This window comes from Coloeus monedula (genome assembly GCF_965178545.1).
Source record: "Coloeus monedula genome assembly, chromosome: W".
Taxonomy (NCBI): domain Eukaryota; kingdom Metazoa; phylum Chordata; class Aves; order Passeriformes; family Corvidae; genus Coloeus; species Coloeus monedula.
The window spans coordinates 31240807-31529164 of record NC_138821.1 but is presented as its reverse complement, the minus strand read 5'-3'; the positions used below and the strand labels follow the sequence as shown (position 1 = coordinate 31529164).

The window sequence follows — 288358 nt, the reverse complement described above, 5'->3', positions numbered from 1 at the left end:
GGGCAGGGCAGCCACAGCTCGGCCTCCAGCAGGGCAGGGAAAGCGGCTTTTGGGGTCCCGGCGTTGTTTCCAGCAGGAAGAGAAGAACGGCCAAAAAGAAAGAAGCAGCAGCTCCTTTCTCTGCAGTTTCTCTCTCCAGACGCTCAGAGCGAACTGACCCCACACCCAGGTGTAGACAAAAGGAGTAGCCAGGCCCGCCCCACTCCCTTTTTTGTCTTTCTTAAGTACAGCTATTTGTCCCCTAGCAACATGCATATGGGAGAAAATTCCTTTAACAGAAAAAAAACTAAGACTAAACTAAAACCCCAACACATTGTTAAGACAGTGTGTAATGGAGAATTGCAATCCGTACACCCAGTCCATAATAGTTACCTTGCCAGCTGACGCACCGGTAGAGCTGATGCTAGATAGAATGAGCCGAGTGCCAGTAGGGCCACAGGCAATGTTAGTGGAAGCTGTTAAAGAGATAGGGAAAGATCTTGTGCACGCCCAGACTCAAGCCTTTGCAGCCCTTGCCCCCTTGAAAGGGGCAGAAGCACCAAGAGATGGGTACTATAATAAGTCTAATGAAGTCAAGTGCTACCGATGCGGCCACAAAGGACACGTGAAACGGCAGTGTCAGGTCCAACGAGTATGGTGCCGTAACTGCAGTCTCAGTACCCACTCCACGGAAGCCTGCCGGAGGAGGCCGGGAAACGGGAGACTGAGCGCGAAGGGTCGTGGCGCGCTGACACCAACAGTGGCCCCAGCAGTAGCAATGCCAGTCTCTGCAGCTCCCTGCAATCTGCCGACTGCCTTTGGCCAGCAACCCGAGGAAGCCTCGGCTTGGACCTGGCAACAGCAATAGATGTGACTCTGATCGACGGCAGGCCCCAGAGGATTCCAACTGGCATTAAAGGGCCCCTGATTATCAATGGACAGTGCCATGGAGCTTTGCTGTTAGGCCGCTCTTCTAGTAGCCTGAGAGGACTTTTTATATTGCCCGGCCTAATTGATAAGGACTATGATGGAGAAATTTGCATTATGGCTCAAACTCATTTTCCACCTGTGCACATCCCAGCACATAGCAAAATCGCTCAATTAATCCCTCTGCCTCACCTGACTGCAGCTATAGCCGAGGGAACGTCGGAGCGGGGAACGTGAAATTTTGGTTCAACTGGGAGTCTCGCTCACCCTCCCACTAGCTCAGCGGCCAGTTGCTACTGCAGTGTTCACTCGTGGCAGTGATTCTATAACATTGTCTGCGCTTTTGGACTCTGGAGCAGACCTGACAATTGTAGCCAATTCATGCTGGCCTCAGCATTGGCCCCTTCAACAAGCAGCAGGGGGGGTCGAAGGTGTCAGAGGCACTGCCTTAGTACAACGCAGCCGAGATCGAATTCAGATTATACTAGATGGACGCACTGCATCTGTTGTAGTCACAGTGATGCTTCTGCCGGAGAAAGTTAAGGCTTTAATAGGGAGAGACGTGCTCAACCAGCTGGGTTTTGTGCTAACCACTGACATGCCTTTTCGGTAGCGGCCGCTGCACTGACTTTCCCGATAGCCTTGCACTGGATTACAAATGCCTCAGTGTGGATCGAGCAGTGGCCGCTCAAAAAGGAAAGTCTGCAGCAAGCTCATGCACTAGTGCATGAACAGTTAAGGACATTTGCGACCATCTACGAGTCCAGGGAATACACCCATCTTTGTAATCAAGAAGAAATCTGGGAAATACCGGCTGTTGCATGATTTGCATGCTATTAAAGCTCAGATGCAAGCTATGGGGACCCTGCAACCTGGTCTTCCCAATCCTGCAGTTGTACTTGAGCACTGGCATTTACTAATAGTGGACTTAAAGGACTGTTTCTTTACTATACCGTTGCATCCTGATGATATGCATCGTTTTGCTTTTACTCTCCCTGCCATAAACAGGGCAGGGCCTGCTTCTCGATATGAGTGGACAGTACTTCCACAGGGGATGAAGAACAGTCCTACCTTGTGCCAGATGTATGTTGATGCTGCACTGAAACCGGTTCAAGTGCAGTGGCCGAAAGCCATCATTTATCATTATATGGACGATATACTGATCGCTCAGCCAGACACAATCACCCCCCAGCAAGAGCTCCTGCTCACCAATCAGTTGAACCGGTATGGTTTGATTGTTGCACCTGAAAAGGTTCAATGTACACCTGTTTGGAAGTACCTGGGGTGGAATATCACTGAGGCACAAATCAGGCCACAGAAGGTGACAATTCAAACCAATCTCAAAACCCTGAAAGATGCACAAAAACTCTTGGGTGACCTACAGTGGCTGCAGCCAGTCGTTGGCATCAGTAATGAGGATCTAGAGGTGCTACGGCCCTTGCTGAAAGGGACCGATCCCTCCTCGCCTGTTCAGCCCACACCAGAGCAGGTGGATACTATCCAGCATATCAGTACTGTTATTGCAGACAGAGCAGTTGATCGAATGGACGCTGATATTCCAGTAGACTTTACTGTCCTCCACGGAGAGAGTCAACTTATTGGTGCACTGACTCAGTGCAAAAAGAAAAAGGGGGAGCAAGTTAAGGTACTAGAATGGATGTTTACAAGCCTACAGCCTAAAACAACATTGCAACAGAAAATCGATAATGTGGCAGAATTGATACAGAAAGGCCGCACCCATATAATACAAGTCACTGGGCAAGAGCCAGGAAGGATCTACTTGCCAATGAAAAGAACTGAGCTGAAGTGGTATCTACAATATTCTCAAGCCTTGCAAATTAGCTTGCTAAGCAATGCCCAGCAAATTGAGGTACAACCACTCAAGGCCCCAGTACTGAAATGGATGACACAGCATACATGGATTCAGATTCCCAAAAGGAGCAAACAACCACTACAAGAAGCAGTAACAGTGTTCACCGACGCTGGAAAGAAGTCCCAACGAGCAGCTGCGACGTGGCAGGTTCAAGGACAATGGTGTCATCAGATACTAGAGGCTGAACCTGGAGACTCTTTGCAGACCCTTGAACTAGTTGCAGTGGTCTGGGCCTTTAAGCGATGGTTGTCTGTTAAGCTCAATGTAGTAACAGACTCATTATATGTTGCTGGCATCGTGGAACGGATAGAGGATGCTAGGATCAAAGACATAAACAACAGACGACTGTTTAAACTGCTGCGCCAGCTCCAAGCAGCCAGTGGTCAGAGATCGTGTGCCTATGCTATAATACATGTCAGGAGTCATCAATGGACAGAGGGCCTGGGCGAAGGCAATGCCTATGCAGATCAGTTAGTCTCTGTGACAGTGCCATTGAATGAATTTGCAAAGGCACGGGAAGCCCATAACACATTCCATCAGAATGCAAGAGGTCTTCATAGACAATTTGACATCACCATGGAAGAAGCCAAAGGAATAGTACGGGCATGTCTTACATGCAGTCATCATGGCCCGGGTCTCTGTGTCGGGGTTAATCCCCGAGGCTTAGGCCCGAATGAACTATGGCAAATGGATGTGACCCATGTTCCTGAGTTTGGCAGACTGAAATATGTGCATGTCACCATAGACACTTGCAGCAAATTTATATGGGCATCAGCGCAGACAGGTGAAAAGGCCCTTCATGTAATACGACACCTGACCAGCTGTTTCGCCGTGATGGGTGTACCAGAGCAGATCAAGACAGACAACGGTCCTGCCTACATTAGCGAGCGGCTGCCAAAGTTTTGCCAGCAGTGGAGTGTGCGGCACGTCACTGGAATCCCTCATGTACCCACAGGGCAAGCTATTGTAGAGCGTGCTAATCAGACGCTGAAGTTATATTTAGCCAAGTTAAAGGACATTTCAGATGTGCAGGAAAAATTAACAAAAGCCTTGTATGTATTAAATTACTTGTGTTTGTTTGGGGATAGTGACGCTGCATCTGCCTATCTTCACAGTGGTATTGTAGAAGCAAAAAGGAAAGCAACGAAGCCTTTTTATGTGATGTATAGGCACCCAGCTACAGGGATCTGGCAAGGGCCCGCTGAGGTTCAATATTCAGGTAGGGGTTACATGTGTGTGCTTACCCCAGCAGGACCTCTGTGGGTACCCAGCCGCTGGACTCGTGCTGCGACAGAGCCTGCAGTGAACAGCGCTGACCCTGGATCCAGAAGCGCATCCACGTGAGGTGTCGCAGCGGGGATTACTGCAACAAGTATATTTCAAACCAGGAGTCCCATGGAAACGAAGTATATATGGACAGATTCGTGGTAGATGTTTCAGAGATGTTTATTTCTCCAGCCGCATGGCCGGGGCTCAGCTCAGGAACTCCGCAGTCACGGGACCCGAGGGCCCTTGGCGTTATCAGGGAACCCAAACCAACCAATGGGGAATGAAGCTGAGCAGGGGCAGGGAAACCCCGTGTCTCCCCCCCAGGGCCCCTCTCCCAGGGCTCCATGGCAGGGGGAAGGGACCCCAACATCTCACCCGTTTTATTTTAATAAAAGGAGAATGAAAACAACTGGATAAACATAACAAGAACAGTTTCAAGACAAAACAAGCCACCCTCCTGAGTTTTTAAATGTCCAAACAGATTCTGTGGAACATCTTAGGGCTGACACAAGGGAGACAGAACTCTCTGGGCATGTTTTGTGGGGAAACTGAGGCAGGAGAGGGTTTAATTTCTTCCCTCCTTCTTTTCATCCCCCCCTCGGCATCGGAGAGGAGTTGTAGGGAAATGGAATTGTATAGGGAAGCCATGGGGTGAAAAACGGATTAGGAATAAACTGGGGGTAGGGTAAACTTAGGAAGGGGTTCATATTGGGTATAGGGTAAAAGGGGAAAGTAGGCTGTGAGTAGGGAAATTGCTGGGATGGATATTGTTTATAATTTTGTGCATAACAGCTGCCTTTGACTGGAATACCCCCAGGCCCAGTAACATTTGCTGCTTGTAAACCCTTCTTTCCTTGCACTATATCAAACTGTACAACTTCCCCATTTCCTACACTTTGCAGGTAATTTTTAGGGTTATTCCTTTTAATGGCAGTTCTATGGATGAACAGATCTTCCCCTGTATCATCTCGTGTTATAAATCCATAGTTGTTTTTTATATTGTACCATTTCACAGTTCCTGTGATTTTTGTTGCTATAACTTCTCCTATCACGTGCTTACGTGTTTGTCGTGGGTGCCGGTCCCACGTGGCCTCCGCCTCGCCGACTCTGACGTCTTGGCCGGGCCCCCGCGTTGCGGCTGCTCCGCGCTCTCCAAGGGGCACTGCTCTGCTGCGTGTCTGGGCTCTGCGTGGCCCCGCGTTGCCATCGCCGCTGGCTCCGTGCCCTGTGAGTGGTTCTGCTCCGCCAACTCCAAGCTGCTTTGAGTGCGGCCCCGTTTCGGCTCGGCGCTGCGCTGCGCGGCTTCTCGTGTCGCTGTGGAAACCTCCGCTTCTCGCTCTAAAGCGCTCTCTGAGCCGTGTGCTCAGAGCGGCCTGCCACGCCGATGCCCGGTTCCTGTCTGCTCGTGGCCCACGGCACCCGCGACGCCTGCGGCATCGCTCCTTCACTCGCGGTCGCGTGGCCGGGGACCCCGAGACAGGGATGGGGTCCGCGATAAGGCGTGCGCTCCCGAGGGGGCCTGGCGCATCCAGCGCAGGCACCTCCGCCAGCGTGTGCCACAGGGATGGCGGCTGCTCGGCCTCGGCCGCGGGACTGTGGCCATCCTTTGCTTTAATAGGACCATATAAATGCTCTTGAATAGCTCCACTGACTACCATGGATCCACGCAAGGGTTCAATCACTAATACATGTTCTGTTTGATCTTTCATCTCCCACAAGATCTCGTCCCAAAAACACCCCTGACAAGATCCAGGAGGTTCAATATCAAAAAGTAACTCTCGAGAAATATAGGAGAAATTTTTGAAAAGCCAGTTAAAAAAAAGTTCTAGATCTCCCGGTTCCATTACTTTTTTGTTTTGTTGTTCAAGGATTCCTTTAACTTCTAGGTACATTTCTTTCTGTGGCTAAGAGAGCCCCATTTCCCACGATTCTTCCATAGTCCAGAGAGAATATCCAAACCAAGATGAGAAGAGAGAGGTCTAGAGTGGTTATTTTACTCACGAATTTTTGTCAGGGATCGGTATCTTGCTCGCATTCCTCCACCAGTTTGTCGCAGCGGGGATTACTGCAACAAGCATATTTCAAACCAGGAGTCCCATGGAAACGAAGTATATATGGACAGATTCGTGGTAGATGTTTCAGAGATGTTTATTTCTCCAGCCGCATGGCCGGGGCTCAGCTCAGGAACCCTCAGTCACGGGACCCGAGGGCCCTTGGCGTTATCAGGGAACCCAAACCAACCAATGGGGAATGAAGCTGAGCAGAGGCAGGGAAACCCCGTGTCTCCCCCCCAGGGCCCCTCTCCCAGGGCTCCATGGCAGGGGGAAGGGACCCCAACAGTGAGGAGGAAAGACTGCAAACCTGACTTGGAATAAGGGCTCACCTTATGTCAAGAGACTGTTTTAACTGTGGTTTTGTGAACTGTAGAGCTTGGGTTAAAATACTTTGTGATGGTTGTAATAAGAGAATTTGGGTATAACACCAAACACAGAAGTAAAGTGAAAAATTGTTTTTTAACTGTCTTGAAACAAGAGCATTAGCAGGCATTTTCAATCAGCTGTCTGCCCATTTAGATCAAGTGAAAGCAGTTAATTTAGTTAGCATTTATGTTTTTACCCGGTACTTTAGCAGCCAGGGCTTATGCTATTTTACATAAACTTGCTTGCTGGGAGAGGGATAAGTTTAACATAACTTTGCAAATGCTTAATGAGTTAAGTGTGTATGTTATGAGTGTTAGACATGTAATATTACAAGATTAAGCAGCCATTGATTTTCTACTATTAGCTCACAGCCAGAGCTGTGAAAAGTTCTAAGGTATGTGCTGTATGAATCTTTCTAACCACTCTGTCCTAATTTACAAGCAGATAAGTGAGTTACATCAATTAACTACACAATTACAGAAAAAAGAAGATGGTCTCAGCTTAGAGGGATGGTTAAAGTTATTTTTAAAATCATGGCTAGTTTTATGTGTGTAGCATTTGATTACTGTAGGACTAGTAATATTATTAATAATAGTGTGTTCACCTTGCCTTCCAATGCTTGCAAAAGATAATATACAAAGTCACTACATCTGTGACCCATCAAGTATTGCTTGTACAAAAAGAAAACAGGGGAATTTGTTGGGATTTGGTTAGAGGATCAGGGACAGGGATCATTGATAGAATTATGGGATCAATAAAAGAACTATACAAGCAATAGGCCTGCAAGCAAAAGGCCTGTGTGTGAGAAAACTCTCCATGAGAAAATCCCGGTGTGAAAAAAACAGGGCTGGGAACAAAGAGGGAGTTTTGAAGATTTACAGCTGTGTAAATAAGACCCGGAGAAGGGGAGGTGAACTCTGAATTCTTTTAATCATAACATAACTGTAGAAGCTTGCCAATGTAAGTCCAATTAGGTAGAAGCAGAAATTTGCTTTGATAAGTTTTAAGCCACTTAAGAGTTAACAAGCTGGTATACTATATAAGTGCCTTTGGATTGCTAATAAATGGAGCTTGCTCTTATCAACCACATTGGTTTTGGACTGCAATTTCTCCCCCCGCCAGAGCCACTGGGCCTTTTTTTTCAATTCCAACACAGGTGTACCTTGAAGCCACTGTGGCTGTGGATACTGTGGCTGGTGGTAAGGAGTTTTTTATTTTAACTATTTTTGGTAATAGTTTTGGCACTCCAGATGGGACCCTACTCCTGATATTCAACGAATCCGAGGGATCTCAGGACCTCCAGCTGGCACCGAGGGATTCTCTGGAAGAACCTTCGATCCCGGGACCAAAGGGAATCAGAGCAAGACCCCTGGTAAGATAAAGGCATTCTTTACTTTAAAGGTGGTAACCTGACCGTAAGACACAGAGAAAGCTTTGCATAGTTGGGTTTAAAGGTACCTAAGTTAGGAACAGGAAAAGGTTAGAGTCCCTTCTAGGAGCTCCTAAACAGTAATTGGTTGTTGGGGTTTTAGTTCAGTTTTAGTTTTTTTCCTGTTAAAGGAATTTTCTCCCATAGGCATGTTGCTAGGGGACAAATAGCTGTACTTAAGAAAGACAAAAAAGGGGGTGGGGCGGGCCTGGCTACTCCTTTTGTCTACACCTGGGTGTGGGGTCAGTTCGCTCTGAGTGTTCGGAGAGAGGAGCTGCAGAGAAAGGAGCTGCTGCTTCTTTCTTTCGGCCGTTCTTCTCTTCCTGCTGGAAACAATGCCGGGACCCCAAAAACCGCTTTCCCTGCCCTGCCCCACTGCTGCTTCGAGTTTTCGCTACGCTGTAGCCCTGCTCGCCCTGCCTGCCTGGGCCTCCGTGGGGTTCTCCCATCTGGATACATCTCGTCTGCCACCCGGGATTTGTGCTCGTCCCTGCCACTCCAGCCTGCCGTTCTAGCCTGTCGCTCTAGCCTGCCGCTCCAGCCTGCCGTTCCAGCCTGCTGTTCCTGAGAGTCCGGGATCGAAGCCCAGGGGTTTGTGAAGCCTTTGTTCCATCCCTTCCCGGGATCCCAGGGCACGGGTGCCGCGTGCTTCCCGAGCTCGCTCCGGAGCGCCCCCTGCAGCCGCGGGGGAACCATCGCACCTGCCCTGCTCACCGGGAGCCGCCAGCGCCCCTGCCGGCTGCGAGCGGAACTGCACCCGAGGGGAAATAGCCTGACAGCCGAGAAGGTTGGGACTGGGTTTGTGTGTGCTGTTACTGCCATAGTTGTTGTTGTTTGATTTGACTGGTTATATACATATACATATACATATATATATATATATATATATATAGTAAAGAACTGTTATTCCTATTTCCCACATCTTTGCCTAAAGGCCCTTGATTTCAAAATATAATAACTTGGAGGGAAAAGGGGTTATATCTGCCACTTCAAAGGGGCTTCTGCCTTCCTTAGCAGACACCTGTCTTTCAAAACCGAGACATTGGTTATAATGGGTAACAAAACATTGAAAGAGGTATTGGACTTGTTACTTCTGCGATGTATCTTGAAACACTGGCAACAAATTGGGGGTGATCCTCTTACGTGGGAAAAACTTGTAAAACATTGTAATCAGTGGTGGCCACTTCACGCATTGAAAGATCAAGAAAAATGTCCTAGGGACGGAGCTTTACAGTATAATACCATATTGCAATTCATGTTGTTTTGTAGAAGGAAGAATGTGGGATGAAGTTCCTTATGTCGACTTGTTTTTCACCTTAAGAAATCATCCAGAATGGCAAAAGGAATGCAGGAGGACCCCTCAAGATCCAATAATTTTAGCACTTGAAAAGGAAAGGAAAGGCAAAGGGTTGAAGAGATGTTGTTCTGCATGCAGCATAGGACAGAGCTGCCTAAAGTGCGGGAGAGGGGACGAGGAAGATTTAGAAGTGATGGTTACTCCTCGGCAAAGAATGGGGGGGGAATGATGAATCACCAGGAAATGTGTCAAGACCTATGAGTAGGTCATGGGAAAGTGGACTGGAATAGAGACAATATTTTGGAGGATCAGAGAATTTCAGTCTGATTGTGGGATGCACTAGAAGGTAGCAAGGAGATGTTGGGGGAGATGCCAGGGAAGTTCTTATGGCTCTCATCTGACAGACAGTCAGGAATCATGGTCCAGTAACAGTAAAAAGTCCATTTTCAGTAGTGCATTTAATGTCATGGAAGCAGGCAGCAAGAGTTTATAGGGAAGACCTGGATAGAGTTGCTAAAGTATTTGAAACCATAATTAGGACTCAGGACCCTGACTGGAATGATATACAAGTCATGTTAGATATGTTGTTGGATAATACAGAGAAGATAGTGTTGAGCACGGCCAGAAAGCAGGTGAAGGGGGCACATACTAATGGAGACTTAGAAGGAACTGTAGATCAGAATTTTCCTTCAACAGATCCAAGGTGGAACCCCAATTTACCTGGGACCCAAGTTTGTTTAACAAGGTATCAGAGATGGGTATTATTTGGTGTAAAGCATGCTATACTGAAAGCCATGAACTGGTCAAAACTGTATGAGGTAAAGCAGGACGATACTGAATCCCCCACGACCTTCATGGAATCATAAAAATGACTGCCAGAATATATACTAATCTGGATCTTGAGAAACCAGAGGAAGCAGTACAGTTAGCAACTTTATAGGGCAGTCAGCCCTGGATATTAGAAGGAAACTCCAGAAATTAGAAGGAGCAGAGTCACGTGACTTAGGAAAGTTGTTATAAGATGCTTGGAAAGCATATCGCAACAGAGATAATGAAAAAGAAATGTGACAGTTTAAAAGCAAAAATAAGAGACACGAGAACCTACTTGGGACTCTAGAGGGAGCTAAGGGACCGGCTAAAAGGGTAGGGGGAAGAGGGGTCAGAGAGGAACAGGGGGAAGGGAAGGCAGGGGGTTCCCACCGTTTCCCTGACAACGATTAGGAGAAGATCAGTGTGCGCTTTGTAAGAAAAAGAAAAGGGGCATTGGAAGCGAGAATGCCTGTAGGGTGGGAAACTAGACCCATCCTTACAGGCTATTACATTAGAAAGTGAAGATTCACAGAATCACAGAATAAGCTGAGTTGGAAGGGACCCACAAGGAAGATCGAGTCCAACTCTTAGCCCTGCATAGCACCATCCCCAAGTCACACCATGTGCCCAAGAGTATTTTCCAAACGCTTCTTGAACTTAGGCAGGCTTGGTGCTGTGACCATTCCCTGGGCAGCCTGTTCCAGTGCCCAACCACCCTCTGGATGAAGAACCTTTTCCTAATATCCAACCTAAACCTCCCCTGACACAGCTTCAGGCCATTCCCTTGGGTCTTGTCACTGGTCACCACAGAGAAGAGATCAGTGTCTGCCCCTCCTCTTCCCCTCACAAGGAAGTTGTAGACTGCAATGAGGTCTCTCCTCAGTCTCCTCTTCTCCAGGCTGAACAGACCAAGTGACCTCAGCCACGCTTCATACAGCTTCCCCTAAAGGCCCTTCACCATCTTTGTTGCCCTCCTTTGGATGCTCTCAAAGAGTTTAATGTCTTTCTTATATTGTGGTGCCCAAAACTGCACACAATATTCAAGGTGAGGCTGCTCCAGCAGAGTAGAGAGGGACAATCACCTCCCTTGACCAGCTGAAGGTGCTTTGCCTGATGCACTTTAACCACTACCCTACCACTGTGAACTTGCTTAGTATCTGTTGCTGCCTGTTCCGAGCTTACCTTCCCCCTCCCCAAGACAAGCCAGGACTTGCCTCTGCCATGTGCTCCTGAACTCCTTTGTTCCAAGCGCAGGCAAAACCAAATGTAACTCAAACTCTTTAGCAGTGTCTGATTGGCCAGTCACCCCGGGTCCACCCCCAGTCCTCCCCTTTCCCCTTCTCTGAATAAAAGAAGGGCCCAAGAGAGGGCCCACCCTCTTTGGCTTGCGTTCCTTCTGTGAACATCTTGTCTCTGTCTCTATTTGAAAGCTTCTAATTGCAGGAATTGGTAACCAAAAGCTATATTTCTCCCTCTTTGCTTTTACTGGTGGTATCAGTTTTGCAGCTACTATTTGCCGCTTTTAGAGCTACTGAAATGCTAGATTGTCCGTGCTACCTCTCTAGGCTGCCCAAGGCTTTCTAAGGCATTGAACTACGATCCTAGCTGGTAAAAAGCTGTGAGCATTTTCCACAAGTATCCCTTCCAGTCCTGTGTCCAGGTCATTAATGAAGATGTTAAAGATTACAGGGCCAAGGATGGAGCCCTGTGGAACCCCACTAGTGACAGGTCACCAGTCTGATGTCACACCATTCACTAGAACCCTTTGCGCTCAACCCATGAGCCAGTTGCTCACCCATCACATGGCGTGTTTATCTAGCTGAATGCTGGACATTTTGTCCAGAAGGATCCTGGGAGACACAGTATCAAAAGCTTTACTGAAATCCGAAAAGATTACATCAACTGGCTTCCCTTGATCAACTAGGTGGGTTACCTTGTCATAAAAGGAAATCAGGTTTGATAAGGAGGACCTCCCCCTCATGAAACCATGCTGGCTGTGACCGATGACTGCATTGTCTTTCAGGAGTTTTTCAATACCTCCCAGAAAAAATCTTCTCCATAACTTTACCAGGCACTGAAGTGAGACTGACAGGCCTGTAGAAGAGACCACCTGGTGGAACAGGTAAACAGGGAAATTCACCTAGACATTATTGGCAGGTGGATTTCTCTGAATTACCTAGTAAAAACAGGTATAGGTATCTTTTGGTATTGGTAGATACATTTTCTGGCTGGCCAATAAAGCCAGGTAAGTGGTAAAAATTATGCTTAAAGAAATCATACCCAGATTTGGGTGGCCACTTGGGATGTCTTCAGATAGAGGCCCACATTTTATAGCAGATGTGGTACAACAGCTGAACAAGACCTTAGGTATAAAATGGAACTTAGCGACCACAGTCGAGTGGGAAAGTGGAAAGGATGAAACAGACTTTAAACTGACATATTAGTGAAATGTGCCAAGAAACCTCTTTAAAATGGTCACAGGCCCTTCCTCTGGCTCTTTTGCAAGTCAGAACTCAGCCAGGGTCAAAAACTAAAGTGAGCCCCTATGAATTGCTGTATGGACAGCCATATCAAACACCATCAATTCCAGAAGAAATACATTTAAAGAGAGAAACAGATTTAAATCTATACTTGATTTCTTTAGGAAAAACCCTTGCTGGACTCAATTGGTTTGTAACTCTATTGGGACCAGTTGCTTTGGATGCACTTGTTCATCCGTACCAGCCTGGGGATTTTGTATATGTAAAGATCTGTGTATTGGGTTTGCATGGTGTTGGGGTTTTAGTTTAGTCTTAGTTTTTTTCCTGTTAAAGGAATTTTTTTCCCATATGCATGTTGCTAGGGGACAAATGGCTGTACTTAAGAAAGACAAAAGAGGGGGGTGGGGCGGGCCTGGCTACTCCTTTGTTTTCACCTGGGTGTGGGGTCAGTTCGCTCTCAGCGTTCGGAGAGAGAAGCTGCAGAGAAAGGAGCTGCTGTTTCTTCTTCGGCCGTTTTTTTTTCTTTTCTGCTGGAAACAACGCCGGGATCCCAAAGCTGCTTTTCCCTGCCCCGCTGCTGTTTCGAGCTTTCGCTACGCTGTAGCCGTGCTTGCCTTGCCTGCCCGACCTCCGGGAGGGGTTCCCCGTTTGGGTACATATCTGTCCTCTGGGATCTGTGCTCGTCCCTGCCGCTCCAGCCTGCCGTTCCAGCCTGCTGTTCCCGAGAGTCCGGCCGGACACCGAAGCCAGCCGTGTGGGGTTTGTGAAGTCTTTGTTCCATCCTTCCCCGGGACCCCAGGGCACCAGTGCCACGTGCTCCCCGAGCTCGCTCCGGAGCGCCCCCTGCAGCCGCGGGGAAACCATCACACCTGCCCTGCTCACCGGGAGCCACCAGCGATCCCTGCCGGCTGCGAGCGGAACTGCACCCGAGGGGAAAGGGCCTGGCAGCCGAGAAGGCTGGGACTGGGTTTGTATTTGCTGTTACTGCCATAGTTGTTGTTGTTTTGTTGGACTGGTTATATATATATATATATATATATATATATATATATATAGTAAAGAACTGTTATTCCTATTTCCCACATCTTTGCCTAAAGGCCCTTGATTTCAAAATTATAATAACTCGGAGGAAAAGGGGTTATATCTGCCACTTCAAGGGAGGCTTCTGCCTTCCTTAGCAGACACCTGTCTTTCAAAACCAAGACACATGGCCAGGTTTTGGTAGCGGAGGGGCTACAGGGGTGGCTTCTGTAAGAAGCTGCTAAAAGCTTCCTCTGTGTCCAGCAGAGCCAATGTCAGCCAGCTCCAAGACAGATGTGCCACTGGTCAAGGCTGGGCCAATCAGAAGTGGTGGTGATGCCTCTGTGATTACGTATTTAAGAAGAAAAAAAAAGTTATTGCACAGTTGTAATTGCAGCCAGAGAAGAGAGAAGGAAGTCTCCCACAGCATACTCCTGGAAAAGCTGGCAGCCCATGGCTTGGACAGGAGCACTTTTCACTGGGTCAGGAACTGGCTGGATGGTCGGGCCCAGAGAGTGATAGTGAATGGTGCTTCATCCAGCTGGCAGCCAGTCACCAGTGGTGTCCCTCAGGGATCTGTACTGGGACCAGTTTTGTTCAATATTTTTATTGATGACATGGATGAGGGTATTGAGTCTACTATTAGTAAATTTGCAGATGACACTAGGCTGGGAGCTTGTGTCCATCTATTGGAAGGAAGGAGAGCTCTGCAGAGAGACTTGGATTGGTTGGATGGATGGGCAGAGTCCAACAGGATGAAGTTTAATAAGTCTAAGTGCTGAGTTCTGCATTTTGGCCACAAAAATCCCCTACAACGTTACAAACTGGGGACAGTGTGGCTGGACAGTGTCCAGGTGGAAAGGGACCTGGGGGTGCTGGTCAACAGCTGACTGAATATGAGCCAGCAGTGTGCCTTGATGGCCAAGAAGGCCAACGGCATCCTGGCCTGCATTAGGAACTCTGTGGCCAGAAAGAACAGGGAGGTCATTCTTCCCCTGTACTCGGCACTGGTGAGGGCACATCTTGAGTACTGTGTCCAGTTCTGGGCCCCTCAGTTTAGGAAGGACATTGAGATGATTGAGTGTGTCCAGAGGAGAGCAACAAGGTTGGTGAGGGGCTTGGAACACAAGCCCTATGAGGAACGATTGAGGGATCTAGGGTTGTTTAGTCTGGAGAAAAGGACACCTAGAGGTGACCTTATCACTCTCTACAACTTCCTGAAAGGAGGTTGTAGACAGGTGGGGGTTGGTCTCTTTTTCCACCAGGCAGCAACTGACAGAACAGGAGGACACTGTCTCAAGCTGCGTCAAGGAAGGTATAGATTGGATATTAGGAAAAAGTTTTTCATGGAAAGAATAATAAAGTACTGGAATGGTCTGCCCAGGGAGGTGGTAGAATCACCATCTCTGGATGTGTTTAAAAAAAGACTGGACATGGCACTTGGTGCCATAGTCTAGTTGAGGTGTTAGGGCATGGGTTGGACTCGATGATCTTGGAGGTCTCTTCCAACCTCATTATTCTGTGATTCTGTGAAGAATATGTGACAGGAACAACTCTGCAGATATCAGTCAGTGGAGAAGGAGGGGCAGAAGGTGCTCCAGGCACCAGAGCCAAGATTCCCCTGTAGCTTGTGGTGAAGACCATGGTGAAACAGCTGTGTCCCTGCAGCCCATGGAGGTCCACTGGGATGCAGAGATCCACCTGCAGCCCATGGAGGAGCCCCACACCAGAGCAGGTGGATGTCTGAGAGGAGGCTGTGAACCCATGGGAAACCTGTCCTGGAGCAGACTCCTGGCAGGGACCTGTGGAGAGAGGAGTCCAAGCTGGAGCAGATTTCCTGGTAGGATTTGCAGCCCTGTGGGGGACCCATGCTGGAGAAGGCTGTTCTTAAAGGACTGCGCTTCATAGAGGAGTGACCATGTTGCAGTGGTTTGTGGAGAACTATCTCCCATGGGAGGGATACCATGCTGGAGCAGGGGTAGGACTCCTCTCCCTGAGCAGTGTCAGAAACAACCTGTGATGAACTGACCCCCATTTTGTGGCACTGTCTTATTTTCCTTCTGATGATCCTGCTCTGATTTTGTTAGTAATCAGTTCAATATCTCTGATTCGAGTCTCTTTTGCCTTTGACAGTATTTGGAGTGTGATCTCTCTCTGTCCTTATCTAAACTTTTAAACTGTTATATTTTCTTTTCCCTGTCCAGCTGCAGAGAGGAGTGATAGTGTAGCAGGGCATCTAATCCCCCACAAGAGCTTATCTGTTGTTTTTTTAACTAGTCAGACAACTCAAACAGGACAATCTGTCTTGTAGTGAGTTATTTTGGTGCCATGGGGTTAACAGTGGTCTGGCATCTGGAAGATAAGCTGGATTTCTGACTGACAGACACCTCACTTTACAAACTATACAAAAAACTTTCACAAAGCAGAAATCTTCTATACATTTCCATGGAAACTTGTGGGGTTTCTCCCATGAGTAGGGGTGCCTGCTTCACGGTTAGTCCCCCAGAGATTAAGTGAAAAGAATGTGTACATTTTCGTCATTTTGGTAGTAAAGTTACATTTGACTCCTAATCAATACTATTTCTTTTGCTAGCTTTAATACAGGTACCTTGATATCGTACACAGTTTTATGTTATGCTGTACTCTACTGGTAGTTCTTTTTAGTTTTAGACTGTGTAGTAATGATGCCTTTTCCTGGTCTTAAAATCAAGAGTCATACACGGTTAGAAGGGGAAAAGGGATTTTACCATGGTATTTATTTTAAGGATCCTTAGGTGCACACGTCCAGGTCATATGCATCGAGATGCACCCCGCCGAATATGCCCCTCCCCCAAAAGATTGGGTATAACATTATAGGTCTTACTAATTAGCATATCTATCAAAGATTCCCCAATGAGACGCTCAAGTGAGCTCCCCTCCCCAAGGAGCCTTCCCCTGGATGGTTCTATCTTAGTTTACAGAATGTGTTCTGCAGAGGACCTTGGGGTCTGGGGCACACTGATCCCTAGCTATGAAGCTTCTAAAATGTTTAGTCTCTTAGCTTGACAAACAAGTCCAAGAACATAGGCAAAAAGCACTAGGAATACAGAAGTTGTAAAAAGGTATAACAGGGGTATAAAAGAAAAGGCAAAAATCTTCATGGCATCATTTCCCCCCTTTTAGAGACTAATAAAACTCTACCTTGTCTAGTCTCTACTCTACTCTATTCTTTACCCGCAGAACCGGTTTACACAACCGGCTGCTCCACAGGCAATTACACAGATAATAACTACAATTACAGCTATGATGAATATTTCTTTTACCCAGGCCCAGTTTGGTAACCATGAGGTGAGGGTATCAAAAATATGACCAAATTTTAAGGTGTTATTTCTAGAAGCTACGTCATGTAGAATTTGAGTTCTTTTCCAAATTTAATCTAAATCTTTCTTAATTCTTCTATTAAAATGCCAATCAATGGCCAGTGACCCTTCCCATCTAGGGGTGGTAACTGAGTACAGATCCAGCAATCTCTCTTATTAAGAATTTTGGACACATTTTGGACCACAGTCTTATGCAAATCATGGGGTGAACCCTGAACCATGGTTACCAGTTGGGCAAACAGCAAACATGTAAAAAACAGTTTAAATGCATCTTTCTGATTTGTATCAGTCTCTGTCTTCTTGGTGATTTTGGGAGCAGAAGCTTTCTTCACCCTGGAGTAGTGAATCCACGGTCCTTTGCCAGCAACCTTGACCCCAGTAAAAGTGGTCAGCAAAACTTGGAATGGTCCCTTCCACTTGGCTTGCAAGGGGTCGCTGTCCCAGCACTTGATGTAGACCCAGTCTCCAGGCTGGAATGGGTGAGCAGCTGTGTCCAATCCTATTGGTTTGGAGAACGCGACGAATCTCTGGAGCTTCTGCAAAGTGGAACTCAGAGCCATTAAATACTTTTGTAAATCATTTTTACCTCTCATATGAATTTTCCCTGGGATATGTGGAACCTGGTATGTCCTGCCATATAATATTTCATAGGGACTGATGTTGTCCCTTCGCCTTGGCTGTATGCGGACTCTCAGCAAGGCTATAGGCAGGGCTTGAACCCATGTCATGGATGTCTTTTGATAAATCTTGCAAATCTGGGTTTTGAGGGTCCCATTCATGCGTTCAACTTTGCCACTTTCCTGGGGCCTGTATGGTGTGTGCAGGTCCCAGGTAAGTCCCAAAATCCTGCTAACTTCCCCAACCACCGTTGCAACAAAATGTGGTCCCCTATCTGATGACATTCCCAAAGGAACCCCCAAATCTTGGTATTATATGATTGAGCAAAGCTTTCACTACTTCTTTTGCTGTGTTGGTGCAACAGGGGAAAGCCTCAGGCCATCCACTGAAGGTGTCAGCCAGTACCAGTATATACCTGCATCCCTCTTTGCGTGGCATCTCAGCAAAATCTATTTGCCAATAATCTCGGGAGACCTTCTGTCTTTGTCACTCTTAGCACAACTCTCTTGCTTGTGTCGGGGTTGTTTTTACAGCAGGTTTCACACTTGCTTGTTACGGATTGTACAATATCAGTCATCCCTCTCCCTATCACTACTTTCCTTAAATGTTTTAAAAGATTTTCTGTTTCCCAGTGGGTACTTTCATGCTTTCGTTGGGCTATTTCCCGAAGGATCAGGGGTGGAACTACGACTTGTCCTACCGGAGTAACAGCCCAACCACCTTCTTTGATTTCAGCCTTAAGGAACTTAATTAATTTGTGATCCCTCTGATCGTATTTTGGGGTAAATGATGAAAAATCTATCTCTTTCTATGGTACCACTGCAAAAATGCCTTTTTCTGCAATCCCCCTTGCTGTTTCATCAGCAAAACGATTTCCAGTTCGGGGGCTGTTTTCCCGTTTTGATGACCCTTGCAATGCATGATAGCCACTTCCGTAGGCTTCCAAATGCTCTGTAAAAGTGCAAGAATTTGTTTAGCATGCTTAACCTCATTACCTTGAGCAGTCAGCAGGCCACGTTCCTTCCAAATAGCTCCGTGGGCATGAACAACACTGAAGGCATATTTGGAATCAGTCCATATGTTCACCTTCTTCTCCTCACTCAGTTCTAGAGCTCTCGTTAGTGCAATGAGTTCAGCTTTCTGTGATGATACATCTGGAGGCAAGGCTTTTGCCTCAGTGATTTTATCTGAGGTGGTTACAGCGTAACCCGTCATCCTCCTACCGTTTCTCATGAAGCTGCTCCCATCAGTGTACAATTCCCAGTCTGGATCCTTCAAAGGAACATCTTTCAGGTCTGGTCTGCTGGAATAAGTTTCCTCTACTGTCTGCAAACAATCATGCTCAGGCACACTGTCAAGTAATGTGGATGATAAAAACATCGCAGGGTTTACCACAGAAGTTGTCTTTAGAGTAACATCATCTTATTCTAACAACACAGATTGGTATTTGAGCATCCTGCTAGGGGAGAGCCAGTGTCCCCCCTTTTGGTCCAGCACATTTATCACTGCATGGGGTACATACACGACAATGTCCTGCCCAAGGGTGAATTTACGGGCCTCCTGTATCAGAAGGACTGTTGCTGCCACAGCTTTCAAGCATCCTGGCCAACCTTGGGCTACATTATCTAGTTGTTTTGAAAAATAGGCCACAGCTCTTCGCTGGTCTCCAAGGTGCTGTGCCAGTACCCCCAGAGCAACATTCAGTCGCTCATGTGTAAAGAGTTCAAAAGGTTTAGTCAAATCTGGCAGCCCCAGAGCTGGGGCTGACATCAGGGAATGTTTCAGCTGTTTAAATGCAGCCCTGGCATTCTCTGTCCACATAATTGTCCCCTTTTCAGCTGCTTTAAGGACCTCAAATAAAGGTCTCACCAGTATACCGTAGTTTGATATCCATAGGTGACACCAACCTACCATTCCCAGGAAGGCCTGCATCTCCCTTACGGTATGGGGCTCTGGAAGTCGACAGATGGCTTCCTTCCGCTCTCTGCTGAGTTGTCAATGTCCACGGAAAATTTCCAGGCCCAGGTATACTACTGTTTCCCTGGCAACCTGTGCCTTCTCTTTCGAGACCTGATACCCACTTTGGCTTAAAAGGTTCAACAGACTTACAGTGAGCTTTATGCAGTCATCTCTCATCTTGGCCGCTATCAAGATGTCATCAACATACTGGAGAACCGCTCTTCCTGGTTCTTGTTTCCTCCAGTCCTCAAGCTCCTTTGCCAGCTGGTTTCCGAATATGGTCAGGCTGTTTTTGAATCCTTGTGGTAAAACTGTCCAGGTGAGCTGGGTCTTTCTCCCTGTTTCAGGATTCTCCCACTCAAAAGCAAAGAGTTCTTGGCTATTCTTATGCACAGGAATGCAGAAAAAGGCATCCTTGAGATCTAAAACAGTGAACCACCCTAATTCATTTGTTAATGTTGTCAAAAGTGTGTAAGGATTCGCTACCACTGGGTGTATGTCCTCTGTTATCTTGTTGATTTCCCTCAAATCCTGTACCAACCTGTAGCTTCTACCATCAGCTTTCTTTACTGGCAAGATTGGTGTGTTGTACCTGGATTCACATTCCACTAACAACCCAAATTTGAGAAACTTTTCAATCACAGGTACTAATCCCTTGCGAGCTTCTAATTTCAGAGGATATTGTCTTTGCCTTACTGGTGTAGCCCCTGCTTTGAGTGTGATACTCACAGGTTCAGCTTTTTTGGATCTCCCAGGAGAATCATTGGCTCACACTATTTGAATGACAGCGTCTTCAACTTCTTTGGGAATTTTTCCATGGCATTCCTGTACAAGTATAGCAGCTGCTTTGATAATTTTAGATTCTGGGATTATAACTTTCACTCCCCCTTCCTTTGAAAACTTAATTTCTGCTTCCAATTTTTCCAATAAATCTCTGCCTAACAATGGCATTGGGGAATTTGGAATATATACAGGAACTGGTGAGTGACCCAGTGTTTTCCCAATTTAAATTTTAAAGGCTGGAGAAAAGGCCTTGTTTCACTTACCCCTGTAGTTCCGATCACATCCACAGTGTCTTGATTCAGTTTACCTTTTAAAGTATTTAACACAGAATATGTTATTAACTCAACAACCACCCATTTCTGGTATCGCTTCAGCTTTTCCATTTGTTCTGGGACACTGGGATCCTAGCCAGGATTTGCTAGGGGATAGATGTCATTAACTGACCCTTGGAGACTCCCAGTTGCAATCTGAGTTTCTATAGCAGATATAGCAGCCTTGTTGACCATTTCTCTCTCAATTTTATCCAATAATTCATCTAGCATAACATTTAGATCACCCCAATCTGGGTTTTGGGATTTTATGGCCATTTCTACACACATAGCTACTCTCTCTGGGTTGTCCCTGTACTTCCCAATTGAGTTTTTCCACTGCTGTAACTCCCCAAGGGAAAATGGTATTTTTATATAAATGGCTCCTTGATTTCCCACAGCCTGTCTCAGAGGTGCTTCTAATGCAAGTTCTTCCTCCCCCCCTTTATCTGTTTTGGACCTTGTGTGTTTAGTGACGGGACTGACTGCTTTCATAGCTTCTCGGGCTATCCTGCCCCTTCTTCTATCACCCTCCCTGTGAGAACCATCTGTATCGGAATCATCCCATTTGCTTTTAATTTAAATTGCTTCATTGGTTTTAAAGATTGTTCCAGCTGAATGTTGATCAGGAACTGTCCCACTTTTTGCGGCAGTGGAGGGGTAGGGAGACAGGGGCTGCAAGCAGCTTCTCCCGTCCCTAGCTCTGCAAGAGCCGCCTGGGTCAGGGCCATCCCATCTGCCCTCAGCTTTAACATTGGCCACGTCGCAGGGTGGGGAGACCGAGCGGCTCCTCCTGTCTCTGGCTCAGAAACCAGCGGTTCTCCGTACTGGGGAATGCCGCCGCAATTGCCTGTGTCCATTTCTGCCTTCACTTCCTGTGCTGCTTTGGCCAAATTTAGAAATATATCCTCTGAGAGAAGGCAGGTCACCACCACCCCTCCCCCACCAGGTTTGGGGAAAATAAGTTTTCCTCAAAGGAAAGTGAAAGAAATAAAAACTATTTATTTAACAAACACACGGGAAAAGGAAAATAATGCAAAATAATAAAATCTCTCGCTGTGGAGAAAAAACCTGGGAAAGTGTTAGAGTCCTCCCTTTGGTCTCCTCGGAGCTGGGGCTTGGCCCAGGGCCAGGCCCTCTGTGCTCAGTGGAAAGTTCTCCTGATGTGTTCTGATAGCGAAGCAGTCCAGTGGAAAAGGGAGAAAATCTGAAATTCCAGGGAAGGGGAAAAAAAAATTCAACTCTCAGTCTCTCTCCGGAGAAAAAGAAGCTGAACCACTGGCCAAAAACTGACCTGGGAGCAGCAAGCTGAGTGCCTCCTCCCTCCCCTGCCACGGCTGGAAAAAAAAAGTGTCTATCTCTGTGTGACCTTGAACAAGCTGCAAACTGCTCTGAAAAAGTTTTGCTCAGTTTTTCCTTCCCTGTCTCAGGCTCAGTTTAGAGGCATAGAAAGGTACAAGAATTAATTTCTGGGCATAGGGCAGCGATATGGGATACACATCATAAAGTCACCCCAAGACAGGAATTACTGTTGTAACTGCAGTGAAGGGGCAAGGTGTGGATTTTGTGTAAATCGTCCACTTTCATTCTGTGTTGTGATAATGGTGTTTTGATTTTTGTGGGGGGAATTTTTGTCCTGCTTTTTTTGGTTGGTTTTGTTGATTTGAGTGTAGGTTGTGTAATGAATGTGGTAATTCTTAAATATGTGATCCACAGAGGCAAGGGGTGGAAGCATCAGCGCTGTCTCTCTAACATTCTTCCCCCTTCAAGGGGCTAGGAGTGGGCAAGATCCTGGGAGGGGACACACCTAACCCAGCTGACCCAAATTAACCAAAGGGATATTCCATACCATATGACATCAGCTCAGCTATAAAAGCTAAAGGAAGGAGGAGGAACATGGGGCATTCGTTATTTATAATATTTGCCTTCCAGAGTGTCCCGGTTTGAGACAAATTTGGAGGAATGTCCAAAATGAATGTCCTCTGATAGAAGGCAGGTTACAGCCATCCCTCCCCCACCAGGTTCGGAAAAAAAAAATTCCTCAGAGGAAAGTGAAAGGAAAAAACCTATTTATTTAACAGACACAATGCACAATTGTAAAGGAATAATGCTAGATAATAAAACCTCTCGATGTGGAGAGAACATGGTAAATTCTCAGAGTCCTTTATTTGAGTGTGGTGTCTCTCTCCTCTTCGGAGCTGGGTCGGCCTGGGCCCCCTCCAGGCCGAGGGATAAGGTCTCCTGGTGTGTTCTGGTATTGTTGAACAGTCCAGAAGAGAAGAAGAAACTGAAGTCCCAGGAAAACAAAGGAGTTTAACTCTCCTGAGAAAAAGAGCCAAGAGCCAGGAAAAACAGGAAGGTGCTTGCCTCAGCTCTGCAGCAGCAGCAGCAGCAACAGCAGCAATCTCTGTGTCCTTGGAGCACAAACTGCTTTGAAAAGTTCGTCTGGCTTTTTTCCTTTCTCTTGCACCCAGTTTTAAAGACACAGAAAGGCACAGGAATCATGTCTGGGCATAGAGCGGTGATAGGGGATACACATCATAAAGTCACCCCAAGACACAGAGCAACCACTCTGCGTGCTGAAGCCCTGCTTCCTGGGAAGTGTCTGAACATCACTTGCTGATGGGAGGTAGAGAATAAACTTGTTTTTCTCTTTGCTTATGCATGCACAAACTTTTGCTTTTCCTTTAGTAAACTGCCTTATCTCAAGTTGTTTTCCATCTGTTGGGGTTTTAGTTTAGTCTTAGGGTTTTTTTTTCTGTTAAAGGAATTTTCTCCCATATGCATGTTGCTAGGGGACAAATAGCTGTACTTAAGAAAGACAAAAAGGGAGTGGGGCGGGCCTGGCTACTTTTTTGTCTACACCTGGGTGTGGGGGCAGTTCGCTCTGAGCGTCCGGAGAGAGAAACTGCAGAGAAAGGAGCTGCTGCTTCTTTCTTTTTGGCCGTTCTTCTCTTCCTGCTGGAAACAACGCCGGGACCCCAAAAGCCGCTTTCCCTGCCCTGCTGGAGGCCGAGCTGTGGCTGCTCTGACCCACTGCTGCTGCTTCGAGTTTTCGCTACGCTGTAGCCCTGCTCGCCCTGCCTGCCTGGGCATCCGTGGGGTTCTCCCATCTGGATACATCTCGCCTGCCACCCGGGATTTGCGTTCGTCCCTGCCGCTCTAGCCTGCCGCTTTAGCCTGCTGCTCCCGCCTGCCGTTTCCAGCCTGCCGTTCCCGAGAGTCCGGGATCGGCTGCCCAGGGGTTTGTGAAGCCTTTGTTCCTCCCCTTCCCGGGATTCCAGGGCACGGGTGTCGCGTGCTCCCCGAGCTCGCTCCGGAGCGCCCCCTGCAGCCGCGGGGGAACCATCGCACCTGCCCTGCTCACCGGGAGCCGCCAGCGCCCCTGCCGGCTGCGAGCGGAACTGCACCCGAGGGGAAATAGCCTGACAGCCGAGAAGGTTGGGACTGGGTTTGTGTGTGCTGTTACTGCCATAGTTGTTGTTGTTTGATTTGACTGGTTATATACATATACATATATATATATATATAGTAAAGAACTGTTATTCCTATTTCCCACATCTTTGCCTAAAGGCCCTTGATTTCAAAATATAATAACTTGGAGGGAAAAAGGGTTATATCTGCCACTTCAAGGGGGGCTTCTGCCTTCCTTAGCAGACACCTGTCTTTCAAAACCGAGACAGATCTTGGCGCCCAACGTGGGGCGTGAGGGCATTAAGAGAGAGAGGTGAAAAAAAAAGGAATAACAGTTCTTGGATAACTTTATTTTGTGTGCCAGATATAGGAACCTTGTTAGGCTGCACTATGTGGTCTAGTTTACCCTGGTTCGGGTGGCATGTGGCCGTAGCTATATTCTTCCCCTTTGCAGCTCCTTACTTGAATATGGGTCCTCTGACTAAGGCTACCATTGCTGTTATCCAGCTTGCGTTATGGGTCGAGAAGGTGAGGAATTCATGGGTTTTTAGCTTCCTCCGGAATGTGGGCACATGGATAAACGGCTATCACACACTGAGCACATGTTTTTGGGGTTATGTTAACAATGGTACCTTCTGTGAGGAAATGACACCAGGGGAAGTTTTCCCCCAACCCCTCAACCAGTTCTTCGGGCCCACCCCATCAATTTTCGAAGGGTTTAAATTCCCTCTGAATATTAACCATCTGCTGCTGATAGGCCTACTCTATTTAGCACTCAAGGATAAGTTGAGATTGGCTTGGATATCTACCCGGACACCAGCCCCAGAGACTAGAGATCCTGCCCCAGAACCTGACATGGCCCCAGAGAGTAGAGTTCCTACCCCAGAGCCTGATCCTGCCCCAGAACCTGACATGGCCCCAGACACAAGAGATCCTACCCCAGAGCCCTATCCTGCCCCAGAACCTGGCACGGCCCCAGACACTAGAGATCCTACCCCAGAGACTGACGCAGCCCCAGACACTAGAGACCCCGCCCCACAGACTGATACCGCCCAACAGTCCACCTCAGAAATGGACTACCCAAACTGGGTGGGGGTACTGGCAAAAGGGATGCAAGAGATGTGCCAAGAGATGGGTCAGGTGCGCCAGGGGATATGCCAGGAGATGGGCCAGGTGCGACAGGAGATGTGCCAGGAGATGGGCCAGGTGCGCAAGGAGATGTGCCAGGAGATGGGCCAGGTGCGCCAGGAGATATGCCAATTGCTAAGGGAATACACCTCCTCAGCTAGTGAAAAACCCTCTCCCTGCCCCAAAGAGGGTGAGTCCGATGGTGCAGCAGTAGAACCCACGGATGTTACAACCGTCCAGGCTTCAGCTGAACCACAAGGACAACCACAGCCAGCAGCAGTCGCCCCTGTGCAAAGGAGGAAGTGTAAGACCAAATCAGTACGACCAGTTAATGATGATGGGCAACCAGGGCCCTCACAACCAGCAGGAGAGCCAGAGCCAGAAATCATCACTGAGTCCCTGTCGTACGACAGTCTCCGCACTATGCGAAACGACATTGCGCGAAGGGGGCGTGAGCCTTATACCACCTGGCTGCTTCGGGTTTGGGACCTTATGGGCACAAGTGTGCAACTGGATAGTGGTGAGGCAAGGTATCTGGGATCATTGACCCAGGACCCAGGTGTGGACCAGGTATTTGTGAGGGAGCCAGGGCCCCTTTCCCTCTGGGAGCGGCTCTTAATGAGTGTGAGAGAAAGGTTCATTCACAAAGAAAGAATGCAGGAGTATCATCATAGAATGCAGTGGAAGACACTCGAGCAAGGGTTCCAACAGCTAAGAGAGGTGGCAATATTAGAGGTACTCTTTGGGAGGGATGGACAGCATGATAATGACCCCGATAAGGTCAGGTGCACAGGACAGACGATGTGGAACCTGGCAAGGCTAGGGCCATCGCAATACACCACCTTCATTGCAACGATTGATGCTGACAATACCCGAGAAACCGTGGGCTCTGTTGCCAGCAAGCTCAGGCATTATGACAGCATGATCAATGGCCCGCTGAAAGCTCATGTCTCTGCTGTGGTCCAGGACCTCAAAGAGGAGATGAAGGAGATGAGGAAGGAAATGAGGGAGGAGATGAGGGAGGAGATGAGGGAGGAGATGAGGAGGGTCAGTGTGGCACCAGTGTGAGTCACAGGCCCCCAAGTCAGAGCCCGTCGTCCCCCTGCTAGAGAGAGAGGGTACACCCCACGAGCTGAGCTGTGGTTTTTCCTGTGTGAGCATGGGGAAGACATGAGGAGGTGGGATGGGAAACCCACCTCTGTCCTGGCAGCGCGGGTGGGTGAACTCAAGGAGGGAGGCACTAACCGAGGGGGTTCCGCTAAGGTGAAGGTAGCCTCAGCCTCCCGTGATTGAGCTGCCAGGTATTACAGAAGGGAGGATGATATGTCGGATCCCCTTGAAGGGACCTCGAGCATGTACACCCAGGGAAAGAATGATAACCAGGGCTAGAGGGGCCCTGCCTCTAGCCAGGAAGAGGCACGGGAGAACCGAGTTTTCTGGACGGTGTGGATCCGATGGCCTGGCACATCAGAGCCACAAAAATATGATGCATTGGTTGATACTGGGGCACAGTGTACTTTAATGCCATCGGGACATGTGGGGGCAGAACCTGTATCCATCGCTGGGGTGACCGGGGGATCACAGCAGTTGACCCTTTTGGAAGCTGAGGTGAGCCTGACTGGGAAGGAGTGGCAAAAGCATCCGATTGTGACCGGCCCAGAGGCCCCGTGTATTCTGGGCATAGACTTCCTCCGGAATGGCTATTACAAAGACCCAAAAGGACTCAGGTGGGCATTTGGTATTGCTGCTGTGGAGGCAGAGGGCATTAGGCAATTGAACACCCTGTCTGGGCTATCAGAGAATCCTTCTGCAGTTGGGCTCCTGAAAGTGGAAGAGCAACGAGTGCCAATTGCCACCTCAACAGTGCACCGCCGGCAGTATCGGACAAATCGAGATGCTGTGATCCTCATCCACAAGATGATCCGCGAGCTGGAGAGCCAAGGGGTGGTCAGCAAGACCCACTCACCCTTCAACAGCCCCATCTGGCCTGTGCGCAAGTCTGATGGGGAATGGAGACTGACTGTGGACTATCGTGCCCTGAATGAAGTGACTCCACCGCTGAGCGCTGCCGTGCCGGACATGTTGGAGCTCCAGTACGAGCTGGAGTCCAAAGCAGCAAAGTGGTACGCCACTATTGACATTGCCAATGCATTCTTCTCTATTCCTCTGGCAGCAGAGTGCAGGCCTCAGTTTGCCTTCACATGGAGGGGCGTGCAGTACACCTGGAACCGACTGCCCCAGGGGTGGAAGTACAGTCCCACCATCTGTCATGGACTGATCCAGACTGCACTAGAAAAGGGTGAGGCTCCAGAACATCTGCAGTACATTGATGACATCATTGTGTGGGGGAACACCGCGACCGAAGTGTTTGAGAAAGGAGAGAGAATAATTCAAATTCTCCTGCAAGCTGGTTTTGCCATCAAGAAGAGCAAGGTCAAGGGACCTGCCCGAGAGATCCAGTTCCTGGGAGTAAAGTGGCAAGATGGACGGCGTCAGATTCCCACTGAGGTCTTCAATAAGATCACAGCAATGTCTCCACCGACCAACAAGAAGGAAACACAAGCTTTCCTAGGCGCTATAGGTTTCTGGAGGATGCACATTCCCGAGTACAGCCAGATCGTGAGCCCTCTCTACCTGGTCACCTGCAAGAAGAACGATTTCCACTGGGGCCCTGAACAGCAGCAAGCCTTCGCCCAGATCAAGCAGGAAATTGCTCACGCCATAGCCCTTGGCCCAGTCAGGACAGGACCAGAGGTGAAGAACGTGCTCTACTCTGCAGCCGGGAACAATGGTCTGTCCTGGAGCCTCTGGCAGAAGGTGCCTGGTGAGACTCGGGGCCGACCACTGGGATTCTGGAGCCGAAGCTACAGAGGGTCTGAAGCCAACTACACTCCCACAGAGAAGGAAATCCTGGCAGCTTATGAAGGAGTCCAGGCTGCCTCAGAAGTAATTGGCACAGAGGCACAACTCCTCCTGGCACCCCGACTACCGGTGCTGGGGTGGATGTTCAAAGGAAAGGTTCCCTCCACGCATCACGCCACCGACGCTACTTGGAGCAAATGGATTGCCCTCATCACGCAGCGCGCCCGAATTGGAAACCCAAGTCGCCCTGGGATCTTGGAAATAATTACGAACTGGCCGGAAGGTGAGACTTTTGGGTTATCTTCTGAAGAAGAAGAGGAGCAGGTGACACGTGCCGAAGAAGCCCCACCATATAACGAGCTACCAGAGAGTGAAAGACAATACGCCCTCTTCACTGATGGTTCCTGCCGAATTGTAGGTGCTAGCCGGAAATGGAAAGCCGCTGTATGGAGCCCCACACGACAAGTTGCACAGGCTACTGAAGGAGAAGGTGGATCGAGCCAATTTGCTGAGCTCAAAGCTGTCCAATTAGCTCTGGACATAGCTGAAAGAGAGAAGTGGCCAAAGCTCTACCTCTACACTGATTCATGGATGGTAGCCAATGCTCTGTGGGGTTGGCTGGAAAGGTCGAAGAAGGCAAACTGGCAGCGCAGAGGAAAACCAATCTGGGCTGCTGAAGAGTGGAAAGACATTGCCACTCAGGTAGAGAAGCTATCCGTGAAGGTCCGTCATGTAGATGCTCACATTCCCAAGAGCCGGGCTAATGAAGAACATCGTAACAACAAACAGGTAGATCAGGCTGCGAAAATAGAGGTGTCCCAGAGAGACTTAGATTGGCAACATAAAGGAGAACTGTTCCTAGCTCAATGGGCCCATGATGCCTCAGGTCATCAGGGCAGAGATGCCACCTATAAGTGGGCACGAGACCGAGGGGTGGATCTAACCATGGACAGTATCTCCCAGGTTATCCATGATTGTGAGACATGCGCTGCGATCAAGCAGGCCAAGCGGGTGAAGCCTCTGTGGTACGGTGGGCGATGGTCCAAATACAAGTATGGGGAGGCCTGGCAGATTGATTACATCACACTGCCTCAAACCCGCCAAGGCAAGCGCTATGTGCTCACAATGGTAGAAGCCACCACTGGATGGCTGGAGACCTACCCTGTGCCTCACGCTACTGCCCGGAACACCATCCTGGGCCTGGAAAAGCAAGTCCTTTGGAGGCATGGCACCCCTGAGAGAATCGAGTCTGACAATGGGACTCATTTCAAGAACAGCCTTATAAACACCTGGGCTAGAGAACATGGCATAGAGTGGGTGTACCACATCCCTTACCATGCACCAGCAGCTGGGAAGGTTGAGCGGTGTAATGGATTGCTTGAAACCACCTTGAAGGCACTGGGTGGGGGGACTTTAAAAAACTGGGAGATGCATTTAGCAAGAGCCACCTGGTTAGTTAACACCCGAGGCTCCACCAGCCGAGCAGGCCCTGCCCAATCCGAACCCCTACAAACAACAGACGGAGATAAGGTTCCAGTGGTGCACATGAGAGGTATGCTTGGAAAAACTGTTTGGGTAAAGTCTGCCTTGAGCAAAGACAAACCCATCCGTGGGATCGTTTTTGCTCAGGGACCAGGTTGCACCTGGTGGGTGATGCAAAAGGATGGAGAGACCCGATGCTTACCTCAAGGGGACCTTGTTTTAGGGTGAACTACCCATGGCTCTGTACTTGTATCACTATCAGCATGTATATTTGTATATAATTTGGGTAATGCATAGATTTATATGGTTAAGAAAAAAAGTTAAGTTTCATGTAACATGTTAGTATGGGAAAAAATTTGGGGTGGATAATGTTGGGGTTTTAGTTTAGTCTTAGGGGTTTCTTTTCTGTTAAAGGAATTTTCTCCCATATGCATGTTGCTAGGGGACAAATAGCTGTACTTAAGAAAGACAAAAAGGGAGTGGGGCGGGCCTGGCTACTTTTTTGTCTACACCTGGGTGTGGGGGCAGTTCGCTCTGAGCGTCCGGAGAGAGAAACTGCAGAGAAAGGAGCTGCTGCTTCTTTCTTTTTGGCCGTTCTTCTCTTCCTGCTGGAAACAACGCCGGGACCCCAAAAGCCGCTTTCCCTGCCCTGCTGGAGGCCGAGCTGTGGCTGCTCTGACCCACTGCTGCTGCTTCGAGTTTTCGCTACGCTGTAGCCCTGCTCGCCCTGCCTGCCTGGGCATCCGTGGGGTTCTCCCATCTGGATACATCTCGCCTGCCACCCGGGATTTGCGTTCGTCCCTGCCGCTCTAGCCTGCCGCTTTAGCCTGCTGCTCCCGCCTGCCGTTTCCAGCCTGCCGTTCCCGAGAGTCCGGGATCGGCTGCCCAGGGGTTTGTGAAGCCTTTGTTCCTCCCCTTCCCGGGATTCCAGGGCACGGGTGTCGCGTGCTCCCCGAGCTCGCTCCGGAGCGCCCCCTGCAGCCGCGGGGGAACCATCGCACCTGCCCTGCTCACCGGGAGCCGCCAGCGCCCCTGCCGGCTGCGAGCGGAACTGCACCCGAGGGGAAATAGCCTGACAGCCGAGAAGGTTGGGACTGGGTTTGTGTGTGCTGTTACTGCCATAGTTGTTGTTGTTTGATTTGACTGGTTATATACATATACATATATATATATATATATATAGTAAAGAACTGTTATTCCTATTTCCCACATCTTTGCCTAAAGGCCCTTGATTTCAAAATATAATAACTTGGAGGGAAAAAGGGTTATATCTGCCACTTCAAGGGGGGCTTCTGCCTTCCTTAGCAGACACCTGTCTTTCAAAACCGAGACACCATCTTATTTTCTCTCCCCTATCCATCTAGGGAATGGTAGAGTGGCTTGGTGGGCACCTGGTGTCCAGCCAAGGTCAACCCATCACAACTTCAACTCTGAACCATTGAAGGAAAAGTGGAAAGGACCTTTCCATGTCCTCCTGGTAACTTACACCACGTTCAAGGTAGAGGGAATCGAACCCTGGGTTCATCACATGTGGGTAAAGCCAGTAACCACATATTGTGAGCCTACAGATGTGGGGTATGCCCAGCCCCTGCCCTGGACGGAGGCCTGCTGATAAGGAGATTGCATAACCTCCCAGCAGAATCCCCTTGGAAAAGGCAGCACTTTTCGGTTGGGGTGAGAGAAAACAAGGACCATGATCCTCTGGAAGACCCTATGTAGATTCCTTGTAACTCGTTGGCTTCTACCCTCTCACACCCACCCTTGTATCCCTATAAAATCTATCCTTCTGTGGATGCTAGGAAGGTCTGGCAGAGGAATTTTCCTGTGAAACTTTTCTTTCTCATGAGAGGGCAGTTAGAGAAATCCAGCTTCTCACAGCTTCTCACAGCTTTTCTGAAGGCTTTCGTTCTCATGTGAACTGGATGGACAACAGTTGGAGAGAATGTAAACCATTTTTACACCTGCAGGTTTTTATGAGAACTGTGAAAATTATTTTCCTTCTTTACGAATAATATTTGGAAATGGGTGTCTTACTGCTCAACCTATCACCTTGAGAGGTGATGGGTCAATAGGTCAATCATGTAATTTCTCTTTTGCGAACCATGCTATAAAAGGTATGGGTGATTAAACGAGGCTGCTTCGGCCATACGCGTCTGACCTGGACTTATGTCATGTTTTTTGCCGTCTCTCTGGGGATAACAGCGACAACCTTTGTTACAGGGGGGATACTGCAACACGTGTATCAATCAACGAGGCCCGTGGAAAAGAAATATATATAGACCGATTCTTGATAGATGTTTCAGAGAGATCTTTATTTTCCCAGCCGCATGGCTGAGGATCTCCCCAGGAACTGCTCCAATCACGGGACCTGAGGGTTCTTGCCCGCGCAGGGGAACACAAACCAACCAATGGGGAACGAGGCTGACCAGGGGCTAGGGAAACCCCGTGTCTCCCCCCCAGGGCCCCTCTCCCAGGGCCACATGGCAGGGAGGGAGACCCCAACAACCCTTCTCCCCTGTGGATACAAAAATGCTGTTAGCAAGGAATTTTCCTGCTTCTTCTAAAGCATGGGATACTTTTCTCTCTCACAGAAGATATTTGCAGTTTATGGACCGTGAACACCTGCGACCTTGTAAAAGTTTTGTTTATAGTACAGTAGAAAAATATTTTGACAATGGATGTTTTAGGATTTTAGCCAATCACCCCCAAGGGGTGGCTGGTCCTTTGTCCAATTAGACTATGAAGAAAAAAGTCTATAAAAGAGTTTGGAAAATAATTAAATAAATCAATCCTGCTGCACAATTCCTGCCTGCTGGATCTTCTCTCCTCGTCCTTACAGCTGCGGGACACGGTAATATTTTACGGCATTAATATTTGGTGTCGCCAACGTGATCTGCACGCTGTGACGTGTCCTGCTGCTGCAAGCCAAGCTGAATTTCTCTAGAGGTACGCTGTTCCCCTTTCCCCCCCGGGACCGGGAGGTCTGACGGGACTGAGAAAATGGCGAACAGCGGCTCACAAACCAAGGCTGTGGTAATGGTCTGGAAAGGTGTCTTCAGTATAATGCACACCTCCATTCCTGAGAAATCACTTCGGGAATTATTAGATTGGGCTGCTTTGCAAGGAATTCCCATGGACAGAGACACTGCCCTGGACTTTAGGCAATGGCAGGAGCTCGGCTGTGCTGTACGGCACGAGCTGCCATCTGGGGACCCAGCAGCATTAGAATTATTCCGAACTTGGCGTTCATTATTTATTCTGCTGACAGACCTTGACTGTGGCAGCAGAGCTGGCTCGCCTATTTTGGTGATGAGTGACGGAGGAATGTCCGAAGGGGATCCCGCTGACTGGGCTTCAGGGGCGTGTGGTGCTGGATCCGAAAACCCCCCCCCCCGGCTTCACAGGCAGAGCCTGCACCGGCTCACCCTGCACAGTCACAGGACTCCGCGGCCCCCAGGGACCCCGCGCTGGTAGAGGCTGGGGTGTTGGGGCAGCAGGAGGATGCACAGCCTGCCTTGCCGCTCGGCTCGGCGGCAGCCACGGCTTATCCAGGGCCCTGAATTAGCGGTTTAGCCAGTTGGACCCCCATGGCAGCTCCTAGCCCCTCTGCGCATGCGTCAGCTGCACCAGGAACCCCCGGATCTACCTTCTTGGCCGGCGTAGCCCTAGGCGTGACTGCACCGAGACTGCCTGGCTGTGGTCCATTGCCCTCCATGGCGCTGGGACTGTTCTGCGCAGTCACAGAACCGAGCCGTCGACCTATTAATACGTCATTTGCCTTTGTTGACGGAACTGCCGAATGTCTCACGGCAGTTATCGGTACTGCCACACATATCACAGCAGCTATTGGAACCGCTGAATATATCACGGCAGTTGTCGGAACTGCTCAGCTTGCAAAAGCAGCTACTGCAGATGCCAGAGGCACCCCACCGTGCAGGGTGTGCCAGGCCCGCGCCACCCGCACCGCTCGCGGGAGACGTGGCTCTGAACCAGGAAGTGGCACGGCTGGTGCTGAATCCAGAAGTAGCGCTGCCACGGAAAAACCCAGAAGTGGCGGCGTTGGCCGCGGTGTCAGCGACCGGCGCAGCGCCGGCGCTCCAGCTGCCTGCAGAACTTAGACCAGTGACAGAAGCAGCGGACGCGGCGGCCATGCCCCGGCCGGCGGCGGCGCCGGGCGCAGCCACAGCACAAGAACCAGCAGCGGCGCCGGGAGCTGGCGCAGTGCAAGAGACAAGTACAGCGTTGGGCGCGGCCGCAGAGCAGGGACCAGTGACGGCGCCAGGCGCCGGCGCGGTGCAAGAGACGAGCGGAGCGCTGGGCGTGGCAGCAGCCCCGGAGATGGCTGCAGCAGCTCCAGCACCAGTTCGGTCGGAACCGGCCGAGATGGCATCCCGTAAAGAGGCTGCTGTTCAAACTGCAAGGCAGCCAACTGTAGTCTGTGGTGTCTGTTCTGCCTCTGGTCAATCTGCCCCTCTCCCTCCACCCCTGTTCGCTCCCAGCGCCTCAGAGTTGCCTTTGCCTGATGATTCCTTGTCGGGAAGTGAGGCAGATGAGGTTTTGGCCTCGGGGCGTAAAGCTGCCGTAGCAGCTGCTGCAGATGCCAGAGGCACCCCGCCACGCAGGGTGTGCCGGGCCCGTGCTGCCCACGCCACCAGCGAGAGACACGGCGCCGAACCCGGAAGTGTCGCAGCGAACGGCTCCAAACGCAGAACCCACGACGGCCGCCACGGCCGCTGTGTCAGCGACCGGCACAGCGCCGGCGCTCCAGCCACCAGCAGAGCCGAGACCAGCGACAGAAGCAGCGGACGCGCCGACCATGCCCTGGCCGGCGGCGGCGCAGAGCGCAGCCATGGCGCAGGAGACAGACACAGTTCCGGAAGCGACCGCAGCGCCAGGGGCCAGTGGTGGCACCGAACGCTGCCGTGGAACAAGAGATGGCAGCGACTCTGCATGCGGCTGCAGCCCCGGAGACGGCAGCAGCAGCTCCAGTACCAGATTGGTCAAAACTGGCCGAGACTGCATCTCAAAAAGAGGCTGCAGTTCAAACAACAGCACAGCCGACTGCAACCTCTGCTGTCAGTTTCTCTTCTGGTCAGCTCGTTCCTCCCCACCCACCTCTGTTCGTTCACGGCACCTCAGATTTGCCTTTACTCGATGACTCATTGTCGGGCAGTGAGGCAGAGGAGGCTTTGGCTACAGGGCGTAAAGCTGCCATAGCTGGGCGGCAAAAGAAAAGGCTGCTCCGGTCTCACCCTTGGACCTTTCAGGACTGCACAGTGACAGTGCGTCCAACCCACTACAATCATTTCTTGGAGTCAGTTAAGATGCGGGCTTTGGAGAAGGGAGATTGAAAATTATTGGAAACACTTGGGATGCCAAACAGATTTGAGGATTCTGGGAGTAATCGGGAAGCTGTTACACTGCATCCTGAGGCTGTGCCAGTAGTTCAGGATGGTAGTGACTCCCCAAAAGGGGAGATCCAAGCTTTCCCAGTGTATAAGGCTCTCCCAAATTCAGGCCAGCATGATAAGCATGAAGTAATTGCTTGGAAGGTTGGACAGGATCTGCAATCCAAGGTGGCACAACATGGGCTCGGTTCTGCTGAGGTTATGCAAATAATAAGGGTGATAAATACAGATTTGCTTTCTCCATTTGATATCAGACACCTGGGTCCAATCCTATTTCAACCTGTACAATTTGGAGTTTTTGAGAAAACCTGGAGAAAGCTGGCCTACAAGGCTGCATTAGGGAATATACAGCTCCCTGCTGCCGATCCTAGACGGGCAGTGGGAACAGATGCTCTTATGGGGACTGGTCCCTTCTCTGATCCCAGCCTACGGGGTACTTTTTCCTCTAGAATCCTGCAGCAAGCTCAGCAGGTTGGCATGGCTGCCCTGTTGAAAACCACAGAGTTGTCTGCTCCTAGAAAGCGATATACTGAAATAGTTCAAGGGAAATCAGAGTCATTCCTCTCTTTCATAGAGAAAGTCGCTGCTTCTGTCGAGAAGCAGGTTGAGGATGACGGGTTAAGGCACTTGTTAAGACATAGTGAGAGATAATGCAAACGAGGAGTGCAGCAAAATCATGGATGCCTTACCAGGGGATCCTGAGGTAACAGACATGGTCGAGGTCTGCGCTAAGGTGGGATCTGGGAACCAGAAAAGGTCTGCTTTGGCTGCGTTCCTGCAGCCTGTTCACGCATCTTCTGTTTGTGAACCAAAGAAACCCAAACGTGCGAGAAAACATAAACGGCCTAAGCCGAGCCAAAAAGGGAACACACTGATCCCCCAGTGCAAGAGGTGTGGCAGACCAGGGCATTGCTTGCACTATTGTAGATCTCAGACTCATGCCAATGGTCGGCCAGTGTCGGGAAACTTCCGTCAGGGTGCAAGGAGGGGGAATTGCTCTCCAATGCAGTCGCTCCCCCAGAGAGTGGCACAGGTACAGGCACAGGCCTACTCAGCCACCCTAGAGACGGCACTCAGGGTTTTGACATCCACACCACAGCTGCAGTCGTCTTAGACTCTGGCGGTATTTATAAGGTTCCCTGGGATGCATATGGACCCTTAGCCCAGGGATCCAGTGCGATGCTGGTGGGAAAACCTGATGTTGCCCATCAAGGAATCTTAGTGCACTCAGGAGTTATTGATGCTGACTATAAAGGTCAGATTTGCGCTATGGTCTCCACGCAAAAACCCCCTGTAACTATTCCTGAAAAGACCTGCCTTGCTAAATTAGTGCCTTTTAAGTCTTGTGTCCCCAGGATAGAGCAACAAACTCAGGAAGATAACGGCAGTGGATCTACGGTACTTCCGCAGGCCTTCTGGACTGCAGACATCTCTGACCAAAGGCCACAGATGACATGTACCCTGATCCTGCCGAATGCCCATCCACCCCGGACTCAGCTTCGAGGTTTGATTGATACGGGTGCTGATGTAACTATCATCTCCTTCTCTGCATGGCCTCCCTCATGGCCTTTAGCCCCTGTGGGATCGGCCATCGTAGGAGTAGGAGGAACCACACAGAGCTATTTAAGCGAACGGCCTGTGATGGTGAGGGACCCAGAGGGATGCACAGCTACGATTAGGCCTTATGTTGCTACCACTTCCCTTAACCTTTGGGGACGGGACGTGTTGGCAGCTTGAGGCGTACGGTTTGGGACAAATTTTTAGCAGGGGTCACTGTGTGTAAGGGCGCACAGCATCCTACACTGCCTTTGCGGTGGCTGACTAACACACCAATCTTTGAGCCGCAGTGGCCCCTACCAAAAGAGAAGTTAGACGCCCTTCATCAGCTGGTTCCGGAACAGTTACAACAGGGGCACCTTGAACCTTCTACTAGCCCCTGGAACATTCCTGTTTTCGTAATTAAGAAGAAATCAGGGAAATGGAGATTATTGCAGGATCTCCAGAAAGTTAATGCAGTAATGGAAGGTATGAGGGCATTGCAGCTTGGCATGCCCTCCCCCACCATGATTCCTACGGAGTGGGATATTCTGATCATTGATTTGAAGGATTGCTTTTTCACAATTCCTTTGCATCCTGATGGCAAACCGAAGTTTGCCTTTACTGTGCCTGCCATTAACAGTGCTGAACCTGCTAAGAGATACCAATGGAAGGTCCTCCCTCAAGGGATGAGGAACAGCCCAATTATCTGTCAGTGGTATGTCGCCCAAGCTTTATCCGAAGTTCGCAAGCAGTTTCCTGATGCACGCTGCTACCACTACATGGATGATATCCTGGTGGCAGCATCCACCCAGGAGAGGTGCTGAGAATACAGCTTCAGCTGCTTGCTGCTCTGCATGCCTATGGATTAGAGGTAGCTCCGGAGAAAGTTCAACAGCATCCTCCTTGGAAATATTTAGGAGTGAAAATTTTGGACCAAACTATCCAACGCCAAGAGGTGTGATTCCCAGATTCGATTAAAACCTTGAATGATGCTCAGAAGCTGTTGGGTGTCGTCAATTGGTTACAACCTTATCTAGGTCTAACCCCAAAGCAACTTTCCCCTCTTTTTAATACATTAAAAGGGGATCCTGATCTGAATGCACCTCGGGAGTTGACTCCGGAAGCGCGACAAGCGCTGCAGGAGGTCCAACGGGCTGTTTCCGCTCGTCAGGTTTATTGAGGGGATCCCTCCATTGCTATCACTGTTTTCATTACTATTCCAGACCTCCATCCTACAAGTATCATTGGCCAGTGGAATGCACAATGGCCTGATCCTTTGCATATCCTAGAATGGGTCTTTTTGCCTCATCAGCCGAAAAGGACCGCAACCACGGTGTTTGAATTGGTCGCTTCTCTGATAATCAAATGCCGTCAACGGTGTTTGCAACTGATGGCTGCAGATCCTGCAGTAATTGTCATTCCGATCTCAAAGGAATACTTTGAGTGAAGCCTTATCCATAGTGCTCCTTTGCAAAGTGCACTGCAAAACTTTTCAGGGCAGATCACTTACCATCTGCCCAGCCATAAATTACTGCAGTTGGCAAAATCGACCGTACTTTCCTTGCGGCCAAGAAATAGTCGAGTGCTGGTGCAAGGACCCACTGTCTTTACGGATGGTTCTGGGAAAACAGGGAAAGCCATTGTTACCTGGAAGGAGGGATCTGAATGGCAGGTTATTGGGGATTTAGTTCTCCTCCTGTTTTTTTTTCTTTTTCTCTTAAAGGAATTTTCCCCATACATGTTGCCAGGGGGACTAGTTGCTGGGTGCTTAAGGAAAACACAGGACTTGGCCACAGAGGGAGGGGTGCATCTCTTTCACCTAGGTATGTGGGCAGTCAGTTCCCGGTGTTTGGACAGAGAGAGAGGCTGCTTCTTCAGCTGCTTTCGTCCTACCAGAGAAGCTCCGGGATCCCAAGTCCGCCTTTCCCTGCCCCGCTGGGAGCCAGGCTGTGGCCACCCTGCCCCCACTGTTGCTTCGAGCCTTTGCTACTCTGCAGCCCCGCCACACCCTGCCTGCTGAGACCTCCGGAAGGTTCCCACCACAGCTCCTGAGTTTGGATACATCTCGTCTGCCACCCGGGATTTGTGTTCGTCCCTGCTGTTCCAGCCTGCTGTTCCAGCCTGCTGTTACTGAGAGTCCGGCCAGACACCGGGATCGGCTGCCCAGGGATTTGTGAAGCTTTTGTTCCATCCCTCCCTGGGATCCCAGGCCACCAGTGCCACGTGCTCCCTGAACTCGCTCCGGTGCGCCCCCTGCAGCCTCGGGGGAACTATCGCACTTGCCCTGCTCACCGGGAGTCACCAGTGCCCCTGCCAGCTGTGACCGGAACTGCACCCAAGGGGAAAGGGCCTGACAGCCGAGAAGGCTGGCACTGGGTTTGTGATTGTTTGCTGTTACTGCCATAGTTATTGTTGTTTGTTTGACTTGTTATACACATATAGATATATAATAATAAACTGTTATTCCTATTTCCCATATCTTTGCCTGAAAGCCCCCTTGATTTCAAAATTATAATAACTCGGAGGGGAGGGGGGTCGCATCTGCCATTCCAAGGGAGGCTCCTGCCTTCCTTAGCAGACACCATTCTTTCAAACCAAGACAAAGGTGCTGAAGGAACACGAGTCAGGCTCTGCTCAGTTAGTTGAATTAAGGGCTGTTACCATGGCTTTTCAATGATTCTCACAGGAACCTTTGAATTTGGTTACTGACTCTGCTTATGTAGCAGATATAACCCAACGCTTAGATTGCTCATTTCTGAAGGAGGTGAACAATGCGGCTCTGTTTTCACTGTTGCAAATCTTGTGGTCTGCAATTCAGGCTTGAGTGCATCCGTATTATATCCTGCACATTCGAAGCCACACCAATTTACCAGGGTTTCTAACAGAAGGCAATGCCAGGGCTGACATGCTGGCCAACCCTGCGTGGGTAGGGCCTCAGCCTGACAAAATTGCACAAGCCAAGGCATCGCACGGTTTCTTCCATCAAAGTGCACATACCCTGCAGAAGCAGTTTCATTTAACGCCAACTGAAGCGTGCGACATTGTCAGCGCTTGTGCTGACTGTCACGGACTCGCTGCGCCTTTGCCAGCGGGGGTAAACCCCAGAGGGCTAAAAGCCTTGCAGATTTGGCAAACGGATGTAACTCACATCCCTGAATTTGGTTGGCTTAAATATGTGCACGTCTATTGACACTTTCTCCTCAGCTATGTGGGCTACTGCTCACACTGGAGAGAAGGGCCGTGATGTCATTGCCCATTGGAAATTGGCTTTCTCAGTCCTGGGCGTGCCAGCTTCTGTGAAAACCGATAATGGTCCTGCCTACGCCTCGGAGAAGACGCAGCAGTTCTTGCACCTATGGGGTGTAGACCATGCCTTTGGTATCCCACATTCTCCTACTGGCCAAGCCATTGTCAAACATGTTCATGGTACTTTGAAGCGTGTTTTGGAAAAACAAAAAGGGGGAATGCATGGAGAAACCCCACAGAGCCGACTAGCAAAAGCTTTGTATACAATTAATCACCTTACAGCACCACAAAATTCAAATAATCCTGTTATTCTGAAGCATTTTCTCTCATTGCAGTCTTCAGGCGAGACACAACTGCCCTGGGCAAAAGTCTGGGCACGGAATTTACTTACTAACCAGTGGGAAAGCCCACATGAGCTTATCGTTTGGGGTCGTGGGTATGCTTGCGTTTCCACAGATACTGGGCTACGGTGGCTACCTTCAAAATGCGTTCGCCCTGACCTACGGCACCAGAGGCTGAACAGGCAACCTCCAAATGATGATCAGAACGCCAACCATATAAATGAAGACCCGAATGTAGATCATCAGCCTAATGACTCTTCTGATGATGACCAGGATGTCAACCATGAGGCGGATGGTCCTTCCACAAGCAGAGACTGAACTTTAAATTTCTTGTTATGGAGTCAGATAGTAAAGCCTTAAGGACATATTTAGAATAAATAACTGATGTAAATTTCTATTTAGGATTAATAGTAGAGTTGTTATCTTATAAAACAAAAAGGGGGAATTGTGGATACAAAAATGCTGCTAGCAAGGAATTTTCCGGCTTCTTCTAAACTGTGGGATAATTTTCTCTCTCATGAAGAGATTAGCAGAAGTTCTGTAAACCATGAACACCTGCGAACTTGTAGAATTTTGTTTATAGTAAAGTAGGAAAATATTTTTACAATGGATGTTTTAGGATTTTAGCCAATCACCCCAACTGGTGGCTTATCCTTTGTCCAATTAGACTATGAAGAAAAAAGTCTATAAAAGAGTTTGTAAAATAATTAAATAAATCAATCTTGCAGCACAATTCCTGCCTGTTGGATTTCTCTCCTCCTCCCTATGGCTGAGGCTTGCAGTAATAGAAGGACTCTGAAATTTTCCCAGGTTTCTCTCCACAGCGAGAGGTTTTATTATTTAACATTATTATCCTTTTGACCTGAACGTGTGCACCTAAGGGTCCTTAAAATAAATACCAAGGTAAAATCCCTTTTCCCCTTCTAACCATGTATGACTCTTGATTTTAAGACCAGGAAAAGGCATCAACACTTTTATAAGTTTGGTTCATTTGCATATCAGGGTTAATTCTCCAATTAAAACTTCAGTTAATGATGTAAGTTCCCCAAGCTCATCCCCCAGTGATGACCATGATCTGTGTTGGTTTACACATTTTGGGCCTAGGACAGTCTGAGTGTCCTTGGAGAGCAGGCCTGGAGAGGCTTTGTTATGTCCACCTAGCATGAGAGAGCAGAAATTAACAGGCTACAAGAAACTTCAGAGTTACACACTAGGCAGTACAGGATTTGAAAAATATGAAAATTAAAACCGAAGGCATCATTCAGGAGACTTATTCAGAGAGTTCCTTGGGGAGCAGACTTTAAAAACAAAGGAATCCAGGAAGGGTGGGCCTGCTTCAAAACAGAGATCTTGAGGCGACAGGAACAGACTGTCCCTGTGTGCCGAAAGATGAGTCAAAGACGCAAATGTCCAGCCTGGATGGGCAAGGAGCTTTTGAAGGAACTAAGGAATAAAAAGAGGATGCATCATCTTTGGAAGGAGGGTCAAGTATCTCAGAAAATATTAAAGGGGGATGTTTGGGCATGTAGAAAAAAATTAGAGAGGCCAAAGCTCAGTTAGAACTTAATTTGGCAACTTTTGTGAAGGATAATAAAAAACGTTTTTACGAATATATTAATGGCAAAAGGAGGGGTAAGAACAACCTCGGTTCTCGACCAGATACGGGAGGGAATTTAATGATCGCAGATGGGGAGAAGGCAGAAGTGGTTAACGCCTTCTTTGCCTCAGTCTTTAGTGGGAAGACAGATTGTCCTCAGGACAACTGTCCTCCTGGGCTGGTAGATGGTGTCAGGGAGCAGGATGGTCCCCTGTTATCCAGGAGGAGGCAGTCAGAGAACTGCTGAACCGCTTGGATGTTTATAAATCTATGGGACCGGATGGGATCCATCCCAGGGTGATGAGGGAGCTGGCAGATGAGCTTGTGAAACCGCTCTCCATAGTTTACCAACAGTCCTGGCTCACTGCTGAGGTTCCAGCTGACTGGAAGCTGGCCAATGTGACACCCATTCACAAGAAGGGTAGGAAGAAGGATCCTGGAAATTATACGCCAGTCCGTCTGTCCTCAGTACCTGGTAAGGTAATGGAACAGTCTATACTGAGTGCCATCACACAGCACCTACAAGATGGCCGAGGGATAAGACCCAGCCAGAGTGGGTTTAGGAGGGGCAGGTCCTGCCTGACCAACCTGATCTCCTTTTATGACCAGGTGACCCGCCTGGTGGATGCAGGAAGGGCTGTGGACGTTATCTACCTGGACTTCAGCAAGGCCTTTGACACTGTCTCCCACAGCACACTCCTGGAAAAGCTGGCAGCCCACAGCTTGGACAGGAGCACTCTTTCCTGGGTTAAGACCTGGCTGGATGGCCGGGCCCAGAGAGTTGTGGTGAACAGTGCTGCATCCATTTGGCGGCCAGTCACTACTAGTGTCCCTCAGGGATGTGTGCTGGGGCCAGTTTTGTTTAATATTTTTATTGATGACATGGATGAGGGTATTGAGTCTACTATTAGTAAATTTGCAGATGACACTAAGCTGGGAGTGTGTGTCGATCTGTTGGAAGGTAGGAGGGCTCTGCAAAGAGACCTGGAACGGTTGGATAGATGGGCAGAGTCCAATAAGATGAAGTTCAACAAGTCTAAGTGCAGAGTCCTGCATTTTGGCCGCAATAACCCCCTGCAACACTATAGGATGGAGACAGTGTGGCTGGACAGTGGCCAGGCAGAAAGGGACCTGGGGGACTGATGGACAGCCGACTGAACATGAGCCAGCAGTATGTCCTGGTGGCCAAGAAGGCCAACGGCATCCTGACCTGTATCAGGAATAGTGTGACCATCAGGACCAGGGAAGTAATTTTTCCCCGTACTTGGCAATGGTGAGGCCGCACCTCAAGTACTGTGTCCAGTTCAAGAAGGACGTTGAGACACTTGAACGTGTGCAAAGGAGGACAACAAGGCTGGTGAAGGGCTTGGAACACAAGCCCTATGAGGAACGACTGAGGGAGCTGGTGTGGAAGGTATCTTTTCAGCTTTTTACTGGCTAGGCTAGTGGTTTAATGCCTTAGAAAGCTTCGAGTAGCCAAGAGAGGTAGCATGGGTGATCTAGCACTTTAGTAGCTCTAAAATCGGTACCTGTATCAGCTGCAAAGCAAATACCATCAGCAGAAGCAAAGAGGGAGAAATATAGCTCTCTGCTAGCTCAATTTCCCGCAGTTAGAAGCTTTCAAATGAAACAGACAACAAGAGATGTTCACAGGAAGGTAGCTGAGCCAAGAGAGGGCGGGACCTCCCTCAATCGTCTCTTTTATTTGGAGAAGGGGGAAGGGGAGGACTGGGGCCGGACCTGGGGTGACCAGCCAATCAGACACTGCTAAAGAGTTTGAGTTACATTTGGTTTTGCCCAGGCTTAGAACAAAGGAGCTCAGAGCACATGGCACAAGTTTAGGAAGTTTATGGTAAACAATGCTTTGCTGAGTCTGAGGCCAGGTGAGTTGAGTTTAGTGGTCCCTGATTGTTGTAGCAGCATTTGTTTGAGGGTTTGATGGGCAAGTTCAACAATGCCTTGTCCAGTTGGGGAGTGAGGAATACCTGTAACATGTCGAAATCCCCACTGCTGACCAAAGTTTTTAAACTCCTGAGAGGTGTAGGCAGGTCCATTGTTGGGGTCTCCTCCCCCTGCCATGTAGCCCTGGGAGAGGGGTCCTGAGGGGAGGCACGGGGTTTCCCTAGCCCCTGGTCAGCCTCGTTCCCCATTGGTTGGTTTGTGTTTCCCTGGGTGGGCAAGGACCCTGGGGTCTGATGACTGTAACAGTTCCTCGGCAGATCCCGGCCATGCGGCTGGAGAAATAAACATCTCTGAAACATCTACCAAGAATCTGTCCATATATATTTCCTTTCCACGGGACTCCTGGTTTGGTGCATTGTGTTACAGAATCCCCGCTGTAACAGTCCATTATCAGTTTTTATCTCTTCAGGTATACTGAGCACAGCAAAAGCTTGGACAGGATGTTTTTCAACGTCCTTAGCTTTTTCACCTGCATGTGCAGAGGCATACATAGCACCAGAGAAGGTATCAATAGAAACATGAACGTATTTTAATCTCCCAAATTCAGGGAAATGTGTGACGTCCATCTGCCACACTTCACCGCTATTAATGCCTCTGGGATTGACCCCCATGCCCAGTGATGGAAGCTGTAGCTTCTGGCAGTTGGGACATGTTTCCACTATTGCTTTTGCCTGCGTCCGGGACAGATGGAACATGCGGATAAGAGCGGGAATATTTTGATGGTACATGGCATGGCTCAATTTTGCTTGTTCAAAAACTTGGGGGAGCTTTGGTAAGTCAGCTGATAAAACTATGTCTGCTGGCATAGCCAGACCATCAGCTCTACGATTACCTTCCGCAATAAATCCTGGCAGGTTTGTATGTGACTTCACATGCATGACAAAATAGGGATGCTCTCTGTGGGAAACCAGATAAATTAGCTTTGAGAGCAAATCATAATTTTTTTTGTTTGAGATTTCTTTTAGGAGAGCATGCTCAGCTCTAACAGTTACTCCAGCTACATATGCTGAGTCTGTGACCAAATTAAAGAGTTCTTTGAACCTCTCAAATGCTCTAACGATAGCTGCTAGTTCAGCTACTTGTGGTGATCCCTGGATTACCTTGATGTCAGATTCCCACTTTTGCGTCTTTGGATTTTTCCATGTGACCACGGACTTTTTATTTTTTCCTGAAGAATCGGTGTCATAGGTTAGCAAGCATAGTCCCGGAAGGGACGTCCTTGCTAAGGGGTGCTTACAGTTTCCTCTGGGAACTGATAGAACCTATCAGCTGGCCAGTTTGAATATGGACAATTCTCTAAGCCACTTAAAGTTGTGAACACCTCTGTGATCCACATTTAAGAATAGGCAAACTCCCCCTCCAAGCTCTCTCTCCTTTCCGGCGCTGGCACAGGTGGCTGCGGGCCCCGTGTGGGGGCCAGCGGGCCCGGCCAGGCCCTGCTTGGGCCAGGCCGGGCCGGGCCACGGCCATCCTGGAGCCATGGACCTGTTCCAGCCATGGAACCCCCCCCACTGCCTTGCCATGGGCAGCCGGAGCGGCTCGGCTCTCCCCCCTCTCCACTGCGATAAGAAAAATTCAACATTCCAGCTGCAAAGCTGCAAGGCCGAGGTGAGATTAACCCTTTTAGTGCTGTGAAGAGCTGAAAACCTGAGGGAAGAGAGAGAGGAGATGCTTAAAGCTGAAATTCTGTTGTGAAGCTATGATATATCAGAGTATCCTGTTGTAATTTCATGAAGATATGGGGGGTGGAGTGTTCAACTCGTAAGCAAAAGCACCTGCGCCGAGATAGGCAGATGCTGACGCAGCTGTAATTTCATGAGAAGTTTGGACAGGGAGAGATGGACCAGATGAGGACTTTTGCTCTAAACGGGAAAGGAGAAAACCTCAGTCCCTAGAGATGAACCAGATGAGGACTTTTGCTCCAAACGGGAAAGGAGAAAACCTCAGTACCTAGAGATGCTTCCAGAGATAGTCTTAACGATGAAGATGATGAGGACCCTTTGCTCCCAGGGAAGGAGAAGGGCCTCTGTTTTTGTTTCTGAACAGCTCAACCTTAAAATTGTACCCCAAGAAACTTCAAGAGTGGACCCTCAAAAGCAGTTGCGGGAAAAGCTGCAAGTCGGGGGAAAGGACTCACACGCAGGCAGAGAGACTCCTCTTCCTAAATGGACTGAACAATATTTGGAAGTGGGCGGCTGGCTCGTTGTGATAATGTTTTCATAGCATGAGCAAGAAGAGACTTCTCTTTCTAAATGGACTGAACAAGGTTATTATGGAAGTGGTAAACAGACTGAACATCTTAAGGGTTGTCTTTTCACATTGTCAGTGGGAGAAGGGAGGAAGGTGGGGGGAGGAGGAGAGTTCTGAAGGTGGTATACTTTTTTTTTTTTTTCCTTCCCTCTTTTAGAGTTGTTAATAAACTTCTTTATATTCTTTCAAGTTTGGTGCCTGCTTTGCATTTCTCCTAATTCTTATCTCACAGCAGATAAACAGTAATGAGTATTTTGGACCAAACCACTACAATCGGTAAAAATGGTAATCGCATCCAGGGGTTTTCTACTTTGAATTTCTCGAGGGATGAAAGAGAATGACAGATTAAACATTTCATGTTTTGGGTAATGATTGGAGATTTGGCCTGAGTAACTATCTAATGCAAATTGTAAATTTATATTATTTTGAAGTAGGTGATCTAATGCGTCAGTTGTTACAGGTAAGTAGATGCATGCAAAGTCACATCCTGCCAGGGTGCGGAGCCTTGCTCTACCCTTCATGATAATTTTTGCCATTAGTTCTTGTGGCTGTGTGATGGTTTTAGGAGGTTGGAGTGGAAGGAATACCCATTCAATTATGATGAGGTGTTCCTTCTGCTCTTTGTCCCACTGAAATATGAGGCCGTGAAAGCGTGGTACCTCCCCTAGAATGACAAGCTTAAAGGGCAGGGAGGGCTGATACCTGTGTGCTTGTCTGGTGGAAATGAGCTCTTGTATCTTTTGGAAAGACTGCCTTGCCTCTTCTGTCAGGGATCTAGGGGATGCTGGACCGCCTTCCCCTTTTAACAGGCTTGCAATAGGAGCTACATCTTCTGTGGTGAGTCCTAACCAGGGTCTTATATAAGTCAGTGTCCCACAGAGCTGTTGCAATTCTACTAATATTTTTGGGTTATTATTAATGGTGACGGGTGTTGGGGTGATGGAAGTCTCTCTGATTTTGAGTCCGAGGTATTTCCAAGGGCTTGTTCTCTGCATTTTTTCTGGTTGCAATTCAAAGCCCTTGGCCTCTAGGGCCTCAATCACCATGTTAAGTGTCTGCTCAAGATACTGATTATTGGGAGCACACACCAGCACATCATCCATGTAATGTAGGATGATGGCTTTCTCTGCTTTGGCACGGATGGGCGATAGAATTTTAGCAATATACTCTTGGCAGAGAGTTGGGGAATTTTTCATACCTTGGGGAAGCACAAGCCAATGATAACGTTCCATGGGAGTTTCACGATTAAGAGATGGTACAGAAAATTCAAATCGAGGGACATTTGCATGGTGGAGTGGAATACGAAAGAAGCAATCTTTAATATCAAGAACAGCTAAATGCCAATGTTGTGGGAGCATTGAAGGTGATGGCATACCTGGTTGAAGGGGTCCCATGTCTTCAATAACCTTATTAATTTCTCTAAGATCTTGGAGTAGCCTATATCTGTTCTTTCCCGGTTTTTGTATTACAAACACGGGTGTGTTCCATGGGCTGTTGTAACTATATTTCCTTTAGCCAACTGTTCATTTACTAATGTTTTGAGTGCGTCTAAGTTTTCTTTTTTTAGCGACCACTGGTTGACCCACAGTGGTTCATCTGTTTTCCAAGTTAATATCTGTGGATGGCACTCTGCTCCAGCGGACGCAAGGGAAAATTTTGATGTCTAGGGGTGATATCAATTTTTGTTCCCCACTGAGACATGGCATCTCTTCCCCACAGGGTGAATTTGGTGTCTAGGACATATGGAAAAAATGTCGCTATTTGTCCTTCAGGACCTTCAATTTGAATGGTGTATTTGGATTGCTTCACAATTTGGGTCCCTCCAATCCCTTGTATGATGACCTGAGATTGCAATTCCCATTGAGCAGGCCACTTATCAAATGGAATGACAGACACATCAGAACCTGTGTCTATCATTCCCATGATACTGATTTTATGTGATTTGTGATGGAGCTTACATTCTATTACAAGTTTGTCGTTTCCCAAAACCTCAGTCCAACAGATGGCTGGGATATGACCATCTGTGGGCAGGTATTTGGGCAGTGGAATGGCCTGTGCAATGACTTGACCCTTTGTCATAAAGTACAGCATATATATACATTGCACAATTAGGTTAGAACACCCATTCTGATCCACTTTCATGAGTGTAGGTGTAACCTCTATCCCAGCAGGTGTTTCCCGAGTGTCCCCAATAACAAAAAGGTATGTGAAGTCTGGCATGTGGTCCACATTCTGGAATGAGATGGGTATTACAGTCTGTTTGTTGTTGTTGAAATGGTGTGCTTTATCACAGGTTACCTTAAACTTGAATCCAAGTTGCTTTGTCTGCAGCCCTATTTATGTCTGAACGCGAAGCTGTTAGGACGCGTTGAGTCGCTAGTTTCCCTGCTGTTGACCTGGGGAAACAGTCTTTGAAGAGTTTTTATCAGCAGTTATAATCACTCTGCAACTGCGAGCTACATGTCCCTTTTTCTGACAACGATAGCATATAAAGTTACCACGCAATTGAGTTTCCCCTGTACCCGTAGCATTCTCCACATCTTCCCCAACCATCCCCACTTTTTTCAAAAAGGGAACAGCTGTGTTCAGCTGCACCTTCTTCGTACAGACTTCGAGGATGGATTCAACAGTCGGGGGGGGATGCAAAGGGAGAGTGAGGATGACTTGTTTGCAAGCATCATTCGTATTAACTTGGAGAAGTTCGAGTAGGAGCGCTTGCTGGAGGAGGTCAGGATTAGGGACCTGGGAAAAGACAGCTTCGCACAAATGGTTATAAAAGTGAATAATATTTTCATTTGGCAATTGCTTGATGGTGGTATAATGAGTGCTAGGAGTTTGAGATGGTAGTAATGTTAAGGCCTTTTCAGCAGCACGTGTGATTTCAGTAAGAACTGGATGAGGGATAAGCATTGCTTGTTTTTGAGGATTTGCCATATTATTGTCACCAGATAAAAGGTCTAATGTGATATAATTGTTGTCAAAGTCCAGGTAATTATCTGGAGTTTGCCACAAAATTTTCAATAAATCAGATACAATTATTTTCCATTGCTTTTTCCACATCATAAAATCCCCAGGTGTGAGAAGAGTTTGCATCAATGTAACTAAATCATGAGGTACAAGTAAATGACTTGCAAAAGTAGCACTTAAAAGGCTCTTAAAATAATTACTCTGCATTCCAAACTCCTTAATTGCCTTGCACAAATCCTTAATATTAGAATAAGGAAAGGGTGTCCAGCCAGGATTTGCTCCATTGCTAATAGGAGAGAATGTAGTAGGAGCAGTTGGACTTACTTCCTGGTAGCCATGGGTTCCAGGATTTAGAGAGGTAGTCACGGGATTGTGGGAACTTGGGGAGGGACAATGGGAAGCAGGGGTGGGGAGGGGAGGGGCAGGGGCGGGGAGTGGAGGCGGGGATATGGCCAGAGGAGGGGAGGGATTGGGGGCGGGGTTGTGGAAGGCAAGGGCGGTACTTGAGTCATGGGCGGGAACAGAGGGAGGGGTGAAACATGACGCTGTGGGGGTGGGGTTGGGGGCGGGGTTGGGGGCAGGGTCAGATTCCGACGGGGGAGTGGGAGGGGATGGGGACAAGAAGGGATTTGTGGGGTGGGGGAGAAAGGGATTGTGGGAGGTGTAGTTTGGAGATGAAGAAACATTGCGTCCGTCATTATTGGAGACAAACAAACTCAGAGAAAAGGGGTTGGGGGGAGGGGGTTTTTCCCGGGCTGGGAGCACATGGCAATGGCTGTCCCTGGGAACAAAGAGATCAGGGGAGAAGGGGTTTTTACGTGCGCTTGAAACATGAGGGCTAGAAACTGGGGAAAAAGGAGTGGAGAAGAGGTTTTGGAAAGGTCCTGGGACTGGCTCCGGACTCCCGTCCAAGGCAGGGTGGTGAGGAAACATGGGTGAGCCAGGAGGACGATAACTCTCCTGAGCTAAAAAGCAGTCTGGTCTAGCTGTGTTTTCCAGCGTAGGGGAAGAGGGGTCTGGGACACAGGGGTTGGAAGAGGGTATAAGGGGATTGAAAGAGGGTTTTTGCGGTGGCTTTTCATGTACTGCTTTTTTCTCCGGCAAAGTATAACTTAGTAACAGGAGAGGAAGGAATTTTGAAACTGTTTCATCACCTGCACACCTAAGAGGGGAGAGTTTTTTCCCCACCTTATCCCAAAATTCAGGAGATCTTATGTCTTCGGAGGTCAGAGAAAAAAGACATGCGAGAAGGGTCTTCTGCTTACCAGCCGTTCCCTCACCACGTGGTGTGGGGGAGGGTACAGGCTGAGGCTCTGGGTTCACTGTTACACATAAAGTAACAGCTTGGAACACAGAGCTGGCATGGCAGGATGTGCAGAGCTAACTCCAGCAGACACGCAGCTGCCGGGACACCCTGAAAGTCTCTCAGAACCGGGGTTCAGAGATAGCACGTTGGGCGCCAAATGTGGATGGTATCTTTCAGCTTTTTACTGGCTAGGCTGGTGGTTTAATGCCTTAGAAAGCTTCGAGCAGCCTAGAGAGGTAGCACGGGCAATCTAGCACTTTAGTAGCTCTAAAATCAGTGCCTGTATCAGCTGCAAAGCAAATACCATCAGCAGAAGCAAAGAGGGAGAAATATAGCTCTCTGCTAGCTCAATTTCCCGCAGTTAGAAACTTTCAAAAGAAACAGATAACAAGAGATGTTCACAGGAAGGTAGCTGAGCCAAGAGAGGGCGGGACCTCCCTCAATTGTCTCTTTTATTTGGAGAAGGGGAAAGGGGAGGACTGGGGCCGGACCTGGGGTGACCGGCCAATAAGACACTGCTAAAGAGTTTGAGTTACATTTGGTTTTGCCTGCGCTTAGAACAAAGGAGCTCAGAGCACATGGCAGAAGCAAGTGTCTTTGGGAGGGGGAGGGGAAGCTCAGAACAGGCAGCAACAAGCTGAGGTTGTTTAGCCTGGAGAAAAGAAGACTCAGAGGTGACTGTATCACTCTCTACAACTCCCTGAAAGGTGGTTGTAGTCAGGAGCGGGTTGGTCTCTTTTTCCAGGCAACAACTGACAGAACAAGAGGACACAGCCTTATGCTGCGCCAAGGGAAATTTAGGTAGATGTTAGGAAAATTTTTTTACTGAAAGAGTGGTAAAGTTCTGGAATCGTCTACCCAGGGAAATGGTGGAGTCACCATCCCTAGATGTAAAAAAAGTTTGGATGTGGCACTCAGTGCCATGGTTTAGTTGAGGTGTTAGGGCATGGGTTGGACTCAGTGATCTTGAAGGTCTCTTCCGATGTGGTGATTCTGTGACCGTAGGAGTTTTACTGTTAAGTAGTAATAAATAAAAATGAGGCTTTTGACCTATTTGAAAGTTGCTGTGGGCTGGATGCTTAATCTAAAATTCTTAGGCTGAAAGATTAATTGAAGAGAATAGAAACAGATTCAGTACAAGGGCATATGAAAGGATCTGTAGAAACTTGGTTGAAACATGTTCAGTGTTTAGTTTAACTGGAAAGCCTACATTTTGGTCACATACACAGTAGATAATTTTGACCAAAAAATTTACATACTGTGAAATTGAATACTACTACTATAGAAAAAGTATCCTCATCTCTGTATTTAATAGAATCTTAATGATTTTTGTTAAGGTTTTGCCTAAATTACAGTGTTAAAAGAGATATAGGCCCTGCTTCAGAAAGATTTACTGCTTGCCTTTTGTCCTGCTGCCTGTATCACCATCTTCTGCTTAAACAAACACAATAAGTCCAATGAATCATCTTCTGAAAGAGTTTATTTCTCTTTGTTGATTATCAGTGTAGGCCAGATGATTAATTTTCAGGCAAATTCAGGAACAGATGGGATATGTCTGATGTTAGTTGTAATAAATCTTTTAATCACTATCGTACTTTTCATTAAAGGACCTAGGAATTTTTGGACATTCTGTCCATTATTACCAGAATGTTTTAAGAGTGTCCTAATTCATGCTGTGACTTACAAAGTTTCTTGTCTTTCCATTGATTTCCAGTTTTAATTGCAGAATAGGAGATAAAAGTGTCATTAAGAATCCACAGTATTAGGAAATAGTGTGCATAGCATGTATCTAGAGAAATAACTCAGAGAGAAAGATAAATTCAGAGGTCAAAATTACCAAACTGCATAAAACAACATTAAAAAATACCAAAAAAATCCCTTTGTGTTCTTAGTGTGGCCATGAATAACCTCCTTCTTTTTCTTTCCAGGCGTGATGACACCAATAGGAAAAGACAGAAATTTTACATTCAAAATGTACCGAAGAGGCAGAGCTTCAGGAATTCTTCCTCTAAACCACATCTCATGATGTTTGTCTTGGTTTGAAAGACAGGTGTCTGCCAAGGAAGGCAGGAGTCTTCCTTGAAATGGAAGGAAAAAAATTGCAACCCCCTTCCCTCCGAATTATTATAATTTTGAAATTAAGGGGCTTTCAGGCAAAGATATGAAGAAATAGGAATAACAGTTCTTTACTATTATATATCTATATGTGTATAACAAGTCAAGCAAACAACAATAACTATGGCAGCAACAGCAAACAGAACCACAAACCCAGTGCCAGCCTTCTCGGCTGTCAGACCCTTTCCCCTCAGGTGCAGTTACTGTTGCAGCCGGCAGGGGCGCTGGCGGCTCCCGGTGAGCAGGGCAGGTGCGATGGTTCCCCCACGGCTGCAGAGGGCGCTCCGGAGCGAGTTTGGGGAGCACATGGCACTGGTGCCCTGGGATCCCGGGGAGGGATGGAAGAAAGGTTTCACAAACCCCTGGGCAGCCGATCCTGGTGTCCGGCCGCACCCTTGGGAACAGCAGGCTGGAACGGCAGGGACAAGCACAAATCCCGGGTGGCAGAGGAGATGTATCCAAACTGCAGATCTGCGGTGGAACCCCCAGAGGTCTGGGCAGGCAGGACGTGCGGGGCTACAGAGTAGCGAAGGCTCAAAGCAACGGCGGGGGCAGGGCGGCCGCAGCTCGGCTCCCAGCGGGGCAGGGAAGGCGAGCTTGGGAATCCCGGGGTTTCTCCAGTAGAAGGAAGGAAGGCAGACAAAAAACCAGAAGTCTTCAGTGCTGACAAATTCCTTCCAGCCTCCCTCTCCCTCCAAACACCGGGAACTAACTGAACACAAGCCCAGGTGAAAGAGAATAGCCAGAAGGACCCCTCCCCCTGTGGCCAGGTATTTTGTTTTTCTTAAGCACCCAGTAATTTGTCGCCCCGGCAACATATATGGGGAAAATTCCTCAAGAGAAAAAAAAAGAACAGAAGGGGAACTCCCAAACTCCAACATGTTTCACTTTGTTTGCAATTCCTGATATATATAGTTTTGGAAGACACTGAGACATACTCCTCACCAGCAAATCAGCAACTATTAGGATGCCTTAATTTGTAAACAGTTAAACCGTGTACAAAACTTTTTATTATATTTGTGTATATGTAACTTGTTTGTAAGCTGTAGTATATAAAGGCATGGGTGAGCAAAAACAACAGCTTGAAAATTATGACACAAGCAATCTACAGAATGTTCATTGGGCTACAAAACACATTTTGTACTTTTTATTGCATGTGTATATTGTCATAGTTCTTTATTTCTCTTTCTCAATTACATATCCTGTAACAGTTTCAGGCAGGACTGCTTATCTCCTCAATGAGACTAAGTAACTTTTTACCTGGGCATATAGTGATAGGACAAGAAGTGACAGTGTTAAACTGAAAGAGAGTAGATTTAGATTGGATATAAGGAAGAAATTCTTTAAGATATAAGGAAGAATTTCTTTATTATAAGAGTGGTGAGACATTGAAACTGGTTGCCCAGAGAAGTTGTGGATGTGCCATCCCTGGGAGTGTTGAAGGTCAGGTTGGATGGGGCTTTGAACAACCTGGTCTAGTGGAAGATGTCCCTGCCCATGGTAGGGGGTTGGAACTAGATGATCTTTAAATGTCCCTTCAAACCTAAACCATTCTATGATTCTATGAAAAGCAATTATTTGTTTTCAATCATATTTTTGATGTTGTTATTTCTATTTTTTTTTTTGCATAAAGGAAATAATGACAGTGAATGAGAAACACTGAGTGCAGATATTTCTCATGCTTCACTCTTCCACCTTTCCAGTTTTTAGTAGCTTATTTGTCATGATGCCTTAAGAGGCCTCCTAGACACAGAGACTGGACAGGAGTAAAAGAATAAAATAGGTATTTATTTGAAAGGCCTTCAAAGGGAGCCACAGGCTATTGGCAAAAATGGACCCCAATATGGACCACAGGTCACAAGTTCTTCACCCTTTTATAGGTTTGGTTCATTTGCATATCAGGGTTAATTCTCCAGTTAAAGCTTCAGTTCAATTATGTAATTTCCCCTCTGCTTGCCCCCCTTAGAAGCTCTTTGGATTATACTTTTTGGGCCTAGGATGGTCTGGGTGACCTTGGAGAGCAGGCCCGGAGAGGCTTTGTTATGTCTACCCAGCCTGAGAGAGCAGAAACCAACAGGCCACAAGAAATTTCAGAGTTACGCTCTAAGCAGTACAGGATTTGAAAAACACAAAGGTCAAGACCTAAGGCATCAGTCATTTTGGTGTTTATTTCAAAATTAGGCAATGTCCAGCACCAGGACTTGACTTGGGAAAGACTTGCTTTAATGTTTAATGGTCCTTTTCCACTTTTGAAATGCATAAATTATTTTTAAATTGCCATTTATTGTTATTTCACCAAACACTGGTAATGTGCTCCAAGCTGTTCAAATAACCCAGTGATCTGTTAAGACCCAGCCCATATTCTCTCAAAGTTGGCATGATCCTTTTGTTAAATGCACCTGGACCTTTTGGAAAAAGAGAACCTTCAATCTCTTATTGAATTCACTCTGTTTCTTGTAAGCTATCATTACATTCTGCCAGATGTCTCATACAGAACAACATCTAAAATCAGATGACTAGGCAATCCTTATTTAACATATTTATTTATAGCAAATATGTGATGAATTATTTTTATTATACTCATCAATTTCCATTTGAAGACTAATATGGCTTGGTGAGAAAGATCCTAATAAATGAGGATTTATTTTACTAATTGTTCTAATTAAACAATGGGAAGTCATCAGAAGTTTGCAAAAGAAATTTTTTATTCCAAGGAAAACATATTACAATGCTGCCATTATACAAATTATATGTATTAGGTCTATGTGGCAAGGTTTTGGTAGCTCTTGGGGAGTGTCAGAGTGGCTTCTGTGAAAAGAGATCAGGTGTTGCCCTGTGCTGGACATAGCCGGTTCCAGATGGTTTCACAGTGGCCCTACCTCAGGCCAAAGCATAGTCAGGGGACTTTGAGATGCCTCTGTGAAAACATATTTTAAAAAGAGCAAAAAGTACTGGAAGGAGTGAGGAGGAGGGAACAAGAAGTGTGAGAAACAGTAGTGCAAACACAAAGGTCAGTGAAGAAGGAGAGGGAGGAGGTGGTCCATGGAGCTGGGGCAGAGATTCCTTGCAGCTCATGGAGGATCCATGCCAGAGCAGATTTTTCCTGATGGGAACTGCAGTTAGTGGAGAACCCACACTGGAGAAGATTTTCTTCCTGAAGGACTGCAGCCTGTTGTGAAAGCCCATGCCAGAGCAGGGGAAAAATGTGAAAGGGAAGGACCAGCAGAAAGAAACTAAGCAGCATTCCCCAAGCTTTGGGTATTGAGGGCAGCAAAGGTTTTTTTCCCCCCATTTTTTAAACACCACAGAAAATCAAAGTTATGTAGGCCCTCTTCTATCACCAGAATATTATGGGGTAGATAGCATGATGCTTGAAGAGAAAAATCAGTTTTAAGCATGGCATCCAGCAAAGCAGGAGATTTTTGACTTGCAAAAAAACTGAGTTACTATTGCCAAGAAGATGTAAAAATTTTGAGGGAAGTCTGCCTGTCATATAGGAATGAAATTATGGAGAATACACATTGTACATTCCATAAGAAAGAGGACTGTGAAAATGTGAAGATTAATTGCTGTATAGATCCCTTTCAATATACTTGCATGTCCATGTATCAATTTATGTTCCTTAAATCTAACACAGTAGTACTCCTCCTTCCAGCTAGATATTGTCAGATTAAAAAAGAGATACTCAACCCCCTCTATTAAATGGGGTATTGTGTGAATTGATAGATGCAAGTAACCAAGACAACCATGACCCACAGATTAAGTGCAAAGAGTAGATTTATTCCATTACCTCAGTGGCTGAAGGATTCCAAAAACAATCAGGGACACATACACTGCTAAGCTTAGTCCACATTAGCAGGGGCAAAAAGCGCCTGTTCCCCACCTAAACATATCAAAAGGTCTGGCACATGCAATGCTTCACAATACTGTGCTTTCTATAACCTCCAAGCTTCTTATCTCTCTTTCTCCCATCGGGAGGCACAAGCCTGTCAGTGAAGAATGCCTTTTAAATTGACAGCATTCTGTTGTCTTCTACAGAAATTCTACTTCTCAAGACTGTCTTGGGGTGACCTTATGATGTGTATCCCATATCACTGCCTATGCCCAGAAATTAATTTTTGTGACTTTCTATGCCTCTAAACTGAGCCTGAGAGGGGGAAGGAAAAACTGAGCAAAACTTTTTCAAAGTAGTTTGCAACTTGTTCAAGGTCACACACAGATAGCAATTTTTTTCCCAGCTGCGGCAGGGGAGGCTTGCTGCTCCTAAGACAGCTTTTTTGGCCAGTGGTTCAGCTGCTTTTTCTCCGGAGAGAGACTGAGAGTAGAATTTTTCCTTCCCTGGAATTTCAGATTTTCTCCCTTTTCTACTGGACTGCTTGATTGCTTTAACATCAGAGCACATCGGGAGGACTTTCCACTGGGCACAGAGGGCCTGGCCCTGGGCCAAGCCCCATCTCCGAGGAGACCAAAGGGAGGACTCTAACACTTTCCCAGGTTTTTCCTCCACAGCGAAATATTTTATTATGTAGCATTATTTTCCTTTCCCGTGTGTTTGTTAAATAAATAGTTTTATCTCCTTCACTTCCCTTCGAGGAAAATTTATTTTTTCCCGAACCTGGTGGAGGAGGGGTGGTTGTGCCTTCTCTCAGAGGATACATTTCTAAATTTGGCCAAACCAGAACAAAGACACAGAAAACAACCCAAAGCAAGCACAATACCTGAAATTTCCCACAGTGAATATTCTTAGCATCCCCCAGCTGCAAGATCCTCTTGAGCAAAAACAACTATTTTCCCTCCTAGCCAAATCTTCCACTTTCAACCTTTTTCTCCCCATACTTGTGTACATGACCAAAAAAAGAGAAAATATTCAAATCCATCACACATTACAAGATGGTGGATATCAAGTAGGATCCTACTTCTTGAATGGCTATACAGTCATTGATGAGATGCTGACAGCTTTTGAATTTAATGGGTCCTTTTTCCTTGGGTGTGTTGAATACTACCATGAAAATGACTGGAATCATCATGGGTGGAATCCCCTCAGATAGGAGGCATGATGCATATATTAATACGCAGAAGGTCCTCAAATAAGGGGATGTCATTCAGCATGACCTTCCTGTGTCCAGATCACCTCAGTTTGTCATGTAGCTCTTTTGCTCTCCTTAACAATTGTGCATCTGTCAGGTCCCTTACTGCTGTAAGACTTGTGACACTCCCAATAATACAGAGGGTACTGTCACTGTTATTTAGATCAATTGAATAGGAGTACTTTTTGGCTGTGTCTTGGGGTGACTTTATAATGTGTATCCCCTATCGCCTGCTCTATGCCAGACATGAACCCTGTGCCTTTCTGTGTCTTAAAGCTGTTTCTCAGGAGAGAGGGGAGAGAAGCCAGGTGAATTTTTCAGAGCGGTTTGTGCTCAAGGACACACCCTCCCCTGCGTTCCTGCAGCGGAGCAGAGGAAGCACCTTCCTGCTTTTAGCCAGCTCTTGGCTCCTTTTCTCAGGAGAAAGACGGAGAGTTAAAACTCTGCTTTTTAGCTAGCTTCTTGTTCATTAGCTAAAGCAAGGAGTTTCCTAGGACTTTGGCTTCTTCTTCTCTTCTGGACTGTTCAGCAACACCAGAACATCACTGGGAGGCTCTACACCATGGCCCAGAGGCGCCCATGCTGAACCCCAGGAGAGAACCACACCCACAAAGGACTTTGAAAATCTTCCCAGGTCATCTTCACAGCGAGAGGTTTTATTATTTAACATTATTCATTCTTTTTTCCGTGCCTGTGTACACTTTGCTTGTTAAATAAATAGGTTTTTTTCACTTTCCTCTGAGGAATTTCTTTCCACACCTGGTGGGGGAGGGGCTGCTGAAATCTGCCTTCTATTAGAGGATACCTTCATTTTGGATGTTTTCCTCCAAATTTGTCTCAAACCAAGACAGGCTATCATTTTTGAATGGGGGATACATGGCTTTCACAATAATGACAGGCAGAAAATCTGATCAAAATGCAGTTTTATTCCTTTGCAGGAGAGTACTGGCCCAGTCTAAAAATGTCACAGCATTCATATTGTTTACATTGATAATGGGAAAATATAAAGAGTCATATATGGTGACTGGAGAGCCCAGAACTGGACACAGGGCTCCAGGTGTGGCCTCACCAGTGCAAAGCAGAGGGGAAGGACTTGACACTTCTTATTGAACTTCATGAGGTTCGTGTCCCCCAAATTCACCACTGCTGCTATATTTGAGGATAGGGGTAAAGCTGGGCTTTCAAATGCCCCCTTGAGAGTTGGGAGTGCGGTAGACAGCCTCCCCTAGGAAACATCCTCATTGTGTTTGACAGGATCTTGTTCTGTAAAGGGGCTGTAGTAACTGGAAAGTTCCTTCCAGGGGATCATCTACCCTCAGGGGAGACATTTTCGCTAGCCCACTGTGGAAACTGACAAGCTGCTCTGAAAGATTCACAGAGCTCGACTTGGACACAATCACTTTGAATCCTTGAGAAGTCGGTTTGTATCCATGAGAATTATAGCATCAACAGAAGCTAGAAACCATAAACAACAGATGTAGAAAGCACAGCTGGTCTAGGGAAGCTGATATTTGCTTTAGATTGTTTTAGATGGGTGTTAGTTGCAAGTAACCAGTATTTTTGTAGGCTGTTAACATAGAAGCCAATGGGGAATCAGCATGAGTGCCAAGAAACTGTATAAAAGAGGCTTTGTAGAATTAAAGGTGCTTTTGCCACTGCCTGGAGTTGTCAGTGTATATATGTGTCGTGAACTGCCTCGACTGCGACATCTGGTGACCCCGACGTGATCAGGCCTGGCGTGATTCGAACCCAACAAAATTCTAACCTGACGTGCTACAACAACTCTTCAGGCGGCTGCCTGCGAGCAGCCATCTCCCGAACATGGCCAGAGGTGGGTACCCCAGCAAACAGAAAGATGCTCTAAAAAGCCCTTGATCCAGATTGAGTACCCTTTGAGGTAAAACACTGGGGGAAAAAAAAGAAAAAATGGGAGCTAATGAATCCCAAGAAGACAAGCATACCTTTAAAGCCCTGTTATTATGGTGCAAGAGCCAGGGTTTGGAAGCTCCCTCTGCAAATGCATTTAGTGTTAATGAGACTGCCAAAAATTTGATGATTACCTGGAGGGTGGTGCTGGAATCCTTGAAAGCTGTAAAAAAGGAGCAGGACTCGCAACGGCAGAACTCCGCGGACGTGGAGGGTCTGAGCGGGGTGAAAGAGCAGAAGGGAGGGGCGGATGGCTCCATGGCAACACACATGGCTGGAGTCGGTGGTGAACTGTGTAGCAGGGTGCCAGCCGAGGTTGGCCCTGAGTCCTGTGCAGGCTGCCCTGCCCCCTTCACTCCCACAGATCCACTTTGTCCACCTTTGTCTGCAGATGAGTGGAGCGATGGCGCAGTCCCTCGGCCACCGCCGCTGTGACCAAAATGGCCCAGGGAGCCCCCTCTGCAGCAGCTGCTCTGCAGGATGCCTCTCCCACTGCGGCTTCATCTATGACAGCTCCTACACAAGCGGCTTTTCTGCTGCCAGCTCCCCCTGTGGTTCAGGAACATTTTTGGCTTTTGTTAAAAGTAACTTATTTTCAGTAAGCTGTAAATTCTAACAGGATTGTTTATTAGAGAGATTCAAGGCTAAGTGGTGTGGCTGTACTGTCTGCATGCCAGTAGCATTACGTAATTCCTTGCTTTGAGGCTGCTTAGCAAGGTTCGAACTTCTTCAACAGAAGTGCTTATATATTGCATGATTGGTATGACTTGTCATGTAAAATGTATACTGCCTTTTTAAGAATTTTGACTTGAAAGTCTGACTGGACTGACTTAATACCAAATTTTTGCTCTGTTAGGAACTTGTGTACCAGGAAAAGCATTTCCTTTCTTGGTGCCCTCAGAGAATTACCTATCATTATGTAGCCTCTTAAAAAGTTTGGTAGAATCCTCCTTGAAAATAGCAATTACCTCTAAAACCTGATGTTAACACATTGCATGATTTACAAGGGTTGCTGGGTGAGGCCCATGCTAGGTTTTAGCCATTCATCAATCAAGCATTCCTTTCCTCATTCCCTCATTACTGTTATCTCGGAAGTTATTTATGGTTCTCCACTGCAGAAGTGGACAGACTTGTACTGGCTCTGACATTTAATTTTATTGTGGATCTTTCATTATGGACAAACATGTAACAGTTTTTATAATAAGTACAGATGTTTAGTGGCTCAAATGTAGTTGTTCTTCCTTGCCACTTATAAATCAGAATTAGACTTCATATCAAAACAGCTCAAGTGCTGTGATGGACTGGAAAAATGACTAAAAGTGACACTGCTTTACAAAACAGGCTTGCTTTCTGAGTATGTGTTATCTGCTCAGTAGCTGAAATTTTTGATATTCTCTATTTTACAGAAACAGGCAAATAGGGGAGTAAACAATAGCATACTCCTTTAGAAACATCTGAAACCATGGCTTTGTAGCTGCTTATAATACACATGTCAGTTTTATACACCCACTGACCTAACATAGTTACTTGTGCAAAGGTAGCCCAAGGTCAAATCTACCATACTGACAATCACAAAAGACCTGTCTTGCCATCTCTGTCACTGTGTATCACCAAGCTGAAGAGGGCAGTGGGGAGAGACAGGCAAGCCCTGGCACCCACCCCACACTCCGCTTGGGAGACTCGGGCACCCACCCCGTGCGGGGGGGCCCAGGGGACCCGTTTAGCTCCATTCCTGCATACTTTTTCAAAGTGCCTTTTTTAATTAATGAAAACTGAGTTGCAGGGAATTTGTTCCACTTGAAGAAGAGGAAGAGTCCAGCTTCCTGCTTCCGCCCTGCTCTTCCTTTCCCTTCCTGTGTTCGTGGTGTGGGAAAGGTTGCCAGTGAGTTCTAACTCACAGCTTGTTAACACCTTGAGCACATTCACGATATTTTTCGGCACATCTGAGAAATTGCCAGAGATTTGGTGACTGTACCGTGCCTTATAAACTGCATCTTAAAAGACCCTAACAAATTTATGCTTATACCAGAAAACTACTGAAAGACATACAATGCTGTCATTTGTTTTTTTGGAGTACAGCTGCAGATTGGAAAATCCTGCAAAATTGTGCTTATACCAAAAAGGTCCTGACTGTGAACGGATGTTTTCAATAATGTTTCTCGTTACCATGAGGTATTCTCAAAGCTGAATTATGACAAATCACAATGCATTTGCCACACCTTTATGATGTCTCCAGTACATCCATGTTGCTGTTATTTCATTTACAAATCAGTTGTCTGCTTGCTTATTGTTTCTTAACTGGTATGTGACAAAATTTTTGGTAGCTTTCTTGCACTGATGAAGTCAAGGTGAGTTACATTCTGCTGTATTTGACACCTTTAAAGGAACACTCTCCACTCTGACTTTAGTTTTGTTAAATTTAAGTGCTGCTAATATTGAGTTTTGCGAAGTGCAAGTTTGTACAGTGTAAGTGATGCTAAGGCTAAGTTCTACTAAGTTTACCTGTTGTTAAATTTAAGTCATGTCAAGTTTAAGATCTGTTAATTTGATATTGGGTTACATTTAAAGTTCTGTTAGTTTAAAGTGTTGTTAAGTTTAAGCAAAATCAAGTCTAAGTATGTTCAGTTTAAGTTTTATTTTAAAGATTTTGTAAGTTTAAGCTATATTAAGGCTAATTGCTGTTCAGTTTCAGTGATGTTAACTTTAAGTTCTGTTCAGTTTACTTTCTGTTACTTTTGAGTAACATTTATTTTGAGTGAAGTTTAGCTTCTGTTGAAATATGCTCATTTAAATTGAATGATACAGTTCTTTTGCTATAGAGATAGGAATGGACAGATTGAAACAATTATGATAAAGGATTGGTAAGCGACTGTTTATGAAAATAAGATAATAAGTTGTAAAAATATGTGCGGATTTGGCTTGTTAGGTCATTAAATTCATTGCAAATTTTTTTTTGCAAATTCTATGGGTATGAATGTTCTGCATTGCTCAATTAAGATGATTATTCATGACATTCTTTGCTGTTTTGTCTTTCGTAAGTTGCAGAGAAGGATGAGTAACAATTGCAAGTTAAGAATATTATTGATTGTGAGCTGTTCAGTGCTTTGCCTTATTATCTTATATGCATAGATGTGTAGAGAAGTATACTCTCGATTTCTTAGAATAAGTTACTGTAGATGTCTTATGCTCTTAATATAATAGCGTGAAAGGCATTATCCAGAAGATATTATTTGATATTACAAGTGTGTTTCTTTAGTAGTTTGCAGTTTGTTTATGGTACCATTGACTACTTAGCTAAGGATAAATGACAAAGTCGTCTGCTTTACAAACTTTCACATACTGTTGTGTAGCTATCTGTAAGATATGTATCTCTTTAAGAAACTTTCCCAGCTGCCATTACTACAGGTCTATCTGTAGGATATATAAGGGAACCCTTCCAGCTAAGGCCTTGGCTCTGGCCAAGCCCTGGCCCTAGCTGGTTGGGAGGCATACCTACAGACCCAGGTGTTTCTGCACTAGAAACATAATTGAGTCACTTTGACTTGCAGATTTGGGCTTCTAAAAGCTGGACCCCCTTTCAAGGTAAACTTGGGAGCCTTGCCTGGGAAGATTCTCCAAGTCCTCATGGTGAAACAGGGCTCGCCAGCTACTGCAGACTCTGGGTGTGGTACAGTATTTAGGCAATTGAAAGTGTATTGTTCTAAGTTACTATCCTTTTGCCATGTGCTGTGGATTATATGCATTATCCTGTTTGTTCTTGCTCAGTGTGACTTTACTGTCTCATTACATGTATTCACTTGTAAGAATGTAAACCATTTTTGCAGCTGTAAGTTGTTGTGGAAACTGTAGAATTGTTTTCAGTCTTGTGAGAATAATATTTGGAAATAGGTGTCTTACTGCTCAGCCTATCATCTTGGGAGGTGGAGGGCCAATAGGCCAATAATGTAATTTCTCTTTTGCAAACCATGGTATAAAGGTTATGGGTGATTAAACGAGGTCGCTTCAGCCATACCTTACAACCTGGATTTGTGTCGTGACTCCACCGTTATTGGGGATAACAGCGACACTGAGTTCCAGTCTAAGTTCTCTGTTTAACCGGGCCATGTGATGCTGTATTTTCCCCACTGCTTTTCCTATTAAAGGTCTGCCCCTTCCACGTGGGCCCCCCCTTCCCCTGCCCCTAGTGCTGGCCACTCCCTCGGGTCCTCCCTATTGGTTCCTGTACCCCAACTCCGCCCATGTACCGCCTCTGTGCTCTGAGAAAACCCCCCTGCTCCCTGACCACGTGGTCTCTCTCAGTGACTGCCTCTGGGAACCAGCAGACCAACATGTAACAATAAAGTTTCCCGATGGAGAGACCCTTCTCGCCTCCTTTACTATCACTGTGTTGCGGGGCCCAGCTAACCGGAGCAGGAGCTCAGGGCCGTCCAAAAGGACTACAGGAGGGAGGAATGGCCGCCCTGCCCTAAGCAGCCCCACTGTGCTCTCAGGGAAGGTTGCGGCTTGCTAAACCAAACCAAGCACTGCAACAAGGCCAGTCTTTTTCCCCACTGGCTTGCCTTACAGCACATGAGGGCAGCCTGTTCCTTTATCTTTAAGATTTCTTTCTGAAAGCACATCCAGCCTTCCTGGACTCCTCTGCCCTTCAGGACTGACGCCCAAGGGACTCTGACAATCTCCTAAACAGGCCAAAGTCAGCCCACTGGAACTCCAAGGAGGCAGTTCTGCTGGTGCCCCTCCTTACTTCACCCAGTGATGCCTTTTCCTGGTCTTAAAATCAAGAGTCAAACACTATTAGAAGGGGAAAAAGGATTTTACCTTGGTATTTATTTTAAGGATCCTTAGGTGCAAAATTCCAGGTCAAATGCACTGAAATGCACCCTGCAAAAAATGCACACCCCAAAAGATCTGGTATAACATTATGGGTTGTAGAGGGATTCCTTGTGGAACAGGGGCATATGATACCCCAGGAAAGTCTGGCCTACCCAGGGCTGCTGAGGAAGAACCCCTAAATTGGCCCCTGGCTGCAGGCAAGCCTGGAAGACACCTGGCAGCAGGCAGCCTTGAAAATCCTTGGCAAAGTTATACACTGGTCAGCTCCCCTGCTGCTTAGAGGCTGTCTCATGGGAATAGGGTGTGAATCTTTGCAAAGTAGATATAAGTTAGTGAAAGTAAACAAAGCAGAGAACGATGCTCAAATCGTATCGGTGTTCGTGTCGTTACTCTGGCCGGCTCCCCTGCACTCAGAACCCCCCATCCCCCGCTAAAATAGGTTTTCCTAATTAGCATATCTATCAAAAATTCCCCAATGAGAGGCTCGAGTGAGTCCCCCTCCCCAAGGAACCCTCTCTTGGATGGTTCTATCTTGGTTTACAGAATGTGCTCTGGAGAGGACCTTGGGGTCTGGGGCACACTGATCCCTAGCTACAAAGCTTCTAAAATGTTTAGTGTCTTAGCTTGACAAACAAGTCCAAAAATGTAGGCAAAAAGCACTAAGACTACAGAAGTTGTAAAAAAGGTATAACAGGAGTATAAAAGAAAAGGCAAAAAATCTTCATGGCATCACCAGAATTGAAAACTATCATTTCATGGTTGCTATGTCCAGGATGGCCACCAACTGACAAATCACCCACTAGTCCTCTGTTAACAAACAACAGGTCTATCAGGGCACCTCTCCTGGTAGGCTCACTTAACAATTGCATCAGGAAGTTATCTTCCACATACTCTAGGAATCTCCTAGACTTCTGTGGTAGTAATAAAAATAAGGACTGGTAAAGCAGATATGAGAAAAGGATGGATTAATTCTGAGAGCAGAGGGAGCAAGGGAGTCAAGAAAAAGGAGTTTGGAAATAGCAGAATTCAATTTCTAAGTGTCTCGGAAATGGTTTTTATCCCATATCCATTTTTTTGTTGTTGTTTTTGTTTTTGTTTTGTCTCCGGACATGGTCACTTGTCACGATCCACTAATACAAGCGAGGGTCATGGTGGTTCGTTTATAGATCTCAGAGTGCAAAAGGACACAAGGGATTTCAGTTTTAATCAAAAGAGTGCACCTTTATTAAGTGCCCACAACACGGTAATGCGATAGAGAGAAAGAGAGAGAGAGAGAAAGAGAAAGAAAAACAAGAAAGAAAAACAAAGTAAAAGAGTAGAGAGGAAGAAAAGGGGGGGGGGGGGGGTGGAATAGCTACCAACGGATGAGACAAAGTCCTCGTGGTCTTCTGCCAATAGATTCATCTTCTCTGTGGGGAGATCTCGTCTTGGTTAATTTAGAAAGTCCCTTTATAGTTCTTTTCAAAAGCGAGGGGCAACTGGCCAAGAGGTGGGGGAAATCTACAACCGTTGTTATGAGGCCCATTGCTTTGGGAAACGGGTACAGGACAGGTGTACAGGACAGGTCGTTCCTTTTTGCTTCAGCGCAGTCCTTCCCGTTTTGGCAACAAGAATGGTGCAGTCCACTGTGACCTGCACTAGCTTCTACCAGTTCCCAGCAGGCACACCTGCAGGCAACACTTGGCAGACTTCCCACCTCAGCCAGGGCAGGACTCCTGTGTTCAGTCTCTGTCCTTGGCGATGATCGTGAGGCAGTTGAGGGATCTTCAGACCGTCTCTTACATCACTGCCCCCCCCTCCCCCCGGCTCCAGGAGTATCTCAATAGGTGAGAGCTGCCTGAGATTCCTGCGAGAGTTGGGGGAGAGGGGAGGTTGCTTGCTTCCTTCCTTCCTTCCGGTGGAGTGATCGTCTTGTGTGGCCAAGTGATGCAATGTCTCTGACTCAAGATATTCTTGCCTTGTTGTTCTTTGCCTGTTTTATTTTTCCTTTTATTTTGGCACTGTGACTGGAGCTTATTGGCTCTCTTCTTTGCTTCTCTGCTGCTTGGGAGCCCAGAGCCAGTGCATGCTGCACCGGGAGCCCACCATTCCTCTGCCAGGGCTGCCCCCTCTGCGCAACCCAGGACCAACCATCACTGGTGAGCTATCCAGGAGAGAGATTCCCCTCCCAGCCCCACTGTTCTCTGCCACTGCTTCAGGGCTTCTTGCTACACTTTAACCCAACACCCAGAAATCCTGCAGCTTCTGGCATGCCCTGGAGTTTCTGCTACATTTTGTTTGCCACCCTGGGTGTGCTCAACTGCTGTTCCAGCCTGCTGCTTCCGAGGTTTCCTGCTGCAGTCCACTCAGTTTCCTGAGCGGCACTGAGACCAGCTGCTTCCTGTGAGTTTGCAAAGGAAAGCCCCCTTCTCTCTCTCCCGCGCCAGCTGGCCCTCCATTACCACATGAAGAGAGATGGCTGAGCTCACGCCACAGTGCCCCTTGCAGCCGCGGGAGAATGACTGCACCTGCCCTGCCCAGCTGGGAGCCAACAGCGCCCCTGCTGGCTGTGACCATAGCTAAACCAAAGGGGAAAGTGCTTGACAGCCGAGAGAAGGCTGTTATTGGGTTTCTGTTTTCATTTGCTGTTGCTGCCGTTGTTGTTGTTTGTTTGCGTTGTTATACATATATATATATACTAGTAAAGAACTGTTATTCCTTTTCCCATATCTTTGCCTGAAATCCCCATAATTTCAAAGTTATAATAATTTGGAGGGAAGGGAGTCACATTTTCCATTCGAAGGGAAGGTTCTTGCCTTCAGACAATGAACCATGCCATAAATCAAATCTCTCCTCATGGGAGAGAATTTTTTAAAAGTCCTTGCAAGGAGTTTCAAAAGATAAACCGAGACTTTTCCTGGAGTTTCAATGCTGCTGGATAGTTGTTTATTAAGTCTTATCAGAGAAACAGAGCCACCAGTGTGACCCAGGTACAACACAGAGCACAGAAAGCAGGAGAGAAGTCTAATTATCAAGATTTACACGGCCTTTTAAAGATAATTTAACCAATAGTTACTAAAAACATATATTATTTTCACTTTCCTACCAATTATTCAGTAACATGGCCAGGAACTGCGGAATTCTTTATCCAATCATTCCACATTACTTTTACTGCAGAATATGGAGTAGTAGAAGAAGAAGAAGAAGGTTTGGAAAGCAACAACAATCATCCATTTTGATCTTTTTAACTCTTATCTATTTACTAAAAAGAGAAGCCCAAAACCTCTAAAATTTTCACCTTGTGACAATCTTACATAGTAGTCTATCACCTAATTCACACCACTGTATTTTCTAGTTCTTGTCTGATTGTTGGTAATTTTTTCCAAGGTTGGAGGTCAAAACAGTGTTGTTCAGGGGGGTAAGAACCCTTAAAAACAGGCAGAGAAATATTCTCGGCACTCTGGGTTCCTACACCTTCCTTGGCAGACAGCTGTCCTTCAGACCAGGACAGTAAGAATAATTGATTTTTTCATTTCTACCCTTGCAAATTAGATCTTCTCCTTTCTCTCTCTCTCTCATGTATGTATATCAAAAGAATTTAAGATGTAGATTAGTGTACTGGTTTTGAATGAGCAGTGGATTATTGTCTGCCCTGACTGCAGTAAGACTTTTAATGCTGTCCTGTGTGATAAGGCCCTGGAGAAAAGAGGGGTCCAAGAAAGCTGGTTAGTATTCAAGGATCACCTTCTCCAAGCTCAAGAACAGCCCATCCCAACAAATATGAAGTGCGGCAAAAATGCCAGGAGGCCTGCATGAATGAAGAAGGAACCCCTGGTGATGCCTAATGATTTTTGCCTTTTTTTTTTTTATAAATTCTCTGTATTCTTTACACATATATTTGTAACTCTGTAGCCAATTATTGCATTCTTAGGTAGTTTTCCCAGTACTTTTCCCCTTCCCTTATAGGCAGAAAGACAAAACATATTCCAAAGCCCCTATCCTATCTTGGTTCTTTCTGGGAATCAAGGCTGAAAAACAGCCCTTCAGGACACATTTTCATAAACAAAGTTCAGTTCCCATCTGAGGGGGGAGGATTTAGAAGGGGCTTGAACTGGCGGGGAAATTGCATAACCACTTGTGCTCCTAATTGGTGATTTTTGTCAATTATGCTAATTTACTAAAGCTGTATTCACAGCCCACAGGAGGAGTGGGCTTTTGTGGACATTTTCCATATCTGCCCCTAGAGGCCTCCAATAATGATCAAACTTTATATTACCTCGTATAGTAATATTATCTCAAAAGTGTGTGTTGTTTCATTTCCAGTTTCTTTAAGGCATCACTGGCAAGACTCAAACACAAAAAAAAGGAAGTATACAGAAAGTGGAAGCAGGGACAGGTAACCTGGGAGGAATACAGACATATTGTCAGAGCATCTAGGGGTGAGGTTTGGAAAGCTAAAGCCTGAATGGAATGAACTCTGGTGAGGGATGTTGAAAACAACAAGACGGGCTTCTACAAATATATATATATGATAAAAGCTAGAGTAGGGAAAATGCGTGCCTTCTGTTGAATGGGGCAGGGGCCCTGGTGACATAGGACATGCAAAAAGCTGAGAAATTGTATGCCTTCTTTGTCTCAGTCTTTACTAGCAGGACCAGCCTTCAAGAATCCCAGGCCCCAGAGATGAGGGGAAAGGCTCGAGGGAGGACAATGTTCCCTGTATTTATCCTGGGGTAATCCATAATGTCATTGTATTCCATATCTATCTGCTCCCAAAAATTGTTACTGTATCTTTAAGACCCTACAAAAAAGAACCTTGGGTGTGGAGGGGGGTTAGGTTATTGCAGGACTTTTTAAATTGTCTCTCACGGGCTGCTACCTGTTCTTAGTTGCATGATATTTGCTTTGCTGGCTACTTGATCTTTGTTCAAGCAAAGGCTTTCCTTCTCTTTTTGGGTTCTCTTTTCGGTTTTTTTCCTCAGCTCAGAGAGACTGCAGTTAGCAGTTTTGAGCTGCCTTGGGGTGAATTCCACAGGCATCTGCCTGTTGCCACCAAGCAGGGCAGCCCTGCTCTAGTCCAAGCCGCTCCAACTTGCCAACAGCGCACGACCAAGAGGAGACCATCACAAGTCCTCCCAGCCCAGCTGCCTTGCCGTGCCTGCCCTGCCACAAGGAAGGCTAGGTCCCTCTGTGAGCTTTAGCTCTTGATCCAGAGAATAGCAGTCAGAGCTCCAGCTCAGGGAGATAAGCAGAGTAGGGAGGCAGGGAGAAGACTGACACCACCTTTCCCTTTGTCCATCCAACCAGGCACTCAGCTGTGGAAACCCATCTTGGGAGGAAGTTGTCCCCAGCATTTTCGGTCTCTCTTTTTTTCTGGGGGGAGTCCACTAGATTTAGAAATTTTGTATCTAGCAGTTATTTACTGTTATTTTTTGCCTGTTGCCATTCCACTTGTTAGTAAATTGTGGGGTTTTTTTCACTTATCTAATCATATTCATTCCTTATTGGTGGAAAGGGATTGTTTGAACCTATAAAGGGAGGCAACTCATTCCAAAGTGTTCTCCTTTAAATTGTCTCAAACTGAGACAATATTATTTTTGCATGGCAGTTTTTGGTAGTGGGTTGGGGCTGCAGATGTCACCAAAACTATGGGAAAAACAAAAACTCTCCAACAACATCTTTTTAGTGTTAGAGAATCAAGGCATTACTTTATTCTGGCCAGGATGTGCAACAGAAATCATTTCATCCACACATTGCCCAGGTTGTGCAGAGAAAATCATTCCATCACATCTAATCTTTACTAGACTTTTCACATACTTATACAGTAAAAACCCAGAGAAATTCATTGGTTCAATGTTCATTGGTCCCAAGTTACACAGTTCTTAGTATTTGATTTCCTATTGGTTATTGATCCCTTCGCTGTTGAGCTTTTGACGGGGTGCCCTTCTTTCTCGGACCAGGGTAAGAGAGCAGAGGAGGCTGCTGTTCTGCTAAGTTCTTTATTTCATAGTCTCATAGCATTCTCGAAGGCAGAGTTCGAAGGGGGTTACATGATAAAGCCAAGCAGCAACAGCAAACAGCAGGCAAAACCAGCTTCTTCTTCTATATGCTCTATATGCTCCATATATTTTTTCTTACAGAAGTGTGGATTATATTTGTTAATTGACCAATAAGATTAACACACGATTCTAGTTTTTCTTTTCTTAACCTATCCTGGTCTAATTCTAACAGTCATAAGTCTTACACAAGTGTTACATAGGTATTACACAGATTTGCGTATACAGTTTCTATCAGCTCTTATTGTTTATGTGAACACTATCTAAAAAATGTGAACAGTGTAATTCTATCTATATTTTGTCTAAAGTAAAGAATTCTGTGAAAAGGTAACACTGCTGCAGCAAGAACTGTGTTTAAGGTCTCTGCTGCAGCTTTTTAATGTTTAAGGCACTCAGCATATATTTCTACTAAGAGTTAAAAATCTATATTTCTATTTCACTTTGGTGTGGCTTCATGTATCTCAGCTTGTCCAAAGGTTTTAATTCAATCCCTGTGCTTTGGCTTCCCTCTGGTCCTGAGTCCAGAGGAGCTTTCACTCCAACAAGAGCAGAGATTCCTTTGTAGCCCATGGAGAAGACCATGATGATGTTGATTGGCCCCCTACAGCCCATAGAGGTCCATGGTGAAGCAGATATTCTCACTGCATGTGCCCTAAAGGAAGCTGCAGCCTGTGGAGAACCCCATGCTGAAGCAGGTGGATGTGTCCTGAAGGAAGCTGAGACTACACTGGAGGGGGCTCCTGGCAGGAGCTCTGGCCTGTGGAGCAGGTTTTCTGTTAGGACCTGTGGCCTCGCAGGAGACCCATGCTGGAGCAGTTCATTTCTAAAGGACTGCATTCCATGGAAAGGACACATGCTAGAGCAGTTCAGGAAGAACTGCAGCCTGTGAGAAGGACCTGATGGATGGGGAAAGTTGGGGATGTCCCATCCCTGGAAGTGTTCAAGGCCAGGTTGGATGGGATTCTGAGCAACCTGATCTAGTGGGTGGTGTCCCTGTCCATGGCAGTGGAGGTGGAAATAGATGATCTTTATGGTCCCTTCCAATCCAAGTCTTTCTATGATTCTGTGACCCACGCTGGAGAAGATCATGAAGGATTGTCTCCCATGGGAGGGACCCCATGCTGGAGCAGGGGAACAGAGTGATGGGGAAGGAACATCAGAGACAAAGCATTATGAACTGACTGCAACCCCCATTCCCTCTTCCCCTGCACTGCTCAGAGCAAGGATGTAGAGGAGACAGGAGTAAAGCTGAGCCCAGGAAGAACGAAGGGGGTGGGAGGAAGGTGTTTTAAAATGTGTTATTTCTCATTATCTGTCACAGTTCTATTAGATGGTAACATGCCGTGACCTTCCCAAAAGCGTCTCCAAGGAAGCCTCTCGGTGCAGCCAGCACACTTGCACACACACACCGGATAGGTAGCAAAAACAGTCCAACAATGAATGAGCAGGAAGAGTCTTCGCATGGGGTTCTACAGGAGACATTTAATGCATCCACACTCGTGCAAGGTTTCAGAGAAGTCCTGGGGTAGAGCAATGGGGGGTCCAGGGTAAGGGAACTAATCGAGAAACTCTGAGGGCGTATCAGGTAACAAGGAGTGTAGCGGCCAATGGAGCCAACCAGGGGAGCAGAACTGGGGTACATTAACATAACAGAACAGAGCATTCTGGGGAAAGCTTTTCAGTCACCATAAGCTGGAAAGGAACCTAGGACTTATCCCACTGTAGGACTCCTTTCATTCCTTGTCCAGCAGGCCCACCGGCCTCCACAATTATCCTACTCTGTTATTAATTGTCAATAAATGGATTTAATTTCCCCAAGTTGTGTTTGTTTTGCCCATGACAGTAATTGCTGAGTGATCTTCCTGTCCTTATCTTGACCAACTAGCTTCTTGTCGTATTTTGTCCCCCCTATCTTGTTGGAGGAGGAGGAGTGATAGAGCATCTTGGTAGCACTTGACAGCCAGTCAAGTTCAACCCACTACAGTACCCTTGGTGGAGGAGGATCAGATCAGGGAACACAAATAAACTGGATGTTCATAAGTGCAGAGGCCCTGGTAGAAGGCACCCATGAGTTCTGAGAGAGCTATCAGAAATCATTGAGACACCACTCTTGATAATTTTTGATCAATCATAGTGACTGAGAGAAGTGCTGAGGACTGGAGGAAAGCAAATGCCACCCCCCATCTCCAAAAGGGGCAAGAAGAAGGGCCCAGGGAACTACAGGCTTGTCAGCCTCACCTTGATCTCTGGGAAGGTGATAGAGCAGCTAATCCTGGAAACCATTTACAGGCACATTAAGGACAAGGAAGTAATCAGGAGCAGTCAGCATGGATTCACCAAGGGGAAGTCATACATGACCAACTTGATAACCTTCTCTGATGAAATGACTGGCCTGGCAGATGAGGGGAGGACAGTGGATATTGTCTACTTGGACTTCAGTAAAACTTTTGACTCTGTCTCCCATAAAATCTTCATAGAGAACCTGTTGATGTATAGGCTGGAGGAGCAGACAGTGAGATGGACTGAAAACTGGTTGAATGGCTGGGTCCAGAGTGTGGTGATCAGTGACACCAAGTCCAGTTGGAGGCCAGTAACTAGCAGTATATACCAGTGGTCAGTCCTGGATCCAGTCCTGTTTAAGATCATCATCTGGATGATGAGGCTGAGGGTACCCTCAGCAAATTCATGTCGATTTTAGCTATTGCTGAACAGTGTTTACACAGCATCAAGGCCTTCTCTGTTTCTCACGCTGCTCCCACAGCAAGTAGGCTAGGGGTGCTGAAGAAGTTGGGAGGGGACACAGCTGGGAGAGCTGACCCCAGATGACCAAAGGGATATTCAATATCATAGGACATCATGCTCATCAATAAAAGCTGGGGAAAGAAGGAGGAATGGGGCAAATTTGGAGATAGAGTTTGTCTTCCCAAATAACTGTAATATGTGATGAAGCCCTGCTTTCTTGGAGATGGGTGAACATCTGGCTGCTGATGGGAAGCAGTTGATGCCTTAGGTTTTAACTATTAAATTTTTCAAATTCTGTACTGCTTAGTGTGTACCTCTGAAATTTCTTGTAGCCTGGTAATTTCTGTTCTCTCCTGCTAGGTAGACATAACAAAGCCTCTCTGGGCCTGCTCTTCAAGGGAACCTAGATCATCCGAGGCCCAAAAAGTATAAACCAAAGAGCCTCTAAGGGGGGCAAGCAGAGGGGAAATTACATCATTGAACTGAAGCTTTAATTGGAGAATTAACCCTGATATGCAAATGAACCAAACCTATAAAAGTGTGAAGAACTTTTGACCTGTCGTCCATCTTGGGGTCCATCTTGGCAATAGCCTCTGGCTCACCAGGGGGTACCTTTGAAGGCCTTTCAAATAAATATCTACTTTTATTCCCTTACTCCTGTCTATTACCGCAGGCCTGGTTCCTACAGTATATCACCATGTCCCGCAGCCATAGGGAGGAGGAGGAGGAGAAGATCCAGCAGGCAGGAATTGTGCAGCAAGATCGATTTATTTAATTATTTTACAAACTCTTTTATAGACTTTTTTCTTCATAGTCTAATTGGACAAAGGTCCAGCCACCCCTTGGGGGTGATTGGCCAAAATCCTAAAACATCCATTATCAAAATATTTTCTACTATACCATAAACAAGACTTTCCAAGGTTGCAGGTGGCTTGGTTGTTTACATTCCCTGCTACCTCTTCTGTGAGAGAGAAAAGTCTCTCACGGACTTAGAAAAATAACAAGAAGTCCTCACTAACAGCATTTTTGTACCTACAATTCCCCCTTTTTGTTTTATAAGATAACAACCCTACTATTAATCCTAAATAGAAATCTACATCAGTTATTAATTCTAAATATGTCCTTAAGGCTTTAACTATCTGACTCCATAACAAGAAATTTAAAATTCAGCCTCTGCTTGTGGAAGGACCATCCCAGTCTCTGCTTGTAGAAGGACCATCCGCCTCATGGTTGACATCCTGGTCCTCATCAGCAGAGTCATTAGGCTGTTGATCTACATTCTGGTCGCCATTTGGATGGTTGGCATTCTGGTCATCATTTGGAGGTTGCCTGTTCTGCCTCTGGTGCCATAGGTCAGGGCGAACGCATTTTGAAGGTAGCCACCGTACCCCAGTATCTGTGGAAACGCAAGCATACCCACGACCCCAAACGATAAGCTCATGAGGGCCTTCCCACTGGTTAGTGAGTAAATTCCGTACCCAGACTTTTGCCCGGGGCAATTGTATGTCACCTGCAGACTGCAATGAGAGAAAAATGATTCAGAATAACAGGATTATTTGAATTTTGTGGTACTGTAAGGTGATTAATTGTATACAAAGCTTTTGCTAGTCGGCTCTGTGGGGTTTCTCCATGCATTCCCCTTTCCTGTTTGACCAAAACACGCTTCAAAGTACCATGAACGTGTTCGACAATGGCTTGGCCAGTAGGAGAATGTGGGATACCAAAGGTATGGTCTACACCCCATAGGTGCAAGAACTGCCGCGTCTTCTCCGAGGCGCAGGCAGGACCATTATCGGTTTTCACAGAAGCTGGCACGCCCAGGACTGAGAAAGCCAATTTCCAATGGGCAATGACATCACGGCCCTTCTCTCCAGTGTGAGCAGTAGCCCACATAGCCGAGGAGAAAGTGTCAATAGACGCGTGCACATATTTCAGCCGACCAAATTCAGGGATGTGAGTTACATCCGTTTGCAAAATCTGCAAGGCTTTTAGCCCTCTGGGGTTTACCCCCGCTGGCAAAGGCGCAGCGAGTCCGTGACAGTCAGCACAAGCGCTGACAATGTCGCGTGCCTCGGTTGGCATTAAATGAAACTGCTTCTGCAGGGTATGTGCACTTTGATGGAAGAAACCGTGCGATGCCTTGGCTTGTGCAATTTTGTCAGGCTGAGGCCCTACCCACGCAGGGTTGGCCAGCATGTCAGCCCTGGCATTGCCTTCTGTTAGAAACCCTGGTAAATTGGTGTGGCTTCGAATGTGCAGAATGTAATACGGATGCACTCGAGCTTGGATTGCAGACCACAAGGTTTGCAACAGCGAAAACAGAGCCGCATTGTTCACCTCCTTCAGAAGTGAACAATCTAAGCATTGGGCGATATCTGCTACATACGCAGAGTCAGTAACCAAATTCAAAGGTTCCTGTGAGAATCGCTGAAAAGCCATGGTAACAGCCCTTAATTCAACTAACTAAGCAGAGTCTGACTCGGATTGGTGTGTTAGTCAGCCACTGCAAAGGCAGTGTAGGATGCTGTGCGCCCTTACACACAGTGGCCCCTACTAAAAATTTGTCCCAATCCATATGCCCTAAGCTGCCAACACATCCCGCCCCCAAAGGTTAAGGGAAGTGGTAGCAACATAAGGCCTAATCGTAGCTGTGTGCCCCTCTGAATCCTTCACCATCACAGGCCATTCGCTTAAATAACTCTGTGTGGTTCCTCCTAATCCTGCGATGGCCGATCCCACCGGGGCTAAAGGCCATGAGGGAGGCCACGCAGAGAAGGAGATGATAGTTACATCAGCACCCGTATCAATCAAACCTCGAAGCTGAGTCCGGGGTGGATGGGCATTCGGCAGGATCAGGGTACATGTCATCTGTGGCCTTTGGTCAGAGATGTCTGCAGTCCAGAGGGCCTGCGGAAGTCCCGTAGATCCACTGCCATTATCTTTGTGAGTTTGTTGTTCTATCCTGGGGACACAAGACTTAAAAGGCACTAATTTAGCAAGGCAGGTCTTTTCAGGAATAGTTACAGGGGGTTTTTGCGTGGAGACCATAGCGCAAATCTGACCTTTAAAGTCAGCATCAATAACTCCTGAGTGCACTAAGATTCCTTGATGAGCAACGTCAGGTTTTCCCACCAGCATCGCACTGGATCCCTGGGCTAAGGGTCCATATGCATCCAAGGGAACCTTATAAATACCGATAGAGTCTAAGACGACTGAGGCTGCGGTGTGGACGTCAAACCCGTCTGATCCATGGGTGCTGTCTGATCCCTGGGTGCTGTCTCTAGGGTGGCTGGGTAGGCCTGTGCCTGTACCTGTGCCACTCTCTGGGGGAGCGACTGCATGGGAGAGCAATTCCCCCTCCTTGCACCCCGGCAGAAGTTTCCCGACAACGGCCGACCATCGGCATGAGTCCGGGATCTACAGTAGCCCGTGCAATGCCCTGGCCTGCCACACCTCTTGCACTGGGGGATCAGTGTGTTCTCTTTTTGGCTCGGCTTTGGCTGCTTCCGTTTTTTCACCTGTTTTGGTTGCTTTGGTTCACGACCAGAAGATGCGTGAACAGGCTGCAGGAACGCAACCAAAGCAGACCTTCTCTGGTTCCCAGATCCCACCTTAGCGCAGTCTTCGACCACGTCTGTTACCTCAGGATCCTCTGGTAAGGCATCTATGATTTTTCTGCACTCTTCATTTGCGTTATCTCTCACTAACTGCCTTAACAACAACTGTCTTAACCCATCATCCTCAACCTGCTTCTCGAGAGAAGCAGCGACTTTCTCTACAAAAGAAAGGAATTACTCTGATTTCCCTTGAACTATTTCAGTATATCGCTTTCTGGGCGCTGACAACTCTATGGTTTTCAACAGGGCAGCCATGCCGACCTGTTGAGCTGGCTGCAGGACGCTAGAGGACATGTTACCCTGTAGACTGGGATCAGAGAAGGGACCAGTCCCCATCAAAGCATCCACTCCTGCTGTCTGTCTAGGATCAGCAGCAGGGAGCTGCAAATTTGCTAATGCAGTCTTGCCGGACAGCTTTCTCCAGGTTTTCTCAAAAACTGTAAATTGTACGGGTTGAAATAGAATTTGACCTAAGTGTCTGATATCAAATGGAGAAAGCAAATCTGTATTTATCACCCTTATTATTTGCATAACCTCAGCAGAACCGAGCCCATATTGTGCCACCTTGGATTGGAGGTCCTGGGCAACTTTCCAAGCAATTACCTCATGCTTGTCATGCTCCCCTGAATCCGGGAGAGCCTTATACACTGGGAAAGCTTGGATCTCTTTTGGGGAACCAGTACCATCCTGAACCTCTGGCACAGCCTGCGGATGGAATGTCACAGCTCCGCAGTTACCCCCAGAATCCTCAGATATATTTGGCATTCCAAGGATTTCTAATAACCTCCAGTCACCCTCCTCCAATGCTTGCATCTTAATAGACTCTAGGAAGCCATTATAATGCGTTGGACGTACAGTTACCGTGCAGTCGTGAAAGGTCCAGGGGCGAGACCGGCCCAGCCTTTTTATTCGACGCGCGGCTACAGCCGCCTGACGACCTGGGGCCAGAACCTCATCTGCCTCACTGCCTGACGAGGAATCATCAGGCAAAGGCAACTTTGGGGTGCTGGGAGTGAACAGAAATGTACGGGGAGGAGGGGCACTTTTGCTAAGTTCGCCAGAGCCAGAACAGACAGTACAGACTGCAGTTGGCTGCGCGGCAGTTTTTACAGCAGTTTCTTTACGGGAGGCCGTCTCGGCCAGTTCCGACCGACTCAGTACTGAAGCTGTAGCCACCGTCTCTAGGGCTACGGCTGCGCCCGCGCCGCACTTGTCTCTCGCACAGCAGCCGCGTTCGGCGCGGTCGCCGCTTCCGCTGCTGTTTCGCTCTCCCCGGGTGCGCTCGGTGCCGCCGCCTCTGCCTGCCGCTCCGCAGCCGCTGCCGCTTCCGGGTTTTCCCATGGCAGCGCTGTTCCCGGTTTCGCCGCCGGCCGCACCGTTTCTTGGCTCGGAGCCGTGGCTCCCGCGTCTGGCGGGGGGGGGGGGGGGGGGGGGGGGGCACAGGCGGCTCGGGCATTCGCCGCTCTAACAGGCTGAGCAGGTCCTCCATCCTTCGGGATATGTTCGGTAGCTCTTTCAGAAAAGGCAGATGCTGCATTAAAAGGTCGATGGCTCGGTTCTGCGACTGCGCAGAACAGTCCAGCGCCAGGGAGGGAAGCGGAGCACAGCCAGGCAGTCCCGGGGCAGGCACGCCCGGCGCAACGCCCGCTAAAAAGCCAGATCCAGGTGCATACGGAACCGAACTAGGAGCCTCTCTGGGCGTCCAAGTTGCTAAGCCGCTGATCTGCGGCCCTGGATAAGCCGTGGCTGCCATCCAGCCGAACGGCAAGGCAGGCTGTGCGCTCTCTCTCTGCCCTGACCCCCCCGCCTCTGGTGGAGCGGGGTTCCTGGGGGCTGCAGAGTCCTGCGATTGTGCAGGGTGAGCCGGCGCAGGCTCTGCCTGTGGAGCCAGGGGGGTTTTTCCGAATCCACCATCATTTGCCCCGGAAGCCCAGTCAGCGGGGCCCCCCTCGGACATTCCTCCGTCACTCATCACCGAAATAGGCGATCCAGCTCTGCTATCACAGTCAAGGGCTGTCAGCAGAATAAATAACGAACGCCAGGTTTTGTATAATTCTAACGCTGCCGGCTCCCCAGTCGGGAGCTCGTGTCGGACAGCACAGCCGAGTTCCTGCCATAAGGAAAAGTCCAGGGCAGTATCTCTGTCCATGGAAATCCTTTTTAAAGCAGCCCAGTCTAATAATTCCCAAACTGAGTTTTCAGGAATGGAGGTGTGCAATATGCTAAACACACCTTTCCAGACCAGTACGACAGCGTCGGTTTGTGAGCCACTGTTCGCCATTTCTCAGTTCTGTTGGACCTCCTGGTCCCGGGGGGAAGGGGAACAGCGTATCTCTAGAGGAATTCGGCTTGGCTCGCAGCAGCAGGACAAGTCAGAGAGCGCAGATCACGTCGGGGTCACCAAATATTACCGCAGGCCTGGTTCCTATGGTATATCACCGTGTCCCGCAGCCATAGGGAGGAGGAGGAGGAGAAGATCCAGCAGGCAGGAATTGTGCAGCAAGATTGATTTATACTGCAAAAGTATTGAGACAAAACATATATAGAAATTAATAAAAAAAATTGAAAACTATCAAATTATCTAGTACCTTAACAATACTGATCAAGATTTTTAACACTGTATAAACAAATTTAAGTAGAATAGTCATCCATTCTTCTGAGCTCTTTTAGAAAAAATGTGTTTTGTCAGATTTATACATCTTGTTATATCCAACTTTGCAGTTTTGAAATAGAATCCATGTACCAGCCATTAATGTCAGAACTATGATAATTATGCCAATCAATTTTCTTACAGTGGCATTTACATTTGGAAACCATGATGTTATCCAATCAAATATATCTTCCCCTTTAATTTTTTGTATTTCATGAAAGATTCCAGTGTTCTTTCTAATTTCTTCCAAATCAGTCTGTATTCTCAGTCTGATCTACATATACACAGCAACTGGTGTTGATAACTGTGCACCCACCACCTTTGGAAGCCAAAAGCAAATCCAAAGCCATCCGATTTTGTTTAACTACCTTTGATAATTTCTTGTTCCAAGGCACCAATTGCATTGTTTGTCTGATTTTCTATTTGTTCAATAACTCCAGATATATTAACGATTGCCTATTCCAATTAAGGTACTTCTAACTATGGTAAGAATCCTCTCATAAACTTGTGAAATACAGAGGCTCTCTCAATTAAGGGATTTAAATTTCATTTGTATATTGTTATAAAAGATCGCAGGTATCCTCTGGGGAATTCTGATTTATCAATAATATCTATTTCTGTGACTACGGTCCCAATGGTGCATATTCCTTGCCATTTATGGGGGTAGAGCTTTCTGAGCTTGATTTACACAAAGCCAATAATATCCCATATTGTCTGGAATGAGCCACCATCATGTGTCTAAAATGCCTATTCCTGTTACATCCAAATATGAGCGACATTTGGGATAGTCCCCTACCATTATTCCTTAGTTACACTCAGGTAACTGCATTTTTTGGTGTGAAGCCACTCCTGGTCCCTTTAAGCATCTGTGAACACAGGAGGTCTCAATGACTGCTATTTCTACTGTCAGGATTTGTTGATCTATGGAGATTTGGGCTGTCTTTCCTTCCAGAAGGAGCATCACTCTGGCTGGAGGAATACCATTGGAAAATATGTTTGGTGTTGGAATTCCCATCAGCCAAATACTTTCATCTGAATGAATGGGAAACTGAGAACAAATCCAGCAGTTACTGCGGTTTGTTATCAGTGTCACAGCTTGCATTAGCTTTAGGTGTGAATTTCTCTTCTGAGGGTCAGGTAGCTTTTGTTCTGTCTGTGTTATATTAGAGTGGCCCTTAGGGAAAAAAGATATTGCTCTCTTTTCTTTCTTTTACAATTGTTAGTTGCAAGGTTTTCTTGGGATGGCTGACTAATCCAGGTGTGAGCAGCCATGCTGCGGTATGGAAAACACTGGCCTGTGTTGGGGTCTCCTCCCCCGCCGTGTAGCCCTGGGAGAGGGGCCCTGAGGGGACAGACACGGGGTTTCCCTGCCCCTGCTCAGCCTCGTTCCCATTGGTTGGTTTGTGTTCCCCTGCGCGGGAAAAAGGACCCTTGGTCCGGTGACTGAAACAGTTCCTTGGCAGAGCTCCGGCCATGCGGCTGGAGAAATAAACATCTCTCTGAAACAGCTATCAAGAATCTGTCTGTCCTATATATTTCCTTTCCACGGGACTCCTGATTTGATATATGTATGTTGCAGTATCCCCACTGCAACATAATGGTGGTGAATTGAGGGCAGAACGATCCCCGATCCCTAAGCGACTGATTTGTGTGAGTAAACCCTGGAAACTTTGGATTCCTCTTCTTGGTTTTGTTTTGCTATTCCATTTCTAAACTATGGAGGAACCGTGGGAAGACTTTTGGCTCTCAGAGCCGCATATGGACATGTATCTTAAAAAGATTCTTGAACAACGATTTGTAAATTTTAGCTTGATTCAAGCTCAAAAAGAACTGAAACACTTCCTGGCATGGTTGTTTAAGAACTTTTTCTATGTTTCTTGGGATTTAATTCTTACCAAGGGCTTTTGGAAAACCGTTTGGACACAGTTAATATTGGAGTCAAAATATATGCCGATGGAAGAATATTTTCGTGAATATTATTTAATTACCGAGACTGTTGAGCAATGTCAGCTGTGTCTTGGCGAAGGGAAGCCTGGCGCAGGGATCGTGAGACCCAGGCCACGTGCGCCGAGTGCTCTGCGAGCAGCAGCGAGGCAATTCCCGCGTGCGGGCGGAGTCAAGTGAGCCGCAGTGTCGGCAGCAGAGCGAGGCGCGGCGGGACCGGGCGGTGCCCCCACAGCCCCGCGCAGCGCATGATGGAGCGAGCCCCATGAACGCCCGACCGAGAGGGCTGGCGGCGATGGCGGTGGAGTGGAACCGTGCCCGGCCGAAATGCGCGCTGGAGCAGGGCACGGGGGGGTCGTTGCTCGGGGGCCCGGCCGAGACGTGGGTACAGCGCCTGGCAGCGGCAGCGAAGCTGCGACCAGAGGAGGCGACGCACGGAGAACTGAGCGGCGTGGCCCGGCCCGGCCCGCGCAGCCCTGAACGCGACCCTGGGAAGAGCACGCAAGCCCCAGCAGCTCCAGCAGCCTCAGCAGCTCCGACAATTCCAACATGGGAGCGACCGAAAGAGAGAGCAAAGACGCAGGGAGACAGAAAACAGCAGTCACTCGGAAAAAGGAAAAGATCATAGTAGCTAAGATCTTAGGGATAGTAAAATGGTATAATGTTAAGCAAAATTATGGTTTTATAACAAGATGTGACAACCAGCAAGACATATTCGTGCATAGAACTGCTATTAAAAAGAATAACCCTGAAAAATGCATCCCAAGCTTGGGAGATGGAGAGGTGGTGGAATTCAAAATTATACAAGATAGAAAAGGGTTACAAGCATCGCAGGTCACTGGGCCTGATGGTGTTCCTGTAAAAGGCAGTATATATGCAGAAAATCGTAGTCATGTTAGGCAATATCTCCATTGTAAGCCCCCCCCTACAGTCTCCCTTTCCTAATCCCACCTTTCCCTTTTACCCTATGTCCTATTACCCCCAGTGTATTCCCAATCCGTTTTTTCATCCATGGTTTCTCTCACAAAACCATGCTTTTGCCAATTGTTTCCCCAAAAATCCCTTTCCAATGCCGAGTGGGGGATGAAAAGGGGGAGGGAAGAAGTTAAACCCTCTCCCGCCTCAGTTTACCCACAAAGCATGCTCAGAGAGTTCTGTCTCCCTTCTGTCAGCCCTAAGATGTTCCACAGAATCTGTTTGGACATTTAAAGACTCAGGAGGGTGGCTTGTTTTGTTTTGAAACTGTTCTTGTTATGTTTATCCAGTTGTTTTCATTCTCCTTTTATTAAAATAAAACGGGTGAGGTGTTGGGGTCTCCTCCCCTGCCGTGTAGCCCTGGGAGAGGGGCCCTGAGGGGACAGACACGGGGTTTCCCTGCCCCTGCTCAGCCTCGTTCCCATTGGTTGGTTTGTGTTCCCCTGCACGGGAAAAAGGACCCTTGGTCCGGTGACTGAAACAGTTCCTTGGCAGAGCTCCGGCCATGCGGCTGGAGAAATAAACATCTCTGAAACAGCTATCAAGAATCTGTCTGTCCATATATATTTCCTTTCCACGGGACTCCTGGTTTGATATATGTATGTTGCAGTATCCCCACTGCAACAGGCCTGTAAACATAAAAAAGGTAAACCATACGATTGTTGGTTTAGAGTTTCTGATTCTGTTGCAGCTTTAGCTAGAGCAGATGCATTAGTTACTGTGCTGTGCATTATAGTCCCTCTGTGTCTGGAACTGGCTTTATTCGCTTATAGGAGTCCGAGAGTCTCTGTCAGTAGCCTTCACGGTTGTGTAGGTAGTCAACGCTCCTTCCCACTGCTGCTTGAACTGCTCCTTGTCTCACGTCCAGATATACACCCAGTTTTCTGTCTGGTGAGGATATATACTTGAACATCCAAGGTTATTAGAGAAACTAAAACAACAAAGCTTATGCAATGATAAAGGGTTTTTTTCCCACAGTTACGGCAGCAATTCAGTCTCTGGCCTCCAGTTGCAAACAAAATGCTATATTCACTACCACCAGACGGTGGCAGTGTAGGAGCAGTTTGCAAAACCATTAGATGTCTTCAGAAGTCCAATATAATCTATTTGGCCAGTGGACCAGAGTGTTTTGTTACTTTTGATATGTAAAGGCAATACCAGGTCTGGATAGTTTTGTTCAAGTCTCAATTTGCACTGGGGACTGTGTGAGAATGCCTTTAAACATCTTCCTGGTCAATGACCAGCCTCTGCTTTGTGCTGCAAAAAATATAGCTTCTTGCCTAGTATGTCTTAATTTACAGTGCAACCATTAACCCAATCAATATAAATGTTGTGGATCTTCCAACTGATCAATTTTTATATTTTTAATTTTTGTCAGCTGATCCACTTTGGTGTTCCAATAAGTCTGTACAGCTTGGTCATTTGCATGAGCTTTGAACCATCCTATGTGGATTTATTGAGATTGAACCTGTGACAACAATCATTTCCTATCTTCCTTCTGCCAAACCTCTTTTCCATTCACTTGCCAATCTAATGCTTTCCATTGACACAACCACTGTGTGGCACCAGCCCAGACTGCATAAGAATCAACATACACCATCCTTGCTTTCTCCTTTACTGCCAGTAATACAGCTAATAACTCTCCCACCTGTACACTTCCTATTCCTTCTTCTACTACTTCTATTCCTGTTTCAATGTTAAGAGCAACTGCTCTGTACTTCCATTTAGCATCAGTGTGTTTGGCTGAGGTATCAGTGAACCAGACATCCTTAACTTAAGAGTCTGAAGTGAATGCAGGAGCATCCAGCATAAGATTAGGTTTATTATGGCTGTTGCAAAGCTGACATGTCTGGAGTCACAGCTATCTGTAATTTTGTAGGTTTTGTTGGCCCTTCAGTGACAATTTGATTTGTGAACCCTGAGATATATGCACACCATTTGTGTACTGTTGGTCTTTGTGCAATTCCCTCTGGCTGAGCACTGCCTTTCTTAACACTGGCTAACAGATTGAAAGATCCTTGGAATTTTACAGGCTGACTCTGTTGAATTTTTTCTACTTGTTTAAGAGCTCAGGTCAGAGATAATAATCCCTTTTCCCAGTCAGTGTATCTCTTTTCAGTATTCTTTAATGCTGCGGAACTGAATCCTAATGGTGGTTTTGGTCCATGCTGCCCTTTCTGAAACATATTACAGTAAGTTCCATGTTCAGCAAACCCCCATTCAGCTATTATAGGAACACTGGGATGAACTGGCCCAGGTGATTGATATGTTTTCAACTCTTCTATCGGTGTTTGCAAAGCCTATTTGTGACTGTCAAGCCATTACCAGTTTTGGGTTTTCCTCATTAATGTGTACAAGGGTCTTGCTATTGCAGAAAATCCAGGAACATTATTTCGTCAGTATCCCAAAGTACCCATGCTCTTTTGAAGTTCCTTTTTAGTAGTGGGGGTAGATATAGCATCTAATTTTGTAATGGTTTCATCTGGAATTACAGCTTGGCCTGCTACCCACCAGGTTCCCAGGAATTCCGCCTCCTTAGAGGGAGCTTGGCACTTAGCTGAAGGCACTTCTATCCCCTGTTCATTTAATCTATTCTATATATCCTGTGCTGTTGTTTTTCCTTAAAGCAGCTCTGGGTATTCCTAAAGCCAAAGCCATTCTCCATAATTCATTTCTCTGCTCTTGGAGAAGGCTAGGTTGGTACGTTTTTTGTTTTCTCTCAGGTGAGTTATGTTTAATAATTCTCACCTGTCTCTCAGGGCATTTCCGCATTTCAGTACTTGGGTTCTTTTCCTGGTTTTCCCAGCCTATCTCTCTCTCATAGTTTACTATATCATGCAGGAGTTCTGCCCACGTATGGATCGGTCTCCTCAGGGCTTGTGGGTCTTGTAAAGCTTCATTATGCATTACATCTCTTTTGATTTCGTCTCGTCTCCCCACAAAATAACCTTTTAGCATAGTTGGAGATCCTCTCAGCAACGGTCTTAACATATCAGGATCTACCTCTGTGGAGATTGGAATGTCTCCCTCTGCATGCCTGTGCATTGTCTGCAGACAGGTGGCTTTTGTAACAGCAGATGAGATGTCGTTAACTGACTGCATGCAGATTGAGACTGGTTCCCTTCTCTCCATAATATTTATTCTTCTTGTCTAATATGCAATTCTGCTGGTTACCGAATGGGGTTTGTCAGGAGGGTCTGGTCCAAGGTACAAAAGAACACCTGCACCCCAGAACCCAAAACTCTCCACCCCATCCAATAATATCCGATGTCCCCCAGTGAGACAAACTCTTCACAGATATTAGGTTTCTGTCTCCCCTGCCCTTCGTACATATTTCTCTTGTAGGTTTGCCAATTGCAGGGGATCCCAGGAAGAAGTTTTGACTGTGTTCCTCCTCTGACCTCCTTGGGGTCCTTTGGAAAGTTCAGTCCTAATTATGGGTCTCATTTTAAGTTCTGTGTAGTGGTTTGGTCTAAAATACTCATTACTGTTTATCTGCTGTGAGATAAGAATTAGGAGAAATGCAAAGCAGGCACCAAATTTGAAAGAATATAAAGAAGTTTATTAACAGACCTAAAAGAAGGGAAAAAAAAAAATTATGCCACCTTCAGAACTCTCCTCCTCCCCCTCACCTTCCTCCCTTCTCCCACTGACAATGTAAAAAGACAACCCTTAAGATGTTCAGTCTGTTTACCACTGCCATAATAACCTTGTTTAGTCCATTTAGAAAGAGAAGTCTCTTCTTGCTCATGCTATGAAAACAGTATCACAACGAGACAGCCACCCACTTCCAAATATTGTTCAGTCCATTTAGGAAGAGGAGTCTCTCTGCCTGCATGTGAGTCCCTTCCCCCGACTTGCAGCTTGTTCAAGGTCACACACAGATAGCAATTGGTTTTCCCGCGTTCGAGGGTCCACTCTTGAAGTGTTTTGCGGTACAATTTTAAGGTTGAGCCATTCAGAAACAAAAACAGAGGCCCTTCTCCTTCCCTGGGAGCAAAGGGTCTTCCTCATCTTCATTGTTAGGACTATCTCTGGGAGCATCTCAAGGAACTGAGGTTTTCTCCTTTCCCATTTGGAGCAAAAGTCCTCATCAGGTTCATCTCTAGGGACTGAGGTTTTCTCCTTTCCCGTTTGGAGCAAAAGTCCTCATCTGGTCCATCTCTCCCTGTCCAAACTTCTCATGAAATTACAGCTGCGTCAGCATCTGCCTATCTCAGCGCAGGTGCTTTTGCTTATGAGCTGAACACTCCACCCCCCATATCTTCATGGAATTACAACGGGATACTCTGATATATCATAGCTTCACAACAGAATTTCAGCTTTAAGCATCTCCTCTCTCTCTTCCCTCAGGTTTTCAGCTCTTCACAGCAATAAAAGGGTTAATCTCACCTTGGCCTTGCAGCTTTGCAGCTGGAATGTTGAATTTTTCTTATCGAAGTGGAGAGGGGGGAGAGCCAAGCCGCTCCGGCTGCCCACAGCAAGGCAGTGGGGGGGGTTCCACGGCTGGAACAGGTCCATCGACTCCAGGATGGCCGTGGCCCGGCCCGGCCTGGCCCAAGCAGGGCCTGGCCGGGCCTGCTGGCCCCCACTCGGGGCCCGCAGCCACCTGTCCCAGCGCCGGAAACGAGAGAGAGCTTGGAGGGGGAGTTTGCCTATTCTTAAATGTGGATCACAGAGGCGGTCACAACTTTAAGTGGCTTAAAGAATTGTCCATATTCAAACTGGCCAGCTGATAGGTTCTATCAGGTCCCAGAGGAAGCTGTAAGCACCCCTTAGCAAGGACATCCCTTCCGGGACTATGCTTGCTAACCTATGACATTCTGGAACCTCTTCCTGTTTAAGAGGTGGGGGTTCTGTGCTTTCATCAGAATCCCGTTCAATATTTCCATCACTAATTTAATCAGAAATTTCCCAAATATCACCATCTCAATCTTTGGGTTGTTCCGGTTTGGCCAAATTTAGAAATATATATCCTCTGAGAGAAGGCACAACCACCCCTCCCCCACCAGGTTTGGGAAAAAATAAATTTTCCTCGAAGGAAAGTGAAGGAGATAAAACTATTTATTTAACAAACACACAGGAAAGGAAAATAATGCTAAATAATAAAATCTTTTGCTGTGGAGGAAAAACCTGGGAAAGTGTTCGAGTCCTCCCTTTGGTCTCCTCGGAGCTGGGGCTTGGCCCAGGGCCAGGCCCTCTGTGCCCGGTGGAAAGTCCTCCCGATGTGCTCTGATGTTACAGCAATCAAGCAGTCCAGTAGAAAAGGGGAAAAAAATCTGAAATTCCAGGGAAGGAAAAATACAACTGTCAGTCTCTCTCCGGAGAAAAAGAAGCTGAACCACTGGCCAAAAAACTGTCCTGGGAGCAGCCAGCCGGGTGCTTCCTCCCTCCTCTGCAGCAGCTGGAAACAAATTGCTATCTGTGTGTGACCTTGAACAAGTTGCAAACTGCTTTGAAAAAGTTTTGCTCAGTTTTTTCCTTCCCCCTCTCAGGCTCAGTTTAGAGGCATAGAAAGGCAAAAAAATTAATTTCTGGGCATAGGCAGCGATATGGGATACACATCATAAGGTCACCCCAAGACATGGTGATGTTATCAATTTTCTAATTTTTAAACATCCATAAAATTGGGGTTTTTTAATAATGTCAATTCTAATTTTTCTTCTAAGGTTTTTGTCTTTCCCTTGGATTCTTTTAACTGTTGTTTCAATTTGTCATTTTGGTATTCTAGAGACAATTCTACATGTTTTCTTTATTTAATTTCTGAGCTTATCGGCTTCTTTTATCTTCTGTTTCCTCTATTGCCAAGCATATTTTAAACATAGTGCCAGTGCATGACAAATAATACTTTCTCCTTTTTCATCTTTTAGTGATTGCCATTTTTCATCTATTTTCTCTTGTATTTTTTCCCAGTCATACCAGTTATCCACTGGCCAAGGGTCATCAGTTTCAATATGAGCACTGTGCCTCTGCAGGTAATCTGCTAAGCCTTTGGTCTGTTTCTCAAAATTGTTTGCCATCCTGCCTTTGACTATGCCAAAAATGTCATGGGATGAGTGGAAGTTTCAGACAAGCCATGCCTAAGCCTCAGAATTTTGGCAGCAGCTTAAATTTAAGAAATCACTCTGGCCTGCAAGTTCTAAGGATGACAGATCAAGTCTATTTATAAAATGAATTATGTATTAAAGACAAGACATAACAGAAAAAAGATCTTAATCAGAATTACTTACTACACAGTATAAAACTAAAAAGAACTACTGGTAGATTACAGCATAACATAACACAGTGTACGATATCAAGGTACATATATTAAAGCTAGCAAAAGAAATATATTGATTAGAAGTCAAATTTAGCTCACTACTGACATGACGATAATGTACAGATTCCTTCACTTAACCTCTTGGGGACTAAGCACAAAGCAGGCATCCCAACTCAGAGGAGAAACCCCACAAATTTCCATGGAAATGTATAGAAGATTTCTGCTTTGTGAAAGTTTTGTGTGGCTTTTATAGTTTGTAAAGTGAGGTGTCTGTCAGTCAGAAATCCATCTTATCTTCCAGATGCCAGACCGTTGTTAACACCATGGTGGCAAAATAACTCACTACAAGACAGATTGTCCTGTTTGAGTTGTCTGACAGGTTAACAAACAACAGATAAGCTCTTGTGGGGAGCGAGATGCCCTGCTACATTGCCTGACCACCCTCTGGGTGAAAAACCTTTTCCTAATATCCAACCAAAACCTCCCCTGATGCAGCTCCATGACCTTCCCTCGGGTCCTTTCACTGGTCACCAGAGAGGAGACGGGTGCCTGCTCCTCCACTTTCCCTTGTGAGTAAGCTGTGACTGCTATGCCCAAGATGGCCTCCAACTATCACATCACCCACCAGTCCTTCTCTGTTTGTAAACAGCAGGCCCAGTGGGACACCTTCCCTGGTTGGCTCCCTCACCAGCTGTCAGGAAGTTCTCTTCCACACACTCCAGGAACCTCCTGGATGGTTTCCTCTCTGCTGTGTTGTATTTCAAGCAGACCTCTGGTAAGTTGAATTTGGCCAAGAATACAAGGGCTAGCAATCGTGAGACTTCTCCCATCTGCTTATAGAATATTTCATCTGCCTCTTCATCCTGGTTGGATGGTCTTTAACAGACTCTCACTGGAATATCTGCCCTGTTTGCCTTCCCCCTGATTCTTACCTATTGTCTTGGGGTGAGTTTATGATGTGTATCCCCTATGCCCAGACATGAATCCTGTGCCTTTCTGTGCCTTTAAAACTGGGTCCGAGAGAAAGGAAAAAAGCCAGGCGAACTTTTCAAAGCGTCTCTGTGTTCAAGGACACAGATACACACTCCCCTGTGTTCTGCCTGGCAGCTCCGCTTCTGCATCAGGGAAGAGAGTTTTATTCCTTTTGCTTTTAGCTAGCTTCTCGTTCATTAGCTGAGGAAAGAGGTTTTCCTGGGACTTTGGTTTCTTCTTCTTCTCTTCTGGACTGTTCAGAACACCAGAACATCAGAACCTCACTGGGAGGCCTTTCCACTGAGGCCCAGAGGGGCCCATGCCGAACCCCAGATCTGGAGAGGAGAAAGCCACACCCACAGAAAGGACTCTGAAATCTGCTCAGGTTCTCTCCACAGCAAGAGGTTTTATTATTTAGCATAATTCCTTTCCCGTGCCTGCGTGCATTGTGTTTATTAAATAAATAACTTTTTTCCTTTTTCACTTTCCTCTGAGGAGTTTTCTTTCCAAACCTGGTGGGGGAGGGGCAGCTGAAACCTGCCTTCTTTGGAGGGGACATTCCTCCCAGAGCGTTTCCCTTAATTTGTCTCAAACCAGGACACCTATAAACACACAACCCTATCGTCATCACCATTAAGCTCTAGACAATCAAAATACTCCCAAACATATAGGGCTACCCCACTGCCTCTCCTTCCTTGCCTATTCCTTTCAAAGAGTTTATAGCCATCCATTGCAGCGTTCCACTTGTGTGAGTCATCCCACCATGCTTCCCTGACTGCAGCTATATCATAGTTTTCCAGCTGTACAGTGGAATCTAGCCCTTCCAGGGTTTCTGACACATCAATAACCTTTGCATATTTGCTGCCACATGAATCTTCGTAGCCTACCTCCAATAAGACAGCAGACCAAAGGATCTCACTAGCACACTCCCTCAAACAGTGGTGTGCTGCTCCCAGGCTTATCTGTACTGAGCCTGGTTTCATCCCTTTCCCCATTCAAATCTAGTTTAAAGCTCTTTCAATGAGCCCTGCTAACTTATATGGTATGGAGTGTCCCTTTGGTCAGTTTGGGTCAATTGTCCTGGCTATGTCCTCTCCCAACCTCTTGCCTACCCCCAGCCTACTGGCCTTTGGGAGTGAGGGGGGAGAATGTTGGAGAGATGGCCTCGATGCTGTGCCAGTACTGCTCAGCAGTAGCCAAAACCCTGGTGAGTTATCAACACCTTTCTAGCTACCAGTACAAAACACAGCACTGTGAGGGCTGCTATAGGGAAAATGAACTCTGTCTCAGCCAGACCCCATACAGTCTCCACCCCTTATTCCATATCATCTATGGCATTCTCAGATCCTACATAATTTAATACATATATATCTCTTATTACCAACCCATTGTATTTAATTCTCATTACTCAAATCTGTTCTTACCAACACTGTGCCAGTTTGGGCAAATTTGGAAATATATCCTCTGAGAGAAGGCAGGTTACAACTACCCCTCCTCCACCAGGTTCAGGAAAAAATAAATTTTCCTCAAAGGAAAGTGAAGGAGATTATTTATTTAACAAACACACTGGAAGAGGATAATAATGCTAAATAATGAAACCTCTCGCTGTAGAGAGAAAACCTGGAAAAATTTCAGTCCTTCCGTGGGTAGCATCTCTCCTCCTCCTCGGAGCTGGGATGGGGTGGGCCCCCCTCCTCCAGGGCCTCCACCTTGGTGGAAAAAGTCCCGATGTGTTCTGATGTTGAAACAATCCAAAAAAGAATAAGGGAAAAAATTCAAAGTCCCAGGAAAGCAAAGTTCAACTCTGTCTCTCTCCAGAGAAAAGGGCCGAAAGCTGGCTGAGAAAGCAAACAAGCTGCTTCCCCACTCTTGCTCTGCTGCCACAGCTGAACGCAGAGAGCCATCTCTGTGTCCTTGAAAACAAACTGCTTTGAAGAGTTTTGTTGGGTTTTTCTCTCCTCCCTCTCAGGCTCAGTTTAAAGGCATAGAAAGGCACAAAATTAATTTCTGGGCATAGAACAGTGATATGGGATACACTATCATAAAGACACCCCAAGACAAACACAATTTAAACTACAGACTTAAACTGTCTTTATACACACCATACAGATTTATACATTTTCATTAACTGCTGCCCCCTGTGGCAACCTGTTTACTCATGCTTTTTCCTATCCCAGATTGTTCCCCGTTCCCTGCCTTAGCCTTGGCCACCCCCTCAGGCTCTCCCTATTGGTTCCTGTACCCCAACCCCGCCCAGGGACCACCCCCGGACCCCTGACAAAACCCCCCCTGCGCCCAAACCATGACGTCTCTCTGCCTCTGAGGGTCGCCGGGAAAGATGTGATTAAAGCCATCTCAACCCTCATGAGAGACCCTTCTCGCCTCCTCTGTCATCACTGGTTGTAATGCTGATAGCTGACTGTCCTGGGTTGCAGTGTATTCTATTACCATCCTCATGACCTGTTGAAATCAGGTGGGGCAGTGTTTCCTTGCCTCCTGCCCCCAGACTATCTTTCTGTTAATGGCCCATCATTGTCCTGCCGCATGACTCAGAGATAACTCCCTCTGGACTATCTTCTGTTAATGAGCCTAATCAACACTTGGCCTCATGACTCATCATCCCATTGTGAGATGCTCCACCCAGAGGGAGGAACCAAGCATCCCATCGTGGATATAATCTGAGATGCTGAACACCAGAGACAACCCTTCCACTGGATTTCCAGAGGACAGGAGCTACACAGCCACCACTGGACCTGAGGAAGAGCAGACCCTTTTTTCTACAGGATCACTGCTTCAGAGGACTGCAGACACCATTCTACCAGACTGCTACCACCACCCTGACTAACAGGGTGTCAGGTTGTATCTTGACTCTGTGAGTTTGAACCAGTGTTTTCTTTTATTTTTTCCTTTTCTTTAATTTCCCCATTAAATTTGTTATTCTGACTTGGTGCCTCCCACTGGTTTGTTTTCAAACTAGTACACTGACCAGAGCAAGATCGTGGGGCCTTCCAAAATGGATTGCGGGATGTGACGGGTCGCATTGCCCTAGGTAAGCCCCGCTGAGCTCTCAGGGAGCTACAGCCTGCTAAACAAAATCTAGCGGTTACAACAGCCCCCTTTCCCTTAACAGATAGATATTATTCTCCCTTTCCATGGGATTTCTCCACTTCCAGGCTATGACTTGGGCTCCATGAAGATGTCAAGATGGGTACTCAGGACAGGAGAAGCAGCATGTTTGATTGTTGAGCACCATCACCCGCTTAGTTGGAGTCATCACTGCACTCGCCTGGTTCCTTGAGAAACTCACTCTTCATCAAGTCATTCCTGCTACATTATTTCCTAGAACATAGAACTTACACACAGATTATTTTTCCCCCAAGGTTAAATCTCATTGAGGTACACACTGGGTCTCCCCATCCTTCTGCATTACCCACCAAGTACACCCTGGTCTTTGAGCTAAAACAGTCCCATGAATGGGTTTGTCTTTTCCCATGGGAGGAGAAATCCACACCACCTTCCCCAGCCACTTCCCTATGTGCAGTACAGGGACCTTATCTCCTCCCACAATATGTAGGGGTTTTGTTTGGGCAGGATGAGGGTGGTTACCAGATCCTCTAGTGTTAACCGACCAAGTCGCTTCTGCTAAATTTGCATCCCAGTGCTTGTATGTCCCAGTGCCCAACACTCTCAACATAGTCTTTAACAGTCCATTATACCTCTCAATCTTTCCAGAGACTTGTGGATGATAGGAAATGTGATACACCCACTCAATGTGGTGTTTCTTGGCACAGGAGTTTATGAGGTTATTTTGGAAATGAGTCCCATTGTCTGATTCAACTCTTTCTCTTGTACCATGTGTCCACATACAGGGGCTTCCATCCCACTCCCTCATGTCCTCCCCCTGGTCACGCAGGACGAACCAGAGTACACCATATGGCATGCGCCTGGGGCTTCCTTTTCCTCTGACTGGGGCAGGAGGGGACTGAATTCTTGGGGTTCCCTTGATGGCCAAGGTGCTGGCTTGTAGGCGTGAGGAGGGACAGAGATTTTCTTCAAAGTTTTGAAGCCAAAAGACACTCTCGCCACAGTTGTATCCATATCCAGGCAATACATTCTTGCCAAGATGTTAAAATATGATGCTGGGTCACTTTGCATCACCTTCCTCCACATGGCCCATGTGCACAGGACATCCTCTGGGTCTTTAGAGACCTAATCGTCTAGATCACTGTAGATGACTTTCAGCACTGCTAATTTTCGCAAATACTGGCTTATCTTAATCTGTGGTAGTCCACTTTCCTGGGGAGTTCACAAAATCGTCCTTGAATGGATATCTTCCCCTCACACTTGAGAGGAGCCATCTCCAGAAACTGCAAATTGCTGCCTGTATTGGTTTTTCATGGCCTGGTTTTTGGTAGTGAGGGGGCCACAGAGGTGGCTTCTATGAGAAGCTGCTAGAAACTTCCATGTCCTGCAGAGACAATCCCTGATGGCTCTAAAGATGGACATGCCACTGATGCCTTTTCTTGGTCTTCAAATCAAGAATCAAACACGGTTAGAAGGGGAAAAGGGATTTTACCTTGGTATTTATTTTAAGGATCCTTAGGTGCACCACGTCCAGGTCTGACAATATGTTCACAGCTTGCTCAGTTGTCTAGCTCACCTAGTTCTGTGCCTTAGAAAGCCCCAAGCTGCCTAGAGAGACGGCACGGGGAATGCAGCAACTCGGTGGCTTCAAAATGCAGCAAGTGATAGCTGTAAAGCTAATGTCAAAAGAAGAAGCAAAGAGGTAGAAATACAGCCCAAACTCTGTGCCTTAATCCTGTTTCTTTATTCCTCCTGTCCCGAGAGAGAGACAGGAGAGGCTGTTCACAGAAGGGAGGCAGGAACAAGAGGGGGCGGAGCCCGCTCCGGTGGCTTTTTATTCGGGGGAAGGGAAAGGGGAGTGCTAGGGGTGGACCTGGGGTAACCAGCCAATCGGACTCTGTTTTGGGGGAGTCCGTGTTACTTTCAAGTTTTACCTGCGCTCAGAACAAAGGGGATTCATAGCACATGGTTGAAACAAGTCTGGACCTGTCTGGCCAGTCCTGGGGTGGTGCTGCACCTCGGGGGCAGGCAGCAACAATTCCCCATTTTTTTTTCTTTAAAGCTGGGCTGTAACCCTGAGTAACTTAAAATGCACAAAACAGTAATAAAACAACAGTGCAGAACATAATTGAAATCCACCGTCCCTACAACCTGACACTACCTAAGATGTCTTTAAACTACTACCCCAGTTAGAAAACTCAGGAGGTTAGTCAGGACATCTATGGTATGGGGTATCAGGACAAGGATCTACAAAATAAAGTACAAAATGTGAGTGCAAAACAGCATAATTTAACTTATGGGATTAACATCAAAATTCAGTGCAAGGGGCTCAAATGGAGGTGCAAAACCAGGATTTTCTTTACGGCGTCTCCTCCAGGAGGCAGTTTTGACCTCCTTGAACTTTGTGGAAGTGACATAGGGTTTTACTCGCTGGGTATTCACCTCAATCCCTGAGGGGGGGATACACTGGCGTATCCAAGTCCCCAAGTTATAAGTTTGTACGGTCATTGGATTTTTTGAGTCTCTGAGTCCCGAATCAGGACTTCTGGATTTTCCTTCAGCTTCTGTCTCCCGGTGTTCTGGAAATGACAACAGATGGGAGGGTTCAGATCCTCAAAGGAGCCGATCAGGAAATTTATAGTAAACAATGCTTTGCTGAGTCTGAGAACAGGTGAATTGAGTTTAGTGGTTCCTGATTGTTGCAGCAGCATTCATTTAAGAGTTTGATGGGCACGTTCAACAATGCTTTGTCCAGTTGGGGAGTGAGGAATACCTGTGACATGTCGAAATCCCCACTGCTGGCAAAAGTTTTTGAACTCCTGAGAGATGTAAGCAGGCCCATTATCAGTTTTTATTTCTTCAGGTACACCGAGCACAGCGAAAGCTTGGACAAGATGTTTTTCAACATCCTTAGCTTTTTCACCTGCATGTGCAGAGGCATACATAGCACCAGAGAAGGTATCAATAGAAACATGAACGTATTTTAATCTCCCAAATTCAGGGAAATGTGTGACGTCCATCTGCCACACTTCACCGCTATTAATGCCTCTGGGATTGACCCCCATGCCCAGTGATGGAAGCTGCAGCTTCTGGCAGTTGGGACATATTGCCACTATTGCTTTTGCCTGCGTCCGGGACAGATGGAACATGTGGATAAGAGCAGGAATATTTTGATGGTACATGGCATGGCTCAATTTTGCTTGTTCAAAAACTTGGGGGAGCTTTGGTAAGTCAGCTGATAGAACTATGTCTGCTGGCATAGCCAGAGCATCAGCTCTACGATTACCCTCTGTAATAAATCCTGGCAGGTTTTTATGTGACCTCACATGCATGACAAAATAGGGATGCTCTCGGTGGGAAACCAGATAAATTAGCTTTGAGAGCAGATCATAAATTTTCTCATTTGAGACTTCCCTTAGGAGAGCGTGTTCTGCTCTCACAGTTATTCCAGCTACATATGCTGAGTCAGTGACCAAATTAAAGGGTTCTCTGAACCTCTCAAATGCTCTAACAACGGCTGCTAGTTCAGCTACTTGTGGTGACCCCTGGATTTCCTTGATGTCAGATTCCCACTTTTGCGTCTTGGGATCTTTCTACGTCAGGACTGACCTTTTTAGACTTTCTCGACCCATCTGTAAAAATGGTTAGAGCATCCAGGGGTTTTCTACTTTGAATTTCTCGAGGGATAAAAGAGAATGCCAGATTAAATAATGTATGTTTTGGGTAATGATTTGAGATTTGGCCTGAGTAACTGTCTAATGCAAATTGTAAGTTCATATTATTTTGGAGCAGGTGATCTAATGTGTCTGTTGTTACAGGTAAGTAGATGCATGCAAAGTCACATCCTGCTAGGATGTGGAGCCTTGCTATACCCTTCATGATGATTTTGGCCATCAGTTCTTGTGGCTTGGTGATGGTCTTAGAAGGTTGGAGTGGGAGGAACACCCATTCAGTTATGATGAGGTGTTCCTTCTGCTCCTTGTCTCATTGAAAAATGAGGCTGTGAAAGCATGGTACCTTCCCTAGAATGAGAAGCTTAAAGGGTAGGGAGGGCTGATACCTGTGTGCTTGTCTGGTGGAAATGAGCTCTTGTATCTTTTGGAAAGACTGCCTTGCCTCTTCTGTCAGGGATCTAGGGGATGCTGGACCGCCTTCCCCTGACAGTAGGTTTATAACAGGAGCCACATCCTCTGTGGTGTGTCCCAACCAGGGTCTTATATAAGTCAGTGTCCCACAGAGCTGTTGCAATTCTACTAATGTTTTTGGGTTATTATTAATGGTGATGGGTGTTGGGGTGATGGAAGTCTCTGTGATTTTGAGTCCGAGGTATTTCCAAGGGCGTGTTCTCTGCATTTTTTTCAGGTTGGAATTCAAAGCCCTTGGCCTCTAGGGCCTCAATCACCATGTTAAGTGTCTGCTCAAGATACTGATTATTGGGAGCACACACCAGCACATCATCCATGTAATGTAGGATGATGGCTTTCTCTGCTTTGGCACGGATGGGAGATAGAATTTTAGCAATATACTCTTGGCAGAGAGTTGGGGAATTTTTCATACCTTGGGGAAGCACAAGCCAATGGTAACGTTTCATGGGGGCCTCACGATTAATAGAGAACACGGAAAATGCAAATCGAGGGGCATCTGCAGGGTGGAGTGGAATACGAAAGAAGCAATCTTTAATATCAAGGACAGCCAAATTTCAGTGTTGTGGGAGCATTGAAGGTGATGGCATACCTGGTTGAAGGGGTCCCATGTCTTCAATAACTTCATTGATTTTCCTGAGATCATGGAGAAGGCGCCACCTGTTCTTTCTCAGTTTTTGTTTTACAAACATGGGCGAGTTCCAGGGGCTGTTAGCTGGTGCGATGTTCTTTTTAGCCAATTGTTCATTTGCTAATGTTTTGAGTGCCTCTAAGTTTTCTCTTTTTAGCGACCACTGGTCAATCCACACGGGTTCATCTGTTTTCCAAGGTAATTTTTGTGGCTGGCACTCAGCTCCAGTGGCCGCAAGGGAAAATTTTGATGTCTAGGGGTGATATCAATTTTTGTTCCCCACTAAACATGGCATCCCTTCCCCACAGGGTGAATTTGGTATCTAGGACATACGGATGAAGTGTCACTATTTGTCCTTCTGGACCTTCAATTTGAATGGTGTTTTTGGATTGCTTTGCAATTTGGGTCCCTCCAATCCCTTGTGTGATACCCTGAGACTGCAATTCCCATTGTGCAGGCCACTTATCAAATGGAATGACAGACACATCAGCACCTGTGTCTATCATTCCCATGATATTGATTTTATGTGATCCATGACAGAGTTTACATTCCACTATAGGTTTATCGTTTCCCAGAACCTCAGTCCAACAGATGGCTGGGATGTGACCATCTGTGGGCAGGTATTTGGGCAGTGGAATGGCTTGTGCAATGACCTGACCCTTTGGCATAAAGTATGGTGGATGTATACAGTGCGCCATTAGGATAGAACCCCCATTCCGATCCACTTTCATGAGTGTGGGTGTAACCTCTATCCCAGCAGGTGTTTCCTGAGTGTCCCCAGTAACATAAAGGTATGTAAAGTCTGGTACGTGGTCCACATTTTGGAATGTGATTGGTATCGCAGTCCATCTGTTGCTGTTGAAGTGATGTGCTACATCACAGGTTACCTTGAACTTTAGTCCAGGATTCCACGTTCCTTTTTCTGCAGCTCTATTTATGTCAGAAAGTGGAGCTAGGATGCGCTGAATCATTAGTTTTTTTGCTGTTGACCTGGGGAAACAGTCTTTGAAGAGTTTTTAGCAGCAGTTATAATTGCTCTGCAATTCCGAGCCACATGTCCCTTTTTCTGACAACGGTAGCACATGAGGTTACCTCAAGATTGAGTTTCCCCTGTACCCCCCACGTTCTCCACAACTTCCCCCACCATCCCCACTTTTTTTGAAAAAGGAACAGTTGTGTTCAGCTGCACCTTCTTTGTACAAACTTCGAGGATGGTTTCAACAGTAGGGGGTGGACGCAAGGGAAGACTCAGGAACACAGTGGGAAGCAAGGGTGGGGAGGGGAGGGGAGGGGTGGGGGGGAGAGTGGAGAGGCTGAGGCAGCAGGAGGAGGGGAGGGGTTGGGGCGGGGTTGTGGGTGGAGGGGGCGGTGCTACCCTCGGGGGCAGGGGCAGTGCCCGCCTCCTGGGCGGGAACAGAGGGAGGGATGAAACATGATGACGTGGGGGCGGGGTAGAGGGCGGGGTTAGATTCCTACGCAGGCGTGGGAGGGGATGGAGACAAGAAGGGATTTGTGGGATGGAGGCGAAAGGGATTGTGGGAGGTGTAGTTCAGAGATGAGGCCACATGGCCTCCGCCAATGTTGGAAACAGATAGACTCGGGGAAAAGGGGTTGGGGGGGGGGGTAACGCAACCGGGGGCTTGTAACCACAAGCCTCGGCGTGCCCTCAGGCAGAGGGGACGCAGCGTTAGCCTCCACAACGTCCTCGCTGGACGGCTCAGTGGAATCAGCGTGAGATGGGTGTGTGCGCTGGCTCCTCCTCAGAAGAAGCACGTCGAGCGGCCGATGGATTAGGCTCGCGGTAGCCTGGAGGCAAAGAAGGCGGGAGGGGCTTCTGGTATGGGTTCCAACAGGTTTATTTGCAGGAGGGTCCAGGGACAAGAGAAGCCTCGAGAAGAAGTGGGCTCGCCCCTTTATGGGGGGGGGGGGGGTGGAGCAAGGCAGGGAAAGGGAAAACAACCAATGGGGTACAAGCAGAGGGGAGGATACAATTTTTCAGAACAAATGGGGAAAACAGGGAGGCAGGAGTCATAACAGGGAACCAATTAATAACTACAAAAGGGAGAACTTTCTGGAACAGGGAGAGGTAATTTAGGATTGGGAGCCACCCAGGGGGAGGTAACCTAGATCTCAGTGATCTCTTCTGGTGACTGACATTTGATGGTTTCAGCCCGAGAGCAGGCTGAGCCACCCCAACAGGGGGGTTTTCTCGGGCTATGGGCACATGGCTATTGCTGTTCCTGGGAACAAAGGGATCGGGGGAAAAGGGTTTTTTTTGCACGCTTACAACATGTGGACTAGAAACTGGGGACAAAGGAGTGGAGAAAAGGGATTAGAAAGTTCCTGGGACGGGCTTCAGATTCCCATCTAAGGCAAGGTGCTGAGGAGACACAGCTGAGCCAGGAGGTCGATAGCTCTCCTGTGCTAAAAAGCAGGCTGCTCCAGCCACGTTTTCCAGCGTAGGGGAAGAGGGATCAGGGACACAGGGGTTAGGAGAAGGTATAAGGGAGTCAACTGGAGGGTTTTGCAGTGGCTTTTCCTGTACTGCGTTCTTATTTGGCAAAGTGTAAGTTAGTAACAGGAGAGGAAAAAATTTTGAAACTGTTTCATCTCCTGAATGCCTGAGAGAGGAAAGCTTTCTCCCGACACCATCCCAAAACTCAGAAGACCTTATATCTTCAGAGGTTAGCTGGAGAAAATACTGGAAAAGCCATCGCACAAAAGATTGAACTAAACTTTTAGGATATTTATGCCCAGTACAAGAACGGTAACTGAACTTGGTAATATATTTCTCTGTGGTGTGCAGAAACTTCAGATCCCATTATAAAAGCAACACCACTCCCTCAGCCCCAAATTGCAAAAAAAAAAGGGAAAAAAAAAAAAAAAAAAAAAGAGAGATAAATTGCACCAAAACCAGCCACAAGATACGAGCCCCCAAGCCAGTGGGGAAATCTAGATAAAAAAATGCTGCTAGCAAGGATTTTCTTGCTATTTTCTAAGTCCGTGAGAGACTTTTCTCTCTCACAGAAGAGGTAGCAGCGAATGTAAACAACCAAGCCACCTGCAACCTTGGAAAGTCTTGTTTATGGTATAGTAGAAAAATATTTTGACAATGGATGTTTTAGGATTTTAGCCAATCACCCCCAAGGGGTGGCTGGTCCTTGGTCCAATTAGACTATGAAGAAAAAAGTCTATAAAAGAGTTTGTAAAATAATTAAATAAATCAATCTTGCTGCACAATTCCTGCCTGCTGGATCTTCTCTCCTCCTCCTCCCTATGGTTGCGGGACACGGTAATATACCGTAGGAACCAGGCCCGTGGTAATATTTGGTGCTGCCTGACTTGATCTGCACTCTCTGACGTGTCCTCCATGCTGCGAACCAAGCCGAATTCCTCTAGAGGTACGCTGTTCCCCTTCCCCCCCGGGACCGGGAAGTCCGACAGGACTGAGAAATGGCGAACAGCGGCTCACAAACCGACGCTGTGGTACTGATCTGGAAAGGTGTGTTTAGCATATTGCACACCTCCATTCCTGAGAACTCAGATCGGGAATTATTAGACTGGGCTACTTTAAAAGGGATTTCCATGGACAGAGATACTGCCCTGGACTTTTCCTTATGGCAGGAACTCGGCTGTGCTGTCCGACACGAGCTCCCGACTGGGGAGCCGGCAGCGTTAGAATTATACAAAACCTGGCATTCGTTATTTATTCTGCTGACAGCCCTTGACTGTGATAGCAGAGCTGGCTCGCCTATCTCGGTGATGAGTGACGGAGGAATGTCCAAGGGGGACCCCGCGGACTGGACTGCCGGGGCAAATGATGGTGGATTCGGAAAACCCCCCCCGGCTGCACAGGCAGAGCCTGCGCTGCCTCACCCTGCACAGTCGCAGGACAACGCAGCCCCCAGGAACCCTGCGCCGGCAGAGGCGGGGGGTCGGGGCAGCGGGAGGGCGCACAGCCTGCCTTGCCGCTCAGCTCAGCGGCGGCCATGGCTTATCCAGGGCCGCAGATTAGCGGTTTAGCAACTAGACCCCCAGAGCGGCTCCCAGCCCGGTTGCGTATGCACCTGGATCTAACCTCTTAGCTGGCGTAGCGCCGGGCGTGCCTGCTCTGAGACTGCCTGGGTGTGGTCCGCTGCCCTCCTTGGCGCTGGACTGTTCTGCGCAGTCGCAGAACCGAGCCATCGACCTTTTAATACAGCATCTACCTTTGCTGACAGAGTTACCGAACCTATCCCGAAGGATGGAGGACCTGTTCAGCTTGCTAGAGCAGCAGATGCCCGAGCAACCCTGCCGTGTGGGGCGCGCCGAGCCCGCGCTGCCAGCACCGCCCGCGCCAGCCGCGGGAGACGCGGCTCCGAGCCAGGGAGCGGCACGGCTGGCGGCGAACCCAGAAGCAGCGCTGCCACGGGAAAACCCAGAAGCAGCAGCGGCCGCGGAGACGCGGCCGGGGGTGGCGGCGCCGGGCACGGCCGCAGAGCGCGGGCCAGCGACGGCGCCGAGCGTGGCCGGGGAGTGAGAAACAGCAGCGGAAGCGGCGACCACGCCGAACGCAGCCGCGGTGCAAGAGATAAGCGTGGCGCCGAGCGCGGCTGTAGCTCGAGAGATGGCGGCAGCAGCTTCAGTAACGGCTCGGTCGGGACCGGCTGAGACAGCATCCCGTAAAGAGGCTGCTGTCCAAACTGCAGCGCAGCCAACTGCAGTCTGTGCTGTCTGTTCTGCCTCTAGCAAACCTAGCCAAAGTGCCCCTCTCCGTCCATTTCTCTTCACTCCCAGCACCTCAGAGTTGCCTTTGCCTGATGATTCCTCGTCAGGAAGTGAGGCAGATGAGGTTCTGGCCCCAGGTCGTCAGGCGGCTGTAGCCGCGCAGCAAAGGAAAAGGCTGCGCCGGTCTCGCCCCTGGACCTTTCACGACTGCACGGTAACAGTGTGTCCGACCCACTACAGTCGCTTCTTAGAATCAGTTAAGATGCGAACATTGGAGGAGGGTGACTAGAGGTTATTAGAAACCCTTGGAATGCCAAATAGATCTGAGGATTCTGGGGGTAACCGGGGGGCTGTTACACTCCATCCACAGGCTGTGCCAGAAGTTCAGGATGGTAGGGATTCCCCAAAAGGGGAGATCCAAGCTTTCCAAGTGTATAAGGCTCTCCCAAATTCATGGGAGCATGACAAGCATGAGGTAATTGCTTGGAAAGTTGCCCAGGACCTGCAATCCAAGGTGGCACAATATGGGCTAGGTTCTGCTGAGGTTATGCAGATAATAAGGGTGATAAATACAGATTTGCTTTCTCCATTTGATATCAGACAGGTAAAATTCTATTTCAACCTGTACAATTTACAGTTTTTGAGAAAACCTGGAGAAAGCTGGCCAACAAGGCTGCATTAGCGAATATGCAGCTCCCTGCTGCTGATCCTAGACGGACAGCAGGAATGAATGCTTTGATGGGGACTGGTCCCTTCTCTGATCCCAGTCTACAGGGTACTTTGTCCTCTAGCATCCTGCAGCAAGCTCAGCAGGTTGGCATGGCTGCCCTGTTGAAAACCATAGAGTTGTCAGCACCCAGAAAGCGATATACTGAAATAGTTCAAGGCAAATCAGAGTAATTTCTCTCTTTCATAGAGAAAGTCGCTGCTTCTCTGGAGAAGCAGGTTGAGGATGACGGGTTAAGGCAGATGTTGTTAAGGCAGTTAGTGAGAGATAACGCAAATGAGGAGTGCAGAAAAATCATGGATGCCTTACCAGGGGATCCTGAGGTAACAGACATGGTCGAAGACTGCGCTAAGGTGGGATCTGGGAACCAAAGGTCTGCTTTGGCTGCGTTCCTGCAGCCTGTTCACGCATCTTCTGGTCGTTAACCAAAGCAACCAAAACAGGTGAAGAAACGGAAGCGGCCTAAGCTGAGACAAAAAGAGAACACACCGATCCCCCAGTGCAAGAGGTGTGGCAGGCCAGGGCATTGCTCGGGCTACTGTAGATCCCAGACTCATGCCGATGGTCGGCCGTTGTCGGGAAACTTCCACCGGGGTGCAAGGAGGGGGAATTACTTTCCGATGCAGTCGCTCCCCCAGAGAGTGGCACAGGCACAGGCACAGGCCTACCCAGCCACCCTGGAGACGGCACCCAGGGATCAGACGGGTTTGACGTCCACACCGCAGCCGCAGTCGTCTTAGACTCTAGTGGTACTTATAAGGTTCCCTTGGATGCATATGGACCCTTAGCCCAGGGATCCAGTGCGATGCTGGTGGGAAAACCTGATGTTGCCCATCAAGGAATCTTAGTGCACTCAGGAGTTATTGATGCTGACTTTAAAGGTCAGATTTGCGCTATGGTCTCCACACAAAACCCCCTGCCACTATTCCTGAAAAGACCTGCCTTGCTAAATTAGTGCCTTTTAAGTCTTGTGTCCCCAGGATAGAACAACAAACTCATGAAGATAGCGGCAGTGGATCTATGGGACTTCCGCAGGCCTTCTGGACTGCAGACATCTCTGACCAAAGGCCACAGATGACACGTACCCTGATCCTGCCAAACGCCCATCCACCCCGGACTCAGCTTCGAGGTTTGATTGATATGGGTGCTGATGTAACTATCATCTCCTTCTCTGTATGGCCTCCCTCATGGCCTTTAGCCCCTGTGGGATTGGCCATCGCAGGATTAGGAGGAACCACACAGAGCTATTTAAGTGAACAGCTTGTGGTGGTGAATGACTCAGAGGGGCACCCAGTTATGATTAGGCCTTATGTTGCTACCACTTCCTTTAACCTTTGGGGACGGGACGTGTTGGCAGCTTGGGGGGTACGGATTGGGACAAATTTTTAGCAGGGGTCACGGTGCGTAAGGGCGCACAGTATCCTACACTGCCTTTGCAGTGGTTGATTAACACACCAATCCGAGTCAGATTCTGCTCAGTTAGTTGAATTAAGAGCCGTTATCATGGCTTTTCAATGATTCTCACAGGAACCTTTGAATTTGGTTACTGAAGCCGACTAGCAAAAGCTTTGTATACAATTAATCACCTTACAATACCACAAAATTCAAATAATCCTGTTATTCTGAATCATTTTCTCTCATTGCAGTCTGCAGGCGAGACACAACTGCCCCGGGCAAAAGTCTGGGTGCGGAATTTACTCACTAACCAGTGGGAAGGCCCTCATGAGCTTATCATTTGGGGTCGTGGGTATGCTTGCATTTCCACAGATACTGGGGTACAGTGGCTACCTTCAAAATGCGTTCGCCCTGACCTACAGCAAATGGTGACCAGAATGTAGATCATCAGCCTAATGACTCTTCTGATGATGACCAGGATGTCAACCATCAGGCAGATGGTCCTTCTACAAGCAGAGACTGGGATGGTCCTTCCACAAGCAGAGACTGAACTTTAAATTTCTTGTTATGGAGTCAGATAGTTAAAGCCTTAAGGACATATTTAGAATTAATAACTGATGTAGATTTCTATTTAAGATTAATAGTAGAGTTGTTATCTTATAAAACAAAAAGGGGGAATTGTAGATACAAAAATGCTGCTAGCAAGGATTTTCTTGCTATTTTCTAAGTCCGTGAGAGACTTTTCTCTCTCACAGAAGAGGTAGCAGCGAATGTAAACAACCAAGCCACCTGCAACCTTGGAAAGTCTTGTTTATGGTATAGTAGAAAAATATTTTGAAAATGGATGTTTTAGGATTTTAGCCAATCACCCCCAAGGGGTGGCTGGTCCTTTGTCCAATTAGACTATGAAGAAAAAAGTCTATAAAAGAGTTTGTAAAATAATTAAATAAATCAATCTTGCTGCACAATTCCTGCCTGCTGGATCTTCTCTCCTCCTCCTCCCTATGGCTGCGGGACACGGTGATATACCGTAGGAACCAGGCCTGCGGTAATAGGGAAATACTCACTAAAGCTCTGGATTCACCACAGGAAAGCAGGTTTGGAGAAAAAAAAATCAGCGAAGTGGGTCTTCTGCTTTTTCAGCCATTCCCGTGCCACGTGGCGTGGGGGGGGTTCGGCTGGGGCTCTGAGCTCGCTATTGCACAAAAAGCAACAGCAGGCTGCAGTGCTAGCACTGCATGCACAGGGTTTACTCCAGCAGCCATGACTTGCTGGGACACCCTAAAAGTCTCTCTAGAACCATGGTATGGCAGCTAGTGTGGGTTCAGTAGCTCTGACAGAGGAAGCTGTGACCAGTCCGGAGAGATGGTCCCGAAAGAGATCGTCTTCCCGAGGCCTGGTGTCTTCCCTCAGCTGCTAGCTGGAGGGCCCGTGCAGAGGCTGTCAGCTCTTTAGTGATTGTCAGCTTGTGATTTCTGCTCAGCTCTGCAGGGTAGCCTCCAAGCCAGACCAGGGAGAGAGAGACGAGAGGCCCGTATAGCTGTTCCGCACAAGGTAGCTTTATTAGTCCGGCGAAAGGAGGCTAGGGACGAGCATCTCTCTGCCCTTGCAGGGGCAGGGGGCTAGCTCTTATAGGGATACAGGGGGTGGGTATCAGAAGGTAAGGGCCAATGGATTACAAAAGATCTGCATAGGGTCTCCCAGAAGATTCTGGGTTTGTCTTCTTATCGCCGTAACTGAAAAGTAGCTGCCTTTCCAGGGGAGTTCTGCCAGGAGGTTAAGCACTCTCCTTATCTCAGCAGACATCCCTCCAGGGCGGGGGCTGGGCATACCTCACACCATGGTTCCAAGATAGCACATTGGGCGCCAAATGACAAAAGTCACTGCTCGCTCAGTCAGCAGATTTACCGGTCTCTGCTCTGGAAAGCCTCGGGCTGCCTAGAGAGATGGCATAGGCAATCCAGTGGCTCGGCAGCTCCGATACACAACAAGTGTTAGCTGTAAAGCTATCGTCAAAGCAGAAGCAAAGAGTAGAAATATAGCCCAGACTCTGAGCCTGTATTCCTGTTTTCTTTATTCCTCCTGTCCTGGGAGGGACGAGAGAATCTGTTCACAGAAAGGAGAAGCAGGAGAAACGGGGTGGGTCAGCTGCAATCGGCTGCCTTTATTTGGGGGAGGGGAATGGGGAGAGCAGGGGGTGGACCCGTGGTAACCAGCCAATCGGACTCTGTTTCGGGGGAGTCTGTGCTACTTTCAACTTCTACCCATGCTTGGAACAAAGGGGATTCAGAGCACATGGCAGAGACAAGTCCGGATATGCCTGAGCAAGTCCTGGGGCTGGGGCGGCCCCTCGGGCAGGCAGCAACACTCCTTGGCCTTTCTTTTCTGGCCTATGTACTTTTTGTGGCAGGACATCCCCCCTACAACAGAAGAGCTTATCTGCTATGTCCTTCAGCTGGTGCAATAGCTCCGGACATTCTCCCCCTCACGTCTGGTGCCAGGGGTAGAATTCCCAATAAACAACTGGGCTTGAAAACAAGATGTGGAGACATAAGCTGGAATTCTTGACTGAGAGACACTACAAACTATAAAAGCTACACAAACTTTCACGGAGGCAGAAACGTCCTACACACACCCTGGAAACGTGTAGGACTTCTCCCTGGAATTTGGACACAAATTCCGTGGATACTTTCCTGGGAATTGAGTGAAAGAATTCTGTGTGTACTCCATTATCAATTTGGTGGTAAGCTACATTGAATCCTAATCTATACTATTTCTTTGCTGGCTGTAATATAGGTACCTTTATCGTGCACTGTATTTTATCTACTAGTAGTTCTTTTTGTGTTATCCTGTGTAGTAAGTAGTCTGTTAAAGTTTTAAAGTCTTATGTCTGTTAATTTTGTGTCTATTCAATAAATAATTAATTTTGTAATAGACCTAATCAGTCATTATTAAGAACTTGCGAGCAAGAGCAATCTGAGGCGCAGGCCGCCTCAAACAGAGCTACTGCCAGAAATCTGAGTCAAAGGCAGGACTTGCCCAAGCTCTCTCCTCTCATTCCTAACACAGAATCCTTTCTTATTCTTCACATCCCTTGCCAAGTCCCACTCCATACATGCCTTAGCTTTCCCGACCCCATCCCTACAAACCCAGACTGCTTCCCTGTACTTCCCAGGACACATGTCCCTGCTTCCACTGATGCCTTAGGTTTTAACTTTTATATTTTTCAAATCCTGTACTGCCTAGTGTGTAACTCTGAAGTTTCTTGTGGCCTGTTAGCTGCTGTTGTCTCATGCTGGTAAGACATAACAAGCCTCTCCAAGCTTGTTCTCCAAGGACACCTAGATTGTCCTAGGCCCAAAATGTGTAAACTAAAATCTTAAGGGAGGATAAACTTGGGGTAATTACATCATTAACTAAAGTTATAATTGGAGAATTAACCCTGATATGCAAATGGACCAAACTTATAAAAGTGTGAAGAACTCGTGACCTGGAGTCCATTTTGGGTGTAGCCTTTTGACTGCCCAGGGTGTACCTTTGAAGGCTCTTCAAATAAATACCTACCTTTATTCTCTTATTCTTGTCTAGTCTCTGTTTTTAGGTGGCCATGTCAGGCATCACCACTGTCTGTTTATTTCCTTCTTACTCTTCAGTTTGAGGAGCACATCTTTGCTCAGCCATGCTGGTTTGCAGCCTGCCTTGCCTGATTTCTTACACACCAGGATGGAGAGCTCTTGCAGTCTAGGAAAAGTATTCTTAAAGAGTGGCCAGTTCTGGTCAGCTCCTCTGTCCCTAAGGACAGTTTCCCAGGGCATCTCATTCATTAACTCATTAAACATCTGGAGGCTGAATCTTCCAAAGTTCAGGGTCCCAACTTTGCTCTTTTCCAGGCTCACATTCCTCAAGCCCACAAACTCAACCAGGGCATAATCACTACTGCCCGGGCTGCCTCCAATCTTAACCTCCTTAATGATCTCATCTGCATTGGTGAGCACCAGGTCCAGTAGCACATCTCCTCTGGTTGGTTTGTCTAATACCTGGACCAGAAAATGATCCTCAATGCATTCCAGGAGTCTCATTATAGCAGGTTCAGTTTGTAACCAGGCAGAAACACCAATTTAGTATAGTGGTTTGGTCCAAAATACTCATTACTGTTTACCTTCTGTGAGATAAGAACTAGGAGAAAAGCAAAGCAGGCACAAAACTTAAAACAATATAAAGAAGTTTATTAACAGACCTAAAAGAAAGGGAAAAAATCAGACCAAACCTTCAGAGCACTTCTCCTCTCCCCACCTTTCTCCCTTCTCCCACTGACAATGTAAAAAGACAGCCCTTGGGATTTTCAGTCAGTTTACCACTTCTATGATAACCTTTTTCAGTTCACTTAGGGAGAAGAGTCTCTCTTGCTCATGCTATGGAGACATCTCCACAAGAAGTCCTCTCATGGCTTCAGTATCACAGGAAGACAGCCGCCCGGGTTGGTTCTCTGCTTGCATGTGAAAGTCCCTTCCCCTGACTTGCAGCTTTTCCCACAACTGTTTTCAAGGGTCCAATCTTGAGCTACTGGGGTACCATTTTAAGGTTGAGCTGTTCAAAAACAAAAGTTCTCTTCACCTATCTCTGGGAGCATCTTCATCTCTAGGAATAGAGGCCCTCCTCCCCTGGGAGTAAGGGTCCTCATCATCTTCATCTCTAGGACTATCTCTGGGAGCATCTCTAGGAACTGAGGTCTTTCTCCTTCTGATTTGGAGCAAGAGTCCTCATCACTTCCATCTCTCCCTGTTCAAACTTCTCATCATATTACAGCTGCTTCAGCATTTGCTTGTTTCAGCACAGGTACTTTTGCTCAAAAGTACAGTTTGAACACTCCACCTCCCATGCTTTCATGAAATTACAACGGGTACTCTGATACATCATAGTTTATCACCACCATAGCTTTACAACAGAATTTCATCTCCTAAGCATCTACTCTTTCTCCTCTCTCGGGGTTTCAGCTCTTCCTTCTTTACTTAATGTCTGCAGGCTTCATCTGTTCTGGAGGAAATTTACAGCACTAAAAGGGTTAATCTCACCTGGGCCTTGCAGCTGGAATTTGCTTATCACTGTTGGTCACATTGTTGGGTGGAGTCGTGGGAGACAAGCACTCAAGGCATGATGTTCAGCAAGTCTCGATTTATTTTTCAAAACTACACTTACTTATAGTACCTTTAATTAGCTCATACATATTGCAAAAGTTGAGCTCCTCATTGGTGGGAGCTATTCCGTGGGATCTGCAAACACGGTGGTCTTATCTTCCTCTTCCATATGGTTTCTGTCTGCTTACTTATCTGAATGCACATTCTGTTATCTATGCAACCTCTTGCTCAAGGACTCAGTGTCTGCATCTTTACTAAGCCTGCTGTGTTATCATGACCCTTGCTTTTTAGCCATTCTTCAGAAAGACTCTCAACACTTCCCGTTTTCTTTTTGCATGATCATAGTCATATTGACTGACTTCAAAATTAAATTTTTTACACATGACATTATACAGCTAAGCATAAGTAAACCAAGCAAAACAATTATTAGCAACAGCATTAAGGATTTAATCACACTTTTCATCCATCCTTCTAAGCCCATCCACTCTGTAAGTCCTTCTAATCCGAAAAATCCGGAGTCTTTTTTTATTTTTTGGGAGTGTTCAATCAAATTCTTAATTTCGGCGTGGATGGACTTAGAATGATCCTCAAGATCCATACAGCACATTCCTTCAAAGTCTTCACAGCCATGGCCGTGGGCTAAGAGTAGAAAATCTATAGCTGCTCTATTCTGAAGCAGGGCGTGTTGGACTGAACTCAGATCTTCTGCAAGTTCAGACAACACTCGGCTGGTACCGTTTGCCTGTTTAACTACCCAACATGCCAGTTTTTCTAAGTGATGATGGGCTCGTGCCGCAGCTGCACCAGGAACAAAAAGGGAGGTAAAAAGCACTTCTGATTTGCTCCATAGCGTGAGGTCATCCTGACATTCAGGTGTTATAGTTTCTGTTAAAGACCTCCGCCATCGTGTTCGGTGTGTAGCATTAGGATGGTGCTGTGGAAGTGCAAGACTCAGTTGGCCAAAGGTACAGGGCCCACCTACAGGCCTGGATGGAATACCTGACCAGGCACGATTCCACAAATTAGGAAAAACCCTCTGGGTAACTTTCGAGGGAAAAACGTTCCAGGGGCTGCAAGAGATCGATTTCTCACGGTAACGTTGCACCATTCTAAATCCCACTGTGAAGCATTGCCAATAGGATAAATCAAGGTGGGGTTGGATTCATTCAGTCGACAGCCATTAAGGCTGCCCTCTTGGCATAAATTACATGAACTATTAATATAAATACAGGCTGTAGCGTTAAGAGAATCAACTAGTTCTATCTCTTGTGGCTCAGGGCCCACCGGGAGTTTATCATCCCAGCTATCATACTCTTGTAGGCCAGCGGTAATATTCATTGTGGATTTTAATGGTCTAATAATTTTGAACTGGTTCTGGGTCTCGATTACGAAGTTACGCCATGTATTATCTGTTAGTGGTACTCCAACTAAGCATGTCAAAAATGGGGTACTGGGTGTGGCTAAGGAGGCACAGAATGTTGTGGTGTTCAATTCACGTGCCAAGGAGACCCAGATATTATCTCTAGGGTCAAACACCTTAGGAGGATAGGAAAGGGGGTGACCCATTACTGAGCCTGCGATTAGCAGCACGATGCTTAAACCGCCGGCAAACATGATCCCACTTTCTTGGGTCAACTTGCCACTGAATGGGGACCCCGATATTTGGTTGGCATGAGGATTGCAAAACTACAGAGTAGCTATCGGCTAAGATCTTTTTTGCTAAATGCTGTACTGACCACGCTAATTCTCTTAGCCGCAGATCTTCAAGATTTTCAACTAATTGCAAACTGTCAATGATATTTTTGCCTGTGAGTTGTACTAATGCTCCTTGAGCCGTCTCACGGTGCCAGTGAAAACTGCAAGACTGACACCAAAACCCTTCTGATAGATGTCGCTGGTGGACCCACCACTGTAAATTACAGCCTCCGCAAAGCAACCTTACCCACGCCTTATGATTATTACAATTACATGCAAAGCAACTAGACTGGCAAAAGCGTAAAAAATGTCTCTGCAAATGTGGGAGGAGATAACCCTCTATCTCCTGTTCAGAGTCCACAAGGAAGGTAGTGCAAAACCGCTGCTCAACTTCCTGCAGGATCTGTGAGCTCTTCCTCTGTACCCTTCTTTTCTTCTTCTGTTGTGGGTTGCTCATCAGTGACAACAGGCTTAGTCCATTTGGCCGGAACCCATAGGGGACCTGTCGGAGTGGACACACATAAGTAACCTCTTCCCCAGTACAAGGTTTTTACAGGATCCTGCCAAAGTCCCGTCTTGGGGTCTTTGTAGCGCACCCAAGGCATGGGCGTCGGGGGTTGAGGATAGGTAAAATGAACAATGGCAGGAGGCACTTCTTTGTCACCGAACACACAAAGGTGATTTAGGACAAAAAGGCATTTTAGTAATTTATCTTGCGGGTTGGACAATTCAGGATATTTCTGCAGGTATGTTTTGAGGGTACCATGTGCCCTCTCTACAATAGCCTGACCTGTGGGCGAGTGGGGGATGCCTGTTTTATGAGTAATACTCCAATTCTGCATATATCTGTCAAAGCGGGCGCTGCTATAAGCAGGGCCATTATCAGTTTTGATTATTAAAGGAACTCCCATAACTGCTATGCAGCTATTCAAATGACGTTCAGCATGTCTCGCTTGTTCTCCTGTCTGAGCCGTAGCCCATATGAAATGACTGTATGTGTCAATTGACACATGAACATACTTCAAGCGCCCAAAACTGGGGACATGTGTGACGTCCATTTGCCATATTTCATTGGCTTTAAGTCCCCGAGGATTGACTCCTATACCTAAACCGACCCCAGCATTGTGAAAGCTACATAACGGACATGCTTTTACTATGGCGCGTGCGTCACGTAGGGGGATATGGAAATCTCTTACTGATCCTTTCGCATTTTGGTGAAACATACTGTGACTTTCTCGAGCCCTAGTATTTTTGGGAACATTCTGACTGAGTGACACGATCTGATCTGCTCTCTCATTGCCCTCTCCTAAGCCTTCTTGCCACTTATGGCTGCGTATATGGAGAATTGCATAAGGGTGGGATCTGTTCCGCAACACACGTTTTAGTTGTAATAACAGATCAAAAAGTCGCTGGTTTTTCACTTCCTTGATGACAGCGTCCTCGATTCTAGAAACAATTCCTACAACATAAAGAGAGTATGAAATGACATTGAGGGGTTCCGAAAAATGAAGGGCGGCCCACAGTACTGCTACAAGTTCTAAGGTTTGTAATGTATCAGTAGGGGTAGCTGCGATCTTATGGTGGCACCATTGTTGATTATAGTGCCAAACAATGGCAGCTGTCCTGGTTCTGCGTCCGGCATCAGTAAAAACTGTCAGAGCATCAGGGATAGGCCCTCGGTGCTGCAACGGTTTGGATATCCAGGTCCAGCTTCCCAACCAGTTGAGTAATTTTGGAGCTAATGGGCCGGTGCGAACTTCTGCTCCAGAAGAGAGCAATGCTTCAGTGAGCTGTGAGGAGTTGAGTAGGTACCAGTCTAAGGTAGGTTTTTCCATGGGGAGGTAGATAACTGCAGGTTCAAGGCCACTAATTTCCCAGGTGCGTAGACGTCCTTTCTTTAAAAGAGTTGCTAAATTTTCGATCTTTGGAGTAACTGTTTTTCTTTGCTGCAAGGGGGGCGAAATCCATTCTAGAACGGAGATGTCCCCCGTTTTCTTTTGCTGAGTAATGGCTCCTAAGAGATGTTCTCTGCTGTTCCAGACAGTTAAGGATAAGGGGGTGTCGGGGTCTAGACGGTCAACAAAGCCTCTGGAGATACAGGATGTAATTTGCTGCAAGACTTTAGACTGTTGCGGCGTAAGCGTCACAGGAGTACATGGGTCTGTGCCCTTTAGCAAAGGACGTAGCTGTTCCAATAGCATGTTGGGAATTCCTGTAATGGGTTTAAGCCATTGTAGGTCTCCTAGAAGTTTCTGGGCCTCATTTAGGTTTGAAATAGATGCTTGAATATGTAACTTCTGAGGCTTTATTCTCTGAGCGGTAATAGTCCATCCTAGATATTTCCATGGAGCAGAAACTTGTATTTTGTTGGGTGCCACAACAAGGGACCAGGCAGCCAAGGAGGCAACAATAATTTGCATCTGGGCAGGGGTGAAGGGATCCCTTTGAGCAAAGAGAATGTCATCCATGTAGTGATAAATAATGGCATCAGGCATCTGTCTCCGTAAGGGTTGCAAGGCAGCATCAACATACAGTTGGCACAAAGTAGGTGAGTTTTTCATCCCTTGCGGCAATACAGTCCATTCAAATCGTCTAGCTGGTTCTCCTTTATTCAGGGCAGGTAAGGTAAAGGCGAAGCGCTTGGTGTCATCTGGATGCAATGGAATAGTAAAAAAGCAGTCCTTGAGATCTATAATTAAAAGAGGCCAGTTTTGGGGCAACATAGCTGGGTTGGGGAGACCAGGTTGTAGCGTCCCCATAAACTCCATCTGTTGATTTACTGCACGGAGGTCATGTAAAAGGCGAAACGCACCAGACTTCTTGCGTATGACAAAAATAGGAGTATTCTAAGGACTGACAGATGGTTTTAGGTGGCCCTGTTGGAGTTGTTCGGTTACCAAAGCATGGGCTTGTTCTAAATTTTCCCGTTTTAAAGGCCATTGCTTAACCACTACAGGGTCGTTAGTAGTCCATGTCAGCGGCAACGGGAATGTCCAAGCAATGGCCTCTAGTGTAAATGGTGGTCGTTGGTCAGCACGAGGCCTAATTGAGCCAAAACATCTCTGCCCTGTTGAGAGTCTTTCTGAAGAATGGCTAAAAAGCAAAGGTCATGATAACACAGCAGGCTTAGTAAAGATGCAGACACTGAGTCCTTGAGCAAGAGGTTGCATAGATAACAGAATGTGCATTCAGATAAGTAAGAAGACAGAAACCATATGGAAGAGGAAGATAAGACCACCGTGTTTGCAGATCCCACGGAATAGCTCCCACCAATGAGGAGCTCAACTTTTGCAATATGTATGAGCTAATTAGTAGTACTATAAGTATGTGTAGTTTATGATAATAAACGAGACTTGCTGAACATCATGCCTTGAGTGCTTGTCTCCTGCGACTCCACCCAACATCTGGCGCCCGAACAGGAGAAGTTGCCCTTGCCTTATGCGATGGGGGAGTTGCATTGGGGTCGGGTCCCGCAGCTAGACGGACGGCGAAAGAGGTCGCGTATACTGCAGCGATTTCCTCCGCGCCCGAGTGACCGCACAGGCGGGCTCGCCGATACGTGCTGCCGAAGCCTGGAGGGGCTAGCAACGGTACCGTCATAAGTATGGAAAGGCAAGCAGCACAGGAACTTTTTAAGGCTTTTTTGCTTAAGCATAATTTTAAAGGGATTGATCTTGATAAAGACCTCCCCGCTCTTTTAACGCATGCGCGCTCTTACGGTTTTTTCGCTGACCCCCACTCCATTCATGAATTAAGTCAGTGGCGCGCGTATAGTGACAAACTCTGGGATCTTGTCTTAGATGACGATAAGCCAGCTAAAAAGATGGCTAAACTATGTAGAGTTGTCTACAATGAACTTTTAATGGTACAAGCAGAGTAAAGGGCAGCAGAAAAAATTAAGGCAGCCCATGATAAAAACCGTAATTACGATTCTGCTGCTTCCCTTTACTCCGCTGCCCCTAACCCCCCCACCTTTGCTACAGTCGAGGTTCCGCCTGAGGCATTTGCCTCCGGCCCGGCTTCACACTCACCCTCTGCGCCCCCTGATCCTCCCCTGCAGTCCCCGCCCCCGTCCCCCTCGCAGCAGCCGCGGCAGCCGCAGCAGCCGCTGCCGCCGCAGCCGTCTGTTCCTCCGGATCGCTCTCGTTCGCAAAACCCTTTCCTAAGCCATGAGCCTGTCCCTGGGGCAGATTCTGACCTCGCGGAGGCCATGGCCAAGGGTCATAGAGAGCTGTGGGCAGCTCTCGCTCGTGACGGTTTGCATAAGGGCGATGCAGAGATGCTAGCGGCTGCCCAGGAAAGCTTAGCTTTCCCTGTTCTGTTTGTTCCTAATCCACAGGGAGGCAATATTGCGCAAGTTACTAACCTCGACTGGAAGCTGTTAGCTCAGCTACGAGCAACGGTGGGGAATTACGGTGTTACGAGCGAGCCCGTAAAACAGATGCTTGATTATATTTTTAATGCCTTTACTCTCCTTCCTGCTGACATTAAAGGCATCACTAAATTAATGTACACCCCGCACCAGCGATTACTCTTTGACGCTCGCTGGAGAGAAGAAGCAGCTGTGAGCGCAGATCTTAACAGACCCCAGGAGGACCCCTTGGCTGACATTACGGTTGATGAGTTACTAGGACAGGGTCAACATATGAGGGTTGAGGCTCAGGCTGCACTAGGCCCTGCTAAATTGCGGGAGGCCATGGCAGTTGCTAAGAGAGCCATGGACAAAGTTCGAGCCCCGGGTGGAATTCCTATGTACATGAGCATTAAGCAAGGTCGGGAAGAGTCTCTAGGTTCTTTTGTTGATAAAGTCATGGAGGCAATTTCAAAAGCTGGGGTGCAAGAGCACATGCACGACCCATTATTAAAACAATGTCTCCTACAAAATGGTAACCAAGCCACTCGTGCCCTTATTACTTCCACCCCAGGGGATTGGACTGTCCAGCAACTTTTAGAGAAAGCTGCGACCATGCCCACTGGCTCGCAACTATTCTTAGCACAAGCCTTAGCAAAATTAGGTGAAGGGCTTAAAGAACAGGCTATTAGCTCTCAAAATCAGGTTATGGCAGCCCTTGCTCCTCTCCAAGCGGCAGCAGCACGTCCCCGCCCAGCTCCAGGTGGCCACATGAAGTGTTATCGCTGTGGGACACCCAGTCATATTCGTCGCGAATGTACAGCCGCAAGAATTTAGTGACCCAGCGCGAACAGCGGCCGCGCGACGACACAAGTAACCACTCCAGCACCTCTACCTGTCCCCGCCCAGCGACAAGCGGAAGTCTCGGCCTGGACCTGGCAGCCTCAGTAGATACCGAGTTGCTAACATCAGAAATCCATCGCATTCCCACTGGTGTCATCGGACCTGTGTACATTAATGGCCAAGCTATGGGAGGACTTATTGTAAGTCGTTCATCTGCAATTACAATGGGACTCCTAGTAGAGACTGGTCTTGTTGATGCTGACTCCGCTAGAGAAATTTTTATTTTAGCACATACCGATTATCCTCCCATTAAGATCCCGGCAGGACAAAAGTTAGCACAACTAGTACCATTACCACATCTGGCTTCAAGCATTCTGCCTGTTTGTGATGCACTTAGGTGTCAGCCAAGTCCTGGCTCTACTGGATCTCTGACCTTACTCACGATTGATCTCACCTCCCGCCCATGGAAGCGTTGTCTCCTGCTGCATCAGGCAGAGTCCATCACCTTGGAACCTATCCTCAACCCCCGACGCCCATGCCTTGGGTGCGCTACAAAGACCCCAAGATGGGACCTTGGCAAGATCCTGTAAAAACCTTGTACTGGGGAAGAGGTTACTTATGTGTGTCCACTCCGACAGGTCCCCTATGGGTTCCGGCCAAATGGACTAAGCCTGTTGTCACTGATGAGCAACCCACAACAGAAGAAGAAAAGAAGGGTACAGAGGAAGATCTCACAAATCCTGCAGGAAGTTGAGCAGTGGTTTTGCATTACCTTCCTTGTGGACTCTGAACAGGAGATAGAGGGTTATCTCCTCCCACATTTGCAGAGACACTTTTTGCGCTTTTGCCAGTCTAGTTGCTTTGCATGTAATTGTAATAATCATAAGGCGTGGGTAAGATTGCTTTGCGGAGGCTGTAATTTACAGTGGTGGGTCCACCAGCAACATCTATCAGAAGGGTTTTGGTGTCAGTCTTGCAGTTTTCACTGGCACCGTGAGACGGCTCAAGGAGCATTAGTACAACTCACAGGCAAAAATATCATTGACAGTTTGCAATTAGTTGAAAATCTTGAAGATCTGCGGCTAAGAGAATTAGCGTGGTCAGTACAGCATTTAGCAAAAAAGATCTTAGCCGATAGCTACTCTGTAGTTTTGCAATCCTCATGCCAACCAAATATCGGGGTCCCCATTCAGTGGCAAGTTGACCCAAGAAAGTGGGATCATGTTTGCCGGCGGTTTAAGCATCGTGCTGCTAATCGCAGGCTCAGTAATGGGTCACCCCCTTTCCTACCCTCCTAAGGTGTTTGACCCTAGAGATAATATCTGGGTCTCCTTGGCACGTGAATTGAACACCACAACATTCTGTGCCTCCTTAGCCACACCCAGTACCCCATTTTTGACATGCTTAGTTGGAGTACCACTAACAGATAATACATGGCGTAACTTCGTAATCGAGACCCAGAACCAGTTCAAAATTATTAGACCATTAAAATCCACAATGAATATTACCGCTGGCCTACAAGAGTATGATAGCTGGGATGATAAACTCCCGGTGGGCCCTGAGCCACAAGAGATAGAACTAGTTGATTCTCTTAACGCTACAGCCTGTATTTATATTAATAGTTCATGTAATTTATGCCAAGAGGGCAGCCTTAATGGCTGTCGACTGAATGAATCCAACCCCACCTTGATTTATCCTATTGGCAATGCTTCACAGTGGGATTTAGAACGGTGCAACGTTACCGTGAGAAATCGATCTCTTGCAGCCCCTGGAACGTTTTTCCCTCGAAAGTTACCCAGAGGGTTTTTCCTAATTTGTGGGAATTGTGCCTGGTCAGGTATTCCATCCAGGCCTGTAGGTGGGCCCTGTACCTTTGGCCAACTGAGTCTTGCACTTCCACAGCACCATCCTAATGCTACACACCGAACACGATGGCAGAGGTCTTTAACAGAAACTATAACACCTGAATGTCAGGATGACCTCACGCTATGGAGCAAATCAGAAGTGCTTTTTACCTCCCTTTTTGTTCCTGGTGCAGCTGCGGCACGAGCCCATCGTCACTTAGAAAAACTGGCATGTTGGGTAGTTAAACAGGCAAACGGTACCAGCCGAGTGTTGTCTGAACTTGCAGAAGATCTGAGTTCAGTCCAACACACCCTGCTTCAGAATAGAGCAGCTATAGATTTTCTACTCTTAGCCCACGGCCATGGCTGTGAAGATTTTGAAAGAATGTGCTGTATGGATCTTGAGGATCATTCTAAGTCCATCCACGCCGAAATTAAGAATTTGATTGAACACTCCCAAAAAATAAAAAAAGACTCCGGATTTTTCGGATTAGAAGGACTTACAGAGTGGATGGGCTTAGAAGGATGGATGAAAAGTGTGATTAAATCCTTAATGCTGTTGCTAATAATTGTTTTGCTTGGTTTACTTATGCTTAGCTGTATAATGTCATGTGTAAAAAATTTAATTCTGAACTCAGTCAATATGACTATGATCATGCAAAAAGAAAACAGGGGAAGTGTTGAGAGTCTTTCTGAAGAATGGCTAAAAAGCAAAGGTCATGATAACACAGCAGGCTTAGTAAAGATGCAGACACTGAGTCCTTGAGCAAGAGGTTGCATAGATAACAGAATGTGCATTCAGATAAGTAAGAAGACAGAAACCATATGGAAGAGGAAGATAAGACCACCGTGTTTTCAGATCCCATGGAATAGCTCCCACCAATGAGGAGCTCAACTTTTGCAATATGTATGAGCTAATTAGTAGTACTATAAGTATGTGTAGTTTATGATAATAAACGAGACTTGCTGAACATCATGCCTTGAGTGCTTGTCTCCCGCGACTCCACCCGACACTGCCCAGCAAACAGTCCACAGTTGTTGGTAGGGGCATGATGGAAATTGTAGCCGGCACTTGTTTGCCATCAACTTCAATGTGGAGTAAAGGAGACTTTTGGGCAAGTCTCATACCTCCGATGCCTGTGACTGCAGTTGTAGCGGGCAAAATGGGCCAATTGGAAGGCCATTTTCCAGGGTCGATGACACTGGAGTCAGCTCCTGTGTCAAGAAGGGCTTCCAAGGTGATGGACTCTGCCTGATACAGCAGGAGACAACGCTTCCGTGGGCGGGAGGTGAGATCAATAGTGAGTAAGGTCAGAGATCCAGTAGAGCCAGGACTTGGCTGACACCTAGGTGCATCACAAACAGGCGGAATGCTTGAAGCTAGATGTGGTAATGGTACTAGTTGTGCTAACTTTTGTCCTGCCGGGATCTTAACGGGAGGATAATCGGTATGTGCTAAAATAAAAATTTCTCCAGCGGAGTCAGCATCAACAAGACCAGTCTCTACTAGGAGTCCCATTGTAATTGCAGATGAACGACTTACAATAAGTCCTCCCATAGCTTGGCCATTAATGTACACAGGTCCGATGACACCAGTGGGAATGCGATGGATTTCTGATGTTAGCAACTCGGTATCTACTGAGGCTGCCAGGTCCAGGCCGAGACTTCCGCTTGTCGCTGGGCGGGGACAGGTAGAGGTGCTGGAGCGGTTACTTGTGTCGTCGCGCGGCCGCTGTTCGCGCTGGGTCGGGGGTTTCCCTGTTTCTTGTTGCTATTACGGCATGCGTTCGAGTTGTGCGTATTGGATTGACACTTATTGCACCAAATTCCTGCGGCTGTACATTCGCGACGAATATGACCGGGTGTTCCACAGCGATAACACTTCATGCAGCCACCTGGAGCTGGGCGGGGACGTGCTGCTGCCGCTTGGAGAGGAGCAAGGGCTGCCATAACCTGATTTTGAGAGCTAATAGCCTGTTCTTTAAGCCCTTCACCTAATTTTGCTAAGGCTTGTGCTAAGAATAGTTGCAAGCCAGTGGGCATGGTCGCAGCTTTCTCTAAAAGTTGCTGGACAGTCCAATCCCCTGGGGTGGAAGTAATAAGGGCACGGGTGGCCTGATTGCCATTTTTTAAAAGGCATTGCTTAAGTAACGGGTCATGCATATGCTCTTGAACCCCAGCTTTTGAGATGGCTTCCATAACTTTGTCAACAAAAGAGCCTAAAGATTCCTCTCTGCCTTGCTTAATGTTCATATACATAGGGATCCCACCCGGGGCTCGGACTTTATCCATAGCTTTCTTAGCAACTGCCATAGCTTCCCGCAATTTAGCAGGGCCTAGTGCAGCCTGAGCCTCTACTCTCATATGTTGACCTTGTCCTAGAAGTTCATCTACAGTGATATCTGCTAACGGATCTCCCTGGGGTCTAGCGAGATCTGCACTAACAGCTGCCTCTTCCCTCCAGCGAGCCTCAAAAAGCAGTCGCTGATGCGGGGTATACATGAGCTTAGTAATGCCTTTAATGTCAGCAGGAAGAAGGGTAAAAGCGTTAAAAATATAATCAAGCATCTGTTTAACTGGTTCACTGGTGACACCGTAATTCCCCACCGTTGCTCGCAGCTGTGCTAGCAGCTTCCAATCCAGATTAGTCACCTGCGCGATATTGCCGCCCCCTTGCGGATTAGGGACAAATAAGACAGGGAACGCTATGCTGTCCTGAGCAGCCGCTAGCATGTCAGAATCACCCTTTTGTAAGCCCTCACGAGCAACGGCAGCCCAAAGTTCTCGATGGCCCCTAGCCATGGCCTCCGCGAGGTCAGACTCTGCCCCAGGGACAGGCTCAGGGCTAACAAAGGGGTTTCGCGAGCGAGAACAGTCCGGCGGAGACGGGTGAGCCAAGGGCGGAGGAGCAGGAGGTGGGGGGGGGGGGGGGGGGAGGCGCGGAAGGCAACTCAGAGGCAAGAGCCTCAGGGGGTACGTGAACCGTAGCAAAGGTGGGGGGATTAGGCGGACCAGAGAAGGGAGAGGGACCATGTTCCCCGTAAAGACGATTACGGTCCTGTGCAACTTTAATCTTTTCTGCGGCTTTCTTTTCTGCCTGTACCATTAAAAGTTCATTGTAAACAACTCTCCATAGTTTAGCTATCTTTTTAGCTGGCTTATCGTCATCTAAGACAAGATCCCAGAGTTTGTCACTATACACGCGCCACTGACAATTCATGAATGGAGTGGGGGTCAGCGAAAAAACCGTAAGAGCGCGCATGCGTTAAAAGAGCGGGGAGGTCTTTATCAAGATCAATCCCTTTAAAATTATGCTTAAGCAAAAAAGCCTTAAAAAGTTCCTGTGCTGCTTGCCTTTCCCTACTTACGACGGTACCGTTGCTAGCCCCTCCAGGCTTCGGCAGCACGTATCGGCGAGCCCGCCTGTGCGGTCACTCGGGCGCGGAGGAAATCGCTGCAGTATACGAGACCTCTTTCGCTGTCCGTCTAGCTGCGGGACCCGACCCCAACGCAACTCCCCCGTCGCATAAGGCAAGGGCAACTTCTCCTGTTCGGGTGCCAGATGTTGGGTGGAGTCGCGGGAGACAAGCACTCAAGGTATGATGTTCAGCAAGTCTCGTTTATTATCATAAACTACACATACTTATAGTACTACTAATTAGCTCATACATATTGCAAAAGCTGAGCTCCTTATTGGTTGGAGCTATTCCGTGGGATCTGCAAACACGGTGGTCTTATCTTCCTCTTCCATATGGTTTCTGTCTGCTTACTTATCTGAATGCACATTCTGTTATCTATGCAACTTCTTGCTCAAGGACTCAGTGTCTGCATCTTTACTAAGCCTGCTGTGTTATCATGACCCTTGCTTTTTAGCCATTCTTCAGAAAGACTCTCAACAAAGCTTCTTGTGCACCCCCAGCCTACTTGCTGGCAGGGCAGTGCAAGAGGCAGAAAAGGCCTTCGCTCTGTGTAAGCCCTGCTCAGCAATAGTGAAAAACATCCCTGTATTATCAACACTGTTTCAGCACAAATCCAAAACACAGCCCAATACCAGCCACTGTGAAGAAAATTACTCCAGCCAAAACCAGCACATGCTATAGAATTATATTTGCTTTGCAAAATAGCAGTGTGTGTTAAGTATTAATTGGTGAAATCATATTGTACCTTGATGATTGAAACATATAAGGGCCATGTGTAAAACACATTTGGGCTGCCCAGTTGTGTTTGTTTAGCATGGCCTGGTTTTTGGTAGCAAGGGGGCCACAGAGGTGGCTTCTGTGAGAAGCTGCAAGAAGCTTCCACCATATCTGGCAGAGCCAAACCCTGAGGGCTCTCGAGACGGACATTGTTGGGGTTTTAGGAGCTCTCCTGGGTTTTTTTTTCTGTTAAAGGAATTTTCCCCATACGTGTTGCTAGGGGGACAAATTTCTGGGTATTTAAGAAAAACAAAAGCGGTGGCTACAGAGGGTGGGGTGCATCTGGTGACTCTTTTGTTTCACCTGGGTGTGTGGACAGTCGGTCAGTCGGCATTTGGACAGAGAGAGGGGCTGCTTTCTTGGGCTGCCTTTTCCTTCTGCTGGAGAAAATCCAGGATCCCCAGCCCGCCTTCCCTGCCCCGCTGGGAGCTGGGCTGTGGCCGCCCTGTCCCGTCGTTACTTCGAGCCTTTGCTGTGTTGTAGCCCTGCTCGCCCTGCCTGCCCAGACCTCCGGGGGGTTCCCTGTTTGGATACATCTCGTCTGCCACCCGGGATTTGTGCTCGTCCCTGCCGTTCCATCCTGCTGTTCCCGAGGGTCCGGCCGGACACCGGGATCGGCTGCCCAGGGGTTTGTGAAGCCTTTGTTCCGTCCCTCCCCGGGATCCCAGGCCACCGGTGCTGTGTGCTCCCCGAGCTCGCTCCGGAGCGCCCCCTGCAGCCGCGGGGGAACCACCGCACCTGCCCTGCTCACCAGGAGCCGCCAGCACCCCTGCCGGCTGTGACCGGAACTGCACCCAAGGGGAAAGGGCCTGACAGCCGAGAAGGCTGAGACTGGGTTTGTGATTGTTTGCTGTTACTGCCATAGTTATTGTTGTTTGTTTGACTTGTTATACACATATAGATATTTAATAATAAAGAACTGTTATTCCTATTTCCCATATCTTTGCCTAAAAGCCTCTTGATTTCAAAATTATAATAACTCAGAGGGAAGGGGGGTCGCATCTGCCATTCCAAGAGAGGCTCCTGCCTTCCTTAGCAGACACCTGTCTTTCAAACCAAGACAGACATAGCGCTGGCCAAAGCTGGGCCAATTAGAGACATTGGTAATGCCTCTGTGATAACATATTTAAGAAGAAAATCAAAACAAAGTGGGGCACAGTTTTCTCCGAGCCAGAGAAGAGAAGGAGGTAAGAACATGTGAGGGAAACAACATGGAGACACCAAGGTCAGTGGAGAAGGAGGGGGAGGAGGTGCTCCATGCGCCAGAGCTGACATTCCTCTGCAGGCTGTGGTGCAGACAATGGTGAAGCAGCTGTCCCCCTGCAGCCCATGGGTCCACGGGGGATGCAGAGATCCACCCGCAGCCTGTGGGGGAGGTGCTCATGCCAGAGCAGGTGGATGCCTGGAGGAGGCTGTAATCTGGTGGGAGACCCAGTAGAGAGGGGGGCCCCTGCTTCCAGGCTGGAGCAGCCTGTCTTTGGAGGACTGCACCCCACAGAAGAGTGTCCCATACCACAGCACTTTTGGTGCCTCTGCGTCCTTTTTGGAGCAGTTCCCACTTTGCCCGGTCAGCTCTGGACACAGCAGGCTGCGGGGGCTAGCCTCCGGAATCCAGGAGACCAGAGGTCTGGCTTGTGGGTCCTTCCACAGGACCGGGGCCAGTAGAGGCAGGTGGTGGAAGAAGGAGGCAGGCTCAATTGTGGATGAAATCCGGAAGGTTTATTGTGTCTCCGAACAGGGGACCTCGCCCCTCGGGGGTGTCCAGCAATGAGCAACCCTGAACGCGCCTGCCAGGGGTTTTATGAGGGGTGGTGACAGGGGGGGGATGACAACGGCATCGAATCAGGGAAGGAGAAGGACGGGTCTGCGGGATGAGGGACACACAAGGGAACCTATCTTGGGAAAGGAAGGGAGGGATCCTCCCCCCAAGACCAATCACTCGACGCCCCTGCCAGAACTTTCTAGAAGCTTGGGAGGGGTGCCGGAGCAATTGGCAGGGGTCTGGGAGGAGACAAATAGAGAAAGCAGGGTTATGAACACGAAACCAGGAGGGTATAAACTGGGATGGTACAGTAACACGAAACCCAAAGGGGAGACCCGGACTGAACCAAACAAGACACACTCCCACATTTTGGGAGGACTGCTGCTTGTGAGATTGGAACCACGTTGGAGAAGTTCACGGAGAACGGTCTCCCTGGGAAGGGACCCCACGGCATAGCAGGGGAATGACTTCTCTCCCTGAGCCAAGCGGAAGAAAACCTCGGGTGACGAACTGACCAAACCCCCATGCCCTGTCCCCTGCAGTATTGGTGGGAAGGAGGGAGGGGCTGGGGGAAGAAAAGGTGTTTTTAAGGGCTTATTTTACTTCTCATTATCGTCCTCTGACTTTGTTAGTAATAAATTCACTTTATACCTCTAAGTTGAGCCTGTTTTGCCCTTGGAGCGTTTTTCTCTTGATCCTTATCTCAACTCATGAAGCCTTCATTAAATTTTTCTCTCCTCTCCCCAGCTGTGGCAGGTGAGGGTGAGCGAGGGACTTTCATGGGTGCCTGGCATTTGGCCAGTGTTAAACCATGACACCAGTTTGAATGGGCTACCTCACACACATGAATAAAATAATAACCCTTATAATTCCATACTTTGTGTCCTAGCCTCTCTCCTCAGTTAGCACAGGCCAGTTTCAAAATTTTTGTGACATGAAATTTCTAAAATACAAATACTTTGGAACACAGACTTTGTGTTTTATGGGAAGGAAAGCTTTGTTGGATCTAGACTAAAATTACTAGTGTTATTAATTTTTTTTTTCACAGTAACAATTTCAAATCACAGCTACCAGCAAACATCTAGCTTCTCACTTTATCTAGATGCCCTAACATGGTGCACCTACAGCTGTCTCCTTTTGTAGGAAGGGGAAGGAAACCAAAAGCTGGGCAAGTTGCTTGCAGTGCTGTACTAGTAATGGTATAACCCAATTGATGCAGGAATTTACATCTACAGGTTTGGTCATACCAGGTAAATTAATCCCAGTCAGGCGTAGGCAGGTACACAGCCATCCCAGTGCTTCCACAGAGCCCACCCCGGGCAAGGTCGAAAAATTGTTCTGCCAGTGTGCAACCCCCCCACGATGGAGCCTGCGGGCAGCCTTCAGCAAGCACAGGCACTTACACTCACAACCCTCTTCCTCTCCCCCTAGTTCTCCGTTCCCGTCTTGCCCTACTAGGAGAGACCGCGGAGAAGGAAGAAGGAAGACGAATACACACGACCCCAACAATGCGAGAGGCTAGCACCATTCCAGTCAAATCGCGGCGATACTCCCCCTACAGCAGCAGGAAAGACAAGGAGCTGTGACGATATAGACATGCGTACTACCCTTTCCCCCCTCCTTCCCTTCCTAGTGTTTTCGATCACGTGTTGCGAGGAGGCGGGGTCAAGGTGTCACGTGAGAGGGTGGGACTGATGACCCAGGCTGAAGAGGAAGATGGCGGTTGCACGTCCCGCTGACTTCGGGGTGGTGGAGGATGGCAAGAACGTCTTTGCTAGCCCCGTATCCACTTTGGAGGTGAGAACCCGCCTGTCCTACAGCCGCCCTCTCTCCTTCCCTGGCGCAGTCTGTTAGTGCGGGGCCCAGTCGTTGCCCAGACCCCTTTGGTGGAGTGTGACGGTGCAGGTGCCCAGGGGGCTCTCTCCGATTACCGGGAGTCCCTTCCCACCCCATCTCGGCCTCCAGCTGTTGCCCTCTTTTCTGGGAGCGGCGGCTCCTTGGCCCTTGTCATTTGTTGGGGAGAGTTACCTCGCTAGGGGCCCTCTGGGGCCCTCAGCCCTGCGTGGACTCGGTTGTTCCTCTCAGGTCTTTTTCCTGTTAAAAAAAAAATCCCAAAACCAAACCACGGAAAAGTCTTTTTTTCAAGTATCACACCTGCAATTGCTCAGAGAAATCGAGAGTCTGAAAGACCTAAAATTGTGTAGTGAATGCATCTATAAATCACTCTTGCTTTCCATGTTAGGAGTCTAATAAGTAAACTCCATTACAACTGAATATGTAAATACTTCCTAGTTCTGAAAAATGCTCATATCTTCATTAAAGTGGGAACTTTTTTCTAAGTTGTAGCCATGTTTCACCCCTGCTAGGCTCATATGGAAAAACTTTGTTTGCCCTGTACACAGTTAACCATTTAAAAAGAAAATTGTATGTCTTCCTCTTCCTGAAGAGTTTCCTGCCCCTGATGATAGGATCACTGTGTATTTCTATTTTGCTCTGTTGTCTGTCACATCACTAAGAGGCTCTTAACTGTGTTTTTCAAAGACACTTGCATTCTCTGAAGTAGTTTAAAAATGTTGGTTTGTTTTTTTTTTTAATTTTTATAGATAATTTGTGCAATGCTACAAAAAATTGTGGAAAAATACTGTAAAGGAATAATATATGTGATTTGTTCACCTGCAGTTGTCAAGAACTGTTTTAATAGGACTTAAGCATATCTGTGTGTGGTACAGGGTGTATTATTGGAGTCTTGTTTTGTACTTTCAGAAAAACCAATAAAACATAAATAATTTCTTTATTGATGTGCTCTTGAATTAAACCCCTAAGATGTGATAGAATTAATGCCTAAGCCACAGTCTAACAATGAAAAGTTCTCATCTTAATTATTAAAAATAGTTACTGAAAACTTCTGTAGCTGGGAAAAAAAGGTGAAGAAATGCACTTCCTCCATATTGAGTGGTTTGGTTGACAGCTCTGTTGTGCTGCTTTGCTTTTGTGGTCAGTTTATTTGGAAGAAAGTAGTTAAGTAGCAAAGGGTAGCCTCCTTGCTCCAAGAGGCACTTTGAAGACAAAGCATGTTTTTACTTTTAATCAAATAGAGTGCCTAGGAAAGAACCCTGCTCTTGTGAATTTCTAGCAAATTTGGAAGGAAGAGGCCATGAAGATTGAGTTTGAACTTCTCCCTATCTTAAAGCTAGATTGTTTAAGTGTACAGGGCACCTTAGTCCGGAGAAGAATGATTGACATGGTGTGGGTCTAATTAAACTTATGCATTTGAGTGTTGCTGTAGTCCTATAATATTCATAAAGTAGCTGTTTCTAAATGGCAATGGCAGCTCTATTAAAATGAAAATAGAGATGACTTAATCCTGATCATATGTTTGTTTGCTGATTAACTAAGAGGAGAGTATGGCAGGTGACAGTGAGGTCCAAATCCAATTTATGTGAAGGTTAATGGTGCTTTAAGAGAGTTCCTAACTGTTTTAATCTTGGAGCTGTTACCTTGCTTTTTGCATGATTAATTTCTGTTCTTGCCCCCCTCCTTTTTCCCCCCTTTTTTTCCCCCTTCCCCCCCCCCCCTTTTTTTTTTCCCCTTTCATTCTTTTTGCCCCTGACAGAAGACATGCTGTTCTGTTTTTACCTATAATTTGGCTAAGTTAAGCAGTGGAAAAGCTGTAAAACTGCTAATAATTCTTCCAAATAGCTTCAGTGTTAGCATTTGTTTTGTAAGAGGAGATTTTGTTAACTTACCTTTGTTCCAACAAAATATAAATTTCATGTATATTATGAACAGTAAAAAAAACTAGTAAGAAGCACTTAGAGACTTTTTCTACATAGAAAAAATTACTAAACAAAATCTAAATATAAGCCTTTCCAAAAAGACCTTCATAATTAAACTACATTCAGAATGCTATCAAGCTTATTCTAGATATTTCTGTAGCAGTTTTTAATGTAAATGAAACTTGAGGAAATGGTTTGGGTTTTTTTTTTCCTGACAAAGAGCAGCTGACTAGTTTGTATCCTTTGTTCATTCTTTTTGTAGGAAATGGAAATAGCTGACTGGGCTTACTTTCTGTACATCTTGCTTGTTTCTTTGAAATGAAAGAATGTTTATTGCAAGACTTATATGCTGATATGTGACAACTGGTTCTCTGCTATTTCACTTTTTTTTAAACAGTCAAGTTCTTCATCTCCAGAGCCAGCAAGTCTTCCTACAAAAGACCTCAGCACAAACTCTAATGGTCCAAAGCCAGCAGAAGCCATGCCAGATGATGATAGAGAAGACTTCTTTGCTGGTAACTGCTTTTTTTTTTTTCTTCTTCTAATGTGACTGCATAGACTCTTTTCTTCTTAGACTTAAAGGGGTGTGCTTTTGTGAGGAGGAAAAGCTTTTTATGCTGTAAAAGGTAATTTCCATATCTATAAGGAAATATGAAGCAGTGCCCTTGCAATGGAAATTCTGATTTTAAGCTTAAGCAATTTAATATTGTAAATCTTAGCCATTGTTCAACCTGCTGAAGATATACTTTCTGAAAAATTCATTAAGTAATATTTTCCTTTGGATATTAGGAGTATTGCTAGTCTTTGTCAATCATTCTTTATTGGGTTCAATGATCACCTATTTAATTGAAGTCCTATGATCTTCTGCAATATACTGTCATTTATGAACTTGAAATAATTTGCAAGAAAAGTGGCATACTATAAAAGGTAAAACAGCTGAGCAAAACTTTTGTCCAAAATTTGTTCTACTGCTGTTAACACACCTACCTACTGCTTGAATATTACTGTAAAACTGTTTTTTAGGATAGCCTTTTCTTTTTGAACTGGAAGTAGAAGATTTAATCTTGTTTATTAGGGAAATTAATGTGATATGTGACTTCTCTTAGGGGTGGATGAGTCTTGTTTAAATTTAATAGTAAATTAAAATTGGGGATTTTTTTCACCAAATTTGTGTGTTGTCATCTGAGCAGTAAACACTTTATTACACTCTTGATAATACATATTTTTTTAATGGATCTATTAAGAATTACATACTAAAACAATGTCAGTTTGAGAAGCTTATTTGGTAGAAAAGTTAAATTTAAATGTCTTAAGATTTTGCCAGTGATGTACAGGATTTTTTCTTGTGGGACTCTAGTTAAGTTTGATTACTAAATACAGGTTTGTCTGTGATATGTACTGTCGCTGCATAGTGTGGCAGTATTAGCTACTTAATAACTTGTTCCATTGATGGTAATAGAGCATGGCTTGTTATGTAATAATATTCAACTTTGTGTGTGTCTAAAAACACTAGGCAAGTTAAAGACTTGTTTTCTACTGCATAGCCATTTATAGTTGTCCCAGTCCTTTTTTACAATTATGAAGACTGATAATTCAGATCATATTGCAAGCTGGAGGGTATTTCTATTTATTAAAAGACTTTTTTTTATTATTAAAAAAAAAGGTGAGAAACTGACATATGGGATCAGTCTTGGCATTTCACTAGGCTAAGATTTGAGCTCTAATGTTTAACAATACTGGATGTTTTGGAGAGAGATGTATGAAAGTTTTGATAAGTAATCAGTCAATGACACTTATTTTTAATTCTTGATCAGTCACTGCTTTGATGTTGGTTTTCTACATCCTATTTTTCCTACACATGAATTATGGTTACTGTCACAATTACAGGTGTAGAAGCATGTACTATTCAAGAAAGGAGATGTAATGTTTAGAATATATTGTGACAAAACATGATTTTAAATACTTCTTCTCAATGCTAATGCTTTTCCTATTAGTGAGTCAGTTGGAAGTCTGCTTTGAATACATTCCTAATCTTATCTTTGTTTGTACCCTGATGTAATTATTTTGAAATAAACTTCATAGCATTTAGTTCTGGGCTGCTTTATCTAGATAAGTATATACATGTGCCCATTACCTTTGTTCTTAACTTAGCAAATTTATATTTGCATATATTTAAACTTACATTCTAACTGTGTCATAAGCAAGTTTATTGATTACTTTGCAAACTCTCTAAAACAGCCTCAAGAGAAATGGAGAATAATTAGGAATTCAGTGATAATCCTATTAGTTTTGTATTTCTATTACCTGATCTTGTGATCTACAAAAGCTAGGAACACTTTACTAGTACAAGAAAGCTTTATTTTTAATTTGGTTATATAGCTTCAGTATAACGAAACCAGCTTTTTGTAGCTGTAGGGCCATCTGGAATATATATTTTAGGAAAGCAGATTCCCCTTTGGCTAGAAAATATTAAATTAAGAAGAAAGGTGGCTGGACTGAATATTGATGGGATCCAGGCAGAAGTAAGATGTTAGCAGCCAGATTGTTGCAAGTGAATGGAATACAGAAAAGATGGATAAATGATTTAATGAGTTTGAGTTTTATTATGGAAGACAGTTTTTCAAATTCAAGCAGCATTCAGCTGTGAAAGCATCTGACGTACTGCACTGCAGGTCTAATATGACTAAAAGTGATTTTTAAAAGGTCAGTTCATATACATATTCATGTGTTCTTTCTGGATCTCAGTAAGAAAGGCCCAAAAGCAAATGGCTTAATAAAATAGCCGTTTTACTAAGAATAAAAAGAGCAAATCTTATGTCTCTTCAGATGGTGGGAACCCTGTGATCATGCAGCAACAGATGCACCTCAGATGTGTTTCTCTCATGGCGTGCTACACAGATTCTGTCTGTGGAGGGAAGCTCCATCTTTTTTGTATTTGAGCTATTATAGAATCATAGAATGGCCTGGGTTGGAAGGGACCTTAAAGATCATCTAGTTCCAACCCCCCCTACCAAGAATAGGGACACCTTATACTAGACCAGGTTGCTTAGAGCTCTATCCAGCCTGGCCTTGACATTTCCAGGGATGGGGCATCCACAACTTCTCTAGGCAACCAGTTCCAATGCCTCACCACTATCAAAGTAAAGAATTTTTTCTTAATATCTAATCTATACCTATTCTCTTTTAGTTTGAGACCATTCTCAAATGTCCTGTCACTACATGCTCTTGTTAAAAGTCCCTCTCCATTTTTCTTGTAGGCTCCCTTCAGATACTGGAAGGCCACAAATAGGTCACGTTGAAGCCTTCTCCTTTTCAGGCTGAACAAACCCAATTCTCTTATCCTTTCCTCATAGGAAAAGTGCTCCATCCCTCTAATCAACTTGGTGGCCTTCCTTTGGACCCACTCCAATGGGTCGATGTCCTTACTGCACTGGGGACTCTAGAGCTGGATGCAGCACTCCAGGTGGGGTCTCACCAGAGTGGAGTAGTAGAGGGGCAGAATCACCTCCCTCACCCTGCTGCCCACACTGCTTTGGATGCAACCCAGGATACAAATGGCTTTCTGGGCACCAAGTGCACATTGCCGGCTCATGTCCAGCCTCTTCTCCACCAGCACCCTCAAGTCCTTTTCAGCAGGGCTGCTTTTGATTTGTTCATCCCCCAGCCTGTATTGATACTGGGGGTTGCTCTGACCCAGGTGCAGCATCTTGCAGTTGGTCTTGTTAAACCTCATGAGAATTCTATGGGCCACTTCTCGAGCTTGTCCAGGTCCCTCTGGATGGCATCCCGTCCTTCAGGTGTGTCAACCACACCACTTACCTTGGTGTCATCTGCAAATTTACTGAGGGTGCACTCTATCTTTGTCTATGTCATTAATGTCACTGGTCCTAATACAGACCCCTGATGGACATTATATAATATTGTATATACTACCTGTGGGGTATGCCCAGCCACTGCCCTGGAGGGACATCTGCTGAGATAAGGAGATTGCTCAAATCTTCCAGCAGAACTCCCCTGGAAAGGCAACCACTTTTTCAGTTACGGCGAGAAGAAGACAAACCCAGAATCCTCTGGGAGACCCTACGCAGATCCTTTGTAGCCCATTGGCCTTTACCCTCTTACACCCACCCCCTGTATCCCTATAAAGCTAGCCCTCTGCCCCTGCGAGGGCAGAGAGAGCCCATCCCTGGCCTCCCCTTCGCTGGAGTATGGACCAATAAAGCTACCTTGTGCGGAACAGCTACACGGGCCTCTCGTCTCTCTCTGGTCTGGCCTGGAGGCTGCCCTGCAGAGCTGAGCTGAAATCACGAGCTGACAATCACTAAAGAGCTGACAGCTTCTGCACAGGCCCTCCTAGCTAGCAGCTGAGGGAAGACACCAGGCCTCAGAAAGGTGATTCCTTTTGGGATCATCTTTCCAGACTGGTCACAGCTTCCTTGGTCAGAGCTACTGACCCCTCACCAGCTGTAATACTATCCATTACTGATCTTTCATGTAGGGGGTGATGAAGTGGCAACACAGTCTGAGGGCAGTCAGAAAGGATTTCAGGGCCTTGGGATGGTTGGTAAGGGAATCTGGGGCACAATTTATATTCTTCTCTATACTTCCAGTTGAAGGCAGCAACATTGGAAGAAACAGATGGGCTGTCTATTAATACGTGGCTTCGCAGCTGGTGTCACTGCCAACATTTTGGGGTTTTTGATAGTGGAATGGCCTACACAGCACTGTGCATGCTGGCATTAGATGGGATTCACCGTTCTCAGCAAGGGAGGAGAGTCTTTGCCCGGGAACTAGAGGGGCTCATTTGCAGGGCTTTAAACTAGATGGGCTAGGGGAGTGGGACAATATCAGGCCTTGTCCCTGGCAAGCTGTGGGATGAGAAGCAAAGATTAGAGGAACAGGGTGCTAGTGAGGGCCCTCTGCTGGTGACTCTGAAATGTGCTGGTCACACTGAAGCACACTTGAAGTCTTACAGAGATGAGCCAGGGATTCCTGAGGCAACAGCCAACAGGGAAACACCAGGGAAATATCTCACAGGAATGAAGGGGTGTTCCTCTAGGAAGGCGACATGGCTGACAGCCCAGCTGAGGTGCCTTTACACCAATGCACACAGCATGGGCAACAAACAGGAGGAGCTGGAAGCCACTGTGTTGCTAGAAAGTTATGGCCTTGTTGCAATTACTGAAACTTGGTGGGATGAATCCAATGACTGGAGTGCGACCATTGATAGCTACAGGCTGTTCAAAAGAGATGGGAGAGGAAGGAGAGGCAGATGGGTTTCCCTCTACATCAAGAGGTAGATTGAGTGTGAAGAGTTGTGGGTTGGAAACCTGTGGGTCAGAATAAGACCAAGGCAACAAAGGGCACCTTGTGGTTGGTGTCTACTACAGGCTGCCCAGTCAAGGGGAACCTGTTGATGAAGCCTTCTTGCTCCAGCTACAGGAGGTATCATGCTTACAGGCCCTTGTCCTGCTGGTGGACTTCAGCCACCCTGACATCTGCTGTAAACGTAGCATGGTGAGCTGTACACAATCCAAAAGACTCCTGGAATGCATGGAGGATAACTTCCTGATCCAGGTAATAGACAGCCCTACCAGAGGGGATGTGATAGTGGATGCATTGGTCACCAACACAAGTTAGCTAATCGGGGATATCAAGATTGGCGGCAACCTGGGCTGCAGTGATCATGCACTAGTGGAGTTTGCAGTCCTGAAGGATATGGGTCAGGTAAGGAGTAAATTTAGGCCCCTGAACTGAAAGGAAAGCAAACTTCCAGCTCTTCAATGAGATAGTCAATAGGATCCCCTGGGAGACTGCTCTCAGGGTCAAGGGAGTAGAACAGAGCTGGCAGATCTTTAAAGACGTTGTCCATAGAGCACAAGAGCCAGCACTCCCTAGTAGCAAGAAATTGAGCACGGAAGGCAAGAAACCAGCATGGCTGAGTAGGGACCTGCTGGTCAAACTAAAGGACAAGGTGCTTCACCTGGGTCAGGGCAACCCCCAGTATCAATACAGGCTGGGGGATGAACAAATCAAGAGCAGCCCTGCTGAAAAGGACTTGAGGGTGCTGGTGGAGGAGAGGCTGTACGTGAGCCGGCAATGTGCACTTGGTGCCCAGAAAGCCATTTGTATCCTGGGTTGCATCCAAAGCAGTGTGGGCAGCAGGGTGAGGGAGGTGATTCTGCCCCTCTACTACTCCATTCTGGTGAGACCCCACCTGGAGTGCTGCATCCAGCTCTGGAGTCCCCAGTGCAGTAAGGACATCGACCCATTGGAGTGGGTCCAAAGGAAGGCCACCAAGTTGATTAGAGGGATGGAGCACTTTTCCTATGAGGAAAGGATAAGAGAATTGGGATTATTCAGCCTGGAAAAGAGATGTCTCTCTTGTACTGAGGAGCCCAGAACTGGACACAGCACTAGATGCACCTCACCAGGGCTGAGCAGAGGGGCAAAATCACCTCCTTCGACCCGCTGGCAATGCTCTTCCTAATGCATGCCAGGATACCATTGGCCTTCTTGGCCACAAGGGCACACTGCTGGCTCATGGACTGCTTATTATCCATCAGGCCCCTTCTCCACTGAGCTGCTTTCCAGCAGGTCAGCCCCCAGCCTGAACTGGTGCATGGGGTTATTCCTCCCAAGGTACAAGACTGTACTTGCATTTGTTGAATTTCAGACAGTTCTTTTCTGCCTGTCTCTCCAACCTGTTGAGGTCCTTCTGAAGGGCTGCACAACCCTCTGGGGTATTGGCCACTCCTCCCAGTTTTGTGTTGTCATCGAACTTGCTGAGGAGTCATCTGTCCCTTTGTCCAAGTCATTGATGAATAACAATACTGGGCCCGGTACTGAACCTATTGAACCTGGAGGCTATTGACAGGCCTCCAAGTAGGCCCTGTGCCACCAATTACAACCCTCTGGAATCTGCCATTCAGCCAGTTCTCAATCCACCTCACTGTCTACTCATCCAGTCCACACTTCCTGAATTTGCCTATGAGTATACTGTGAGAGACAGTGTTGAAAACCTTGCTGAAGTTGAGGTAGACAATACCCACTGCTTTCCCCTCATCCATCCAGGTAGTTGTTTCATTGTAGAAGGCAATCATGTTGGTCAAGCACGATTGCCCTTTAGTGAGTCTATGGTGACTACTCCTGATCACTTTCTTGTCATCCATGTGGAGAGATGGCTCCCGAATGAGGCACTCCATCACCTTTCCAGGAATTGATGTGAGGCTGACTGGATGGTTGTTCCCTGGGTTCTCCTTCTTGCCCTTTTTGAAGACTGAAGTGCCATTCACTTACTTCCAGTCCTCAGGCACCTTTCCTGATTGCCATGACCTTCCAAAGATGATCATGAGTGGCCTTGCTATGATGTCCACCAGCTTGCTCAGCAGTGTTGGATGCATCCTGTCAGGGCCCATGGACTTGTGGATGTCAAGTTTGCCTAGGTGTTCTCTGACCCAATCCTCCTTGACAAAGGGAAAGTCTTCCTTCCAAGATTCCTTTACCCTGATCTCCTGGGTCAGAGATCCCTGAGGGCTGGTTTTGTCAGTGAAGGCAAAGAAGGCATTCAGTAACTCTGCCTTCTCTGTGTCCTCTGTTACCAGGGTCCTGCCTCCATTTAGTAACAGGTCCATATTATCCTTTGTTTTCCTTTTGTTACTGATGTATTTGAAGAAACCCATCTTGCTGTCCTTGACATCTTTGCCCAGATTTAATTCCAGATGCGTGTTGGCCTTTGTCTCATTTCTACTTACTCTGACAACCTCTCTATATTCACTCCAAGTGACCTGTCCAGGCTTCCATCTCCTCTGTGTTTCCTGCTTATGCTTGTGTAATGACAGGAGTTCTTTATTCATCCATGCAGGTCTCTTGCCCCTTATTTCTTTGCCTGGAAGAAGTGATCCTTGAATACCAACCAACTCTCTTGGACCTCTTTTCCCTGCAGGGCTTGTTCCCATGTGTCACGGCACGAGTGGAAGCTTCAGACAAGCTCTGGCTTAGCCTCAGATTTGGCAACAGTTTAAATGTAAGGAATCACTCTGGCCTAATGATGTGGTCTAATGATGGCAAATCAGATTTATTTATAAAAATGAATTATTTATTAGACAAGAGGTAACAGATGAAAAATCTTAATCAGAATTACTTACTACACAGATTAAAATGAAAGAACTACCAGTAGATTACAGCATAACATAAAACAGTGCATGATATCAAGGTACCTGTATTAAAGCTAGCAAAGTAAATAGTATTGATTAGGAGTTCCATGTAACTTACCACCGAAATAGCAATAGTGTACACAGAGTCTTTTCACTTAACCTCTGGGGAGTAAGTGTAAATCAGGCATCCCTACTCATGGTAGAAACTCCACACATTTCCAGGAAAATGTATAGAAGATTTCTGCTTTGTGAAAGTTTCATGTGGCTTTTATAGTTTGTAAAATGAGGTGTCTGTCAGTCAGAAATCCAGCTTATCTTCCCAGATCTCACTTCAACAGTAAGATGTTTATTGGCAGTTGGGAGATGTCAGACTGTTGTTAGCTCCATGGCACCAATATAACTCACTACAAGACAGCTTGTCCTGTTTGAGTTATCTGACCGGTTAACAAACAACAGATAAGGTCTTGTGGGGGGATGAGATGCCCTGGTACACCGTGGGATTCTTCCAATAAGTTCCCTGAAAAGGCTAAAGTTAGCTCTCCTGAAGTCCATGGTTACTATATTACTTGCTGCCTTGTGTCGTGGCTTGAACACTGGCCAGATACCAGGCACCCACAAAAGCTGCTCACTCCCCTCTGCATCTGGAGAGAGGAGAGAAAATATAACAAATCTTCATCCCCACCTATGGTCAAGTAAATGGTTATTTTTGCCATATTTCTCCTGCAGATGACAAGCTAACAGGGATGTGTTTATTGGTCAGAATGTATGTTGTTTAGGCAAGCCAAAACACAAACTCTCTTGCTCAGTGGGGATTGTTTAAGAGACAGCAGGAATTAAAAAAAAAAAAGAAGAAAGAAATGCAGGTAAGAGCACAGAAGGAAAATTTAGAGGAAGTGAAGTTGCTTGTAGGGTTTTGCCATACTGGGAACAAGGCATTAATATCAACACTACAAAACACAACACTTGGTCATGTTTATCCTTATTTTATGTCAAAAGACATCCAGCTACACAATTAAGAAAGCATCACCAGCTGTATTATCTTATTATTACTAGACCTTCCTTTGCTCCTGCCTTTATGTAACTATTATATTGCTAAATTTAAACCATCTGTGTAAGTATATTATGAAAAAAGCTATCATCCTGACACTTCAGACATATACATGCTAACAGAAATTATAAAAATGAAACTGTATCTGTTAATATACTAACTGAATTATGGGAGCTAATAGATCTGGTAACAGCTATCTTCCTCAGAGAAAATGCAGCCAGGAAGCAACATGCACCAATATAATATATTCCTGCAAGCAATCTAGTGGTGCTATTTAATCACAAGAGCATTTTGTGGTGCCGTGCTATCTTACTGTTGTGATATGTAATGAACATCTATTCAAATAAATATCTTGAGATATTTATGCATTTAGTCTGTATTTATTCAAAATTCTCTTAATGTCTTTTCAGATGTACATTTATGGAGCTATGCAATAAGTCATAACACGATGTGCTTCAGGGAAACATTAATATGTGCACAGCCTAGAGAGTTAGCTAATAACTAAAACTATATAAAATTCAGTCTAGGAAAGAGAGATTAAGACTGCTTTAAAATAACTTGTGCCTTCGTATTACAGCATCTTAGAGGTGCCCAAGACTTCAGAGATTTTGCCATCTTACAGTTTCTGACAAGGAAAAATCACCCCCTTGTTTTATATGCTGTTTTGAGGACTACTCTTGTACCTTTTATCTGCACAAAGGAACTGAATCACAGATGAAGCTCAAGCTGGATAGGCTTCCACTTTTCAATATCTTTGTCAAAAGGACTACTATTAAAGAATTCAGCAACTCTGAATATATTTCAGTGGAAGCAATAATTTTCTGCCAGCATATTCAAATTCTGGGTTTACTTAACAAGCTTCTCTAAACACACAATAACGTAGGAAAAAAATCCTTCAAGAACAAAATCTTTAATTCTTTTTATATTAAGGACAATAAAGGGTCATTTAGTATTCCCTACTGATCCAAAGAGTCAGGAATTGGTTTTGCCAATGAGTTCCAGCTCACTTCTGCGTGGTGGATGGATGACGTCAAGAGAGTCAACCAGCAAGAATGTGGTCGCAAAAGAGTAACTTTTTTTCCTAGTCAACAAGGGCGTTTTTAAAGAAAATAAGAAAGCCACGTTAATGAGCAACTTCAACACTGTATGTAAAATATATTGAAGTGCAGAAAGAACAAAGCAACTTGAGTTAGTGAAGAATGAGGCAACCAAACAAAATAAAGTGCATAAGAGATTGAAATCTGCAGTGATGTTCTCCATTATTTAATGAGAAAATAGTGGTTCATAACTAGAATACAATAATGTTAAATAATTAAGCTGTCCTACCTCTTCAATCTCCTTAGTGAAGCATGTTAAAAAAAATGTATAATCTATGAAACTTCAACATTTTGGATTTTTACTGAAATTATAATATATGTGTATTTAAAAAAAGTTAAATATATACACAAGCAAAACATGAGAACAGTTCTCCGTTAATCCTTTAAGGTAGATTTTAGCTTTAGAAACCAAGAGATGTTCTTCTGACTATCCAAGTCATCTTCAACAGTTAAAATCATTTTTAAACTTGCTCATGTTCCCCTCTTCCCATCTCCCAGACTCTTTAGAGACAGTATTTGACTGCCTTACATATCTCAGAATGGGTAACAATTATACCCATCTCATATTTTAAAGAAATTCCATTTAACAATGTCAGTAAATACGGAAAATAGTTAATATGTGATTTGAAAAAAAAAATGGTATAAAATAGTACAGTAATGGGGAAAGAATCAATAAAAAAAGTTTGGCTGACAGAATAATATTAGTACTTGACAACATTACCTCTTTTATATCATCTTTAGCTTGCTGCAGTTTATCAGGTCTGTTGGCAAGTTGGAGCTTTGCCTCAGCTTCACGTTTTTTTTGTAAAGTGACCTGAGCATCTTGCCATTTCTGCCAGGATTTCATTCGATGATCAAACACTCCCTGTAAGTATGGGCATTTATTAAGCAATTGCAATTGTTAAAGCTGTCTAAATTTCTATTAGAAAAAGTTATTTCTGGATAAAACTGGAACAAGTATACTCAAAAGAAACTTCACTGTGTCTTAGATTTAATTTGACGTCATCCTTGCACAGCTAAATACCATCTAAAAATAAAAGAGGGTATTCAAAAGCCTCTTTAGAGCAGACACCTTGATGCTCCAAACCATTTTTTCCTTGTCCCATCGCAATCCTACCAAAGCAACCACTGTAAAATGCTATAATACCCAAATGCTTCTCTAAATACAGATTCTAGCAAACCTTTTCATTGACTATATGCATAACTGGCAGTACATTTTTGTTAACAATGGACGGAGGTAGTAGAATCAAAGTATACATTTTTTATATATTATGTATTTGATAGACTATAACTATATACATAATGCAAGTGGATATATATAAAATATAAAAATATTTTCCCAACAGTTTGACAAGTTCAAAGATATTTCTGGATAAAATTCTAAGACATCCCTGGATTGACACTTGGCTGGCTGCCAGACTCACCCACAGCTGCTCTCTCATTCCCTCTCCTCAACAGGACAGGGGGAGAAAATAAGATGAAAAGAAGCTCACGAGTCAGTATAAGGACAGGGAGATCACTTACCAATTACCATCACAGGCAAAACTGACTCAACTTGGGGAAGATTATTTTACTGACAATTAAAACCAGAATAGAATGATGAGAAACAAAGGCAAAAACTAAAACACCTCTCCCCTCCTTCTTCCCAGGCTCAACTTCACTCCTTCATTCCCAACTCCTCTACCTCCCCCTGCCTGAACAACACAGGAAAGATGAAGATGTGCAGTCAGTTCACAATAGTTCCTCTCTGACACTCCTTCCTCCTCACACTTTTTCCCTGTTCCAGCATGAGTCCTTCCCCCAGGCTGCAGTCCTTCAAGGACTGCTCCTGCGTGGGCTCCTCTCCACAGGTCACAGTTCCTGTCAGAAGCCTACTCCCGTGTGGGTTCTCCAGGACTGAAGCTTTCTTCAGGGCATATCCACTTGCTCAGGAGTGGTCCTTTCCACAGGCTGCAGGGAAATACCTGCAAGCACCTGGAGCACCTCCTCCCTCTCCTTCTTCTCTGACCTTGGTGTCTGCAGGATTGTTTCTTACACTTCCTCCGCACACACACATACTGCTGAACAGCAATTTGTCCTTTCTTAAATGTGTTTTCACAAAGGTACCACCAGCTTTGCTGGTTGGCTTTATTTTGACCAATGGTGGGTCCATTGGGGAGCTGTCTGGAACCAGCTGTGCTTGGTCTCTTCTCACAGAGGTCACCCCTGTAGTCCCCTGCTACCAAAACCTTGCCACATAAACCCAATGCAACCCCTCCCCATGTCAAAATCTAATTATACTGTACACCAAAATTGAATACTTTCTTTAATGAGATGTAAATCTTCAAGCAATATTTGTTGCTTATTTACTGAAAATATTGGTTATCTAATATAGCCAAATTATGTTCTTGAAAACATTTTATGAGCATAGTGTAAAAATCAGTAGCTTGAAAAAAGCATGTACAGCATCCTAACTAGTATGGTATTAACATTAATCTAATTAGAAGATATTTACCATTTAGATTTTGTCTGGATCCTATTAATCCATGCCCATTTTTTGTCACAACAATTTTTAACATGGGAATAACTGATCGTGGATTTATTAATTTTACTTGATTGGAATTTCAAGCAAAAACTCAGGAAGTCTTAACTGCATAATGAAGTGTGCAAATGCATACAAACATTCATAGAATCGTAGAATGGTTTGGGTTGGAAGGAACCTTAAAGATCATCTAGTTCCAACCCCCCTGCCATGAGCAGGGACACCTTCCATTTGATCAGGTTGCTCAAAGCCCCATCCAACTTGGTCATTTACCTTAAATATACAAACTGCAAAGTGTGACACTAAACACAAAAATTATACATTTTTCCTAGCAGCACTTACTTTTACTGCAGCAATAAGACGAATGTAGTCACCGAGTAGTTCTGAGAAGACATAAAAATCAGCAAAAACTTGTTCTTGATGCAACTGATCTATCTTCTCCTCAACCTCTGCAAGTTGAGACAAAGCTCTAGATAGAGCAGTGTGGTCCTCAGAATTACCTAACATGGCAGCGCTTTTAGCAAAGGCAGCTGTGTTGGCTGAAAGCTCTGAAATACAGGAGTGACATCCAATACAATGAAGTTAATTTATTATGTTACTGTTCAAGATAGATCAATCAACCAAGCAGACCTCTGTCCTATATCAACTGTAAGATTATCAACTGAAAAATATAAATTATATTTCCCAAAGCTCATGATAAAATACACAAGGACATCACAATGAAAAACCATTTAGAACATAGTGAACCTGAAACTCTCCAAAATCAGTAAATGATTTGCTGAGCCTGTTACATGATGCCTATTGTGTCTTGCAAAACACATGGAAGAAACTGTCACTTCAGTATTATCCAACTGCTTAGTTCAGAAAAAGTCCAAGCCCACAAATCAAAAGTCAAGTCTCCTATACAGCAAATTCAAGACAATCTTAACTGGTCTGTAGTGAAGTTGTTCCATGCAGCTGGGAGGGAAGAAGAGGAAGAAAATTATTCAATGAGAACATCAACACCAGAGTAGAATTTGCTTCCATTATACTGTTCCATTGACTGAAGTATACTTAACAAGACTGTTTATACTGTAATATATTGTCATGTTTTTATATGCCTTAAAAAAAAGGCATGTGACTTTGTGCCTGGCATCCATGAAGCTGAAGTTTTGAGCTTATTAATTAACAAACACTTAGGCAACTGTGTTATCAAACCTCAAGTTGTGTACAATGTCAACTCCTCTGAAGAACCTTTGAACAAAATCTCATTGTAATCCAATTTAGTTAAGGATTAAAAGCATAGCTTTGTTTACAACTGTGCTGCTTTTACTGAATCACCAGAACACCATAAATATTTGTAGAAGTGTCTTCAGATATTTAAAACTATCACAATTTAAATACCACTCTTAAAAAAAAAAAAAAAAGCATTACTTGAAATCTAAGATAAGGTGGATAAGGTGTCAAATCAGCAGTAATCAGGTACATTCCCATTTTCATTACTTCTTAAAATACTTTTTAACCTTGAGGACATCTGATATCACAGACATCTGCCTCTACAGAGAATAATTCCTGGTAGAGGTATGAGAAAGCAATTTAAGACACAGAATCACAGAATGTGTCAGGTTGGAAGGGATCACAGTGGGTCATCTGGTCCAACCTCCCTGCTCAAGCAGAGTCATCCTAGAGCACGTTGCACAGAATTACATCCAGATGGCTCTTGAATATCTCCAGTGAGGGAGACTCTACAACCTCTCTGGACAATCTGTTCCAGTGCCCCATCACCTGCACAGTAAAGAAGTTATTCATATTCAGGTGTGTCAGGGTCTCCTCCCCCTGCCATGTAGCCCTGGGAGAGGGGCCCTGGGACAGAGACGGGGTTTCCCTGGCCCCTGGTCAGCCTCGTTCCCCATTGGTTGTTCTGTGTTTCCCTGTGCGGGAAGGACCCTTGGGTCTGGTGATTGTAAGAGTTCCTCGGCAGATCCCGGCCATGAGGCTGGAGAAATAAACATCTCTGAAACATCTATCAAGAATCTGTCCATATATATTTCTTTTCCACCGGACTCCTTGTTTGATATGCGTGTTACAGTATCCCCACTGTAACACAGGTGGAACTTCCTGTGCATCAGTTTCTGCTTTCTGACTCTTGTCCTATTACTTGGCACCACTGAGAAGAGCCTGGCTCCATCTTCTTGACACTCACCCTTCAGATACGTATAGACATTGATGAGGTGCTCTCTCAGTCATCTCTTCTTGAGGCTGAACAGGCCCAACTCTCTCAGCCTATCCTCATAAGAATCACAGAATCATTTAGGTTGGAAAAAACCTCTGAGATCATCTACTCATATTCCTCACACAGGTGGTGAGTTAGCCTACTAGGGGCTAGACCTGCTGTTTAGGAACAGAGAAGGGCTGGTGGGAGATGGGGTGGTCAGAGGCTGTCTTGGGCACAGGGACCATGAAATGATAGTTTTCAATACTAGGTGAAGTAAGGAAGGGGGTCAACAAAACCTTTGCTTTGGACTTCTGGAGGGCGGACTTTGCCTTACTCAGAACACTGGTTCGGAAAGTCCCCTGGGAAAAAGCCCTTAAAAACAAAGGTGTCCAGGAAGGCTGGACATACTTTAAGGAAGAAATCTTTAAGGCACAGGAGCAGGCCATCCCTATGTGCTGAAAGATGAGCTGTTGGGGAAGAAGATAGGCCTGGCTGAATAGGGAGCTTTCTCAGGAATTCAGGGGAAAAAAGAGGGTGTATCACCTTTGGAAAAAGGGGCAGGCAATTCATGAAGAGTACAACGATTTCATTAGGTCATGTAGAAAGAAAATTAGAAAGATGAGAGCTCAACTAGATCTCATTCTGGCCACTGCTGTGAAAGGCAATAAAAAGTGTTTCTATAAATACATAAACAACAAAAAGAGGGCCAAGGAAAACCTCCATTCTTTATTGGATGTGTGGGGGGGGCAATATTGTCACCAAGGCTGAGGTACTTAATGCCTTCTTTGCCCCAGTCCTCAACAGTAAGACTGCTTATCCTCAGGGCAACCAGCCCCCTGAGCTGGTAGACAGGAACTGGGAGCAGAATAGACCCCCTGCAACCCAGGAGGAAGTAGTTACTGACCTGCTGTGCCACTTAGACACTCACAAGTCTATGGGACCAGATGGGATTCATCCAAGAGTGCTGACGGAGCTGACGGAAGAGCTCGCCAAGCCACTCTCCATCATTTATCACCAGTCCTGGCTAACCAGGGAGGTCCCAGATGACTGGAAGCTGGCCAATGTGACACCCATCCACAAGAAGGGCCAGGAGGATCCTGGAAACTACAGGTCTGTCAGCCTGACCTTGGTGCCCAGGAAAGTTATGGAGTAAATCATCTTGAGTGCAATCACATGGCACATACAGGACAACCAGGGGATCCGGCCCAGCCAGTATGGGTTTAGGAAAGGCCGGTCCTGCCTGACCAACCTGATCTCCTTTTATGACCAGGTGACCCACCTAGTAGATGAGGGAAATGCTGTGGATGTTGTCTATCTGGATTTCAGCAAAGCCTTTGATACTGTCTCCCATGGCATTCTCCTGGAAAAGCTGGCAGCCCACAGCTTGGACAGGTGCACTCTTTGCTGGGTTATGAACTGGATGGATGTCCAGGCTCAGAGAATGGTGGTGAATGGTGCCGCATCCAGATGGTATCTGGTAACTAGTGGTGTTCCCCCAGGGATCAGTGTTGGGCCCAGTCCTATTTAATGTCTTTATCGATGATCTGGATGAGGGGATTAAGTGCACCCTCAGTAAATTCAAAGATGACACTAAGTTGGGTGGGAGTGTTGATCTGGAGAGTAGGAAGGTTCTGCAGAGGGATCTGGACAGGCTGGATCAGTGGGCCAAGACCAACAGTATGAGTTTCAACAAGGCCAAGTGCTGGGTCCTATGCTTTGTCTACAACAACCCCAGGCAGCACTACAGGCTGGGGGAAGAGTGGCTGGAAAGCAGCCCAGCGGAAAAGGACCTGCAGGTGCTGGTCAACAGCTGCCTGAACATGAGACGGCAGTGTCTGGGTAGACAAGAAGGCCAATGGCATCCTGGCTTGTATCAGAAATAGTGTGGCCAGCAGGACAAGGGCAGTGATTGTCCCTCTGTTCTCAGCACTGCTGAGGCCGCACCTTGAGTACTGTGTCCAGTTCTGGGCCCCTCAGTTCAGGAAAGACATTGAGGTGCTGCAGCATGTCCAGAGAAGGGCAACAGATATGGTGAAGGGTCTAGAGCACAAGTCCTACGAGGAATGGCTGAGGGAGCTGGGGTTATTTAGCCTGGAGAAAAGGAAGCTCAAGGGAGACCTTATCAAGGGAGACCACTACCTGAAAGGAGGTCGCAGACAGCTGGGGGTCGGCCTCTTCTCCCAGGTAACTAGTGACAGGATGAGAGGACATAGCCTTAAGCTATGCCAGGGGAGGTTCAGGCTGGACGTTAGGTGGAATTTCTTCACAGAAAGGGTTGTCAAGCATTGGAACAGGCTGCCCAGGGAGGTGGTGGAGTCACCATCCTTGGAGGTGTTCAAGAAAGAACTGGACGTGGCACTTAGTGCTATGGTCTAGTTGACATGGTGTTGTTCAGACAAAGGTTTAACTTGATGATCTCAGAGGTCTTTTCCACAACCTAATTGATTCTTTGATTCTGTGAGTCCAAACTTGGACTGATCACCACCTCGTCAACTAGACCATAGCACTAAGTGTCACGTCCAGTCATTTCTTGAACACAAAGAGAGATGCTCTGGTTCCTTACCTTTGTCACCCTTCGCTAGACTCAGTCCAGGAGTATTACCGCAGGCCTGGTTCCTACGGTATATCACCATGTCCCGCAGCCATAGGGAGGAGGAAGAGAGAAGATCCAGGAGGCAGGAATTGTGCAGCAAGATTGATTTATTTAATTAGTTAACAAACTCTTTATAGACTTTTTCTTCATAGTCTAATTGGACAAAGGACCAGCCACCCCTTGGGGGTGATTGGCCAAAATCCTAAAACATCCATTGTCAAAATATTTTCTACTATACCATAAACAAGACTTTCCAAGGTTGCAGGGGGCTTGGTTGTTTACATTCCCTGCTACCTCTTCTGTGAGAGAGAAAAATCTCTCACGGACTTAGAAAAGAAGAAGAAAACCCTCACTAGCAGCATTTTTGTATCTACAATTCCCCCTTTTTGTTTTATAAGATAACAACTCTACTATTAATCCTAAATAGAAATCTACATCAGTTATTAATTCTAAATATGTCCTTAAGGCTTTAACTATCTGACTCCATAGCAAGAAATTTAAAGTACAGTCTCTGCTTGTGGAAGGACCATCCAAGTCTCTGCTTGTAGAAGGACCATCTGCCTGATGGTTGACATCCTGGTCATCATCAGCAGAGTCATTAGGCTGATGATCTACATTCGGGTCTTCATTTATATGGTTGGCGTTCTGATCATTTGGAGGTTGCCTGTTCTGCCTCTGGTGCCGTAGGTCAGGGCGAACGCATTTTGAAGGTAGCCACCGTAGCCCAGTATCTGTGGAAACGCAAGCATACACACGACCCCAAACGATAAGCTCATGCGGGCCTTCCCACTGGTTAGTGAGTAAATTCCACACCCAGACTTTTGCCCGGGGCAGTTGTGTCTCGCCTGCAGACTGCAACGAGAGAAAAATGATTCAGAATAACAGGATTATTTGAATTTTGTGGTACTGTAAGGTGATTAATTGTATACAAAGCTTTTGCTAGTCGGCTCTGTGGGGTTTATCCATGCATTTCCCTTTTCTCTTTGTCCAAAACACGTTTCAAGGTACCATGAACATGTTTGACAATGGCTTGGCCAGTAGGAGAATGTGGGATACCAGAGGTATGGTCTACACCCCATAGGTGTAAAAACTGCTGCGTCTTCTCCGAGGCGTAGGCGGGACCATTATCGGTTTTCACAGAAGCTGGCACGCCCAGGACTGAGAAAGCCAATTTCCAATGGGCAATGACATCACGGCCCTTCTCTCCAGTGTGAGCAGTAGCCCACATAGCCGAGGAGAAAGTGTCAATAGACGTGCACATATTTCAGCCGACCAAATTCTGGGATGTGAGTTACATCCGTTTGCCAAATCTGCAAGGCTTTTAGCCCTCTGGGGTTTACCCCTGCTGGCAAAGGCGCAGCGAGTCCGTGACAGTCAGCACAAGCGCTGACAATGTCGCGCGCCTCGGTCGGTGTTAAATGGAACTGCTTCTGCAGGGTATGTGCACTTTGATGGAAGAAACCGTGCGATGCCTTGGCTTGTGCAATTTTGTCAGGCTGAGGCCCTACCCACACAGGGTTGGCCAGCATGTCAGCCCCGGCATTGCCTTCTGTTAGAAAACCTGGTAAATCAGTGTGGCTTCGAATGTGCAGAATGTAATACGGATGCACTCGAGCCTGAATTGCAGACCACAAGGTTTGCAACAGCGAAAACTGAGCTGCATTGTTCACCTCCTTCAGAAGTGAACAATCTAAGCATTGGGTGATATCTGCTACATAAGCAGAGTCAGTAACCAAATTCAAAGGTTCCTGTGAGAATCGTTGAAAAGCCATGGTAACAGCCCTTAATTCAACTAACTGAGCAGAGTCTGACTCGGATTGCTGTGTTAATCAACCATTGCAAAGGCAGTGTAGGATACTGTATGCCCTTACGCACAGTGACCCCTGCTAAAAATTTGTCCCAATCTGTACGCCCCAAGCTGCCAACACATCCTGTCCCCAAAGGTTAAGGGAAGTGGTAGCAACATAAGGCCTAATCGTACCTGTGTGCCCCTCTGAGTCCTTCACCATCACAGGCCGTTCGCTTGAATAGCTCTGTGTGGTTCCTCCTAATCCTGCGATGGCCGATCCCACCGGGGCTAAAGGCCATGAGGGAGGCCACGCAGAGAAGGAGATGATAGTTACATCAGCACCCATATCAATCAAACCTCGAAGCTGAATCCGGGGTGGACGGGCGTTCAGCAGGACCAGGGTACATGTCATCTGTGGCCTTTGGTCAGAAATGTCTGCAGTCCAGAAGGCCTGCAGAAGTCCCGTAGATCCACTGCCGTTATCTCCGTGAGTTTGTTTTTCTATCCTGGGGACACAAGACTTAAAAGGCACTAATTTAGCAAGGCAGGTCTTTTCAGGAATAGTGACAGGGGGTTTTTGCGTGGAGACCATAGCGCAAATCTGACCTTTAAAGTCAGCGTCAATAACTCCTGAGTGCACTAAGATTCCTTGATGAGCAACGTCAGGTTTTCCCACCAGCATCACACTGGATCCCTGGGCTAAGGGTCCATATGCATCCAAGGGAACCTTATAAATACCGATAGAGTCTAAGACGACTGAGGCTGCGGTGTGGACGTCAAACCCGTCTGATCCGTGGGTGCTGTCTGATCCCTGGGTGCTGTCTCCAGGGTGGCTGGGTAGGCCTGTGCCTGTACCTGTGCCACTCTCTGGGGGAGCGACTGCATGGGAGAGCAATTCCCCCTCCTTGCACCCCGGCGGACGTTTCCCGGCAATGGCCGACCATCGGCATGAGTCTGGGATCTACAGTAGCCCGAGCAATGCCCTGGTCTGCCACACCTCTTGCACTGGGGGATCGGTGTGTTCTCTTTTTGTCTCAGCTTAGGCTGCTTCCGTTTCTTCACCTGTTTTGGTTGCTTTGGTTCACTATCAGAAGATGTGTGAACAGGCTGCAGGAACGCAGCCAAAGCAGACCTTCTCTGGTTCCCAGATCCCACCTTAGCGCAGGCTTCGACCATGTCTGTTACCTCAGGATCCCCTGGTAAGGCATCTATGATTTTTCTGCACTCCTCATTTGCGTTATCTCTCACTAACTGCCTTAACAACATCTGTCTTAACCCGTCATCCTCAACCTGCTTCTCGAGAGAAGCAGCAACTTTCTCTATGAAAGAGAGAAATGACTCTGATCTCCTTTGAACTATTTCAGTATATCGCTTTCTGAGCGCAGACAATTCTATGGTTTTCAACAGGGCAGCCATGCCAACCTGTTGAGCTTGTTGCAGGACGCTAGAGGACAAGTTACCCTGTAGACTGGGATCATAGAAGGGACCAGTCCCCATCAAAGCATCCACTCCTGCTGTCTGTCTAGGATCAGCAGCAGGGAGCTGCATATTCGCTAATGCAGCCTTGTTGGCCAGCTTTCTCCAGGTTTTCTCAAAAACTGTAAATTGTATAGGTTGAAATAGAATTTTACCTAAGTGTCTGATATCAAATGGAGAAAGCAAATCTGTATTTATCACCCTTATTATCTGCATAACCTCAGCAGAACCTAGCCCATATTGTGCCACCTTGGATTGGAGGTCCTGGGCAACTTTCCAAGCAATTACCTCATGCTTCTCATGCTCCCCTGAATCGGGGAGAGCCTTATACACTGATGTCTCGGTTTTGAAAGACAGGTGTATGCTAAGGAAGGCAGAAGCCCCCCTTGAAGTGGCAGATATAACCCCTTTTCCCTCTAAGTTATTATATTTTGAAATCAAGGGCCTTTAGGCAAAGATGTGGGAAATAGGAATAACAGTTCTTTACTATATACATATATATATGTATATAACCAGTCCAACAAAACATCAACAACTATGGCAGTAACAGCACACACAAACCCAGTCCCAGCCTTCTCGGCTGTCAGGCTATTTCCCCTCGGGTGCAGTTCCGCTCGCAGCCGGCAGGGGGCGATGGCGGCTCCCGGTGAGCAGGGCAGGTGCGATGGTTCCTCCGCGGCTGCAGGGGGCGCTAGGGCGCGAGCTCGGGGAGCACGCGGCACCAGTGCCCTGGGATCCTGGGGAGGGATGGAACAAAGGCTTCACAAACCCCTGGGCAGCCGATCCCGGAGTCTCCGGAACAGCAGGCTGGAACGGCAGGCTGGAACGGCAGGCTAGAGCGGCAGGCTGGAGTGGCAGGGACGAGCACAAATCCCGAGTGGCAGACGAGACGTATCCAGATGGGAAAACCCCACGGAGGCCCAGGCAGGCAGGGCGAGCAGGGCTACAGCGTAGCGAAAGCTCGAAGCAGCAGCAGCGGGGCAGGGCAGCCACAGCCCGGCCTCCAGCAGGGCAGGGAAAGCGGCTTTTGGGGTCCCAGCGTTGTTTCCAGCAGGAAGAAAGAACGGCCGAAAGAAAGAAGCAGCAACTCATTTCTCTGCAGCTCCTCTCTCCGGACGCTCAGAGCGAACTGACCCCACACCCAGGTGCAGACAAAGGAGTAGCCAGGCCCGCCCCACCCCCCTTTTTGTCTTTCTTAAGTACAGCTATTTGTCCCCTAGCAACATGCCTATGGGAGAAAATTCCTTTAACAGGAAAAAAACTAAAACTAAACTAAAACCCCAACAACTGGGAAAGCTTGTTTCTCTTTTGGGGAACCAGTACCATCCTGAACTTCTGGCACAGCCTGCGGATGGAGTGTAACAGCCCCCCGGTTACCCCCAGAATCCTCAGATCTATTTGCTATTCCAAGGATTTCTAATGACCTCCATTCACCCTCCTCCAATGTTCACATCTTAACTGACTCTAAGAAGCAATTGCAATAGGTCGAACACACTGTTACCATGCCGTCCTGAAAGGTCCAGGGGCGAGACCGGCGCAGCCTTTTCCTTCGCTGCGCGGCTACAGCCGCCTGATGACCTGGGGTCAGAACCTCATCTGCCTCACTGCCTGACAATGAGTCATCAGGCAAAGGCAACTTTGAGGTGCTGGGAGTGAACAGAAATGGACGGAGAGGGGCACTTTGGCTAAGTTCGCTAGAGGCAGAAAGTACAGACTGCAGTTGGCTGTGCTGCATTTTGAACAGCAGTTTCTTTACAGGATGCTGTCTCGGCCGGTCCCGACCGAGCCGGTACTGGAACTGCTGCTGCCGTCTCTGGGGCTATGGCCGTGCTCGGCGCTGCACTTGTCTCTTGCATCGCGGCCGTGTTCGGCGCGGTCACCACTTCCGCTGCTGTTTCTTGCTCCCCGGCCGCACTCGGCACCGCTACCCCCGCTGCTGTTTCGTGCTCCCCGGCTGTGCCCGGTGCCGCCATCTCTGGCCGCGTCTCCGCAGCCGCCACCGCTTCCGGGTTTTCCCGTGGCAGCGCTGCTTCCGAGTTCGCCGCTGGCTGTGCTGTTTCCTTGCTTGGAGCCGCATCTCCCGCGGCCGGCGCGGGCGGTGCTGGCGGCGCGGGCGGTGGAGGCGTCGCGGGCGGCGTGGGCGGCGCCGGCCCTGCACGGCAGGGTGCCTCGGGCATCCACTGCTCTAACAGGCTGAGCAGGTCCTCCATCCTTCAGGATAGGTTTGGTAACTCTGTCAGCAAAGGCAGATGCTGTATTAAAAGGTCGATGGCTCGATTCTGCGACTGCGCAGAACAGTCCAGCGCCAAGGAGGGCAGCGGACCACACCCAGGCAGTCTAGGGGCAGGCACGCCCGGTGCTACGCCAGCTAAGAAGTTAGATCCAGGTGCATATGGAACCGAGCCAGGATCCACTCTGGGGGTCCAGTTGGCTAAGCCGGTGATTTGCAGCCCTGGATAAGCCGTGGCCGCCGCCCAGCTGAACGGCAAGGCAGGCTGTGCACCCTCTCGCTACCCTGACCCCCCCGCCTCTGCCGGCGCGGGGTCCCTGGGGGCTGCAGAGTCCTGCGATTGTGCAGGGTGAGGCGGCGCAGGCTCTGCCTGTGGAGCCAGGGGGGTTTTCCGAATCCACCATCATTTGCCCCGGAAGCCCAGTCAGCGGGGCCCCCCTCAGACATTCCTCCGTCACTCATCACCAAAATAGGTGATCCAGCCCTGCTATCACAGTCAAGGGCTGTCAGCAGGATAAATAACGAACGCCAGGTTTTGTATAATTCTAACGCTGCTGGGTCCCCAGTCGGGAGCTCATGTCGGACAGCACAGCCGAGTTCTTGCCATAAGGCAAAGTCCAGGGCAGTATCTCTGTCCATGGAAATCCCTTTTAAGGTAGCCTAGTCTAATAATTCCTGATCTGAGTTCTCAGGAATGGAGGTGTGCAATATGCTAAACACACCTTTCCAGACCAGCACCACAGTGTCAGTTTGTGAGCCGCTGTTCACCATTTCTCAGTCCTGTCAGACCTCCTGGTCCCGGGGGCGAAGGGGAGCAGCGTACCTCTAGAGGAATTCGGCTTGGCTCTCAGCGTGCAGGACACGTCAGAGAGTGCAGATCAAGTCAGGCAGCACCAAATATTACCGCAGGCCTGGTTCCTACGGTGTATCACCGTGTCCCGCAGCCATAGGGAGGAGGAGGAGAGCAGATCCAGCAGGCAGGAATTGTGCAGCAAGACTGATTTATTTAATTAGTTTACAAACTCTTTATAGACTTTTTCTTCATAGTCTAATTGGGCAAAGGATCGGCCACCCCTTGGGGGTGATTGGCTAAAATCCTAAAACATCCATTGTCAAAATATTTTTCTACTATACCATAAACTTTTCAAGGTTGCAGGTGGCTTGGTTGTTTACATTCCCTGCTACCTCTTCTGTGAGAGAGAAATATCTCTCACGGACTTAGAAAATAGCAAGAAGATCCTCACTAGCAGCATTTTTGTATCTACACAGGAGCTCCATGTCTCTCCTACTGACGAGCCCAGAACTGGACACAGCACTCTAGATGTGACCTCATCAGGGCTGAGTAGAGGGGCAAAATCACCTCCCTTGACCTGCTGACAATGCTCTTCCTAAGGCACCCCAGGATACCATTGGCCTTCTTGGCCACAAGGGCACACTGCTGGCTCATGGACAGTTTGTTGTCCACCAGGATCCCCAGGTCCTTCTCGGCAGAGCTGCTTTCCAGCAGGTCAGCCCCCAGTCTATACTGGTGCCTGGAGTTATTCTTAGCTTGCACTTGCCTTTGTTGGATTTCAGACAGTTCCTCTCTGCTCATCTCTCCAACCTATTCAGGTCCTTCTGAAGGCCTGCTGTAATGTTTCAGATATAAAATGGGGTCTCCTATCAGATGACATTCCTATAGGTACCTCAAACCTGGGTATGATCTCTGAGGAGTATCTTGGTTATGAAAGGAATGAGATAAATTTGTCTTTACAAACAAACTGTGGGTCTGCTGACAGGTAAAGATAGATACTGAGAGATGAAAGAAGCAATTGGAAGAACCATAAATTCCATAGGAAAAGAAAAAGGGGGGTATACATTAGAAGGAGATCTGTATTAGGCGATTTGGGGAGTCTGTACCTCTCAAGTACGTCAGCCAATGGGGAAAGAGAGAGGGAAATGTGGCCGGGAAATTAGGATAAAAAGGAGGCTACGTCCTCTAACAATTTGAGAGACCACATGGTAAATGCCTCATTGCCTCTCCCTTTATTCAAATAAAGTAACAGGACTCCTCTGCCTCCTTTTTGGACATAAACCTCTGGTGTTTGTGGATTAATTTTCCTGACAATTTCTTCCCTAGCCTTGTTGGTGTGGCAGGGGAAAGCTTCTGGCCACCTGGAAAAGGTATCCACTAATACTAGGAGATACCTTTATCTGGTTGTAGCCACTGAGCCAGCGATTGTGATGGCTGAGGGGCCAAGGAGCCCTGAAATAGCAGGGGCCTGCTGGTGGACCGATTCTGAGGTTTAAGAGCACCCCCTGACCTCATGGTGAGAAAGGAAAAGCCTCTCCCATCAGGTTTTGTGGTGCCATGCAGACTTGGTCTGTCTAATTGACATGCTGCCCCTCGCCACTCCCCCAGAGTTTCCCTTTTTGCTCCCATCCCCTAGTCCTGCCTTTGTACCTCCCCCGTGCCCTCAGATCATTGGTCCCTGATGCTCCCTCCACTCCTGTATAAAAGCCCTGGGACTGCTTGGTACTGGCCTCTTTGGTCTCTGGTTCCCTTCGTGGCAGGATGCAATAAACCATCATCCGTGGAATACCATACGGGAGAGCCCTCCTGACTCTTTGCCTCTGGTAATGCGTGAGCTATCTGGCTTGAGCACGTGTGTGTGAATCCGTGCCTAACAGCTGCGCGGGTGAAAGGAGTAAGCTTGCTGGTGTGCTATACTGCACCCACCGGAGCGATTCCTTTGCCAGGGACATTTCGGGGAAACACAGCTACCCTTCACAAACCCATGCATTGCGTTATTATCCTTGTTGTCATGGTAGCTCAGAAAAATCAATTTGCCAGGAGTGTTTCCTCTTTTAGTGATCCCTGGAGACAGTCTTTTTAAATTCAAAGGATTATTTTTAAGACATATCAGGCATTTTTCTGTAACAGACTTGACAATTTTTGTCATACAGACTCTGAGTATCTGTCTTGAAGTGATTTATGATGATGGTCTATTCCATGATCCTCTGTCTTATGCCCAAAAGTGGTTGCTGTACCTTTAAAGTGCAGGCCAGGGGAGGGGGGAGTTTTGGGCTCTTTGGCGGGCTTTTCCAAATACTCACTCTCCTGGCATTCCGTGGTGAGGTGTGGTTTTAGTTTTGCTTGGCTAGCTTGGTTTTGTCGGTCGAGGCAAGAAGCTTTTCCCTTCCCTGGCCATGGAGAAGCTGCAGCAGCAATCCTTCAGCTACCTTTTGAGGTGAACTGAACAGCAGGACCAGCAGGAGAGGGGTTGCTCCACTCCAGCCCCCAAACCTCGGGAAGCTGAGATGGGAGAGAAAGCACACCAAGAGGCTCCAGCCCAGCTGCTTCATCTGCCATGGAGAGGAGGTTGACACCAGAAAGTTACCAGATTTTCATCTGATTCCGGAACTGCTGCGTGAAGCTCCTGTTTGTTTGTTTGTTTGGTTTTTTCTTTTGTTTCTTTTTCTTCCCTTGTAGAGGAATTCTTTGTGAAACGGGGGCATAGGATACCCCAGGAGAGCTTGGGCATCCCAGGGCTGTTGCAGAAGTACCCCTGATGGGGCCTCAGGCTGAAGATAGGCTTGCAAGGCACCTGCTAGCTGGCAGCCTTGAACAGCCTTGGGAAAAGGTATACACTAGTCAGCTCCCCCGCTGCATAGAGGCTTTCTCATGGGAAAGGGGCGTGAACTTTGCAAAGTATAACTTGGTGAAGGTAAACAATAAAACTGAAGCATGATGCTCAAATCATATCGGTGTTCGTGTCGTGACTCCGGCTGGCTCTTCTGCACCCGGGACCTCCCCCCCCCCGCTAAAATGCTGGTGCCCGAACAGGGACCCGAATGAGTTTTGCTACATGCAGGTTCGCTTAAAGGCGGTAAGACTCCAAATTTCATCGTATCAGTGCGGCGGAGCCAGGGGAGCCAAAGCAGGTGGCCCCAAAGCTGAGTAAAGCCGGGGGCCCGGTCTCGAAGCTGAATAGAAGGCCGGAGGATAAGCCCCAAAGCCGAGTAAAGCCGGGGGCTAAACCTCAAAGCCAAGTGGCCGGAGACCGCAATTTCGCGTGGCCAAGCGCGTACCCGCAGCAAAGCAGCTATGGATTACGAGGCAGGAACCCGACTCCTAGCTAGTATCCTCTCTAAGAGAGGCGAGATCGTGAAAGACCAAGATCTCAATGCCCTCATTACATGGGCCCGGGAACATGGGTGTGTGAAATACACGTCGCTTTTGTTCTCAACCTAAGCGTGGTGGGAAGTAGGGAACAAATTGTGGCTGTCCACGACTGAGGGTGGAAAGGAAGCTAAAGAAGCTAAAGCTCTCGGCTTAACCTGCAGAGCAGTAACTGGCACTCTCGCAGAGATGAAAGCAGAGAGGACAGTGGCCGCGGTCACCATGGAGGCTTTAGAGAGTGGCAGCTCCAGGTGTGGTGGTTCCGGGAAGGGAACAGACGGGGGTCTTATGGAGCGGCGGCCAGAGACCAGGGCGGAGTCTAGGGTAGCACGGTTCTTCGGGATGGCCGCGAGAAAGCCGATTAAAGGCACAGCAGCACCCATCCGCTCACTGCGGGAGTTGCTGGACTCAGCGAGGAAGGAAGTTACCCCTCCGACGTCTGAGAGAGAAATGGCTGCGAAGGCAGAAGCAGAGCCGCCCAACTCAGGGGGCGGGGCACAGGCGGGCGAAGGAGAAACAGGCGGTCCTAGTGCCTGGCCGAAAGCGGCAGCGCAAACCAGAGGTCCTAATGCCCAGCCGAAAGCAGCGGCACGCAACCCCCCTCTGCCAGACAGAAGAGCAACATCCGGCAGCAAAGCGGCTCCTGTGGTTTCGTCGCCTGCAGAGCCAGAGCCAGCCAGGGCTGCCGGGGGTCAGCCCCAAGAGGGGGAGAACCACTGAGAGATGATGCAAGAAGTAATCAAAAGGCTTGCTGACTTATCTACACGGCAGAACGCGCTAGAGTCCAAAGCTTGTGATATTACACCATCAGCACCGTGGCTTCCCGTGGCCCCACCGGTCAAGATAGCCACCAGAACTCCTACGTTCCCGTCGGGAGGATCGGGCACAGTGCCTACAGCCCCTCCCTTCCCACGAGGGGAGGTGCAGCTGTCGTTTCCATCAGCCCCGACGGGGAGGACTGACCCATTGTGAAGGAGATGGAATGGAGTTATCCGTAATGCAATCATTGAAGGTGATTGGCAAGCAGTGGATGCCCTCGCTTGCCCTGTACAGATACAAGGGGACACTGCAAAGTGGGAACCCCATGACTAGAAGCTCTTGCAGCAAGCCAAGCAAACAGTCACCACGCATGGCTTGCGGTCTGAAGCTACACAAAGCATTCTGCAGTTTATCTTTACAGCAGATGTCCTGTGTCCTAATGATTGCATCAGCATGGCACAATTGTTATTAACCCCTTCACAGTTCCTGCTCTGGGAGTGAACGTGGAAGAGGCTAGCGCAAGAAGAAGCTAGCAAACACCAAGGTGACACCAGACCCACTGTATGCACTCCAAGCTGACACGCTAACTGGGAGCGGGGCTTATGGGGCAACAGTAACACAGCTGACTATGCCCGTAGTCATTCATCAGTTGTCACAGACTCTTGCCCACAAAGCCTTGTTGTCAGTACCTGAAAAGAAGAAGTCTCCCCCGTATGCAGCAGTCCGACAGGGGCTGTCAGAACCATATGGTCAGTTCATCGACCATCTGTCCGCAGCCTTAAAGGATGCAACTGAGCTCTCTGAAGAGCTCCAAGAGCAAATGTTCCGAACACTTGCCTTTGAAAATGCTAATAGGCAAACTAAGACAATTCTTGCCACACTGCCCCAAGGAGCAGGTGTAGACGAGATGCTTGTGTGTGCTACCCGTGCAGAACAGTCATCTCAAACAGCTGCTTTTACTGCAACACTGCAGAATGTCCTGCAACAACAGGGACAATTCATCACCGCAGCACTGACCAGAGGGGTGCCCAGCAAGTGGTGCCGTGCTACGCATACAAAACCCCGAAGCGAGAAGGCGCAATCAGCATCAGCTCCTGAGGAAAGTGATGCCACTACTTCAACAGCTGGAACTCTGAGACCTCCGTCCCGAGAAGCTTTGGGAGAGGCTGCAGATGTGGCTGAGTGAGGGAGCTGAGAACTTGCCAGATCCACCACTCTCCATAGCAGGAGAAATAGCGAGACCCTGGGGCGAATGTAACAGCTGCCCTGGGTGGTTGCTAGTGACTTGTGGTGGGTGTCGGGGAACCCTCTCCAAAGGCGAAACCAAGAAGGGGAGTTGCATAAATTTTTGGGTATAGCACCAGACACAGAGGTAGAGTGGGAAATTGTTTTTTGACTGTCTTGAGACAAGAGCATTGGCGGACATTTAGGTGGAGTGAAGGCAGTTAATTTGGCTAGCATCTATGTTTTTACCTGGTGCTTCAGCAGCCAGGGCTCACGCTATTTTGCATAAACTTACTTGCTGGGCGAGGGATGAGCTAAACACAACTTCGCAGATGCTTGACGAGCTAAGCGCAGATGTTGCTAGTGTTAGACATGCAGTATTACAAAATCGGGCAGCCATTGATTTTCTACTACTAGCTCACAGCCACGGCTGTGAAGATTTCCAGGTTATGTGCTGTATGAATCTTTCTGACCACTCTGTCTCAATTCACAAGCACCTCTCTGACCTCCAGAGGGGCCTTCACAACCTTTGGGAGACAGACGACCCTATTGGAGATTGGCTTAAGGGTCTGGGTATCACCGGATGGCTGCGTACCTTGGTAGTAGAAGGCTGCTGATTGCTATTTGTAGTTATATTAGGCTTAATAATACTTGCGTGTATTTTTTCTTGCCTTAAAGAGGGGCTACGAAAAATCATCGACCAGACCTGAGTTGCCCAAAAAAAAAACGGGGGATATTTAGAGGAATTCCTTGTGAAACGGGGCACAGGATACCCCAGGAGAGCTTGGGCATCCCAGGGCTGTTGCAGAAGTACCTCTGACTGGGCCTCAGGCTGAAGATAGGCTTGCAAGGCACCTGCTAGCTGGCAGCCTTGAACAGCCTTGGGAAAAGGTATACACTGGTCAGCTCCCCCGCTGCATAGAGGCTTTCTCATGGGAAAGGGGAATGAACTTTGCAAAGTATAACTTGGTGAAGGTAAACAATAAAACTGAAGCACGATGCTCAAATCGTATCGGTGTTCGTGTCGTGACTCCGGCTGGCTCTTCTGCACCCGGGACCCCCCCCTGCTAAATTCCCTGAGACAGAAGCTGGCGCCATCTTGTACTGCGTGTTGTGAGCAGTTATTTTCCCTGGCATTCTGGGTTTTTGTTCTGGTGTGTGTGTGGAGGGGTAAGGTCTGACAGTTTAATATCTAGCAGTTATTTACTTTTTTCCTTTCCCTTTGTTTTGTGGGCATTCTGTTTGTTAATAAACTGTCTGGGGTTTTTTTTCCACTTTCATCCATTAGTATTCATTTCCTATTGGTGTAAAGGGATTGTTGGGACCCTTTTAGAAGAGACAGTTCATTCCAGAGTGCCTTCTCCTAAATTTGTCTCAAAAATGAGACAGTATCTGAGTTCATAGACTTGTCACCATAGCCATAGCATTCATTCCCTAGCCTGTTTGTTGGTGTTTCTCCTTTACAGTTTGTAACATTAGCTGCGGTGGGACTATGACCTGGTCATTGGGAGTTACTAGCCATCCACACTCTTTATTCTGGGCTTTTAGATAAGTAGCTAATTTTAAATCTGCTTTAATATATCCAGGGTTAACTTCTGCAAGTGAAATAGCTTTCTCAGGTATTAACGCCAGGATGCCTTGTTGTTCAACCTCTCGTGCAGCTTTATCTGCAAGTCTATTGCCTACATGAATTTGGGAATCCCTACGTTGGTTTGCTTTGCAGTGTCCAACTGCCACTTCTTTGGGCAGTTGGATAGCATCGAGGAGGGACAATATTTCTTGTTTATATTTAATCAGAGATCCCTGTGCTGTTAATAGACCTCTTTCAATATGGCTGCATGGGCATGAACAATGCTAAAAGCATAATTTGATTCAGTCTATATGTTTACTCTTTTTCCTGCTGCCAATTCCAAGGCTCTTCGTAGTGCTATGAGTTCTGCCCTTTATGCTGAGGTGTCCACAGGCAGCGGTGCAGCTTCGATTACCTTGGTTGTTGTGATTACTGCATAGCCAGCTCTTCATTTTCTGTCTTGCACCAAGCAACTTCCATCTGTAAAGAGCTCTGTCTCTGGGTCTTCTATGAGTGCATCTTGCAGGTCTGGTGGGCTTGCATAAACTTATTCAATTGTCTGTAAGCAATCATGGGTTAGCTGCTCTTCCCCTTGCATCGGGGTGTTCAGGATCTGGGCTGGATTTACTGCTATGGTTACTTTCAACTCCACATCTTGCTCCATTAGAACAGTCTGATATTTCAACATACAGCTCAGGGTAAGCCAATGGCCCCCTGTCTTGGGGTGACTTTATGATGTGTATCCCATATCGCTGCCCTATGCCCAGAAATTAATTCTTGTACCTTTCTATGCCTCTAAACTGAGCCTGAGAGGGGGAAGGAAAAACTGAGCAAAACTTTTTCAAAGCAATTTGCAGCTTGTTCAAGGTCACACAGAGATAGCGACTTTTTTTTCCCAGCTGCAGCAGGAGAGCGAGGAAGCACCCGGCTTGCTGCTCCCGGGTCAGTTTGTGGCCAGTTGTTCAGTTTCTTTTTTTCCGGTGTCCTGGGTTGCAGTGTATTCTATTACCATCCCCATCAGCCGTTGAGATCAGGTGGGGCAGTGTTTCCTTGCCTCCTCCCCCCAGACTATCTTGCTGTTAATGGCCCATCATTGTCCTGCCGCATGACTCAGAGATAACTCCCTCTGGACTATCATCTGTTAATGGGCCCAATCAACACCTGGCCTCATGACTCATTACCCCATTGTGAGATGCTCCACCCAGAGGGAGGAACCAAGCATCCGATCGTGGATATAAGCTGAGGCTGAACACCAGCGAGGGGACCTTTCCACTGGATTTCCAGAGGACAGGAGCTACACAGTCACCACTGGACCTTCTGAGGAGGAGCAGACCCTTCTTTTATCTACAGGATCGCCACTTCGGGAGGACTGCAGCCACCATTCTACCAGACCACCACCACCACCCTGACTAACAGGGTGCCAGGTTGTAGCTTAACTCTGTCAGTTTAACCCAGTGTTATCCGCTTTTATTGTTTTTTGTTTTTCTTTCCCCCTCCTTTTATTTCCCTATTAAATTGTTATTCTGACTTGGTGTCTCCCACTAGTTTGTTTTCAAACTAGTACATCCGGAGAGAGACTGAGAGTTGAACTTTTTTTCCTTCCCTGGAATTTCAGATTTTCTCCTTTTCCACTGGACTGCTTCAATATTAGAGCACATCGGGAGGACTTTCCACCGGGCACAGAGGGCCTAGCCCTGGGCCAAGTCCCAACTCCAAGGAGACCAAAGGGAGGACTCTAACACTTTCCCAGGTTTTTTCACCACAGTGAGAGATTTTATTATTTAGCATTATTTTCCTTTTCCCGTGTGTTTGTTAAATAAATAGTTTTTATCTCTTTCACTTTCCTTTAAGGAAAATCTATTTTTTTTCCCGAACCTGGTGGGGGAGGGGTGGTGACCTATTACCACAGGCCTGGGCCCTAGGGTATATCACCATGTCCCGCAGCCATAGGGAGGAGGAGGAGAGAAGATCCAGCAGGCAGGAATTGTGCAGCAAGATTGATTCATTTAATTATTTTACAAACTCCTTTATAGACTTTTTTCTTCATAGTCTAATTGGACAAAGGATCAGCCACCCCTTGGGGGTGATTGGCTAAAATCCTAAAACATCCATTGTCAAAATATTTTTGTATTATACCATAAACAAGACTTTTCAAGGTTGCAGGTGGCTTGGGTGTTTACATAACTCTGCTACCTCTTCTGTGAGAGAGAAAAGTCTCTCACAGACTTAGAAAATAGCAAGAAAATCATTGCTAGCAGCATTTTTGTATCTACAGTGACCTGCCTTCTTTCAGAGGATATATTTCTAATTTTGGCCAAACCGGCACAGTAATGCATAGTTTTGGCCTAATGCAATGGTTACAATGTGTGAAGTGTATGCTATTATCTTTTGTTCCAAAGTCAATTTCCTGGCCTCTTGGATAAGGAGAACAGTGTGTACTTGTCCTGGGTTGCAGTGTATTCTATTACCATCCTCATGAACTGTTGAAATCAGGTGGGGCAGTGTTTCCTTGCCTCCTCCCCCCAGACTATCTTTCTGTTAATGGCCCATCATTGTCCTGCCACATGACTCAGAGATAACTCCTTCCGGACTATCTTCTGTTAATGAGCCTAATCAACACTTGGCCTCATGACTCATTACCCCATTGTGAGATGCTCCACCCAGAGGGAGGAACCAAGCATCACATCCTGGATATAATCCAAGATTCTGAACACCAGAAACAACCCTTCCACTGGATTTCCAGAGGACAGGAGCTACATAGCTACCACTGGACCTTCTTAGGAAGAGCAGACCCTTTTCTACAGGATCACCACTTTAGAGGACTGCAGCCACCATTCTACCAGACTGCTACCACCACCCTGACTAACAGGGTGTCAGGTTGTATCTTGACTGTGTCAGTTTAACCCAGTGTTTTCTGCCTTTATTTTGTTTTCCTATTAAATTGTTATTCTGACTTGGTGTCTCCCACTAGTTTGTTTTCAAACTAGTACAGTACTACAGCTCGCAGGCATCTGGGCCATCTCTGGCTCACATTGTCAAATTGTTTTGAAAAGTACCCCACAGGCCTCTTCAAGTCTCCTACCTTCTGAGCCAGAATTCCAAGGGCGAGATGCTGTCATTCATGCAAAAAAAGCTCAAAGGGCATTATTAAGTCTGGAAGTCCTAAGGTGGGTGCAGACATCAGGGCCATCTTTAAGTAACTGAACACATGTTCACTCTCAGGAGTCCAAATCAAAGGTCCTTCTGGGGCCTCCTTTAAAAGCTCATACAGTGGTTTAACTAAAAGTCCATAATTTGAGACCCACAATCTACACCACCCCGCCATGCCCAAGAATGCTCTCAAATCTCGGGCAGTTGCAGGTTGAGGTACCTGGCAGATGGCCTTTTTTCTGTCTGTTCCCAATTATCACCATCCTGGAATTATTTCAAATCCTAGGTAGGTAACCTGCTACTTCATGATTTGAGCCTTTTTCCCGAGATACTTTGTAGTCTTCCTGGCCCAGGAAATTTAGAAGGCTGATAGTCAATTCCATGCACATTCCTTTTCATTAGTTTCAGTTGCTAGTAAGATGTCATCAACAAACTGCAGGATCAACCCTTCAGGGTTCTCTTTTTTCCACATCTCTAATTCCTTTGCCAATTGGTTCCCAAAAATCATTGGGCTATTTTTAAATCCTTGTGGCAACACAGTCCAGGTAAGCTGAGTCTTCTGACCAGTTTGGGGATTTTCCCATTCAAAGGTAAAAATGCTCTGACTTTGTTTATCAGGAGATATGCAAAAGAAGGCATTCTTCAAATCTACTTCTGCAAACCGTTGGTGATATTCTGTAAGGGCTTTTAACAGGGTATAGGGATTGGCTACAACAGGGTGGATGTACTGAACTATTTGATCGCTTGTAGGTCTTGTTTTAACCTGTACTTGTCTGTTCCATGCTTTTTAGCTGGCAAAATAGGAGTGTTATATTCTGATTTACATTCTACCAATAATCCAAATTCCTTGAAATTTTCTATTAGGCTCTCGAGTCCTCTTCTAGCTTCTAATTTTAAAGGATATTGTTTCTCCCTTACCGGTTTTGATCCAGGTTTTAGGGTAATGCTTACAGGCGGAGCTCGTTGGGAACATCCTGGAGCTCCAATGGTGCAAACCAAGGTTATTACTGCATTTTCTATGACTTCCGGTATTCCTCCAGAGTTGTCTGGTTTCAGTGTGCCCTGTAACAAAAGTTCTGACCTTCATGGCTTTAGTCTCATGTACCAATAATTGTATTTCTTCATGTGTAAATATAATTTTAGCCTCCAATTTACTTAATAAATCTTTTCCTAAAAGAGGAATCAAACAGTCCGGCATACATAGATCCATCATTTGCTGAATTTAAAATTATTGCTGTTAAAGAATGTTCACTTTTTTGTTCTCCCTGTTACACCAACAATATTTACTGTTCTTTGGCTTAATTCTCCCAGGCAGCAACTGACAGAATGAGAGGACACAGTCTTAAGCTGCACCAGGGGAAATATAGGTTGGATATTAGGAAAAAGTTTTTTATGGAAAGAGTGGTTAAATACTGGAATTGTCTGCCCAGGGAGGTGGTGGAGTCACCATCCCTGGATGTGTTTAAAAAAAGATTGGACGTGGCACTCGGTGCCATGGTTTAGTTGAGGTGTTAGGGAATCAGTTGGACTTGATGATCTTGAAGGTCTCTTCCAACCTAGTGATTCTGTGATTCTGTTTGTATTTAGTACCGAACAAGTATCCCCAGTGTCTATTAAAAAGTCAATCTTCTGTTTCTGTTTAAGCAATCTTTGGCAATTTCTGATATCTTTGAAGGAGACTTCCTGTTTACACTTGGAGCAGCTGAGCGTATTTAACACTTGAGTACAATATTGTACTGAAAACCTCTTTTAGATTACATATTAAGTTTTTGTTCTGCACTCCTGAATACCATCTCTCTTTTTTCCTCACACACACAGCGCACACGCTGACATACAGTGTATACACACTGAAACAAGAGACACACATACAGACACACAGCACAGACAGTGCACAGAAAGCACACACAGAATACACAAGGCAAGCACGAGACAACATCAGCTGTAAAATGGTCACTTTCAAACTTCTTCCAGTCTTTTTGCCTTTCCATGCACAAAAAACCAAAGCACATATTACACACACACACAGAAAACAGAGTACATATCAATTACTTCAAAAGCCCAACAGACACTCAGCTATGTTTCCACACTCTCCCAGCAAGCAGGCTTTATATATATATCACAGGCATCCCCATGTTCGTATGCTGTCAAACTTAAATCAACACACACTATTCACTCCCATGCACACACTCCCAGAGTCCAAAAAGAATTCACAGCATCTGTGTGCCGGTTTGGACAAATTTGGAAATATATCCTCTGAGAGAAGGCATGTTACAACCACCCCTCCCCCACCAGGTTCAGGAAAAAAAAGAATTTTTTTCCTTGAAGGAAAGTGAAAGAGATAAAAACTATTTCTTTAACAAACACAACGGAAGAAGATAATAATGCTAAATAATAAAACCTCTCACTGTGGAGACAAACCTGGGAAAATTTCAGAGTCCTTCCGTAGGAAGCCTCTCTCCTCCTCCTTGGAGCTGGGACAGGGTGGGCCCTCCTCCAGGGCCTCCACCTCGGTGGAAAAAGTCCCGATGTGTTCTGATGTTGAAACAGCCCAAAAAAGAAGAAGGGAAATAATGAAGTCCCAGGAAAACCAAAGTTCAACTCTCTGTCTCCCTACGGAGGAAAAGAAAGCTGAAAGCTGGCTGAAAAGCAAGCAGTGCTTCCTCCTGCTCCTCTCGCCGCAGCAGAATGCAGAGAGGTTTTATCTGTGTCCTTGAAAACAAACTGTAAACTGCTTTGAAAGTTTTGCTGGGTTTTTTTTCTCCCCCCTCTCGGGCTCAGTTTAAAGGCACAGAAAAGCAAAACATTAATTTCCGGGCATAGAATAGCGATAGGGGATACACATCATAAAGTCACCCCAAGACAATCTGAGTAAACTTTTCCAACAGAGAATTAAGAATATCATCTCCCACTTTAGTTTTAGAATAAACTACTCCCATATTCAATAATACAACCAACAACCATCAGAAAGTGAATTCAACAGGTACTTCAGACAGATACAGAGAATTCCCATAGTGGTTTCTGGGCTGGGGGAGGACAGGGAGGGGGGCTGCTCAGGCATGGTCGGGAGTGCTGCTTGGGACAGGGAAGCCGTGCGGGTTGGTGGTGGTGGCGACCAGGGCCGGGCTCGGGCTCGGGTTTCTGTGTTGTAAACCTGTTTTTTTTCCTTTCTTCTTTCCTCCCCCCCCACTGCTCGGGGCCTGTCCATTTCCCACGCTTCACGTGTCGGAGGAAAATAACTTCAAGGGATGGGACTATGCAATTACACGAATTTATTGTTTAAAATAACAAACGCATCAGTCGAGGCGTGAGATTTTACAACACCTCCGAGTAATGGCGACTAGTCACAAGATTTAGGGTTACATCGTAATTTATAACTTCCTAATCCAATAGATACTTAAAACGACACTTTGTTTTAGATTAATGACCTATCACCTGTGGCACTTCTCACTGCAATGCAGCTATGTCTTGACCAATAACTTCTCATGTCACGTACACACAGATGTCTCTCTTATACCATCTACATTCTTAACTTAAACTATATAAAATCATACTATTATATTTTAAAACCCTTCACCAAAACACCCAGTGTACAATTTTACTTATAATAATAGGAACACAAGTTTATAATCCTTTTGCTTAAAGTCCACAAATCTCTGTCAATTAAGCCAGACCTAGTCTCTTCCAGGGTTGTAAATCAAAGCCTCCTTTAATTGCAGGAGTTTCTACTCCTCTGTCTCCCACATCTCCCCCTCCTTTCTGCACCAAAAAAACTCCTTTGATGGATTTATCAAGCATTCGCTGTACACATTGAAACAGACACGGCACCATTATGAGAACTATTACTATAACTGCCAAAATGTATAGGCCTGTTGTAAGACATTTCTTTACCCATGATGCTAAACCCCATCCACTAAATAAATTATCCAGCCAAGTTCCACCATCAATTCTTATTTTCGACACACCCTCTTTAAGTTGTTGTATGCTCTTATAAATAGACTCTGAGTGGTCAGACAGATTCATACAGCACATCCCCTCAAAGTCTTTGCATCCATGTCCATGGGCTAGTAAAAGAAAATCAATGGCTGCTCTATTTTGCAAAGTTGCATGCCTCACATTTTTGACATCTGCTAAAAGGCCACTTAATGCAAGGGACGTGGCATTAGATTGTTTACTCAGCCAACATCCCAACCGATCCAACTGCTTTAACGCAACTACTGAGGCAACTGGTGGCATAAGAAGAGATGTTACAAGCCTTTTTCCATAGCCCCATGGGGTAAAATCATCTTTGCAATCTGGTCCATATTGATGTGGAGTAGATCTTTTTTGTCTGTGTCTCACGTTGGCAATTGTCTTCATATTAGGAGTAAATAATGTAAGCTCTCCCAAAGTACACGGACCACCCCTAATGTTTGAAGGGATAGCTGGCCATGCTCTGTCTCCACATACAAAAAACATTCCTCTTGGTAATTGCAGAGGAATAGAGCTAGGTGCAGATGAAACTACAAAAGTACTATTACACCAAAGGGAGTGGTTCTTATACACAGGGTGATATGGAGAAACATCTCTCATCAGTGATTGATTAATGTTTGTAGAATGGAACTCAACACAGAATTTCACTTTTACAGAACCAAGGATTTCCAATTCTTCAGGTTCATCAGAGGTTTTAGGAAGATAGGGAGTCCACCATTCCCATGTATTTACTGGAGTATAGTGTTCCCAAACTTCTGATCCTGCAAAGGCACCTCGTAAGGCCCTGTCAATTCTCTCTGGGATTGGCCAATTCTCTATTGGAACATTGACTAGACAAGTTGAAAATGGATTTTCTGGAGTTGTGGTAGACAGACATAGAGTATCCAACCCTGAAGCATTAGCTAAAGTCACCCAAACATTGGTCTTAGGTTGATCAACCGGCAAAGCTGTCCCACCGAAAACAAACAAGACAAACAAAGCAAAAAACAAACTTAACATTTGATTAAATTTCATGTTTCTTGAAAGTTCTCTTGGCAAAAGACTCCTTCTCAAATTTCAATCTCTAAACTAATCTGTAAGAATATTTTTGTATCTCCCAACTTCACTTCCACTTTATTTAATGATGAGGCACAAAAATATTTTATACCTTCTTTAAATAAAAAAATGAGGATTATTTGCCAAAAGATCTTTACAACACATTTGCTTATGCACTCTTACATCAATCTAAAACCTAAAATTTACAGCTTTAACAATAAAACAAAAGATTGCAGGTATAGGCTGTAGTCTCTGCGAAGTTCACGTCTGCGTACTCTCTTCTCTACTTGTAGAGTTGTCAACTTCTTTCTGCGTGTGATATGGTTTCACTTTCTTCTCAGGAAGCCACTTAGGTCCCGTACCTGTAGAAACACAAGCAAACCCTTTGCCCCAGGTTATTAATGGCAATGGACCTTCTATTTGTCCTGTTTCTGGATTTCTAATCAGAACCAAAGGATTTTCTCTCAATTTTGCATGTGTGCTATTAGAGAAATGCCTAAATATTGGAGGATCAGGCTCTGCAGAAGAACTATTCAAAAAGTTATAAACATACAAAGCTTTACTTAATCGCATCTGTGGTGTTGCTTGTGCTAGATCTCCCTTTTGCTGATCTAAAATACACTTCAAGGAATGATGTGTCCTTTCTACAATTGCCTGACTCGTGGGCGAATAAGGAATGCCAAAAGTATGGCGAACACCCCAATTCATCAAAAATGTGGCTACCTTCTGGGCTGTATAAGCAGGACCATTATCTGTTTTTATTTCTTGAGGTACCCCCAAGGAAGCGAAAGCTTGCAAAAAATGCTGACACACATGATTTGCTGTCTCTCCTGTGTGTACAGAAGCAAAAACTGCATTGGAAAATGTATCCACTGAGAGATGGATATTTTTATATTTTCCAAAAGACGGATACTTAGTAATATCCGTTTGCCACAATTGCAAACTCTGTAGCCCTCGAGGGTTTACTGCTCCCATGGAAACAGGAGGCTGCACCAGTTGGCAATCTGGGCAGGTATTTACAATTGCTCTAGCCTGATCTCTGGAAAGACGAAACATTCTCATAAGAGCTTGTGCATTCTGATGAAAAAAGGCATGACTCAACTTTGCTTGTTCAAAAATATTTGGCAAGGTGTTCACTATGGCAACTGTTAACTTATCAGCCCTGGAGTTGCCCTCCGCCAGGAATCCTGGAAGTGAAGAATGAGCCCTAATATGGGAGACAAAATATTGATTAGTTCTATCTTGCACAAGTGTATAAAGACATTTAAGATGACGATACAGAGCATTATTGCTAACATCCTTCAAAACTGATCCTTCTATTCTCTTAACTATATTAGCAGCGTAAGCAGAATCTGTAATCAAATTAAAAGGCTCCGGGAAAAGCTGAAATGCTCTAACTACTGCTGCAAGTTCTACTACCTGGGTTGAACCCTCTACTATTTGAATATTCTGTTTCCATGTTCTAGTTTCGGGGTCTTGCCACGTTACCACCGAACGATGTGTCTTTCCTGACCCATCACTAAAAATTGTCACAGCATCCAAAGGCACCTCACTTAACAGAGGTCTTTCTCTAAAGCTTAATTTTGCCTGAAATAATTTATGACTAGGGAAATGAATAGAACAAGTGCCTGGATAATTCAATAATGCTATCTGAAGTTCTTCTGAGTTTAGTAATGCCCAATCAAAATATTGCTTCTTCAGAGGCAAATAAATTACAGCAAACTCTTTGCCTGCCATAGTTAACAACCTTGACCTGCCTCTGATTATAATCTGAGCTAACATTTCCATCATTGTGAAGATTGTTTTTGGAGATCTGTAAGGCAAAAAGACCCACTCTATTATCAATAAGGGATCCTTGGCAGACGCATCCCATTGAAATATAAGACCATACAATTGCATTTTTTCCCCCAGTACTGCAAGGAAGAATGGCTGTGAATCTACACAACGATGTGCTTGTCTTTTCTGAAAAGCCTCTGTTACTCTGTCAAGTGCCTTTAGAGCTTCAGGTGTGAGGGTTCTTGGGGATGTAATGTCACAATCTCCCTTTAACAAATCAAAAACTGGAGCAAATTCATCATTAATAATCCCTAAAGTAACTCTAATCCAATTTATCTCTCCCAAAAGCTGCTGCAAATCTTGTAAAGTATGAACTTTAATTCGAAGCTGTATTTTCTGTGGCCTTATTGACTGTTCAGTCATTTTCCATCCCAAATATTTCCACGGTGGAGTTTCCTGTATTTTTGACGTAGAAATCTCAAGTCCAGCCCTTTTAATCTCTGTTACAACACTATCATGCGCTTCCTCCATCTCCTTCTGCGTTGGTGCTGAAATTAACAGATCATCCATGTAATGTAGAATCTTTACTTTAGGATGTTTTCGCCTGGCTGGAGATAAGGCTTTTGCCACAAACCATTGACATATAGTAGGTGAATTTTTCATTCCTTGAGGAAGCACAACCCAATGGTACCTCATCAATGGCTCTTGTCGGTTAATACTTGGAACGGAGAATGCGAAACGTGGAGCATCTTCTGGATGAAGTGGAATATTGAAAAAACAGTCCTTTAAATCAATGATAACTAAAGGCCAATCTCTGGGAATCATAGAGAGTGAAGGAAGTCCAGGTTGGAGGGGTCCCATATCTTCTATTACTTCGTTGATTCTTCTAAGGTCTTGAAGCAGTCTCCAGGTATTAGAGGTCTTCTTGTGTATAACAAACACCGGTGAATTCCAAGGACTAGTTGTTTCTATGATATGTCCTTTCTGCAATTGTTCCTGGACTAATTTCTTAAGGGCACTCAATTTTTCTTCTTCTAGGGGCCATTGATTAACCCAAATGGCTTCATCGGTTTTCCATGAAAGCTTAGGGGTGATGAGTGCCTGCATGGCCCCCACTAAAAATCCACTTTCAACTTGACTCCCCACTGAGATAACAAATCTCTTCCCCAGACTGTAATAGGCTTTCTCACAATAAAAGGACGAACAATTGCTGTTTTTCCCTCAGGTCCTCTGACTGTAATCGCAGATTCACTTTGTAAGCATAAAGTGGCGCCCCCTATACCTGTGAGGGTATCCAGGGGAGTTACCAGCTTCCAGTCTTTTGGCCAAAACAAGTGAGAAATGATAGTAACATCTGCTCCTGTGTCTAACAGGCCTTGAACCATGATTGTTTTATTGTTATGCATTAAACTGCAAGTCAATAATGGCCTGTCACGTCCAATATGCTCTGTCCAGAAAATCTCTGGTCCCACATTTGAGTTTTCTGTTATAGGTGGCTGCCCTTCCATCTCTATCGCTCTACGTACAGCTGTAGTAGGCACTGCAACAGCGGTGGCTAGTTGTGTTCCTGCAGGAACAACTAAAGGAGGTTGTAATGCTTGAGCCAAAATTGTAAGCTCTTCATGATAATTTGCTGAGACAATTGTTGGATAAACCACGAGACCTATGATACGACATGCATCTTTTCCCATAATTAAAAAGTCTTGCTTTTCTTCAGATGTCCCAGTAACCCCTGTGGGTATCAGGTAGTGGGAACTATTCATAAAGCATATCAATTTGCAGGCTGCCAAGGTACAGAATGCTCCAGGGGGCAGGAGGTTTGAGTCGCTCGGGAGGTATTTGACCATTCTGCTAACTGTGTGTGACTTTGGTCTCCAGAGGATGGGAGCTCTGGGTGATGGACTGCTGCTATTTGTTTCATCGAGCGGCGAGGCATCGCGCTCAGAAATTCGTTTCCCGGCAAGAGATTCCCATCTGCATCATATCTAGAGCGACATCTGTTAGCATAGTGTCTTCCCTTTCTACATCTCGGACAACGAAGTGGTATCATTGGAATCTCTCCAAGCCCTGGACAATTTCTCATTAAATGTCCAGGCTTGCCACATCGAAAGCACACTCCTTCATCTATATTAGCTCGTGGCATTGCTCGAGAATTGCTTATAGCAAGAGCATTAAGTGCTGTTACAAGTCTTTTATCCAACATAGCTTGAGTAGAAAGCCTTTTGTCCATCATCTCAGCTTGGCTGGTAATAGCTCTTTCCAGTTTTTCTCCTAATGAATCAGTTTGGATGACAGCCGTATGCTGTGCATTACCAACTTTACTACATGCTTCAAGCATATCTGAAATACTTGGTTGCACCCCTGGTAAAGCTCTAATAGTTCGCTGACACTCCTCATTAGCATTAACATAAGCAAGATTCCGTAATAAAATTGGACGAGCAACATCATCCTCACATTGTCTCTCCAAAGCCTGGGTCAGCCGATCAATGAAAGAAGAAAAGGTCTCGGTAGGACCCTGCTTGATTTGTGTATAGGCACCTTGTGGAGAACCCACAGGCTCGATTTGCAAAAGTGCCCTTTTAGCTACTTCTTTGAGGTCAGCAAGGACCGCCCTTGCCAAATCTGCTTGATCTTCTGGCCTGTCATGAGGTGGATCTCCTGCCAATTGTGCAAGTGTCAGAGCTGCATTAGGACCTCCTGCGTAATTCTCTATCAGTTTTCCAAGAAGTCTACGCCACTTTAAATCCCACAGTAAATACTGCGAATCAGTTAAAAGCATGGAAGCAATATTTTTACAGTCAAAAGGTGTTAAGTCCACATGATCTAAAGTTGCTTTTAACAGCTGTTTAAAGTAGGGGGATCCCAAACCACTCTCCTTTATCGCTCTCCTTAAATCCTTAATGTCATCATGTGCCAGGGCTTCCCATCTCGGGTTTGCTCCTCCTCTCCCATACCTCACCGGCAATGCTAACAACGATTTACGAGCTGGGACAAGATCATCCTCTTTAGATACCTCCCGATGTATCACATTCCAATTTGTTAAAACAGGCTTTTCTCTTAGATTTATCTCTCTCTGCTTATTGGCAGAGGAAAGCCTATTCATATCTTGAAGGCTTAAATTAGATTCATCCACTGATGGTAAACACTCATCCTGAGTTTGCACATGTACTGTGCTACCGGCAACCCTCCGAGCTGTCATGGGGGCATCCATCTTTGCTTTCATCACTTCCGAAGATGTCATTTCCTGAGATGTAATTTCCGGGGCCTCCCGCCCTCTGGCACTATACGTCACTTCCGAGGGCTCCCCCCTCTTTTCTTCACCACCCCCCCTTTCGGGTGCAATATCACAAGCGGCCAGAGGGGGCGACTGGGAGGGAGCCCGTGGCGCAGTTAAAATTTCAGAGCCGCCATTAATCACTGAGCTGTTCAACAATTCTATCACCACCCAGCAAGCAGGGATTAACATAGCCGCCGCCTTATCGCGTTTTGAAGCGAGATCATAAAGTCTAGTTGCAATATCATCCCAAACTGATTTAGTAAGAAGAAGGTCAAAATCAACATCAGGGCAATTACGGAAAACCCAAAGCAATAAATCTTTAACTTCTTTGCTGGGAAGAGGCTCAGAATGTAACTTCAGCAAGGCATCTAACTTATTATAAACATCCCTTTGTTCTTTTGAAATATTCTCACCCATCTCTTAACCTCCCCGGCCCCTGCCTCCACTCAACGTTGAAGACAGTTCTCCTACCGGCGTGCTTTGGAGAAATCGGCCCGCAACCCTCTGTTTAAGCTTCCTTTCAGCTTCAGCTCTCTTGATCACCCTTCGTTTCAGGGTTCGGCTAACTCACGTCGACCGGGGGAATCCTCTTCATCCTACTCCAACCTCTGCGCTGCAAATTCCTCACACGGGGCACCACTTGTCCATTTCCTGCGCTTCACGTGTCGGAGGAAAATAACTTCAAGGGATGGGACTATGAAATTACACGAATTTATTGTTTAAAATAACAAACGCATCAGTCGAGGCGTGAGATTTTACAACACCTCCGAGTAATGGCGACTAGTCACAAGATTTAGGGTTACATCGTAATTTATAACTTCCTAATCCAATAGATACTTAAAACGACACTTTGTTTTAGATTAATGACCTATCACCTGTGGCACTTCTCACTGCAATGCAGCTATGTCTTGACCAATAACTTCTCATGTCACGTACGCACAGTTGTCTCTCTTATACCATCTACATTCTTAACTTAAACTATATAAAATCACACTATTATATTTTAAAACCCTTCACCAAAACACCCAGTGTACAATTTTACTTATAATGATAGGAACACAAGTTTATAATCCTTTTGCTTAAAGTCCACAAATCTCTGTCAATTAAGCCAGACCTAGTCTCTTCCAGGGTTGTAAATCAAAGCCTCCTTTAATTGCAGGAGTTTCTACTCCTCTGTCTCCCACAGGGGCCAGGATGACGGTGGCCAGGCACTTGACCGCGGCTAAATGGAGCCTTGGCTGAGCCACTGCTGGGGGAGGGCCCTGCCTGCCCGCCTGCTCTCACCCATGCCAGGAGCTTGGCACACAATGCTTACCGGGGCAGGGCTGGTGTCTAGCAGCATGGCACAGAACAGTACATGTGGACAGCAGCTTTTCTCTTCCCCCTTTTTTTCTTTTTCTTTTTACTGCAAGTGTGGCTATGGCGAAATGCTTGCCCAGGCACAATGCTTAAAGTTCCCAGGGAGGGACTGAAACCCCTTATCCAGGCACAGCCAAGGCGCTACAGCTGCTCAGCTGGGTACAAGGCTTTCAGAGAGGAATCAAACCCCTTATCAGGTCCCCTGGACCTGGGGGGGCCTCTAACCCCCTATAAGTTTACCAACAGACATTACAGGAACTAAAAGCCTGCCAGGGGCTCAAACCCCATTACCACAGTTACCAGAGTTACCAGAAACTTAGTGTGGGGTTTGTACCCCCTTGTCAATGACCCTAAGATTTAAATGGTGCTTTTTATTTACCCCAGGGATCTTGCCTTGAGCCCCTTGGCGGTCTGCAGTAGAGGTTCTCCCCAAGAATTCCTCGGTGCTGGCTGGAGATCTGTCAACCATGGATCCGCAGAGGCTCAAAGGTCAAGGTCCCATCTGGGTTGCCAATTACTGTCACCAAATTACTGAAAAACAGGTACAATAAAACTGCTTAACACCAATTTTGGTGTTAAAGAGGGCATAATTTATTCAGGTGCCTGAAGTGGCATGGGGGATAACTCCTCCTAACATGCTTATTACTGGGTTCCCTGCCGGCTCTGTGGCTCACATGCATGAACGCACAAACGCAGGGAAGGCTCCAGTAATATTAAACTGATGGCAAGGAGTTGAGAAGGGTCCTTGCTTAGAGTTCCACAGAAAGCAGTTTATTGCTACAATTTCTGAAGGTTTCCAGAGGCAAATGACCCCGAACACATGACAGCTCGAGCTTAAGTACAGGGGTGTGGCTAACACCAAGAGCCAACCGGGGAAGCATAACTGGGGTACATTACCATAACCAAACAAGGCATCCTGGGAGAGGCTCCTTTCCTCATCTTAACCAATAAGTCTTTGGCACCAGAGACTGTCTTACCAAGAACTCTCTCTGTCCCTTGTACCACTGGTCAATTGGCCACTACACATGCCCCCTGATTTCTACAAGTGTGTTGCTCATATACAGTCACTACAGGCATATTATAATTTGCCTATTACCATAAAAACCCTCCCCATCTTCCCCAAATTCCCAAACTCAGTCCTTGTCTTGGCTGTAGCTGCATTCCTTAACCTGATGTGTTCTCTTTATCTTCCAACGTCCTTGCTTGGAGAACAATTTCTGCATCCCTTGCTTCTCTGCTAAAGGTCCGCAGACACAGTGTCTTTCTACTAAAAGCTCACAGTTACAGTAGAAATTGAATTAACCTTTTTGGTATCAGTATTCTTCTGGAGAAGTTGTCCAACTGTGGGATGAGCAGGTTCACAGTGTGCTGGGTGAAGAACTGGCAGAAACTCAAAGGGTTGTAGTGATGGTGGCTACAACTGGCTGGTGACCAGTCACCAGCAGTGTTCCTTTGGGCTCAATTCTAGGGCCAGTTCTGGTCAATATATTTATCAGTGATCTGCATGCAAGAGTTGAATGCACCATGAGCAAGTTTGCTGATGATACCAAACTCTGAGGTGTTGTTTACTCTCTAGAGGGACAGGACGCCTTGCAGAGGGATCTAGATAGATTGGAGCATTGGGCAATCACCAATGGGATGAAATTTAACAAGCTGAAATGCTGGATTCTGTACCTGGGACGGAGTAATGCTAGGCACAAGTATAAACTGGGAGAGGAATGGCTGGAGAGAAGCCCTTCAGAAAGGGATCTGGGGGTGCTGGTTGATAGGAGGCTCGGTATGAGTCAGCAGAGAGCCCTGTGTCTCGGCTTGAGACAAATTTGGAGGAAACGTCTAAAATTAACTTCGTCTGATAGAAGGCAGGTTTCAGCAGCCCCTCCCCCACCAGGTTTGGAAAGAAATTCCTTGGAGGAAAGTGAAAAAAAGCTGTTTATTTAACAAGCAGGGTGCACGCAGGCACGAAAAGAAAAAAAAATGAATAATGTTAGATAATAAAACCTCTCGCTGTGGAGAAAACCTGAGTCCTTTCTGTAGGTGTAGCTCTGCTCTCTCCAGAGCTGGGGTGTGGCATGGGCCTCTCTGGGCCATGGTGTGGGGCCTCCCGATGATGTTCTGGTGTTGCTGAACAGTTCCAGAGGGAAAAAGAAGAAGCTACAGTCCCAGGAAAACTTCTTGCCTCATCTAACAAACAAGAAGCTAGCTAAAAAGCAAGACAATGCCACTCTCTTCCCTGCTGCAGAGCCGAGAGCTGGGGAGAGAGTTATCTGTGTTTTTGAACACAGGCCACCGAAAGAATTCCACCGGTTTTCCCCCCCCCCCGACTCTCTTAAAGGTACAGAAAGGCACAGGATTCATGTCTGGCATAGGGCAGATGATAAGTACTACAGTATCATACAGTCACCCCAGGACACCCTGTCAGCCAATAGGGCAAACTGCATCCTGGGGTGCATTAAACACAGTATAACCAGTCGGTCAAAAGAGGGGATTATCCCACTCTATTCAGCATCGGTGCATCTTCACCTTGAGTCTTGTGTGCAGTTCTGGGCCCCACAACTTAAGAAGGATGTGAAGGTCCCTAAATGTATCCAGAGGAGGGCAACGGAGCTGCTGAAAGGGCTGGAAGAAATGTCCTATGAGGAGGGCTGAGGACTTTAAATTGTGTAGTTTGGAGAAAAGGAGGCTGAGGGGTGACCTCATTGCTCTCTACAGCTTCCTGAGGAGAGAAAGTGGAGAAGGAGGTGCTGATCTCCTCTCCCTGGTATCCCTTGACAGGACACGTTGGAATGGTTCAAAGCTGCACCAGGAGAGGTTTAGAGTAGACATTAGGAAGCATTTCTTTACCAAGAGTGTGGTCAAACACTGAAGCAGATTTCCTAGAGATGGTCAATGCCCCAAGCCTGTCACTGTTTAGGAGACATTTGGACAATGCCCTTAATAACATGCTTTAACTTTTGGCAAGCCCTGAAGTGGTCAGGCAGTTGGACTAGATGATCGTTTGTTGTGGTTTGACACTGGCCAAATACCAGGCACTCATGAAAGTTGCTCGCTCACGTTCCCCTACCACAGCTGGGCAGAGGAGAGAAAAATTTAGTGAAGGCATCATGAGTTGAGATAAGGACTGGGAGAAAACACTCCAAGAGCAAAACAGGCTCAACTTAGAGGTATAAAGTGAATTTATTACTAACAAAGTCAGAGGGGGATAATGAGAAGTAAAATAAGCCCTTAAAAACACCTTTTCTTCCCCCAGCCCCTCCCTCCTTCCCACCAACAGCGCAGGAGACAGGGCATGGGGGGTTTGGTCAGTTCGTCACCTGGTTTTCTACTGCTGGGCAGGGAGACAAGTCGTTCCCCTGCTATGCCGTGGGGTCCCTTCCCAGGGAGACCGTTCTCCGTGAACTTCTCCAACGTGGTTCCAATCTCTCAAGCAGCAGCCCTCCCAAAACTGCTGCAATGTGAGTCCCTCCCACGGGCACACAGTCCTCCCAAAACTGCTGTGGCGTGAGTCACTCTTCCACGAGGTGCAGTCCTCCAAGGACAAGCTGCTCCAGCCTGGAAGCAGGGGCCCTCTCTCTCTACTGGGTCTTCCACTGGACCACAGCCTCCTCCAGGCATCCACCTGCTTGAGCATGAGCACCTCTCCCATGGACTGCGAGTGGATCTCTGCATCCCCTGTGGATCCCCATGGGCTGCAGGGCGACAGCCTGCTTCACCATGGTGTTGGGGTTTAGGATTTTTGGTTTTGTTTATTTCTCTCAGGGAATTTTCTCCCATATGTTGCTAAGAGACAATAACGACCGGATACTTAAGAGAGACAAAAGAAGTTGCCACTGAAAGGGTGCGGCTGGCTATTCCCTTAGCTGGGGGGTTTCTTTTGGAGGGGCAGAGATACCACGAGAATTGGGCTGGGGAAAAGGAGGCTGGGCGCAGCTCCTCGCTCTCTTGCTCTCTCGGCTTCGGAGGACGGTCGAGTGGCTGCTTACTAGGGGGGAATTCGCTGCCGCCGCCGGAGCCCAGCCCTGTCCTGCTTCTTCTGCCGTGGGTGAGCCTTTGCTCGTGAGAGCAGTCACTGAACTGGGAGCCTATTAACACCCTACCTCACTAAAAAAAGGACTTTCACCATCTGCTTGGATGCCTCAGGGGGAAAAACCCTGGATCCCAAGCCCCTTCCCACGGACCCTCTCCCTGCCATGTTTGGGAGCCGGGCTGTCGCTGCCCAGCCCCATCATGTCTTTGCTACTGCTCCGGGTTTTTGCTACACTGTAGCCGGGCACCCCCTGCCTGCCGGGACGTCCCGCAGTTCCAGCTACAGCTGCAGAGTTTCTGATACATCTCATCTACCACACCGGGATTTTGCTTGTCCTTGCCATTCCAGCTTGCTGTTTCCGAAGTTCCTGCTACAGCTCCTTTCGCTATCCAGAGGGGGGCACCAGGACCGGCTGGCTCTGGGGGTTTGTAACAGAAACCCCTTTTCCATCCCTTCCGCTGGCTGCATCTGCCATTACCTTGTGCAGAGAGACGACCAAACTCGTGCCACAGCGCCCCCTGCAGCCGCGGGAGAATCATCGCACCCACCCTGCCCAGCCGGGGAGCCACCAGCGCCCCTTCTGGCTGTGACCGTAACTACACCAAAGGGGAAAGGGCTTGACAGCCGAGAGAAGGCTGTTATTGAGTTCCTGGACTTGTTTGTTGTTGCTGCCATTGTTGTTTGTTTGCCTTGTTATCCATATACATACTAGTAAAGAACTGTTATTCCTTTTCCCATATCTTTTCCTGAAAGCCCCATAATTTCATAGTTATAATAATTCGGAGGGAAGGGGGTCATATTCTCCATTTCAAGGGAGGTTCCCACCTCCCTTGGCAGACACTTGTCTTTCAAACCAAGACACGTGGTCATCACCACGGCCTGCAGAGGAATCTAGGCTCTGGTGCCTGGGAGCACCTCCTCCCCCTCCTTCTTCACTGACCTTTGTGTTGATGCCTTAAGAGGCCTCCGAGACACAGAGACTGGACAGGAGTAAGGGAATAAAATTGTCGGGTGGAGTCGCGGGAGACAAGCACTCAAGGCATGATGTTCAGCAAGTCTCGTTTATTATCATAAACTACACATACTTATAGTACTACTAATTAGCTCATACATATTGCAAAAGTCGAGCTCCTCATTGGTGGGAGCTATTCCGTGGGATCTGCAAACACGGTGGTCTTATCTTTCTCTTCCATATGGTTTCTGTCTTCTTACTTATCTGAATGCACATTCTGTTATCTATGCAACTTCTTGCTCAAGGACTCAGTGTCTGCATCTTTACTAAGCCTGCTGTGTTATCATGACCTTTGCTTTTTAGCCATTCTTCAGAAAGACTCTCAACACTTCCCCTGTTTTCTTTTTGCATGATCATAGTCATATTGACTGACTTCGAAATTAAATTTTTTACGCATGACATTATACAGCTAAGCATAAGTAAACCAAGCAAAACAATTATTAGCAACAGCATTAAAGATTTAATCACACTTTTCATCCATCCTTCTAAGCCCATCCACTCTGTAAGTCCTTCTAATCCGAAAAATCCGGAGTCTTTTTTTATTTTTTGGGAGTGTTCAATCAAATTCTTAATTTCGGCGTGGATGGACTTAGAATGATCCTCAAGATCCATACAGCACATTCCTTCAAAGTCTTCACAGCCATGGCCGTGGGCTAAGAGTAGAAAATCTATAGCTGCTCTATTCTGAAGCAGGGCGTGTTGGACTGAACTCAGATCTTCTGCAAGTTCAGACAACACTCGGCTGGTACCGTTTGCCTGTTTAACTACCCAACATGCCAGTTTTTCTAAGTGACGATGGGCTCGTGCCGCAGCTGCACCAGGAACAAAAAGGGAGGTAAAAAGCACTTCTGATTTGCTCCATAGCGTGAGGTCATCCTGACATTCAGGTGTTATAGTTTCTGTTAAAGACCTCCGCCATCGTGTTCGGTGTGTAGCATTAGGATGGTGCTGTGGAAGTGCAAGACTCAGTTGGCCAAAGGTACAGGGCCCACCTACAGGCCTGGATGGAATACCTGACCAGGCACAATTCCCACAAATTAGGAAAAACCCTCTGGGTAACTTTCGAGGGAAAAACGTTCCAGGGGCTGCAAGAGATCGATTTCTCACGGTAATGTTGCACCATTCTAAATCCCACTGTGAAGCATTGCCAATAGGATAAATCAAGGTGGGGTTGGATTCATTCAGTCGACAGCCATTAAGGCTGCCCTCTTGGCATAAATTACGTGAACTATTAATATAAATACAGGCTGTAGCGTTAAGAGAATCAACTAGTTCTATCTCTTGTGGCTCAGGGCCCACCGGGAGTTTATCATCCCAGCTATCATACTTCAGTAGGCCAGCGGTAATATTCATTGTGGATTTTAATGGTCTAATAATTTTGAACTGGTTCTGGGTCTCGATTACGAAGTTACGCCATGTATTATCTGTTAGTGGTACTCCAACTAAGCATGTCAAAAATGGGGTACTGGGTGTGGCTAAGGAGGCACAGAATGTTGTGGTGTTCAATTCACGTGCCAAGGAGACCCAGATATTATCTCTAGGGTCAAACACCTTAGGAGGATAGGAAAGGGGGTGACCCATTACTGAGCCTGCGATTAGCAGCACGATGCTTAAACCGCCGGCAAACATGATCCCACTTTCTTGGGTCAACTTGCCACTGAATGGGGACCCCGATATTTGGTTGGCATGAGGATTGCAAAACTACAGAGTAGCTATCGGCTAAGATCTTTTTTGCTAAATGCTGTACTGACCACGCTAATTCTCTTAGCCGCAGATCTTCAAGATTTTCAACTAATTGCAAACTGTCAATGATATTTTTGCCTGTGAGTTGTACTAATGCTCCTTGAGCCGTCTCACGGTGCCAGTGAAAACTGCAAGACTGACACCAAAACCCTTCTGATAGATGTTGCTGGTGGACCCACCACTGTAAATTACAGCCTCCGCAAAGCAATCTTACCCACGCCTTATGATTATTACAATTACATGCAAAGCAAGCAGATTGGCAAAAGCGCAAAAAGTGTCTCTGCAAATGTGGGAGGAGATAACCCTCTATCTCCTGTTCAGAGTCCACAAGGAAGGTAATGCAAAACCGCTGCTCAACTTCCTGCAGGATCTGTGAGCTCTTCCTCTGTACCCTTCTTTTCTTCCTCTGTTGTGGGTTGCTCATCAGTGACAACAGGCTTAGTCCATTTGGCCGGAACCCATAGGGGACCTGTCGGAGTGGACACACATAAGTAACCTCTTCCCCAGTACAAGGTTTTTACAGGATCCTGCCAAAGTCCCGTCTTGGGGTCTTTGTAGCGCACCCAAGGCATGGGCGTCGGGGGTTGAGGATAGGTTCCAAGGTGATGGACTCTGCCTGATGCAGCAGGAGACAACGCTTCCGTGGGTGGGAGGTGAGATCAATAGTGAGTAAGGTCAGAGATCCAGTAGAGCCAGGACTTGGCTGACACCTAGGTGCATCACAAACAGGCGGAATGCTTGAAGCCAGATGTGGTAATGGTACTAGTTGTGCTAACTTTTGTCCTGCCGGGATCTTAACGGGAGGATAATCGGTATGTGCTAAAATAAAAATTTCTCTAGCGGAGTCAGCATCAACAAGACCAGTCTCTACTAGGAGTCCTATTGTAATTGCAGATGAACGACTTACAGTAAGTCCTCCCATAGCGTGGCCATTAATGTACACAGGTCCGATGACACCAGTGGGAATGCGATGGATTTCTGATGTTAGCAACTCGGTATCTACTGAGGCTGCCAGGTCCAGGCCGAGACTTCCGCTTGTCGCTGGGCGGGGACAGGTAGAGGTGCTGGAGTGGTTACTTGTGTCTTCGCGCGGCCGCTGTTCGCGCTGGGTCACTAAATTCTTGCGGCTGTACATTCGCGACGAATATGACTGGGTGTCCCACAGCGATAACACTTCATGCGGCCACCTGGAGCTGGGCGGGGATGTGCTGCTGCCGCTTGGAGAGGAGCAAGGGCTGCCATAACCTGATTTTGAGAGCTAATAGCCTGTTCTTTAAGCCCTTCACCTAATTTTGCTAAGGCTTGTGCTAAGAATAGTTGCGAGCCAGTGGGCATGGTCGCAGCTTTCTCTAAAAGTTGCTGGACAGTCCAATCCCCTGGGGTGGAGGTAATAAGGGCACGGGTGGCTTGGTTACCATTTTGTAGGAGACATTGTTTTAATAATGGGTCGTGCATGTGCTCTTGCACCCCGGCTTTTGAGATGGCTTCCATAACTTTGTCAACAAAAGAGCCTAAAGATTCTTCCCGACCTTGCTTAATGCTCATGTACATAGGAATTCCACCCGGGGCTCGGACTTTGTCCATGGCTCTCTTAGCAACTGCCATGGCCTCCCGCAATTTAGCAGGGCCTAGTGCAGCCTGAGCCTCAACCCTCATATGTTGACCCTGTCCTAGAAGTTCATCTACAGTGATATCTGCTAACGGATCTCCCTGGGGTCTAGCGAGATCTGCACTAACAGCTGCCTCCTCCCTCCAGCGAGCCTCAAAAAGCAGTCGCTGATTCGGGGTATACATGAGCTTAGTAATGCCTTTAATGTCAGCAGGAAGAAGGGTAAAAGCGTTAAAAATATAATCAAGCATCTGTTTAACTGGTTCACTGGTGACACCGTAATTCCCCACCGTTGCTCGTAGCTGAGCTAACAGCTTCCAATCCAGATTAGTCACCTGCGCGATATTGCTGCCCCCTTGCGGATTAGGGACAAATAAGACAGGGAACGCTATGCTGTCCTGAGCAGCCGCTAGCATGTCAGAATCACCCTTTTGTAAGCCCACACGAGCAACGGCAGCCCAAAGTTCTCGATGGCCCCTAGCCATGGCCTCCGCGAGGTCAGACTCTGCCCCAGGGACAGGCTCAGGGCTAACAAAGGGGTTTCGCGAGCGAGAACAGTCCGGTGGAGACGGGTGAGCCAAGGGCGGAGGAGCAGGCTGCAGCAAGGAAGGCGTGGGAGGAGCAGGAGGTGGGGGGGGGGAGGTGCGGAAGGCAACTCAGAGGCAAGAGCCTCAGGGGGTACGTGAACCGTAGCAAAGGTGGGGGGATTAGGCGGACCAGAGAAGGGAGAGGGACCATGTTCCCCGTAAAGACGATTACGGTCCTGTGCAACTTTAATCTTTTCTGCGGCTTTCTTTTCTGCCTGTACCATTAAAAGTTCATTATAAACAACTCTCCATAGTTTAGCTATCTTTTTAGCTGACTTATCGTCATCTAAGACAAGATCCCAGAGTTTGTCACTATACGCGCGCCACTGACTTAATTCATGAATGGAGTGGGGGTCAGCGAAAAAACCGTAAGAGCGCGCATGCGTTAAAAGAGCGGGGAGGTCTTTATCAAGATCAATCCCTTTAAAATTACGCTTAAGCAAAAAAGCCTTAAAAAGTTCCTGTGCTGCTTGCCTTTCCATACTTACGACGGTACCGTTGCTAGCCCCTCCAGGCTTCGGCAGCACGTATCGGCGAGCCCGCCTGTGCGGTCGCTCGGGCGCGGAGGAAATCGCTGCAGTATACGAGACCTCTTTCGCCGTCCGTCTAGCTGCGGGACCCGACCCCAACGCAACTCCCCCGTCGCATAAGGCTAGGGCAACTTCTCCTGTTCGGGTGCCAGATGTCGGGTGGAGTCGCGGGAGACAAGCACTCAAGGCATGATGTTCAGCAAGTCTCGTTTATTATCATAAACTACACATACTTATAGTACTACTAATTAGCTCATACATATTGCAAAAGTTGAGCTCCTCATTGGTGGGAGCTATTCCGTGGGATCTGCAAACACGGTGGTCTTATCTTTCTCTTCCATATGGTTTCTGTCTTCTTACTTATCTGAATGCACATTCTGTTATCTATGCAACTTCTTGCTCAAGGACTCAGTGTCTGCATCTTTACTAAGCCTGCTGTGTTATCATGACCTTTGCTTTTTAGCCATTCTTCAGAAAGACTCTCAACATAAAATAGGTATTTAAAAGGCCTTCAAAGGTACACCCTGGGAGCCAGAGGCTATTGCCAAAATGGACCCCAAAATAGATGACAGGTCACGAGTTCTTCACACCTTTATAGGTTTGGTTCATTTGCATATCAGGGTTAATTCTCCAGTTAAAGCTTCAGTTCAATGATGTAATTTCCCCTCCACTGGCCCCCCTTAGAAGCTCTTTGGATTATACTTTTTGGGCCTAGGACGGTCTGGGTGACCTTGGAGAGCAGGCCCGGAGAGGCTTTGTTATGTCTACCTAGCACAAGTGAGAAGAAATTAGCAAGCTACAAGAATCCTCAGAGTTACACTCTAAGCAGTACAGAATCAGGAAAATATAAAAGTTAAAACCTAGGCATCAGTGTCTCCATGTTGTTTCCCTCACATGTTCTCACCTCCTCCTCTGCCTAGAAGAAAACACTGTGTCCTCTTTTGTTTTGATTTTCTTCTTAAATGTGTTATCACAGAGGCATTACCATCCTCTCTAATTGGCCCAGGCTTGGCCAGCGGCATGTCCATCTTCAGAGCCATCAGGGATTGGCTCTGCCAGACATGGTAAAAGCTTCTAGGAGCTTCTCACAGAAGCCACCTCTGTGGCCCCCAGCTACCAAAAAACAGGCCGTGCAAAACCAACACATCATTATAGGTCACTCACAACTAAAATATTCTATTTTAAATGTATGGTTTGCTGGTGGTCAAAATCAAGTAGTGGAGGAAAGAAAGCATAAAGGGTTTGCAGAGCAGAGATATACATAATTTTAAAATATAGATTAACTATGTACAATCTGAAGAAAGTAAAAAGAAGTAGTTAGTCTTACTGGTCAGAATACCTCATCTACTAACATTTGTATTTTATGAGTTGTAGGTTTTTTGTAGGGGGTGTATATGTATAACTTTTCTTGTTATGCTCAGTATGCTGCCTATATGACAATCGGCAGTTGTTCAGAGTGCAAAAACTACTGGCATAGGCATTGAAAAAAATCAGTCTGTGGTGGAAAAAAATTCATTTGTTCTTATCATATCTAGAATTGAATTATTTAGCAGTTTGTGACTACTTTAAAAGACTACATGGCAGCAGAGAAAAAAAATTGTATACTTAATTTTACTTTAACCTGTTATTCACTAGAAACTCAGATGTCACCTCTAGTTTTACTGACATATTTAGAGAAATTATCTGAGAGAGAAATGGATGTTATTTATAAATTATCTTATTAAACTTATGTATTATCACTTTTTAATATGCATGCTTGGTATCTTTTGTGGTGTACGTCTATCTCTATGAAACAATATATTTTTTGTGAACTCAAAATCTTTATCTAGAAGCCACAGTAGAAGTTTCATTGGACAGTCCAGTGAGGGATCCAGTACTTTCACCAGAACCTACTCCTGGAATCACTCCTGTAACACCTACTTCATTAGTAGCTCCCAGAATGGAACTGAGAAGTGTAACAGCCCCTGTGATTTTTGATAGATGCAGAGAACAGGTACTGAGAAAATTTTTAAGCTATATTTTGATGACTATGGAAATGTCTTTGTGTTGTGTGTGTGTGTGGTGTGTGTTTGCTATTTGCAGGTTTTGGGTTTTTTTAATGCAGTTCCTAACTACAGGAACATTCTTTGTTAAAGGGAAGTATGCAAGAGAACAACTATTCTGTTTATTTTGTGTTTAATATGTATTTGACTCATCAAATCATGAGTGTTCATTGCTTAGGTGATGAGAGATCTGTTGTATGAGGAGTAACATGCTCCATTCCTACAGGATAGGTAGTGTAAAAGTGTGTGAAGAGAACAAGTGTTATGTGTTAAAGGTGTATTAATTCATACTAGCATGTTACAGGTTTTAACTCACATTTCTGAAGCTGCTGTTAATAAGGAAATTGAGGAAACTTGTTAGCGTTATTCTGCATACTAACAAACAGATAAGGCTGTTCATAGTTTTACCACTTAATTTGCTATTTACATTTGTCATTCCATTCAAAGTCTGTGCATTGGTAAATACCATTAATTCTAGAATATGCTCCTAGAAAATGTCACTGATGAGTGAGGTTTGGCAAATAAGACTGGCTTGGGACTTGATGGCTGCTTTCCCAGATGCCCTAAGTTGACATTTCATTCAGATTTTTTTCCTCTTCAGCCTTGGCACACTGTTCTGTCATGGTCTTTCTTAACTACTTCTGTTCTATTAAACTTATGTATATTGCACAAAAGATTAGGAAATTCTGTTGTCACACATCTCAGGCAAGTATCTGAAAATTCCATAGATGTCCCTTTCCTCATCTCCAACTCTTCAACCTCAGATACCACTAATAATGAGGAATATATCTGTCTTTTGATTAGAAGCTTATAGAAACATTGCAAGTGAGAGCATTTTTAAACCTCTGTGCCTGCTGGGATTGGAGGAGATAAAATGAGCATTTCCCCAAGATAAATGTTTACTAAAACTAAAGCCAACAAGTCTGAAGAAGTTGCCACACCAAAAAATTTTCAGGAAGGCTCAAAATTAAAAACCAAGATGTGAAATTATGTTCACTTAAAATTGGATAGTAGATCTAGAAGAACTTTTTAGTCATTGAGACATACTGACTCTTCCTTCACATATATCCTTATCTTTGTACCAATATGTAGCATGAATGCACATTAACTTATTAAACATGACATACATTTTTTTCTAGATTGAAGAGGAAGCAAATGGAAATTTGTTTGATATAGAAATCAATGTATCAGACCCAGAGAAAATTGGTAAGTTACTTGAACATTAAATTACATTAGGCTGTCTTACCTCTTAGAGACTATTCTGAAATGTTAGTATAATTCCTTATTCAGTTATCTTCTGATATTTTTAGCATGCAAATAAAAAGCTATTTAATGTGTATTTTGGAAAAAAAAAGTCTGAGGAGGGATTAAAATAACTTGCCTTAAGTATTTTAATTTTATTACAGGGGATGGCATGAATGCTTATATGGCTTACAGAGTAACAACAAAGGTAACTAGTGCAACAAATATTTGCAAATAACTTTATATCACAGCTAAGTAAATGTATCAGTAAGTCATAACTAAAATGACTCTTTTTTTTAGACATCCCTTTCCATGTTTCACAAAAATGAATTCTCTGTTAAAAGAAGATTCAGCGATTTCCTTGGCTTGCACGGCAAATTAGCAATGAAGTACATGCATATTGGTTACATTGTGCCTCCTGCACCAGAAAAAAGTATTGTAGGTAAGTCTACTTTCTGCAAGGTTGAATGTATGCATGTGATTTCAGTACTATAATATAAATGAAATATTTTATACCAATTGTGCTTGTAAAATAAATATACATGGAAGTTGATAAAATGGTGGGACTTACTGTTATGTAAGCAAGCTCTGGGTGTGACTTAAGGTCCTAGCGTAGAGACTTTCTTTGGTTATGGATAAGTTTGGAATACTCACAGACTGTTGGACCTTTCTCCAAAGACCACAAAGCTCCCACTTTAAACTTGAACTGCCAACCCTTCACTTCTTGGGCAGTATTTAGTCCCATCTAAAAGTGTATAGTCCACATGTTTCTAATTTTGGAGAGAAGAAGGAAAAATATAGTTGTCTAGGCTGATTTAAAATGAGGCATCTTAAAGCAGAGCTGACAAAACAGTTGAAAGTAGATGACATGCATTTGCACCACTCAAGCGTTTATTGTATTTTACTTTTTAATTCTGATGTCTTAATATGAAATGTCCTGCTGTTGTGATTTAACCCTGGTAGGCAGCTAAGCACCACACAGCTGCTCACTCGCTCCCTGACAAGAGAATCAGAAGGGTAAGAGTGAAAAACTCATGGGTTGAGATGATAAAGACAATAAAAAAAGGAAGAGAAAAAAATGAACATGTAAATAAAAACTAAACCTAGATAAACAAGTGATGCAAAAAGACCAAATTGCTTGCTACCATCCGACCAATGCCCAGCCAGTCCCTGAGTAACAGCAGCCCTGGAAAGACACACCACACCACACCCCACCCCACCCCCTCACCAGTTTTTTATTGCTAAGTGATGTCATATGGTACAGAATATCCCTTTGGTCAGTTGGGATCAGCTGTCCCAGCTGTGTCCCCTCCCAACTTGTGCACCCCCAGCCTATTCACTGCAAGGCAGTGTGAAACAGAGAAGACCTTGACACTGTGCAGGCCTTGCTCAGCAATAACTAAAACATCCCCGTGTTATCAACACCGTTTTCATCACAAATTCAAAACATAGCACCGTATCAACTGCTATGAAGAAAACTGACTCCATCCTAGTCAGACCCAGTACAATCTCCACCCCTTATTTCATACTGTTTACATCATGCTCAGGTCCCACACTATCCCATTCATTATTAACTACCACCACCCTTCCCACCCTTTGATATACACACAGATATCATTCCCTTAGTCTATGGGCCACCCCTGTAAAATGTCCATAAAATGACAATATAAATGTCTGTTGAGTTCATTTACTCTATGACTTTGGGGTCTGGCTGTTATGGTGGTCACTCAGGACAGGCAGGATGGTGTGTTGTGTTGGAATGTTGTGTATCAAAACCAGGTCAGGTTGCATCACTGCTGTACTTGCCTGCTTTCTCGTGAGATTCATGCTTCATTGGTTTGTGTGATTCTTGCTGTAATATCTTTTACATATGGCAGCCCCACAAGTGGTGACATACAGCATCATAAAACGCTGGCATCATACAGCAAGCCCACAACAGAGGGCTCTTCCAAGAGGCCAGGCAGGGTAGATAGTTGTTTAATCTTCTCCATACTCAAGGCAGTTATACCAAAAGCCCACTTTGAAGTACCCTGTTCCGGTTTGGACAAATTTAGAAATATATCCTCTGAGAGAGGGCATCCCTCCCCCACCAGGTTCGGGAAAAAATAAATTTTCCTCAAAGGAAAGTGAAAGAGACAAAAACTATTTATTTAACAAACACACAGGAAAAAGATAATGATGCTAAATAATAAAACCTCTCGACCTGCTGAGAGAAACCTGGGAAAATTTCAGAGTCCTTCCATAGATCTCTCTCTCCCCCTCCTTGGAGCTGGGACAGGGTGGTGGGCCCACCTCCAGGGCCAAGGCCTCAGTGGAAATTCCTCCCAATGTATTCTGATGTTGAAACAGTCCAGCAGAGAGAAAAGGAGAAAAAAACGAAGTCCCAGGAAAAAAAAAAGTTCAACTCTCTGAAGGAAAAGGAGCTGAGGAAAAAAAAACTGCTGAAAGCTGACTGGAAAGAAAAGCAAGCCGGGTGCTTGCCTTCCCTCTCGCTTTCCTGCCGCAGCTGAAAAAAAGGTCGCTATCTCTGTGTGACCTTGAACAAGCTGCAAACTGCTTTGAAAAAGTTTTGCTCAGTTTTTCCTTCCCCCTCTCAGGCTCAGTTTAAAGGCATAGAAAGGCACAAAAATTAATTTCTGGGCATAGGGCAGTGATATGGGATACACGTCATAAAGTCACTCCAAGACATCCCTCTCCTGAGATAGTCTATGCCAAGGATGCATGTACCTTCCTGGCCAGTCACAATAGGATGCTTTTGCCACTCATTCCCAGTTAGGCTTACCTTAGCCTCCAACACAGGCAGTTGTTTGGATTTCCCTATCACTCCAGAAATACAGATGGGTTGTGCTCCTTTGTAACCTGATGGCATTAGGGTACACTGTACACTGGTGTCAACCACAGCCTTATACTCCTTTGAGTCTGGTGTGCAAGGCCACTGAACCCACACAGTCCAGCAAACCCAGTTGTCGCTTTCCTTCAGCTGGCTGGAGGCAGGGCCCATTGATTTCTGGTTGGAGTATTTATTACTTGATTTTTGTAACTGCAAACCAGAAGTCCCTTCATCAGGGTTAGAAGTAAGATCACCCCTTCTACTCTGCCCAATAGAAGCTGAAGCAGTGATTTTCCTCTATGGACATCTTCTGGCTGTTGTGGGCAAAACAGACTTGACTTGAAGTATTTGACTTAAGTTTTAAGAATTAATTACTGATTTGGGTATTGGGGTGTCATGGTTTAGGAATGGTATTCCCCAGTTTAGTGCTCCCACCGAAACCATGCCAGTATTTGCTTCCCCTCCCCCTCCAATTGTAAGCAAAAAAGGCAAAGATCATGGGTTGAGATAAGAACAATTTACTGGAAACAGCAATGAGATAAGAAAATGAACAGTAACAGCAACAATACTAATGACAAAAGTGTACAAAGAGAGGATGATTTACATGGAAAATGCTCACCAAGCCCGGGACAATGAAAAACAATGGCGGACAAACCCTCTGCTTGCCACACTTTCCCCTGACTGGAAAGGAATGCCCTTTCTTCTCAGAGTCCCTTTTCCCCATGGATGAGTTTGTCTTTGCTTGAGGCAGGACTAATCCAAACTGTCTTCCCTAACTCATTTCTCATATGCACCAAGGGGATTTTATCCCCTTCTACCATACATGGTGGTTTTGATTGGGCAGGGCCAGCTCAATTGGTAGAGCCTCTAGTGTTAACTAACCAGGTGACCTTTGCTAAACATAGATTCCAATGTTTGAAGGTCACACCACCCATTGTTTTCAATGTGGTTTTTAACAGTCCATTGTACCATTCAATTTTCCCAGAGGCTGGTGCATGGTAGGGAATATGATATACCCACTTAATCCTGTTCTCTCTGGCCCAGGTATCTATGAGGCTGTTTTTGAAATGAGTCCTGTTGTGCGACTCAGTTCTTTCTGAGGTGCAATGTTGCCACAGGACTTGCTTTTCAAGGCCCAGGATGGTGTTCCGGGAAGTGGCATGAGGCACAGGGTACATCTCCAGCCATCCAGTGGTTGTCTCCACCACTGTAAGCACATAGCTCTTGCCTTGGTGGGTTTCTGTGAGTGCGATGTAATCAATCTGCCAGACTTCCCCATATTTAGATTTATTTTAACCATCGTCCATCATACCAGAGGGGCTTTACCCACCTAGGCCTGCTTGATTGCAGCATGTTTCACAGTTATGGATAACCTGGGAGATACTGTCCATGGTTAAGTCCCCCCCTCGATGATGAGCCTATCTGTATGCTGCATCTCTTCCCTGATGACCTGAGGCATCATGGCCCCACTGAGCCAGAAATAATTCACCCTTATGTTGCCAGTCTAGATCCATCTGAGACACTTGAATCCTGGCAGCTTGATCCACCTGTCTGTTGTTCTGATGTTCTTCAGTAGGCCGACTCTTAGGTTTGTGTGTGTCTACTTGACATACTTTTACAGCCAACTTCTCTATCCAGGCAGCAGTGTCTTGCCACAATTCAGCAGCCCAGATGGGTTTCCCTCTGTGCTGCCAATCGGTCTTTTTCCATCGTTCTACCTCTGCCCCTATAGCATTTGCTACCATCCACAAGTCAATGTAGAGGCAGAGTGCTGGCCATTTCTCTCGTTCAGCCATATCTAAAGCCAGATGGACCGCTTTCAGCTCTGCAACCTGACTTGATCCACCTTGTCCCTCAATAGCTTCTGCAACTTGCCAGGTAGGACTTCATACAGCAGCTTCCCATTTTTGATGTATCCCTACAATACAGCAGGAATTGTCAGTAAAGAGGGTGTATTGCTTTTCATTTTCAGGTAGCTGATTATATGGTGGGGCCTCCTCTGCATGTGTCACATTTTCCTCCTCCTCCTCTGATGATGATGATAGTCCAAAATTTTCACCTTTGGGCCAGTTCATGATGACTTCCAAGATCCCTGGGCTATTGGGCTCACTGTGTGACCAGCAAGACCCACTTACTCCATGTAGCATCAGTGGCATTATATGTGGAGGGGACATTCCCTTTGAACATCCAGCCCAGCAGTGGCAGTTGGGATGCCAGGAGGAGCTGTGCTTTGGTGCCAATCACTTCTGAAGCAGCTTAAACCCCTTCATAAGATGCCAATATGTCTTTTTCAGTTGAGGTGTGTCCTGGTTGCAGGGGGAGGGGGTGGAGCTTAGGGCAGTGTGGGCACATCTAAGCTGTTATTCTATACCACTTACATTATCACTGGGGGGTATGGTTTCGGGATGAAAATGAGCCCACCCCATGGAAGTGGGTGCCATTTTTGTCTCGCTCTCTCTTTCCAGTTGAGGGACTGTCGGGATCAGCCCCTGTGGACCCGGGTCCCTCTGCCGCTCCACCGGTCCCCTTTCCAGTTTTCTATGGAGCTTAGCTACAGGACATGGTGCTGAAGGAAAATGACAAAACGTAAATCGACGTGTGTTGAACAGCAGCGCAAGCGGGGAGGCTGCCAGCAGTCCAGCTGAGGGGACCCCAGCCGACAGGAGTGGAGCCAAGCCCCATCCAGCTGAGCCAAGCTAAAGGGACCATGACAGAGCAGTGGGAAAGTGGCAGCGACCTGCGGGACTGACATCCAACACAGTGGAGTGGTGGAGGCAGCAGACAGGCACCAGTGTGGAACTGAGCCCAGTGGAATAGCAGTATGACCTGACTCAGATGACCTACCTTTGGGGGGGTCTTGTTCATTATTGTTCTTCGTTGTTTCGGGCTGGGGGGCAGAAAACGTTAGCCATGGAAGCGCCCTCGCGATCTTGCCTTTGTTCCCAACAGCTAAGTGGCATGGCATGTGGGAATGGTCTCCATCTTATCTTTGTCTGGGGAAGCCATGTAGACATGGCCTACAGTAAGCATCCACCAACTTTTTCTGTTCCCAGTGGTGAACACCTTTTTTGTGGGTAAAACACCTTCTCTTTTCGTATACTTTTGTTCTTAATATTGCTGTTGTTACTGTGAGTTTCTTATTCCATTGCTTTTTGCTTTCAGTAAATTGTTATCTCAATCCATAGTCTCTGCTTTTGTCCCTCCCTTACCAGAAGGGGCAGGGGAAGGGGAGTGGCTTATTTGGAGTTCAATTTCCTACTGGTGTTAAACCACCACAGGGTGTAACAGGCCTTGAATCCTTTGTATTCCCAACTCCAGAACCCCAGGGGTCATCCACAAGTCTCCCCAGGTACTTTTAGCCAGAGGCTCCAGGAAGGACCATTCTCTCCGACTGCAGTGTAGAGCATTTTCACATCTTGTCCTGTCCTGACTGGCCCAAGGGCTACTGCATGAACAATCTCCTGCTTAATTTGTTCAAAAGCTTCTTGTTGTTCAGGACCCCATTTAAAATCATTCTTCTTCCTGGTCACATGATAGGGTGTACGATCTGCTTGTAATTCCAGGAATAAGCATCCTCCAAAAACCCACAGCGCCTAGGAAAGCCTGTGTTTCCTTCTTGCTGGTTGGCGGAGACATAGCTGCTATTTTGTTGACCACATCCATTGCAATCTCATTGTTTCTGTCTTGCCATTTTACTCCTAAAAACTGAATTCCCTGGGTGGGTCCCTTGACCTTACTTTGCTTTATTGCAAAACTGGTCTTCAGGAGGAATTGGATTTTCTTCTCCCCTTTCTCAAAAACTTCCTCTGCTGTGTTGCCCCATGTAATGATGCCATCAATGTACTGCAAGTGTTCGGGAGCTTCACCCTTTTGTTCAGTGCAGTCTGGATCAATCCATGACAAATGGTGGGGCTCTTTCCACCCCTGGGGCAGTCAGTTCCAGATGTACTGGATTCCCCTCCAGGTGTGTCATGGGTTAGCAAGCATAGCCCCGGAAGTGAGTCTTTTGCAACGGGGTGCTTACAGCTTCCTCTATGACCTAACAGAACCTATCAACTGGCTAGTTTGAATACTGACAATTTTTTAAGCCACTTAAATTTTTAACTGCCTCTGTGGTCCACATTTAAGAATGGACAAAGCCTGGGGGAGGGCTCTCTCTCGCTTCTGGTCCTGGGACAGGTAGCTGTGGGGCCCGTACAGGGCCCGCAGGGCCCGGGCCCTGCTTGGGCTCAGGCCTCCCAGGTCCGGGCCGGGATCTGCTTGGTTGGGCTCGGGTCGGGACACAGCCATCCTGGATCAGATGGGCCCTGTTCCACCTCTGCCCCCCCCCCCCCCCCCATCCCTGCTATGCACAGACGGCGCTGCCCCTCCCCCCCCCCCCCCCCCCCCCCCCCCAGCTGCGGCCAAAGATTCAGCTGAAGCTGCCCCGCTGCCTGGCAAAGATCATGTGACCAACAGCGATAAGTGAAATTCCAGCTGCAAGGCCTGGGTGAGATTAACCCTTTTAGTGCTGTGAAGAGCTGAAATCCTGAGGGAGGAAAAAGAGGAGATGCTTAAAGCTGAAATTCTGTTGTAAAGCTATGGTGGTAATAGACTATGATATATCAGTGTACCCGTGGTAATTTCATGAAAGCATGGGGGGGTGGAGCATTCAAACTGCACTTTTGAGCAAAAGCACCTGTGCTGGAATAAGCAAATGCTGAAGCGGCTGTAATTTGATGAGAAGTTTGAACAGGGAGAGATGGAAGTGATGAGGACCCTTTTGCTCCAAATCAGAAGGAGAAAGACCTCTGTTCCTAGAAATGCTCCCAGAGATAGTCCTAGAGATTAAGATGATGAGGACCCTTTTCTCCCAGAAAAAGGGGAGGGCCTCTATTCTTAGAGATGAAAATGCTCCCAGAGATGGGTGAAGAGAACTTTTGTTTTTGAACTGCTCAATCTTAAAAAGGTACCCCAGTAGCTCAAGATTGGACCCTCGAAAGCACTTGTGGGAAAAGCTGCAAGTCAGGGGAAGGGACTCTCACATGCAAGCAGAGAACCAACCTGGGCGGCTGTCTCGTTGTGATACTGAAGCCATGAGAGAATTTCTTGTGGAGATGTCCCCATAGCATGAGCAAGAGAGACTCCTCTCCCTAAGTGAACTGAACAAGATTATCATGGAAGTGGTAAACAGACTGAACATCTCAAGAGTTGTCTTTTTACATTGTCAGTGGAAGAAAGGAGAAAGGTGGGGGGAGGAGAAGTGTTTTGAAGGTGTGGTATGATTTTATTTTTTTTTCTTTTTTCCCTTCTTTTAGGTCTGTTACTAAACTTCTTTATATTCTTTCAAGTTTTGTGCCTGCTTTGCTTTCTCCTAATTCTTATCTCACAGAAGGTAAATAGTAATGAGTATTTTGGACCAAACCACTACAAGGTGAAAGCAAACTGTGGCCTGCAATCTGTTGCTAAAGGAGTGGAGAAAAATACATTAGCAGTATTGATGGTGGCACATTGTGCAGTGGTGTCAACTAAAGCCTTATACTCTTGTGGGTCTCATGTCAGGCCATCAGATCCCCACAGTCCAATAGGTCCAATTGTCTCTTTCCTCCACCTGGCTGGAGGCAGGGCCCCTCTAGTCCTGGTCATAGTAGTCATTGCTCACTTCTTGTAAATATGAACTGGAGGTCCCTTCAAGACGATTGGGCATAACATCATCCCTTCTTTTCTGCCTGAGGACTTGCCCACTGGAAAGTGGAGTGGCATTAATCTTTGAAGAATTTCCTGCAGTGGTTGTTCTTCCTCTCAACTCATGTACCTGTGCTGCTAGGGCAGAGGTGGGTTTTCCATCCCACTTCCTCATGTCCTCTTGGTGGTTATGCAGGTAAAACCACAGGTTACATCATGGTGTGTACCCTCTCTCTCATTAAGTGGGGTGCTTGCTCCCAATAGCAGAGACTGGTACATACTGGAGGGGCATGGGACATTTCCTCTCTAGTTTGCTCCAGTCTTTCAAGTCTGTCTGCAAGTTTTGATAGTCTTTCCACAGACGAGGTGCAGCTTGGTAGGGAGGAAAAAGATGATCTTCTGTAGTGGTTTGGTCCAAAATACTCATTACTGTTTACCTTCTGTGAGATAAGAATTAGGAGAAAAGCAAAGCAGGAGCAAAACTTGAAAGAATATAAAGTTTAGTAACAGACCTAAAAGAAGGGGGAAAAAAAATCATACCACACCTTCAGAACTCTTCTCCTCCCCCCACCTTTCTCCCTTCTCCCACTGACAATGTAAAAAGACAACCCTTGAGATGTTCAGTCTGTTTACCACTTCCATAATAACCTTGTTCAGTTCACTTAGGGAGAGGAGTCTCTCTTGCTCATGCTATAGAGGAATTATCACAACGAGACAGCCGCCCGGGCTGGTTCTCTGCTCGCATCATGTGAGAGTCCCCTCCCACGACTTGCAGCTTTTCCCACAACTGCTTTCGAGGGTCGAATCTTGAGCTACTGGGGTACCATTTTAAGGTTGAGCTGTTCAAAAACAAAGGTTCTCTTCACCCATCTCTGGGAGCATTTTCATCTCTAGGAATAGAGGCCCTCCCCCTTCCCTGGGAGCAAAAGGGTCCTCATCATCTTAATCTCTAGGACTATCTCTGGGAGCATTTCTAGGAACAGAGGTCTTCTTCCAACTGGAGCAAGAGTCCTCATCACTTCCATCTCTCCCTGTTCAAACTTCTCATCAAATTACAGCTACTTCAGCATTTGCTTATTCCAGCACAGGTGCTTTTGCTCAAAAGTACAGTTTGAATACTCCACCCCCCATGCTTTCATGAAATTACAATGGGTACACTGATATATCATAGTCCATCACCACCACAGCTTTACAACAGAATTTCAGCTTTAAGCATCTCCTCTTTCTCCTCCCTCAGGTTTTGAGCTCTTCACAGCACTAAAAGGGTTAATCTCACCCAGGCCTTGCAGCTGGAATTTCACTTATTGCTGTTGGTCACATGATTTTTGCCAGGCAACGGGGCAGCTTCAGCTGAATTCTTTGGCTGCACTGGAGAGGGGGAGCTGCCCGTTTACATGTAGCAGGGATGGGGGGGGGGGGGGGGGGGGGGGGCAGAGGTGGAACAGGGCCCATCGGCTCCAGGATGGCTGTGGCCCGGCCAGGCCCGACCCGAGCCGGGCCCATCAGGGCCTGGCAGGGCCACTGAGCCCTGTACGGACCCAGCCCAGTTACCTGTCCTCCGGCCGGAAGCAAGAAAGAGAGCTTCCCAGGGTTTGTCCATTCTTAAATGTGGACCACAGAGGCGGTCAAAATTCTAAGGGATTTCAAAATTCTCAAAAGCTGTTGTAACAGGCCTGAAGGAAGAAAAGGGAGTGAAAGGCTGGGGAAAATTCTCCTCCCTTGTTCCCCCCGACAGGTTGGGTATGATTATTAATGAATTCCCAGAGATAGCACCCCAGGCCAAGGCAGGAGAGCAACACTGAATACACATCCCAAAATACCCTAATTGCTCTTGATGTTATCATATGATAAACTGATATCCCACAGTACAGCAACAAAGTAACCCTGATCCTTCTCTCTGCTCTAGAACAGATCCCAGTGAGGAGCACATATGGGAATATATACAGGGTTAGGTACCACACCCACATGAACAGACCAAGCAACATTGTGACCAGTAGCTCTGTATTTAATTACGGCAAATGCCAAGATCAAATTTGTTTCCAACCCACTCTGGGCAGATCTGTTGTTATCTCAACCCTTCATGCTCCATGTTTGGCACCAATTAAGGCTCTCAGTGGTTTAAGAATGGTATTCATCAATTTAGTGCTCCCACCTAAACTGCACCAGCACTTGCTTCCCCTCCCCCTCCAATTGGAAGCAAAAAAGGCAAAGATCATGGATTGAGATAAGAACAATTTACTGGAAACAGCAATGAGATAAGGAAGCTTATTACTGTATCCTGCAGCAGTAGGAAGGAGTGCTACAGTGGGGATACTGTAACATGATGTATCAAACAAGGAGGGCCGTAGAAAGGAAATATATATGGACTGATTCTTGATAGATGTTTCAGAGATGTTTATTTCCCCAGCCGCATGGCCGGGATCTGCCGAGGAACTGTTACAGTCACGAGACCCGAGGGTCCTTCCCGCACAGGGGAACACAAAACAACCAATGGGGAACAAGGCTGACCAGGGGCGAGGGAAACCCCGTCTCTCCTGCCCAGGGCCCCTTTCCCAGGACCACATGGCAGGGGGGGAAGACCCCAACATTTCACCCCTTTCTTATAACAAAAGAGATTTAAAACTTAACATTGAAAACAACTGGATAAACATAACAAGGACAGTTTCAAAACAAAACAAGCCACCCTCCTGAGTCTTTAAATGTTCAAACATTCTCTGGAACATCTTAAGGCTGACAGAAGGGAGACAGGACTCTCCGAGCATGCTTTGTGGGGAAACTGAGGCAGGAGGGGGTTTAATTTCTTCCCTCCCCCTTTTCATCCCCCCCTCGGCATCGGAGAGGAGTTGTAGGGAAAGGGAATTGTATAAGGAAGCCATGGGGTGAAAAACAGATTAGGAATAAACTGGGGATGGGGTAAACTTAGGAAAGGGTTCATATTGGGTATAGGGCAAAAGGGGAAAGTAGGCTGTAGGTAGGGAAGCTGCTGGGATGGATATTGTTTATAATTTTGTGCATAACGGCTGCCTTTGACTGGAATACCCCCAGTCCCAGTAACATTCGCTGCTTGTAAACCCTTCTTTCCTTGCAATATATCAAATTGTACAACTTCCCCATCTCCTACACTTTGCAGGTAATTTTTAGGGTTATTCCTTTTAATGGCAGTTCTATGGATGAATAAATCTTCCCCTGTATCATCTCGTGTTATAAATCCATAGATGTTTCTCACATTGTACCATTTCACAGTTCCTGTGATTTTCGTTGCTACAACTTCTCCTGTCGCATGCTTGCGTGTTCGTCGTGGCTGCTGGTCCTGCGTGGCCGCTGCCTCGCTGACTCCGACATCTCGACCGGGCCCTCACGTTGCGGCTGCTGTGTGCCCTCCAAGCGGCGCTGCTCTGGCATGTGTCTGGGCTCTGCATGGCCCCGTGTTGCCATTGCCGCTGGCCCCGCGCCCTGCGAGCGGTTCCACTCCACCAACTCCACGCTGCTTTGAGTGCGGCCTCATTTTGGCTCGGTGCTGTGCTGCATGGCTTCTTGTGTCGCTATGGAAACCGCCGCTTCTTTCTCTACAGGGCTCTCCGAGCCGTGTGCTCAGAGCAGGCTTCCACACGGACCCCCAGTTCCTGGCTGCTTGTGGGGGCCACCTCTCTGCTGCACGTGGCCCATGGCACCCACAGCACCTGCGCATGGCAGGGGACTCCGAGACAGGGATGGGGTCCGCGATAAGGCGCACACTCCTGGGGGGGCTGGGCGCATCCAGCGCAGGCTCCTCCGCCGGCACGGCTGCAGTCACACGCTCCTGGGATGGCTGCTGCGTGGTCTCAGCCACGGGATTATGGCCACTCTCTGCTTTAGGGGTAATGGGACTGTACAAATGCTCCTGAAGAGCTTCACTGATTACAAGGCATCCTCGGAGAGGTTCTATCACTAATGCATGTTCTGTTTGATCCTTCATCTCACACAAGATTTCAGATCAATAACACCCGTAAATAGTTCCAGGAGGATTAATATCAAAAAGTAAGTCTCGAGAAATATAAAAGAATTTTTTGAAAGGCCAGTTAAAAAAATGTTCAAGATCTCCCGGAACAAATATTTTCTTGTTTTGCTGTTCAAGGATTCCTTTAACTTCTAGATACATTTCTTTCTGTGGTTCAGAGAGCCACATTTCCCACGATTCTTCCATAGTCCAGAGAGAATATCCAAACCAAGGTGAGAAGAGAGAGATCTAGAGTGGTTTTTACTCACGAATTTTCTGTCCTTAGGGATCGGTGTCTTGCCAGCAATTCCCCACCATTTGCTACAGCGCGGATACTGTAACATGCATATCAAACAAGGAGTCCCATGGAAAAGAAATATATATGGACCGATTCTTGATAGATGTTTCAGAGATGTTTATTTCCCCAGCTGCATGGCTGAGATCTGCTGAGGAACTGTTACAGTAACGGGACCCGAGGGTCCTTGCCCGCACAGGGGAGCACAAAACAACCAAGGGGGAATGAGGCTGACCAGGGGCTAGGGAAACCCCGTCTCTGTCCCAGGGCCCCTTTCCCAGGGCTACATGGCAGGGGGAACGAACCCCAAGAGAGGAGAGGAGAGAAGATCCAACAGGCAGGAATTGTGCAGCAAGATCGATTGATTTAATTATTTTCCAAACTCTTTTATAGACTTTTTTCTTCATAGTCTAATTGGACAAAGGATCAGTCACCCCTTGGGTGGATTGGCTAGAAATCCTAAACATCCATTGTCAAAATATTTTCTACTGTACTATAAACATAGTTTTACAAGGTCGCAGGTGTTCATAGTTTACAGAACTTCTGCAATATCTTCTGTGAGAGGGAAAAGTATCCCATGGGCTTAGAAAGAAGCAAAAAAATCCTTGCTAGCAGCAATATTGTATCCACAATTCCCCCTTTATGTTTTATAAGATAACAATTCTACTATTAATCCTAAATAGAAATTTACATCACTTATTCATTCTAAATATGTCCTTAAGGCTTTAACTATCTGACTCCATAACAAGAAATTTAAAGTTCAGTCTCTGCTTGTGGAAGGACCATCTGCCTGATGGTTGACATCCTGGTCATCATCAGAAGAGTCATTAGGCTGATGATCTACATTCGGGTCTTCATTTATATGGTTCTGATCATCATTTGGAGGTTGCCTGTTCTGCCTCTGCTGCCGTAGGTCAGGGCGAACACATTTTGAAGGTAGCCACTGTACCCCAGTATCTGTGGAAATGCAAGCATACCCACGACCCCAAATGATAAGCTCATGCAGGCCTTCCCACTGGTTAGTGAGTAAATTCCGCACCCAGACTTTTGCCCGGGGCAATTGTGTCTCACCTGCAGACTGCAATGAGAGAAAATGCGTCAGAATAACAGGATTATTTGAATTTTGTGGTACTGTAAGGTGATTGATTGTATACAAAGCTTTTGCTAGTTGGCTCTGTGGGGTTTCTCCATGCATTCCCCCTTTTTGTTTTTCCAAAACACGCTTCAAAGAACCATGAACGCGTTCGACAATGGCTTGGCCAGTAGGAGAATGTGGGATACCAAAGGTATGGTCTACACCCCATAGGTGCAAGAACTGCTGCATCTTCTCCCAGGCGTAGGCAGGACCATTATTGGTTTTCACAGAAGCTGGCACGCCCAGGACTGAGAAAGCCAATTTCCAATGGGCAATGACATCACGGCCCTTCTCTCCAGTGTGACCAGAAGCTAACATAGCTGAGGAAAAAGTGTCAATAGACACGTGCACATATTTCAGCCGACCAAATTCTGAGATGTGTGTTACATCCGTTTGCCAAATCTGCAAGGCTTTTAGCCCTCTGGGGTTTACCCCTGCTGGCAAAGGCGCAGCGAGTCCGTGACAGTCAGCACAAGCGCTGACAATGTCACGTGCTTCGGTTGGCATTAAATGAAACTGCTTCTGCAGGGTATGTGCACTTTGATGGAAGAAACCGTGTGATGCCTTGGCTTGTGCAATTTTGTCAGGCTGAGGCCCTACCCACACAGGGTTGGCCAGCATGTCAGCCCTGGCATTGCCTTCTGTTAGAAACCCTGGTAAATTGGTGTGGCTTCGAATGTGCAGAATGTAATACGGATGCACTCGAGCTTGAATTGCAGACCACAAGGTTTGCAACAGCGAAAACAGAGCCTCATTGTTCACCTCCTTCAGAAGTGAACAATCTAAGCGTTGGGTTATATCTGCTACATAAGCAGAGTCAGTAACCATATTCAAAGGTTCCTGTGAGAATCACTGAAAAGCCATGGTAACAGCCCTTAATTCAACTAACTGAGCAGGGCCTGACTCGGATTGGTGTGTTAATCAACCATTGCAAAGGCAGTGTAGGATACTGTGCGCCCTTACGCACAGTGGCCCCTATTAAAAATTTGTCCCAATCCATACCCCCCAAGCTGCCAACACATCCCGTCCCCAAAGGTCAAGGGAAGTGGTAGTAACATAAGGCCTAATCATAGCTGTGCGTCCCTCTGGGTCCCTCACCATCACAGGCTGTTCGCTTAAATAGCTCTGTGTGGTTCCTCCTAATCCTGCGATGGCCAATCCCACAGGGGCTAAGGGCCATGAGGGAGGCTACGCAGAGGAGATGATAGTTACATCAGCACCCATATCAATCAAACCTCGAAGCTGAATCCAGGGCAGACGGGCGTTCAGCAGGATCAGGGTACATGTCATCTGTGGCCTTTGGTCAGAGATGTCTGCAGTTCAGAAGGCCTGCGGAAGTCCTGTAGATCCACTGCCGTTATCTTTGTGAGTTTGTTGTTCTATCCTGGGGACACAAGACTTAAAAGGCACTAATTTAGCAAGGCAGGTCTTTTCAGGAATAGTGACAGGGGGTTTTTGCATGGAGACCATAGCATGAATCTGACCTTTAAAGTCAGCATCAATAACTCCTGAGTGCACTAAGATTCCTTGATGGGTAACTAACGCAGTACTTGTGCTCGAGGCACGAGCTCTGGCGTCCCCCTGGTCCGAGAGAGTCCAACTGCATTACTTCTGTGCGTCGCTGAAGCGACTTTGGCATCAGGAAAAGAGCTGCTGGCTGAGCTAGCTAGCTGGCTTCTTTGCAGAGGGAACACGGCAGGAGCCGATGATATCGGCTCACGTTAGCTCAGAGACAAAGGAAGAGAGAGGCTGTTCTGGTCTTACTCCTAACAGGTTTATTGTTAGAAGTTTCGCAACCCGAACAAGCTTGGAAGGGATGGAATGCGATGGGAAGATCCCCCGAGGCTTGTCCTCAGTTTTATAGAGAGTTTTAAAACCGCGGGGAAAGGGGAAAATAACCAATGAGTTACAAGCCAGGGGGAGGATACAATTTAACAAGAACCACTGGGGGAAACCGAGAGGCGGGAGTTATAACAGAGAACCAATGAACAACCAAGTAACTGAGAATTTTCCCGAACTGGGGGAGGCGGCTTGTACCCAGGCACCGCCCTGGGGAGTGCGGCTTAGGCTTCTGAGCCGCCCATCGACCCACCCTCTGAGTCTTCCTCTTCAGGAAACTCGATCCAGGGGATGGGTTGGGATTGATTGGCATCACTTTGCCCCAGCCCCGCAGTGGAATGGGTCACAGCAACAGGTAACGTCAGGTTTTCCCACTAGCATTGCACTGGATCCCTGGGCTAGGGGTCCATATGCACCCAAGGGAACCTTATAAATACCGCTAGAGTCTAAGACGACTGCGGCTGCGATGTGGACGTCAAAACCATCTGATCCCTGGGTGCTGTCTGTAGGGTGGCTAAGTAGGCCTGTGCCTGTACCTGTGCCACCCTCTGGGGGAGAGACTGCATCGGAAAGCAATTCCCCCTCCTTGCACCCCAGCGGAAGTTTCCCAACACTGACAGACCTTCGGTATAAGTCAGAGATCTACAATAGTCCAAGCAATGCCCTGGCCTGCCACACCTCTTGCACTGGGGGATTGGTGTGTTCTATTTTTGACTCGGCTTACGCCGCTTCCATTTTTTTGCGTGTTTGGGTTGCTTTGGTTCACGACCAGAAGATGCGTGAACGGGCTGCAGAAGTGCAGCCAGAGCAGACCTTTTCTGGTTTCCAGATCTGTAACAGATGGTCCGAAGATCCCTCATCTGCCTCACGATCATTGCCAAGGACAGAGACTGAACACAGGAATCCTGGCCTGGCTGAGGTGGGATGTCTGTCAAGTTTTGCCTGCAGGTGTGCCCGCTGGGAACTGGTACACATTCCTGAGGAAATTAGTGCAGGTCACAATGGACTGCGCTGTTCTTGCTGGCCAGGAGGGAAGGAGTGCGCTGATGCGGAAAGGAATGACCTGTTGTCTTGGGGTGACCTTATGATGTGTATCCCATATTGCTGCCTATGCCCAGAAATTAATTCTTGTGCCTTTCTATGCCTCTAAACTGAGCCTGAGAGAGGGAAGGAAAAAACTGAGCAAAACTTTCTCAAAGCATTTTGCAGCTTGTTCAAGATCACACAGAGATAGCGTTTTTTTTCCAGCTGCGGCAGGGGAGGGAGGAGGCACCCGGCTTGCTGTTTTTCCAGTCAGCTTTTGGCCAGTGGTTCAGCTTCTTTTTCTCCGGAGAGAGACTGAGAGTTGAATTTTTTTTCCCTTCCCTGGAATTTCAGATTTTCTCCCTTTTCCACTGGACTGCTACAATATTAGAACACATCAGGAGGACTTTCCACCGAGCGCAGAGGGCCTGGCCCTGGGCCAAGCCCCAGCTCCGAGGAGACCAAAGGGAGGACTGTAACACTTTCCCAGGTTTTTTCTCCACAGCGAGAGATTTTATTATTTAGCATTTTTTTCCTTTCCCGTGTGTTTGTTAAATAAATAGTTTTTATCTCTTTCACTTTCCTTCGAGGAAAATTTATTTTTCCCGAACCTGGTGGAGGAGGGGTGGTTGTGCCTTCCCTCAGACGATATATTTCTAAATTTGGCCAAACCGGCACAAATTTAGTGGCACTCAACTGCGGTGTTTGAAGGAAAGTGAAAAAACCTGTAGTAATTACATTTTGGTTTAAGTTACTTATTCTGTGTTGGGGTAAGTCACCATGCTGGTTGAGTTCATAATGTCTCTCTGGCTTGATGTACTCATGTCTTTCTGGTCCTTAGGCTTCATTGAGGTACTAGTGCTTTTCTGGTCCCTAGGGTTGTTTGCCTATCCACAACTTGCTCCAGTCTTGTCCTTGATATGTAAATTTTACAGAGAAGGGAGACGAATCAGGATTTCTATCTTGCTGTGCTTGGTGATAATGATTTATAAGAAGTTGACAGAGGTACAGGCAGCTGTTCAAGGTGTGTATGATATGTGGTTTCTCCGTCCTAACCCCAGTCCTAGCTTCAGTAGCCTGTTTTGGGAATTTATTAGTAATTGCACCCAGATTGTTAGAGGAGGAGGAGATGGGGTTTCCCTTCCCTTTAAATTTGATAGGTTATCTTTTGAGAGTGTTCAGTTTCCCCTGGATGTTAAAGAGACCACCTTCCTGGTATTTTATCTGGTAATCTTCCTCTATGTGGTTAGCAGCTTGTCTAGAATGAGAGCTCAGATTTTCTGTGCGTCTGCCGAGAGACCTGACCCAGAGGTGGAACATCCTGAGTGGTGTGGGGAATGGGAGGATATGGGCCAAATCCAGAAGAAATTCTCTGACCCAATGGTTTGCAATTTTCCCCCTGAACAAGTTCAGAAATCAGCTGAGGTGGGGAAATATCTGAAAGAGAAATGCAATGTCAGTTCTAATGAGAAAAAGCTCCTTGCAATATGTTGGGCTTTGGCATATGCCTATCGCACACTGCAGCAAGTAATGGTAGAGGGGCAGGAAGATAAATCAGCAAAGCCTGCAGACACCCCTGCAGTCACTCAGACTGCAGCCAAACCAGACAGCAAGCCCAAACCAGATGGCGAGTCTAAGCCACTGACAGTGGCTCCTGTCATAAGGAAAAAACACACAACCAAAACTGATCGCCCAGTGAAAGATGAGGACAATGCAGGGGAAGGAACCTCAAAGGATGCAGGGGAAGGAACCTCAAAACCACCAACTGACTCAGGCACAGAAACCATTACTGAGTCCATGTCCATAAAGGACCTTCGTAGCCTAAGAAAGGACTATACCCGACGGTCCGATGAATCCATAATAAGTTGGATGGTCCGTATTTGGGATGCTGCAGGTGATGATGTAATGCTGGACGGTGCTGAAGCAAGGCATTTGGGATCCCTGTAACGTGATCCAGTGATTGACCAAGCGATGATAAGGGATCCTGACTCTGCCAGTGTCTGGAGACAGGTCTTGACAGGCGTGGGCAAAAGATATATGTGCGGAGATGATCTCTACATGCAGCAAAGCCCGTGGAAGACCATAGAACAAGGGATCCAACGCCTGAGAGAACTAGGGGTGGTAGAGGTTGTCTTTGCAAATGACCCAGGATTGAGGAGTCCAGACCGGGCCAGAGTTATTCCATATATGTGGCGAAAACTCATACAACTTGGGACACAAGAATACGCTTCTGCTTTAGCAATAATAAAACCGGACTACGGCGTGAATGAGACCATGCGGGATATGGCAGTGAAGCTCCGAGCATATGCAGACTCTGTGCATGGCCCAACACATGCAAGAATCGCAGCTGTGGAAACACGTATGCAGAAAATGGAAGATAAGATAGAGAAGAATCACCAGGAGATTAAAGAGTGCCTTCTCCGAGGACATTCCCCAGAGAGAAGGTACATCCCACAAAGTGAGCTGTGGAATTTCCTGTGTGACAGTGGGGAAGACATGAGGAGGTGGGGTGGACAACCCACTTCTGCTCTGGCAGCACGAGTGCGTGAATTGAAGGAGCGCAAGTCTCAGAAAGGAGGATCTACCAAAAAGGAAGTAGCTCCAGTTGCCTGTAGCCAAACTGCCGGAAATGATGGAAAAGATGATGACATGTCCAGTTCCCATGAAGGAACCTCTAAGATGCAGGCCCAGGGAAAGAAGGATAACCAGGCATAGAGGGGCCCTGCCTCTAGCCAGGTAGAGGTCAGGGAAAACCGTGTTTTTTGGACTGTGTGGATTTATTGGCCTGGTACATCAGAACCACAAAAATACGATGCCTTGGTTGACACTGGTGCACAGTGTACAATAATTCCATTGCAGCTTGTGGGGGTAGAATCTATTCCTATTTCCGGTGTAACAGGTGGATCACAAGATTTGACCTTGGAAGCTGAGGTGAGCCTGACTGGAAATGAGTGGAAGAAACATCTCATTGTGACTGGCCCAGAGGCGCCGTGCATTTTGGGCATAGACTTCCGCCGGAACGGGTATTTTAGAGTCCCAAAGGGACTCAAGTGGGCTTTTGGAATAGCTGCTGTGGAGACAGAGGGCATTAAGCAATTGGGCACTTGGCCTGGACTATCAGAGAACCCATCTGCAGTAGGCCTTCTGATAGTGGAAGAACAAAGAGTACCAATTGCTACCTCGACAGTGCATCACCAACAGTATCGGACAACTCGAAATGCTGTGATTCCCATCCACAAGATGATTCGTGAGCTGGAGAGTCAAGGGGTGGTCAGCAAGACCCACTCACCCTTCAATAGTCCCATTTGGCCTGTGAGCAAATTGGAAGGAGAATGGAGATGGACTGTGGACTATTGTGCCTTGAATGAAGTGACTCCACCATTGAGTGCTGCTTTGCCGGACATGTTGGAGCTCCGGTACGAGCTGGAGTCCAAAGCAGCGAAATGGTATGCCACTATTGACATTGCTAATGCATTTTTCTCCATTCCTCTGGCAGCAGAGTGCAGGCCTCAGTTTGCCTTCACCTGGAGGGGTGTGCAGTACACCTGGAACCAACTGCCCCAGGGGTGGAAGCACAGTCCCACCATCTGCCATGGACTGATCCAGACTGCACTAGAAAAGGGTGAGGCTCCAGAACATCTGCAGTACATTGATGACATCATTGTGTGGGGGAACACCGCATCGGAGGTATTTGAGAAAGGAGAGAGAATCATCCAAATTCTCCTGGAAGCTGGTTTCGCCATCAAGAAGAGCAAAGTCAAGGGACCTGCCTGAGAGATCCAGTTCCTGGGAGTAAAGTGGCAAGATGGATGGCGTCAGATTTCCATTGAGGTCATCAATAAGATCACAGCAATGTCTCCACCAACCAACAAGAAGGAAACACAAGCTTTCCTAGGTGTCATAGGCTTTTGGAGGATGCACATTCCTGAGTACAGCCAGATTGTGAGTCCTCTTTACCTGGTTACCCGCAAGAAGAACGATTTCCATTGGGGCCCTGAACAGCAACAAGCTTTTGCCCAGATCAAGCAGGAAATCGTTCATGCTGTAGCCCTTGGCCCAGTCAGGACAGGACCCAAAGTGAAGAACGTGCTCTACTCTGCAGCCGGGAGCCATGGCCTGTCCTGGAACCTTTGGCAGAAGGTGTCTGGTGAGACTTGAGGTCGACCACTGGGATTCTGGAGCCGAAGCTACAGAGGGTCTGAAGCCAACTACACCCCCACAGAGAAGGAAATCTTGGCAGCCTATGAAGGAATCCAAGCTGCCTCAGAGGTAATTGGAACTGAGGCACAACTCCTCCTGGCACCCCGACTACTGGTGCTGGAGTGGATGTTCAAAGCAGAGGTTCCCTCTACCCACCACAACACCAATGCCACATGGAGCAAATGGATTGCTCTCATCACGCAGCACGCCTGTATCGGAAAACTGAATTGCCCTGGGATTTTGGAAATAATCACAAACTGGCCTGAAGGTGAAAACTTTGGTCTCACTGATGAAGAAGAGCAAGTGACACGCGCTGAAGAAGCTCCACCGTACAACCAACTGCCATCAGAAGACACACTCTACGCTCTTTTCACCAACGGTTCTCTTTGCATTATAGGGATGAAACGAAAGTGGAAAGCAGCCATATGGAGTCCCACATGACAGGTTTCAGAAGCTACTGAAGGAGAAGGTGGATCAAGCCAACTCGCTGAACTCAAAGCTGTTCAACTAGCCCAGGACATTGCTGAAAGAGAGAAGTGGCCAAAGCTATACCTCTACACTGATTCATGGATGGTAGCCAATGCTCTGTGGGGATGGCTAGAAAAGTGGGAAAAAACTAATTGGCAGCATAGGGGAAAACCAATCTGGGCTGCTGAAGAGTGGAAAAACATCGTTGCCTGAGTAGGAAAGCTGGTTGTGAGAGTCCACCATGTAGATGCCCATGTCCCCAAGAGTAGGGCTAATGAAGAACACCAAAACAACAAGCAGGTAGACCAGGCTGCAAAGATAGAAGTGTCACAGGTAGACTTAGACTGGAAACACAAGGGAGAGTTGTTCCTAGCTCGATGGGCCCATGATGCCTCAGGTCATCAAGGCAGAGATGCCACCTATAGGTGGGCACGAGATCGAGGGGTGGATCTAACCATGGACAGTATCTCCCAGGTGATCCATGATTGTGAGACATGCGCTGCGATCAAGCAAGCCAAGCGGGTGAAGCCTCTGTGGTATGGTGGGCGGTGGTCCAAATATAAGTATGGGGAGGCCTGGCAGATTGATTACATCACACTGCCTCAAACCCACCAAAGCAAGCGCTATGTGCTCACAATGGTAGAAGCCACCACAGGATGGTTGGAGACCTACCCTGTGCCTCGCGCTACTGCCCCTAACACCATCCTGGGCCTTGAAAAGCAAGTCCTTTGGAGGCATGGCACCCCTGAGAGAATCGAGTCTGATAATGGGACTCATTTCAAGAATAGCCTTATTAATACCTGGGCTAAAGAACATAGCATTGAGTGGGTGTACCACATCCCTTACCATGCACCAGCTGCAGGCAAAGTGGAAGGGTGTGGAAGGTATCTTTTCAGCTTTATACCGGCTAGGCTAGTACTTTAATGCCTTAGAAAGCCTCAAGCAGCCTTGCGGGGTAGCATGGGCGATCTAGCACTTTAGTAGCTCTAAAATCGGTACCTGTATCAGCTGCAAAGCAAATACCATCAGCAGAAGCAAAGAGGGAGAAATATAGCTCCCTGCTCGCTCAATTTCCTGCAGTTAGAAGCTTTCAAATGAGACAGCCAACCAGAGATGTTCACAGGAAGATAGCTGAGCTGAGAGAGAGGGCGGAGCCTCCCCTCGACCATCTTTTATTTGGAGAAGGGGGAAGGGGAGGACTGGGGGCGGACTCGGGGTGACCGGCCAATCAGACACTGCTAAAGAGTTCGAGTTACATTTGGTTTTGCCCACACTTAGAACAAAGGAGCTCGGAGCACATGGGCAGGAGCATGTGTCTTTGGGAGGGCGAGGGGAAGCTCAGAACAGACAGCAACCGAAGGGTGCAATGGATTGTTGAAAACCACCCTGAAGGCATTGGGCGGGGGAACTTTCAAAAATTGGGAGCAGCATCTAGCAAAGGCCACCTGGTTAGTTGACACCCGAGGTTCCACCAATAGAGCTGGTCCAGCCCAGTCTGAATCCCTGCATACAGTAGATGGAGATAAGGTCCCAGTAGTGCATGTCAGAGGTCTGTTAGGAAAGACTATGGATGAATTCTGCCTCAAGTACAGACAAACCCATCCATGGGGTTGTCTTTGCTAAGGGACCTGGTTGCACATGGTGGGTAATGCAGAAAGATGGAACAACACGTTGTGTACCACAGGGAGATCTGATTGTTGTGTGAAAACCACCTGTAATGTGAAATGCCTGTATACCACTGCTTGCTGAGTGTCACTGTCACTGTTCGTATATAGCTGTGTGTGTATATATATATATATATATGTATTAATGTGTGTGTAGAATTAGAATATCTTAGTTTGGGCATTGAGCCAATAATATGGGATAAGGGGTGGAATGTCTTGGGGTGACCTTATAATGTGTATCCCATATCGCTGCTTATGCCCAGAAATTAACTTTGTGCCTTTCTATGCCTCTAAACTGAGCCTGAGAGGGGGAAGGAAAAAACTGAGCAAACCTTTTTCAAAGCAGTTTGCAGCTTGTTCAAGGTCACACACAGATAGCGACTTTTTTTTCCCAGCTGGAGCAGGGGAGTGAGGAAGCACCCGACTTGCTGCTCCCGGGTCAGTTTGTGGCCAGTTGTTCAGTTTCTTTTTTCTCCGGAGAGAGACTGAGAGCTGAACTTTTTTTCCTTCCCTGGAATTTCAGATTTTCTCCCTTTTCCACTGGACTGCTTCAATATCAGAGCACATCAGGAGGACTTTCCACCGAGCGCAGAGGGCCTGGCCCTGGGCCAAGTTCCAGCTCCGAGGAGACCAAAGGCAGGACTCTTAACACTTTCCCAGGTTTTTTCTCCACAGCGAGAGATTTTATTATTTAGCATTATTTTCCTTTTCCCGTGTGTTTGTTAAATAAATAGTTTTTATCTCTTTCACTTTCCTTTGAGGAAAATTTATTTTTCCTGAACCTGGTGGGGGAGGGGTGGAGACTTTCCTTCTCTCAGAGGATATATTTCTAAATTTGGCCAAACTGGCACATGTGTAAAGAGTTCAAAAGGTTTAGTCAAATCCAGCAACCCCAGAGCTGGGGCTGATATCAAGGAATGTTTCAGCTGTTTAAATGCAGCCCTAGCATTCTCTGTCTACATGTGTCGATGTCCACGGAAAATTTCCATGCCCAGGTATACTACTGTTCCCCTGGCAACCACTGCTTTCTCTTTCGAGACTGGATACCCACTTTTACCTAAAAAGTCATTTCTCATCTTGGCTGCTATCAAGATGTCATCAACATACTGGAGAACTGCTCTTCCTGGTTCTTGTTTCCTCCAGTCCTCCAGCTCCTTTGCCAGCTGGTTTCCGAATATGGTCGGGCTGTTTTTGAATGCTTGTGGTAAAACTGTCCAGGTGAGCTGGGTCTTTCTCCCTGTTTCAGGATTCTCCCACTCAAAAGCAAAGAGTTCTTGGCTATTCTTATGCACAGGAATGCAGAAAAAGGCATCCATGAGATCGAAAACAGTGAACCACCCTAATTCATTTGTTAGTGTTGTCAAAAGTGTGTAAGGATTCGCTACCACTGGGTGTATGTCCTCTGTTATCTTGTTGATTTCCCTCAAATCCTGTACCAACCTGTAGCTTTTACCATCAGCTTTCTTTACTGGCAAAATTGGTGTGTTGTACCTGGATTCATATTCCACTAACAACCCAAATTTGAGAAACTTTTCAATCACAGGTACTAATCCCTTGCGAGCTTCTAATTTCAGAGGATATTGTCTTTGCCTTACTGGTGTAGCCCCTGCTTTGAGTGTGATACTCACAGGTTCAGCTTTTTTGGATCTCCCAGGAGAATCATTGGCTCACACTATTTGAATGACAGCGTCCAACTTCTTTGGGAATTTTTCCATGGCATTCCTGTACAAGTATAGCAGCTGCTTTGATAATTTTAGATTCTGGGACTATAACTTTCACTCCCACCTCCTTGGAAAACTTAATTTCTGCTTCCAATTTTTCCAGTAAATCTCTGCCCAATGATGGCATTGGGGAATTTGACATATACAGGAACTGGTGAGTGACCCAGTGTTTTCCCAATTTAAATGTTAAAGGTTGGAGAAAAGGCCTTGTTTCACTTACCCCTGTAGCTCTGATCACATCTACAGTGTCTTGACTCAGTTTGCCTTTTAAAGTATTTAACACAGAATACATTGTTAACTCAACAACCACCCATTTCTGGTATCACTTCAGCTTTTCCATCTGTTCTGGGACATTGGGATCCCAGCCAGGGTTTGCTAGGGGATAGATATCATTAACTGATCCTTGGAGATTCCCAGTTGCAATTTGAGTTTCTATAGCAGATATAGCATCTTTGTTGACAATTTCTCTCTCTGATTTATCCAATAATTCATCTAGCATAACATTTAGATCACCCCAATCTGGGTTTTGGGATTTTATGGCCTACACACATACCTACTCTCTCTGGCTTGTCCCTGTACTTCCCAATTGAGTTTTTCCACTGCTGTAATTCTCCGAGAGAAAATGGTGTCTTTATATAAATCACTCCTTGATTTCCCACAGCCTGTCTCAGAGGTGCTTCTAATGCAGGTTCTTCCTCCCCCCCTTTATCTGCTTTTGACCTTGTGTGTTTAGCGACAGGAGTGACTGCTTTCATGGCTTCTTGGGCTATCCTCCCCCTTCTTCTACCACCCTCTCCATGGGAATCATCTGTATTGGAATCATCCCTTTAGCTTTTAATTGAAATTGCTTCATTGGTTTTAAAGATTGTTCCAGCCGAATGTTGATCAGGGACTGTCTCGCTTTTTGCGGCAGTGGAGGGGTAGGAAGGCAGGGGCTGCAAGCAGGTTCTCCCCTCCCTAGCTCCGCAAGAGGCGCCTGGGTCGGGGCCATCCTGTCTGCCCTCAGCTTTAACATTGCCTGCGCCGCAGGGTGGGGAGACCGAGCGGTTCCTCCTGTCTCTAGTTCAGAAACTTGCAGTTCGCTGCACTGGGGTAAGTACTCGGAGCCACCTGTGCCCATTTCTGCCTTCACTTCCGTGTTTGGGGAACTCGGGGAAAGGCGGCCAGACTGCCCCTTCCCCTCCCCCGTCCTCACCTCTGGAGAAGTCTGCCCTTTCTCTGCCTCTGGGGCGGTCAGGGGGTGGTGGCATGTCCGCCTCTCTCCCACCTCCATGCCCACCCTCCGCCCCTGACGAGACTGGCGGGGGGGAAGCCTCGCACCTCTCCTCTGGCTTGGAGCTGGCCGCTTGCTCCCTCCTCTGCCCCTGCTCGGACAGTGCCACCGGCGGCACTGCCGCTCCTCCATCCCACACTTGTGCAGGCTGCCCCAGCAGTTGAACAGGGTGGGGAGACCCCCCCATCACGCAAAGTTGGGCCCACCATATCTAGATCTGTCATATCAATTTCTCTGTTAGTATTCGTATGCGAGCTAGCTTCCTGAAGCTTTTTCTTTCCCTTTCTCTTCCTCAAAGTCACTTCCATATTACTTCTGTCTACTACATATGCTTCTTCCATGTTCAGATACATAGTAAAAAGTTCTGCATATCTTAGTTCATCAAACCTACATAATGATCTCAGTTCTACGATCAGGTCAGTAATGATGTCATTTTCCAAGCTACCAAAGTGAGGCCAATTTCCCTGACTTAACTTTAAAGTTGGCCAAACTCATGTTGACAACCTGATCAATTCTCGGCTGCCCTGTCAGCCATTTCCAGTGTTTTATTATCAACTCTAATGGGCTGTTAGGAGGGATTTTCTTATTTTCATCTGAAAAAACACCACCCATGTTTGCTCACAGACAGGAAAACTCTGCCAGAGGGAAGCTTTTAACTCCAGAATTCAGACTGCAATCTGGCCTTGGAATTCTGACTTCCCGGGCAGTTTATCTAGCTTACTACACAAACACTTCAAACCAGCACTTTAAAATACTAAAAAGCAACTAGTTTTAGCAAACAGTAAATGCACGCACACAAAAATCTGGTCTCAACAGGATTCAAACCCACAGCCTCCTGACGTCCCAACCAACCTCTCAAACCTCTGAGCCACTCCTGCAGCTGTGTTGAGTGCAGTCTCTGGGCTGTTGTGGACTCCATGGAAGGTGTCCCCTCCTTTCCACAGTTTGCAGGGGAAAGGTTTAAGCTTTCCCCTTTTGTGGGCCTCTCTGCCCCCAACCTTTCCACCTCCCTTGGAGATCTTCCCCAGTGCTAGCACAATATCGGTCCCCTTTTTAACTCGCCTTCCTTTCTATGTTTCTGCCTTTCCGTGCTGGGTCCTAAATTCCTGGTCACAGTCCTGGATCGTCGCTCTGGCCCCTTTGTAATTTGTCGGCAGAGAGAGGGGCAAAGCAAGATATGTTTCAACCCAAGACTGTGAGTTTCAATGTCTTTAGGGTCCCATCTGGGTCGCCAGCAACTGATGCCTTTTCCTGGTCAAAATCAAGAGTCAAACATGGTTAGAAGGGGGAAAAGGGATTTTACCTTGGTATTTATTTTAAGGATCCTTAGGTGCACCATGTCCAGGTCGAATGCACCCCAATGCATACCACACCATGCACACCCCCAAAAGATCTGGTATAACATTATAGGTATTACTAATTAGCATATCTATCAAAAATTCCCCAATGAGAGGGTTGAATGAGCTCCCCCCTCCCCAAGGAACCTTCCCCTGGATGGTTCTATCTTAGTTTACAAAATGTTTTCTGGAGAGGACCTTGGGGTCTAGGGCACACTATCCTCTACCTATGAAGCTTCTAAAATGTTTAGTGTTCTAGCTGAACAAACAAGTCCAAGAATGTAGGCAAAAAGCACTAAGAATACAGAAGTTGTAAAAAGGTATAATAGGGGTATAAAAGAAAAGGCAAAAAATCTTCATGGCATCACCCTTATTATTGGTGCATCTTACACTCAGTCCCTTTACAGTGAGGCCACAGATCATACAGGAGGTTGTGATCAAGACATAGGGGTTTCTTTCTGCCACTCCTCGTTCCTTACCCTTATCTTCCACTGCTCTTTCCTTCTACTCATTTCCTCTGCTGTAGCATGGGTTCCTCCACAGGCTGCAGTCCCTTCAGGGATGTACCTGCTCCAGTGTGGAGTTTCCCCTACTGCTCTGGCCTTGTTTCTTTTCTCCCTTGATATTTATTGCCTTTTTAAAAATGTGTTTTCATAGAGGCACCACAAATTTCTCTGGCTCAGCTTTGGCCTGTGATGGTTCCATTGTTAAGGTGATTGGAACCAGCTGTGACCAGCATAGGATAGAATTTGACCGCCTTCCATAGATATCACCCCTGCAGGGCCTGCCCCCCTGGCACCTAAAGCCTTGCCATTTATACCCAATACATTAATTTAAAAGGAACCCTAAAGAACAACCCAAAACAATAAATCCTCCACATTTATTTTTAGAAATAAAAAATAATAGAATCAAAATATTAATTACGAGCATACCAAGAAATATAAATTAAGATTTAATTTATTGTTCTGCTTTATTAGAGTAACTGTTTTCTTCAGAGCACAAGTGGCCAGAGAAACTGTGACATTTATTTAGATTGTTTTCATAAAAGCAAATCCAACGAGTTATTAAAAACTTTTGACCACAATAGATGTATTACAGGAAATTGCATATTCCATAGTTCTGTTTCCCACAAAAGTGTGCAGCTGTTGGGGTTTTAGTTTAGTCTTAGTTTTTTTCTGTTAAAGGAATTTTCTCCCATATGCATGTTGCTAGGGGACAAATAGCTGTACTTAAGAAAGACAAAAAGGGGAGTGAGGTGGGCCTGGCTACTCCTTTGTCTACACCTGGGTGTGGGGGCAGTTCGCTCTGAGAGTCCCGAGAGAGAAGCTGCAGAGAAAGGAGCTGCTGCTTCTTTCTTTTTTGGCCGCTCTTTCTTCCTGCTGGAAACAACGCCGGGACCCCAAAAGCCGCTTTTCCTGCCCTGCTGGAGGCAGAGCTGTGGCTGCCCTGCCCCGCTGCTGCTTCGAGTTTTCGCTACGCTGTAGCCCTGCTCGCCCTGCCTGCCTGGGCCTCCGTGGGGTTCTCCCATCTGGATACATCTCGCCTGCCACCCGGGATTTGCGTTCGTCCCTGCCGCTCCAGCCTGCTGTTCTAGCCTGCCGCTCTAGCCTGCCGTTCCAGCCTGCTGTTCCAGCCTGCTGTTCCTGAGAGTCCAAGATCGGCTGCCCAGGGGTTTGTGAAGCCTTTGTTCCATCCCTCCCGGGATCCCAAGGCGCGGGTGCCGCGTGTTTCTCAAGCTCGCTCCGGAGCGCCCCCTGCAGCCGCGGGGGAACCATCGCACCTGCCCTGCTCACCGGGAGCCGCCAGCGCCCCTGCCGGCTGCGAGCGGAACTGCACCCGAGGGGAAAGGGCCTGACAGCCGAGAAGGCTGGGACTGGGTTTGTGTTTGCTGTTACTGCCATAGTTGTTGTTTTGTTTGACTGGTTATATACATATACATATATATATATATATATATATATATATATATATAGTAAAGAACTGTTATTCCTATTTCCCACATCTTTGCCTAAAGGCCCTTGATTTCAAAATATAATAACTTGGAGGGAAAAGGGGTTATATCTGCCACTTCAAGGGGGGCTTCTGCCTTCCGTAGCAGACACCTGTCTTTCAAAACCGAGACAGATCTTGGCGCCCAATGTGGGGCCTGAGGGCATTAAGAGAGAGAGGTGAAAAAAGGAATAACAGTTCTTGGATAACTTTATTTTGTGTGCCAGATATAGGAACCTTGTTAGGCAGCACTATGTGGTCTAGTTTACCCTGGTTCGGGTGGCATGTGGCCGTAGCTATATTCTTCCCCTTTGCAGCTCCTTACTTGAATATGGGTCCTCTGACTAAGGCTACCATTGCTGTTATCCAGCTTGCTTTATGGGTCGAGAAGGTGAGGAATTCATGGGTTTTTAGCTTCCTCCGGAATGTGGGCACATGGATAAACGGCTATCACACACTGAGCACATGTTTTTGGGGTTATGTTAACAATGGTACCTTCTGTGAGGAAATGACACCAGGGGAAGTTTTCCCCCAACCCCTCAACCAGTTCTTCGGGCCCACCCCATCAATTTTCGAAGGGTTTAAATTCCCTCTGAATATTAACTATCTGCTGCTGATAGGCCTACTCTATTTAGCACTCAAGGATAAGTTGAGATTGGCTTGGATATCTACCCAGACACCAGCCCCAGAGACTAGAGATCCTGCCCCAGAACCTGACATGGCCCCAGAGAGTAGAGATCCTACCCCAGAGCCTGACACAGCCCCAGACACTAGAGACCCCGCCCCACAGACTGATACCGCCCAACAGTCCACCTCAGAAATGGACTACCCAAACTGGGTGGGGGTACTGGCAAAAGGAATGCAGGAGATGTGCCAAGAGATGGGTCAGGTGCGTCAGGGGATATGCCAGGAGATGGGCCAGGTGCGCAAGGAGATATGCCAATTGCTAAGGGAATACACCTCCTCAGCTGGTGAAAAACCCTCTCCCTGCCCCAAAGAGGGTGAGTCCGATGGTGCAGCAGTAGAACCCACGGATGTTACAACCGTCCAGGTTTCAGCTGAACCACAAGGACAACCACAGCCAGCAGCAGTCGCCCCTGTGCAAAGGAAGAAGTGTAAGACCAAATCAGTACGACCAATTAATGATGATGGGCAACCAGGGCCCTCACAACCAGCAGGAGAGCCAGAGCCAGAAATCATCACCGAGTCCCTGTCGTGCGACAGTCTCCGTGCTATGCGAAACGACATTGTGCGAAGGGGGCGTGAGCCTTATACCACCTGGTTGCTTCGGGTTTGGGACCTTATGGGCACAAGTGTGCAGCTGGATAGTGGTGAGGCAAGGTATCTGGGATCGGTGACCCAGGACCCAGGGGTGGACCAGATATTTGTGAGGGAGCCAGGGCCCCTTTCTCTCTGGGAGCGGCTCTTAAGGAGTGTGAGAGAAAGGTTCATTCACAAAGAAAGAATGCAGGAGTACCATCATAGAATGCAGTGGAAGACACCTCAGGAAGGGATCCAGCAGCTAAGAGAGGTGGCAATATTAGAGGTACTCTTTGGGAGGGATGGACAGCATGATAATGACCCCGATAAGGTCAGGTGCACAGGACAGATGATGTGGAACCTGGCAAGGCTAGGGCCATCGCAATACACCACCTTCATTGCAATGATTGATGCTGACAATATCCGAGAAACAGTGGGCTCTGTTGCCAACAAGCTCAGGAATTATGACAGCATGATCAATGGCCTGCTGAAAGCTCATGTCTCTGCTGTGGTCCAGGACCTCAAAGAGGAGATGAAGGAGATGAGGAAGGAAATGAGGGAGGAGATGAGGGAGGAGATGAGGAGGGTCAGTGTGGCACCAGTGCGAGTCACAGGCCCCCAAGTCAGAGCCTGTCGTCCCCCTGCTAGAGAGAGAGGGTACACCCCATGAGCTGAGCTGTGGTTTTTCCTGTGTGAGCATGGGGAAGACATGAGAAGGTGGGATGGGAAACCCACCTCTGTCCTGGCAGCGCGGGTGCGTGAACTCAAGGAGGGAGGCACTAACCGAGGGGGTTCCGCTAAGGTGAAAGTAGCCTCAGCCTCCCGTGACTGAGCTGCCAGGTATTACAGAAGGGAGGATGATATGTCGGATCTCCTTGAAGGTACCTCGAGCATGTACGCCCAGGGAAAGAATGATAACCAGGGCTAGAGGGGCCCTGCCTCTAGCCAGGAAGAGGCACGGGAGAACCGAGTTTTCTGGACGGTGTGGATCCGATGGCCTGGCACATCAGAGCCACAAAAATATGATGCATTGGTTGATACTGGGGCACAGTGTACTTTAATGCCATCGGGACATGTGGGGGCAGAACCTGTATCCATCGCTGGGGTGACCGGGGGATCACAGCAGTTGACCCTTTTGGAAGCTGAGGTGAGCCTGACTGGGAAGGAGTGGCAAAAGCATCCGATTGTGACCGGCCCAGAGGCCCCGTGTATTCTGGGCATAGACTTCCTCCGGAATGGCTATTACAAAGACCCAAAAGGACTCAGGTGGGCATTTGGGATTGCTGCTGTGGAGGCAGAGGGCATTAGGCAATTGAACACCCTGCCTTGACTATCTGAGAATCCTTCTGCAGTTGGGCTCCTGAAAGTGGAAGAGCAACGAGTGCCAATTGCCACCTCGACAGTGCACCGCCGGCAGTATCGGACAAATCGAGATGCTGTGATCCCCATCCACAAGATGATCCGCGAGCTGGAGAGCCAAGGGGTGGTCAGCAAGACCTACTCATGCTTCAACAGCCCCATCTGGCCTGCGTGCAAGTCTGACAGGGAATGGAGATTGACTGTGGACTATCGTGCCCTGAATGAAGTGACTCCACCGTTGAGCGCTGCCGTGCCAAACATGTTGGAGCTCCAGTACGAGCTGGAGTCCAAAGCAGCAAAGTGGTACGCCACTATTGACATTGCCAATGCATTCTTCTCCATTCCTCTGGCAGCAGAGTGCAGGCCTCAGTTTGCCTTCACCTGGAGGGGCATGCAGTACACCTGGAACCGACTGCCCCAGGGGTGGAAGCACAGTCCCACCATCTGTCATGGACTGATCCAGACTGCACTAGAAAAGGGTGAGGCTCCAGAACATCTGTAGTACATTGATGACATCATTGTGTGGGGGAACACCGCAGCCAAAGTGTTTGAGAAAGGAGAGAGAATAATTCAAATTCTCCTGCGAGCTGGTTTTGCCATCAAGAGCAAGGTCAAGGGACCTGCCCGAGAGATCCAGTTCCTGGGAGTAAAGTGGCAAGATGGATGGCGTCAGATTCCCACTGATGTCATCAATAAGATCACGGCAATGTCTCCACTGACCAACAAGAAGGAAACACAAGCTTTCCTAGGCGCTATAGGTTTCTGGAGGATGCACATTCCCAAGTACAGCCAGATCGTGAGTCCTCTCTACCTGGTTACCCGCAAGAAGAATGATTTCCACTGGGGCCCTGAACAGCAGCAAGCCTTCGCCCAGATCAAACAGGAAATTGCAAACGCTGTAGCCCTTGGCCCAGTCAGGACAGGACCAGAGGTGAAGAATGTGCTCTACTCTGCAGCCGGGAACAATGGTCTGTCCTGGAGCCTCTGGCAGAAGGTGCCTGGTGAGACTCAGGGCCGACCACTGGGATTCTGGAGCCGAAGCTATAGAGGATCTGAAGCCAACTACACTCCCACAGAGAAGGAAATCCTGGCAGCTTATGAAGGAGTCCAGGCTGCCTCAGAAGTAATCGGCACAGAGGCACAACTCCTCCTGGCACCCTGACTACCGGTGCTGGGGTGGATGTTCAAAGGAAAGGTTCCTTCAACGCATCATGCCACTGACGCTACTTGGAGCAAATGGATCGCCCTCATCACGCAGCACGCCCGAATTGGAAACCCAAGTCGCCCTGGGATCTTGGAAATAATTACGAACTGGCCGGAAGGTGAGACTTTTGGGTTATCTTCTGAAGAAGAAGAGGAGCAGGTGACACGTGCCGAAGAAGCCCCACCATATAACGAGCTACCAGAGAGTGAAAGACAATATGCCCTCTTCACTGATGGTTCCTGCCAAATTGTAGGCACTAGCCAGAAATGAAAAGCCGCTGTATGGAGCCCCACACGACAAGTTGCACAGGCTACTGAAGAAGAAGGTGGATCAAGCCAATTTGCTGAGCTCAAAGCTGTCCAATTAGCTCTGGACATAGCTGAAAGAGAGAAGTGGCCAAAGCTCTACCTCTACACTGATTCATGGATGGTAGCCAATGCTCTGTGGGGTTGGCTGGAAAGGTGGAATAAGGCAAACTGGCAGCGCAGGGGAAAACCAATCTGCGCTGCTGAAGAGTGGAAAGACATTGCCACTCGGGTAGAGAAGCTATCCATGAAGGTCCGTCATGTAGATGCTCACATCCCCAAGAGCCAGGCTAATGAAGAACATCGTAACAACAAACAGGTAGATCAGGCTGCGAAAATAGAGGCGTCCCAGATAGACTTGGATTGGCAACATAAAGGAGAACTGTTCCTAGCTCGATGGGCCCATGATGCCTCAGGTCATCAGGGCAGAGATGCCACCTATAAGTGGGCACGAGACCGAGGGGTGGATCTAACCATGGACAGTATCTCCCAGGTTATCCATGATTGTGAGACATGCGCTGCGATCAAGCAGGCCAAGCGGGTGAAGTCCCTGTGGTATGGTGGGCGATGGTCCAAATACAAGTATGGGGAGGCCTGGCAGATTGATTCCATCACACTGCCTCAAACATGCCAAGGCAAGCGCTATGTGCTCACAATGGTAGAAGCCACCACAGGATGGCTGGAGACCTACCCTGTGCCTCACGCTACTGCCTGAAACACCACCCTGGGCCTTGAAAAGCAAGTCCTTTGGAGGCATGGCACCCCTGAGAGAATCGAGTCTGACAATGGGACTCATTTCAAGAACAGCCTTATAAACACCTGGGCTAGATAACATGACATTGAGTGGGTGTACCACATCCCTTACCACGCACCAGCAGCTGGGAAGGTTGAGCGGTGTAATGGATTGCTTAAAACCACCTTGAAGGCACTGGGTGGGGGGACTTTCAAAAACTGGGAGATGCATTTAGCAAGAGCCACCTGGTTAGTTAACACCCGAGGCTCCACCAGCCGAGCAGGCCCTGCCCAATCCGAACCCCTACAAACAACAGACGGGGATAAGGTTCCTGTGGTGCACGTGAGAGGTATGCTTGGAAAAACTGTTTGGGTAAAGTCTGCCTTGAGCAAAGACAAACCCATCTGTGGGGTCGTTTTTGCTCAGGGACCAGGTTGCACCTGGTGGGTGATGCAAAAGGATGGAGAGACCCGATGCTTACCTCAAGGGGACCTTGTTTTAGGGTGAACTACCCATGGCTCTGTACTTGTATCACTATCAGCATGTATATTTGTATATAATTCGGGTGATGCATGTATTTATATGGTTAAAAAAGGTTAAGTTTCATGTAACATGTTAGTATGGGAAAAAATTCGGGGTGGATAATGTTGGGGTTTTAGTTTAGTCTTAGTTTTTTTCTGTTAAAGGAATTTTCTCCCATATGCATGTTGCTAGGGGACAAATAGCTGTACTTAAGAAAGACAAAAAGGGGAGTGAGGTGGGCCTGGCTACTCCTTTGTCTACACCTGGGTGTGGGGGCAGTTCGCTCTGAGAGTCCCGAGAGAGAAGCTGCAGAGAAAGGAGCTGCTGCTTCTTTCTTTTTTGGCCGCTCTTTCTTCCTGCTGGAAACAACGCCGGGACCCCAAAAGCCGCTTTTCCTGCCCTGCTGGAGGCAGAGCTGTGGCTGCCCTGCCCCGCTGCTGCTTCGAGTTTTCGCTACGCTGTAGCCCTGCTCGCCCTGCCTGCCTGGGCCTCCGTGGGGTTCTCCCATCTGGATACATCTCGCCTGCCACCCGGGATTTGCGTTCGTCCCTGCCGCTCCAGCCTGCTGTTCTAGCCTGCCGCTCTAGCCTGCCGTTCCAGCCTGCTGTTCCAGCCTGCTGTTCCTGAGAGTCCAAGATCGGCTGCCCAGGGGTTTGTGAAGCCTTTGTTCCATCCCTCCCGGGATCCCAAGGCGCGGGTGCCGCGTGTTTCTCAAGCTCGCTCCGGAGCGCCCCCTGCAGCCGCGGGGGAACCATCGCACCTGCCCTGCTCACCGGGAGCCGCCAGCGCCCCTGCCGGCTGCGAGCGGAACTGCACCCGAGGGGAAAGGGCCTGACAGCCGAGAAGGCTGGGACTGGGTTTGTGTTTGCTGTTACTGCCATAGTTGTTGTTTTGTTTGACTGGTTATATACATATACATATATATATATATATATATATAGTAAAGAACTGTTATTCCTATTTCCCACATCTTTGCCTAAAGGCCCTTGATTTCAAAATATAATAACTTGGAGGGAAAAGGGGTTATATCTGCCACTTCAAGGGGGGCTTCTGCCTTCCTTAGCAGACACCTGTCTTTCAAAACCGAGACAGCAGCATAGAGTGTTTGTGTTCTTTGTATTCCTGTGTGGTGTTTTCATTGTAATTTAGCTTAAGATTAGCTGAGTTTAATCTTCCAATCATATCAGTTACATTAATGATTTCTTTATGATAACATAAAATTAACATGATGCACTTTTCTTCAAAGGCATGACCAAGGTTAAAGTAGGCAAGGAAGATTCTTCATCTGCTGAATTCGTAGAAAAAAGAAGAGCAGCATTAGAAAGGTACTGTATGTATCTAACTAAAACTTGTTTAGCATCAAAAGGAATTTTAATTTACTACATGGGGTTTGTAACTGGGATCTGAACCATCTGTACTTAGGTGGATTCTGGAGTCTGTATGCAGCTTCACAATTTTTGTGTAGAAATGGAATACTTTCCGTTAATAATAGGAAATATATGGGGAAAATTATAGTTACCTGTTTTCAAACAGGTCACTTGTTAAAATTGATGTTGCAGAGATCGGGTAAGAAAAACTTTTTTCAACTTACTTGAACATTGTAATTTTAAGGCGTTAAATCACTTCAGTGAAGCTATTTTATATAAAATTGACTGTTGGGCGGGGGAAGGATGAAAGAAACCTTTAGTCAGTTGAAGCTATAGAATAGTGGAATCATAGAATGGTTGGAAGGGACCTTAAAGATCATCAAGTTCCACCCTCCCTGCCATGAGCAGGGACACCTTCCACTAGACCAGGTTGCTCGAAGCCCCATCCAGCCTGGCCTTGAACACCTCCAGGGATGGGGCATTGTCGTGAGGAGAGTGGGAGCTTCAGACAAAGTTTATTAGAGAAACCTTTCTGTTGAGTCACAAGGTACAGAAAGGATCCCCTTGCGTTCTAAACTCCTCAGAGAGGAGTCTGGGTGTGGCTGGATCCAATCCTAGTCCCAGACCTGGTCAACGGTTTATGTCTAAAAGATTGTATAGGTGTAATTGAACCTTTATACAACTTTGTTCCACAGGATTAAGGACACCAAACCAGATATATTTATATAAAAATCATTCATTTATTATGATAATGTTTAGACAAAAGATCTTAATCAGAATTATTTACTACACAGTATAGGTAGCTATAACTACTAGTATAGTATAGTGCAGTATTTTTAAAGCAATATTAAAGCAATTATATTAAAGCTAGCAAAAATAATTATTAAATGGAGATTGATGTTGCTCACCCATACCTAGGGACTGTGGGCAAATCTCTTTCACTCACCCTCGAGGAGTAACCTTGAGGGATGCCCCTACTCAAGGGACGAATCTCCACGCACAGTCCAAGAAGAGGTATATTAAAAGACCCTGTCGTAAAAAGTGGGATTGGGCTTTTATAGTATAAAGTACTGGACTGTCAGTCATTAGTCTCCAGGCCATCTGTGTCAGCTCAGAAACTTTAGATAAGTTTTCAGTAGTATCACTTGTTTGCTCTTTTATCAGGTACTTTGCCAGGTCTGCCATATCTTCACTATCAGGATGTTTAACTTTGGAATTTATGAGTCAGGCTAGTTTCAGCATTCTTCAACACCAAAAGCAGCATGAACCCCCTTCTCCATTCACCACAGTTAGCTTTGCAAAAAGGGTATTATTTGAATTATTTAGCTCCCACTCCAGGCAGAGCATCCTGCTACAGGGGCTTCCATAAAAGTCCAGTCTCTCACAAATGGGCAGTTCTTCATTTTCCCAATCCTGCCTTTCCCTTTGTAGCGGGTTCAGTTTGTGAACCGGGCAGAAACACCAATTAAATGTAGTGGTTTGGTTCAAAATATCCATTGCTTACTTATTTTCATTCTGTGAGATAAGAATTAGGAGAAAACAAAGCAGGCACAAAACTTGAAAGAATATAAAGAAGTTTATTAACAGACCTAAAAGAAAGAAAAAAAGTCAGACTAAAGCTTCAGAGCACTTCTCCTTCCCCCACCTTTCTCCCTTCTCCCACTGACAATGTAAAAAGACAACCCTTGAGATGTTCAGTCTGTTTACCACTTCCATAATAACCTTGTTCAGTCCATTTAGAAAGAGAAGTCTCTTCTTGCTCGTGCTATGAAAACATTATCACAACGAGACAGCCGCCCACTTCCAAATATTGTTCAGTTCATTTAGGAAGAGGAGTCTCTCTGCCTGCGTGTGAGTCCTTTCCCCCAACTTGCAGCTTTTCCCACAACTGCTTTCGAGGGTCCACTCTTGAAGTTTTTTGGGGTACAATTTTAAGGTTGAGCCATTCAGAAACAAAAACAGAGGCCCTTCTCCTTCCCTGGGAGCAAAGGGTCTTCATCATCTTCATTGTTAAGACTATCTCTGGGAACATCTCCAGGGATTGAGGTTTTCTCCTTTCCCGTTTGGAGCAAAAGTCCTCATCTGGTTCATCTCTCCCTGTCCAAACTTCTCATGAAATTACAGCTGCGTCAGCATCTGCCTATCTCGGCGCAGGTGCTTTTGCTTACGAGCTGAACAGTCCACCCCCCATATCTTCATGAAATTACAACAGGATACTCTGATATATCATAGCTTTACAACAGACTTTCAGCTTTAAGCATCTCCTCTCTCTCTTCCCTCAGGTTTTCAGATCTTCACAGCAATAAAAAGGGTTAATCTCACCTCGGCCTTGCAGCTTTGCAGCTGGAATGTTGAATGTTTCTTATCGCAGTGGAGAGGGGGGAGAGCCGAGCCGCTCCGGCTGCCCACGGCAAGGCAGTGGGGGGGGGGTTCCATGGCTGGAACAGGTCCATGGCTTCAGGATGGCCGTGGCCCGGCCCGGCCTGGCCCAAGCAGGGCCTGGCCGGGCCCGCTGGCCCCCACTCGGGGCCCGCAGCCACCTGTCCCAGCACCGGAAACGAGAGACAGCTTGGAGGGGGAGTTTGCCTATTCTTAAATGTGGATCACAGAGGTGGTCCCAACTTTAAGTGGCTTAAAGACTTGTCCATATTCAAACTGGCCGCTGATAGGTTCTATCAGTTCCCAGAGGAAACTGTAAGCACCCCTTAGCAAGGACGTCCCTTCCGGGACTATGCTTGCTAACCTATGACACGTGTCAAGCTTCTTAAGTGGCTTAAAAAAGTTGCCAATATTCAAACTAGCCAGTTGTTTGGTTCTATTGGGTCTAGAGGAAGCTGTAAGCACCTCTTTGCAAAGAATCACTTCTGTGGCTGATGGAGCCCTCTTTAACTAAAAGCCCAAACTATGCTAAACAGTGACACCCTTCTGTGACTTGGGTGATGTAGCTGGAACACTCCCTGATGAAGACAGGCAAAATAATAGTTTAGTACCTCATCCTTCTCCATGTTCATGGTAACCAAATTTCGCATTTCCTTCCAGAGAGGGTCTACTTTTTCCCTATTCCTTTTATCACCAGTATACCTACAGAAGCTTTTCTTGTTGCCCTTCATGTCCCTGGACAGATTTCATTCTATCAGGGTTTAGCTTTCCTAACCTAACCCTTGGCTGCTCAGACAATCCCTCTGAATTTCTCCCAGGCTACCTGTCCTTGCTTCCATTCTCTCTAGGCTTCCTTTTCATGTTTGAATTTGTCCAGGAGCTCCTTGTTCAGCCATGCAGGCCTCCTGGCATTTTTGTTTGACTTCGTCTTTGTTGGGATGCATCACTCCTGAGCTTGGAGGAGGTGATCCTTGAATATTAACCAGCTTTCTTGGGCTTCTCTTCCCTCCAGGTCTTTATCCCATGGTACTCTACCAAGAAAATTCCTGAAGAGGCCAAAGTCTGCTCTCCTGTATAACAGCCTTCTGATGACTTATCGTGCATTAGCATAACTAGCTATGTTTTGATGTAAGAGATAGCAGATCTCTGACATCCAGAAGTGGCATACAACTGGTATTGTTCACATATTTTTGCTGTGGAAAGGTGTTACAAGACTAGATTAGATCACTCAGATCTGATCTAGTAGTTAGTTTATTGAGTTCTAATCAGTAAATGTAGGTATGTAAGATATTTAATGAGTACAAATGGATTAGCACTCAATGCTCTATGATCTACTACACTTAAAATTAGTATGGGATACAAAGACCATTGTGTAATCTTACTCTATGTATCTAAATGTTACATGCATGCAAAAAACGTCACTTCGCAACCCATTGATGCCTGGTGTCAGGTAGGGGATCTCTTAGCCTTGAGGGGTAACCGTGAGAGGCATCTCCACTCGAGGGGAGATCACTGTTACACAGCCAGCTGCTATGGAGGGAGAGCTCAACGGACCCTGATGGCTGCACATATTGGTAGCGTCAAGTGGTTGACTCGTAGTCAGATTTTGTGCTGTGTTCATGCAGTTTCAGGCACTTATCAGCCCTGTTTCCAGCTAATCCAGTTTTGTGGCTTTGGTGCAGTAGGATTAACTTTGGATAGGCCTACTTGTTGAGCATCTGCCTGCACCAAAGTCCAGTTAGTTCAAACAGGAAAAGTGTACCCATCATATTCTCCACCCTGTGACTACAGTCAATCCATTTTACTTCCCAGAGTAGTGGTATGGTCATTTCTTGCCTCTGTGCCATAAATAAAGGGTGCTAAAGACATCACCTTTTTGATAGGCTGGTAAATAAATTAAAATATCAGATTCTCTGATTCTTTAATATCAACATGGGCACTCATAGCTATTATACATTGGGATAAGCTCTGCAATTTGATATATAAACAAAGGGTTAACAATAACCACAAAAATACAAAGATTAACAAGACTACAATGGGGTCTAACATCAAATTCAAAGCTCCAGTTGCTGTTGGTGACCATCCAAGTAGAGTTTCCCACCAGTGATGTTCTCCACTATCTTCACTCTTTCTAGGACATGGTGTATCTTATCTGTGCCGTGATGGACAGTAATTAGGGTTCTTTGTCCTTTTTTTTGAACTCATTTTAGCAATTGACACAGGTCTTCCTGCTGCCACGGATTTCTTACCAATGTGAGATTGATTCCAATAGGGGTAGGTAATAAATCTTGATACAATGTATAGTTAGATTGTAACGGTTGCTAGGTTGTGACAAGAGCTGAATGCTTAATGGCATCCCATAATTTCACTAAAATTGAAAATGCAGATATTTGCATATCTACAGTGGTGTTGTCTATAAATAGAAAATAACAAAGGGTTCTATCCTGCTTTAACCCTAGCTGGCAACTAAGCACCACACAGCCACTAACTCACTCTTCCCTGGTGGGATAGGGGAGAGAATCAGAAGAGTAAAAGGGAGAAAATTCATGGGTTGAGATAAAGATAGTTTAATAGGTAAAGCAAAAGCCACACACACATCAAAGCAAAACAAGGAATTCATTCACTGCTTCCCATGGGCAGGCAGGTGTTCAGCCAGCTTCAAGAAAGCAGGACTCCATCACACCTAATGGTGACTTGGGAAGACAAGCACTGTAACTCTGAATGTGCCCCCTTCCTTCTTCTTTCCCCAGATTTATATGATGAGCATGACATCATATCATATGGAACTTTCCTTTGGTCCACCAGGATCAACTGTCTTGGCTGTGTCCCCTCCCAACTTCCTGTGCACCCCCAGCCTACTCACTGGTGGTGATGCCTTAAAGAACCTAGAAATAAAACAACACACTTTTGAGATAATATTATTATAGGATGTAATATAAAGGCTGGTCTTTATCGGAGGCCTCCAAGGGGCAGATATGGAAAATACCCAAAATACCCACCCCCGGATGGGGTGAATAGAGTTTTATAAGTTCAGCAAATTAGCATAATTGACAAAAATCACCAATTAGGAGCACAAATGGTAAGGCAATTCCCCCCAGTTCAACCCTCTCTGAATCCCACCCCCCCTTTATATAGGGACTAAACATTGTTTATAAAAATGTATCTTGAAGAGCTGTTTTCATTCTTGGTTCCCAGGAAGAACCAAGGTAGGATAGTGTTGGGGTCTCCCCCCCTGCCATGTGGTCCTGGAAAAGGGGCCCTGGGGGGGAGACATGGGGTTTCCCTAGCCCCTGGTCAGCCTCGCTCCCCATTGGTTGTTTTGTGTTCCCCTGAGCGGGCAGGGACCCTCGAGTCCCGTGATTGCAACAGTTGCTCGGCAGAACCCGGCCATGCGGCTGGAGGAATAAACATCTCTGAAACATCTATCAAGAATCAGTCCATATATATTTCTTTTCCACGGGCCTCGTTGATTTGATACGTGTGTTGCAGTAATCCGCACTGTAACAGGATAGGAGCTTTGTACCCCCCGGAGCTTGGAGCTCTGGAATGTGTTTTGTCCTTTTGCCTATCAGGGTAGTGAAAAGGTAGGGAAAAGTACTTGGACTCAGGGTTGGCAGGCAGGCAGCTATGAATACAATAATAGGCTACAGAGCTACAAATATGTGTGTAAAGAATATAGAAAATATAAAAGCAAAAATCATTCTGGCAACAGTGGGGATGGTGTGAGAAGCAGAAAAGGCCTTGGCTCTGTGTAAGCCCTGCTCAACAATAAGGAAAACATCTATTATCAACACAGTTTCCAGCACAAATCCAAAATATAGCCCCATACAAGATAGTGTAAAGAAAATTAACTGTATCCCAGTCAAAACCAGCACATTCTCTCATACAAACACATCTATTTCCAACATATACCAGTACAGTTTAAGGACTTCATCAGGATGTATTTCAAAATAACAAACATTTTGTTCAGTGTCAAGACAAATGTCTTGGGCCTTAATGGTGTTGCTTTCACAAATAAATCCTTGTTGTTTCTGTAAAACACATGTCAACATCATCAGTGTGACATTTGTTCCCATTTTGTTGGTCCCATACTCTCTGTCCAAACAGATATAGTTCCATGGTGATTTACTCCTAGTGCAAGGATTGGGTATATAGTATTGTCATAGTTTAGCAAAGCATAGTCCCAGAAGTGATGTTCTTGCAAAGGGGTGCTTACAGCATCCTCTATGACCTAACAGAACCTATCAGATGGCCAGTTTGAATATGGACAATTCTTTAAACCACTTAAAGTTGTGACCGCCTCTGTGATGCACACTTAAGAATAGAAACCCTGAGGCAGAGGCTCCTCTCTCTCGTTTCTGGTGCTGGGACAGGTGGCTGCGGGCCCCGTGTGGGGGCCAGCGGGCCTGGCCCAGGCCCTGCTCGGGCCAGGCCGGGCCAGGCCACAGCCATCCTGGAGCCGATGGGCCCTGTTCCACTCGCTGAACCCCCCCCCCCCCCCCCCCCCCCCCCCCAGCGCTGCTGTGGGCAGCTGGAGCGGCTCGGCTCCCCCCTCCCTCCACTGTGATAAGCCACATTCCAGCTGCAAGGCCTAGGTGAGATTTACCCTTTTAGTGCTGTGAAGAGCTGAAAACCTGAGGGAAGAGAGAGAAGTACCCATTGTAATTTCATGAAGATATGGGGGGTGGAGTGTTCAGTTCAACTTGTAAGCAAAAGCACCTGCGCTGAGATAGGCAGATGCTGACGCAGCTGTAATTTCATGAGAAGTTGAACGGGGAGAGATGGAAGCGATGAGGACTTTTGCTCCAAATGGGAAAGGAGAAAACCTCAGTTCCTAGAGATGCTCCCAAAGATTTCTTAGAGATGAAATGCTCCCAGAGATGGGTGAAGAGAACTTTTGTTTCTGAACGGCTCAACCTTAAAATTGCACCCCAAAAAACTTCAAGAGTGGACCCTCGAAAGCATTTGTGGGAAAACCTGCAAGTTGGGGGAAGGGACTCATGCAAGCAGAGAGACTCCTCTTCCTAAATGGACTGAACAAGGTTGTTATGGAAGTGATAAACAGACTGAACATCTCAAGGGTTGTCTTTTTACATTGTCAGTGGGAGAAGGGAGGAAGGTGGGGGGAGGAGAAGAGTTCTGAAGGTGTGGTATGATTTTTTTTTTTCTTCTTTTAGGTCTGTTAATAAACTTCTTTATATTCTTTCAAGATTGGTGCCTGCTTTGCATTTCTCCTAATTCTTATCTCACAGAAAATAAACAGTAATAAGTATTTTGGACCAAACCACTATAAGTATATACCAAAGCATTGTGTATTTATAAAAACAAAAGCTATGTCTTTACTTTTGGTAGGGTCATAAGTGAGGTTGATTAGATACCACTAAGACTGGAAATCCTTTTCAAATTGAGTTGCATTTTCCCAAAGTAACTTTTGAATCTCAGTGGGTAATGTGCCCTCATTGCCTTCCTTTATAATTGATGCTATAGTTGATTGCACCCATAAGTGAGCTTGCATACTGGTAAGAGCTAGAGAAACATTCTTCTGGGTGATGCCAAGTGTGTCTACAACTAGTTGGTGATCCTTCTCATTCATTCTTTCCCATTTAGGCAATATATCAGCTAAGAGCCATTGACTAGTTCCTAGTGCCAGCAAAGATCTTAACAGATGTTCCAATTTATATGAATCACTTGTTTCCAAGCTTAATTTGTTTGCCAAAACTTCAGCATCTATGCTGTTTAATACTCCTAATCCTGTTCCCAGGATGCCAATCACATCTCTCCTTGTTTGTTTTGTAGAGGTGATGGTTTGCTCATGCAACCATGCTGACCACCCTGTATGGGATGTATTTAGGAATGGTGATCAGGTGGGTTTAATTGCAGAGATATTAACCTGCATTGATAGTTCCACTTACTTGAGGAACCATGATGGATTAAACAGCACTTGTTGCTACTCTGTATATTTAATAGCATAGAGTCCAACTTCAGAAACCTGTGGGGATAAGGTTTCAACAGTCTTATCAGGGGTCTCAGAGATAGTAGGATGCATTGTGGACAGATTGTTCTTTTTTTTCTATCTGATTCACCATTTTTATAGTTAAAAGGGTGTTTCTGTTTGTGTAGTCTAATAAAGATGGTTCTGCATTGTGGGACAAAAAAGTGACAGTTCCCTTCCACCTTTTCAGATTTTAGCCACTTACTGTATTGTTGACTAATGATTGGCTTTGTTAATTTTTTTGTTGCATTACCCAATATTCCTGTATTTCCAACAATCTTAAATGTATGATTTAGACAGTACCGCAGTTACCATATTGATTAGTACAAATAAAAGAATTGTGAGCTTCCACCCCATGCGTTGGACTTGTCAATGTATAAACTGGATCTGATTCATATTGGAGATGGTTAGTCTTGTGGCAAAGATAAGTATTCTTCCAGTGTTTGACCATCTTCAGGGAAGGTGTTTTGATATTGTCACCGGTTCTGTTCCTGGAAAGGGAAATAAAAATAACACAAGTCTCATCAGGGAGACTGGACTGGATACCCTTTCTAGTGAGTGCCTAGGGTATATCCACCCAGAGCTAATATGATGCTTTTGTTTTGTACAGTGCTTGCCAAATGGTAGCAGCAGCTTGTCCAACAATTCAGCAAGAGCTGCATGAGTTATAGTGGGTGAATGTTTATAGCCATGAGGAAGTCTGTTAAAAATAAATTGTATCCTATGGTAGGTTGTTGGAGGTAAGGATTGTTCTTTATTTTTTTCTTTTTCTCTCAGGGAATTTTTTCCCCATCTGTTGCCTCAGAGATAATAACTACTGGTACTTAATAGAGACAAAAGAAGTGGCTAAGGTGAGGGGAAGGGTGCAGCTGACTCTTGTAGCTTAGGGGCTTTCTTTTGGAAGGGCAGAGATACCTCGAGATTTTGGCTGGGGGGTGAGGAGCTGGGCTCGGCTCCTTTCTGTCTTGCTCTCGGGATAGAAGGAGAGACAGGCTGTGGTTTCTGTGGGAAGAATTCGCCACCAATGTGGAGTCCCATCTCCTACTGCCTTCTCCTACCGTGAGCGAGGCTCTGCTCGTAAGAGCCGCTGTTGCACTGGGACCTTATTAACACCCTACCTCACTGGAAAGGACCCTCACCATCTACTCGGGTGCCTCAGGGGAAAACTCAAGACCCCGAGCCCCCTCCAAGGGAGCGTCTCCCGGCTGCCTTCGGGAGCCCGGCTGCTGCTGCCCAGCCCCACCATTTTTTCTGCCATTGCTCCAGGTTTTTCGCTACACTGTAACTGAGCATCCCGTGCCTGCTGGGGCACCCCCCGGCTCCTGCTACAGCTGCAGAGTTTCTGCTACATGTCGTTTGCTACCCTGGGTATGCCTGCCTCTGCCATTCCAGCTGCTGCTCTGAGGTTCCTGCTACAGCTCCTTTCGCTATCCAGAGGGGCACCAGGACCAACTGCTCCTGTAAGGTTGTAAAGAAAGCTGGTGCCCCTGCCATTAACCTAATGGAGAAGGCAGCTGAGCTTGCGCCACAGCGCCCCCTGCAGTCACAGGGGGAATCATCGCACCTACCCTGCCAGCTAGCCCGTAACTACACCAAAGGGGAAAGGGCTTGACAGCCGAGAGAAGGCTGTTACTGGGTTTCTGGTTTTGTTTGTTGTTGCTGTCATTTTTGTTGCTTGTTTGCCTTGTTATCCATATACAGACTAGTAAAGAACTGTTATTCCTTTTCCCATATCTTTGCCTGAAAGCCCCTTAATTTCATAGTTATAATAATTTGGAGGGAAAGGGGTCATGCTCTCCATTTCAAGGGAGGTTCCCACCTTCCTTGGCAGACATCTGTCTTTCAAACCAAGACATAGGTAAAAGCAAATCTTTCCTTATGTTCCTCCTGTAGCAGCACCATAAAGAATGCATCTTTTACATCTGGTACTGCCACTGAGGGGTGAACAGCTGCCTGAAGGGTGACAGTTAATGTAGCAATGTTCAGGATGGCAGTCATGAGAGTGTTACCAAAAATTCAGTAAAATAAAAAAACTCCTTAACACCAATGTAGCATTTAAAAGCAGGCATTCTTTACTCGGCTGGATGAATGAGGGGATAGCTCCTCCTAAATTCATGCATGCTGACTACAGGAAAGTTTCTGTTTATATAATGTATTTTACATACATATTCATTGATTTGCCCAGAATAAACATACATATAATAATCATTTCCCCAAAATCATTAACATCTGAGTCAAGAGGTATTGCAGAAAAAGACATCCTTAAAATCGAGCACCATGAACCATTTTTATGCCCTTTTCAGTGCTGTCAAGAGTGTGTACGGATTAGCTACTATTAGATGAATATCAGGTACTTTTTATTAATGGCCCTTAAATCTTGTACTAATCTATATTCCCCATTTTGCTTTTTAACTGGTAATATTGGTGTGTTGTATTCTGATTCACACTCTTTTAATAACCTATACTCTAAAAATCTTTCTATAAGCTTCTCCAACTTTTTCCTTGCCTCCTAAATAGGATATTGTTTTTGCTTTACCAGTCTGGCTTCAGGTTTGAGAGTAATCCTCACTGGTTTGGCCACCTTTGATCATCCAGGCATCTCAGTTGCCCACACCAGTGGGGTTACAGCATTCTCTACCTCCTTTGGGATTTTTTCCAACTCATTTGATTCCTGTAACATAAATATCTTTGCCCTGACAGTTTTGGGTTCTGATATTTGAATTTGTATTTCCCCATCCCAGAAAGTTATTTGAGCATCCAATTTTCCCAATAAATCTCTCCCCAACAAGGGGATTGGGCATTCAGGCATATATAATTTGGTGTGCCCTCCACTGTTTTCTTAATTTAAATAGTAATGGTTGTAAAAAAGGCCTGTTCTCTTTCCTCTCTGTCATACCCATAACACTTACAATTTCCAAGCTAAGTTTTCCTCTGTATGTATTCAGTGCTGAATAATTTGCTTCTGTATCAATTTAAAAACTGCACCTTTTCATACCCCAGCAATAATGTAACCAGGGGATCAGCTGACGATGATTCCCCTGCTCCCCTTCAGGGGAATCCTTCATTTTCACTTAAGGTCTTGAGCTTGATGGTTTGAAGAACCAGGTTTAGGTTTCCTGTCTGATTTCCCCTGGCTTGGGGACACTCCCTTTTCCAATGTCCCCTTTCTTTACAAATTACCAAAGTATTCTTCAGCCACCAACTATTAAAATATTCAACCAATTGTTTCTAAGTGAGGGTGTCCTGAGTCCTAATTTTGGTTTCAAATACTTTAGCAACTCTATTTGGATCTTCCCTATAAACTCCTGCCACCTGTCTCCATGACATTAAATCCACTATTAAAAATGGGGTTACTGGACCATGATTCCTGACCGCCTGCTGTGGGGGAGCCATAAGGACTTCCCTGGCATCTCCCCCAACATTTCCTTTCTGCCTTCTAGTGTATCCTGCAATCAGACTAAAATCCTCGGATCCCCTAAAACATTCTCTCCATTCCAGTCCACTTTCCCACAACCTACCCATAGGTTTAAACATCTTTCCCAGTGATTCATCATTCCCCTCCTCCATTCTTTGCCACAGAGTAACCATCAGCTCTAAATTCTCCTCCTCTTCTCACCCGCACTTTAAAAACTTCTGTCCTATGCTGCACGCAGAACAACATCACTTCAACCCTTTCCCTTTCTTTTCCTTTTCAAATGTTAAAATTAATGGATCTTGAAGGGTCCTCCCACATTCCTCTTGCCACTCTGGATGATTTCTTAGGGTGAAAAACTAGTCAACATAAGGAACTTCATCCCACTTATTCTCCCTTCTACAAAACAACATTAATTGCAATATGCGATTATACTGTAATGTTCCATCCTTATGCCACTTCTCTTGATCTTCCAATGTGTAAAGTGGTCGCCACTGATTACAATATTGTCCTTGCTGAAAGCCACTTTTGCATGCCTTATTTCTGTGCTTAAAGTTTCACAGAAACAGTAGAAATTGAATTACCCTTTTAGTATCATGGGGAAAGTGGGCAGAAAAGCAATTTGCCTTTTTTTTTTAATTCATTGAAGTTTATGCCTTAGAATAGTGAACTTAAGTACTACAAGCCTGACAGGTGTCTTCAAGCATGCCTGGTGTTGTCTTCGGTGAAAATGTTAGTTATCACCCTTGCAGTAAGTGCTATTTTCTAGTAGAAAAGTTCAAAAGGAAAAGCTCTTTGCCAGGTCAACTAGTACTTGCTACTGACTATCAGTACAGGCAAGGAAAAGTTGAGCAATCTAATGTATGAAATAGTTTCACTGCAACTCTTAGCTTCTTTAGGAAGAAAAGTATAGATCTGGTGGCCATATCTAATGGAGGATGGAGACAATACATTGTGTTTACAATATCGATGTACTCAAACTTTCCGTTAAGTCCCAGTCTATATAACTTTCTAGGACAGTTTCCAAGCAATTTGTGCCTGTAATGGGGCAGTTTTGGTAATTTACAGCTGAGGCTTGAGCAAAACTAAAGCTCTGCAAAAAATACAAATACTGTTAATGATGTTCTGTTGTCGGCAATTGAATCACAGACTCAGACCGGCAGGGAATGTGAAAAACAAGGTCCACTTTTTGTAGAATTTAAAAAAAAACAGTTGAATAAAAGGGACAATTAGGAGACAATAGCAAAAAGGGTATTATGGCCGGGTACTTTGGCAGAGAGCCAAAAGCACACCTCTACATTCAAACGATCATCTTTAAAAGTACATCTCTTATTGCATATTCATCACAATAATGCATGATTCATAAATTCTTTGGAGTTTCTATGTATCATCCCATCAGCCTTATCTTCCTCCTTGGCTCCATTCCGTCTCTGCTCCCTCCATAAATTCTTCTCCCTGGTTTCTGGTTTTCTTCTTCTCCGATATACTCCAGGAATGTGAAGACTTTCTCTGCCTATCTTTTCTAAATTGACTACATAAACAATAGACATTCTATATCATGTATTACATTACAGAACCTAGGTAAAGTTTTTCTAACATTAAGGAACATGCAAAAAGCCATGTAGCGGGTTCGGTTCATAACCGGGTGGAAACACCAATTTAGTGTAGTGGTTTGGTCCAAAATACTCATTATTGTTTATCTTCTGTGAGATAAGAATTAGGAGAAATGCAAAGCAGGCACCAAACTTGAAAGAATATAAAGAAGTTTATTAACAGACCCAAAAGAAGAGAAAAAAAAATCATACCACATATTCAGAACACTTCTCCTCCCCCCCACCTTTCTCCCTTCTCCCACTGACAATGTAAAAAGACAACCCTTGAGATGTTCAGTCTGTTTACTACTTCCATAATAACCTTGTTCAGTCCATTTAGAAAGAGAAGTCTCTTCTTGCTCGTGCTATGAAAACATTATCACAATGAGACAGCCGCCCACTTCCAAATATTGTTCAGTCCATTTAGGAAGAGGAGTCTCTCTGCTCGCATGTGAGTCCCTTCCCCCCCCCCGACTTGCAGCTTTTCCCGCAACTGCTTTCAAGGGTCCACTCTTGAAGTTTTTCGGGTACAATTTTAAGGTTGAGCCGTTCAGGAACAAAAACAGAGGCACTTCTCCTTCCCGGGGAGCAAAGGGTCTTCATCATCTTCATTGTTAGGACTATCTCTGGGAGTATCTCTAGGAACTGAGGTTTTCTCCTTTCCCATTTGGAGCAAAAGTCCTCATCTGGTCCATCTCTCCCTGTCCAAACTTCTCATGAAATTACAGCTGCGTCAGCATCTGCCTATCTCAGCGCAGGTGCTTTTGCTTATGAGTTGAACACTCCACCCCCCATATCTTCATGAAATTACAATGGGTACTCTGACATATCATAGCTTCGCAACAATACTTCAGCTTTAAGCATCTCCTCTTTCTCTTCCCTCAGGTTTTCAGCTCTTCACAGCAATAAAAGGGTTAATCTCACCTCGGCCTTGCAGCTGTGTGGCTTATCGCTGTTGGTCACCTGACCTCTGCCGGACAGTGGTGCCGCGTTTGCTGAAATCTTGGCCGCAGTGGAGGGGGGGGGGGGGGGGGGGTTCCGAGCCGCTCTGGCTGCCCACAGCCCTGCTGGGGGGGGGTCATCCTGGAGCCGTAGCCCGGCCCGGCCTGGCCCGAGCAGGGGCCGGGCCCGCTGGCCCCCGCTGGCCCCCGCTCGGGCCCCGCAGCCACCTGTCCCAGCGCCGGAAACGAGAGAGAGCTCGGGGGGGGAGTTTGTCTATTCTTAAGTGTGTATCATAGAGGCAGTCACAACTGTAAGTGGCTCAGAGAATTGTCCATATTCAAACGGGCCAGCTGATAGGTTCTATCAGGTCCCAGAGGAAACTGTAAGCACCCCTTGGCAAGGACATCCCTTCCGGGACTATGCTTGCTAACCTATGCCAAGCCAATATCACAATACATTCATAACAGGAATCTGAATCGTTTATTCAAAGAAATGAGCTGGTTTTATACACTTTTCTAAGGCAGAGTATTTCCTTATATGGTAATCCTCACTACGTGACCTATCCCGTGTTGCCACATCAGCAACACACTTCCTTCTATGGGATGATCACTCGCTGTTAACTCGTCCGTCAGCTCTCGACAGGATCCTCTCCGTAGGGATGTGCCGTGTGGCACTTCCTCTTCCCAGGGTCCGGTGGAGACAAACCTCTCTGTGTGCTGCCTTGTGCTCTTTTGTGCTGCCATGCGCTGGCCGCCATGTGCTCGCCGGCGCCGTGAGGTCGCTGGTGCCGCTCCCCGTTGGCCCCACTCGCTCTCCTCCCGCCGCGTCTGCCGCCGCTGCTACACTCTTGCAGAGGGCAAATGGAGAGGGAACACGCTACCAGGAAAGGCCGCCCCGGCTCCAGCCACTCGCCACGACCCGGCTCCGGCTGATGCCGCATGGCGTGGGGAGGCGTGAGCTCTTCTACGATACCGTCCGGTTCCCCTCCAGGGTCAAACGGGTCGGGGGACGAGGGGCCATCTTCTGGTTCTTCTCCCACAGCCCCGACAGACTTATGGTTCGCTGGCGGAGCAGAAGGGCTCCGCACAGCTGCCGCAGTGGCACATTCTGTTAGTTCATCTTAATTGGCAATATTGAATACTTTCCTATGCTCCCATGGTATTTTGAGGTATTACGTTTCTGTAAAGCATTCTTTTAAACGTCAGACACTTTCTGTTAATACATAATATTAAAATCAGTTATGACAAACTTGCAGCAGTTTTTAGTGAATGAGAACTGTAGAAATTTCCATCTTCAACTCACATTTGTACAATCAGTGGTTTTTAGATCCAAGCAGAAATGCAAAAAATTTCAAAAAGAAAGACTTGCACTAATTTAACTTCTGGGTGGATGAGTCCTGTAGAACTAATATAGGAAGAAGGCTGTCTAGCCAATGAATAAATAGTTCATTTAAATTGGGTGTTGTTAGAACAGAAAGCCTTCACTGAGGTGTTTAAAATATCAAGTATATTATTTTAATACTGTGCAATATAGATTTATGGCAGATTATGACATCTTAAGTTTCATATAAACAAACTAGGTTAGAAACCACTGCCAAGAACTTGTCTCTAGAGATGACTACAACTGTTCAAACCCCATTAGATAATGAAAAAAGGTTACATGCTGCCTGCATTGTACCCATTCTTTAGCTAAAGGATACTTTCCAATGCTGTCAGGCACATGAAATCCATTTTGTTATCTAATATTTGAACTTTTTTAAATCATAGGTATCTACAAAGAACAGTAAAACATCCTACCTTGTTGCAAGATCCAGATTTAAGGCTATTCTTGGAAAGTTCTGAGGTATTTACTGTCTTTTAAGTTCTTTATTTGTTTCCAGATGTGGTAATGTACAAAGCAATGCACTCTTTGTATTGAAACCTAATCTCCTAAATTTATATGAAATCAAATTGGATTGTACCCTTCATGGGACAGAGTGACAAAAGGCTACTTAGGTAATTGTGTACAAAGCCTACTGCCTCTGCCTCTGATAAATCTTAGGCTAGTATTGACCAAAAGCTATCTGCTGTTCAATGACTTCTGCCAAGTGAGTTGGTTTTTCTGGTTCTGTGTGAAGCTCATCATACACAATATAAAAATCCATAGTCAGTGCTACTGAGATTTAATTAAAATAATGAATTAAACTGTCTTGGAAACAGTTCTTGCCTCTAGGAGTCAAGATTGAGGTTTATTGGCATAACGTGAACAGGCATGCAGTGCTGCTGCCCATGCTAGATGTTTTGAGGACTTCAGTCACCAGTGCTATATCAATCTGGCACCTTTTACAAAAGGAAATATATTGTGGTTGTCTGTTATTTCTCCAAAAACACATCTATAAGCATACATAGTTGATTTGCTGTAATAGTGGATTATCTTTTGGCCAATGTCAATATCTTAGCTATGCTAATAAGTCATAGAGGCCTCATTACTGACAGAAGCATCATTGATAGATAACTTAAAAGTGTCAATGCTGCTGACACAAAGTATCAGATATGAAGGGTAAATGGCCTGATATATTTAGTCTAATGTTAACAAAGAATAATATCAATTTCAAGTTTGTTAACTTATTCATGAGGACTTCTAAGTACCTCAAAATGCACAGTTCTCTCAATACTCATGAGGTAGGTTTTGAAACCTGACCTATATTTAAAAGCAAAAAGACATCAACTTTCTATGAACTGTACACAATATGAATCGTGCATTGTAATGAAATGGATTACAGAATTTCTGTATGTAATTATAAATCTAAGCTTTTCTGTTTCTGTAGTGGCAGTTTGTTCTTTGTAGTATATAGTTGACTAGTTACGGCCTTTGGCTAGTTCATAACTTCTGACAAGTAGGTTGTTTGTTCCATTTAAATGTAAAGGTGTAGAAGTAAAGTAAATAGTCTGTATTGTTAAGTTTTCCTCTGAGAATGTAAAAATAGTAAAACTGAGAAATTGGATTCCACTAGATTGTAACACATAGGAGTAAAGAAAATAGTTTATCCTTTTCTCCCCCTTGTACCCAGTTAAACCTTCAGCCTTTAAACCAGTCTGTTTGCCCTTATTTGTCATTCATTTCCAGCTGCCTAGAGCGGTTAACACCCAGGCTCTGAGTGGAGCAGGAATATTGAGGATGGTAAACAAGGCTGCTGATGCTGTCAACAAAATGACGATTAAGATGAATGAATCAGATGCAGTAAGAGCTCATTTTTTTTACTCGAATAATGAATGAAATGAATTCATGAAGCTCAACAATTGCATTTTAAAGCTGTAGACATAGAAAGTAAGATAGTAATCTGCTTTATTGTCTTGGATTTTTAGCTGTATCAGTTGACCATCCTAGCAATAAATGAATCATTTGCTTCTTTAAAACAAGGAATGCTGTTGGTAATCCAAATTATAATGCTAGACTTTTTCCTCTTTTGTCAGTGGTTTGAAGAAAAACAGGAGCAATTTGAGAATCTGGATCAGCAACTTAGGAAACTTCATGCCAGTGTTGAAGCATTAGTCTGCCACAAAAAAGGTAGCTTGACTTCTATGTGACTGCATGACCTTAAGTACTTAGAGCTTTAGAAAATGTTAATGAAACAGGAACTTAGTATGTCAAAACTCTTAACTAGCAAATAGTTTTGCGGTAAATTTCAATGCAAAAGTCTTCTAACGCTACCTTTTCGTTTAAACTGCTTTAGCATTTCTGGTATATCTGTATATCTGTTTTTAACCTTAATTTTATCAAAAATATATTTGAACTTGAAAGTTACAATATTGATTAGCATAGCCTTTTTTTCTTGCAGAGATTTAATAGCATAACTAGCAAGTGATATCTGACAGTAGACATCAATAAATGTATCTAGATCACATGGTGTCACCTGAAACCAAGGGGACAGACAGGTTCTTTTAGGGATCTTTGGCAGAATGATGACAGCACTAAGTCATAGTTACAGTTGGAGATTTATTTTATTTTACAGGATTTTATGATTAGTATAGAATATAATTTATAATCAGAATAATACAAGATTTCTATAAGCAGAATCAGTGTAGTACAATTTTATAAGTAGTGTAGCGTAACCAAAAAATTGGTAAAAATAAAAAAACTTCTTAACACCAATGTAGCATTAAGAAGCAGGCATTCTTTATTCAGCTGGATGCACGAGGGGGTAGCTCCTCCAAAAGTCACGCATGCTGAGTACAGGAAAGTTCCTGTTTAGATATGATATTTTACATACATATTCATTGATTTTCCCAGAATAAACATACATATGATAATAATTTCCTCAAAATCATTAACATATTTTCCCTCCCCTTTACACGTGCATTCTTCTGTCCTGGGGGTCTCTCTGGTGGTCCCTGGTGGTCAGCGACCCCAAAGTCATACTTGATCACCCAGTGAACTGGTAAAAGTTGGCACAACTGGGCTGGTTGCTATCCAGTTCTCCTTCTTACACAATGGGCATTGTGCAGTTCCATGGACCAGTGGGTTTTGAAGAATAAACATTGTGTTATCTCACCAGGTGTAGACAATTTTTCATCTGGCAACAGTAGTACAGAATTTTATAGCACCACTTAGCTTATGGTTTCTAATCACCTGGACCCTCTGCAAATCAGGTCACATCTTAATACTTGGTTTACTGTATGAACATAACAATCATAATCTATATTTGAAAGACATATAAAAGAACACTTGTCACTCAATCCTCGGAGGAAGCAGGTGACAGTGGAGGCACCTCTGGCCACTGGGAGGTCACAGGTCACTGTCCAGCAGCAGTTCTGGTCCAAGTTCCCTCTTAGGACTTGTAACTGCTCTGTTATGCTTCCCTATTCTGTGATGGAGTCATCAACAACATCTGGTTATCTGGGCGCCTAGGGCTTTCAAGGCCAGTAAGAAGGGGATTAGTTAGCCTGGGACCCAGGAATCTTGAGGCCAATAGGGCGGGAAAGAAGAAATCTTTGATTCATCTACTTGGTTCACAGGACCTTCAGGGCCTGATAATGAGGGGAAAGGGGACTAATACGTGACCAGGTTGGTCACAGAGAATGTCTGTTTGCCTTATAAAATGACATTAGTTATGCTAACCATATTACCAGGGGTCAGGAGCAGGGGGTACCAGCCACACCCCACCCCCAACACCATCACAAACAGGGAAGTATGCCAGTGGTGGTGGCACCATCACCTCTTGCCCATGACCTGAAACTTAGTAATAGGGTCATAAAGAGGACTCCACAGCAGTAATGGGCCTTTTGTAGTCTAAAGGCTGTTCATTTGAGGAGGGAGGAGAGTATAAAACATTAATTTTTAGTAACCAATATGCATAAAGATTTAAAGCAAGATATAATACACAATAACATCATTCCAACAGCCATAGTAAGAGCTAATATTAACAGAACATGACAGGCCCATGCTCTGAAGTCAGGTAACCAAGACCACAGCCAAAACCAGGCAGTTGATAGACCTTCTGACAAGGGTTGCTTGAGTTATTTGGTGAAAGGTATGAACTTGTCTTTGATTTATGTTTATATGATATTAGATTTGTTTAGATTTGTTAGTATAAAAACAAATGGTATTTGGCAGTACCCATACACCTCCTTGTGATGCTAGAAGATAGTCTGTGGCCTAATGGTTTTGAATAGGTAATCGTGATATAGGTGTAAATAGGTGTTTTTACCAGGGGTTTAATTACAAAATGCTTATGGCATACAGGCTAATGGTTGTGTAAAAAAGGAATAGTTAAATTTTTGGTTTGAAATGCACAGGAAACAAGATGTGCTATGGTACAAGTACTTCCTTCCCATTGTGGTCAAAGACTTTTATACAGAGCCAGAACTATCCAGATGCTAGAATGGTAGGCCACCAACTTGATTTCATAAGAATATCTAGGGAAATATTTCTCACACCATTGATAAGTCTCCTTTTCACTGTCAGGATGATGAAGTTTGAGTAGGGAAGTGTGGCTCGTTCAAATAGTATGAAAAAGAATTTGTTGAGAGTCTTTCTGAAGAATGGCTAAAAAGCAAAGGTCATGATAACACAGCAGGCTTAGTAAAGATGCAGACACTGAGTCCTTGAGCAAGAAGTTGCATAGATAACAGAATGTGCATTCAGATAAGTAAGCAGACAGAAACCATATGGAAGAGGAAGATAAGACCACCGTGTTTGCAGATCCCACGGAATAGCTCCCACCAATGAGGAGCTCGACTTTTGCAATATGTATGAGCTAATTAGTAGTACTATAAGTATGTGTAGTTTATGATAATAAACGAGACTTGCTGAACATCATGCCTTGAGTGCTTGTCTCCCGCGACTCCACCCGACAAGAATTGGCATATATAGAGCCGATCATGTTATGCCAGATACAGGTGGCCCAATTGTTGTTAGTACTTAACCAACCACTACTCTGTAAAATGTAGAATTAGGACCAGTGAAATTATAGAATTTCAGCAAAATGTACCATTAATATTCCATGCAAGATTCCAGAGTGGTGAAATATTTAAAAGAGCAGTGTTTTGTTTTTACAGATCCATGTGGTTCTTAAATTGGAGTCATTACAAACTCTGGTTCAATTACAGCATATCATCTGAAACTGGGTTTGCATCTAGCTGTAGAGCAGAGTATAGTCACAAAGGCTTGTTTCTCCCACACTGAATTTACGTGTTCATGCATTGTAATGCACCATGGGGTTTTATCATATGAATGTGCCATAAAAGGTTGGGCTTTATAAGTTGGAGGGTTGGGAAGTAAGTATACCAATTTAGATTGATACCAAGATGTTTCAGGAACAGATTCAGCTAACCATGCGGAATTAGCATGCGAAGACTGAGAATGGTGTAAACAATACCAACAGTTTGAGAGATGATGTTCATTAACTAAATGACATGATTATTGTTCCAGTCAAGAACAGCGTCACGCTGAGAAAAGCAACAGGCTGACAGTGGGGTTTTACAGGTTTCGTTGTTTGGAGACCAGGAAAATGAGCTCATTCCACTGTGTAGAGGAATTCCTTGTGGAACGGGGGCATATGATACCCCAGGAGAGCTTGGGCACCCCAGGGTTGCTGCAGAAGTACCCCTGACGGGGCCTCAGGCTGAAGATAGGCTTGCAAGGCACTTGCTAGCCGGCAGCCTTGAAAAGCCTTGGGAAAAGCTATACACTGGTCAGCTCCCCCGCTGCTTAGAGGCTTTCTCGTGGGAAAGGGGCATGAACTTTGCAAAGTATAACTTGGTGTAAGTAAACAATAAAACTGGAGCACGATGATCAAATCGTATCGGTGTTCGTGTCATGACTCCGGCTGGTTCCCCTGCACCCGGGACTTCACCCCCTGCTAAACCACTGGGCATCTGGTGGGTCTGTCAGTTATTTAAGCATCAGACAGCTTCAGGTAGGGCTTTACTCCATTTTTCTGTATATAAATGTAGCTCTAGAGTTCATTTTAGTAGACCATTCCATCTCTCAACCATGCTATTACTTTGAGGTCTGTAGGGCAGGTGGAACACTCAGGCAACTCCATTATGTTCACACCACTCTTGTACAATTTTAATTTTTAAATGAGAGCCATTGTCAGACTGCACAGCTGTGCCAGTTTGAACAAATTTGGAGGAAAATATCCCCTGATAGAAGGCAGGTTACAACCACCCCTCCCCCACCAGGTTCGGGGAAAAATGAAATTTTCATTGGAGGAAAGTGAAAGAGATAAAAACTATTTATTTAACAAACACAGGAAAAGGATAATAATGCTAAATAATAAAACCTCTCACTGTGGAGAGAAACCTGGGAAAATTTCAGAGTCCTTCTGTAGATGTGCTCTCTGTCCTCCTCCTCGGAGCTGGGACGGGGTGGGCACAAGTTGTGTTCTCTTCTGTCCTGCCAGTTGCAGGGAATGGTAGGGCAAGAAATGGGAAAATCACGCAGATGAATACCTGGCTTCGAGACTGGTGTTACCAGCAGAATTTTGGGGTTTTTGATCATGGGTCAGTTTATATGACACTGAGCCTGCTGGTGTGGAAATACTCACAGCTCTTAGCCGGCTAGGCTGGTAGTTCAGTGCCTTAGAAAGCCTCGAGCAGCCTAGAGAGGTTACACGGGCAATCTGGCACTTCAGTAGCTCTAAAGATGGCAAGTGGTATCTGCAAAGCTAATACCACAAGTAGAAGCAAAGAGGGAGAAATATAGCTCTTGGCTTATGCCTTAATCCTGCAATTAAATGCTTTCAATCAGAGACAGAGACACACAGAAGTTGCTCACAGAAGGGAGCAGAGCCAAAGAAGGCAGGCCCACTCTGAGCTCTCTCTTTTATTCACGAGAAGGGAAAGGGGAGAGCTAGGGGCAGACCCAGGATAACTGGCCAATCAGACACTGCTCTAGAGTTTGAGTTACTTTCAATTTTGCCCGCGCTTTGGAACAAAGGGGATTCAGAGCACATGGCTGTTTGACCAGTCTCAGGGAGAGGGAGGGGCGGCTCTCTCTGAGCAGGCAGCAACAATACCCTATTTTTTTTCTTTAAATCTGGGTTGTAACTCTTAGTAACTTAAAGTGCATAAAACAGTAACAAATAACAGTGCAAAACATAATAGGAATCTATCGTCCCTACAACCCAACAGTACCTAGGATGTCCTTAAACTAGTTCCCCAGTTAAAACTCGGGGGTTAGTCAGGACATCTATGGTATGGGGTATCAGGACGAAGATTTACAAAATACAGTGGAAAATGTGAGTGCAAAACAGTGCAACTTAAGGGATTAACATCGAAATCTGGTGTAAGGGGTTTACATGAGGGTGCAAAATTAGGATCCTTTTTACAGCGTCTCCTCCAGGAGGCAGTTTTAACCTCCTTAACTTTTGAGGAAGTGACATAAGGTTTTATCCATTTCCCTGGGATCCACCTCAGTCCCTGAGGGGTAGATACACTGGCATACCTACATCCCCAAGTTAGAAGTTTGTATGGTCCTTGGATCTTTTGGGTCTCTGGGTCTCAGATCAGGACCTCTGGATTTTCCTTCAGTTTCTGTCTCCCGGTGTTCTGGAAATGACGATAGATGGGACGGTTTAGATCCTCAAAGGTGCTGTTCAGGAAGTTTATGGTAAACAATGCTTTGCTGAGTCTGAGGACAGGTGAGTTGAGTTTAGTGGTCCCTGACTGTTGTAGCAGCATTAATTTAAGAGTTTGATGGGCACGTTCAACAATGCCTTGTCCAGTTGGGGAGTGAGGAATACCTGTGACATGTCGAAATCCCCACTGCTGACAAAAGTTTTTAAACTCCTGAGAGGTGTAGACAGGTGCATTATCAGTTTTTATCTCCTCAGGTATACCAAGCACAGCAAAAGCTTGGACAGGATGTTTTTCAACGTCCTTAGCTTTTTCACCTGCATGTGCAGAGGCATACATAGCACCAGAGAAGGTATCAATAGAAATATGAACGTATTTTAATCTCCCAAATTCAGGGAAATGTGTGACGTCCATCTGCCACACTTCACCACTATTAATGCCTCTGGGATTGACCCCCATGCCCAGTGATGGAAGCTGTAGCTTCTGGCAGTTGGGACTTGTTGCCACTATTGCCTTTGCCTGTGTCTGTGATAGGTGGAACATGCGGATAAGAGCAGGAATATTTTGATGGTACATGGCATGGCTCAATTTTGCTTGTTCAAAAACTTGGGGGAGCTTTGGTAAGTCGGCTGATAAAACTATGTCTGCTGGCATAGCCAGACCATCAGCTCTACGATTACCCTCTGCAATAAATCCTGGCAGGTTTGTATGTGACCTCACATGCATGACAAAATAGGGATGGTCTCTGTGGGAAACCAGATAAATTAGCTTTGAGAGCAAATAATAAATTTTTTTGTTTGAGATTTCTTTTAGGAGAGCATGCTCAGCTCTAACAGTTACTCCAGCTACATATGCTGAGTCTGTGACCAAATTAAAGGGTTCTTTGAACCTCTCAAATGCTCTAACGATAGCTGCTAGTTCAGCTACTTGTGGTGATCCCTGGATTACCTTGATGTCAGATTCCCACTTTTGCGTCTTTGGATTTTTCCAAGTAATTACTGACATTTTCGATTTTCCCGACCCAGCTGTAAAAATGGTTAGAGCATCAAGGGGTTTTCTACTTTGAATTTCTCGAGGGATGAAAGAGAATGACAGATTAAACATTTCATGTTTTGGGTAATGATTGGAGATTTGGCCTGAGTAACTGTCTAATACAAATTGTAAATTTATATTATTTTGAAGTAGGTGATCTAATATGTCTGTTGTTACAGGTAAGTAGATGCATGCAAAGTCACATCCTGCCAGGGTGCAGAGCCTTGCTCTACCCTTCATGATAATTTTTGCCATTAGTTCTTGTGGCTTAGTGATGGTCTTAGGTGGTTGGAGTGGGAGGAACTCCCATTCAATTATGATGAGGGGTTCCTTCTGCTCTTTGTCCCACTGAAAAATGAGGCCATGAAAGCGTGGTACCTTCCCTAGAATGACAAGCTTAAAGGGTAGGGAGGGCTGATACCTGTGTGCTTGTCTGGTGGAAATGATCTCTTGTATCTTTTTGAAAGACTGCCTTGCCTCTTCTGTCAGGGATCTTGGGGATGCTGGACAGCCTTCCCCTTTTAACAGGTTTGCAATAGGAGCTACATCCTCTGTGGTGTGTCCCAACCAGGGTCTTATATAAGTCAGTGTCCCACAGAGCTGTTGCAATTCTACTAATGTTTTTGGGTTATTACTAATGGTGACGGGTGTTGGGGTGATGGAAGTCTCTGTGATTTTGAGTCCGAGGTATTTCCAAGGGCTTGTTCTCTGCATTTTTTCTGGTTGCAATTCAAAGCCCTTGGCCTCTAGGGCCTCAATCACCATGTTAAGTGTCTGCTCGAGATATTGATTATTGGGAGCACACACCAGCACATCATCCATGTAATGTAGGATGATGGCTTTCTCTGCTTTGGCACGGATGGGAGATAGAATTTTAGCAATATCCTCTTGGCAGAGAGTTGGGGAATTTTTCATACCTTGGGGAAACACAAGCCAATGGTAACGTTTCATGGGGGCCTCACGATTAATAGAGGGCACAGAAAATGCAAATGCCAATGTTGTGGGAGCATTGAAGGTGATGGCATACCTGGTTGAAGGGGTCCCATGTCTTCAGTAACTTTATTGATTTCTCTAAGGTCTTGGAGAAGTCTCCATCTGTTCTTTCCCGGTTTTTGTATTACAAACATGGGCGTGTTCCAGGGGCTATTGGTTGGTGCGATGTTCCCTTTAGCCAATTGTTCATTTACTAATGTTTTGAGCGCCTCTAAGTTTTCTTCTTTTAGTGACCACTGGTCAATCCACACTGGTTCAGCTTTTTTCCAAGTTAGCTTTTGTGGTCGGCACTCAGCTCCAGTGGCCGCAAGGGAAAATTTTGATGTCTAGGGGTGATATCAATTTTTGTTCCCCACTGAGACACTGCATCCCTTCCCCACAGGGTGAATTTGGCGTCTAGGACATACGGACGAAGTGTCGCTATTTGTCCTTCAGGACCTTCAATTTGAATGGTGTTTTGGATTGCTTCGCAATTTGGGTACCTCCAATCCTTTGTATGATACCCTGAGATTGCAATTCCCATTGTGCAGGCCACTTATCAAATGGAATGACAGACACATCAGCACCTGTGTCTATCATTCCCATGATACTGATTTTATGTGATCCGTGACTGAGCTTACATTCTACTATAGGTTTATCATTTCCCAAAACTTCAGTCCAACAGATGGCTGGGATATGACCATCTGTGGGCAGGTATTTGGGCAGCGGAATGGCTTGCGCAATGACTTGACCTTTGGGCAGAAAGAACAGTGGATATATACATTGTACAGTTAGGTTAGAACACCCATTCTGATCCACTTTCATGAGTGTGGGTGTAACCTCTATCCCAGCAGGTGTTTCCTGAGTGTCCACAATAACAAAAAGGTATGTAAGGTCTGGCATGTGGTCCACATTTTGGAATGAGATGGGTATCGCAGTCGGTTTGTTGTCGTTGAAATGGTGTGTTTCATCACAGGTTACCTTGAACCTGAGTCCAGAAGTTGCTTTGTCTGCAGCTCTATTTATGTCTGAACGTGGAGCTGTTAGGACGCGTTGGGTCGCTAGTTTCCCTGCTGTTGACCTGGGGAAACAGTCTTTGGAGAGTTTTTATCAGCAATTATAATTGCTCTGCAATTCCGAGCCACATGTCCCTTTCTCTGACAACGATAGCATATAAAGTTACCTCGAGATTGAGTTTCCCCTGTACCCATCGTGTTGTCCACAACCTCCCCCACCATCCCCACTTTTATTCAAAAAAGGAACAGCTGTGTTCAGCTGCACCTTCTTTGTACAGACTTCAAGGATGGTTTCAACAGTAGGGGGTGAATGCAAGGGAAGACTCAGAATCACTTGCTTGCAAGCACCATTGGTATTTGCTTGGAGCAGTTCGAGTAGGAATGCTTGTTGGAGGTCAGGATTAGGGACCTGGGAAATGATTGCTTCACGCAAACAGTTATAAAAGTGAATAATATTTTCATTTGGCAATTGTTTGATGTTGGCATAATGAGATTCAGGAGTCTGAGATGGTAGTAATGTTAAGGCCTTTTCAGCAGCACGTGTTATTTCAATAAGTACTGGACAAGGAATAAGCATTGCTTGTTTTTGAGGATTTGCCATATTATTGTCACCAGATAAAAGGTCTAATGTGATATAATTGTTGTCAAAGTCCAGATAATTATCTGAAGTTTGCCATAGAATTTGCAATAAATCAGATAAAATTAATTTCCATTGTTGTTTCCACAACACAAAATCACCAGGTGTGAGAAGAGTTTGCATTATTGTAATCAAATCATGGGGTACAAGCAAATGAGCTGAAAAAGTAGCACTTAAAAGGCTCTTAAAATAGTTACTGTGCATCCCAAACTCCTTAATTGCCTTGCACAAATCTTTGATATTAGAATATGGAAAGGGCGTCCAGCCAGGGTTTGCTCTTGTGCTATTACAAGAGAGTGTAGTAGCAGCAGCAGGAGGTACTTCTTGGTAGGCCTGGGTTCCCGGATGTAAAGGGGTAGTCACATGATTGTGGGAACCTGGGGCGGGACAATGGGAAGCAGGGGCGGGGAGTGGAGGGGCAGGGGCGGGAACAGAGGGAGGGGTTGGGGGCAGGGTTGTGGGAGGCAGGAGTGGGAGGGGGTGGAGACAAGAAGGGATTTGTGGGATGGGGAGAAAGGGATTGTGGGAGGTGTAGTTTGGAGATGAAGAAACGTGACGTCTGCCATTATCGGCGACAAATAAACTCGGAGAAAAGGGGTTGGGGAGAGGGGGTTTTTCCAGGGCTGCAGGCACACGGCAATGGCTGTCCCTGGGAACAAAGAGATCAGGGGAGAAGGGGTTTTTTCACGCGCTTAAAACATGAGGGCTAGAAACTGGGGACAAAGGAGTGAAGAAAACAGGTTGGAAAGGTCCTGAGACGGGCTCCGGGTTCCCGTCCAAGGCAGGGTGCTCAGAAGACATGGCTGAGCCAGGACGTCGATAGCTCTCCTGTGCTAAAAAGCAGTCTGCTCTTGCAGTGTTTTCCAGCGTAGGGGAAGAGGGGTCAGGGACACGGGGGTTGGGAGAGGGTATAAGGGAATTAACAGGGTGTTTTTGCAGTGGCTTTTCATGTACTGCGTTTTTCTCTGGCAAAGTATAACTTAGTAACAGGAGAGGAAAAAATTTTTAAACTGTTTCATCTCCCGATCGTCTGGGAGAGGAGAGTTTTCTCCCCACACTATCCCAAAATTCAGAAGATCTCATGTCCTCAGAGGTAGATTAGGAAAGTACTGAAAAAGCCATCGTACAAAAGATTGAACTAGATTTTTAGGGTATTCATGCCCAGTATAAGAAAGGTAGCTTTGAACTTGGTAGTATATTTCTCTCTGGTGTGCAGAAACCTCAGATCCCATTATGAAAGCAATACCACAAACCTCAGCCCCAAATCCCGAAAAAAGAGGAAAAAAAAGAGAAAAAATTTGCACCAGTACCAGCTTAAGACATGAGTACCCAAACCAGCAGGGAAATACTCACCAGAATTCTGCATTCACCACAGGAAAGCAGGTCCGGAGAAAAAAATAAGTGAAGTGGGTCTCCTACTTTCCAGCCGTTCCCTCGCCATGTGATGTGGGGGAGGGGACAGGCTGAAGCTCTGAGCTCGCTGTTACGCAGAAAGTAACAGCTGGCTACAAAAGAGCTGGCACAGCAGGTCGTACAGGGCTAATTCCAGCAGACACGTGGCTGCCGGGACACCCTAAAAGTCTCTCAAGAACCGAGGTTCAGAGATAGCACGTTGTGTGCCAAATGTGGAAATACTCACAGCTCTTAGCCGGCTAGGCTGGTAGTTCAGTGCCTTAGAAAGCCTCGAGCAGCCTAGAGAGGTTACACGGGCAATCTGGCACTTCAGTAGCTCTAAAGATGGCAAGTGGTATCTGCAAAGCTAATACCACAAGTAGAAGCAAAGAGGGAGAAATATAGCTCTTGGCTTATGCCTTAATCCTGCAATTAAATGCTTTCAATCAGAGACAGAGACACACAGAAGTTGCTCACAGAAGGGAGCAGAGCCAAAGAAGGCAGGCCCACTCTGAGCTCTCTCTTTTATTCACGAGAAGGGAAAGGGGAGAGCTAGGGGCAGACCCAGGATAACTGGCCAATCAGACACTGCTCTAGAGTTTGAGTTACTTTCAATTTTGCCCGCGCTTTGGAACAAAGGGGATTCAGAGCACATGGCTGTTTGACCAGTCTCAGGGAGAGGGAGGGGCGGCTCTCTCTGAGCAGGCAGCAACATGCTGGCAACAAATGATGTCCACCTGTCTCAAAGGGATAAAAGGATCCTGGCTCAGGAGTTAGCAGGGATTGTTGAGAGAGCTTTAAACTAGGTTTGAAGGGGAACAGGGACATAGCCAGGCTCGACAGGAATAAGGTATGGGAGGGGGAGAACTATAGCGCGCACCCAAGTAGCAAAAGAACGTTTAAGAGGGGATATCTCCAGCAAGTGCAAGCAGCCAAAGATGTAATCACAAGACAGGATTATGGGGAACTCCTTGCACCCTACTGGGATATTGACACAAACCCCCACTTCTATAAAGTGCCTGTACACCTTTGCATGCAGTATGGGGAACAAACAGGAGGAACTAGAGATCTGTGTGCAGTCACAGGGCTTTGATCTCATTGCAATTACAGAGACATGGTGGGATAGCTCTCATGAAGGGTGTATTGGGTTTGCATGGCCTGGTTTTGGTAGCGGGGGGGGCTACAGAGGTGGCTTCTGTGAGAAGCTGCTAAAAGCTTCCTCCATGTCCAGCAGAGTCCATCCCTGGTGGCTCCAAAGATGGATGTGCCGCTGGTAAAGGCTGGGACAATTAGAAATGGTGGTAACCCCTCTGTAGTAACATATTTAAGAAGAAAGGAAAAAAGTTATTGCGCAGTTGTAATTGCAGCCAGAAAAGAGCGGAGTGAGAACAACTATGCAGACACCAAGGTGCGTGAAGAAGGAGGGGGAGGAGGTGCTCCAGGCGCCAGAGCCGAGATTCCTCTGCAGTCCGTGGTGAAGACCATGGTGAAACAGCTGTGCCCCTGCAGCCTTTGGAGGTCTGCACCCCATAGAAGAGTGACCCATGCTGGAGCAGTTTGAGGGGGACTGCTGCCCATGGGATGGACTCATGTCGGAGAAGTTTGTGGAGAACTGTCTCCCATGGGAGGGATCCCATGGTGGAGCAGGGGAATGACTCCTCTCCCTGAGCAGCAGGAGAAGCTACAGGTGATGAACTGACCATAACCCCCATTCCCTGTCTTCTTGCACTGCTGGGATAGGAGGTAGAGCTGGGAAGGAGGGTGGGGTGGGGGAAGGTCTTTTTAAGGGTATTTTACTTCTCATAATCCTGCTCTAATTTTGTTAGTAATAAATTCACTTTATATCTCGAAGTTGAGCCTGTTTTGCCCTTGACAGTATTTGGTGAGTGATCTCTCCTGGTCTTTATCTCAACTCATGAACCCTTTATTATATATTCTCTCCCCTGTCCAGCTGCAGAGGGGAGTGATAGAGTGCCTTTGGTAGGTGCCTGGCATCTGGTCAGCATCAACCCAACTACAAGAGCTACACTGTTTAGGAATGACTGACCAGGAAGGCGTGGTGGCGTAGTTCTCCTTTATGTGAGACAACACTTGGAATGTATCAAGCTCTGTCTTGGGGTGGATGGCAAGCTAGTTGAGAGCTTATGGGTTAGGATTAAAGCCTGACTAGTAAGGGTGACATTGTCATGGGTGTTTGCTATAGGCCACCTGATCAGGAGGAAGAAGTGGATGAGGCCTTCTACAGGCAGCTAGAAGCAGCCTCACAGTCACAGGCCCTGGTTCTTGTGGGGAATTTAACTACCCTGACATCTGCTGGAGAAGCAACACAGTGAAGCACAAATAGTCCAGGAGGTTCCTGGAAACCATTGATGACAACTTCCTGTCACAGTGAAACATAGATTTAGAAGAAACATAAAGATTTTAGTTATAGGCTAGCTGTGTTGGAATGGGTGAAATAGGAAAGAATTTGGGCCCAGTGAGAGTTAATTAAAATAGTTAGGAGAGCTGGACCTGAAATAGGGTTTTAGATGTTAGTAACTGATTACCAAATAACTGATGATCTGTCATTTGCATGTTTGTTTAGCTGTGCTTAGAATAAGGAGCAGAAACATTGATAAGTTGGTGTATAGAATAAAGACAATTACCAATTTCCTCCCTTTGTGGGAGCCCGTCCAAAAGTCATGCAAGAGGAAACTTAGAGGTCACTAAAGTAATTAGGATTGTTAAAACTCAGAAAGGCAAAAAGGTCAAAGTGAGGAAGATGAGTTACTTCATCTTCCTTAGGATCACTGACCCAATTCAAGACCACCAACTCAATTTAGAACACACACTATGCATGCTTAATGATGTGTAAGCTCATTTCCATACGAAGCAGAGAATGGGAGGTGTTAACACTATGAATATGCATTTGTATTTTGGATATTCATAATATTTGGAAATAAAAGGTATCATGTTTGCTTGTATCGGGGCCTGCGTCTTAGGGAGCTATCCCACGCAGTGCCTGGCGCCAAATAAAACATGCACTTTCTAACTTTAAACTGTTAGAGAGCTTTTGTCCATCTCAGTTGGATATCGATATTAGATCGATATTCATATTTTGGTAAATCAACAGGTAGTGGAGGATCCCACAAGGAATGGTGTGCTGCTTGACCTTAAACTAACAAAAAGGGAAGGCCTTGTTGGAGATGTGAAGGTTGGGGGCAGCCTTGGCTGCAGTGACCATGACATTGTGGAGTTCAGTATCTGGTGAGGAGGAAGCAAGGCAGCAAGTAAGATTGCAACCATGGACTTCAGGAGAGCTAACTTTAGGCTCTTCAGGGATCTTCTTGAAAGAATCCCATGAGAACAGACCCTGCAGGAAAGAGAGAGCTGATTCAAGCACCATTTCCTCCAGGCTCAAGAACAGTGTATCCCAATGAGCAAGAAATCCAGTAAAAGGGACAAGAGATGCATGGATGAACAAGGAGCTCCTGCCAATACTCAAGCACAAGCAGGAAATATACAGGAGATGGAAGCCTGGACAGGTCACTTGTAGTGATTATAGAGAGGTTGTCAGAGTAAGTCAGAATGAGACAAGGAGGGCCAAGGCCCATCTGGAATTAAATCTGGGCAAAGATGTCAAGGACAGCAAGATGGGTTTCTTCAAATACATCAGTAACAAAAGGAAAACAAAGGATAATATGGACCCATTACTAAATGGAGGCAGGACCCTGGTAACAGAGGACACAGAGAAAGAGTTACTGAATGCCTTCTTTGCATTGGCCTTCACTGACAAAACCAGCCCTCAGGGATCTCTGACCCAGGAGATCAGGGTAAAGGAATCTTGGAAGGAAGACTTTCCCTTCGTCAAGGAGGATTGTCAGAGAACACCTAGGCAAACTTGACATCCACAAGTCCATGGGCCCTGACAGGATGCATCCAACACTGCTGAGCAAGCTGGTGGACATCATAGCAAGGCCACTCATGATCATCTTTGGAAGGTCATGGCAATCAGGAAAGGTGCCTGAGGACTGGAAGAAAGCGAATGGCACTCCAGTCTTCAAAAAGGGCAAGAAGGAGAAACCAGGTTACAACCATCCAGTCAGCCTCACGTCAATTCCTGGAAAGGTGATGGAGTGCCTCATTCAGCAGGCAATCTCTCTCCACATGGATGACAAGAATGTGAATCTATGCTGACTACTCCTGATCACCAAATGTAAATCATGCTTGTCCAGCCTGATTGCCTTCTATGATGATATGACTACCTGGATGGATAAGGGGAGAGCAGTGGATATTGTCTACCCTGAGTTCAGCAAGGCTTTCAACACTGTCTCTCATGACTTCCTCATATTCAAACTCAGGAAGTGTGGACTGGATTGAGAATGGGCTGAATGGCAAATCTCAGAGGGTTGTAATCAGTGGCCCAGGGTCTAATTGGAGGACTGTCACTACTGGTGTCCCCCAAGGTTCAATACTGGGCCCAGTATTGTTTAACTTATTCATCAGTGACTTGGATGAAGGGGCAGATGCCTCCTCAGCAAGTTTGCTGACAACACAGAACTGGGAGGAGTGGCCGATGTCCCAGAGGGCTGTGCAGACCTTCAGAAGGACCTGAATAGGTTGGAGAGATGAGCAGAGAGGAACTGTCTGAAATCCAACAAAGGCAAGCGCAGGCTAAAAATAACCCCAGGCACCAGTATAGACTGGGGGCTGACCTGCTGGAAAGCAGCTCTGCCGAGAAGGACCTGGGGATCCTGGTGGACAACAAACTATCCATGAGCCAGCAGTGTGCCCTTGTGGCCAAGAAGGCCAATGGTATCCTGGGGTGCCTTAGGAAGAGCATTATCAACAGGTCAAGGGAGGTGATTTTGCCCCTCTACTCAGCCCTGATGAGGTCACATCTAGAGTGCTGTGTCCAGTTCTGGGCTCGTCAGTAGGAGAGACATGGAGCTCCTGGAGTGAGTCTAGCGAAGGGTGACAAAGGTAAGGAATCAGAGCGTCTCTCTTTGTGTTCAAGAAATGACTGGACATGACACTTAGTGCTATGGTCTAGTTGACGAGGTGGTGATCAGTCCAAGTTTGGACTCACAGAATCAAAGAATCAATTAGGTTGTGGAAAAGACCTCTGAGATCATCAAGTTAAACCTTTGTCTGAACAACACCATGTCAACTAGACCATGGCACTAAGTGCCACGTCCAGTTCTTTCTTGAACACCTCCAAGGATGGTGACTCCACCACCTCCCTGGGCAGCCTGTTCCAATGCTTGACAACCCTTTCTGTGAAGAAATTCCACCTAACGTCCAGCCTGAACCTCCCCTGGCATAGCTTAAGGCTATGTCCTCTCATCCTGTCACTAGTTACCTGGGAGAAGAGGCCGACCCCCAGCTGTCTGCGACCTCCTTTCAGGTAGTGGTCTCCCTTGATAAGGTCTCCCTTGAGCTTCCTTTTCTCCAGGCTAAATAACCCCAGCTCCCTCAGCCATTCCTCGTAGGACTTGTGCTCTAGACCCTTCACCATATCTGTTGCCCTTCTCTGGACATGCTGCAGCACCTCAATGTCTTTCCTGAACTGAGGGGCCCAGAACTGGACACAGTACTCAAGGTGCGGCCTCAGCAGTGCTGAGAACAGAGGGACAATCACTGCCCTTGTCCTGCTGGCCACACTATTTCTGATACAAGCCAGGATGCCATTGGCCTTCTTGTCTACCCAGACACTGCCGTCTCATGTTCAGGCAGCTGTTGACCAGCACCTGCAGGTCCTTTTCCGCTGGGCTGCTTTCCAGCCACTCTTCCCCCAGCCTGTAGTGCTGCCTGGGGTTGTTGTAGACAAAGCATAGGACCCAGCACTTGGCCTTGTTGAAACTCATACTGTTGGTCTTGGCCCACTGATCCAGCCTGTCCAGATCCCTCTGCAGAACCTTCCTACTCTCCAGATCAACACTCCCACCCAACTTAGTGTCATCTTTGAATTTACTGAGGGTGCACTTAATCCCCTCATCCAGATCATCGATAAAGACATTAAATAGGACTGGGCCCAACACTGATCCCTGGGGGAACACCACTAGTTACCAGATACCATCTGGATGCGGCACCATTCACCACCATTCTCTGAGCCTGGACATCCATCCAGTTCATAACCCAGCAAAGAGTGCACCTGTCCAAGCTGTGGGCTGCCAGCTTTTCCAGGAGAATGCCATGGGAGACAGTATCAAAGGCTTTGCTGAAATCCAGATAGACAACATCCACAGCATTTCCCTCATCTACTAGGTGGGTCACCTGGTCATAAAAGGAGATCAGGTTGGTCAGGCAGGACCGGCCTTTCCTAAACCCATACTGGCTGGGCCGGATCCCCTGGTTGTCCTGTATGTGCCATGTGATTGCACTCAAGATGATTTACTCCATAACTTTCCTGGGCACCAAGGTCAGGCTGACAGACCTGTAGTTTCCAGGATCCTCCTGGCCCTTCTTGTGGATGGGTGTCACATTGGCCAGCTTCCAGTCATCTGGGACCTCCCTGGTTAGCCAGGACTGGTGATAAATGATGGAGAGTGGCTTGGCGAGCTCTTCCGTCAGCTCCGTCAGCACCCTTGGATGAATCCCATCTGGTCCCATAGACTTGTGAGTGTCTAAGTGGCACAGCAGGTCAGTAACTACTTCCTCCTGGGTTGCAGGGGGTCTATTCTGCTCCCAGTTCCTGTCTACCAGCTCAGGGGGCTGGTTGCCCTGAGGATAAGCAGTCTTACTGTTGAGGACTGGGGCAAAGAAGGCATTAAGTACCTCAGCCTTGGTGACAATATTGCCCCCCCCCACACATCCAATAAAGAATGGAGGTTTTCCTTGGCCCTCTTTTTGTTGTTTATGTATTTATAGAAACACTTTTTATTGCCTTTCACAGCAGTGGCCAGAATGAGATCTAGTTGAGCTCTCATCTTTCTAATTTTCTTTCTACATGACCTAATGAAATCGTTGTACTCTTCATGAATTGCCTGCCCCTTTTTCCAAAGGTGATACACCCTCTTTTTTCCCCTGAATTCCTGAGAAAGCTCCCTATTCAGCCAGGCCTATCTTCTTCCCCAACAGCTCATCTTTCAGCACATAGGGATGGCCTGCTCCTGTGCCTTAAAGATTTCTTCCTTAAAGTATGTCCAGCCTTCCTGGACACCTTTGTTTTTAAGGGCTTTTTCCCAGGGGACTTTCCGAACCAGTGTTCTGAGTAAGGCAAAGTCCGCCCTCCAGAAGTCCAAAGCAAAGGTTTTGTTGACCCCCTTCCTTACTTCACCTAGTATTGAAAACTATCATTTCATGGTCCCTGTGCCCAAGACAGCCTCTGACCACCCCATCTCCCACCAGCCCTTCTCTGTTCCTAAACAGCAGGTCTAGCCCCAGTAGGCTAACTCACCACCTGTGTGAGGAATATGAGTAGATGATCTCAGAGGTTTTTTCCAACCTAAATGATTCTGTGATTCTTATGAGGATAGGCTGAGAGAGTTGGGCCTGTTCAGCCTCAAGAAGAGATGACTGAGAGAGCACCTCATCAATGTCTATACGTATCTGAAGGGTGAGTGTCAAGAAGATGGAGCCAGGCTCTTCTCAGTGGTGCCAAGTAATAGGACAAGAGTCAGAAAGCAGAAACTGATGCACAGGAAGTTCCACCTGTGTTACAGTGGGGATACTGTAACACGCATATCAAACAAGGAGTCCCGTGGAAAAGAAATATATATGGACAGATTCTTGATAGATGTTTCAGAGATGTTTATTTCTCCAGCCTCATGGCCGGGATCTGCCGAGGAACTCTTACAATCACCAGACCCAAGGGTCCTTCCCGCACAGGGAAACACAGAACAACCAATGGGGAACGAGGCTGACCAGGGGCCAGGGAAACCCCGTCTCTCCCACCCAGGGCCCCTCTCCCAGGGCTACATGGCAGGGGGAGGAGACCCTGACACACCTGAATATGAATAACTTCTTTACTGTGCAGGTGATGGGGCACTGGAACAGATTGTCCAGAGAGGTTGTAGAGTCTCCCTCACTGGAGATATTCAAGAGCCATCTGGATGTAATTCTGTGCAACGTGCTCTAGGATGACTCTGCTTGAGCAGGGAGGTTGGACCAGATGACCCACTGTGATCCCTTCCAACCTGACACATTCTGTGATTCTGTGTCTTAAATTGCTTTCTCATACCTCTACCAGGAATTATTCTCTGTAGAGGCAGATGTCTGTGATATCAGATGTCCTCAAGGTTAAAAAGTATTTTAAGAAGTAATGAAAATGGGAATGTACCTGATTACTGCTGATTTGACACCTTATCCACCTTATCTTAGATTTCAAGTAATGCTTTTTTTTTTTTTTTTAAGAGTGGTATTTAAATTGTGATAGTTTTAAATATCTGAAGACACTTCTACAAATATTTATGGTGTTCTGGTGATTCAGTAAAAGCAGCACAGTTGTAAACAAAGCTATGCTTTTAATCCTTAACTAAATTGGATTACAATGAGATTTTGTTCAAAGGTTCTTCAGAGGAGTTGACATTGTACACAACTTGAGGTTTGATAACACAGTTGCCTAAGTGTTTGTTAATTAATAAGCTCAAAACTTCAGCTTCATGGATGCCAGGCACAAAGTCACATGCCTTTTTTTTAAGGCATATAAAAACATGACAATATATTACAGTATAAACAGTCTTGTTAAGTATACTTCAGTCAATGGAACAGTATAATGGAAGCAAATTCTACTCTGGTGTTGATGTTCTCATTGAATAATTTTCTTCCTCTTCTTCCCTCCCAGCTGCATGGAACAACTTCACTACAGACCAGTTAAGATTGTCTTGAATTTGCTGTATAGGAGACTTGACTTTTGATTTGTGGGCTTGGACTTTTTCTGAACTAAGCAGTTGGATAATACTGAAGTGACAGTTTCTTCCATGTGTTTTGCAAGACACAATAGGCATCATGTAACAGGCTCAGCAAATCATTTACTGATTTTGGAGAGTTTCAGGTTCACTATGTTCTAAATGGTTTTTCATTGTGATGTCCTTGTGTATTTTATCATGAGCTTTGGGAAATATAATTTATATTTTTCAGTTGATAATCTTACAGTTGATGTAGGACAGAGGTCTGCTTGGTTGATTGATCTATCTTGAACAGTAACATAATAAATTAACTTCATTGTATTGGATGTCACTCCTGTATTTCAGAGCTTTCAGCCAACACAGCTGCCTTTGCTAAAAGCGCTGCCATGTTAGGTAATTCTGAGGACCACACTGCTCTATCTAGAGCTTTGTCTCAACTTGCAGAGGTTGAGGAGAAGATAGATCAGTTGCATCAAGAACAAGTTTTTGCTGATTTTTATGTCTTCTCAGAACTACTCGGTGACTACATTCGTCTTATTGCTGCAGTAAAAGTAAGTGCTGCTAGGAAAAATGTATAATTTTTGTGTTTAGTGTCACACTTTGCAGTTTGTATATTTAAGGTAAATGACCAAGTTGGATGGGGCTTTGAGCAACCTGATCAAATGGAAGGTGTCCCTGCTCATGGCAGGGGGGTTGGAACTAGATGATCTTTAAGGTTCCTTCCAACCCAAACCATTCTACGATTCTATGAATGTTTGTATGCATTTGCACACTTCATTATGCAGTTAAGACTTCCTGAGTTTTTGCTTGAAATTCCAATCAAGTAAAATTAATAAATCCACGATCAGTTATTCCCATGTTAAAAATTGTTGTGACAAAAAATGGGCATGGATTAATAGGATCCAGACAAAATCTAAATGGTAAATATCTTCTAATTAGATTAATGTTAATACCATACTAGTTAGGATGCTGTACATGCTTTTTTCAAGCTACTGATTTTTACACTATGCTCATAAAATGTTTTCAAGAACATAATTTGGCTATATTAGATAACCAATATTTTCAGTAAATAAGCAACAAATATTGCTTGAAGATTTACATCTCATTAAAGAAAGTATTCAATTTTGGTGTACAGTATAATTAGATTTTGACATGGGGAGGGGTTGCATTGGGTTTATGTGGCAAGGTTTTGGTAGCAGGGGACTACAGGGGTGACCTCTGTGAGAAGAGACCAAGCACAGCTGGTTCCAGACAGCTCCCCAATGGACCCACCATTGGTCAAAATAAAGCCAACCAGCAAAGCTGGTGGTACCTTTGTGAAAACACATTTAAGAAAGGACAAATTGCTGTTCAGCAGTATGTGTGTGTGCGGAGGAAGTGTAAGAAACAATCCTGCAGACACCAAGGTCAGAGAAGAAGGAGAGGGAGGAGGTGCTCCAGGTGCTTGCAGGTATTTCCCTGCAGCCTGTGGAAAGGACCACTCCTGAGCAAGTGGATATGCCCTGAAGAAAGCTTCAGTCCTGGAGAACCCACACGGGAGTAGGCTTCTGACAGGAACTGTGACCTGTGGAGAGGAGCCCACGCAGGAGCAGTCCTTGAAGGACTGCAGCCTGGGGGAAGGACTCATGCTGGAACAGGGAAAAAGTGTGAGGAGGAAGGAGTGTCAGAGAGGAACTATTGTGAACTGACTGCACATCTTCATCTTTCCTGTGTTGTTCAGGCAGGGGGAGGTAGAGGAGTTGGGAATGAAGGAGTGAAGTTGAGCCTGGGAAGAAGGAGGGGAGAGGTGTTTTAGTTTTTGCCTTTGTTTCTCATCATTCTATTCTGGTTTTAATTGTCAGTAAAATAATCTTCCCCAAGTTGAGTCAGTTTTGCCTGTGATGGTAATTGGTAAGTGATCTCCCTGTCCTTATACTGACTCGTGAGCTTCTTTTCATCTTATTTTCTCCCCCTGTCCTGTTGAGGAGAGGGAATGAGAGAGCAGCTGTGGGTGAGTCTGGCAGCCAGCCAAGTGTCAATCCAGGGATGTCTTAGAATTTTATCCAGAAATATCTTTGAACTTGTCAAACTGTTGGGAAAATATTTTTATATTTTATATATATCCACTTGCATTATGTATATAGTTATAGTCTATCAAATACATAATATATAAAAAATGTATACTTTGATTCTACTACCTCCGTCCATTGTTAACAAAAATGTACTGCCAGTTATGCATATAGTCAATGAAAAGGTTTGCTAGAATCTGTATTTAGAGAAGCATTTGGGTATTATAGCATTTTACAGTGGTTGCTTTGGTAGGATTGCGATGGGACAAGGAAAAAATGGTTTGGAGCATCAAGGTGTCTGCTCTAAAGAGGCTTTTGAATACCCTCTTTTATTTTTAGATGGTATTTAGCTGTGCAAGGATGACGTCAAATTAAATCTAAGACACAGTGAAGTTTCTTTTGAGTATACTTGTTCCAGTTTTATCCAGAAATAACTTTTTCTAATAGAAATTTAGACAGCTTTAACAATTGCAATTGCTTAATAAATGCCCATACTTACAGGGAGTGTTTGATCATCGAATGAAATCCTGGCAGAAATGGCAAGATGCTCAGGTCACTTTACAAAAAAAACGTGAAGCTGAGGCAAAGCTCCAACTTGTCAACAGACCTGATAAACTGCAGCAAGCTAAAGATGATATAAAAGAGGTAATGTTGTCAAGTACTAATATTATTCTGTCAGCCAAACTTTTTTTATTGATTCTTTCCCCATTACTGTACTATTTTATACCATTTTTTTTTTCAAATCACATATTAACTATTTTCCGTATTTACTGACATTGTTAAATGGAATTTCTTTAAAATATGAGATGGGTATAATTGTTACCCATTCTGAGATATGTAAGGCAGTCAAATACTGTCTCTAAAGAGTCTGGGAGATGGGAAGAGGGGAACATGAGCAAGTTTAAAAATGATTTTAACTGTTGAAGATGACTTGGATAGTCAGAAGAACATCTCTTGGTTTCTAAAGCTAAAATCTACCTTAAAGGATTAACGGAGAACTGTTCTCATGTTTTGCTTGTGTATATATTTAACTTTTTTTAAATACACATATATTATAATTTCAGTAAAAATCCAAAATGTTGAAGTTTCATAGATTATACATTTTTTTTAACATGCTTCACTAAGGAGATTGAAGAGGTAGGACAGCTTAATTATTTAACATTATTGTATTCTAGTTATGAACCACTATTTTCTCATTAAATAATGGAGAACATCACTGCAGATTTCAATCTCTTATGCACTTTATTTTGTTTGGTTGCCTCATTCTTCACTAACTCAAGTTGCTTTGTTCTTTCTGCACTTCAATATATTTTACATACAGTGTTGAAGTTGCTCATTAACGTGGCTTTCTTATTTTCTTTAAAAACGCCCTTGTTGACTAGGAAAAAAAGTTACTCTTTTGCGACCACATTCTTGCTGGTTGACTCTCTTGACGTCATCCATCCACCACGCAGAAGTGAGCTGGAACTCATTGGCAAAACCAATTCCTGACTCTTTGGATCAGTAGGGAATACTAAATGACCCTTTATTGTCCTTAATATAAAAAGAATTAAAGATTTTGTTCTTGAAGGATTTTTTTCCTACGTTATTGTGTGTTTAGAGAAGCTTGTTAAGTAAACCCAGAATTTGAATATGCTGGCAGAAAATTATTGCTTCCACTGAAATATATTCAGAGTTGCTGAATTCTTTAATAGTAGTCCTTTTGACAAAGATATTGAAAAGTGGAAGCCTATCCAGCTTGAGCTTCATCTGTGATTCAGTTCCTTTGTGCAGATAAAAGGTACAAGAGTAGTCCTCAAAACAGCATATAAAACAAGGGGGTGATTTTTCCTTGTCAGAAACTGTAAGATGGCAAAATCTCTGAAGTCTTGGGCACCTCTAAGATGCTGTAATACGAAGGCACAAGTTATTTTAAAGCAGTCTTAATCTCTCTTTCCTAGACTGAATTTTATATAGTTTTAGTTATTAGCTAACTCTCTAGGCTGTGCACATATTAATGTTTCCCTGAAGCACATCGTGTTATGACTTATTGCATAGCTCCATAAATGTACATCTGAAAAGACATTAAGAGAATTTTGAATAAATACAGACTAAATGCATAAATATCTCAAGATATTTATTTGAATAGATGTTCATTACATATCACAACAGTAAGATAGCACGGCACCACAAAATGCTCTTGTGATTAAATAGCACCACTAGATTGCTTGCAGGAATATATTATATTGGTGCATGTTGCTTCCTGGCTGCATTTTCTCTGAGGAAGATAGCTGTTACCAGATCTATTAGCTCCCATAATTCAGTTAGTATATTAACAGATACAGTTTCATTTTTATAATTTCTGTTAGCATGTATATGTCTGAAGTGTCAGGATGATAGCTTTTTTCATAATATACTTACACAGATGGTTTAAATTTAGCAATATAATAGTTACATAAAGGCAGGAGCAAAGGAAGGTCTAGTAATAATAAGATAATACAGCTGGTGATGCTTTCTTAATTGTGTAGCTGGATGTCTTTTGACATAAAATAAGGATAAACATGACCAAGTGTTGTGTTTTGTAGTGTTGATATTAATGCCTTGTTCCCAGTATGGCAAAACCCTACAAGCAACTTCACTTCCTCTAAATTTTCCTTCTGTGCTCTTACCTGCATTTCTTTCTTCTTTTTTTTTTTTAATTCCTGCTGTCTCTTAAACAATCCCCACTGAGCAAGAGAGTTTGTGTTTTGGCTTGCCTAAACAACATACATTCTGACCAATAAACACATCCCTGTTAGCTTGTCATCTGCAGGAGAAATATGGCAAAAATAACCATTTACTTGACCATAGGTGGGGATGAAGATTTAATAACCTTTTATGTAAATAGGAAGGTACAGACAACTATTTTTGAGACTTTTTCACATTTGATTGAACAGGTAAGAAAGCTTAAAGGTTTAGGTTCCTTTCATAGCAGTGCTTGTAAAAGGAATAGCTAATAAAGATTTAGAGATCCTTTTCACTAAGGAGTCTTTAAATTTCTTGTTTCTTAATAATGCTAATAACAATATTAAGATATTTTTATATTTGGTATGCAGATAATATTACCTGATATATAATTGTTTTAACTGATCAGATGGCATTCTTCTCTATAAATTGTTTTGAAATTATTGTACTGAGACTTTCCCTTAAGTATGTAAAAAAACATATCAGTGCTTTTAAATTCTTGAATTACTATCCCTAACATACAAAAAAAAAGTTCAGATACCGATAGACTGAACATTGAATGCTGTCTTATTTCTGCATATTTTTCCTTTGCCAGTGGGAGACAAAAGTTCAACAAGGGGAAAAAGATTTTGAACAGATCTCCAAAACCATTCGTGAGGAAGTGAAAAGATTTGAGGCATGTATAATTTTGTCCAAATAAATTATAGCTTTGCTTTAGATAATATTGATGCAAACTTGGTTAAGAGGTTAATCTGCCATAATTACTTACTTTATTAACAGAGGGAACGATTGAAAGACTTTAAAACTGTTATTATCAAGTACCTAGAATCTTTAGTGCAAACACAACAGCAGGTAAGAAATTTTAAAATTTTTGTACAAGTTAATATGTTCCATATTAGGTTAGTTAAAAAAGGCAGGCTTTAAGTATAGCATTTTCTAAAATATGGAGAACTAACGCTAGTCTGTAATCTATTGCAGGAGAACATAGTGATTGCTATTTCCCAGCTATTACTGTTCTTACTTGCAGAGCCCTAATTCAGGGAGATGGGAAGGTAGGGGAGGGTCTATTCAAGTAATACTTTTACTTGTAGATTGGAGTAAAATGCATTAAATACATGCTTAGGCTTACTGAAGAGACTTGAATACTCAAATCTTTATCTGCTTAAAAAAAAAATACTGAATATTGTACAGCAATAAAACAGCCTTTGGTGACTTGGAAGTAGGCCTGGTTTCCAAATTAATGCCCTTTTTTTTCAATCTGGGAATATAACCCTCCAGCTTTGATTAATAAAAATAAAATAATTAAAGAAACCCCAAACACCTTTAGAGGTAAGAATGGCAAACTCGCCATGCAAACAAATTCTGTTTTGCTATATTCTGTACTTAGTGGGTAAGAATAACTCTGTTTGCATGAGCAGATGAGCAGATTTGTGTGTTTATTACTTGTGTTTTTCTTGCATAATATAATAATGGGAATGGATAACTAATGAATGGACAATGGATAAGCATCTGTGTTCTTATTTTGTCCAGTGAAGACAAAGTCATTACAAGAGGAGGAGTATGTGTGGGTTTTTCCAATATTCAGTACTTAAAGTAAGGTAGCTTTTTTTCCTTCTCTACAAGCTAATAAAATACTGGGAGGCATTCCTACCTGAAGCTAAATCCATCGCCTAAAAGAAGACTATTCCAAATAGCAAGAGACTCTGGCTGTTTCTCCTGAATAAAAACTAAATTCCACACTGAAATCACTTCAAAATAATTCAAATAAACCACTATATATTTTATGAATTAACACATAGTGGTTTTATATACCACAGCATTTTATTAATAAACTGCATGTTGTGACCCTCTTTGAAGTAGACTGTGGCATGATGTTCTGCAATACATTGCTGAATTGAACACTATTGCATCTTAATACTTGCACCAAAAGCAGATACTTTTATTCTTTACAATACAATGTTCAGTAGTATGCTGACCTGATCTTTGAAACAAAATTAATTGCATTGATTAATGTTCACCTACACATTACTGTACAAAATCATGTTTCTGTGATTATGGTAATAAAGAAATGTATCTTGTGAAACATTAAACTTTTATTTTGTTTCTCTAGATATTTGCTAGCACTCTTAAATGTAGCATTTATAACAGATTGAGATTTTATCAAAGGCAGCAACACATAGAGTTATAGAATGGTTTGGGTTACAAAGGATCTTTTAGACATCACCTAGTGTCATAGTTTAAGCCCAGCTGGATAAATACTGTTACCAAAAATCAGTAAAAAGAAAAACTCCTTAACACAAATGTAGCATTAAGAAGCAGGCATTCTTTAACAGATGCATGAGGGGATAGCTCCTCCAAAATATTGTGCATGCTGAGTACAGAAAAGTTCCTGTTTATATACTATATTTTACATACATATTCATTGATTTCCCAGAATAAACACACATATGATAATCATTTCCCTGAAGTCCTTAACACATGCTCCCTCCCCTTTACGCATGCGTTCTTCTGTCCTGGGGGTTTCTTTGGTGGTCCCTGGTGGTCGGCGACCCCAAAAATCATACCTGACCACCTGGTGAACTGGTAAAAGTTGGCACAACTGAGCTGGTTGCTTTCCAGTTCTTCTTCCTACAGAATAAGCGTTGTGCAGTTCCATAGGCCAGTGGGTTTTGAAGCATAAACATTGTATTAGCCCACCAGGTGCAAACAATTTTTAATCTGGCAACATTCCTCCCCTTTGAGGCTTGTGAAGCTTCTCTTCCCTTCAATCTTTCATAAGCCTCACTTTGCTTTTTTACTAACATCACATAAGTTCCTCACATTGCATTAGTGATCATGTTTTTATGCTCCTTAAAGCAAGTATCAAAATCACAATCATTACTATGATCATAATTATACTTTGCAAAAGTGAGACCAACCAACCAAAGAAAATCCAAACCCTCTAAATATTTTATTTAATCAGTTACTTTCTAATCCTACCCTTAATTCTCTGCTAGATGCAGCAACCGATTTTATCTTCTCTATCTGATCATCCAATTTAGCAGTCACATTTGGAATGTGCACACAAAAAATATTGCTGTTTAAATTCACATAACGACATACTCCATGTAACAGCAATAGGTCTAAAACCAATCTGTTTTGTAAGGTCATTTAAGTTGTGGCTTACAATTGTTCATTTATTTCAGTAAACCCCAACTGAGTTGCATTCACTAAAGTTTCCATTTGTAGAGTCAAATTGCATATGGCTAGTCTGTTCCTAAAGGTAGATATTTGAGGAGTAAATATGGATTCTGAAATCCATCCCTTATATATCACAGAATCAACTAGGTTGGAAAAGACCTTGGAGATCATCAAGTCCAACCTATGACCTAACACCACCTTATCAATTAACCATAGCACTAAGTGCCATGTCCACTCTTTTTTTAAGCACCTCCAGGGACAGTGACTCCACCACCTCCCTGGGCAGCCCATTCCAATGTCCAATCACTCTTTCTGTAAAGGATTTTTTTCTACTGTCTAGCCTAAACTTCCCCTGGCGCAGCTTAAGACTGTGTCCTCTCATCCTGTCGCTGGTTGCCTGGGAGAATAGACTGACCCCCACCTGGCTACAACCTCCTTTCAGGTAGTTGTAGAGAGTGAGAAGGTCTCCCCCGAGCCTCCTTTTTTCCAGGCTAAACAACCCCAGCTCCCTCAGCTGCCCTTCATAGGGCTTATGTTCCAGACCCTTCACCAGCCTTGTTGCCCTTCTCTGCACGCGTTCAAGCATTGCAACATCCTTCCTGAACTGAGGGGCCCAGAACTGGACACAGCACTTGAGGTGCGGCCTCACCAGTGCCAAGTAGAGGGGAAGAATGACTTCTGTCGTCCTGCTGGCCATACTATTCCTGATACAGGCCAGGTTGCCATTGGCCTTCTTGCCCACCTGGGCACACTGCTGGCTCATGTTCAGTCAGCTGTCAACCAGTACCTCCAGGGCCCTTTCTGCCTGGCCACTGTCCAGCCACACTGTCCCCAGCCTGTAGTGCTGCAGGGGGATTGTAGTGGCCAAAGTGCAGGACCCAGCACTTGGACTTGTTAAAGCTCATATTGTTGGACTCAGCCCATCTATACAGCCTGTCCAGGTCCCTCTGCAGAGCCCTCCTACCCTCCAATAGATCGACATTCCCTCCCAGCTTAGTGTCATCTGGAAATTTACTGATGGTGGACTCAATCCTCTCATCCAGATCATCAATAAAGATATTAAACAGGACTGGGCCCAACACTGATCCCTGGGGGACACCACTAGGGACTGGCTGCCAACTGGATGCAGAACCATTCACCACCACTCTCTGGGCCCGGCCGTCCAGCCAGTTCATAACCCAGTGAAGAGTGCACCTGTCCAAGCTGTGGGCTGCCAGCTTTTCCAGGAGTATGCTGTGGGAGAAGGTGTCAAAGACTTTGCTGAAATCCAGATAGACAACATCCACAGCATTTCCCTCATCTACCAGGCAGATCACCTGGTATTACTGTCTCTGTCCGGCTCTGTGGCTCACATGTGTGCATGCACAAATGCATGGCTAGCTTCAGTATAAAGTCGGTCGCAAAGAGGTGGGAAGGGTCTTTGTGTGGCATTCCACAGGAGCAGTTTATTGCTTCTACACTGTGAAAGGTTCCAGAGGCAAAGGCGAAAACAATGCCAAACTCAGAGGTTTTATCCGGGGGCGGGGAAAAGGCGGGACTAGGGAATGGGACCAATGGGGAAGCTCTGGGGGAGTGACAAGGGGTAGAGGCTGACAGCCAACCAGGGGAGCCAAACTGGGGTAGGTTAACATAACAGAACATGGCATCCTGGGAGAAGCCTCTTTCTCTCACCATGATCGATAAGTCTCTGGTACCAGAGACTGTCTTACCAAGAGCTCTCTCTGTCCCTTGTGCCACAGGCCAATCAGGCACTACAGCTCCTCTTTTCTGTATTAATTAAAAAGGCCTCTTCCAGGGATCCCAAAACCCAAATATCCCAAACAACCAAACATGCACAAAACAATAAAAAAAATCAGAAGCACCCACAACACAATGTCCCAATAAGTCCTCAAATCTTTCAGAGGATTTTCTCTCTGGATGCTGGAATGGATGCTCTCATGGGCGGTGGTGAGGTTGAAGCAGCACAGTTCTCTCTGGGCTGCGGCACAGTTCAAGCTGGTGGTACCAGGAGCATCCAGAGGATGGCAGGGCGATAGGTGTTGGGTGCTGGGCATCATGGTGGTGAATGTGGGCACAGACTCTGGCAGTTGCTTCTGTTGGGGTTTTAAACAAAGTTAAAAATTTGCAATTTCAGGTGGGGAGGTGTTACAGTGGGGATTCTGTAACATGCATATCAAACAAGAAGTCCCGTGGAAAAGAAATATATATAGACCGATTCTTGATAGATATTTCAGAGACATGTTTATTTCTCCAGCCGCATGGCTGGGATCTGCCGAGGAACTGCTAGAGTCACGAGACCCGAGGGTCCTTGCCCGTGCAGGGGAACACAAAACAACCAATGGGGAACGAGGCTGACCAGGGGCTCGGGAAACCCCGTCTCTCCCACCCAGGGCCCCTTTCCCAGGGCTACATGGCAGGGGGGACGAACCCCAACAGGGGGGGCCTTTCCCTTCCCCCCTCTCTTATTTAAAGGTCTGGAGAAAGGGGAATGGTATAACAGTAACAAGGGTATGGGAACCCGTGGCGAGGTAATGGATAACAAGTAGTAAATAAAGAGATGGGTGCAAGTTAACAGAAAACATCTCAATAGGGGTATTGGGCAGTGTGGCTGTGGGAAAGGCAAAGCAGAGAGGTGGTGGTAGGGAAAATTAACTGTTGGGAAAGCAACAGAAGGGGTAAGATCTGGGGAGATACCAAAGGTGTCTTGATTTATCCATTCAAAGTCTTGTTTGCAGTTCTGATGACAGGATGGCATGTCTGTTTCTGTGGTGGACATTGGTGCTGTTTTGTGTCATCTCCGTTTCCAAGCAGCGGTGGTCTGGTCTTTTGACTGCACCCTGTTCATTTGGTTGGTGTTGTGTTAACAGGAACGGTGTTTGCTGGGCTGGTGCAGGGCTTGTTTTTCTCTGGCAATTTCCAGGTATCATCTGTGGCCTTTTGCTTCTTCACCTCAGTCTTTTGATCTTTACACTCAGCATCAGAATCTGAGAAGTCACTGTTCTGTTTCTTCGGCTGTTGTTCTGCATGCTCCAGCTGCACCTGCCAGCTGGTCAGGTCCACTGCTTCCCCCATGATGCTCCCGCAGTACTCGAGGAGCAGTCTGGGCCATACAGCTTGGCCCCTGCGACCCCCCCTTCTTGTTATGCTTCTCATGCAGCACGGGGGCGGAGGATGCAGGCAGGGCTGGGGCTGAGGTGAAAGACACCACGCAGGCGGGGTTCTCACAGCTGGGGGAGCAGAGCGGCGGCGGCCGCGGCTTGACAGCCTCAGGGCATTCGCAAAACAGCGGCGGGGGGGGGGGGGGGGGGGGGGGGAAAGGCGCGGCTTAGCAGTGCCGCGATAGTCAAGCAGCGACTGGGGCGGGTAGCGGGGAGCCGGGGCAAAGCATCCGCTTGGGAAGTGGCTCCAGTTTGCTGCTGTGAAAAACGAGGTTCATTCTCCTGTTAGAATTTAAAGAGTTTAATATAAAGACAATAAGAGACACATAAAATAAAGCAAAGGGATAACGGCCGGGTGCCGTGGCGCTCTGCCAAGAGCACACCTGATGCTCGAGGTGAGTCCTTTTTATACCATTTCTACTGTCTGTTCTCTATTCATATTAAAACTTTTCCAGGAATTGTTCTGCATGGCCACTCCTTGGGTCCGCCTTTTTAGAGCATGCGTAGTCTTCTGCCTTGTGGTTTTATTTCTTTTGATTCTTGGGGTTGGGCCCGCTAGGTAAGAGTCGATGGTGGGGTGGATCTCTTAATTCTCCAGACAGTCAGGGCTGATTGCAGCTTTGGGCCTCTTTGCCCCCCGGGCAGAGCGGTGATAGCGGCTCTCGGACCCTCCTGGCCGCCCGTTCTCCGGGCGGAGTAGCCTTTGGGCCCTTTTGTTCCCTGGACAAAGTGTTGATTAGCAGCTCCTTGGGCCTCATCCTCTGCCCGCTTGGAGGTTATCTTACTTGCTCACACTTGCTAACATTCTTGCTAAAACGAGAGAAAACTACATCCACACAGCAAAAAGCATTTCTAACATTATATAATATCTACTTTAATACTTTGCGAGAAGCCAATATTATAATATATGTTTATAACAATCCCCCCTTTTTCTATTTCATAAATCATTTGGCTTGAGCAATATTTCTTTTTTCTTGGCTTCTAATGTCTGTTCGTTCTTTTCACAGATCAATTTGGCTTCTTCGAGAGGGTCTTTTATATCACTTTGTTTTTTTAATACTATAATTTTTTGTGCTGTTCCAGACATAGCCAACTTTGGGTCAGTAGGCATTGTCACAACTTGCATGCCTTGAACTATGCTGGTGATTAGCCGAATAAAGCAGGGGATCAAGCAAGGGAGAAATATTAGACTAGCTGTAGCACATAAGAGGAAGAAGCCTAGCTTCTTCCACTATTCTTTCCCTAATATGCCATCCCACCAGTTAGCAGTCATCATTGATTCCCATTTTTGGACCGGTACATGGGCTATTTTTCTGATATTGTTGGCGATATCTAGAACAGCATCCCCATTGTCATCAATTTTTAAACAACATTCCGATGTATTGAACTTCCCGCACACACCCCTTCTTCAGCCAGTAAATAGTCTAAAGCCAGCCTATTTTGATATATTGCAGCTCTGGTTTGGCGTTGCTGGCCGACTATTAATTTCATAGCCTCAGCTGTTTCATTGGTTATGATTTCTACAAGGGCTTGGAGTCTGATGATACGATTCAGCATGTAAATTGGGGTTCGATATCCCCAACTTCCATCTTGTGCCCAGGTAGCTGGCCCATATGTTTCTAATATTCGTTCAGGGGGCCATTCCTCATCTTTCCAATTTTGGAATCCTCCAATTAAATCTCTTTTCTTTCTTTTGAAGTCTTCATAGATAGGTATTCCTAATTGATCTCCCTCTGGTTCTGGTAAAAGGAAAAACCCTGGTTGAATGATTCCTAATGTACAACTCCCTTTCCAATATGAAGGGAGTCTTGGGTATGCCCTTTTCCCACATATCCAAAATAAGCCATCTGGTGCTTTCCAATAATCACCTTCTTGTTGATTTATATTCTCTTAAAATTTGGATATTTCTGGGATTCCAAAATAAGGATTTTTCCTTGTGTCATTACACTGAAAGAGTCTAATTTCATTATCATATATACAGCCTTTTCCTTTTTTCTGAACCCAATACCAAGTTGGTTTTTCTGGGACCCACCACGTTGAAGTTTTGTTGCTCACTTTATACCTTTTACAGGGAGTGTTTCTTACTTTATTAAGAATGTTCTTCCCAGTTCGCCAGAGGCATTCGTCCCCTATCACTGTTGAACTTAAAATCCACCCCTCAGGTCGGTTCCCCCCTCTTATATTTGTCTGGTTCCATTTAAGGAGTTCTACCGGGCCTACGCTGCTACCTTTCCATGGCCATTCTTCTGTCATCAAAGCTCCTCCACAGACCCAACAGTTGGTTATGTTAAGTTCTTTACCTATCCTCTCCCCCAATTCCACAAACAGGTTTTTTCCTAACCTTGGGGTGTTTTCCTCTTTTAACTGTTGTTTAAGCTTTGCATACAGGTCCTGGCGTGAGGTGAATATAGGGCGAGGTTGCTGTGCTGGCTTTGTATTTTTACTTACTACTTGTTCTTTTACCAAATCTTGGACTGTTCCCCTGGTGGCAGCTGTGAAACAAATCCATTTTTCTCCTTTTGGACAATTACTTCCTAGTCTGTTTCTACTTGTTCTCAAATTTTCTGTAATCTAATATTTTTTTCCTTTATGCATACAAATACCTAATTTGGACGAGTCATAACAGTGACTGTTGATATGGGTATGAGTAATAAGAAAGAAGCCTCGGTGCCTTTCTATGTAGAGCTTTCGGTAGCATTTGTAACATGGTCTTGCTGGTGTCCCAAAAGGGACCAGGATAAGTGACAAAAGAAGGAATAGCAGAGGTCCGGCATGGCTTATATGCCCACCTCCCTTGCCTATGAGGTTGCAACCCATAGCAGGTGTATTGGATCTTTTCGGTGGCGAGTACAGTGGCCAACCCGGTCTTGCCTTCTATTTCCTTGTTACTTCTTTTGTAGTTTTTAGGCACCTTTTTTTTTTTTTTTTTTTAACTTTTTGTGTCTTAGGTATTTCCCATTCAACAGGCACTGGTATTTCTCATCTGCAGAGCAAAGTTATTGCTTTTGTTGCTTATGATTTTGTCTGGATAAGGGGGTTGATTTGTGCTCGACACCTTTTACAACTAGGGTGTCGATGATGTGAAATGCCAGTTTCCTTCTAGATTAATTACTTATATTTGACCTGGCTGGCATGCCCCGTATTAGAATGATTCAAACAGGGTATATGATGTGGCAATGATGGAAGTTGTGATTCTCCCCCTTCTTAATACAAATCACAGGCTAGAATCAGAATATGAGAGTTGTCTGTTTGATACAGTCTCAACCCTTCCTGTTTGAAGTGAGAATATTCTTCTCTAAGATGTCTCAGAATTTGTCCAGGGGTCACTGATATAAATTTGGCTTTTACTTCTCAGTTAGGTGTGATTCTTTGCATATCCCTTGGATTATTCAGATTGCTCTAGTTCGTTGCCACCTGGCCTCCGTTTAAGAATCAATTTGGTGTCACCTGGTTTGGATATTACAGTCCACTCTTCAGGTTCTTTTACAGGTCCTTTGATTCTGCTGGCATGGATCTACCCTCGTTCCTTGGTCCGGATTGCGGCCTCAGTCTTCAGCAGTACCTGAAAAGGACCCTCCCATTGTGGAGTCAAAGATTGTTCTTTCCATGTTTTTACCAATACCCATTTCCCTGGGTGGATATTATGAATTCTGAACTCTAAAGTTGTGGTTTGAGGGATCATTCCTTTCAGCCTCAAATCGTCAAGTGTTCTGGCAATTGTGGTGACATATTTTTTGACACTTGCTTCTCCCACTTCATAAGTGGCTGTTTCATGTTGAGTGGTAAGGAAGGGTAATCCGAACATCATCTCATAAGGAGATACTCCCAGATCTGACCTGGGCTGTGTTCGGATTCTCAACAGAGCCAAAGGTAAGCACTTTACCCATGACATTTGAGTTTCAATCATTAATTTTGTTAAAGTTTTTTTCAAAGTCTGGTTCATTCTTTCTACTCGGCCTGAACTTTGTGGGTGCCAGGGGGTATGTAATTCCCATTTTATTCTCACGGCTTGAGTTATTTGTTGTAAGATTTTGGATGAAAAATGTGTTCCTCTATCTGAGTCTATTTTATTAACCATTCCATATCTGGGAATAATTTGTTCTAGAAGGGTTTTGCATACTACGTTAGCTGTAGCTCTAGTAGCAGGAACTGCTTCCACTCAATGAGTTAGATGGTCTACTATTACTAATAGGAACTTCCATCTTTGTACTTGAGGAAGTTTAGTGAAATCTACTTGGATACTTTGGAATGGTCTCAGAGCTAACTCGCGGCCTCTTAATGTTGTTTTTCTCATTATTTTCTTATTCACTCTTTGGCAAGTTATACAGTTCCTAGTTATTTGTTTTGCTAACCTAAAGATTCCAATACACCCATAATTTCTCAGAAACTGATCACCCAAAGCTTGAGTGCCCCAATGATTTTTTTGATGCATATCTTCTAATATTCTCTTAGTGAGTGGCTTATTAAGTAACTGTCTCCCATCAGGGAGTTTCCATTTTCCAGATTGATCTTGTTTTCCCCCTATCTTAAATAATTCTTTTTCTTCTTCTTTACTAAATTTGGGGATTTCTAATTCTCCCCTTTCTGGGGTCAGGATTAACATAATTTGTTTAGTCCCATTTTCTGCTGCATCTTTGGCTTCTTGGTCTGCTAGATTATTCCCTCTTATTTCTGGGGTCATCCCGTTTTGGTGTCCTTTGACATGCACTACAGCTATTTCTTCAGGCAATTTTAATGCCTCTAACACTTCTGAAATCAGGCCTTCATGTATCAGTTCCTTCCCCTTTGAATTTACTAAACCTCTTTCTTCCCAGATTTTTCCAAAGGTATGTATTACCCCAAAGGCATACTTTGAATCAGTATAGATGGTCCCCTTTTTGTGTGCTAAATGCTCCAGTGCTCTTTTTAGAGCGTATAATTCACAAGATTGCGCCGACCAATTTGAAGGTAGTTTTCCTTTTTCGATGGTCTGCATATTTATCCCATCGACTAAGGCATATCCTGACATTCTTTTTCCTTGCAAGCATCTGGATGAACTATCCACATATATTCTTTCCCCTTCTAAGAGGGCTTGTTCTTCTAGATCTTCCCGAACTTTTGTTTGGTATTGAATAATTTCCAAGCAATCGTGTGCCAGGTCATCTTTTGGTTCTCCATAGAGGAATTGGGCCGGATTGAGGCTTTTGCTTGTTTCTATACTTAGATCATTACTGTCAATCAGAATTGCTTCATATTTTAGTATCCTGGAGTCTGTTAACCATTTTTCGGCTTTTTGATTTAGCACATTTCGGACCGCATGGGGTGTGTATACAATCAGTTTACTTCCAAAGGTGAGCTTACGGCTCTCCTCCACCAAAATAGCAGTAGCTGCTATGGCTTGAATGCATACTGGCCAGCCACGGCTTACTGGGTCCAATAGTTTAGATAAATAAGCTATTGGTCTTCTCACCCCTCCACATTCCTGGACTAATACACCATGAGCTACTCCATTTTCTGCATTCACATATAAATGAAAGGGTTTTTCTAGTGAGGGTAAGCTTAGGGCTGGTACCGAGGCTAGTTTCAACTTTAATTTTTCTAATTTATTATCATCATCTCTGGTCCATTGTATATTGTCTCTCCCTGTTAATTTTTCATATAAAATTTTTACTGCTTGTGTATATCTCTCAATCCATAGTCTGCAATATCCCAGTAGCCCCAGCAGTCTTTTAACCTCCTTTTTTGAAGAGGGAGGAGGGAGGAATAAAATCCCTGTAATTCTTTCAGGACTTAGTTTTCGGCTACCTTTGCTTATCAGGTGGCCAAGATATTTTACTTCTGGTTTCACAAACTGTAATTTCCTTTTTGATGCCCTTAGTCCCTTTTCCCCAAGAAAATTTAGAAGCTTTATAGTAGCTTTTTTAACTTTAATTTCATCTTCCCCTGATATTAGAAGATCATCTACATATTGGATAATTTGTATTCCTGGGGGAGTGGGGAAGGTTTGTAATATTTCTCCCAAGGCTTGCCCAAATAAATTTGGGGCCTCACAATACCCCTGTGGCAGTTTAGTCTACCTCAATTGGTTCTTTTTCCCTGTGTTTGGATCTTCCCATTCAAAGGCAAAAATATTTCAGCTTTCCTCTGCCAGTGGGCAGGCCCAAAAGGCATTTTTAAGATCCACTACACTAAACCACTGATGTTGAGGTGGAATTTTACTTAAAAGAGTGTAGGGATTAGGAACCATAGGGTAGCAGGCCCGTGTTCTTTTGTTTACTTCTCTTAAATCTTGCACTAATCTATAATTTCCATCAGATTTCTTCACTGGGAGAATAGGGGTATTATGAGGGGATTTACAAGGTTCTAGTGTCCCATCCTTTATTAATTCTTCTATTACTGGTTTTAAGCCTTTTCTCCTTTCTAAAGATATAGGGTACTGACGTACACGAATGGGACATTCTTCTTTGTCAATTGTGACCCTTATGGGGTCAATATCTAGTCTACCCCTATTCCCTTCCCTAGCCCAAACTTCTCTGTTAATTTTTCTTTTATCTTCTTGGCTAAGTTTTAACACTTTGGCTGTCATTCTCTCTTCTTCTGGTATGACCCCAATCCCCAGCTGGATTTGTAAATCCTTTCCTAATAAATTGCTGCCAGCCTCAGGAACTAACAAAACATCCCCTATCCCTATTTTTGCTTCCCCTTCAATAACCACATCTTTAATGACAGGGACCTTAAATCCTTCCCCCTTTGCTCCCGTTACTTTTACCATATCACTACTTACATCACACCCTTTTGGAATATTCATCACACAAGTCTTTTCTGCCCTAGTGTCAACTATAAATTCTAATACTTCCTCTTGGGGGCCTACTTTTAAAGTTATCACAGGCTCCAGATGGTATTTATCCTTCAAAAAATAGAGCCCATCACTTCCCTATTTCTCTTCTGTGTGTGTCTCTTGAAATATTTTCAGATCCCTCCTCAGGTGGGGGCATTCCCTTTTATAATGCCCTTCTTCCTTGCAATAAAAACAGGCATCCCTGGGTTGTTCTTGAAAACTTGATTGTGCTGAGGTTTTATTTTTCTCCCTTCCACTATTTCTGAATCTTGAACATTTAGGAGTGTTACCTGAGGGCTTTTGATTTAGATGATTTAGATTTTTTTGGAAGGTACTCTCTCGCATAGTGGCTATCATGATCTTTGCTTCCACTTTGGCTTTTTCTTCATCCCTCTGGACATATATTTTTTGAGCTTCCTTTACTAGGTCTTATAATGGCTTCTCATACCAGTCTTCTATTTTTTCTAATTTTTTCCTAATATCTGGCCAGGCATGTGTGACAAAGTTAATTCTTATCAGGGCTTGCCCTGCTAGGGACTCTGGGCCTATCCCACAGTATTGTTTCATATTCTTTCGGAGCCTCTCCAGCCACTCAGTCAGGGTTTCTTCCTTCCCTTGCTGCCCCTCAAAGGCCTTTCTGACATTTTGTCCTCGAGGTGCCCCTTCTTTTATCTCCTTGATTATCAAGTTACGATAATCATTCATATGTCCCCTCCCAGCTTCATCATTTTGGTTCCAGTTAGGAGGTGTAATGGGCATTTTCTGATCCCTGGGTGGACCTTGTTGGTTTTCTCTTTCCCAAATTTTTATGCCAGCAATTCCAATCATTTCTCTTTCTTCTTGGGAGAATATTATTTTCATTATTGTTTGCATTTCTTCCCAAGTGAAAATGTTGGGACCTAGGAACTGGTCTAACTGTTCAGCTGTACCTATGGGGTCTTCTAATAATCCTTTAATTTCCTTTTTGAAATTCCTAACCTCTGTAGAGGTTAGAGCAGCATTCACAAAGCCGGTTCCCCCTCCTCCCATAGGTACTTCTCTTAATGGAAATAAATGAATTTCTTGGCTTCCCTCTGTTTGTTTAGCAATGGAGGGATTGTTGGGCTGCTTCTGAGCCTTAATGGCACCTCTTGTATTCTGGTATGGTGCTCCTTCGTTAAGAAGAGGGTTTATTTGGGAAGAAAGCACCAAACTCCCCTGGGGAAGAGGGGCAGATTCAGAGTCCGGCGCTGAAGCCGAATATTTTGAGGTGCAGAGGGTGGGGGTGGGGTATGGCAGTGAAGCCCAATACTCCGGAGCACAGGAGGCGGGGACCGGCACTAAAGCCGGGTTTCTCAAGGCAGAAGAGGTGGGGGCTGAAGCCGGGACGTGTGACGTTCCCCTTGATTCAATTGAGGCTGCTGGGATTCCTGAGATTCCCGGGAAGGGTGGGATCCTCGGCATGGGCGGGGGCAGGGCTCCTCCCCCGCTCCATTGGGGCGGGAGAGCTGCCGGGGGAAGGACCCCCGGAGCCAGCGGAGGGGGGGCTGCCGGGGGAGAGGCTCCTGGTGTGGGCGGAGGGGAGGCTACCGGGGGAGAGGCCCCCGGAGCCGGGGGGAGGAGGGCAACTCCTGATCCTGGCGGCGGGGGAAGCCCCGGAGCTGGGAGGGGGGGTGCAGCCCCTGATCCTGGCGGCGGGGGAAGCCCTGGAGCCAGGGGGAGGGGGGGTGCAGCTTCTGGTGCTGGCGGCGGGGGCAATACTTCTAAAGGGTCTCACCCTTTTTTCTCTTCTGATTGCTTTTCCTCTGGGGTTTCTGATATTTTAAAGACTTTGGTTCCTAGCGGTTTTGTAATTCCTGTCCAGCAAGAAGCATATTCTCCCTCCTCAGGGTGAGATGGCTCTTTTGAATTTACAAATACATTTAGAGCCTGGCAAATCCATGCCTCATCAGACCTATATTTTGGCCAGTACACATGATCAGATCTGATTTCCTTTTTTACCCACTTTCATGCAGAATTGAATCATTTTTACTTTATCTTTTCCTTTTGTGGAAGGATCAGTTTCCCAGTTCGCGAGTTTGACCCCAAGGGGACTGTCTTGGGGTATCTCCTTTGGCACTCTTGAACTTATTTTACTAGGTAGCTGTCCCATTTTTCCAGGAGTTCTGTATTCTAACTTACTCAAAATACCAATTTATCCCCCCCCCTTTGAAATACTAATTCATTCCTTTAAAACACTAATCTTCACTGCTGTAAAGTACTACCTACTCTTCCACAGTACAAAAAAACAAAAAAAAATTTATTACAGCCCACCTCCCCAAAAACAAAGTTAACTTCTAATTACACAGTCTTTCATTTATACATTCACTCTTTTTTAATATTTATTCACTCACTCATTCTTACTCACAACAGAATAATAAGGTACGTCTTTCAAGTCACTTGTTAGTATCTACCCATGGGTATGAAATAATCCTTAGGATTCTGGGTGCTCTTGGATTTCCCTCAACCCAGCATATGGGGGGTGTAGCTCCAACTTTGCAACCCCTTCCCTGGGACCCCGTCCCAGTCACCCCCGGGAGATTCTTTCACTCCTCTTATCTCTCGCTTCGTCTCCTCGCTGGCCGCTGTTCTCGCGAACAAGACGGAACCGCAGCACTCAGAGACTGCCACACTCGCTTCGCAGATCTGGGGCAACCAGTCCACGTCTCATTCACACACACTCATCTCCTGTAACCATCCCCTTTTTGTTTGGACAATACTTACCAGTCCTGTTGCTTTTCCAGTGTCTGTGGGATATTTGTCAAGAGCGCTCTCTTTCATTTGCTTTATTTTTGTGTCTTTCTTGTCCTCCGGGTGTTGCCCTGCTGCCACCAAACCGCGCCAGAGGATGCCAAGCAAGGGTCCTGCCAATTTGGGCAGGGGGCGCCTTACCCTCACTTCTTGAATCCTCCCACACTTTTCGGAGGCGAGGTGTAGATCCCGGACGAGGTCCCCAATTGTGAAAAACGAGGTTCACTCTCTTGTTAGAATTTAAAAAGTTTAATATAAAGACAATAAGAGACACATAAAATAAAGCAAAGGGATAACGGCCGGGTGCCGTGGCGCTCTGCCAAGAGCACACCTGATGCTCGAGGTGAGTCCTTTCTATACCATTTTTACTGTCTGTTCTCTATTCATATTAAAACTTTTCCAGGAATTGATCTGCATGGCCACTCCTTGGGTCCGCCTTTTTAGAGCATGCGTAGTCTTAGGCCTTGTGGTTTTATTTCTTTTGATTCTTGGGGTTGGGCCCACTAGGTAAGAGTCGATGGTAGGGTGGATCTCTTAATTCTCCAGACAGTCAGGGCTGATTGCAGCTTTGGGCCTCTTTGCCCCCCGGGCAGAGCGGTGATAGCGGCTCTCGGACCCTCCTGGCCGCCCGTTCTCCGGGCGGAGTAGCCTTTGGGCCCTTTTGTTCCCTGGACAAAGTGTTGATTAGCAGCTCCTTGGGCCTCATCCTCTGCCCGCTTGGAGGTTATCTTACTTGCTCACACTTGCTAACATTCTTGCTAAAACGAGAGAAAACTACATCCACACAGCAAAAAGCATTTCTAACATTATATAATATCTACTTTAATACTTTGCGAGAAGCCAATATTATAATATATGTTTATAACACTGCTACAGCGGGGGAGGCCAGGTCTACCCGGCCGAGGACGATAATAAACCCCCTTTCTAATTTCTGCGCCACGTGGGCGGCCGAGGCGAGCCGCGGCAAGCGGCAGCGTGGGGCTCGGTCTCGGGCTGGCTGCGGGGCTGGCCCGGGTGTGCCCCCGCCTCGGCGAGCGGGGGTAGTCAGGCGCGAGCCGGCGGCGGGTCGCGGGCGGGCTCGGGCTTTGCCGCCTCGACGAAAGGGAAGAAAAGCGGCTGGGCGTACGGGACGGGGGGAGCAGGACGATATCTGGTTTCTCTAGCACTTGGCACAGCTGCCGCCGTTTCTCTGGACTTTGCCCGAAAGGCGCTAGATCCCCTGTGTCCCTTTTGTCCTGGGGCTGTTTAAAGCACCTTAGGGAATCTCTGAATGCCGCTTTCTCCTGCGGCTGCGGCTTCTCGGGGCTTATTTCAAAGCTCCCGCGGGGCTGCCGGGGAAGGTCTGGCCCGGGACTAGCTGCCGTCGGAGTTTAGTTCTAGGGCATTCTCGGGCAGCGACTCTGGCAGCCCTTTCTGAGCCCTTTGGGGCTTTGGCTCGGGGCTCCTCTAGTTGCAGCTGGAACCCGCTGGGGTCGTAGCGCCGGGGCGGCCCTGCGGGCTTTGCGGGGGGGGGGGTCACTGCCACTTCGCTCGCGGCTTCTGCTGGGGCTACTCGGGCTCGAGGCCAGCCTGGCCAGGGCGCAGAGCCGGCGCTCAGGGTCATGCTGAGCTTGGCGGGAGCGGCTGGTCCAGCACAGGGCTCGGAGCAGGCGGGTGCGAACGCTTTGTAACTTTCCTTGACAAAGCAGGTACGGGTGCCGCGGACTTCTAGCAGCCCCCACAGCGCCTCGCACTCCAGGGCGCATACTTGCAGGCTTACTATGGCAGGGCAGCAAAGGGAAGGAAAACAGAGCAGCGCACTCGGAGATGCCGCTGTCCCCGAGCGTCCCGGAGTCTTTCCGGTTGCCACCACCCTCACTTCCGGCCACAGTACCGTAGGAACCGGGCGTGGTTTGGTTCCCACGGACTATGGAAGAGAGCTTTGCTGGATCAATGCCACGTTTGTTCCTACTGGGTCCCTCGTGGACTGTTGTAACCACTGGATTTTGCTTAGCAGGCTGTAGCTCCCTGAGAGCTCAGCGGGGGTTACCTAGGGCAATGGGACCCAGTCACATCCCGCAGTCCATTTTGGACGGCCCCACGATCTTGCTCTGGTCAGGTACCAGCGTTACAACCAGTGATGACAGGGGAGGCAAGAAGGGTCTCTCATGAGGGTTGAGATGGCTTTAATCGCATCTTATCCCCGCGATCTCCAAAGGCAGAGACACCTCGTGGTCTGAGTGGGGGGGGGGGGGGGGGGGGGGGGGGGGTTGTCAGGGGCCCAGGAACGGTCCCTGGGCGGGGTTGGGGTACAGGAACCAATAGGGAGAGCCTGAGGGAGTGGGCAAGGTTAAGGGCAGGGGGGAACAGGAAGGGGAACATGGCATCACGAAAGCAGTGGGTTAACAGGCTACCACAGTCGACCGCTTAGGCAGCACTTTCCTAGCACCTACACGTGCACACAATCTCACCTTCGCAGGTAGTCGCAAACAGCTGCTCACACACACAGTCTATGCATGAACCGGAGACAAAGAGGCGAGAGGGGTTCTCTGCATGCAATTCTGAGGTGTTTAATGGCAACGCACCCGAAGGGAACAGAGACAAGAAGAACCACCAAACTGAAAGCCCGTGCCCGTTTTATCCTGAAAACTCCCAAAGGCGGGCAGAGCATCCAAAACCAATAGTCTGAGGGCTAGGGGGCAGACGCAAGGTTGAATGACATAACAGGGGCCAACGGGAAAAGGGATGGGAGGGGGACAGGGCCAGGGACCAGCATTATCTAGACAAAGGGAGAACTTTCTAGCACAGTGTTTTAAGGCGAGACCACTTTTAAGGCAACTTGGGGGGTTGACGCAGGCCGCGTCTTAATTGTGTCTCCCCTGATGGGGGAGACTTTTTTAGAATCTTTGCCAGGAGTCAGAGACAAACAGGACTTCTGTATTTTCTCGGTCTTCAGGTTGTTTATTATATCTTATCAGTAATTCACATGCCAACAGCATAGCATGAAGCAGAGCAAAATACAAAAGGCAAAATGCAGGAAAGTTCAAGGCTTTTTGAAGGTAAACTAACCAATGGTCACTAAAAGCATACAATATTTTTACTTCTCTACCAATGCCTAATGAACTATCCTTTCACGTAGCCCTGCACTGCGGCATTTTGTGATCAATCATTCTATACTACCAACTCTAAGTTTTTCACCCTGTGACAATCTTACATAGTATTCTATCACCTAGTTCACACCAGTGTAGATTCTAATTCTTCCCAGAGGGTAGGCAATTTTCTCCATGGACGAAGGTCAAAAACAGTGTTGTCCAGGGAGGTAGAACCCTTCAAAATGGCGGAGAAATATTCTCTGCACTCTGGGTTCCCACAGGGGGTGTAAAGTGGACTTAGCCACCACATCTCCCTCTAATTTACCTTAAAAGAAGGTCTCCCCCAATTACTTGGAACTAACTAATGTGGGAATTGTTCTTCCCCTTTCTATGACTGGGGAAAGTGTATTTTGATTTTAACAGTGAGGGTCCAGGGTTGTGGCAGTATTTCAAACAATGAACAGATGGCAGAACAACCAGAAACACCTGCAAAGCCTCTGAAGGGAGGCAAACCCTCCTCTGAGTTCCCAATGTCCCAACAAGTCCCGAGTTCCTTCGATGGTGCTGGGTGCGGTGGACCTTTCTGGGCTACCGAGGCTGCTATTTCCATGCTCTTATCAGTCACAGCATTCGCAGCCACAGTAGCATCTCTGGGTACTCGCTCGGATGAGGGAGATCTAGGAGACAGCAGGGTGACAGGTGCCAGGTTCCATGGGGGAGTTGGGGCCGGTGTCTCTGTAAGGGTCTCAAACAAAGTTGTTAAGGATCATGTCAAGATTATTGAAAAGTCAAATCACTCGAGAATACCTGAAACTAGAAATGTTCAGTCTCCCTTTATCAATTTCCCTTTTCCATCCCCCCTTTTCCAAAAAAAGAGGGTAGGTATGGGGTATAGGAAGGGTTATTTGGGCAGGGAAACCATGAGGGAAGGTCAGAGGGGTTCAGGGGGATTTTTAACTGACACAGTCTGGAGGGGGTGCAAATTAGATGTTCACGTTGCCTGTCACTTTGCGTCGATGTCGCCTCCAGGTGATACTAGTCTTGTCTTTGATTCAGCATCAGGGTTATCTGTGTTTTTTCTTATGTTCTCAGGAGCTGTTGTCGGTGGTCCAGGGTAGGGCTTGATATTCTTTCCCAGCACCCATTTCAAACCTGCTGGTGTGGAAACACAAGCATATCCCCTTCCCCAGGTGATGAGTGGAAAGGGTCCCTGAATTTGACAGCTCTCTGGATCCTTGACCAACACCGGTGGCTGTTCCTTTAATTTGGCCTGTGTTGAATTGGTAAAGTGTCGGAATACTGGGGGGGTGGGTTCTGAGAAGGAGTTGTTTAAGAAATTGATGGTAAAGAGAGCTTTGCAGAGTCTCACAACAGGAGATTTAACCTCTGCACCTCCGCGTTGTTGGTCAAGGACCCTCTTGAGTGTTTGGTGGGTCCTTTCAACAACAGACTGTCCTGTGGGGGAGTGAGGTATGCGTGTGGTGTGCTGGGTGCTCCACTGACTAAAGAAATCTTGCAATTTATTAGAAACATAGGCAGGACCATTGTCCATTTTCACTTCTTTAGACACTCCCAGGGTGGAAAAGGCAAGGAGAAAGTGTTTTATCACGTCTGTTGCCTTTTCTCCTGTCGGGTGGAGTCGCGGGAGACAAGCACTCAAGGCATGATGTTCAGCAAGTCTCGATTTATTTTTCAAAACTACACTTACTTATAGTACCTTTAATTAGCTCATACATATTGCAAAAGTTGAGCTCCTCATTGGTGGGAGCTATTCCGTGGGATCTACAAACACGGTGGTCTTATCTTTCTCTTCCATATGGTTTCTGTCTTCTTTCTTATCTGAATGCACACTGTTATTTATGCAACCTCTTGCTCAAGGACTCAGTGTCTGCATCTTTTCTAAGCCTCCTGTGTTATCATGACCTTTGCTCTTTAGCCATTCTTCAGAAAGACTCTCAACACTTCCCCTGTTTTCTTTTTGCATGATCATAGTCATATTGACTGACTTCAAAATTAAATTTTTTATACATGACATTATACAGCTAAGCATAAGTAAACCAAGCAAAACAATTATTAGCAACAGCATTAAAGATTTAATCACACTTTTCATCCATCCTTCTAAGCCCATCCACTCTGTAAGTCCTTCTAATCCGAAAAATCCGGAGTCTTTTTTTATTTTTTGGGAGTGTTCAATCAAATTCTTAATTTCGGCGTGGATGGACTTAGAATGATCCTCAAGATCCATACAGCACATTCCTTCAAAGTCTTCACAGCCATGGCCGTGGGCTAAGAGTAGAAAATCTATAGCTGCTCTATTCTGAAGCAGGGCGTGTTGGACTGAACTCAGATCTTCTGCAAGTTCAGACAACACTCGGCTGGTACCGTTTGCCTGTTTAACTACCCAACATGCCAGTTTTTCTAAGTGACGATGGGCTCGTGCCGCAGCTGCACCAGGAACAAAAAGGGAGGTAAAAAGCACTTCTGATTTGCTCCATAGCGTGAGGTCATCCTGACATTCAGGTGTTATAGTTTCTGTTAAAGACCTCCGCCATCGTGTTCGGTGTGTAGCATTAGGATGGTGCTGTGGAAGTGCAAGACTCAGTTGGCCAAAGGTACAGGGCCCACCTACAGGCCTGGATGGAATACCTGACCAGGCACGATTCCCACAAATTAGGAAAAACCCTCTGGGTAACTTTCGAGGGAAAAACGTTCCAGGGGCTGCAAGAGATCGATTTCTCACGGTAACGTTGCACCATTCTAAATCTCACTGTGAAGCATTGCCAATAGGATAAATCAAGGTGGGGTTGGATTCATTCAGTCGACAGCCATTAAGGCTGCCCTCTTGGCATAAATTACGTGAACTATTAATATAAATACAGGCTGTAGCGTTAAGAGAATCAACTAGTTCTATCTCTTGTGGCTCAGGGCCCACCGGGAGTTTATCATCCCAGCTATCATACTCTTGTAGGCCAGCGGTAATATTCATTGTGGATTTTAATGGTCTAATAATTTTGAACTGGTTCTGGGTCTCGATTACGAAGTTACGCCATGTATTATCTGTTAGTGGTACTCCAACTAAGCATGTCAAAAATGGGGTACTGGGTGTGGCTAGGGAGGCACAGAATGTTGTGGTGTTCAATTCACGTGCCAAGGAGACCCAGATATTATCTCTAGGGTCAAACACCTTAGGAGGATAGGAAAGGGGGTGACCCATTACTGAGCCTGCGATTAGCAGCACGATGCTTAAACCGCCGGCAAACATGATCCCACTTTCTTGGGTCAACTTGCCACTGAATGGGGACCCCGATATTTGGTTGGCACGAGGATTGCAAAATTACAGAGTAGCTATCGGCTAAGATCTTTTTTGCTAAATGCTGTACTGACCACGCTAATTCTCTTAGCCGCAGATCTTCAAGATTTTCAACTAATTGCAAACTGTCAATGATATTTTTGCCTGTGAGTTGTACTAATGCTCCTTGAGCCGTCTCACGGTGCCAGTGAAAACTGCAAGACTGACACCAAAACCCTTCTGATAGATGTTGCTGGTGGACCCACCACTGTAAATTACAGCCTCCGCAAAGCAATCTTACCCACGCCTTATGATTATTACAATTACATGCAAAGCAACTAGACTGGCAAAAAGCGCAAAAAGTGTCTCTGCAAATGTGGGAGGAGATAACCCTCTATCTCCTGTTCAGAGTCCACAAGGAAGGTAATGCAAAACCGCTGCTCAACTTCCTGCAGGATTTGTGAGATCTTCCTCTGTACCCTTCTTTTCTTCCTCTGTTGTGGGTTGCTCATCAGTGACAACAGGCTTAGTCCATTTGGCCGGAACCCATAGGGGACCTGTCGGAGTGGACACACATAAGTAACCTCTTCCCCAGTACAAGGTTTTTACAGGATCCTGCCAAAGTCCCGTCTTGGGGTCTTTGTAGCGCACCCAAGGCATGGGCGTCGGGGGTTGAGGATAGGTTCCAAGGTGATGGACTCTGCCTGATGCAGCAGGAGACAACGCTTCCGTGGGCGGGAGGTGAGATCAATAGTGAGTAAGGTCAGAGATCCAGTAGAGCCAGGACTTGGCTGACACCTAGGTGCATCACAAACAGGCGGAATGCTTGAAGCCAGATGTGGTAATGGTACTAGTTGTGCTAACTTTTGTCCTGCTGGGATCTTAACGGGAGGATAATCGGTATGTGCTAAAATAAAAATTTCTCCAGCGGAGTCAGCATCAACAAGACCAGTCTCTACTAGGAGTCCCATTGTAATTGCAGATGAACGACCTACAATAAGTCCTCCCATAGCTTGGCCATTAATGTACACAGGTCCGATGACACCAGTGGGAATGCGATGGATTTCTGATGTTAGCAACTCGGTATCTACTGAGGCTGCCAGGTCCAGGCCGAGACTTCCGCTTGTCGCTGGGCGGGGACAGGTAGAGGTGCTGGAGCGGTTACTTGTGTCGTCGCGCGGCCGCTGTTCACGCTGGGTCGGGGGTTTCCCTGTTTCTTGTTGCTATTACGGCATGCGTTCGAGTTGTGCGTATTGGATTGACACTTGTTGCACCAAATTCCTGCGGCTGTACATTCGCGACGAATATGACCGAGTGTCCCACAGCGATAACACTTCATGCGGCCACCTGGAGCTGGGCGGGGACGTGCTGCTGCCGCTTGGAGAGGAGCAAGGGCTGCCATTACCTGATTTTGAGAGCTAATAGCCTGTTCTTTAAGCCCTTCACCTAACTTTTCTAAAGCCTGTGCTAAGAACAGCTGAGAGCCAGTGGGCATGGTAGCAGCCTTTTCTAGGAGCTGCTGGACAGTCCAATCCCCTGGGGTGGAAGTAATGAGGGCACGGGTGGCTTGATTGCCATTTTGTAAAAGGCATTGCTTAAGTAACGGGTCATGCATATGCTCTTGAACCCCAGCTTTTGAGATGGCTTCCATAACTTTGTCAACAAAAGAGCCTAAAGATTCCTCTCTGCCTTGCTTAATGTTCATATACATAGGGATCCCACCCGGGGCTCGGACTTTATCCATAGCTTTCTTAGCAACTGCTATAGCTTCCCGCAATTTAGCAGGGCCTAGTGCAGCCTGAGCCTCAACCCTCATATGTTGACCTTGTCCTAGAAGTTCATCTACAGTGATATCTGCTAACGGATCTCCCTGGGGTCTAGCGAGATCTGCACTAACAGCTGCCTCCTCCCTCCAGCGAGCCTCAAAAAGCAGTCGCTGATGCGGGGTATACATGAGCTTAGTAATGCCTTTAATGTCAGCAGGAAGAAGGGTAAAAGCGTTAAAAATATAATCAAGCATCTGTTTAACTGGTTCACTGGTGACACCGTAATTCCCCACCGTTGCTCGCAGCTGAGCTAACAGCTTCCAATCCAGATTAGTCACCTGCGCGATATTGCCGCCCCCTTGCGGATTAGGGACAAATAAGACAGGGAACGCTATGCTGTCCTGAGCAGCCGCCAGCATGTCAGAATCACCCTTTTGTAAGCCCTCACGAGCAACCGCAGCCCAAAGTTCTCGATGGCCCCTAGCCATGG

At 46.2% G+C, this 288358-nt stretch overlaps 1 protein-coding gene across 1 annotated transcript; it reads left to right on the top strand.

The window, feature by feature from the left end:
* The first annotated feature begins 125364 nt into the window (after nt 1–125364).
* On the top strand, nt 125365–265565 carry LOC309584620 (sorting nexin-2-like). The gene is made up of 15 exons (XM_082300745.1): nt 125365–125497; nt 127874–127991; nt 184196–184359; nt 185548–185614; nt 185815–185858; nt 185951–186092; nt 221694–221772; nt 237898–237973; nt 239237–239350; nt 239584–239677; nt 259413–259618; nt 261617–261760; nt 264414–264494; nt 264599–264670; nt 265442–265565. Exons 1-15 carry the CDS (start codon nt 125417–125419, stop codon nt 265490–265492), a joined length of 1533 nt encoding a protein of 510 aa, XP_082156871.1. The 5' UTR covers nt 125365–125416; the 3' UTR covers nt 265493–265565.
* Nucleotides 265566–288358: the final 22793 nt, after the last annotated feature.

What these genes read in the sequence shown, in the direction of transcription:
- LOC309584620 (XM_082300745.1), top strand. Translation starts at nt 125,417, where the DNA reads ATGGCGGTTGCACGTCCCGCTGACTTCGGGGTGGTGGAGGATGGCAAG. An exon ending in CTTACAGAGTAACAACAAAG is followed by an intron (nt 185,859 to 185,950) that starts GTAACTAGTGCA and finishes TCTTTTTTTTAG; the next exon opens with ACATCCCTTTCCATGTTTCA. An exon ending in ACCAGAAAAAAGTATTGTAG is followed by an intron (nt 186,093 to 221,693) that starts GTAAGTCTACTT and finishes TTTTCTTCAAAG; the next exon opens with GCATGACCAAGGTTAAAGTA.